The sequence below is a fragment of the Corvus cornix genome, chromosome 6 (genome assembly GCF_000738735.6).
Source record: "Corvus cornix cornix isolate S_Up_H32 chromosome 6, ASM73873v5, whole genome shotgun sequence".
Taxonomy (NCBI): Eukaryota; Metazoa; Chordata; class Aves; order Passeriformes; family Corvidae; genus Corvus; species Corvus cornix.
Window position 1 is genome coordinate 8277648 of NC_046336.1, and position 288358 is coordinate 8566005.

The following is a 288358-nucleotide window of genomic DNA, read 5'->3' on the forward strand; positions in this document are numbered from 1 at the left end:
CCAAACATTCCCATCCTCCCTTAGCTACAGAAAACCAGCTGTTTCTCATTTCAGAACCAAAACAAGAGCATCACTTTTGAGGGTGGGTCACAGGCTGCTTTATGTGTTTAGGGTTTATAGTGAAATGATGCGATTTGAAATTTTACTCAATAGCCACCATTCCAAACCAAGTGTGTTTGCAAAACATTCAGTATTAATATTTTAGAACACACAGTATCTAGTGGGAAACATGACAGGGATGAATGAAATTCACAGGAAATATTGAAAGCTTGTCAGTACCAATATTAAAAATTGAAGCTCTTGTCTTTAGTTTCACATCTTGGTACAGATTATAAATGTGCATTTGGAATGCTGAATTTAATGTTCTCCCCAGCAGTGCAGAGAAGGTAGAATGAGATTCCAGCCTTCTAACAGGAATGAAGGGACAAGACAGTCTGTCACTCTTTGCAGAGAAGGAAAACAGCACAGGAGAGCTGACTGCTGCCTTCCCACTGAATCTAACCAGCTCTACCTGCTGTCTGCAGGCAGGAGGTTTGGTGGAGGAGGTGCAGCCCACAAAGGCAGAGCCCTGTACCGCCTGGAGGCCTCTTCTCTTTCTCCTTTCTGCTCTGGACCTTTACCCAGTGTTGTACAATGGCACCTTGTTATCAAATCTCCAGCAAATACTTTGGCAGGGAAGAGGCTTTTCCACTCTGTCACATCTGCTGTGCTATCTCAGAGCAGATAGGCACTCGTTTGTGCCAGTTTCCAATAGGTTCTTATATAAACCAAACAGTTTTAAAAACCTCTAAGCTTTCCCATTTGGCTTTTGAGTTAAACTTGGTTCACCTTTCCTTCTGTACGTTGCCTTGCTTGTTAAGAATGGAAGAGGAAAAAGTTCACCACCTCAGGGAAAAAGACACCAGCAATGCACCCGAGGAAAAGGTGACATGAGGACACAGATGCCAACAAGGGTGACTTTGGAGCAGAGTTCAGCATGACCAGAGCTGGCTGGGGAGTTCTATATGTGCTGCCTCCTGCTGCTGCCCACCCCTCCTGCCTGTCCACCACTATCCTCCTCCCTGCAGAGGCCATGATTTCAGTGAACTCTGTTGTGAGAAGCAAAGTTGATTTTTTCTGACCGCTCCAGTCATTTGTCAGCTCCTAGCAGATGCGACACTGCCAGCAGCAGGATCTGACCCACTTTTCAGCTCCTGTTTCAGAGAAGTGATGGATTGGAGCATTTATCTCAGCAGGGCTTCAATCAGAGAAAGGCAGGCTGGATTTCTCTTGTTACTGAGGCCTTGTTATTTGCTTGGCTCTCTGCCCTGCTCTTGGTCACATCTATTGCCTGAACAGGGGAGGTAAAGCTGAATTCTGTTCTTTGTGCTGCTACCCAGCGACCATCTGACAAACTGAGCTCTGCAGCACAGCAGGAGCCTGGTTTTTCTCTAACACCTTCATGGTCACAGCCCTTGCAGCTCATCTGTAGGGCCAACAGCCAGGCAGGGGTGATTGGCATCCCACAGAATCGCTGGGGCAGGGACTGACAGCCTTGGGGACAATGGGCCAAGGCAGAGCTGTCATGGAGTATTGGTGCCCTCAGGGCATGACAAACATTTCCAGTAGTGTGTGAAGGTTCCTCATCTTCTGCCATATAAACCCAAAGTATTCTGTATTTGACAAAGTGGCAGGGAGAGGGATGAATGCAGCAGGACAGTGGTACAGTTAGTGACAGCTCATTAGGAAATTATTTACTACCCGACTGCTCTAACAGGTTAGTGGGGTGTGGGCAGCAGGGATGCCCCGTGGGCTCATTAGGCAAAGGATGGCTCACAACACAGGAAAAGTCAGGCTGTGGACAGCAGGGTGGGAGGTAAGGATGGCACGACTCTGGAACTGCTGTCAGCGGGAGCTGGGGCTCTGCATCCTTCCTGCCCACACCAGCACCACCTGCAGACCCCCGCCACCACTTCAGCCGGAGTTACTCAGGGGAATGTTCTCTTCCTAAACATTTCTAAACCTCCTTGCTGAGCACCATTCCCTGACAGTGTCCTGGCTTTGTCCCACCTGGAGGATCAGGGCAGGAACCTGCCATGAACTTGCCCTGCACCAGAGAGGTTCGGTTCAAGACGCGGCAGCAGCTCTTGAGTCCGTGAGCTCTTTGAGGGCTCTGAGTAGGGCTGTGCAGGAAATCTGTTGGCTTTCATTCACCCGGTTTTCACACCAAACACAACCAGAGGGACAGCTGACATCACCACATGGTGCCACAGCCCACCAACAGGTGCGGGTCCCCTGTGGGGATGACAGCAGTGACCACCCCCTCCTGCAGGCACAGACGTCCTCCTGTCTCCTGGCTGCAATGCCAAAACACCCCTGCACTATTCCCAGCCTTGTGATCATCAGCAATTGTGCCATTGGCAGAATTTAAAAAGACAAATGGATGGAAAGGTCGCAGGGTGATCAGACCACAGTGCAGGGGATGTTTCATCCAGGTGCCAGAGAGACTGGACACATATATACTCTGAGTTACTTCAATGTTTTAGCTGATCTTGAGGGCAGGTGCTGCTTATTGCCACTTGTCTGATGCTAGGAAATAACCTGAAGCGAGCTTTAAAATTTTTTTTAAAACACCAAGTATAACAAAAATGTACTTACAGCAGAGAACTGTTTTACCATCTTTGACATACTTTATTTCCTACCCACAGCCCCTCTTGCTGTTTATAGTTGTTCCTCATGACTGACTTTTCCTTCCTCTCTGTTCTCCCCCCCAGCTACTTTTCCACTACTGGGGATTTCTCAGAAATGTTACGCTGCCAGAATTCACTTTTGTTCTTAGAAATTGGAGCACAAGGGCAATTGCTTGGAAGCAAAATGACATCTGTGAAGAATGACTTTGGACATTGAATAAAATAGAAGAGGTGCAAATTGGAGGACAGAAGGCCAGAATTCCTGTAGGATTAGTTAATTTAAGGACATTTAGCATATAAATGAGGTTATTTTGGCAAAATGTGTCCTGGTGTAGAATATGTGACTGATCAGCAGGGGCTGCTGAGGAGCAAGTACTCGAAAACATTGGCTTCTCCTGGTTAAAAAAATCGTGCAACCCTTGTCACTGATGGAGGTAGTATCCTTCCAACAGCCTTGAGGCATAAACCATGGCTTTATGCTGTGTTTTATAGGCACAGACAGAAACAGAAACAGATTTCTTGGGAAAACTTACAGAGGCAGGAAATTAAAAAAGGATGTAGCTCAGTAATGTCCCTACTGATGAACATCACAAACATCCAACATTTTAAAAGAAGATTAGCACCACTGATAGCCTTGGTCTTAGTGCTCCCACCAACACTTTACCCGCCACTGCTGGGTTATAAACAAAACAAATTCTCAGGCACAGATCGACCCAGGCACGCCAGGATGAAAAACTGAACATGGCCAGACACTTTCTGTGGCAAGTCCAGTCCTGCTGCTAGCACAGCAGCTTGGTGCCCTCCAAAGTGCTGGTCCTGCTGTAAGATGGAGTCACCAAAGAGGTGTCAGCAGCAAGCAAAAGGCTCCTGGTTGCTGAGGGTCCTCATAGTGGAGGTGTGGTCTCATTTATGGTGATTTTCCTGAATGAAAGACTTGTATCTACCTTGTCTGGCTTCTCTGCTTCTTTAAGGGGTGCAATAAATTAGAAGGTGGTAAGGTGATTCAAAATTCTGTTGGGGTCCCTTCCCACAAATTCCAGTGGCATTTCTAGGAACTGCCTGGCATGCTCCAAGTTCCTCGCAGTGACTTGCTGGCCAGCCTGCAGGAGGGAAGTGGCTGGCCACGGCAAGGCTCGTACGTGGACCAAGTATTCATCCCTAGGAAACAAACCTAAAAAGCCCTTAGAGCATCTCAGATTACCTTGTCAGCTCTGCAGACCCACAGGTAGACAGTCAGTACATGCTCTGACAAAGCAAGCAAGGAAGCACCTTTGTAAATATTAATGTGTCCCCCAATGGGCCAGGAGTACTGGGTGAATCCATGTGACTGAGATTTCCACAGTCCCTGCTGGTGCAGCTTTCCAGAAGCAGCACAGATGTTGTGAGCCAGTTCCTTGCAGGGAAGTGGGAACATCACCTGACATTCCCTCAGGACAGCGCGGCTGAAGGGACTCAGGTAAGCCAGTTTCTGCAGGACATTAGGGATGGCTTCTCCCTTAGCATGGAACGGGCACATCAGCATCTCCCCACAGCGCGGGGCCTCGATGAAGCAGCCCTCATGCCTGTAACATACAGGTCTGATGGAGGCTTTTCCAGCAATGTTCTGGGAGCTAAAGCAATTCCTATTATTGAATGTGATGCTGGAGATCACATTCATGGTGAGACAACATGATGCAAATGTGTCTGAAGTAACTTCTTGAATTTTACTCTGTGTGTATGAGGAAATGGCTCTTCTGAGGTGCCCAGAAAACATGGGGCAAAACACAGATTAAGCACCTGGTGTCCCCAGCTCACCACGGATGCACTCTCTCTGCAGTGTGCAGGGTGACATCACTCTCCTTCATTGCAGTTGCTCCTCTTTGAATCCCTTTGCAGAAATTCCAGCCATGCTGAAGTATGTCTGGCTGTTATTTAGATATCCCTATTAAATACATAGGTATTTATTTAGATATCCCTCTAATCTCCCGGGTTGGAGGGACTCTGATAAGCAAGACACTACATTACACAGAGCTCCTCTCTGGCTCAGTTCAGGGTGGAGACTTCACTTATGAGACTGCACTTATACTTTCCTGGCTGGACTTGTTCTCCCGCAGGACTTGGGCTCTCTTGATCAGTTTATGACTCCAACCCCAGTTCTCAGGAGTGTTGCCCTTGAGAGGAAGTGTGGGGGTTGTGTGGTCTGGTTTGTGCTTTCTGTTCAATGGGCTTTTTATTTTTCTTAACTTCAGTGACCTCACACCAATATGGAGACTTCCCTTACCATCACTTTCTCTCTCTTCCAGGACTTGCTTTTCTCCTGGGCAATTGCCATCTTCCCGCTGAAGGGCTAGAAAGAGCATGATTCATGTTTGGGAATTCAAAGGGAAATATTTGCTGCTGCTAATGAGTGAGTGCAGCACAGGAATGTGCCACAAATTAACAGCCAGGGAAACAACCTAAATCTTTATTTAAGTGTAGCTTTTTTAAAAAGGGCTGTTTGGTGACTCATCTGCAGATTACTGGGAAGTTACAGGTAATCTCTGCAGGACAAAGAGGGGCCATGTTAGGATAAAATGAGGTGTTTTTCAGCATACAATGTGTTGTAAAGTGTTAACACTTTTATTAATCATATGTGGGCAGACAACTTCACACACTCTACCAGAATTTACAGTACCCATGTAATTTTTATATTGTGTGTCTGTAAGTGTTACGAATCAGCCAATATGTGACATTAATTATCTGCATTTAGCATTGTGCAAACTGGCATAATGATCAATTATGGAGTAACAGATCTGTAACTGTTTACTGAAGTACGGAAGTAATCCCCCAGTTTTCTAAAATATTCTGGAATTATTCTGTACACACTATATCTAATCAAATCCTGTTTTTGTCCAAAAGTAACATTCTTCCATGGCTGAGAGGTGCAGCATGCAGTGCTCAACATCTGCTTCAGCAGCAGGTTCCATGGAGGTGGCTCTTCTCCCACCACCATGCGAGATCTTCTTCACTAATTCACCTCTTTTGAGAAATGTTTCTCTATGAAATGCTAGGAAATTGCTTCATGGCTTTGAATTTCTTTTTGGTGAAATTATTTGAATTTCAATTTCTCACCTCCTTTGTTCATCCATAACTGGAAACACAAGGTATTTGTCTCACAGTTAAGTGCATATGATCATTTTCAGGAACTGTTTGAAAAAATGATGGAAGAATGCAGGGTGTTTGGTCTAAGAAAAAGAGAAGAGAGAACAGGTAGAAAAAATACCTTCCATAATGAAGATTTGTCTGGAGACAGTGGCAATCCAAATATTCCCTATGCCCACTGAATACAGGGCAAGAAAAAATTGTGTTAATTTTCTGAAAAAAATTTCTAGGATAAATACTAGAAAAAAAATTCCTAATTTTACAGAGAGATGAGTCTTGGAACAACATAGGAAAATTTGGACTTTCCTTTTCCAAAGTTCAGAAGAAGAGTTGAGGCAAACCTTGGCCAGGAAAGGCTGAGGACAACGTCCTAAGTAGATGCTCTTGAAGTAGGTGATCTGTGATTTTAGGATTCAGGCCATGAGGACTGTCCTTGCAGACTGACAGAGTTACAGGGCTGGAAGAAGCCCTGTATAGTGACAGCCATCCACCCCATCCCTCAGGGGCTCCTTAGGCAGAAATGGATTTGCTGTGCTCAAAGCAGCTGTGCAGAGCAAAGGAGTCCCATAGCAGCTTTGGAAAAGAGCTCCCAAGAAATGTGTTTCTTCCATTTTCAGCCTCTGTAGTTCCAGAACTGGGAGTTTCCTCTGTATTTATGCAGAATTCAGCACAAACAGGCCTTTGAACACCACTGAAACAGAAAAATCAAAATGTGCTCCTTTCCCACCTTGAGAAACAAGCATGTCCCAAACACTCTTACCTCAAAAGCAGAAGAGACAGGCTCTGAATGTGGAAACATTCAGTCTGGAAATTAATCTCTTGAACAGGAGCTGAGTCTGAACAGACTATATAAATATTTGTGTTTGCCTGTTTTGAGTTACTTGATGTTGTTTGCATCTTCAGCTGAATAAAATTTTATAACGATTTTTTAAAAAGTCCAGCACATTTGTCAAATTTACTACTGCAGTAAAAGGCACCAATGCTGATTTTTAGTGAGTTTAGTTCCTTACTGTAGTAGCCAACTTAGCCTTATTCAATTGGAAGCTGGACAAATACCTCCTTTGAGCCCAATCCACCTTAATCAAAGCTTATATAAATCTCTTAGTATGAGTAATCCTGTGCCTGCTAAACCCAGTAGTTATTTTGGTTCTATCTGGCAAGACAAAACTATCAGTACTCAAACCCCATGATTCTGTTTGTTGCCACATCCCTGTATATTGACACTATCTATTTTATGGCAATATGTGTGTGTAAAAAATCCCCACACAAAGTGTCCATGCTCATACAGGGCACAGGTATGTGCTCTGCCACATCACACCATGGTGCTGTGAGCAACAGAGGCCACTCTAGGACAGGACAAAGCTCCCTTTTGGCATCCACTGAAGCATCCCTGAAGGCAGTTTCATATCAATCTGCTTTTGGTGTGGTGTCAGCTGAAAATTGGTCATGTTTCTATGGCAGCAATGCAAGGAAGCCATATCCACAAATAAATATTTACAGGATAAAATAAGCACTTGCTCTGGAAATGCTGCTGCCCCAGTGACATCCCTGTGGTAGTACTTGGTAGATGAAAACACTCTCAGTGAACTCTGTTTGCATGGGGATGAGAGCACATGCTTTCAGATACATCATTTCTCTCTGTGGTTTTCCCAGCTGTTTTTACCAGGAACACTGTCACAGAGAAGGCCAGCCCTTCTCCCTCCCAAATCCATTCATTCCTTTTCACTTAGGGCTTATTTTGGACGTCTGTGAACCCAAAGGTGCCCCAGACACACTCCTTTTCTCCAACCAGCTCTTCTTCCTGTCCTCCCTTGGATGTATTTTTGTGGCTGTAACTTAAGAGGGGCACAACACAAAAGGAGGCCTCACTGAACCACTACACAACATTTTATTTACCACTCTTCCCTCCAACACTGCAGCTCTCAGCTTGCTTGTAACTTTCTGTAGTTAAGGGGAATGCAGGGAAAATATGGCTTTAGTCCAAATGCTGGTTGTTTGCCCACCCTTAACTGATTACAAGTTCAGTATAAATCGGTGTAACTCAGTGTAAAGGGGTGAGCAGAGGCATGAACCAGTGCTTTCTGCTGAAATGCAAAGTATACACAGCGCAAAGGTCACGCAAATTATCTGACCCTCATTTTCTTCCATGTAACAGAAATACATGCCAACATGAAATATAAGCCAAATACGTGCCATTCATGCCACAAAATAAGTTATTAAGACATAAAATGAAATCTACATTCTCCATTCTTTGTAGTTCAGCAACAAAAGATGTCTGGCAGCTCAAGAAGATGAAGATTATCTCTCTACATCATATATCAGCTTCTCCTCCCCAGTCTTTTCCATTGAGTTTTGGCACTCACTTAATCATTGAGGTCTTTTTATTTCAGGAACATGAGCAGCCTTTAGCATGGAAGATATCTGAATGTGGAATCCTACATACAGTAAGTTTAACCTTAAAAAAGAAAAAAAAAGGGACATTTTTATAGCTTGTTATATCTGATCAACATTTGTGCAACTATCTGACTTGTATTTGAACTAGCTAAATAAAAATTCCCCACTAAGAGAGATGAGTAGTTTTTTTTCCTTGCTGAGACTGGCTTTCCTTTCTTTAGATGCCAACGGCATCTCATGACCTCAACCTTCTCAGCAGAATTCAAATATGAATGTGTTTGGATATGGGTCATGAACCTGGATACTGAAATGTGAGTTCAGAAACACATGTAATAGGTCACAGTGGGGTTAAAGAACATCTTAGAAATCTCCCACTCTCTTCAAAAAACAGAGTCTCACACAAAGAGATGTGTCGTGTTTGATAAGGAATAGGAGGTAGGCATCCAGGGCTCTGCTCTCAATACCCAAAACCACTATAAACAACTAGGCATCCACTGAAGGCAATGGTTTATTTATAAATTTGCAATTTATATGCATTAGCCAAAAAATAAAAATCACAAGTAACTCTAGTTTATGGTTGCCCAGTCAAATCTCTTGGGGTTGCTCAACCTCTTTTAGATCAAGTCCTCAAACACTGCAGTGCTGACCTTGCATTCCCCACATAGCTCAGGATTACGAGATGCCCCATCAGAATGATGCTGAGGAGCTGTTTGGTTCTGGAGTTATTCATGCCAAACTTAGACCCGAGTAAACTGGTTTGAACTGAGCCTCTTGAAATGCAAAAACGAAACTGCTTTCTCATTTGGCTCGAGACATTTGAGCCAAGGTTAGTCAAGCTTACCTCCTTTCTTGCAGACCTGCTGATGAAGAAGTAAGCCTCCTCCACACCCTGGGGCTGCAGATCATTCACAGCCACCACGTGGTCTCCGTGGTTAAACAAACACCCCAGTCTGTGAGGACCAGTCCACTGTGAAACGCTGTGGAGGGCAGACAGTAAAGGAAACATACAGGATATCCAGTCACTGCAGTGGCTGGACAGGACTGCAGTTATGGGGCTGCCCTCTGGAAACGACACACGCGTTCAATGACTTCCTAACTTTTTAAATCTGGTTCTGGCTGAAACCATCACTAATTATTACAGAGCATGCTGGATTCTGTAGAGACCTTTACAACAGCAGTTGAAATACGAACTCAAGTACACAAAGAATCTGAGAGAGCAGAAGGAATCACTGAAGTACCGACAAGCACTGCCCCTGCCCTGTTCTGTCCTGCCAGAACTGCACGTGAGTGTCCATAGTTGTACATTTCTGTGCCTGTCACTTATACCCATCTCTCAGGCACTGTCACAAGACATCCAGACTTACCATATTCGTCCTGCTGCTTCAGTAAGTTTTAGGTAATTGTTAATATCAGCCAGGGGTACGAAAATATCCAATTTCTGCAGCTGCATCTCATCTGTAACTTGACTGTGAGAGAAAAACATCAGAGACCACAGAATCATAGAACAGCTCAAACTGGAAGGGACCCATAAGGATTATTGAGTCTAACTCCCTGCTCCTTGCAGACTCCCTAAAACTAAATGCTATGAGTAAGGGCATCATCCAGATACCTCTGGAATGCTGACAGGCTTGGCAAGCTGAAACCCATGAACATGTCTGTCTTCTCTGCAACCAGCTGGAGAAGACACTTACCTGAGCAGTATAGACAAGTGAACCACTGAGAGGGGTAATGAGTTTTGCCTTCTCTGAAGGGTTGGCTGCAGGCTGGTGCTGCCTTCTGGGAATTTTGTGTCTCTGTTTGCTTCCAAGTCTCTTGGACATGCACCGTTGTTCTGGCATTTGGGAGGGGATGGGAGCCCATCACGTCTGCACGTGAGTTGGCATCTCTCATCCAGCAGCTTACTGAAGAGAAATGATGATAAAAAATTTAGGGGGTTGACAATTCCAGGCACTCTAGCTGTGTTTGAAGCTGGATCAAGCAGCCATCAGTAAAGCAAAGAATAACAACTTCTTGTAGAATATCCAGTGGACAAAATAAAATTGAAGTAAAATAAACAGCCCTTCTAAAAATGGATCCTAAATCTCAAAATAAACATTTTCAGTATGTAAAAACTACTTACTAAGCCTGAAAACATTCCAGCTAACAGCACGCCTTGACAAAGAAACTGAGTACAGATTGTTGGCCTTGTCTGTACTGGATTCTGCAGGGATGTAAAGCTGTCCCTTGGGAGACGTGATAACTCAGAAGTACTTGAACTCCTTTTAGTTTTATTTGATAAGCCTTTTATTGCCTGGAGCTGAGTCCCCATCATGCCCCAAACAAGACTGGGGTTAGTAGCAAAAGCTGCTCTTGGTTTATTTTAACTCAGATTGGCATAACCTTGTGAGGTTTTTATGGTAACTCCCTCTGGGGGAGTCCCGAAGGCACAGATGAGCTTGAATTAATCTATTGGGACAAACTGGTTAGTGGGTCTGCATTTCCAGTAGCCTCCCTCCATGTGGCGTAAGATCTGATACCTACAGACAGTCAGATCTTAGGCCTTTCTTTGGGACGTGGCAAACACTGTACCTTCAAACCACACAGCAACAGAGCTGTTCTTTGGATGGGAAAATGAAGTGAGCATGTGACCTAACTCACACAACTTCCTAATGGAAAAGTTGGGAGCTAATGCCCCATCTCTACCTTTCTCTTTCAACCTCTAGATAATGCTGCCTGATCTGGGAGCATCTGTCTGAAAGGTTGTTGGAGTTTGGCTGCAGTGACTCAGTAAAGTGGTGAGCTGTTGTGTCATAAAAACCCAGAAAATGTTTGAGTCAACAAAAAGTGCTGCATCCTATAGTCAGAGCCTGTATATAGTCAGAGCCTGTATAGTCAGAGCCTGTATAAGTGCAGGAGTCTGCAATGTGAGCTTAAATTTCATGTTAATGAGTTTGAATTTGACTCCAGTGTTCCCATGAGTGCTGAACTTTGTGAACCAAGACCCAACAAGGACTCATTCAAACAAGATGCAGCCTCTAGACCTTGTTATGCAAATACCAGAGATGTCAGCTTTATCTCTATTGCTCTGTCACTTTTAATTTGCAAAACCTTAATGAAGTTGTTACTTACAGTGATTTCATTGACATATAAATGTTCTCCTTTACTGGAGTGTTCTGCACTGGCTTCTCTTGCACAGGGACATCAGACTCAGCTGTAGGGTCAGGTTTTGACACTTCAGTAGTGCACTGTGAGAAATACGTAACAGTATAAGACATTAATGTCATTGCCCTGCCTACAGAAGAACCCCCCCGTTAATTTCCTTATTTTGTTCAGTGCTTACGCTGTTTAAACACATTGGCTAATACAGCCTGGCTTTCCTCAAATCAGTCAGTTCCCAGGAACTGGGAGCTAGAAAGGTGCTTGAAACTTAAAAGTTAATGCTGGAATTATTGGCACTGCCAGACTGGGGTGTGAGAAGCCATATTCTAGAGAGCTACCAGAAAAAAATGGTTGCCTTTTAATTTAAGCAGGCTGTAAAAGGAGACTTGTTCTTTGGGTATGCTTAACTTGGAGTACTTAGATTATATGACCAAATCACATTGTTAATGTCCTTCAGTCAGATGTACAGCCTGTGACTTCTGCAGAAAACTGACCACTTATCTTCTGACCACTGATTTCATGGGAAGCCTAGAGAAATTAGCCTCCCAAATTGGGTGTCAAAATTTGTATAAAATTACCAGCATGATTTCTCCTGCTGCCTTGTTTCGCAGTGAAATGTGGATACCAAAATGTAGCACAGTGTTTTAACAGAACTGCTTTAATGCAGCTTACTGGTGCTTCAACAGAATTACATTTCAAAATATATAAAACTAATGTACTGTTACATTCTCTAAATGAAGTTTTCACATTCAGAGGAAAAAACCAACCCTATCCTATTATACAACAGGCAAAAGCCATTTACAATGAAAGTCAGTTTGGGGAGTTTCACCGAAATCGGCAATGTTTTTGTCAAAATGCCACTTTGCACCAGAAAGATCCTTTGAATGAATCTAGTGTGTTTTTTCTTGTATAAATGAAAGCTCTATTACCTAATGCTTTATCTTTATATTCCTTTTGCAAGGTACAAGTGGTTCCTCCTACCAGTTCCTCTTTGGCTCATTAAATGTCTCTTGTGTCCTTGGAGCTGTTAACAAACCATTAGAACTCACAGCTGATAAACTACCTTTGCTAAAACGCTGCTGGGAGTTTGGTAATAATCTTCTTCATCCTTTTTGATGTTTTCCTCTGGATCTGACAACAGCAGATTGTCCTCACTTCTTCCCAGAATTTTTTCCTTCTGAAAGAACGAGTTTGTATTTAACAGGCTCAGTTATACAGATTAACATGCACTTTTCCATTTATGAGAAGTAATAGAATCAGCAAATATTCACAAAAAAACATGGGAAGATACAGTTCTCCTTGAAGTGAGATATGCTCAGAGTCATCTTATTTTAGAAACAAGGTTTCTGTATCTGTGCTCCTGACTGTATTTTTGAAATTCAGTGCACACAGACAAAACCAGACACTGGTATTAGTACTTCTCATAGATGGATTGGTGGTAACCAGGCTGTTGCCATTGATTGCATGATCATAACCTGTTATTTTGTTTAAAAATCAAGTGTTTTAAATACTTTTTTGTATGAATCTGCATGAATTTAGGGTCACTTGTGTGGAAAAGTTTTTCTCTTTGCATTCAGTTCTGAAGCCCTTACATTAGGAAGAAAATCTGTAGGAAATATAGGGGTTAATTTGGATATATTTGTCCTTTTTAAGCAGCTTTTAACTGCTATCAAGTAAAGAATGAATTTGGGATTCCCCTGACTAATGAGAAATTTATTTTCTCTTGCTTCTCTGTGAGCAAAAAGATACTCCAGAAGACTGGAGATCTGACATAGAATCCTCTGTGTCCTGAGTGATATTCTGCCTTCATAAATACCTGAAACATTAAGTTTGGGGCAATTTGGTAAGTCAAGGAGGAATTCATCCCTCCACCAAGTTTACCTTTTCAAGTTGCAAAGAGAAATTATTTATTTTTATGTCTCCTTGTTCACTTCACTACAGTGAAGAGTATGGTAATTAGTATTTAGCTGCCTCCTAGTTCAATTCTCTGTGCCATGTTTGTGATGTGTTTTTTATCTCTACACTTACATCCTTGGTTTCCATGGTGATTGTTTTAATAATTGCTAAATATGCCACGAATATATTACTGTTTTCAAGGTAAAGTAAATTAAACTAATTACTTTCTTACACATAACAAGAAGAAACTGGCAATGAATATTAATTAAGGATGATTACTGTATTTTTTTTTCCTTGTTGGTATAAATGGCATTAAAATCAACTCATGCCATGGGAGTCAGAACAAACTTCAAGTGTCTGTTGAACCATAATATCGGATTTACATCCAAGTTTATATCCATTTACATTGGAGAGAAAGTAGACTATGGAGAAAATTGGCTGTAGCACAAGATAGAAATGACACCTGGAGAACAATTGAGTCACTGATACCTATAAGCTCCTTAAGGAAATGTAGGTGTTGCCCTTAGACAGAGGAACCTCTTTAAAAAAATCGGGTGTGTGGCAGATCCCAACAAGAGTGCTTTGCTGCCTGCAATACAGTAATGCCCAGCACAGGGTGATGCAAGTCAGGGCTCCTCATTTTGATGTATTTCAGATCTTGAAAGCTGTGTATCAAAATAGCTGATACTGAATTGCTGAGTCAGATGAGGTTTGGTAGCTCCAGAAGATGGGTTGAAAAGGAGCCAGGTCCCCAGATCCCTCCAGGGTCTCTGCCAGCATGACTAGACTCACTGACATGGAGAATCCTGTTTGCATGAGTGACAACTACTTAACAAAGTGTTTTCAAGGTCTGGGCCTGGGTGAGGGAACCACGGATAAAAAGCAGAACACATCAGAAGCTTGAAATGGGGAGTCACACTGCTAAAAGGAAGTAAATACCAGGGATTAGGTAGAAAGCCAGTTGTCTAGATGTCACTGAGCAGAGAATAGGTCCAGAGATGTTAGCAGATGTTAAGCTTATGAGTCAAGAGAAATATTTTTATCGAGTGAACAAACGTTGTTGTTTCTTGTTCTCTGTACAGCAAGGTTATTTATTTTCACACATGCCGAAGCAGAAACATGAGCTTTGTGCTATTCCCTCTGCTTCAGGCTAAAAAGCTAAAATCCAAATTCCTTATCTTTTAACCCTCGTGGTCAGTCTGTCCCAGCCTGAACAGCTGCATGTAATACCTGCTCTCTGAGGCATTGTAAGTATGAGAAGAATTAATGAATAAGACAGAAAAGGTATGCACAAGGAAGAGACACAAAGAAATTCTTGACATACATCCAGAGCAGGACTGGTTAAATTCAGACCAAGAGTTAACTCAGTGCATTTCAGAGCTCAGACTCACAATTGAATTACTGCAGCTTTATAAAGTACTGTGCATCAGCTGAGCTATGCTGACTGCCTGTGGCATTGCAATGTAGTTTCAACTATTCACTTCTTTCCACTAAATTTAGCTGTATTATCTCATAGCTGCTCTCAGCCTATATACAAGGATGGTGATTGCAGCATGTGATTTACCACCCTGCTAGCTGTGATAGCAGAACAGATTCTTTGCCCTGTATCTCAGCCACTCCAGGTCATAGGTCAGTGCATAAACTGTCAATAAAGATAGGTTTAAGCTTCAGAGTGGTGTGGTAGAGCCTTGGCTGTGCCTTCTGTCCTCTTGACTCTGCTGCAAAGGCAGCAATCCACGGCAGAGGAAAACTGCTGCAGGCACTAGTTCAGGGAACACAGGTCAGAACACTTAGCCAGTAATACATGATAACATTCATCTTTTTATCTTTCCAAATCACTCCTGCTAGATATGGAAGTGAAATTACTTGAAGACATATTAATGCTGACAGAAGGTCAGTTCTGAGATGTGCCTCAATTTAACAAGCTCTTGTTCTGTAATTTAGTTACATTGACTCGATTGCTACTGGCAAAGGCTGAAGAAATAAACCATTTAGGAACAACTGTGGCACAGCTGAGAAATGTGCAGGGAGGGACAAATCCTCAGTCAGTGCAACTGCCGGGCTTTCTCATCAAGTTTGTGAGAGCTGCCACAAGTAGCAGTTGCTGCGTAGAAACTGAGGACCTGACTCCAAAAGCCCCAAACAAACACAGGTATTTCAAGCAAATTTTTAGAAGATTATTTTCAATGGTAAGCAAGTAAACAGACTAAATATTTAGGAAACTTTCATAGTGGAAATCAACTCAGTGTGCTGGGAAAGTAGGTGGATAATCTATAGTCACAGACACCCAGGTGAGATAAAAGCCAATATTCACTTCTGCAGATGGAACAAGGCAGGAGCTGTTTGATTTGTTCTGCTCACCAGGCTTGGCAAAACTCCTCTTGGTGAGTCACACTGAGCCTGATGAGGGCCAGGATCCGAATAAGGCCTGTTCTTGTCTTCTGAGGAACCATTCTCCTGTATACAAAGAAAAAAGATTGACTCCTCATAAAGATACACTGGAGGTGCTTCACCCACATTCATTTTCCTCTCGCTGGGCCATTTGCACAGAGCTTTGTGACTACAGAAACCCAGCAATTCCTTGGCTGCTATTTCACCCTGCTACCTGCACTGCAATTGCTGTGGGATGGCAGCAATGCTTTCCCTCCTTTCTATTTAAATATTGAGGGGCAAGTCTGTAAGGCACAGAGGAATTGGATCTGAGCTCTCCTCTAAGCTTTACAGCCTAAAAAGAGAGAGATAAAGCACAATCACACATCAGGAGGAATGTGGCTAGCAGCTGCCAAAACAATCATCACATGCCTCTGCCAGGGCATGTCAAAGCAAATCTTCAGGAGTTTACCTAATGCCCACTAATATTTGCCAGTCAGTTGAGACAACCAGTGAGTATTTTCTCTCATGTGCCTTTACTTATATGCAGACTTGCCTCAAAAGTATTTCCCTTGTGGGGTCTGTGGTGTTACCATCCAGGTGCTACTCAGGAGCCCCACCAGAACACACCACCCAGGTATCTACTGCAGAAACTCTGAACAACATTTGATGGAAAAGAGCAACTATACAAATGAAATTTCACAGTCATGCCTAGGCACAGACTTGTTATTAAGGATGGTTAATCAGTTTACCTTCTGGTAGCTTTGCCTGTCCAGAAAGCTGGTCGTTTCTATAGAATTTGAGAACAGTGGCAAAGAGGAGGGCCGGCTTCTGACTTCTGGATTTGGAAGATCTTGGTTCTAGAAGTAAGGGAACAGCAGTCTAAGAAAACAGGGCACCTGTTGGGTGTGGGCTAAAATGTACCAATGCACCCCACTAGGGCAAATTTTACTTCTGATGGCTCAGAGGCATTGTCTACATGGCATTTTTCAGGCAGACATAAATTTGCCCTGCTTGCACATTGAGCTGTCTGGAAGCTGCAGGGATGTGAGTACTTAGTGCTGAGTCTAAACTGGTGGGCCTGGCTGGCTGACAAGGTGCAGAAGCTTGGGCCTGAGCTTGAACTACTTCCAGGGCTTCCAGCTGGTTCATAACTTTGACAGACTGATGTAAAACAATGTGTAAATGTAACCAAAATGCACCCGCTAAGTATAACACACAAGTTTTCATTCTGATGCATCAAAGGTGCAGTTCATTGCAGCATAATATCAATCATCCCCTCATTTCCATTTGGCTTACTCTTCAAAGATATTCCTTCACTGTAAAATCAATCCCAGTGCAGACAGACTGTGCAATGCCTGCTTGATGCATAAAGCCAGGGTACAGGATTTATAAGAAAATTAATTTCTGAATAACCAAGGTCAGAGGCAACTTGCAAGGCAAAAATCAGGAAAATTCCTTTGCACAGTTTTCTAATGAAAATAGAAACATCTTCTTTTTTCTAAAATCAAGTATAGTAACATGTCACCTGAGGGCAGCATCCACCTCTTTTGTCCTCCCTGCAGATGGAAGATATCAGAGTGACCCAGTCGTCTGTTTCCTGCCTGTAGGTTGGAACAATGGGAATGAAAACTTACCGACAAGTAACACAAGGGCAAGGCCGTTTGCCTACCCACTTCTTCCTACGGGGCACAAAACAAAATTCCCAAGATCAGTGGGAAAACTCTGCACCTTCCTTTCAGGAAAGAGTGCTCAGCAGGTCATGGCCAGATGGCAAAGTCTGACTCAGAGAGCTAACAAGGCTTGGGAATGCACTTGGGCCATCAGGATGAGAAACAAGCCATGAAAGGATGGTTGAAGCTGTTTTTCATGCTTGCAGAGGATTTAGTTGGATTCATTCTGGAATGCTTTCCACTGAGTGTGGGCTGTGAGAGCCGCGCCCCGGGGGAAGGCGTTGGGTGGCACGCTCAAGTAGCACTCAGGTATGTGTTTTTCTTCTGTGCTTATCAGAATTTCACACATCAGCTGCTCTTCTGCAAAAAGGCAAAAAATCCCCTGACACGCTTGTGACTGGGAAACTGAAGAGGAGACACTGGGAACCAGCAGCACAGCAGCACAAACATCCTCCCTCACCTAAATGAGCTCTGGCTGATCACGTCCACAGAAACAGTTTCTGGACTCAATTCCAGCCTGAAAAAGCACCACCCTGCTGCACCAAAGCCCCCAGTCTGTACGTTTGGGATCTGTTTTCCTTCAGGAGAATTTTTGTCTTCAATCTGCTTCCCTTGATTAATAACCTACTTTGCAGGCAATATTACTCCCTGGGGTTTACCCATAAGAAGCCGAAGCTTTTCTAACCCCCAGGAGCTGCTGGGTGAGAAGGCAAAGGTCTTCGCTCTTCCTTGACCCCTAACCAGCACAGTTTGAAATGGCACTGCCATGCTGAGGTACTGCCACTGCCATCCCCACTCCCAGGCCTGTGCTCCCACTGCTTACACCTGTTGGATGCTGTAACAGGGTGGCTGCAGGGAAGGTGAGTTCACCTGCCTGAACCAGCAAAAAATTAACCCAGCCATGAGCAGGAGGGCGGCGGGGGGCAGGAAATGACATAGAAAAGAGCTGTTTACCATTGGACCAGCCAGCTGAATCACCTCAGCCCAGAGCTGTGCCTTCAGTAGCTGAGACACAGGAAGGGAAGGGAGCGGCTGTGAAGGAGCAGGACCCTGCCTTGGGGCAGCAGCAGCTTAGTGCTACATCAGTTTAACAGCACTGTCACACTGCTTTTGCACATCTTGCTATGCCCACCTGCTGTTCCCGATGAGGTAGTAACACCTGTTTCCAGTGCTGATGGACATCACCTGCTCGGGAAGGCATTTAAACATCTTCCTCACTGTTTCCATAATTTCAGCATTACTTATGCCAACTTCAACACTCATGATTCTGTGAAGAAAACCATATGAAACATCCTATATCACTCTACATAGTTACATACAAATAGACACACATATATATGTGTGTGTATGTCCATATTTTACTCTAAGCACAGCCTAATATGATGACATCTGCAAGGGAAAAGTTAAACATTTTTCCACAGAAAAAAAAAGTGCTCAAGAAAATAATTGCACACATTCAAAGAGGTGGTCTTTCAGTGAAGAAAACCTCCAGGCAAAAATATAAAATTAACTTTTGCAAAGTGTCCAGACAATGGATCCTCATTTATGGAAAAAGGGGCTGTTGGTTTAATTCAGAATCTTGAAAAGAAGCAATAGTAAGAAAAATTTCTTGTGGAAGTTTTTTAACCACTATAAAACAATAGATTTGATTTGAAACTAATTGTATATTAATAGTGTTTTAATAGAGGGGAAGAAGAACAGAAATGCTCTTAATGGATACTTGAAGCACTTGAAGTACTACTTCCATTAACTTCCAAGAAGCCAAATTAATAAAAATAATAACAACAATAATTATGGTAATAATGTAACCACAGACCACTGAGCAAGCTGCAGTATTTTTGAAAGCTCCACAATGTAAATCATTTTAATGGAAGAAGCACAACAGCAATGTGGTGAGTGACCTCCAAGCCTAACAATTCCAGGAGCCTGGAGTATTAACGTCTAGATCCGACAGGTAAAATCTTTACATTTCCCATTACATTTTCTGTTTCCCTTGCAAGCATCTCGTACCACCTGTGACATGGTAAAGGGTGCCAATACAAAGCCAAAGATACCTAGTCTTGCTGCAGTAGCACTGTGCTGACAGGAATGAAATGACCAACCCCAATGAGCCAAGCAGAGCAATTTCACGGCAGAGTAAGAGGGAGAGAGCAACCAGAATCAGCCCAAGGGGTTTATGTGAAAGTCAGGAGACCTTTGCACAAACCTGCAAAGCACTTTGTGAAGCTGTAAGCTGGGAAAGGGTGTGTGCCACAGCTGAGAGTGAATGAATGCACAGCACTGTCCTCACAGGGGGTAAAATGTGTTCCACTACAGGAACACAGCCTGCGGGATCATGGAGCCAAGCAAGGTACCTCATTTGCAGATACATCACAACAATCACTCACACTAAAGTAAATTACAATAAAGCAAGTCAGGATTTTCACTTCAACATACATCACAGTTGCACCCAAAGCCTACAAATCCCAAGGGACACTTCTCTGGACTTTGCTGGGTTTGAATCAAACCTCAGTCAGGAACAAGTGCCTGTACAATCAGTGGCCATTGGAGAGTGCTGATACATGATTTAAAATAAAAGAGATGATGCATTGCAGTTACATACTGATCAACAGCTATGGAGCCTTTTACATGTTGGCCTTTTAGATACTTCAGGATGTAATTCCCCTTCCTGGATTTGGACAGGACAAAAAGACGCCTTTTCCAGGAATTCTGCCAAAGAGAAAGCAATTTGTCTCTCATTAAAATTCAGGAGAACAGAAATGAGGGATTGCTGAAATATGACTAATCTGTGCTAGTATACCTGTGAGCTGAAAAGCTGAAGAGGTGGTGATTTGATGAAGAATCCGTGCTTGCAGACATCACCTTCAGGGCAAAATGTATTTTGAATTGTGACTAATCAAAGAGAAATGAACAGCACCATTACTTAACTTGCTGCCAATTAATCTCTTAAAAAAGATCAATTTCCAGTTCAGGAAATTGTTGCTTAACACTGTTTTTTTGTGCTTAAATAGCCATAAGACAAACACAAATCAAGGCTATAAAATATAGAGACAGGCGCTGCTTCCCTGATGTTAATGCTGACAACTGGCCCAAATTGTAAACTAATGGTAGTGAAAATGTAGGGGCTCAGAAGGTATCATGAGCTGCTGTCTTATTTGACTGATCTTACTTAACTTTTAGGGTCTGGTCTTATTTATCTTCATAATTAGTGATATGAAATGCACCCCAGTGAAATTCATAGGTGGCATTCACTCAGCTAAGGATAACAACTTTACTAGTAAAAAATTTTAGTACAAGAAATTTTGTACCTGCAGAATTTCTTTTGCTTGTAGAAGCCATCCTGATTGTTTCTTCCACCCAGATAACAAAAATGTTGAAGCTAATTCCTTTCAGTTTGCTTGCTGCTGAGCAGCATTTCACTGCACACACAATTGCTATTGAGAAAATAACAAAAATCTTACAACTGTTAATTTTCATACTGATGATCAAAATACATAAAATAGCCATAATAACTATTAATTTAAATATATTCTAAAATAATTTTATATCATATTAAAATACACACTATATTTGTTATTTTATAATACGATCATCAAATTACAAATAACAAATATTACCCATTTTTATAGGCCAAAAAGATGATTTGCCTAGAAGTGAGAGCTGCCAAAAGAACTTCATTTTGCCCTTTCTTCTGCGCTAGTCACAACACCTGTAACCTAGGAATACTGCAACCATGTATGTTTCTGACACTGCTTTGACAGTATGATCAGTCCTGTATAAAATCAGCATAACTTGGCCTAAAGAGTTTAAAATACGTGTGGAAAATACAGTTAAAATGCTATGACAATTTTAATAATTTTCAAGTCTGTAGTATTCTTAATACAATGCCTTTTCAGAAGTTTGCCTTACCTCAAAACTCTCATTCCCTGCAAAATCAGATCTTGGCTGGAAGTTGTTTGTTACCTACGAGGAGGTTACACAGACCCTCTTGTGCCACCTGAAGCCACACAGCCTCTCCCGGGAAAATCTGAAGGATTACAAGTGCTGTTCTCTGGTTCTTTGCTGAGAACCCTGGTTGGAGTGAGAGCTTCAAGGGCTTTCCTTTGTTTGTGTTTCTTCAGTGGTTTACTCCATGGTGACGAAAGTAAACATGGCACAGTGAGGAGTGGGGTGGTCAGAAATGGGGCGGGTTACACACGGAATTTTACCCCTGAAACACAATTAAAGCTATAGGCTTTCATTCCTCCTGCTCCAGGCTGTAAGTGGGAATGACCCACTGCAAACTTAGGTTCATCAGAGATTTCTGAACAACATTTCTGTCTGTATATTTTTTGAGTTTTTTACGAAAACCATCGCAATTTTTGCCTTTTGGGGAAGAAAGATTTGTTGTACAAATGCTGTGATAAACTGTTACAAAACTTGCTTCTAGAGTTTTCATCTGTTGCCTACCAAAAAAATAAAAGGACAAAAAAGCAATTTCCAGAACTAAAAATGACTGCACACAAAGCCAATACTAGGGGCACACACCTGGGGTTGCAAGGAAAGGCAATGTATTATTCTGTTCAGTGTGACTGACAGAGTCACCTCAACCTGCAAACAATGCAATTACTACAAAACAATGTTCCAAGAGCCTATGACAGGAGAAAAGTCTCTTCTGGATGTCAGTAAAAGTCAAGATTTGCACGTGGGAAGACAAATACCCATGAGATTAGTTGTGCTTTCTCACTCTGCCTTTTGGGAAAAAGTTTTTATTGATTACATTTAATTGTCTTTTCAACAGAAAGCAACATTGTAAATAGGTTATGTCTAATTCAAAATTGAAAATGCCAGTTCCGTGATTATACTCCCTCAGATTTTTGTATGCCAGGCATTAAGGGATTTGATTGCTTCAAACCTTTTGAAATGCAATGAGACACTTCAGTCAAAACGCAAATAAAATGTTTCAAATCTTTAAGATGTAAGCTACGATGAAACCGCAGAAATTTCCAAGATAACGAAAACAAAGTATGTTAATACTTACAAACAGAATGTCTTCATGGTGAAGAAGGTTTTAGAGAAATATACCTTCAAGTAAATCCAGATTCCCTGTATTGCCTCCTTCAGCAAACATGATGTGGCCTTGAGCTGCATTGTGACTGCCTTCTTATAGTCAGTCCATGGATAAATACAAACACCCTGAAATATGACCCACAAGGAAATTCCTGTTTCTGCATGGGAAGCAAACTAAAGACTGCTCTGGAAAGGGGAAATCCAGAGATTAATATTCACTCAGAAGCAATGAAAAATATGCACATTTGAGATAGTGATAAATGTCTCCTATACAGGGAAAAAAGCCTGGAGACAGTGTGTTTTTGTTGGTCCAGGTCTCTGTACTGTCCCTTCATTTCCTGCGCTTTTTCTAAAGCATAATATCCACCCATGACTGGAAGATAAAGCAACATAAAGAACCCTAAAAGATCATAAAGTAAAGGCAGTTTCAGATTTAAACAGCATTTAGTTAAACATACAATGGTGAAGCAGGATTTCTTATGCTGTCTATGCCATGACAAGGTAATTTCAGTGTCTGTCTTGGCTGTAAGTGAATTTTTGGAATCCTCTCCAGACACATTCAGTGTATTAATAATGATAGTGGCTTTACACACTAAACCATCTGGCTAATCTTGCTGATGGCAAGGGAATTGCTTTCCAATAGAAAATAGTCATAAATTTGATCAGGGAAAAAAGCTAAAACACCCTGCAGGTTTTAAATCACTATTCAACAACCTGGCTCTGCTTGAGTGAAAGGGTCAAGCTTCCTCATTCTGAGTGGGTCCTTCCAGGCTCATGGGCTGGCACAGCACTCAGCCATGTCATTATCACCACTCAGGGGTGATGTGTGTTGGTACAAAATTTTCTTCTGAAATAGTATTAATGTTCTTTGGACATGATCTAAAGTAATGCTCATCTAGCAGAGACACTGGTCCTGACACAAGGGGATGTCTTTCTGTCTTTCACTACTACTCTATTATCTTCCCATGTTACTTTCCCCTCTAGCAGAGTATTCAGGTATTTTATGCTGATCTTTCTATATCTCATATAACTAGAACTGGCATGAAGGATAGCTCTGGAGACAGGGGAATATTGTTCACAGAAATTTAAAAACAGGGCAAACCTCAAGAAAATAAAGACTAATCATCTATAAAAACATGAAAGAGCTTCCAGAGAAGTAACAAATACTGAAATGTTGGCTGGACATGGTAAACCAGGAATATCCTTAATGCCAGAATACAGCTTAAAATGGAGCTATTTGGCAGAAGCAACAAGGAGAACACTTTCCTGTGCACTGCTAGAGCACTGTACAATTTACTGAATAAAGGGCAAGATCAAGCACTGGTAGATCAGGATATTTCCAATAAAATATTTCCATTAACTTTGGTTTACTCCAAGAGAGGACATGGCCTGTTCAACCCAAGTCACCCAATGCCAAATTACTTTTCTAATCTACCTTTCCACTGACACTGTAAACCTCCTCCTGAAAAAATACCAGAGACCACCTGCATGCTTTAAAGAGAAGGGGACTGGGATAAATCTTGGTTGGTTTTTACTTCAAGAGATGGAGTGACAAACATGCAGATATACAAAGGGAATTTTTTAAAAAAAAGGTATTTATTGATATCATGCTCAATACATCTGTAAAACAACCATTTATTTAATTCAAACAACTGTAAATCTGACTTATGAAAAAATATATGTCTCACTATGTCACAGTATTTGTAAGAAAATAAACTCAACAATTTGGTAACTTGGCTTTAATGCTATGCACTTATTTCCTCAGAAGATTGCAAAAGAGTATAGAGTACATTAACTGGGAAAAGGGTGAACAACTAATCCTTTATCATCAGTTTAATCAAATCATTAAACTTACTTTCTTGAGCTAGCTACCAACTAAAGTGAATATAAAAAGTAGAAACATAAACATCACCAACATAACTCTAAAACACAAAATCAAGACCATACAGTATCTAAGAAGGCACTTCTGGTTTCTGATTCAAGTAAGCATTTCCAATTTTGGCAAAACTCCTCACAAATAGAAGTTAAATCTAAACATACATTTGTTACTGGAACATAGAATTCTATCTTTTCAACATTAAGTTTTCGTGTTTTATGATAAAGCCTTGTCATTACCTTTCTGATGGTTCAAAAGTTCTGAATCAACAAGCAGACATTTTTATTTCTGCAAGCAGAACTGCAATACCACTATTCCAGGTTTTTCTGTCAGCCAACTGTCAGTTGCAAGGCAAAAAATCTCTACAATGGTACTCTAATACGGTATCATCCAAGTAAAACTTGCCAATCTTTTACAATTTTAATTTTGATTGTTCTATTTGTTACATTTCCATACTGTTCAGGTAAATAATTTAAAAATATGGATTTTTTTATACATTCATCTTACGCTAGAATGATGATTAAGTAAACTGACTTCCATATTAAGCACAGAGCAACCATTAGCCTTCATTAATAATTTTCATTAAAAGGAAATGAATATATTAGACTAAGAAACACCCTTTTAAATAGCTACAAACTCTTTTTATCACTGGACATACCCATAATATGATGGTCTTTGGAAATTTCCAAGGAAGTTATGGTTCCATGAGCTAGCAGTAAATGAGAAGGGGTCTCAAGATTTTTTGTTTTTATTCTTAATTTCTGGGAGAAACCTTTATGGGTCAGGTAGCTGACTCATCTTCAGCAGCCATAAATCATCACAGCCACACTAAGGGAAACTGAGATACAATAATTAGTGATAGCTGCCAGGCTGGCCCACAGCTTCTTTAAAATATTGCATATTGTCCATCCATCAGATACCCCAGCTTACACAACATAAAGATCTAGTGTTATTACACTTCTGTTATTAAAAATGTGTTACTCCTGTTTATAATCACATCTCCACCCAAAACCATACCCTGATCTTTCACCACTGGCTGTGTTACAATGCACTTTCAGAAGTAAAGTTCCTTAGTGAGCATGGAGACCACGCAGGGAATCTGCTTCTTCTCACTGAAGCGGGGATCGTCTGACTGGGATTCGAAATTCGTAGCCACCACATAGTTGACCCGTGTGAGGATCTGCATGATCTCGAGCTGCTTTCCATGCTCATTTAGCACAGAGCACAAAGACTGCACAAACCAGGATCCTCTTCCAGGATTTCTCCAGGAGTAATAACCTGACAGGAAAGACAACAAAGAAAATATGTGGGATTATTTTTGCTCTTTTGTGTGAAAGATTCTGGGAAAAGATTAACAGTGCACACACAGAAAGCTGAACTCCTAACATTGTGTCACATATCCTACTTCATTAAAGTTGAGGATAATGTGTATTAGCTCTCCAAACCTCACATTAGTAAGGTACCGTTCCACATTTTGGCATTTGGGAAACGGCAAGAAGTAAGATGTCACAGGTTTCCCCTCTGAGAATAAGTTTTGTGCTGTAACTGTTCCTCTTCCTGCCTTCATCACACATTCAACACACTGGGACGTGGAAGGGCAGAATTCCCAGAAAACAGTACTGCCTTTGCCATCTGTAACCTCCCTTTTCCTCTACAGCCAGTGTAGACAGGGTGGGTACCCAGTGTACACTGGGCCTTTGTGTTTTGTCCATCAAAGTACAATGTATCACCAGTGAGGGTCCATCTATATTCCAGTCAATATGGATGGTGAGTTTTCAGCCTTCTACCCCCACCCTGACCCTCTTTTCCTTACCTGGCACCGTGGAATATGCAAACAGAAAATCTGCTTCCACTGGGATTTTGTATCTCGGGTTGGCATCTGTTTCCAGGGTGTCATTGGCAGGTCCAGAGTCAGTTTGTATACCTTCATCAAATTCAGAGCCTCTGCAGGCCTGAAAGCAGAGAATAAATAGAATTTGTCCAATAAGGAGGAACAAGGTACTACAACAATTGGTATTCATCAACATTTTTAATGGATTCAGTTCTAAGCAGTACTTCACATGTATTAGAAGCAGAGATGCAATTCTGAGGGATATCTAATTGTTCAGTGATAAAGTTACTAGCTTACCCATTTTAAATATACATCCTGTAAGTAAAGGGAGGTAAAGGTGTTAAGGTTGTGCATCTCAGTTGTTTGTCAACAAGTGCCATGTCAGTGTTAATTTATTCTAACCATGATAAATTTTACCAGTTTAGAGTCATCTTCAGCACTCAATTATTACATAATGCCTTCATAAGTGCAGCGTGACTTCTGGACAATTTCTTTGCACTTGACTTCACAGGTGGAGACTCTACAGTGTGGGCAACCTGTTCTAGTGTTTAACCACCCATTACAAGTTTATTGCAATTTTAATATTTTTCTATTTATCTCTTTGATTCTTAATTTTCTCTTAATCATGGGTTTAGCTAAAGGGCACACTGGGACAATGGTCTGGGTGGGTAATTTTCAGCTCTTGATCAGTAGCTTTGACTGAGTTCTTGCAAAAGAACAAGTCCGACTGGCTTATATAACAGGGCTGGTTGCCTTTATTAAGATAATTTTAAAGTCTATAAAGTAACCATTTCAAGAGTGTAATTAGAAGAAACATCACTTTAGTAGTATGAAGAGTCTAAAACAGACTCAGTTTTCACTTTGAGGATGAGGATTAATTGATGGAACAGCCTAGGGAAAACCACATCTGCTGCAACTCTTATATGTAAATAATACTATGTATTATGTAAAAAGGAGAATTCAGACCCATGGTATGTCAGGTAATACTGCTTGAAACAGCTCTCTTTAAAAGCTTAACTAACATAGAATTAATTACATGCTAATTTAAAAATGCAATATAAATTTTTAGGCTACTGAGGAAGAGAAAAATGTTTCTTTTAGCAGAATACAGTAATTTGTAGAGGCAGCCTTAATAAAAAGAGACCTGGACAGTATTATTCCTATTGAAAATCACGTCATGTCTGCAGAAAAATGAGTTTATTTTTCTCCTTTGAAGTTCATATATTACCAAGAGAAACCATGTAGAAAATTACAATGATAATATTCTCATATATAAATTTTCTTTTAAAAGCAAACAATACTTTTTTCCCCCAGACAACTTCTCTCAACACATTTTTCATAAAACCTCCAGCAATATTCTGTAAGTCAAGCTACAGGGTTTTTCTAGAGCAACCAACAGAGCAAGTTTTCCCCACTGCAGCAGTAGGATACTGTGTTTACCTTAGGGCTATTACCTGAATGAAAAACAGTTTGGGTTTGCCTATAAGGCTTTTACACTTGTCTCCTCTGAACAGTGCAGTCAAACTCTTGATAGCCATGGGTCCATCTGTGCCATAGATGAGCCCTTCTTCCCCATGGCTTAGGAGGATACAGGCAAAACAAGCAGCATCACTGTGGTTCTCCTCAGCAGCTACAAGGCAAATACTTCTTAGTCAAAAGGAAGCAACCTTTTGAATTGAAATTATATTTATCAAACATATTTTTCTGAGGCTAAATATATACTGGGGTTCTACTGTCAGGAATAAGAAGGAGTGGATCACTTTTTACAATGTGATGAGTACCTTGAGTACAGGGATGCATCCTTCACTTGACTGAGTTTAGCACACTGGAATCAACAGGCTGAGCTCCTTATCTAACACGTCAAGGCTCTTCACCCAATACACAGGACAAGTGCTTCACAAGAACACTGTACATTTCTGAATTGATGCTGGGGGATGAGGTGGGGAATTAAGCCCAGTCCATTCAGAAAACAAATCCTTCCATATAGAAAATTGCATGTGTGGGGCCTAAACAATCTGTTCGACTTTAACCTGCAAAGAGTAGATTCAATGACTCCCAGAGGTCTGTTCCACTCTAAATTATTCTACGATTCTGAATTTTTACCTTGCTTCAATAATTTTTCCATATCATCACGGCTTCGGTCATTGTATGTATAAACCTCAAACCCTAAGTTTTTAAAACTCTTAGCAAGATCTCCAGCATCTTTATCGGTGCCATTGCGTGTGCCCATTCCTGCCAGAAAACAAAGAACATGGTTGACTGCACATTACACCACTCAAAATGATTCACGTGTTCAAAGGCAAATTTTTAAGTTTCTAATTGATAAACAATGTCTTGGTGACATGTTTTTAAAACAATCCTCCAACAGCATTGAGAACAAATTGTGAGATTTTAAAAATAATGCAATGTTCAGTGTTAACACGTATCTTGTCCTGAAAAATGCTGGCATGCCTCCAGCACCTTGCAACACAGGACCTCTAAGGCTGATTCATCTCCTTTTGGTTATGCAGGGAAACACAGGCACAAAGCACCCCATGGAAAACCTGTTGGAAAATTCCCCTGTTATACCCAGTAAAAGGAACTGATACACAATCTTTGGGGAAAACAACTTGCTGTGTTTGCCAAGTGTATAGGAAAAGTCCTACAAACCTCATTAGAACACAAGTATCTGCCTACCTTGAAACCTCATGTGGTCTGGAAAGTTAAATGCAGGAGTGTGAAAAGAGCACAGCTACAGCTATTAGCTTTTGTAGCTCTTAGCTGTAGCTCAGGGACAGAGAATTTATAACATGGGTTGCAGATGCCAAAGTTCAAATTTTAACAACATAGTTTAAAACTCTGGAACAAAGGTTTGGTTTGATGTTGGTACAACAAGGAGACATGGTCTTTGAGACATATACTCAAAAGATGTTGAAAAGAGCCACTCTAGCGTAAGTGTTAGAGAACAGCAAAAGTTTTAGGAACAACTATTTATCAAAAAAGGATAAATACATTCATTAAAATTCCATGTCCTAAAAATAAAATGCTTATCGATTAAAGAAAGTATAAAAACTCTATGGTCTGTAATGAGTATCAACAAAGGAAGAACGTTACCTGTTTTGTCTTCAAAATTTTTGTTGTTTATAATAATACATTTGCCAACTTTCTTGTAATCCATATTATACTGGAATGTGGGTGTAACAATTCGATATTGATTACTGAGAGAGGGCTTTGGCTGTTCTTCTTCTCCATTCTTCTTTTTTCTAGGTGAACCACATGAAATTATTGTTAGTGACCAGTCACATGCATGGCCTATTTATCGTAATTCAAACCATTCGTGCAGCCCTGCCCAATGTTTTTCCTTCTCTAATGTTTGTTTTCTTCCTCCACACTTCGGATCGAGGCATAAAGATCTTGTGATTTCCATGAAGGGATTATTGTGTGTGGTTGGATTCTGATGAGGCAAAATAACTCTGGAGTGAACTGCAGCCAACAGCAGGGCACACAGATCCTGACCCAGAGATAAAACTAATGGCCTACATGAAGTGAGGCTGGCAGTAACCTTCTGCAAACTGCTTCTGGGCATATTTTAGTTTTACTGTAAGTAATTATTGAAACAACAGACAGATTTCTCTTAATAGCTATTCCAGGAACATGAAGACATGCAGTTTACGCAACTGTGTGATGAGATTTGTTTACTGAATCACCATCATCCCTAAATTCTGTGAAGATTAAGACTAAGTAGTAGGCAGTTTCTGCTGATGAAGGTTATAGATGTGAACAGGTCATGTGTTAATTTGGTCTGCCAAAGAGCAGCCTGAACCCACGCAAAACCTGAAGCACATTTTAATGTAATCATTGATACCTGAACTACACATCAAATAAAACCCAAGAAAAAACAAATCAAACTATTATATTAATTAATAGGTTATATTAATATATGTTCTCTGGTTATATGGCTGTGTACTCATCTTTTTGCTATGTACAGGAGTCTTAGATTGGATTAGAAAGAGATGCCAAGGGATGGCACAGACATTACTCACAGATTTAATCTAAATGAAGTATCAACACCACATCCATTACAGCCAGCATGCACCTGACTCACAAACATGAGGAACTCAGCAGTGCTTGCTTTTAGAGGTGGGCTTTTTGGTCCAAGCAGGTGGCTTCAGGTGTAGTTAAGATTTCCTCATGCAGAAATGAAGCCAGTAAGAGCCTATAAAGAGTCTGATTCAACCTCAGAATTGTAAGCAAGCTTTGGAGCCAGCCCAGTTAGAAACAATGCTCAGGAAAGGGCAGAATAAGCTACTGGCACCTCTCTTATTTATTTGTTCCAGCATCCAGCTTCCAATAGTGTTTATTGCTGATGACTGAGAGGAAAACATAACCTACTTTCACAGCACAAAAAACTGTATAATACACTTTGGTTATAGCAAAATTAGATTTTTCCTATAATGTCAATTAATTTAAGTACTTTCACTATTCTCATTCTGACATCTTCCTAAACAATTATTAAGCTATTTGCTTCAATAATAACCTGTAGACATGAGATTGCTATGAATAGATTAAATATTGTTTAGGTAATCTACTTTCTTACCTGCCTGATTTAACAATGGTTGTCTTTTAGCTTTAAGTGTCCTCTTTTTTATTACTAAAGGACAAGATTAATTGGAATCTATAATAAACCTTTAAATGATTCATCACGTATAAATGCTACTGCAATTCAATTTCAAAACAGCTTCTTCTTATCTTGGAGTGTCGTCATGTTCTATTACAAAGGGCCAAATTAAATAGCTGCACCTGGCAGGCTTTCATTATGCCCTTTTTTCATGTGACCATCTTAATATCATGTCCTCTTTTAGATTTCCCTTAGAGGCTAAAAAACAAGATATTGAGGATTATGTCTGATGTTCTGGAAATACAGGGTTTTTTTCTGACAAATTGTAAGTATGGGTATTCTCCTTGCATATCCTTCTCAAGGTCTCTGGAAGCAATAATTAAATATAGTTTGAGTCAAGAAAGTTGAGAAATGGTTCTTAACCATTTTAAAGAATTATTCGGAGATGTATGATGCTAATATTACATTTGACTTTCAAAGATATCTCGGATTCTTATTTTAACCTAATATTCCCCCTGGTCTTCTATCACCGGACAGTTGTTTGTCAAAGAGAGAAAAACAAATTTCAGAACAACAAATAATCATTCAGGTCCATGAAGGGGCATTTCCTCAGCCCACAGATTCAAGTTTCTACAGGTTTATCTGGCTTCAGTGATTTCCTGAAAAAGTTGTACAACCAACAGCGGCTGTTACACACTATAGGATATTTTCAAGGGGATTGTGCACACATTTATGTCCAACCCATGAACAGCTGTGAACACTTGGGACAGACCCATTTGAACAGTATCAAGTTTGCACTGTCTGCTCTCCAAAAATGCTGGAAGTGATCTATCTCTAGCCCAGAAATCAGGCAGCCACGTTACCCCACAAAAAGCCTCACTGAAAATAGCAGCAGGGGTTAAGTGGCATAGCGATGTGGCCATGCAACTTCTCTGAAACCACTTCACTCCCAAGTTCAATAGTTTGCAGTCATTCATGCAGAAATAGTCATGAGTTTAAGGGATGTAATTCCTGATGCCGGAATTCTCAAAAGAAGCCAGAAGCTCTATGCCAGCCAATGGCAAACGCCACACACAAGCCTTGGCAGCACATTTACCCATTCCTTTACAGAGGTTTTTGGTTTTATTTCACATGGTTTTTCTCTAATGATTCCTCCCAAGCCAAACAGGTTAATGAGATACTAGAAAAACCACAGCATGGTTATGCCTATCACTTCTTTACTGGCAGACAACAAAAAGTTCCAGAAATCTTTTGGCACCAGTCCAAACTGAATGAATAAGGAAGCAAAGGTTGTAGATTATACTTAGCCTGGGCCTGCACTCCAGACAGAAATTCTTTTTTTGAAGATTCTGGTTCCTGTGCCAACACAGCACAATATGGGAACTGCCTGCCTGGACTAAACTGACAGCATAATGTCCAACTTTCCAGATTCAACAAGCTAAATCAGACCTTGTAATGATAACTAATAGTTATAAATTTGTAATAATCAGTCCTTAAGGGAAATGTCCTTTCAGTGACAGGCTGGCTTATGACTGAAAGCCTAAATCCTTATTTTCTGATCCTTGAACTGGACACCTGTTAATATAAATGTTTACTGCTGTTCTTACTAAGCTTTCTAATCACTCTGTAAAGGGTTTCCACAGGTTAGTTATATGCTGTTATAAAATGTTTTAAACTATGTGCCCTCTATTTTATTTCTTTCTGCTTCTCTGGCATCTAGTTTCCCTCTTTGAGGATTCAAACTTGCCTGGTCTAAATAGAAAGTTGAATTTCCTGACTGTTTACTCATTCTTCAGGTCTTAATTACAACTGTGCCATTACTCCTCACTCCACTAGTGGTCACTGATCCTTCCCTTACACAGAAATATTCTTCCCATTGGTGCCGTCACATATTTCATGTTCTTTCCCTTTGGTCAAGAGTTCAGCAAAACTAAAGCTCTACTCTGGCACTTGCACATTTTCACCCTTACTGTGTCCCTAAATCCAGGCCTCAGGCTTGACAACAGCATCTTTGGGAATGTGATTTCATCAGGTCTAGAGTCAGTCGGTATCAACACTGTGAAAATCATTATTATCAATTTCTCACTTTTCAAATACAAAACTAAAGTTATCTGTACCATTTATCATTTTATTACTGAACTTTTAAATAGTAGTAGTCAAGTGTTTTATCAGCATGAGTGGCTAAAATTCTGTCAAAGTCAATGGAGATACCTCACTTGCATGAGTAATGGACTTGTTCATCTAAAGGACTCCTACTTACCAGAACAAACCTTCTTTTCTCTTATACTTGGAGGAAATTACTATTTCAATATGGTTCAAGATTTAAGGATAAAAACATCACTGTCAAGATTTAACTATACCTAAAGATTACTTAGAAAAAATAAAGCAGTGTCTCTTAGCAGCTGAGATTTCCTCTCCTTTGGCTTCCTTTCTACTGGCACCTCCCTCAATTCCTTTTGCTACCACACATTAGTATGACATACCAAGGTATTAAGAATCCATGTGCAGGCCAAGTCTTCCTTAAGCATTGTCTTTATTCATCTAATATTCATCTAATCCTCCGCCTGGCTATTTAAGTGACTGTTCTTTCCCAGGCAGAGTTGTTGAAAATAAACTCTAGAAATGGTATTACAGAGGGATATCTAGTCCTCTTCTCTCCCAGGAAAATTAGGGCCTTTTGTTGCTGTGCTGCAAAACGTAAGCAGAGAGACAAAAATTCTACAATTCTGATATTATTCAAGGGAGCTGACATTCCAGCTTGGGTGGAATTCTACACTGATTCCATTCATTTTTATTTGAAGTACACACACAAAAGGAGAGAACTCTTACTGTGCTCTATGCAGTTCAGTAAACTTGGGCTTTCCTGGATAAGGAATATCTCAGAATATGATGACAGTTTTACTCTGGCATACTTCTTTCATACAATGTGCAATTATGTATCATTTTTGAATGACTGACAACATGTTTCTGTTAAAAAGGAAATTTGCCTTTTAAAACATGGTGTCTTTGCAAAACACATCACTTGAGTCCTTCTGGAGTCCAAATGCTTTTTGGCATTGGAGAATAGTTTTAGTCTAGTTTCCGTCACATTCTCAGCCTTTCTGTTGAGTCCAGGCAAGATTACAGCAGTGGTACAGTGACAAAGCCCACAGTACAAATATTCTCAGGTAATCCATCAACACCCACCACAACCTTCATACACTTAGTTGTTGTGGGATGCAAGGTGTCTTAAACTGCAATGCTCTTTCATCTTTTACAAACAACTGAGACGTTTCCCTTAGGACTTTGACATTTGGGGACCTCTTAACAGGTTTCATTTGAATAAGTTCCCCATTAATTTACAATACTGTGGAGTGCATGGGACAGCACATTAGTTCTAAGGCCTGTGAAAAAACTTAACATAGCCTATATTGCTGATTTATTTTTATGCAGTTTGTGTGGCCCTATGCTGCTTTTTCTGTCTAAGGAACTTCACTCCTTCCACTGTTGCATGCACAGTATAAATTATGTTTGTGACTACTGCTCATTGCAAATGCTGTTTGCTCACCTAGGGAAAAATCCTGGACTGGACTTAATTTATTTAAAAAGATAGCAAAAGGATAGGCAGAAAACCATGAAAATGCAAAGAAGATTGTGTTTGAATTCACAAGGCATCACTAAGCTTTGTGTAGTAAAACTGAGTGTGCTGGAGACCAATTTAGAGTTACTCTTCCAAAAAAATTGAACAGGAAACAGAATTTATAAATTAGACAAAACAACATTCAATATTTTGCTATATTTTTCTACCTTAGCCTCAACAACTAATGGTCTGATACAGTCTCCATAATTTGTATGTCTGATGCTTTCTGATAATCAAGCATTAATATCTCTTACTTCTACATAACCTTCTCTTCAAGCCACCAGCTTTAATACTTTTATCCAGGTTTAATACTTTTATCCAGTCTAATTTCACTGTACTTAGTACACCTCTAATTACTGTACACTCCCCCCACTCCGAATTTTTTTTAATCTTGAAACCTGTTGTCAATAACAAGCAAAAGACACTTGTTAAACCTGACTAAAGCTTTTTAGATCTTAAGTTCTTTAAGTCAGACTCTTTGTTCTTTGTCAGATCCATCTGGGTAGTGTCACACAGATTTAGAGCTGCATGCAAATAATAGATTATCCTGTTGCCTTTTTCCATTAATATTGCATCAGGTTGGCAGAGCAGCAACATTTCTGGACAAGAAGAATGTGTCACTACTTGAATTGTTTTTTGTAAAAATGAATATTCCTTTACTGTTAAAAATCAGAAAGCATAAATTATTATGGGATAAAGACTGAACCACAAGGTTTAGACCAAATACTAAAACTGTATTACAGTGCATTCAAAGGTGCATACTCAGGCTTGCAAATTATGTGCCAGCAGAGAAACCGGAAAAAAAACCTTAACAGTTGAAACAAAATTCTCCTGAGGAAAAAGGGGCAATACTAATTGTATAAGAGGAAGTTCAAGTAAGCATTGCATATTTTCAATTTCCCTATTAGCAGTTGTTAGCAAATGACTGCTGACTTTGATAGATGAGCACTAACAAAATAACCAGTCCTTAGAAGGCTATTTTAAAATATAATCCAGATAGATGTCAAAAGAAAACTGAAAAAATTTCTAATATTAAAATCAAGATATTGTCCCACAATAGAAAGTCTTCATTCAGCAGAAAGAAGAAAAGTGGCCTTACAAAACTGCACATAAAAGTTCCCCAAAAAGCATCTAAACATTATCTCATCTATATTGCTTACCATGGCAAGCAGATGTCTTACACAAAAGGCATGAAAACTGACAGCTGCAATTCAGAATAGCAAACATAAACAACACAATACCACACACACATACACATACACAAAAACCAGTGCTCCTGGATTTCTATTCCCTGTCAGGATCTTGTTTCATCTGCTAAAGAAATTCAAAACTGCAGTGAAACATGCTAGACTGGTAATACTGAAGTCTGAAGCTCGTATTTATTGATGATATATAAAGTCTGTGCTGTCCTTGCATATTTATACATTGCTTTGCTGAAATGCCTAAACTTTGAAAGTCATTTTTGGGAAAAGGCAGAATAAAGGGAAATGGCCTGTGTGCTTCCTGGAACACCACAGCCCACGATGAACACACTCCACTTTCCTCCCTGGAGCAACAGGACTGCTCAGGCAATAAAATAATGACTAAATGTTCTCAAGAACAGGGCCATAGGAATTCATTAGCCTTCAGTTTCTTTTTGAACTGCCAATTACTTCAGGACTTCTTAAGGGCATCTTTGGAATCAGACTGTCAGCTGACTAAACAGAGACAGTTCAAAAGTCAACAGAGGCAAAGCCTTTTGCTTGAAGGAACCTGAAGTTAGGAACCTACTAGGACAGTACCTCTTGTTCATTTGGAAATGCATGCCACAGGCCCTTCAAATAACTGTAAACACAGTAATTTTGAACAGAAAATATTGCTGTAGCAGTCTCGAAAGAAAGGAGTTAGGTAAACAACGAGATTATTTCCTTGAACTTATCAAGATAATACTAGAGCTGGGAAGGACCTAAGGTATCATTAAAAAATTCTTTCCAAGACTGGATTGAGTTCATTCATCCAAAAAACCAGTGTCATACTAAAAATATTCTTGATGTGATGTAAGTAGCAGTACTGATACAGACTTCACAGAAAATCTGCAAATTTATTTAAAGAAATCCTGGCATTTCCCTAAGTTTCCTAATATCATATCTGAGAGTACAACACAGAATAAAATATATTCATTGAGACCATATGCTAGCTATGCTTTGCCCAATTAATTTGATGAAAGGTATTAAACAAACCTAAAGGAATTGTGCTTCTGCTGTTGAATAACTTCAGGAAAGCAACTCCATATCTCTGGGTCTTAGTTTTTCCATTACAAAATGAAGCCTAAATAAACTTATTTCATAAAGCAATTGCAGATCATGTGGCTTCTTTCCAGGGAGATGGTCGTGCAGAAACTGAATGCCCCATGCTCTAACCAATGGATCCAATCTCAGTGCCAATCCTGTGCCATGTGCTCTGGGATAACCCTGCTCGAGCAGGGACGTTGGACCAGATGACCCATTGTGGTCCCTTCCAATCTGAGCCACTCTGGGATCCTGTGATTCTGTACAGTAAAGTAGAGAATAATTTTAAAATCCACTATTTTGTGCATCTGTGCAATGTTTATGCTCAGAGTGTGTGGGTTAGCTTACTGACAGGTGCCTCCTGGAAAGAAAATGCATGAAACAAAAGCATTCTTGCTGCCCGCTTTGGAGGTTTACAGTGGATCTCAGTCCAGAAACAAATTCCTATCTTTGATTACTGCACATTAGTTTCCCTGAAGAGAGGAAGCTGCTAATGCCTGTGTATGACTATTTAACATCAATTGAAACGAAATACATTTTAAGTACCTCATTATAAGACATTTTTCAGACCCTAAGCTACTCTTGTAGCTTTTTTGTTCCATTTTAGTTTCAGATGCATCTCCAATTAGGAGAGAGAATCTTCTCTAAAAACCTGGAAAACTGAGAAACTCAGCCCAAGACAACTGAAAACTCACTGTGTAATGAAAGAGTTGAGCTGTTTGAAAGAACAAGCCTCAGACTGCAACTTCTGGCATACTTTGTAAATGTCTTTTGAAGTTCTGATAGTTGCATCTAAATATGTCCTCCTGTCTTTTTAACTATGTGTTAGTGATGGCCTTAACTAATTCAAATCAAAACTATGACTGCAATTTCATTTATTATGTGCAAATGAAGCAGACCAAGTGCATTGGGACTTGAGCCAGCTGCACTTTGGACAAAAAGTTTCAATAGACTAACACCTAATATTATCCACGTTTCACAACAGTTAAAAAAAGACAAAAGTAAGAAGAAAAGAAACAGGTAGCAGTGTCCTAGTTTCGTGCACTTAATATTTTAAGGATCACTTACCACCCACATGACAGTTTTGTGGCGTGATGCCTGCAAAACAGAGTTCTAAAGTCTCAATGATCACTTTGTAATTGAGATTCAGCTTCCCAATTAGCTGCGTGGTATCTGCCATGCAGGCCTCACAATATTGAATGCAACATAATAGCCAAATAACACCCAAAAGGTAAATTTTTACAAATAAAGAATTTTACTTGCTGAAAGGCTTTCTGCTCATTTCTAGAAAACCAGCACATCCATACCTTCCATGGGTGTTCTGGAAACTGGAATCTTGCATGATCATACCCTAGGTAGTATAATGTACATAGACAACTGACAATTATATGCAAAAATACCCCACGAAGCTGCTTTTACCTTTCATAGGTACTAAGGGCAACTAACAGGTACATATGGATTGCTTGGGAAATGACTCAAAATAAAGTAAGCCCTCCAAACACTGATTCTCAGAGAACACTCTGGCAAGAATTAGCAATTGCAAAATGCCAGTGGAGCCACAATTAGCTTGCAATAACCATTGAAACTAAACTGTTTTAGGGTATAAACTCATGATTTTTCCAAGCAGGTGGCAGAGAAGGAAGGAGGCGAATAACATTCTACAGTACCTTGGCTCATCCTCAAATGGTACTCCACACTGCATCTGAAAACAGTTTCAGCTTGTCCTCCAGAGCAAGTCTGATCTTCTCTGCTAATGCTAGGAGCCCACCATGCTCAGGGTTACATTGCAGAGAGAAACAGGATGCTCTGTGTGCTCAGGCCCCAACATTCGCCTGTGTCAGCAGTGGGTCACGCTGGACTGTTCTGTGGGGCTATTCAAACCCCCGTAGCCATCACCCTGCGAGCTGAGGTCATGCAGGCCTGATCTACCTCTGCTGACAAGCGGAAAACACGCTCCCATCACTCATTCCATCTCTGCTCCTATGTAAGAGTACAGGAAAACAGATTCTGAGATGGAGGTGGGACAGCAGACTTCACTTTGTGATATGTTCCTCTTCCTTCTGTCAAAACCTGATCCACCAGTGCTACAATATTTACACAATGAATGTTTCCAGCAAAATAATACAAGTCAACATGCATAGTTTACAAAGCCTCTCTGTACTTTAATCAGTACAACTACTTCCTACATATTTATCCTCAAACAGTTTTTGTTTATTATAAATTTGTCTTAAATTTGTTTGGATTGCTTTGAAAGCTTAAACGTCACACTACATAATAACTGTCCTCCAAATTCTGTATGATACAGCCCAGAGTTTGTTGTAATGAACGAAATAAATTAGTGCACTAAAAAGTAATTAGGATACTTGACTGTGATTACTGCAGATACAGTTCCTGGATAATCCAGTGTTTGCTGTGCTTCACAATATGAAGTCTCTAAGGAGACTGGAAACAAATATTGACCATGAATTAATGAGTTCTTATAATATAGACTAGGTACTAGTTCAAGATACTTGGGCTTTTCCTGTGTGGTACATTCAGCAAGCATCCAAGAGGAAAGCACAAGCACTGACCAGAGTTTCCACTCATTGTTAAATACTCCTGCAGTGTTCTCCAGAAGTTGAGTTCCAGATCTAACAAAAATTGCTTTAACGAAACAACAACAACAAAACTCCCCCAAAAACCACACACAAGAAAAAGCCACCAAAAAACCCCACAAACAACAACAAAAAAAACCAAACAAAAAACCCAAACCCCATCTGACTTAAAAAAGAGTAATAAAAATGAAATATCCCTGCTGTTCCATGTTACAGTCTCTTTATTGTCTTTGTAGGAACTTTACCAAACTATAGATTATTTCTGAAATTTTATGTTTGGCGCTTTGGGGTGAACATAAACAATAGATATTTACCTTGTGCTAAGCAGAACAAACAAACTCCAAACAAAATTTAAATTATATTGTGGTAGGTTTTGGAGCTGTGACAGTAAAAGGAAAGATCATCACCCCTTTACAGGACAGACTAAGGCACACAGGGACTTCCTTAGAGACATTAAGGAAACATGAGGCTGAAACAGGAGGTCAACTCAGACATCTGAGTTGCAGCCCAGAACATAACTTCAGATAATGATTCATCAGCTGTTATTTGCTTTAAAGTAGCTGGCTATTTTTAGTCTAAGGATAAAAGAGATACTTTTTTTGGCAGTATTTACTTTAAAAGGTCTGTAATATTCTGATACTGAAAAATGTGTAACAGAATGGACAGCTCTGGAAAACATATGCATCTGTATCACTGTGAAGCTGCTCTTCATAAAAGTTCTACCTGAAAAGCAGCTTCTTTTACAAATCAATATAAAAAAAAAGCTGTTGGTAATCCCCACACAGGACACTTATGAGCTGGACTTGATCCTTGTGGATCCCTTCCAACTCAGAATGAACGTGATACTGTGAGAAGTGGATGGAAAATAGCTCCACAGAAGACAGAGGAACAACAGAAAAGCAGAGCTGAAACGAAGACAACTTTCCACACCTGTTACAACTCCAAACCTGAGGTTCAGCTGAGGATGAATCTCAAAAACGAATATTTATTCTTTGAAGGACAAGGCTATTTATTTTGAGAAATATGGCTATACTGAGACAAGGGTCATGAAATTAAAATAGACAGCCTTTGGTAACATCTGTGCTTCCCCACCTTCATGTCCTGTAACCCAAATAAACACTGTACACATGAAAAGAAAAGAAGCTCATATATCCATGAATCTTTTTCATCTAAATACTAATTTACAAACCTGGTAGATATCTTAACAATATAACTATCACAACCATTGAACTGCAGAAGGCTTGATGTGCACTGACATTTCCAGGAAAGTTTCAAATTAATCAAAAGTCTCAAATTTTATAGTGGTGTGACTTGACACAAATAAATTTCTTACAGATATTTTGGGTTTGCAGTGTTAAACAACTAAAATAGTCTTGGTGACTATATGCCCCACAAAACCTCTCAAATTCCTCAGTGGGATTTTCTTACAATCCACTTCATGTGTCTGCATTGAGGGCATTACAGAATCACACACTTTCAATTGTAATTAAGTATTTGTAAGAATTTTTAAATAGATATTTAAACTGTGGTTTTGTTTCCAGATCAGAACGGGAAAATTGACTGTAAAACAAGACAGTAGGGCTGGAGCAGATAAAAGTAACCAGAAGAAATATGGTTCTGTACCATTAAATTAGGATAAAACTGTACCTAGATACTACTAACAACCACCCCCTTCTGCATTGTTTCTTCACTGAAGCCCACAAGCAGTCAGGATTTTTGACAGTGCAAGTGCAAGTCTACCAATCCTTGGGATTTTTTGGATGCAGCTTTTCAAAAAAACCCAACTTTTATTAGGATTAAGAGAAATCTTAGCTCTACTTAACACAGTGGAACTGCAGTTTTATTCTATTTCATATTACATTAACTTTGCTGGATGCTAAAATGTGCTTGCTGCTATAAATCTCCAAATGTAGGTCCCCAATAAAACACAAAAGATACTAAATGAAGATATTAAATCATCTTGTGGAGAAGCAAGACTATATTTAAAGCCTTGAAAGTGTAAAAGGAGCACACACAGCATACAAAGAAAAGACTTATATGGGAAAAAATTCTATTAGCTAGATAAAAAAATAAAATACACATTTGAAATCCTTAGCTCAATCTTTGTTTAAACACATTTTTTCGGTGTGCAGCCTTGCCAGAATGTGTCCTGATATTTTTGCTTTCTGAAACAACTTTTTGCTCAACTGCAACACAGCCCAATTTTTGTCCTTCCTGCAGCACACAAAATTAATGCCCTCCTGCCATCTAGTGGCTAAAAAAAACCCGGAGCCAAACACCGCTGGCGGATTTAATCCAAAACTTCTTCCAACTCTTTTTCCCCACCCAACAGTTTTTCCTCACCGACACGAACTAAGCATTAGCACTTTTCCAAAGAGAAGGAAATACATGGAAGATAATTCCCCAAAACTGTTGAGCTGTCAGAAGAATCTGCCCATCCTGGCTTGTTCTGAGCCTCGTGGCCTCCTTGGTAAAGCAGCCTCACAGACTTCTCAGAAAGAAGTGAGTAAGATTTAATTTACTTCTAGTTACTTCTCTTACAAGGTAATCTCCAGTCACAGCCAGAGAGTGGCAAATTGCAGCTGTGAAGCTACAGGAAACAGCTGGTCTGTCTACACAGCTTTGAATTTAGCTTCTCAGTGCTCTGTTCTCTCAAATTAAAATTAATGTGCTTATTTAACATCACAAGTTACTTGTTTTCCTATTGAACTTACATATGTTAAGCAATGGGACATGAAATGTAGTGAAGAATTTCATTGAAAGTATACACAGCTGGTGAAGACTGGGTTGATGAAAGAAACAAAAAAAGGGACAATAAAACTGTAGTCACTCTAAAGCTTTCTAGACACCTTATCTAAGATGTACTCATGTTGTCAAAATGAAGCTTTGGCAATCAAGACAGAGAGCCACACTGGTTCAGGTAAAAGTAGATCTAGCCTGGTATTGGGTACTGACTAATAATGAGTCTGAAGAAAATAAATTGGATGCCAAACATACTCTCACGGAGACCTGACTTAGGATCAACTTTACCAAAGATCTTAATATCAATGTCCCACTGGACCTTTCTTCCACACATATGTCTGATCTCTTCTGAACTTACCTAAAATCTTGATATCTGCATATCCCCTGGCTTTAAGTTCTACAGTGACTATCTGCACTACGTTAAAATTACGTCTTAACACTTGTTTTAAACCTACTGCATGAACCTTTCATTGGATGTCCCCTAGATTCCCTGTGAGGCACAAAGAATGATCCTTCTCTCTTCACTTTCTCCTTTATTACAATCATAGTTTTAGCTCATATCCCATCTTCCTTTATCCTCTCACACTCCTGTCCTGTCTTCCTTCAGGCCAAAGAGTTTTAGTTTCTGTAGGACAAAGATCTTGTCTCCATGCTTCGATTTTTAAGACCTTAATTTTTGAGTACCTCTTTCCTCTTTAAGCAATCACTACTTTCTTCAGGAAGCTCTGTTAGATTTCTCAAACATATTTTTTTCTACAAAATCTAAGTTGAATTCTCTTAATTACCTCATATTTAATCTGAGCAATTTTTTACTTCTGAAGAAAAATGTTGCAAATTGCATCTTCAAGGAGTTCCCAAAAGACGAATGCCTCAAACTGATGAATAGCCAAATTATTTGAAAAATTTCTTACAGAAAAAAGTCACAGAAATGCTGATTATTGCCTTTTCTTTGGAAATTATTAACTTTGAGTTGCATAATTTAATTATAGTATTAGCACATCACCTCTTATAAAGAAGACCAAATCAAATATCAAAACACACATTTTATAAAGTTGAAAAGAAACCTTTGAAAAATATTTGACAAGATTTAGAAACAAATGATACATTTGTATATTCGTTAAAATTAATAATACACATGCACATCATTAAATATATTTGAGGAATGATAAAATGAGACAGAGAAAGTACAGTGGTTTTCTTAACAGCACATCAAAAGTCTTCTAAAACTAAAGCATCTTCACTTCTCTCACAAATTTTTTACCCCTGTTAAACTCATAGAATAAACAGCAAAAATAAAAGTATATTAGCCTTGTACTTTCTCTGAATTATACTGCTCACTTTAATGTAAATGTCCAACAGCAAAAAAAATCAAAACCTCTCTGTAAATGCATTAGCTTTTGTATTAAGTATGTCCTAAAAAAATCTCACTAAATCCAATGTGAAGTAGCCATCCGCTGACATTCAACAGCCATTTATAAACTTTGCATGTTCATTTTCCATCTTTTGCACTTCCAATCAGATTTATCCAGTGTTTTCAGGAGTACAAACAGCAAATAGTGCTTGCTTCCTACTGATTTAACAAAAGTAAGCTTCAGTGAGACTACTATGCTTTAAAATGAAAGGCTTTTAATGTGTTCTGTAAAGGGCTACATCTCTAGACTTGTGAGGCTCCTTTGTGCTGCACCCGACATGGCACATCCAAGCTTTAAAGTAACTTACACACTCAGCAGGGGATTCCAGTGATGCTGGAGATTAGCTGAGTTGAGTGCAGTAAAATAGGTAATTAATGGCATATTCAATTCCCAGCTCCACCAAAGGTCGATGTTTAAGATGTGGGGCTATAATTGATGCTAAATGAAGTTGGTGGTTTCTTAGCTGCCCAGTAAAACCTACAGGAGATATTACAGGTTTTCCTATAGGGAGATCCTATAAAGAAATGCTTTAAGGTACAGACCAGATACATTAAATTCATACAATATAAACCACCTTTCTATTAAGACCATCTATAACATTGTGGACATGGCAAACTGAACACCAAATCAAGCCTTTTTACATTTCTATTATTAGAAGGGTACCACAGCAGCTGATACAATAAGAACAGGGGTACAAGTAGTAACTTACTTTCCAAAAAGTGAGAACCTGCTGCTTCTGTCTGGCCTTGCATCAACTACATCATGGCCATCTTCATCACCTCCCTCTCCAGTAGGGAGGTCATCACGCTGATCCTCTGACATCTACAAGTAAAAGTACAAGAATGTAAGTGTCCTTCAGTGAGCACTGACATTTTAGAAATACTTCTGTAAACCAGACTGTTTATGGTCTGATTTATAGAAGATACATGTGAGGGTTTTAGTCAGTTTTATTGTATAATATTTCCTCAAGAAAGAGTGGCTACAGATTTCTGGTCCTGAACTGCTGTGGCATTGCACATGTTCAGCCATCTCTATCATTTTGTGACAGTTACCAAAAGGAACTTGTCTAATACCACTCTCAAAAATGCAGATTAGACTAAAATTAAAAATAATTTTATTGTGAGAGATCACAGAATCACAGAATACAATCATAAAACAGAATCAGAATATTCTGAGTTGTAAGGGACCCACCAGGATCATCAAAGTCCAACTCCTGGCCTACACAGTGTAGTGCCAAGAATCACACAATGTGCCTGAGTGCACTGTCCACATCATAGAAATAATTCCCAGAAAGTTTATCATGGTCTGGAGAGAAGTATATTGGGATGAAACCAAGGGCAACTAACATCAAAATATTTGTATCTGCAATTCTGTCCAGTCCTAAAACACCCAGAGAGCTCCTGTTTCTTTATTTGCATATACACAATCAAATGCATGTAAGAGAAAAAACCCTGTGTATTTTCTACGGGTGGTTTTAACTTAATCCAGATCATTAAGCAGTTGGGAAACTACAAGAAGAAAGGGCAGCACAATGATCTGCACCAGCTCAGCGCGGCGAGAGAAGCGCAGGGCAGACGCTCCACTCAGGGTAGGATGCACTGAAACATCTCGTCTCTGGTTCCAGATTTTCATGAGGAAATTAGCAGTGATTCCTGCCCCTTCCCCATAGTTAGGCAGACTAAATTTGCTTTTATCGTCCATTCACACGTTTGCATAGAGCTTGAAACCCCGGACCCCTGCAACAGCAGCAGCAGCAGCTCAGAGGCCACCAGCGGCTCCACGGCTGCCCCAGCTGGCCGGGGAGCGGGGCTCTGGCTGAGGTTTGGGAGCTCCCCGAGAGTAGCAGCAGCTCCCAAAGCTGGGTCTAGCCTGGGCTTTGACAAACACGCACACAGCAGGAAGAGAAGCGCGCAGGCCGCGGGCGGCAGTGCCGAGGAGCAGCGCGGGGGCCGCCCGGGGAAGCGGATCCGCAGCAAGGAGCGCGCACCCGAGGGGAGGAGGGCAGGGCAGGGGGCCGGGGACAGGGGCAGGGGGAGGCAGGGGGCTGGGAAGGGCTGGGAAGGGCTGGGAAGAGCCCGGAGCTTGCCTTGCCGCTGGGTCCGGCCGGGCGGGAGCGAAAACGAAACTCAAAGCGAAACTTAAAGCGAAAGCAGCGGGCGGTGCCCCGGGGCGGCGCCGGGGCGGGGCGGGCTCCCCTGGCGTGTCCCCGTCCCCATCCCTGACCCTTGTCCCGGTCCCCATCCCTGAGCCCAGCCCTGTCCCTGGCCCCCGTCCGTCCCCCCGTCAGGGTCTCGGGCGCAGCCCCCGGGCCCTCCTCGCTCCCCAGGTAATGACGGCCACATCACAGCGAAACCGAAATTACCACTTTTTAATAGCTGTGCTCTGTCACACCCCCGCGAAAGAAGAGCCTGAAGTTTCATGGTGACAAGAGATTGTCTAGATCTAAGGAAAATTTTCCCCTTATATAAACTTCAGTGGCATTTCCTTATCCTCCCAATTATTCTGCGTGTTGCATCTCTGCTAATTATGATATCCCACTGCGTAGCCGTAGCATCAGGCCCAGCAGTCCAGTACATGGACTGAAGATTGGCACAGTCTTGCTAATTACTCCTGGATGCAGGCTCCGATCCTGCAAAATCATACACCTACCCAGCAGTGCGTGGTGTTTAACATTCACTACCTGAAGAGTTTTACATCAAAGAGACATTTTTCAGTGTAACTGCCTCCTAATTGGCACAAAACACAGGCATGGTAACAAACAGGCTTTGCTCCCCGACAGGTCAGTGCCTCGATGTGATGGAGGAGCACTTGCCGTGTGTCTGCACGCTGCTGCTGGGACCACTCCCCGCTTCCTGGGATTATGCCTGTGGCTCCTGGTTGGATGCATAGCCAAAGTTTTCTCTTGAAAATCAAACTAGTAGAATCTTATAGTTCCTCTCATGCCATCTGTTCGCTGCTTCTTTTCAAGAAGACAGCATCACTTCCAAATCCATAATGGATCACCATGGACAACAGAGACACTGGAAATGTATAGATTGTGGTAGAGAGGAGAAGAGAGAGGAGAGGAGAGGAGAGGAGAGGAGAGAGGAGACTGTAATCACCAGCAGTGACTGGCAGTGGCACCTGAAATTCAGAACATCAAAATATGGTTTTCTGATGATGTGTATGGGTGTTACCCAGGAAATCCAGACTCTGCTTGCTTCTGTATTTTGATGGAAGTGTTTATCCATTGCCATCTCGCCAGCACAGCCAAATTAGCAGACCTAGCAACACCTTTGTTCTAAGGGTCATTGTATTGCTATCAAAGAAGTGGTCTGATAATGCTTGCCGATTTCCAAAAGTTTACTATTAGAATTGGTTATGGGGAATTTCTGACTCCAATAGTTGATGAAACTTCTGTTTCTGTGTTCTTTTCACGTTAGTTGCTGGCATTCACAAAGAGAAAATTTCATTCCTCAGTGTGCTGCAATGCCTTTTTAAAATAAATGTTAATTTTAATGCAGTATATGGTGCTAGACTTTTTTTCCAGAAAATCTTGCTTTTTTTTCAGTATGGAGTAAGGGAAAAATTAGAAGGATAGTTGAAGTAGAAGGAAGTATCTTGCTTCAGGGCATGGAGTGATTGCCACCTAGGAAGGGTCGGGAAGGAAAAACTTTCTCATGTAGAATATGGCACAGCCGGTTGAATGCGTTACTGGGCAGGGGGAAGAGCCAGCAATGTGATACCTATAGCATCACCATTCCTCTCCTTTGCCCTAGAGACTCCTCTCCTCCTTAAAAACATTAAAAATGAAGCCTTTGACTGGATATTTGCATTGGGGAAAATAAGTGTTTAACCACTGTAAGCAGCTGCAGGATGACGGTGGAGCGTGCCTTTGGGAAATTGAAAGGTGGATGACAGGTACAAACTATTCAGAGGCAAGCGAATAGTACCTGCCTGGAATAATAACTGTGTCCTGTGTTCTGCACAACATCTATGAAAACAAGGATGGGGTTTTGCTGAGACCTGGGAGGCAAGTGTGGGAATACTTTTAGGATGGAGGATTTGAGTGACTCACAAGGTGTTTGTTCCCTCCTAAATTGCATTATGAGATTTCTATATATTTTGCAAGAAAGGATGGATAGTTTTGATACGCTGGGGGAATATGGGGGCAGTTCAGTGTGATTTGGCACACCACAGCTTTAGGGAATTCTCTAGAATAATGCATCTGAGTCATCATGGTGCATGTGTTTTGGTGGGATTTCTCCATAGTCAGGCAAAGATGATCTGTTGCAGATGCCTTATTTTATGAATTTTAAACTTGGGTCTTCTTTATGTTTTGATACATGACAAATGGTCATATTTGGACACTGGTGGTCATGTGGGCTATGCTGTGCATGCTGTTCACGTTTTTCTTCAAGCTTTTAGCTTAAGTTGTAGCACATCCTCACCAGTCCTTTCTCTGCTCTATAATCTTCTTGGCCTCTTGGTTCTCTTTTCGATTTCTCTCTTACTTTATCTTGCTCTGTTAGAAACATTTGCAAAATCCCTACACTCTTAGGTTTTGCTAACACTGCCAACAAGGGGAAAGTGTAAGCATAAACCCTTTAATCATGAACTATAAACAGTTGTTGGTTGGTTTCCAAAGCAGCAAAAATGTAAAAAGCAACTATACAAGTTTAGAAGATTGTTCTTTACAGGTTTTTATTCACGTCTTGGGAGATTTTGATAAATCTTTTCCAGCTTTCTTTCAATATTTTTCTAAGCTGAATTTGCTACTATGCTAAGTTTGATTAGCATGGAGAGACTGCATGAGGAAAAAGGCCCTGAGCCCAGGTAACTAATTAACCACAGGGTTCACAGAAGGTGAACATAAACAAGGGTGGTATAGTGCTTGAAATTTTACAGGCAGCTTTTAACACTGGATAACACTCCCACTTTGTGTAGTGAACCAGCACCTTTGGGGTTTTTTTGCAAACAGAGGGAAGATAAGGTTGCCATAATTTGTGGTGTCTGGCTTCCTGCTCTTCATGTGTTTGGAAGGGCACAGCTGCAATTCAGGAGTAACAGAGGAGGTGACCCTGACTTGAATGTCTCTTTAGAGGTTACTTTGTGTGACTAATATGTGCTTCTTTTACAATCAGATTGAGGGTGCAGAGGTGCTCCACGTTTTCTAAGCAGTTAATGCAGTGAATATAAGGAGGCTGGAGAGGTAACAATGTTTCTTCCTACTAATTTGCACTTTCAAGGCACTGTCTCCTTGTACTTTACATGTAACCGCAGTACTTGTAAAACTTCTAAATTAAGGTTCTACTGTTAAGAAAAGCCTTTTAGGATTTTCATTGATATCAAAAGGGCTTTATGAGGCCTTACTAAAGGAGGAAAAAAGCCACAATGAGCTTTTAACTGAAGAGAAAATGTCTTGCTAAGATTTGTCAAGATAACAAACTTGCACTGGTTTTGTGATTTAATTCCTTGCATGATCAAAATGAAGTGCATGCTTTGTAATGAGACCATTCAATGTTTATTTTTCAATAAACTCCCTTTTCTGTTAGCAACTCATCTTTAATCCAGGGTGGTGAAGAACAGAACAGTTTTGGGGTCCTCAGAAACAGGGAAATTTTTAAGAGACTCCAGCAGAACTGGTGCACAGTGGATGTGAGGGAAGTAGTGTGGATGGGAATGGCAGTAGCTGTAGAGGACATTCTGTCTTACCACACTTCTCCTCTTGTACATGCCGTAACTTGGGAGAAGCAGGAGAACTTGGAATATGCATTTGCTGACTTCCAGCCAAGCTGGTAGTATCTGTCACTGTGAAAAGAGAAAAACAGGCTTTGTATATCTTGAAATGAAGTAGGATTTATCTGTAAAATAAAGGGCTTTATCTGTCAGAGGCTTTTTGGAAGGAGCTCATGGCCTCATTCCCTTCAGGGCCCTCTGTAAGCTCTCTGGGTGCACAGTGCATGTGGGCTGCATGAAGATCCATGCTGGAGTCCTGTCCAGATGGTCAGTGTTCAGGTGACTCCTGGATGAATTAGTCGTTCTGTAACTGCCAAGTCTTTATGTTTTTGTGTGGTTTGGGGTGTCCTGTTTCAGCACCTCTCCAAACTCATTTCAGAAGGGTCTTCAGCTATGCAGGGACAGGAGCAGGGACAGGAGCAGGGAGAGGAGCAGGTCACGCACCTTTATTCTTGCTGAAGTGTGAGACAAGGGCTCCAGCATGGATTCAGACAGCATGAAGACAACTAGGACTGTCTAGAAAATATACAACATGGTGACTCTTGGAGGAGACGAACACAAAGAGGTGGCAACTGGTAGTGTGCCAAGTGCTAAATAAGGAGGGGACAGCCTGGCCACTGTGACCCTAACAGAGGTCACTTGCATAAACAGAATGGCAGTCTGGAACAAGATGCAAGGCTGTGTGAGAGGGGAACTGGAAGCTTTCCAAATTAATTTGGTTCACAGGTGTGAGCGGGATAAATATTATTGTGATGTAACTTGGTCAACATAAATCGCTCTTGATCCCAAAAAAGAATAACATGAGGTAGCTCAGCAGTTATTTTAATACAAGAAATTATGTTCTGGGGACATTTTTAAAAAAATGAAAATGCATTTGTTTATATACTGATATTAGTTACTTTGAAAGGCTTCGAGTGTTTTCAGGACTTTGTGCCGCTGCTCTTCAGATTAGAGACTCTATTTTCAGCACACCAGTTGCTGACAGTACATTGTGCCAGTACATTGTCAGCATTCAGTAAAAGTAGCAATAATAAGTTAAGCAGAACTGTATATCTCAATAAAGAGATGAATAAGAGAGTCTCTTAGCATACCCAGAAGGCTTAGACAGAAATTATTTTGATGGAATTGTTTGCAATTTATAGAAAGGGAAAGTGCTTAGCAATATCCCAGGACTGCTGCAGGCACAGGAAGTGGGGCAGATGCATGGATGACTACAAAAACTTCTACTCAAATTGGGATAACTCTTAGCTGTGTCCCAGGGTTATGGAGTCCTGCAGCTGGAGGTATTATGATTAGGTGAGATGTAAATTTTAAATCCTGACCATTTGTAGCTGGTAGAATTTAATAACTTCTTTTGTTCAGAGCAGACTTCACAACCCTAAGATCTTGCTTGAATCCTAATATCAGACATAATAATTCCTTATCGTTTTTTGGTGAGGGAATTTTTATATTCTGATCTATTCCAGTCTACTCTTGGTTAACACTGTTAAATAGCTGGTTTGTTCATTGTATTCAAAAGTAAATGGTTCCTTTCTGAAGTTTTTCCTGTAGGAGATAGAAGTTTGGATTTGTACCCGTCATGTTTAGGACTCTTTGAGATAAGAGGCTCTGCCTGTTTCACAGTCCATCCTCCTACACCTGGAGATGGAGTGACAGGTGGATGAAACAGGAAGATATGAGAGATGAGTGTGCTCTGCTCTGCTGACCATAATATACAAGGCGAAACTGAGCTGGCACCGAGGGAAAAAATTAATGACTTGTCTGGGACAATGGCAGTGAACTTCTTCTACATCCACCCAAGGGCCAGGAAGCTTCAAACCCATCTCTGGCCTGTATCTCTGGTGGTACCTCCTTCTGCTATGAGGCTGCTCCTAAATACAATAGGAGCAATAGTCCTCCATGGGGTCACTTGTTTATCAGGGTGAGAAGAAACTATAGTAAATTGCTGCTGCTGTATGTACTTTTCTCTTCATCCTGGGCTTATGACAGCAAAACTGAAATACGAAATGATCGGGCTCTAACATTCACATGGACGTGATTAGTTTCTGTGAGTTCATTCTTCTATTTAGAGAAAGATATTGCTACCCTCCCTTCTGCACTGACACAGTTGCCAAAATAACCGCTCTTACTAACTGGCAGCTTTAAAAGCCAGCCTGCAGCTGACTTTGAAACAGAAGGTCAGCAAAGGGAGCAACAGACTTCAATTCAGAGCTTTAATGGGAGCCATTGACCACAGCAAAAGGCCTTGACTGGAGTGTCTAGAGTGTGCTTTGCACGGGCCAAAAAGTCACTTTCATACTCTTTGAACCTTTTGTATAAACCTATATATTTTTCACTCTGTGGATTTCAAGATGAATGTGCAGCCGTGTGCTAGATGTGGCTATGGGGTTTACCCTGCTGAGAAGATTAACTGTATAGATCAGGTCAGTTCTCTTTCTTTATCATTTTGGACTATAATAAATGTACAGATTGGCACTTCTAACACTGTGCAAATCTCTCCGTTCCAAAAGTTTTTTACTCATAACTGGGTTCAGAACTGAAAAGAATTAATAACACGTATCTATCTGAAGAAAAAAATCGCCAAATTCATTAAATGAATGGTAAGGATCAATACTGAGATTTTAAATTTAGCAGATTAATAATGAAATACAAATCATATCTGTTTGGTTTCTCTTTTGTGGCATTTCCAGACATGGCATAAAGCCTGTTTTCACTGTGAAGTATGCAAGATGATGTTAACAGTAAACAACTTTGTTAGCCATGAGAAAAAGCCTTACTGTCAAGCGTAAGTGTATTTCCTTTTCTTTCTTCCTTTCTTTTCTAAAGCAAAGGTTTAATTGACCTAGTCATTTTAATATAATAGAAGATCACCGTTTGGACTCAGCCTGTCCCACATGTGATGTGAAATTAGGTATTGTCAGTGCCTTCATGCATATCTTTGGATTTACATGAACCACAAATGATGGGAATCTCTTTTTAGCATGCATAAAGCTTCCTCATTTGGCCAGTGTGTTAAAAGATAACAAATTAAGGTCCATTTCAATATTGTAGGAAGAAATTAAAACCAACCACAAAATTCAGTGCTTTCCAAATCAGTGGTTAAGAGTTAAAAAGGTTGAGCTAATCATAAGGAAAATGTATAAAATGCAGATTTTGGAGTTGGTTTGTTCTAGGAAGTTTTTATTTTCTAATGATCAATTCCTGTCAAATTTGTCAGCAGAAAAAGGAGAGATGACAGTTGTTTTTTATTCTATTATTCTCTTTTGTTATTAGAAACACAGCATTGATATGACGATCATTAAAATTAATTTTGCTCTAGGCACCTACTCCATACAATAATAACTTGAATGTAATCTAAGATCTTTGTGTGAGTGGGGGAAAAGTTATGGATAGAGGGGTGGAGGCTGGTATTGTGTATTTGAGTGCTCAAAGAGAACCTTTCTGGTGGGGGGTCTGGTATCTTCCTAATATCCTTTATGCTTTCCCTTTTTTAGGCACAATCCAAAAAACAATGCATTCACAAGTGTATTTGACACACCAATAAATATGAATGCAAAAAAACTGTCGGAAGTGGTAAGTGAGGTAAGAAGCTTGAGGGTCAAATGTGTTTGTTCTGGATTTTGATAACATATTTATGTCTCTTACTTTGTAAGTATAAATATGGGCTTTTTACTTACCCTCCTGTGTTCTTTTAGATCAGTAAGATCTCAGCTGGGTTTGAATCATAATTTTTTTCAATGCGATTACTCACGTGAAAGAAAGCTTAAATCTGAATTTGCCTCTGCTCTCAGAAGGAAAAGTTGATTGGAGCTCCTCACTTGTATATCTGATAAGCTATACGGAAGCACAGGTCACCTAAACTGCCCAGAGCTGTGTAAACTTAGTGACTAAGGGGGTTTGCACAACCTTTGGAAGCAAGAACTGACTTGCTTTGTGATCTCATCGGAAACTGATATGAAACAACAGATAAATTTTATTAGGTGGGACACAGGCAAAAGTTCCCGTAAATACTTTGTCGAGCATTTCCGCCAACCCCGAGATGGGAAAACACCAGGTCTGGGGAGCTTAGCAGGGTTTTGCTGGGGGTGTTTTTTGGGGATGGAGGCACATCCACCCTGCAGGCGCTGCCGTGCCCCGGCCGGCCGCCAGGGGCGCTCAGGGCCCGCCGTCGTTCCCAGCGCCATCCCTGGATATCCCGCATTGTTTCCCTCCAGGCACCTCATTTTCAAACCTGCAGTTCTAAGAGTCTGGCGGAATAAAAAATACAGGAACGCCCAGTAATCGACGGCTATCGCATCTCCCTGCCTAATGCTGTTTTCTTGAATGTCACATCTTTCTATATTCTAAGATAGCTTTACCCATGTGAATATATTTCATAGGAAAAGCAATGTTTTGATGTGATTAGCCATCACTAAAATAAACAAAGAAAGTTGTATTTCTTAGAATATAGCTTTCTAAATTCATTCTGATGTCCTATATTAGCTGTACAAACTTGATGCACATGAATAGCCTTCATCAGACACTGTATCAATTATAATTTTGTACAGCATTCTTATGCCTCAGTTTTTGCAGTATCATGGGCTGTAACTGTTTAAGCAGTGACTATCACACTTAAAACTGTGTGTGACGGATCTGCTCAGGAATGAGTTTGGGATTACTGCAGGTTCTATTTCTGGTTTTAGGCAGTGATATGAGACTGATACTTCCAGTACATGTGAGTACACAAGCCAGACAAATTATAGCTCAAAGATCACTTTCCCTTGTTTTATACACCTAAAACACCTTCTGTCCTTTTCAATCACATAATAAGGTTCTGTTCCAGAGAGAAAATTGCTAGGGGTAGTAAGGAAGCTGATTCTGCAGTGCCTGCTTAAAGGGAGATAACTTCTGTAAAAATTTTGAGAGCAGGAAAGGTTTTTGCTAGTAAATGTATGAAATGATGATAACTTGGGAAAAGATTTCACTTGCTACTATGGAAGTTTGTTGGCATTTTCACATAGGTTATTTCTGATGCAGAAAATAGAATGTTTCTTCAATCCCAACATGATGTTCTCACATAGGTCTTGTGCTGAGACGTCAACTGGAATGCAGAGATAAAATTTAGGTCTCTCTCTACAGAATTTCTGTGTTATCAGGCAAATCATTCAGCTCTCAGCACCTCTGTGCTTAATTTATAAATGGGAATAATGGTACACGTGCTCAGTAACATTTCTGTCCAGTCAGTTTAAACTTTCTGCTCTGGGTTTTTACATCTGAAGAGTGAGTTGTATAACAGAGCTATGATTTCAGTTGGATTTCTACATGCTATCATGATAAAAGTAGCAGTAGGAAAATAATGACCCAGGGCTAAATATAGTAGTCATTTACATATTCACAGTGAGGGTATGATACATTGTGGACAGTGTGCAGGGAAATAGGAGAGTAGAATATTGTTCACTTGGTAATAGTTTTTTTTTGTCAAATGCTGCATTGACATGTCCTGCTTGAAACTTCTCAGGGATTTCAATTCTCATCGATTATTTCCCCCAAAAGTATTATCTAAAGATCAAATTATTCTTTCAGAATGTCATGCCAGGTTTCAGGTGTTGTATGCTGCTCCTTTACAGATGTGCAGCTCTATACTGGCAGAAATCTTAGGTAGAAGCTGGGTGTGGACTAGAAAGCAGAGTTTTGGGCTTAGGGCTAAATGCAATCATCACCTTGTTTGTCTCTCTTCTTATTCTTCTCCAAATGTGGGGTGTGTTAGTATGTATTAACAAACTATTAGAACGAGTTATTGTCTTTTTTTCTTTTTAGATAAAATATCGAGAAGCAAGTGAACAATTCAAATCGGTCTTTCAGTGGGATGAAAGGTCCAGAGAAATTGAAAGTGTCTATAAAGCCCAACAGCTGGCTACCCAGGTAAGAAATATCCCTTGAGTTTCCAAGCCAGTAGCCTGCAGGAGACCAAGGATTGGCCCTGGCAGTCCTGAATGTTAGGGGTTTAATCACAGCACTTCAATGCTAAAAAAAGCCTTTGCTTCTCCTTTGACTAAACTTTTCAAGGCAAAACAGCTCAATTATAGCTTAGGCTAGAAGAATCAGAATGTGAGGGAGGACGAGTGTGTCTACAGTCAGCTGTTGGGGCTGCTGCATGTACAGCCATACTCTGTGTCTTCTCTCTACTGGCACTGGAGCTTCACAGCAGGCGATCTGATTCCCAGGGGGTGTTATTTGAGTCGCACTCCAGGATCCTAGATCCTGTCATCTTGATGTCAGTTCTTGTTATACAAGTTCTGCCTTGGCATTCTGAAGGGATGTGGAATGTAGGCCTTGTGCTGCAGAGAGTGAATTTCACTTCCACAACACTGTGCTGTTTCCTTTTTTTCTGTCAGATCAGCTGTTCGAGTGTTAAAACAAGGGTGAAGGTAGCTAGTTATTTAGTTTTTGTTTTGTAGAATGCTTACTATGCTGCCTATGAGGAAGGAAAATCATGGTACCCAGGAACAATCCCAGATCCTGAAATGGTCAAGATAACACAGGCACAGAAGGCTCTGAGTGATGTAAGTGGACTGATGTTTGACTTTATTTTCATGGTCTATCATATTCTGAAGATGGACAAATGCATCAAAGTCGACCTTTGGTAAGATGTCACCTCCAGGCTTTGCAGGAAGAATATCTGGAGGGTTTGTCTGCACTCTGATCTTTGTTAAGATGTTGCCGAAGGTGAGACTGATGCGTTTATTTCTGTCAAAACAACACTTAGTCATGTAAGTGATTAAAGTCATGTAACGGTTCTATTGCCATCATACATTTATATATTTATGTAACTGAGAAGCCCTTCAACTGCTGACCAAACTGAGGTGATCTGATCTAGCAGGCAGTGCTCTCTCTCTCAGGAGAGCAGAACCCATGATGGTAAATGTGTCATATTTTCCACAGACCAGACTTTTCATTGACTGTATTTCCATGACTGGTCAAAATCACTTCTGAAATATGATCGACTGTCTGTGTCCATACAATGGGTTAGTGACCCAATCAACACAGGCAATTAACAGTGGGTAATTGATACGAATGAGAAATGTTTTCTGTTATACGGAGGAAATTGTTTTACCTAATCAACTTATAAGTTCTTTATTCTGTTATCTTTTAAATAAAGCGATACATACCTTTAGGAAGCAGGCATGAAAAGAGGAATCACATTAAACTACAGTGGGTTCTTCTGTAACACACATATTCATTTTCTAGTTTCAATATACAGAAGAATATGAGCCACGAAGAGGCAAAGGCAGCTTCCCTGCTATGATCACTCCAGGTTATGAGGTTGCCAAGAGAGCCACCCAACTAAGCAGCAATGTAAGTCACAGGGGTTTTTAATTATATTTTAGACTTCGGAATTTGGATAATCCTGGGTTCAGGCCACTCACTTGATATTTACTATGGTGACTATTTGTTGTACTGTTATAAAGTGAGAAAATTTTAACAGGATTCAGAAAACAGGATTAGTAAACTATTGGCCTGGGAAGACAATCATATGGGATATTTCCTGTGAAATGTAGCAACTTTTGCTGTAATTTATCACAACCTGGAAAAGATTGTGACTCACACTGAAATGTTAATTTAATTCATTACCTTTGCTTTAACATTATGGCTTTATTCATCTAATTATTTACATTTGATATTTTTCACTTTCTTATTTGAAATCAAATTAATTGAAATAAATTAATATACAAGCTGCTTTAAATTTATGCACAGAAAATTGCTTATTTATAAAAAGAACAACTCACATGAAAAAGATAGGTAAAAATAAACCCCATAAAAATTATTTTAAAGTATTGCATTGTTTTCTGCAAATACTATATGCGTTGTCATTGCAATATGATATTGGGACAGTAGTGACTATTCTCATGGTATTTTAATCAAATGTATGGCTCACATAAATCAAGTATCCTTTGAAAATTTGATTATCTGGGTCCATTTCTGTCTGCTTCTGGTATTCACTTTAAGGAAGTTGGGCCTTAAATGTATGGATAGCTTGACTGTACAGTGGAAAATGTCACAAATGCTGTTGCTCATTTTCTCTTGAAGCCTTCTGACAGGAAATATATTTCTGCTGCTTATTGTTTGTAATATGGATATGTATATTTTTCCTCTTCAGGTAGAATATAAGCGTGGACATGAAGAGAGAGTTTCAAAGTTCACCTCTGTTGTAGACACTCCGGATATACTTCATGCAAAGGCTGGAGCACAGCTTGCCAGTGATGTAAGTGAAACAAAATAGATTGACCTGTTTTTGGCTCTGCAAGTGGTTCTTAGGGTATTTATAAATCACTTTAAAATATGAACACAAAGAAAAGTGAAAAATTAAAGTTCTAAAGGCAGATTCATTTAGTCATTAAGTGTTTAATACTTCAGTTACTGAGCCCATGTTCAGTTCGAGGCCATTTTAGGCTGTCAGAACTGAAGGTAGAGACCCATTCTGTTCCATACCCAGCAAGTGGGTGCCATGCAAAATCAGGAAAGAAGCTGCCTGACCCTCATAAATAGAGCAGGCATCTTGCAGACACCTTCAGTATTTTCTTTAAACAACTGTTTTCATCCTACACCCTGAAGGAGACAAAGGGGCCTTGCAGAAGATGTGTGATAGCATAGCTAAAGACCAAATTGCAAAGATTCAGACTTCATGGTTCATCTTCCTTTTGGCACATGACAGCCATTGAACGCCTGACTTTGCTACTTTAGGGATTGATTATGTGTGCAATCAAGATACATTTGATCTCATTGCTCCCAAACTGTCTTGAAATTTTACAGTTGAAATACACAGAAGACTTTGAAGAACGGAAGGGAAAAGGAAGCTTTCCTGCTATGATCACTCCAGCTTATCAAATAGCCAAGAGAGCCAATGAATTAGCCAGTGATGTAAGTGTTCAAAGCAAGGTCTATTTTGGTAATGAAAATATTAAATTGTCACACAAATTTTGAATGAAAACATTTACTGGCAGAAATTCCGTGAGCATGACATACTGACCTTTATTGCCTTTCTTTCCTTTCCAAACACAACAAAATAACAACACCCCTGTACTCTTTAATAAGCACCATAAAAGGACATTAGTATTGCTTCAAAATATACAATTAATTGTCCTTTGTTATTGGAAACTGAAAGAAAAGCTCTTTTTGTTGTAGAAGAGAACATATGGAAGAACATAAACTCAATGGAAGTCAATTTAAGACACTATTAAGAGTCATTGAGGAAAATAAGAGATCTGTAATTTTGAAGGCAAAAGCAGTTGACTCTAAAACAATTACATGTTTTTGTTTGCCTTTGATCTGTGGAAAACCCTTCACTTTTGTCAGCAAACACACATGGTGATTAAAGGGCAGCATCAGGTTACAGGCATTGTTTTGACTTTAGCAAATGTAGTGCAAATCTTGGTCTAAACTTGAAGGCTGATTGCCTAAAATTCCCTTTATCACTGGGGAGATCAGCGTCTTTCAGAAACAAACCCATTTATTGATGGGGTTCAGGTGACCCTGTGGTAAAAAAGTGCTCTGTGGTAACCACGAATTTGAATTACAATCAGTTTTATTTTTTTAAACTGCTGGAGCATCAGGGATTAGCCACTGTCAAGCAGGTGGTGCTGAACACACTGACGTAATGGTTTGGGTTAAAATGGCAAGTGCCGTGTTCCTGGTGCATTATTAAAAAGTACACCACTGGCTCTGTTTTTACATCTTCAAGTGGCATATTTGACTTGTGCAGGTTGGTGGCAATGGGAATTTTGACAATCCTTTATTGACAACATGTGCATGTCATTGGTTGCTATTTATTGTGCAGCATCTGTGTACCAGACTAAACTCACCCGGATTATTTGTTTCCTTTTTTCCTGTTAGGTAAAGTATCATCAAAGATACGAAAAAGAGATCAAGGGAAAAGCCAGCCATACAGCTGGAACAGATGTTGCTTTTGCAAGAGAGAACGTAGATCAGTATGGACAGGTATGCAACATCCAAGTGATAGCCCTGCTGATGTTGATCATTACTACAGCTGATTGCTCAAGGCTTTAGAAACTGGTGACACCTATTTTCACTTTGTTTTCCTGTGTGAGAAAACAAGGTCTCAAGGGAAAGGATGGCGTGCAAACAGCACAGTGCTCCTAATGTGTAACGTGTCTGGCATTGGCACTTAAAGGTGTGACAACAAGGTGTCTGCACTGTCACTGCATGACCCTTATGGTAGGGCCATTCCTAAAGGTGAACACTGACCTTGGCAAATTCTGTCTGGGTGCATGTATGCATTCTACATTTCTGTTATGGTGTTGTAAGGTATCACACTGGAATGTGTTCTCTTGAGAAAATGTTCCCATTCCATGAATAAGGAAAAAAGCGAAAGGGTTGTGAAATGGTAGAAAGTTGGCAGATAGTTAGGTGTCCTTTCTCTGCTGGTATTTTTACAAATCTTAGGAGCTTTGCAGCTCTAAATATGTGAGAACAGCACTGAATCTCTTAGGTACACAATCTCTTAGATTTCAGCTCTCCTACAAAAGGGGTATTATAAGCCTGACAAGCTGTAGTTCTGTATTTGTGCAACCAAATAGGCTTTAGTTCTGTTTTGGTCGGTGGCATTCATTTTGCTTATGTTTCGTTTTCAAGGGAATACAGTTGGTTTTGTGGTCTCCCAAAATGCACCCAAAGTTCTATTCCAATTAAGTTAAGGAAATAGCACAGCTAAATAGAACTGAATGCAGCTGAAGGGAATTTGAAAGGAATTGAATAGTGTTCTTGTATAAAGAAAACGATATGGTTAATCTTGGGGGCTTTTGTCCTGCTCCTCAGTAGGTCCATATACTTTGGAGAAATGGAGGAACAGGGACTGCAGTTTCCTAAAACCTTTGGTATTTTACATTTCTTCACTTCGTCTGTCCAAATCTACATCTAGTATTCTGTGGAAAAGCAAACCATCCTTGAAGAATATAAGTTTAGAATTGTAGCAATGAAGCCTTCAATTAGTTTCTGTCTTTTTAACTGCTACAAGTTTTAATAGGAATAAACAAATAAAATGAATTTGAAAAAGCACTAATTACATTTCCAAGCATTAGAATGCTTCTGTTTTAGAATTAACTTAAGTTTTTTTTCTTTGAAAGTATGTTTGAAACTTCAGTCACAGACTTCAAATTCAATTTGAGTTTTAATCTTTATAGATTGGATACTGATATCATTAGTCAAATAACACAGAGTTGCTGAAATTAATGGATCTTTCTGAGTAAATTGTGACTTAACATGGGTAAAGGGATTAAATTTCTGACTGTTGAGATCATCAACAGTGAGTTGAGCGTGCATCATATATATATATAGGTATACATATATACATATATAGATATACATATATATACGCATATTTATATATAAAACATGAGACAATTTAAGAAATCTGACTGTAAAATTCCTGTGCTGAACACCTGTTTTGTTCATGGTTAAAAACCTCAAGAGAGGCTAAAATAGTTTTCTGAAACTTTTAATATACGCACAACATTAGAAATTATATTAAAATGCATTTAAGAAAGTTAGAAGCAAAAGAACAGGTTGGTCTGGAGAATTCAGACTCATTAATGGTATTTTAAGAAACTAACTCAGCTGATTAATCAAACATATTTTTTCTTTCCTATGCTTGTTTAATGCCATTGTAACTATGGCATCATATTGTTCACAAACTTACAGTGTGACCTATTTACCATGTGACACTGGTGGTACACAAGAAGACCTGCAATGGATGGTTTTGCCTTGAGAACACACAAAAGAGATATCCCAGATATTTGTAGTCCTTCCTATCTGTGCTATCCATGGCATTCTTGACATGCATTCTATTCATGGCACCTTCTATTTTCACTCAAACTGCCTCTTTACTAGGGAGGATTTACAAAGTACTGCAGAGAAGACACATTACACTATGTCTCACTTGTTTTTATCCTTGTTTGTACACCATATTCTCTCCAGATCTCGCCATAGATGTCTTTGGATGATTATTGTGCATTACCATTTAAAGAAAAAGCTCCAGTGTTTTGCTGTTAAACTATCAAAATGGCTTTCAGATTGTCAAATATTTACACGTAAACTTATCTATAGATAGACTTAAGGGAGTTACTTCCACAACAATTGGGCTTTTTTTAATCAGGAAAATGGAATTTTGTGATTTTGTTCACTAGGGAGTTTGCCATTTTGATATCTAGGTATTTCTGCTTCATTTATTAATCCGTCTTCAAAATACATCACTGCACAAGAGAAGTATTATTTCTGGTCAATTATGGTGTGAAAAATGACCATGGGAAAGATCAAGCAGCTTCTGTAACACCACAGTGGAAGGCTGATCCTATGTTAAACTTGTTTAGCCTTAAGCAAGTCTCCTGGCTACCCAAACCATAAGCTATTTTTATAATATTCCAGGGAAACGTGTATTGATAACGAGAGAGGCAAGCAGATATCATCTCTGTAAGAAATGGGGTGAGATCTGAAGACTGTATATCATTGCACACTTGAGTGCTATCTTGACCACAGCTAATAGCTATCTAAATTTCTCTTGGAGCACAGGCAGTTTCACAGGCATAGGTAATTTAACAGCTCAATTTATTCTTATATTTTGGTCTTTTTTTTCATTTAAAAAAAAATTCGTAGAAGTCATGAACCTTCCTACTAACAAGGACTGTGGGGCTTTGTAAAATATCCCATGGCCCCATCTGCTCATGTGTGATGAGTAAACACTCTGAATTTTCTTCAGGGATATATGGACGAGTTTGAGGAACGCAGAGGGAAAGGAAGCTTTCCTGCTATGATCACTCCAGCTTATCAAAATGCCAAGAAAGCAAATGAATTGGCAAGTGATGTAAGTATGAAACCTGAATCAATACAATTCATAAACAATTGAAAACAGCAGTTTGTCAGAGCAGTGCCTGGGAGGAGAATGCTAAAATTGCACTTGAGAAGTAAACAAAAGTGACATTTTTCTGCATTGCTGGGAACTGGATGGCTCAGGGGATTAATAATATCCATTAATAGAAGGGGGCACAGCTCCAACTTACATGAGGGAGGAGATGGATGTAGCAACTAATGGGGATCCCTACTGTTAGGTTAACCCTCCTGGCAAATCTGCACCTGTATTATTAATGAAACCTTCAACTGCCTTAATCATCCTGTGGACTACTGTGGTATTCCCAGTAGTGCATAAATGGAGGATGAATGAACTGTACTGGTTTTGATATTTTGATGTATCATGCCTCTAGCACAAAGCCAGTCATATGGAGGAAAAGAAACATAGAGTATGACACAGTCACTTTACAAAAGTGGGCTTATTTCTGGATTGGGATTTTTGGGTTTGGTAAACGAAAGAATTGACAAAGAGGTGGTGGTGTGTGATTCCTGCATCCAGCCCATCCATTAAAGAGCCCCACTCCTATTTGAGGAGGCCACTTCTGGCAGTGACAAGAAGTAGGTCAGTCTGTGGGTCAGTACCCTGTGGCTGCTCTGAAGGGTTCCTGTGAGTGACAACCTTTGTAGTGTGGACACTTGTCCCCGACAGGGCTATCTGAGCTGATGAGCTCAGTCTGTCTTCTGGGGAGCTAACAGATGGTTGAGTCTTTCAGCTTGTATTAGCCTGAACTAGACATGAGCGGTAAACTGGAGTGAAAGGATCAGTCATGTTCTGTTACCTGAGCTTATCACAGAGAATATAAAAAACCTCAAATCCTCTCTGATCAATCCCACTTTGATGACAAACTCAGTGATCCCCTGTTTAAACATGAAATATTTAACCTTTCCAGACAAAGATCACAGTTTCATGGGTTTTGAAAGCTAATGGTCAGTAGTTTCCTTATTAATTTATAATACATAAAGAAGAGGATTAGTTCATGGCAGTATCATTTGCACACTTCAGTACTTACCAACCTGCCTTATAGTTTTAAATTCTGAGGAACTGTGTGTAGATTTGGAAAATAAAAAAAACCAAACATTTTGCATTTCACTTCATGTAAAATAATTTATTTTGCACATTATGTTAGTGGTCTTTGAACACATATAAAACGAGCAGTTCTTGGATGCAAGATATATTGAAACATATTCCCAACAGGGGTTTTGCTGGACAAAGTTTGGCACAAGGCCAGTATGAGTATTATCTCTCTTTGCCCATCCAAGCCCAATTTATGTCAATAACCTAATGTCTAAATTAAATGTAGAAACTCCTTATTTCAATCTTGCTTTGGTAGAGAAATATAATTCCTTCAAACACCCTGAAAGTACAAAAAGATACAACTTTTAAAAAAAGCTAGTTTCTACAAAAGGAAAAGTTTACAGTGATGACTAGATATATAGATGACTATCTGTAATTTTCTGACTAAAATTAAAGTACTGAGGATTAACTTCAGTAATAGAAGAGCACACAAGCTCCAAGCAGTCACCAGCCAAGAATCTGCTAGTAATCTGCTCAAGCTATGAACAACAACCAGTGCTGTTCCATGTACGTCAAAAATGGATTAAAAAATGCTGTCTGGTTAAATGTCTTGAGAGGGACTGTGAAGGGCTAAGGGGCTATATTTGGGTTATTCAAGGAAGTAAATACAGTGTTTCAACTTGGCAAGTTCCATTTACCTATCAAAACAAGCCCAGGGAAGATATTATCCTGACTCATGAAGCCAGTCTAAATAGTAGTGATGAAAAGGTGCACATCTATTTTATAATTCTCCCTACTTTTTTTCAGATAAAATACAAGAAAGATCTTTCCAAGATGAAAGGTGCAGCTCACTTTCACTCCCTAACAGCTGAAGACAACTTGGTCCTTAAACAAGCCCAAAGTGTTAACAAGCTTGTCAGCGAGGTAAGGGCTTGAATCGATCTCTTAACAAGTTTGGGAGCAGCTCATACAAACATTTTTGTTTGATGAGTAAGGACTGCAAGTGAAAAAAAGATGTTGTTCTTACTGCATTGTACATAACAAAAATCATCTGTGTGTAGCACAGCAACTGGAGAGAAAAGATCAAGAACACATCTTCAGGTGCTGTGTTCTGGCCCTTCCAATCATCTGTATGAAAGTGTGGGAAATTAACCCCAGGAGAATGATTCTAGTTCTGGCCACATGAAGAACAGAAATCTGGAAAAAATCCACCCCAAACCTGAACTGTGCTTTTAATATGATATTAAGGAATAATCACAAATCACAAAAAAATGAATTGGGTCTGTACCTTAGAATGTCTCAAAGGTTATTCTAATAATGAAAAAATAACATGAACAGAGCCAAAATTTATGCCATTCTGATTATGCAGATTTCTGTTTTCTTCCATCATGTGAAAGACTATGAGTCACTAATAATTGATTCTTTTTCTGCTTGGCAAGGGAAGATTTTTAGAGAATTCTCAGTAGATTCTGAATTATTAATTTATTTATAGTGTCATATCAGCTATAAAACTATTAATAAATGTGAGTTTCTAGAACTTCCCCATGGCAGTTTAAAAACTTATACTCTTGAGATGTCAAAGTATAAAACCTTCAATAATGAAAAACCCCTGGAAGTAGGGCTGGAAGGGGCCTCCTGGGCCAACGATTCCTGGCTCCTGCTGGTTCGACACAGCATCATATAATCCTCCTATTCCAGTTTCTAGCCTATATTTATTCCTGTCCACTTTATTGCCACTGTGTTTTGTGCTAGTGTTGCCCTTTAGTTTAAAAAGTTCTTCTCCCTGCATGGTTACTTTTTTGAGAGGTTTACAAATCTATCATTTTCTTGTCTCTGCCTTTGATTTCCTCGACTAAGCAAGCTGAGTTCTTCTCCTCTCTCAGTCTTTTACTGCAGCTGTTACAGGCTGAGTACATGTTCCTTAAACAGGAATGACTGTAAGAGTACAAAAGCTCTTGCTGAGGCCTTGCTGGAACCTGGTACATGGCACATTTGTGCATGTTCATTTGTTCCACACTGACCTTAGAATTCCTTTGTATATCATTGTTTTTGTTAATAATTTTCCTCCTGTCACTGTCTCATATACTTTGCAGAGGATGAAATTGTGTTTCTTTTGCCTGTAAAATGAGAGATGAGCATCTGAAAATTCTCTTCATATTAATTTTCATCATATGCCATCTGATGAAAACCACATATCAAAATCTCTGAACAGTGGGTCTGCCTAATAAAAACTGTGTGCAGGAACTTGATACAGCAGATTAAAGTTTTACCATGGCTTCCCATTGTGCATTTTTTGTCAGGTGGAGTACAAGAAGGATCTTGGAAACAACAAAAGCTACAGCATGAACTACTGTGATACTCCACAATTCAAGAATGTGAGCAAGATCTCAAAATTCACCAGTGATGTAAGTTTTCAGTACCTCGAGTGTGGCTCGCTTGCCCTGGTAGCTGCTGGGATCACAGGTCAACTGTGTATGTGTGTGTCAGATAAATGTGTGCTGGAAATGTGATTATAACTGATTTTAGCCTGTGTCTGTACAACACCTATCCTAGTGTGTCCTGATATATAGCTGGGGCTCATTTTATATAGGATTATGAAAAGAACTATTATGGTATTTGGAAGAGAGCTTACTTACCATGGACTGCTTATCTAGAGAAGTAGCAGTTAGTTGTTACTGTTGTCTGCCATAATTATTACTTATTTCATTGTGCATGTTCATTTCCTGACTGGACAGTTAGGCAGAAGATACCTCACCAGAATTCATGCCAGAGAGGAACATAATTCTTGTGTGAAAATCATCAGTGTTAATAATTATACCACTTGCATCTCATGAAATATAATTTTGTTTCATACTGCCTCTTACCATTCTCTGAAATCCCAGAGGAGTAAATATTTTGCCATACAGTTGAGATGGTAGAATGATCAACTTTTCTTGTCAAATCCCTCACTCTGGGATTGGTGAAAGATGCACCAAAACAATCCAATTTTGTTCATTTCTTAGTGTACAAATATTGTCTCCCTGGAACTTTGTTCTAGGGTTTGTTTCTGATAAAACACAGATGTATCTTCATTGTAGGGCATTCAGGTGATATAAAGAGCAAGTAAATGATATCTTGTAGAACAAGAAACTCATGGAGGGTTTTAGCTTTTATTTTTTAAAGTACCAAGGTTGTTTTGGACTAATGAATTCCTGTATTGGAGTAACACTAGTAGACCACAGCTGTAACAATTTATCTCCCTGCTGTAAAATATGGAAACTCTGAAAAGCTGAAACTCTTCAGTAGAAAAGTTGAATATATTTTTCTCAGAGTATTTATATCTTTTTTTTTTTTGTACAGCTTAAGTACAAAGAAACCTACCAGAATGAAATGAAGGGTCACTATGTGGGTATGGGCATGGACAAAAGGATGCTCCATGCCATGAAAGTTGGCAGTTTGGCAAGCAATGTGAGTCCCTTTTAATCACTCTTTTATGGTTGTTGCCTACTTGTCTTTCAGTTTTTCTAGAATTAAGTTGATAGAAAACTTTAGATCATACTGTACTGGGGATCTGACAGATAGGTATGTTGAGAAGAAGGGAAATTCTGGAAACCCTTTTGTACTCTTTTATAGCTTACTGTGTGGAAGAAGTTAAAATAAGAAATTTCAGTGATCTGGCAACATACTGAGATCCTTCAGTTTTCTTTGACATCAGTAGGATGCTGAAGGTTGTTTGCCACCACCCCCAGGGTCAGACCTTTGCTGGAAAAAACAGTCTTTAATGAAGATTTCCAATCTGCATTCCAATTTAATTTACTGGGTTAGTCAAGAAGCTATTTCATTACATACCATTCCTTCAAGTACATTATTTACAAATCTGTAAGAAGCTTGAGAACTAAGCAGAAAGATAAAAGAGATGTGTCATAGGTGGAAGTTAAGTTAATGCTCCCACTGTTGGCATTGGATTAATTGAGAAGCTGAAAAAGAATCAATTAGTGGCTAAACTATGCAAATAATTTCATTTTCTTTGTCACTCATGACATTGAACTTACTTTGTTTCTTGCATTTAATATTAATATTATTGTTTCTCCTTTCCTCTTGACTGATAATTATTCAAACAAATGACAGGTGAAAAAAAAAGGAATGATTTTTTTTTGTTCTCCTTGTGTTTCAGATAGCCTATAAGTCTGATTACAAACACGATGGTGTTGACTACAATTACCCAGCTACTCTCACTCCTTCATACCAGACAACAAGAAAGCTGGTCCCTTTGAAAGATGTAAATAATTTTATGTTGGTTTTTTTTCCCCCTATGATTTGCATAGCCCATCATCTCACTGTAGGAGAGATTGTGATAGATTGCATGTGTCAAATGATGATTTAATTATAGGAGCAAACAGCCAGTGCCAAAAAAGTTAAAGCAAAAAAGTGCAGTGTCAAGAGGTCAGAGCAGTAGAAAGAGGTGCCATGTCCTGTTGGCTTCAGTTCAGCATAGATTGTAGAGTGATGTGAAATCAGTGACTTCTGCCCTATCCCAGCTCTGTGCTGTAAAAGTCTCACCATCCTGGGGCAGCTTCAACAGCAGCATCAAGCACTGAAGGCACTGAAAGGACAGGGAGACTAAAACAGCCCTCTCATCCTTGGTGAAATCCCTGAGGATTGGTGCTGCCCTTTGAAGGGGAACTGATTGGTCACATAACCTTCCTCCAGCCTGTGGTCCATGCCAAAGGGCTGCCCTCTGTGCCTGGGCTTGAGTTACTGATGGAGCAATGTCAGGAGGTTTGTGTACTGCTGTGGGTATGTGTCCTTCAGATAAATGAAGGATGACAGACTGTACAGCTGACTATACTTTCACCTCCCACAGACATTAAAAACTGATCTCATCTACCACTGGCAGCTTAACCTGTGCCTTAGTTAGGAGCACAGTCACCAGGCATGGCTTATAAAATCGACAGGGAGAGAGCAGCAGCTCTGCAGGGCATTTCTGACTACCTAAGGTGTATATACCCTGCCTTTACATTGGAGTTACAGTAAACCAGGAGCAACATGCCTTAGAGAGGTCATTAACATTATGTGAGATTTATCTGGGGCTAAACACCTTTTCCAAAAAAAAGATGGTAGCATGAAGAGCTAGAATTGAGAACCCTGATGTTTTTGAGGAAGTATTGGATATACTTCAACTCTAAGATGAACTATTGCCTCTACAGCAGTAATGTCAGCTTTGCCTTTGTAAAAGCTGAAACCAGTAAAATTCAGTGTTTGATTGCTTACAGTGTGAGAGAGCTGTGTTTTTAAAGAGTAATGTAAAAAACATTTCAGCAATTCCAGTGACTCTACAATTCATAGGGTTTGAAACACACAATTCCACTGGCCACGGAGACTCAGATGCACCAGTCCTGATCTGGGATTTTGAATTAGTCCCAGGACTTGTCTGCTCCCAAACAACACGCTTACTCTGAACTCTTTTAGGAGTACAACTCTCTCATACACTAAGCAATCACAAGTAGCAATAAATACACAATTTCAGTTAAAAAGAAAGGATCTCCTTCCATGGCATTAAAATTCTCTCTGTCTCTGAGGAAGCAAATACACTGTTTTAAATACCTTGATCACTTTGGACCTTTGAGATAATTCAGGCCTTTTTTCCTAGCTTTTGTTATTCTGGCAGAATGAGCAAGTTTATGTGAGGATACCTGAGATAAGAAGGTTTGCACTGAAATTGTTTCAGTAACTCAAAGTCTCTAGAAATATGCTCCACTTTACTGGCAAGGAGGTTCTTAAGAAAATAGTTTTAAGCAATGTGATTTGCAATGTTTGCAAAATGATGATTATTAATGGTGAATATTAATGAGGGCCTACAAAATCATAATTTTTTTCTGTAGCATAGCAATGAGTTCTTTTGCAGCAACAGGTTTGAAAGGAAGCTTCACTATAATTTTTTTTATCATGCATAGTCTGTGGCTTTAACATATTTATTTTATAACTTTTTGTTGTTACTACCACATTAATGTGTTAGTAATTTAGTGGGCTCCAGTCCTCTTGATGGCTGACATTAAAATTACTTTTTTTTGTACTGTAAGTACATATTTTTCTTTTTTCATCATCCACACAAAACTGTGACCACACAGGGAAATTCTGTGGTTAATTATTACATTAAAACTCAGTAAAGACAAAGCATAAGAGAGTTCATTTGCTTTATGCAGTGTTACACTGGACAGACCTCTTCATAGACAGTTACCAAGTTCCTTGTCTGATAAAGATAAGAAAGGACGAGGTGATGGTTAAGAATATCAATTTTATACCAACTATTTGGGGGATTTTATAGCAATGTTTTGCAGCTGATACTGCATCTTTTTAAGAATTTGTGTGTTTGACAGGAAGGGGTTATACATTAAGCCATTTTCAGAGTGGGATGAAAACTGTGACCTCAGACAAGGAAGTTTTGAGAGCATTAACTCAGATTTCATCCAAGAGATCCTGGCATTTTTCCTGAGCTCAATTTATTATGGTTTAAGCAATGCTTTATCCAGAGTATTAGCTAACAAACTTTGTCTATTCAATCTGTCCTTTTCTGGTCTGACCATTTCTTCCTTTACTAAATTTTTTTTGGTTGTTGTTTTTTAATTTTATCTTAAATTAGGTAAACTACAGGCAAAGCATAGACAAGCTGAAGTACAGCTCTGTTGCCAGCACTCCACAAATTGCTCAAGCCAAAATAAATGCGCAGCAGCTCAGCGATGTAAGTTCTGCCAACATTAGGCACTGTTGTTTATTGGAATTATGAGATTATTTCATTTCATAGCATTGGTAGCCTTAAGTGTTTTTATTCTTGGTGGTTCTTTAGCAGATTTATAGTCAAAACAAGAATATATATTAAATGAAATCACTTTCAAAAATGTGGCAAGCATGCCAGTAGAGCTAATATTTAACTCCACTTTTAAGATTTGTATCAGTGTGCTTTGTTAGGAATTTATCTTCTGTGTATTTAAGGAAAGTTTTTTAATTATATCTTTTGTACTCAATCAGTAGCTTTTCTATGAGTAGAATAAATTTCTCTTTCCTAGTACCTAAGTAAAAGTTATAATTGCCTTATTGCCTTCATATTTACATCAGCCATATCTATGAGTGGATCTATAATGTATGGCACCAATAACCTGAAATTTAACAGCAAGCAATCAGTCTAGTGGTTATACTTTAATTAAGTTAAAAATAACTGAGTGTCTTGCTGACTTTTTCAATATATGCAGTTGAACTACCGAGCCCAGTATGAGAAGACAAAAACAAATTACACTCTACCTCAGGATGTACCTCAGTTAGTGAAAGCAAAAGCCAATGCTGAGTTGTACAGCGAGGTAAGTCAAGCCTTGTGGAAATGCTAGCATTCATGGTGCTGTTAATAGATAGAAATTAATATAAAGATGATGACACTCTTTCTGGAGGAACTTACCATTTATCATTTGGCTTTGTACTAAACAGCATGAAATATGGTGCCCAGAATAGACAGAGATCCAATTTCAAGGACAGTGAAACCTCTAGACTTCTTTTTTCCAAGACATTTTCAGATGATCTGAATTTCTTTAAATAAGTAAATCAGTATTAACTTCACAAAACTAGCTGCTTCTGAGGTGATATTTTTATGAAGAACCAACATTTGCACAGTTCTAGCAATCAAAGTCCGCTGAAGTCAATGGAAAGAAACAGTGAATTCAGCAAACTTGGATCAAGCACACTGTTGCTCCATTCATACTTCCTGACAATATATAGTGATTCACTTAGAGTCTTGTGTGTTAAAATCAAATGGTTGCAGGAAAAGTTGAATTTCTATTTAATTTTTAAAGTATTTTTCAGGCCTCCATTGTCATAGATAGTTTTGGAGAGAAAAAAGCCCAAGACAAATAAGTGCAAAATGAGAAAAAACCGTTCAGATATTACTGGTGTGACTTTTATTTTTTAACCAGTTTCATGATTTTTCATGGTTCTGAGTTGGCATTACTGCAAGTTTTTTGCATCTTGTGTTCTTCCCCTAAGTTTTTTTGGAGTTGTTTTGGTGCAGTGTTGTGGAGGAACATTCTTTGTGACTGTACTGGGTTGGGATGCATGCTCATTGTTAGATACTGGTAAAATACAGACATGCAAAAGCCAGATCCAGAAACTGGGGCTTCCTGAAAACCTTCTGCCTTCATTAGGTGCACGCATAACATGAATGAAGCCATACTTGACCTTGCTTTAATGGAATTTCAAGTGGAATCTTGAAAAAGAACTTAAAAAACTATTACTTTAAGTTCCACTAACTTTCAAAAGTTAAGGATGTGATTCTCCTGCATTTCATCTGTGTTTGTGAGATAGTGTGGCTCACGAGTGTGCTTTTGAAGACAATCTGACCATAAGGGCTGCTTCACTGACCTGTGCTTCACGTTGTGGGGTGGTCTCAGAGCACACGAGCTGGATTCCTTTTGAATGCCCTCCAACAGCTCATGTAAACAACTGCAGCTTCAAATTCAGTGCATGGGACTTGACTGGTTGTAGTTTGGGGGTGGGAAAGAAAAATTCTGAGATGAGTGGTGTGATGTCTGTTTCTTAGCTAGCTGGTCTGCCTATAGATCAGCTCCTATAGATCTCTACTATTTGCGTAAGTAGACATAACCAGAGGCACTTTTGAAAAACCCTCCCTCCTCCATATCAGTCTGAAAATGAGAGTTATTAGTGGTTGTTCTGGGACATTAAGTGCCTGCGAACTCCAAGAATAAAATTTTGACTCAATCCTAGACAATTAATTAGCTCAAAATTACAATGAACTGTGACTTAAGAAGGTCCCAGTTTGTGGACTGAGCATATTTATACTTCTGTTTTTCTCTGAGCCATTTCCATGTTTGTTTGAAAATCCTGTGTTTATGTGTCTGTGACATGTTGTTGTCTTTCCTTTCTCAGATTAAGTACAAAGAAGGCTGGGAGAAGAGTAAGGGCCAGGGCTTTGAAATGAAACTTGATTCTCTGCCTTTACTTGCTGCCAAAGCATCAAGAGATCTTGCCAGTGATGTATGTGACATTTAGTTACCTGGGAATTATTCTTTATATAAGTAGCTGTAGCACAGGGAAATAAAGCTTAGTTCTCTTCATCTGGATTTTTAATCCAGATGCATTTGGCTGTCCATCTTTCTCAATGGCTAATGAACAGTTGGAAAATTTCTCAGATTCTGCTGTGAAATTTCACTCTTCAAAAAAAATTTTTTTTAAATCATTTGTACAGAGCGAAGCAAAATTTTCACAATAAACCCATAGTGAAATTCAGTGTTTTGAATTGTTTATAGCCTCAAAAATAGTGTTATCATCTACTACAAAGGGAATTCTTATTTCTTTAGTCTGCTTCCTTAACATAAACACATGTATATAAAAAAATTGCAAACAAAATCTTTCTAAACAACTTATATCAAGATTTTTAACCTGTGGAGAGGCAGAAAAGGGAGACACTTTTTCTGCAGCTGGAAAGTGTTCAGCAGTGGTGGGGATTCTGAAATCCCACCTCATTAAGAAAATCAAATCTTGAATTCCTTGCTTGGATTGATTTCTTATCTTTGCCTCTAAGAATGAGATAATTTAGCTAATCAGAAGAATTAAAGTTTATAAGCATATTCACCTCAGAGGGATGAGCCTTAAGGAATGAGGTTAGAGACCTCATAAATGAGACTGACCTTGCATCTTTGGAATTTCTGAGAAAATCTGGGAAATTTGAAGTGACAATGAGAGAATCAGACTAAGCTCTTCTAAATTTTGACTATCCAAATCACCAGTGAAAAACTTATTGCTTATCTCATGGGTAATTGGAAATATTCTTAGATTTACGTCTTTTTTGGGTTTTTTTGGACAGATTAAATATAAAGAAGAATACGAAAAAACAAAAGGAAAAGCAACTGCAACCAAGGATTCAAGACTTTTGCACTCTCTGAAGGTGGCCAAGATGAGTAGTGAGGTAGATTATTTCTCTTACTCAAAAGACGTTTTTCATAATTAGAAAACTTTCAGCAACACTATGCAATCTACCACTGTTACTGCTCTCACTGTAAGAGATTCTTGGAGGCATTTAACAAAATTGGTTTTCCTTCCTCCATCTGTTAATCTGCAATGGTTGCACAGCAGGGGATTTTGGGCAATGGTGTCCTTATTTTGGGGCAGGGAAATAACATCCTATTAAAACCTCAGTATGAATAAAATATCATCATATTAAAACCTCAATATAAAAACTTCTACACAGAACTTTCAAGTCTGTAAAGGTATGTTTAAAAGTAAGGTGCACTGTAATAGAGAAAATGTCTCTAGAATCTGGAAAATTTAGCCTGGCATCTGTTTTGCCCTTTATAGGGCCTGATTTCTACGTGTGTTTGGAGTTTTTTTGCCTAATCTACATAAGGACCCAAACAAGAGGGGTGATTTAAAATAGCTTTGCAATATCTGATACAGACAGTCTGTTTTCATTGCTTCTCTTTCTAGATTGCCTACAAAAAAGGGTTTGAGGAGAGCAAGGCCCATTTCCATCTGCCCATGGATATGATAAACCTGAGGCACGCTAAGAAGGCTCAGGCGCTTGCCAGTGACTTGGATTATAGAACGAGACTCCATGAGTACACTGTGCTTCCAGAAGATATGAGGACCAAGTGGGCAAAGAAGGCCTATGATCTCCAGAGTGATGTAAGATGATGTACACCCAGCTTAACTGTTAAAAACAGTATAAGTGATTATAGACTTTTTCCATTTGATCTTAATTCTCATTTCATATCAGCACTGTCTGATTGTACTATGGCTTTTTAAAATGTCTTTGCAGTGACTTTGAAACTGGAGAGGGTGCACATGTTACTTGCAAACATTATACTTGTGTTCCCTGTGCCAATAAATGTAATTTTCCTCTGCAGCTCCAATATAGGGCAGATCTGACATGGATGAAAGGAGCTGGATGTATCACAGAAGGAAGTCTTAATATACAACAAGCCAAAAAGGCAGGAGATTTAGTCAGTGAGGTAAGCAAAGTGCTCAGGCATCTGCATGTTGTTTGTTCAAAGCTTTATGCACACTTATTCCATTACATTATGTGGAATAGGTAAGGAATTCCTAACAAGGAATATCTGAGAAATGGAAAAACCGATGGAAATAATTTAGTTATTCAATAGTTTAGAAGATCCTGGGTTAGAGATTAAAATTATTTTATATAATTATCAAAATAATCTGTGAGGTAGAAATCCTCATAGTTGTGCTTCCACCTCTTTTCATTCACCTGCCCATTTTGCAGAGCAGCATTGAATTTCCATTGAGTTTCTTGTGCTACGTGAAGCACAGAGAGGCTTTAAGGAGCAGTATTGAAAAATTAGATATTTGTTAGCCATGTTTGAAAATTTCCTTGCTCCTTGGCAAGTAGGGGCTGTGACTTTACTGTCAGCTTCAGCTTTTCCTGCTTTTCTTTGCTTTTGCTTTATTAATTCGTGGCTTTGCACTGCCAATAAGCTGATGGAAGTAAACTTCCTCAGCTTCTCAGCTATGGTTGAGCAGGCTCACTACTGCTAGGAAAACTAGAGAACAGTGAGAAGAATAAATTAGGGGAAGTTTGACGGGAAGGATAAAATCCCACTTAGTTCTGGAAGGAAGAACAGAAGCCAGCTAGTTACTGGTGATCACACTCTGGCACCTTGGGTATTTGACATCCTCTCACTACTCCTACAAGGGGAAAAAGTACGTCTTAGAAACAAAAGAAGAGCAGCTACCTCAGATCTGGTGTCTTGCTAGGGATAGACTGACATCTGCTTCTGGTATGTGCTGTAGTAATAATCACTTCCACAAATATTTAATCCATAATGATCTGCCTTTGCATTCCAGTGCTGTGCAAGGCCACGAGATGGCTGACAGTCACTTAAACTGGAGACTGGTGGATATTATTTTAGAGATCTCTGTTGCCATACAAAGCCTGGCGTTTTGTCATTTCTTTGCAGGATGTCACTACATTGTGTTCCATGCAATGTGACAAAACATGCTGTTTTTAATCTGCCTCCCTCCCTTCCAGGTTTCTAAAATAAAGCGATGAGCACCTCTTTGAAGTGCTGCATGCTTTTTTAACTTCTGTTTTGTGTTCCCCTAGCAGAGACACAGTGTAAACTGATCTGTTCACCCATCAGTTCAAACAGAAGAATTTCTCTCCTGAAATGCCAGATTATGAAAAAAAAAGCATTTACACCCTTTCTAGGTGGAATGCCCCACTTCATGACTGAACTGGTAGAATAAGAATTCAATTAACATATACTAGAAGTGTTTGCTTGGTCTCCCCTGTTACACTGTGGTCTTGAAACAGAGTCCCACATTTCCTTGCACTATCATCTCAAAGAAAGAAAGTATGCTTAGCTCGCTCTCAAATGAGTGGTGCAAAAGGCTGAGGCAAAGACATTAATTTGAAACAGGCCTGTTCTGAAGCCTGATGAAGTCAGTTAAAGTTTTGCATTCACTTCAGTGTGTTCCAGATGTAAAACAAAAAGTAAAATGGAATGAAACTATGGACAGTCTTATTTATCAAACTAAAAATATTACTCTCTATGCACATTTGTCTGTTCAAATGGATTTTATATAAGTACTGGCACCAGAAGATGAAAAATATTGTTCATTTTTTTCTATATCTGAGACTTTAGCCTTTTGGAGGCCTGTCACAGCTGTTCATCCTAGAAAGGCTTGACTGCGGTGTCTGTGCTGAGCTCTACTTTGAAAAGAGGAAGATTTTGAGAGGAAGGGGAAGATTTTGGATTCAAGTTACTTCCAGGACTCTGAAATTGCTCACTCTAATTTAATTATAATCTTAATAATTTAAAAATATCTCAGTAACATGCATTCAGTGATTTGAACCACCCATGCATATGCTTGAATAGTCTCTTATAAGGAAATGAGATAGTAACACTGACTGTGTGGCTTATCAGCTCTCTTGGGTCCTGACTTAAGTCATACCCAGGTTGTGAACACCACTCACTGGCTGGTGTGCAACCTTGGTCCTGTAAGACATGTAGATAGTACATCTGGCACCAAAGATATCCATGCCTGCAGTGTCAGCAACAGTGCCCTTGGCACACACTTGCACTGCCCTCCTCTCCTCAAAATACCAGCAGTGGGTAGTACTTGGAAGGTTATTTTATTGACACCTGTGCTAAAACTGTCTTGGGAATTTACGGGGCACTTTTGGCTCTATCAGTTGTTTTTTTACAAACTGATGCATTTTGGGGGAGGGCAAGTACTGTAGAAAATTTTGTATAACTTGGTTTAATTTGCTGTAGACAAAGTACAGGCAGAAGGCTGATGCTCTGAAGTTCACCAGTGTGGCTGACAGTTCTCAGATCAAGCATGCCAAGAAAAGCCAGGAACTTCAAAGTGATGTGAGTCCTTGACTGAATTTGTCTCTTTGCAAGTAGCTTAGGCATAGTGTGGTCATTCCTGACATATGTACACCAGTGTGATGGTGAGGGAGCCCCCAGTCATGAAACCTTTCAATATATAAAGTTTCTTCAGATCCATTCTAAGGGGGTTTATTTGTTTATTTGATTAGTTCTGTCCTTGAATTCTTTGAACTAGAACAACAGCAACAAAAATCAAGCACCACTGAGAATGGGCTCCTGACTCCTGTTACTTCTCTGTTGTGTGCTGAAATCAGAATAGTAACCATAGATTTAGAGCTTTATAGGAGGGACTTCCTTTTCTATGGGATGTAAGAAATGTAACAGTCTGTGAAATGGGGCATATTTTCATAGTTTTTCAACAGCTCCTCCAAGAACTTCAAGGGCTAAAACAGAGCAGTTAATTTCTCTGCTGTTGTAGCCCTGGGATATAAAATGGGGGTGATTGCTACTTGGATCATAAAAGGCCCTTGATGTTTTCAGTCAAAGCTGGAATGTTAGTCCTCACTGGAGTATTGTGTCAGCTGTTACATCTAGGTCACAAGTGTTGTCTGCAGATTCAATTGCTTGGTGTTCTTCATTTCATGCCTAGAATTCTCTGTTTCTATGTCTTATTAAAAACTTCCATTCTATCCAAGAAGTAGCAACAGTTTAACATTGGGTGAAATATGTTCTTGCATGCATTCTGTATAGAGTATGAATTGCTGTCAGCTTTATAGCTAGCTAAGTAGCTAACTTTGGGAAAGAGAATTAAAGTATCCTAATATGTGTGTTGCTTCACAGCTTCCTTGAAATTTAACTGTAACTAGTTTGGTCAACCTGACTCTGTAGGTCAGTTTTTAAATCCATATTTAACAAAAAAAAATTCAAGATGCTAAAGAAAACCTCTCCAAAAAAGTTAACCCTAACAAATCCTTGAATATTTGGGTGTTTTAACCAGTACTCCTTCAACATTAAATGTGGACTACTGCTTTTATTGACCATGCTTTGCTTCCTGTGGACAGGTTGCCTACAGGTCAGGGAAAGAGCAATTTCTTCATCAGTACACCATCAGCAAAGATGACCCTGTCTTCATGCTGGCCAAAGCAAATGCTGCCAATATCAGTGAGGTACTGTGTGATTCCCTCACTCCTGTGGATAGTTACAGCTGCTGTGAAATATTTGTTCTGTAGGTAACAGTTATGTTCTTTCTCTGAGAAGGTCCTCATGTTTTAGGTGTAAAAACTTGAAATTTAATTACATGCTCCTAATAAACAGTAGTCACATCTGCTGTTCTGAAGACTTGCCACTTTTAGAGTTTGAAGCTGTGCGTTTTTCACATGCTTCCAGGTGAGTGACACACTGGCAGTTTCACTGGAACCAGTGAGATATTGGGGTTGCAGTAACCACAGTATCCACAGTTACAGGATGTGAGGGAAGACACCAGGATCTGATCCGTAGCCATGTGGTTTCTGGGCAGAGAGTGTAGGAGGGATTCATTACTTGAGTTTTCACTGTGACTATAGAACAAATAGAGTGGATTGATAGTAATAAAGAAATTGTGGTGTTGTCATCTCTTTAGAAACTCTACAGGAGTAGCTGGGAGAAGCAGAAGGAAAAAGGATTTGTGCTTCATCTGGATGCTTTGTCATTCTTGACAGCTAAGGCAAAGAGGGATCTGGCAAGTGATGTGAGTATGGACTCCATCAGCCTTCTTTATTCTTTGGACAGCTGACAGTCCAGGCTGCTGCTAGTGTTGGGGATGTGTCACATATGTCTCAGTGCCCTGAGCCACCCTCACTCGATTCATGCTAGGGAGCGATGGAGGACTTGTCTGGGTGATTGGCATTCTGTAATTAGTCAGAAGGTTTGCTCTGAGCAATTCAGAGCTTTTCTCCGCATGCTAGCTGTGTTTTCCTATTCTCATTTTGACCCGAGGGTGAATTCTAGAACTCAAAATGAAGTGGAAATCTCCTGCAAAACATCATAACTCAATACATCTATGTCTGGCCAGAAAATTCCTGAAAGAACCTTCTGACCTCAGTGCTTGAAAAATGTTGTTTTTCCTAGAGAGAACCAAAAAGAAAGTATTTCTTGTAGGTTTTGGTGAACATATTATTGTCAAGAAAGGGCTTATTCTTTATAAACACTAAATTCTAAGACATTCCATTTCTCTTTTGCAAATGATCTTCTTGCTTGTATCGAGGACCCAGCATGTCACAACACTGACAGACCATTGCTTTACTACTAGTAGAGCTGTCAGTTTGGCAGCTTAGATCATTTACTCTTGGTCTATTTGTTTTCTTCACAGGTTAAATATAAGGAAGGTTATGAGAAGATGAAGGGTAAGCTCATTGGAGTAAAAGCTGTGGAGGAAGATTCGCAGATGGCTCATTCCCTGCAAATGTCAAAGCTGCAGAGTGATCTGGAGTACAAGAAGGCCTTTGAGGGCACAAAGAGTCAGTTCCAGATCCCCATGGATATGGTTAACCTTGTCCATGCCAAAAAGGCTCAGAATTTGGCCACAGATATAGGATACAAGACATCTCTCCATCAGTACACAGCCCTGCCTACCGACAGGAAAGTGGCATGGGCCAAGTGGGCCTACGGATTGCAAAGTGATGTAAGTCCAGACCTTCATGTACATCCATACCCTTCCATCCAGCCCATTCTCAGCCCCACTTAGGGCTGACTTTCTTCAGACATTTATGCTTTTAATGCCATGACACCTTTATGCACCTAAGTTTTCCGCTATTTCAGTTTTTTCAGCTATTTCAGTGAATAGCTATTTTTCAGCTATTAAACAGTGAATATTAACACAGTAAATATTAACCACTTACTTCCTCAGGAGATATATTTCAGTTGTGCAGTGTTTTTGAGGAGAGTTATAACTCCGTTTATGAGCATGGCTTCTTCAAAGCCTACTTCAAATGTTAATAAAACTCTAGGATTCCTATATGATGTACATTTATTTTTGTTTCCTAATGTGCAGGGAGGTTAAATAATGTATGGTGATAAAATTGGAGATAAAATTCCATATGGAGACCACATGTTCAGCTGTAACCATCAGATGAACTGTCTGATACTGTAAACAGTTACTTTAAGTTAGACTTTCCATTCTGAGGTTTTAACTGAGAACTTTTCAAGGAGACTGAGGTAGAAATGTTTACAGGCCTTGTTGAGATATGGCTGCTGAAACATTTCTGGCACCTTTGAGAAACCTGACTTACAGTCAACATTTGAAATTCAGGTAGGAGAGATTTTGTGAGGAAAGTGAGAAGCACTCCTGTACTTTCCTCCTTAAAAGACACATGGAGAAACAAACAAAGCACAATGCTTTCTCTCCAGTAAAACAAAAGGGTATGGTCTGGGAAATGCTAAGTATCATTTTCTTATAATTGCAAGTCATGGATGATCTTTTAAAGAGTGCTCTATACAAATAAAAATGAAGTTAGAGAAAAACTGCAAACATCAGTGACGTGTAGACCACTTTTAAAAATTACCTTGCAAAGTATATTGCACAAGCACTGGTGAGTCCTCATTCTTCTGTTTCATTCTGTATTTTTTTGCTTTCCTTGCAAATATGCAATAGTGAATAAAACAAAAGCAGGCACTAATTTGACTTCATTGTTGTTCCTGAGATGTCTGAATCCTTTAATGGCATTTTAAGTGTATGAACACCAACAATAGGACTTTTTTTTTCCTTTGTCAGAACCGATACAGAGCGGATTTGAACTGGATGAAAGGAGCTGGATGGATAGCCACTGGGTCATTAAATGTGGAACAGGCTAAGAAGGCAGGAGAACTCATTAGTGAGGTGAGATTTCATGACAGCATGTAACAGAATTTGCTGCATAATGCGTGCAAAATGTCTGTATAAAATTAAAATAATTTCCACTCAAAGGGGAAAGAAAAAGGCATACCACATGAAAGCCCTCAAAACCAGGGATAGGACTGGTAATTAGAGGGAAACCAGATACCAAACACATACCAGTAGGAGTCCATATAGCCTTTGCAAAAACAAAGTAGGTGACAAATGATATTATGAATAATAATGGCAATCAAACAGTGCTCAATTGCTAACCACTAGCCTACCTTTTTAATGAAGAAAAACAGGAGAGATGATGAAAACGTGGAGTCATTTGACCCAGAACCTTCTTTTATAATAGATACACGTTTCCTTCTTGCTCATTTTTCATATACATTCATGGTAGCTATTGAAATTCATATAGATATCTCTGTCTGTAGCTATCTGTCAGTAGTTTTCATCCTTATTTCTCCCTATAACCAATATCACTTACAGGGGAAAGCATACTCTAGAATACTTTGTGCCTGTCCCACGAGGTCTTCAAATGAAGTTCTGGCAAAAATAGTTAAAAGGTTCATGGTATTCTGCTCCTCTTGTTTCAGAGAGAGTCCTACTGGCCAAATCTGTTGCTGTAAGAGATTGAATCCTGTGATTTTTCAAGAACTATGATGCAGGAATCATGTGTCCATTCATGCTGCAGGGTCTCAGAAAAATACAGTCATCCTTTCACAACTGATTGCTAATACCATTTTTTTCCCATGTAATTATCTATTGTGAAGAAGGATGATATTTTAGACACAATAAATGATATCTTCAGCTAGTGTCAAGCAAGGTAGTTTCATAAAAGCTGGTACAGTAACGCCATCTGGAATAGTAACTGTGGATGTGTATAGGTATTCCATTTGGTTGTTACAGTTGTGAAAACTGATGAGTAGAAATTTGACCTCCTAGGTTGTCCATCTCAACCTTTTTGTGAGTACTAAGCAATGTTAGGTTGATATGAGCCTTGTCCTTTCTTACACATACACGTGACTAGCCCTTCTAACACTGCTAAAAAACAATTGCCAGAATATAATTTCTAGCAATTTTATGCAGAGATGCTCTGGTCTACTCCACTTTGACTCCAAATCTGATCAAGACAAGGTATAAACCACTTTTGTCCCCAGTTAAAATTAGTATGATTACTCATTTTTAAGGTGTTACTTTCGGAACCCAAAACATTACTTACAAGCTTATAATACTTTTAAGTGCTTATGTGTTTTACTTTGGTATTTTTAGTCTTCAAAGGGTCAAAATGTTGCTTCAAATAAACTTCTTTTGGTCAGAGCTCAGTTTAAAAGAAAATGACAAGCCACGAGTTCATCTTGTGCATTTGGAAAATTTAGTATGTGCTATTTGGAGAAGTGATAAGGGTACTGATGGATTTAAGACAACTTCTGCAGGAAGGGAAGCTTTTAGTGACAGGGCCAGATGGAAAAAGTGTCATTTTTCCATTGAACTGCCCACACCTTATATATGTATATATAAGACCTCTCAGAAGTTACTATGGGTCCTTAACAACAAGTAAAATTAATGTCATATCTAGAAGATATGCCATAACGATTAGGTACAGTGTCAATGGTTGCACAGATTTGCTGCAGGTCTAAGGAGGTAACCTAAACCCCTTAACAATAAGTTAATTAATTGCCATTATTAACACACCACAATTGTATATAATTTCTTGCTTAAAGGACCTATAAGTTAAAAATACAGTCAATCATGCTCTATTTGAAGTAATATAAAAAAGATTTTAAAATCCGAAGTTCTGGAGTATTTAGGTAAGCAGAACCTGATTTTGAAATATTTTTCTTAAATTTAAATATTAATATTAATTGGCAAAAGGTTATTGTTAAATTGAAACAAATATTAATCTGAAAGTACCTAGGACATAAAGATGAGGAAAGAGGAATAATAATTATGTTCACAAATTCACTCTAATCTCCAGCAACCTATGATTTTTCTCTTTCAAATAGCATGAAAGAGCAGCACAAAATTCACAGCTTTGATCTTTTTCTGCTCAACAGAAGAAGTACCGTCAGCATCCATATGCTTTGAAGTTTACCAGTATTAAAGACACTCCTGAGATGATCCAGGCTAGAATTAGTTATAACCAGGCTGTGGATGTAAGTTATAATGTATATACATTATGATTATAAGAGTGGTATCCTCTTTGAACGACCTGATTGAAGCACTGGCTTTCTCTCTCTTTCTTTCTCTGAGATTATCCTTGGGAGCCATGAAACTTCTGTATTCTTGTGTGGTGCATCCCACAAAGAGCATGTTTCTAACTTGGATTGGGAAGCCATAGAGATCCCACCGAAGTGAATGGGATTTTCATACAGAAAGTGCTTTCTGTCCCATTTATTTTCAGAAGTAAAATTTAGGACTAAGACTGACTTTGACCTTTAAAAAATTTTGGCCTTTTGATATTCACTGAGGAAGAACACATTTGGAGTTCTTTCCCCCTTTCAAACATCTTTCAAATTTCAGTTTCTGCATGTTCTTTGGAAATAAAATGTAAGGCAGTATGACAAGGAAGAAAAAATAAATTATTTCAAGCTGTCATCCTGCTGAGAGAGAAATCCAGGAGGGGGAACCTTAAAGGGAAAAATTGAGGCTGTTTGGTGTTTAAACATGTTTATTTTTAATAGAAGAGCGATTTAAAAATATTGTAGACTTAACTGGGATAATACAGAAGTGAATAATAAGCAAAAGTCACTCAAAAAAGACAAGTTTCAAACATGAGAGGATGTTTTATGGTGAAAATAGAAATTTTTAAAGTGAAGGAGAAGATGAAAGACTTTGTGTAAAACACATGCTATTGTAATACTTTTGGTGTCTGTGCCTTTGGTTTAATTAATAAGATCCAAAAGGCTTACATCTCAGGCAGGATAAATATAAGTCATTTTGTTCCACTGAGCCACAGTCAAAATCAGTCTGGTGCTCTACTTCTTCACACATGGAGTGCTCATTAATTTTCCTCTTATGGAGCTGCAATACAAGTGGGCCCAGCTGCTAAAAAAAGTGTCAGATAGGTGGAATGGAGGGGTCTATTCTAATCTAGAGGGTCTTGAATGCTCCTGCAGAAATAATAGCTTGGGAAAGGCATGTCAGGTGCTCCAGACATGGGTCTTATCTAAGGCAAAAAGGCGTCTGTCTGCACCCATCTGAAAATTATGGTGTCAATGTAAGAAGAAAACTAGGCTAGGAAAGAAAAATATTTTAGAAGGAGAACTCTGCAGAGCCATTGCAGGGGAAGTTCCAGTTGCAGTTAACTGCATAGAACTCCTCTTACCTGTCTGCAGACACCTGAATGTTATCTGGTCCTGGGCCAGCCCTGTGCTCTTCCTCCAAGGGCTGATTCTAGAGGCACACACAGACACCCCTTTTATGATGGAATAAGTCACCCTCTGAGGTTTTTAAATCTTATCCCATTGACTATTGAGAACCCTCTTGCAACTAAGTCGGGAAATAAATTTGGAGTAATTGCACAGATAATTACCATCCCATTTATCTGCTAAAATTGAACACCTTTGGAGAGAGGTGTTTGGGGAACTTCAGCTCCCTGGATTTCTGTGGAATTTCAAAGTGTTGGTGGGCCACTCATTGCTGCACATCCTTAATGACTACTGTTTATTCTTCTTCCCTCCACTCACATATGTTAGAAGTTTTATCAAATTAATATTCAAATATCTGAATTTTCATATACATTGATTTACACACTCAAAACTTCAAGGAGCTCCTCTCTAGCATACTCTAGCTGATAAGTGTATCAGACTCCCAAAGCCTTTTGAATCCATTTTGACTGATACAATTACCTGTATTTATTAATGCCTCTGTTGCTTTTCTGTAGTGTTTGCTTTCCATAAACCTAATTGTTAATGTTTCTGTTTGAACTAATGATTGAACATGTAGTGAGTACTTGCTACTGAAATTCATCTCTGTTTGCAGAGGCTGTACAAGGAGCATGGAGAGAGTATAAAGCATCAGTATACACCAACGACAGATCTTCCTGAAATCCTTCAGGCCAAATTAAATGCTATGAATATCAGTGAGGTATAAACCTGGCCTTTAATATTTTAAAGGAAAGTGGAAATGTTGATAGTGCTTTGATGTTTGTCCTAAACAGGAAATCATACTAAATTTCTTTCCTTTCTCCAGTATATGATCATTCTATGGTCTAAATATTTCTGAAGTAATACAGGAAATCAAACTTCTTGTCCAAATTCACCTACATTAGAAAGATTAAGAATGAACAAACAAATAGTCTTTTATGATGTACATTTGTCTTGCGATAATTCCTGTTGTGCATTGATAGTTTCATTTGTGATTGACCTGTGCATTAGAATAGAATGAAACTCATGTGGTAACGTAGGAACTCAAAAATGCTGCAATGTCAACCCTCTGAACAGCAACTCTTCTTTATTTCTGTTCCATGTTTCCTAGACTCATTACAAAGAGTCCTGGAGAAGGATGAAGGATGGTGGCTATCAACTGAAACTGGATGCCATCCCCTTCCAGGCAGCAAAGGCTTCGGGTGAAATCATAAGTGATGTATGTGAACTTATGGCTGATATTGTCTAGTAGGACATACAGGCTGTATCTGCCCTGCTGAGGGACTCTTGATGGAAGCAGCATGTCCAGCCAGCTCCACACCTGGGAGACATTTGGCCTCGGACTAGTTAGTGGTGCTTTTGGAGGTGCAGCCACAATGAGGTGTTACTGGTAAATAAGCAAAGGCAGGTTTGTGAAAGCAGAGCTGAGAAGTGACTGGACAATCACAGGGACTGCAGTTGGGTGAGGTCTTCCTAGAACCCACTAAGGCTTCATTCAGATTTATTATCCTACTGAGTATGGTCAGAATTTACTGTGTTATGAAACCCCTTTTATTCAGGTTTTAACAGCTGGACTAACACTTCTCTTCACTGCTATCCACATTTCTATTCTTACTTCCTTTTTAGCACAAATATAAGGAAGCATTTCAGAAAATGAAGGGGCAGATGGCTGGTTCATGTGGCCTGGATGGTGACATTCGTATTGCTCATTCAGTCCATGCAACATCTCTGCAGAGTGATGTAAGTACAAGAAAGAAGATGGGCATTCTTGGTTTCCTAACTGCAAGTCATTCCTCAAGGAAGATGCACTTAGCTGTGGACTAGCTGTGGAATAGCCTACTTATTTATAACTTAGGGCTTTCTGTCCCACTTTCCAGATATGTAAATATAATCGTGATATTCTTGCCATTCGGCTATGTTATTTACAGTAACATTAATTTGACAGTAAAAGGAGCCTGTGTTCTAGCACACTCTCCTGCTTCAAACCACTGCTGCCTATCACAGAATATTTCACTCTGTGAAAGCATCACTCAGAGGCAGGTCTAATTGAGAATCAGCACTGGTCTTTGTACAGAAGTAAATTAAATTAGTTATTCAGCGTTTATTTTCAATTTATTGTTTTTCTGAAAGACTAAAGGATGAACGAGTTTATGGAATTTCAAGCTGGACTTTTTTGGTTGGGGAATGGTTCCCACCTCATCTTGAGATGTGCCAAGAATCACATCATTTTTGTTTGCTTGTAAGGATTGTAACATTTCAGTGCATTTTGAAGTCTGTGGCTTGATCCAGAAAGCAGTGAAATATATGGGAGGGTGTTCATGGTTCTCAGAAGTGCTGGTCTTGTACTGATGGCAGGCTTAGACATACAGGTAATAGCAAGTGCCTGAAGAATTCATCCATCTGTCAGGTTACTCTAAGTCATTTGATGGCCATCAATAGTTCTGGATGTTCATTATCCCAATGAACAGCCTGAACATCTCAAATTTGTATAATCTGATAGGGAAATGTCATGTGAAAAAAGTTTTTTGAAAATTTCTACACCTTTCTTCTCCTGGACAGAGATAAAAAGTTAAAAAAACCAACTCAGCACTAAATATCGCTTTAAAACTATGAAACAAAACTGGCCAAATCAACAAATATTTTGACTGAGGATTTGTTCTTCTAATATAAATAAGGCTGTTTGCATGTTTTATTCAGGCAGTAGCTGCCCCTTTTTGTGGCACTTTCTAAAAATGCAGTGAATTAGGACTTGTCTTGCCAGTTTGGTTAACTTTATAGATTCAATGTATCAAGTTTTAACAAAAAACTAACAAACAAAATAATCTCAGTTTAATTGAATATAATATAGATGGCTACTTTTTTGATGAAGAATAGGCTGTCACATATTCTAATTATAATTATTGGGCTTTCACAGCATGGTGAAACAAGTTACGGAACTTGTTTTAAAAAGAATAATTTATACTGCAAAATGGAAGAAATACGAGGAATGTCTCCTCTGATCAAAACCTGAATTTTAATTACGTTGCTGTGATATCTATGTGATCTGTTTCTCATTTGATAGGTGAAATATAAGCAAGGTTTTCAGGATACAAAGTCTCACTTCCACCTGCCACTGGATATGATACACTTGGTCCATGCCAGGAAAGCCCAGGCTTTGGTCAGTGATCAGGAATACAGGCAGCTGCTCCACCAGTACACTGCTCTGACTGACGACGTGAGGCTGCGGTGTGCCAAGAACGCCTACAAACTGCAGAGCGAGGTGATTTCAAAGTGTCCCAGGGATATTTCCCTGTGGTTCTGGTGTGAGATAATTCTGCTCCAACTCCCGACAGCTGACAGTGTGTGTTTGAGCAGCAGCTGAGGGATAAAAAAATGGCTGTTCCCCCTTGATTGCATGTAGGAATGAGGCTTTTATCTTACAGAACAATGTGTGTGACCATACCACGCTGAGAGATAAAGTTTGAGTAGTCTTTGATGATTGGGTAGAAAAGTGTTTGCAAATGAGGATGATTGGACTGTTGGCAAAAATACTCTTTTTAAGGTCTTGCTAACTATGCAAACCCTGTACCAACTAGTATTTACAACTTGGTTTGCATCTGGGTGGAATTCACGTGTACTTTCACAACAAAGATCTGATTTGTAAGACACTTACAAGCTCTGGCCCAAGACATATCCACTGAAATTTTAAGAAGGACAAGCTTAACTCCCTATGTATTTTTGAGTAAAATTAACTGGGTAATGACTTACAAATCTGTAGGCACAGCCTTGAGCAAAGGGCTTTTCATAGATTACATTGCCCCTGCAGACCTCAGGAGGGGCTGTATCTTTCAAACATGTCTGGCCACAAAATGCTGCTGTAGATCAGTTCAACACTTCCAGCCAACAGAGTTGGAGATGGCAGACCGTGTCCAAACAAGTGTAACGTCAGATTCCAGTTGTGCTGCCCTAATTTGGGTGAAACACACATAATCAGAGATTCTGAGGCAAGTTTCCATCCATCCTACTCCTCATCCTCCTCATTATCAAATGAAATAATATTGATGTAATGTATTTATCAGTAGCCTATTGGTAACTTTTTAAAAATTAGTATTTACAGCGAGTCACTGCTAGGTTTGGTGGTCTGGAAAATACGTTAATGAAGTGTATGCAGTGGTTCAGTGCTATTTTTCCTTTGTGTTCCTTGCTTATATTATGACCATTCAGAACTGTTAAAAATCAAGGCTATTTTGTCTACAGTTTCTCTTACTTAAAAGCTACTATCCTTTATTTAAGGATATTGTCTTAGGTTTTTATAAACTGGTCTTATTTTATGTATATTTATAAATCAATAATGTCTACCTCTGATTTATATATTATGTATGGAGAAAATTCATGTACCTAGAAAAGGTTTTTTCAAGGTCACAAATAGAAGCTAGGAGTTGAGGCATCATTTGGTGTTCACGAGGCTCAGTAGCCCTCAGAATCCTGCATTGTGCTGTAGATCTGTCAGGGCTGTATTCACACAGACACATTCATAAACACAAGATCTTAGGGCAATGTGTATGAACTATCTGCGGTAGATACTAATTTTAATGGATTTATTGTGTATTTTTGGGTGAATAAATATAGGGCATCTCAAATGCAAACTCCTAATTACTTCTGCTTGGTTTTCCTTAGAATTTATATCGGTCTGACATGAACTTTATGCGAGGTGTTGGATGTATTACTCCAGGGGCCCTGGAGATTGAAGGAAAGAAGAAAGCTTCTGAACTCATCAGTGAGGTAACAAAAGAGGGTTTTGATTTCTCCACTACGAACAAGAGTTTGCCAGATGTCTTTCTATTAGACTGGGCTGGCAAAGTGACTCAGTGGATAATGCCAGACTCCCTCCCGTCGCGTTTGATCATTCCACTCGTGTCCTAAGTGCAGATGGGTGAACCTGATGGAATTCTGGGCTTTGCAAACTTTGCTAACTTCTTTTGCAAATGTTTTCTCCTGTGTTTCAGACCCAGGAGGTGGTTATTTTATGTTATTTATTTTAGAATTTAAATGGGCTTTTTCAACTAAAAAGAAGGCTGTGCCTATCTGTAATAAGTACCTTGTACTGTTTCTCCAAAATTAGAATGAGCTGTGCATTACCCAGTACATCACATGGTCCTCAGCTCTTCTCCTGCTTTACAGTCAGTGTGTTTTTCACCTGCTGCTTTTGTGTTCTATTGTTTTTCTCCCCCTGTAACCAGACTTTTATTTTCTCTGTTGTGTTCTCTCAGTACAGTTTCTCCTGGTTTCAAATCTTGCGTCTTTTGCCCATATTCAAGTAGATGTGAAATGAGGAAAAATAAAGAGTTGTGTTCTAGGGAACAGATCAACGCTTGCAGTGATTTTGCAGTTGTTTTCTTCACACTTCTGATGTAGGGTCACAGGCCAGGTGGAACCTTGTTTTTCCTCACAAAAAAGTTCAGTGGGCTTGTGCAGCTCCTTCTCTCTCTGGACTGGATTGCCTTTGCTGCAATTCCACTACCCAGCGTTAATGACACCAAGGGGTGAAATAACCTCATTACTGTTTTCAGCATATTCAGCACAGCAGCACATTTTTTTCCCTTTCACGCCTTATTCCTTATTTACTTTTCATTTCCCCTGTGAGACTTGAATGCACCTAACTCAGAATAGCAAAAAGTAAATTAGACTAAGGATTAATAGACAAACTGGAGTTTTAAGCATAAGAAGCAGCACTAGGCCACTGGAATTGGAAAAAGTCCCTTATCTGACAAGACAATTTACCTATTCTGTTCATTTTTCTTTGTGTGTGAACTCAGAGTAAATATCGTCAGCAGCCACATTCCTTCAAGTACACATCGGTGACAGACTCTCCTGGCCTCCTTCATGCAAAATTCAGCAATATGATTGCTAATGAGGTAGGCTCTCCTAATGTGAATCAAAAAATATGCTTTTCAAAATGCAGCAAGCTGGGGATGGAGAAGTGGGAAAGAGACAACCCTGTTCTGAAAGCAAAATGCATCAAAAAAAGCGCAAACGTCACAGATTTGTGCTTTTTCACCGTTAGATCACTTTTTTTGTTTGTTTCCAAACATTTAATACAATTTTCAATTCAATCTCTTTCAAAAAGCTCACATAGTGTCCATACAACAGAGTTCCATTATTAGGTTTTTTTTGCATGAAGAAGAGACTAAAAAATCAGGGCTGCGAGGCGTTCTAGAGTGAGCTCATTTGCATAGTATGATCCACCTTTGAGGGCTCCTAAGAAAAGAATCACTTTTTTAAATTATGAAAAAAACAAGACAAAACCTATAGAAAAATGACCAAAATCATATATAATAATTTGAAGAAAAAATTCAAGCTAGAAAATATGCCCAGTCTACCAGAAATGCTTGCCCTTTTATTTAACACACATTCATGATGCCCTTAACATTCTTAGGTCTACTTTTGCCCTGCTAGGAATGTAACAATGCAAGGCTAAGAATGTAGGGGTTTGGCATCAACATATATTTATAAAACTTAATGTAAATGTTCTTTATGCCCAGCAAAAGCCCCCATCTTTATGCCCAGAAAAAGTGATACACTCTTACCTATTTTCAATGATGGCTAACTATAGCTGTCACAATCATTAACAACTTAAGTACTGCTATTGTATCACTGAAACAAGAGAGAAAATTAATTTCAGTTGTCTCTTTGATCTCTTTCCTAGCGCCTCTATAAAGCAGCAGGAGAGGACAGTCGGCATCACTACACACCAACGCTGGGTCTGCCAGAGTTTACACGGGCAAGAATAAATGCAGCCAACCTCAGCGATGTAAGAATTTGTTCTGTATTTCTTGCACTTATTTCAGATGCAGGATGAATTGTGCAGCGGCAAGGAAGATGGATAAGTAGAGGAAATTTGAGGTCTATTCTATGTATGCTTTCCCTGATTTGATTATAATGATACTTATCTCCATTAGCATATATAAGGTTGTGAGTAAATTAAATCTACATAAAGAACGAGACATGTTTTGTCTGAGTTAGTAGGATTTCCCAAAGATAATTTTAAAAAAATCCTTTGATTATAAAGAATGAGACTGTAACACAGAATAACAAATGAAAGATGGTTCCTTTGTTTGTTCCTTTGTGCATTTAAAAGTGAAACAGCAGTCTACATGTGCCTTTCCTACTTTAGGCAAAATACAGAGAATCTTGGCATAATCTACGTGCTCAAGGCTACAAGCTGACAATGGAAGCACTCCCATTCCAGACTGCCAGAGCCTCCAGAGAAATTGCCAGTGATGTGAGTTGAATGATTCAACCTCCCTTCTTGCCTAATTTCTGTTAACTTCATGTAGAACAATGTATAAGGCAGATTTTGCTGAATTAAAGCAACTCCATAACCATGTGAGACAAGTGTGAGACAGAATATATTACTTATGAATGAGATTCTTTGTGTGAATTAGGAAAAAAAAGAAGAGGAAGAATCGCTGCTAATCGGGAACCAAGCCAGGTTAAACATCTTCCAGTGGGAAATAGCAAATGAATTAAAGAATTTTCAAACAGCAAAAACAGGGATTCTGCTCTTTTTCAGGCTTTCAGCTCCTCATATTATGAAGTGCCCACTACCTCTGTCCACTCTGCTTTGAGCTGACATTTGGAAGTGTCTGGTTAGGAAGTAAAAATCATTGCAAATTCCTGGAAATACATGTCCCCTTAAATTCTGAAATAGAGGAAACAAATAATCTTATCCTTATAAATATCCTATTGTTTGGATTGTTGTATGCAAAACACTCAGACATGGTGGCATCCATTTCTCAGAAAGCCTAGGTTCATCCCTCCTTCACAAGATATTTAATAAATTCTAGGAAGATGGAAAAAGTATTCATTTTGTGGTAGTATTTAGTTGCATACTTTATCTCTAATGTGATAAAATATGAATATATTTCACCTGTGTTTGTTTAATGAAGCAACCATTCCTAGCTGTAATTTATAATATATACTTAACCATATTTTGCAGAGTGCTTTTGGTTACAGCTTCAGATCTGCTCTAGAGGGTACAAGTCCATAATAGAATTACATCCACTTACAACAGATCTGAATTTGGCCCTTCATCTTGGAAGCACTTTATAAACATTAGATGCTGTAATTTAATCCCCACAACTCTCTTGTGTGGTAGATAAGTGTTATTATCCCATTTCAACTACATTATGAACTCTTCAGGGCCCAGGCCTTCCCTTTAAAGTTCTAAGCACCCTGTTGATGCTGTATAAATAAGCATTATCATCATCATCACTATTTCACAGAGAGGATAAATGCAAGATCACAGGGAGAGTCATAGTCACAGCTAATATGAGAATGAGGGGTTGCTGGTTCTTATTCTTTCCAGGAAAACTGAATTTACTCTTTAAAATAGCTGGGTGGCATTTGCAAATCTGAAGGCTACAGAGTGCACGATGTTTCGCTTTTGTATAGATTTTTTTTTCTTCTGTCTTTTGTTTGTTTCTCTTACATTCTCATTCCTGGCAATAGGAATAAAATTCTCAGAGAGATAATAAAAATACATGATTTGAGGTTAAACATGATCAATGCTTTGGGCATATTCAGAAAATGCATTGAGATGTGCTTAACTTTAATGTTGCAGTTCCCGTGGTATTTAAATTTGAGAGCAATGAGATATTCAAACAATTGCTTTCTAGTGCTATGTACCTTGACTGGTTTTACAGAAAACAGATACTTCAGTAATTTATCTTAAGTTAGTTACCTGGAATAGCCAGTCTAAGTTTGGCACATTTTCACTTTTACCCTTTTGTTTTAATTTTTAGTACCAATATAAACACAATTTTGTGATGGAGAGAGGAAAACACATTGGTGCCAGAAGTGTTCTGGATGACACCAGGTTGCTGCACTGCTTGCATGCTGCCAAATTACAGAGTGAACAAGAGTACAAGAAAGGATCCCAAGAAGTGTGGTCTCAGTTTCATCTGCCCATGGACATGGTGAACCTTGTCCATGCCAGGAAAGCCCAGGCCTTAGCGAGTGATCAAGATTACAGAGAGAGACTCCATGAATTTACAGCACTCCCAGAAGACATGAAGATGAAGTGGGCCAAAAGAGCCCACATGCTACAGAGTGAGGTAAAATCTTTATTTCAGACCCTACCCTAGGTACTCCTGAGCTTGCCTACAGAGGAACAGGATAGGATGTGAGGGAGAACCTCAGCGCTTGGCTCTTGCCTTTAGAACGCCAAGTCAGGAGCCCAGACAAGTGGTGGTGATGGTTTTGCCTGATACCCTCATTGCCTAGTAGAGTAATGTACAGTACACTTGAGTTAATTGATTATCATGTCCTGTCACATATAGGGCAGAACAAAAAAATGAAAAAAATGGATGATTGGATTAAAGTCCCACAGTGAGACACCATGACTCTGAAGTGAAGTCAGGATTGTGGGGATTGCGGGTACTTTCCTGACTTTCACTTTTTATTGGGTCTGCCTGATTTTCTTTAATAGATTAGGAGGTAAAAGCAAGCCTTTAATGTGAGTAAAGGAAGAGTAATGTGTCCTCCTAGAAATGCGGTTAATGAGGAACCATGAACCAGATAAAATAATTAGTATTCCTGACTTGAATTCACCTCATAAAATTATTTCAAAAGAGGTTCTTTTACGCCCAGTACAAACAGGTTATTACTTACTGCTTTGAGCCATACTAATTCACTTGTGGGGCCTTCTCTTGTAACTTGCATATGATACATTATTTAATTCCTGGTGGAACGAACAAATGCAAACAGTTTGGCTTTACGATCTGATATGTGCATGGCAAATGAAAAACCTCAAAATGTGAATATGAACCAGGGAGTTTTTTAAAAAACCTTAATAGCTGTGGATACAAAACTGATAGCTAACGATTTTCATTTTTAACAGCATCGCTATAAATCAGACCTGAACTTCATGAAAGGAGTTGGTTGGATGGCTCTGAGATCTCCGCAGATAGAGAGTGTAAAGAAGGCTGGAGAGCTCATCAGTGAGGTAACTGATAAATCTTTCATGGGATAGCAAGTCTGTAGGAATTGTTTACCATCAAGGCTCCTCGTTACATGACACTTACGAATGTAGCTTATCATTTCCTTTTGATGTGGGAGCCTGTTTATACAAGGTGTAAGTTACCAAGAAGCAGTACAGGAGACACAAGTCCACTGTGTGACACCTGCTGAATATTTTCCATTCCAAATGAAACACAAGAGTATAAGCAAAACATGGAGCAATAAATTAATGCAGGAAACTCCATTATGAAATTCTCAGCAGGTGGTGGAAGTTATATAGAAAGATACAGCACTGACAACCACACCGAAGGGGCATTTGCCTGTTCGGTATCATGCATTAATAGAGAAAAATTTTGAGCTGTCAAAAGTGTAATGTTCAAAAGCTTTTTGCATGAGAATTTTCAGTGTGAAATCCTTCTTGCACACACACACAAAGACACACACAACAAAAAGTTTGGTGCCTGATACAAAGGCATCCCCAGTCCCTAGCTGAAAGAGCTACTGAGACTAAAGCAGAACAGTGGCTTCAGGAAAATGTCTTTTATGTTTTACCCCAGTCATCACACTCTGGGAGTTTTCGTATATCATTAACAGAAACATCTCGTGGTTTTTTTCCCTTTGTTTGTTTTTGTTGCCTGCTCCCCCTCTCAGGTAAAGTACCGTCAGAAGCCAGAAAGTCTGAAGTTCACTGCCGTGGTCGACTCTCCGAATTTGATTCATGCCAAGAACAGCTACCTCCAGTGCAATGAGGTAGATTTCATTCTAATGTATGAGTGATCTTAACTTTTGGTGTACTATACTGCATAAAAGAATTGATCTTGACATTGCTTCCGGTGTCAGTTGCATTCAATGACTTTTGGCCCCACAGAGACTGTACAAGGCTGGAGGTTTCGAAGGCAGGCACAGGTACACCCTACCTCCTGATCATCCGGATTTTATCCGAGCCCGCCAGAATGCATTTTACATCAGTGATGTAAGTAAACCTTCTCCTTTGGGGAGCTGACTTGGTAAACTCGTTAGGGAATAAAAACTTCCATGTATGTAGAAGGCAGGTTCTCCAAGCCTGATCAAAACTAAAAAAAAGCCAGAGGCAGTGAACAGCCAACATGTTGCTAGGTTTGGGCTGGATGAATCAGGAAAAGTCTGCTAATTTTCCTTCTGAGCATTCATTCAACGTTCCTAGTAAGCTATTACTAAGGATTTCAAACCTTCAACATAGACATGGTTAGTTACAAATTAAAATCTTTTCGATTTTGTTTGAGGGAGGAGGGAGAATCCTCTTTCCTTGACTATATAATCTACCTTTCTGAAGCTGCAACACTGTGTTGAACTGATCCCTTAGGCATAGTAGTCATCAATCTGGATGTAACTGAATCAGTGTGTGGAATTAGTGTAAAGAGAATTTGTTTCCACATTATCTCATACAGAGGAACTCGGTCTATTCCTAATGTCCTGTTCCCTGATTAAATAGCTCTTGTCTTTACCTGTAGCATCAGAATGACCTTAGTTTGTAAGGAGCTTTGAGATAGGTGAAAGAAACAAGTAGAAATTACATTTTTTGAAGCAATAGAGGAAACTGTAAAAAGGCAAATATTGTGTGCAAGGATTGCAGACAAATGAAAGGTCAGCCCTATACCTGTTAGCAGGCTGTACAGTGACGCTTGCATTGCTTCTGCCCTGGCCATCTTGCAGGATTTCTGGCATCTCAGTTTACTGTCAAATTTAGCAGCACCTACCACTACATTCACCAGTGAAACAGAAGATTATCTTAAAATGTGGAGTGAATTTTGTGCTTCTTTTCATATGGTCACAAACCCCAGAAGGGATGAATCAAAGACTTACAGAAAGCAAATAAATAAAATAAATAAGGGACAGCCAAAAGTGTCATGGCCATGTAGCAGAACCTGCAGACTGGAAGCTATTTTAAGAAAACTACTGATGGAAGAAGAACCAAATCTAGAGCAATTTCTCTTCAGGATGTAAATGTGATTCACATCCTCAAAGTCACATTAAATATGTTAGAACCAGCTGTTATTCCACATGAGTTAATGAAGCCACACGTGGCTGGGGATAGAGACGAGGATCATTTGAAAAGCTTGAAATAACTGATATTGAAATTACGATGCCAGGAAACCCAAGACACTGCGAGTGGATGCATCAAAAGAGAGAATAAGGGCAATATCAATGCAATATTGATGTGACTGATGCATCACAGTTTCTAATAGAAATTAAATCACATCAAAAACAACCACATTCAAGTACAAAAGGAAACCCTGGTGGCACTTTTCAGATGAGGCATTTTATCATTATGGTGAATAGAAAAGAAGTTGAAGCGCTATAGATCTGGATCAAAACCTTGGAGATGGTGCTGATGACTCCTGATACAAATAAGCCCAGTAGGATAAAACATTTATTATTGCAGTTATGGGACTGCGTTTAAGAAACTGCAGGGGGAAATGACTGTTTTGTTCTTTTCTTCTCAACACAGAAATTGTATAAAACATCTTGGGAACAGACAAGGGCATCTGGCTATGATTTTAGGATTGACGCCATCCCATTCCAGACAGCAAAGGCTTCAAGAGAGATTGCTAGTGATGTAAGAATTGTTCTGTTTCAAACACTTCCCAACCCTCTTCCCATGCCACCCCATCCTGTAAAAATGGGTGAATTCTGACATGAGTGTACTTTGTTCTGGTGTGGAATACTGGTGATCCAATGAAACCAAGTACTGGTTAAATGCAAAGATTTCCAGCTGAAGGCTACCATTAATAGTGTCCAATACCAGGCTGTTCCATTTTATGTCCCAAGAGTTTTTCTTGGGAAGAAGACATATTATGATTTAATCAAATAAAATAGGTATTAGGTTATGAATAGTTAAAGCATGGTCTAGGATAAAGTGGGTCATCTTTGAGCACAGAAGACCACAGTCGGCAAGAAAGCTAAAGGTAGAGGAGCTTCATTGCTTGAGCTGTGTATTATGTATCCAAGAGTGTAACAGTAGGAGGATCTCTGATTACTTTTGAGAGATGAGCATTTTGGGCTGCCTAAGTCTTTCCACTCCTTTAAAATTGAGCACAAAGGTCATTCTTCTAAAGTGTCTTGTTAGATTAGGAGATGTAGATTGGTATCAAACAAACCCTTGGTCTTTGTGCACTACAAGAAACATGATTGATGGCTAGGGGAGAATAAGTTATTTCATAAGAGAATTTGAAGGTAATTTGAATGTGAAAATGAGCTTTTCCTCTGCACTTCCTGCAGTACAAATACAGAGAAGCCTTCCTGAGAGACAGAGGCCAGCAGATTGGATTCCTCAGTGCAAATGATGATCCCAAAATCAGACATGTCCTCAGAGTGGGGAAACTCCAGAGCGACATCCAATACAGGAGTGATTATGCCCTAAACAGGGCACAGTTCCAGAGTCACCTCAACCAGCCAGGATTCCTCCATGCCAAGAGAAGCCAGCAGCTTGCAAGCAATGTTAACTACAGGCAGCCCTTGCACCAATACACTTGTGACCCTGAGCAGCTAAATGTGAAACATGCAAAGCAGGCCTATAAGCTGCAGAGTGATGTAAGTGTGGCTGGGCAATATGGTCCTTCCCTGGTTTCGGGGCTGTCTGTGCAAACTCCTCGGCAAACCTTACCTGCCAACAAAATCACCTTCTTGAAAGAACCACAGTTTGCTTGCTAAAAATGAATAATTTTTTTTATTATTGACTTTGCTGTTCTTTATATGCTCTCTCTTGAATACCCAGGGCCCAATAAAATAATACATCCTGGTGAATGTTTCGTTCTCTCAGGTAAAATACAAGTCTGACTTGAACTGGCTCAGAGGCATTGGCTGGACCCCACCAGGTTCTCACAAGGTTGAAATGGCAAGAAGAGCTGCTGAGCTGGCATACCTTCGGGAAATGGGATTGCTGGGTGCTTCTGCTCTGCACAGACCTGGAGCTGTAAGTAAACAATTCTTCTCACAAATCCCAACTGCTCTGCTCCTTACCTGCACACATCCTGTCTAATACTTTTGAATGCTCCCTGGAGTCTACAGTTCTCCCTGTTATCTGAACAGCATGCTTAGTGTACATCTTAATTTGAAGGAAGCATTGAAGGGAATTCAGCAGTGTCAGTGTCAGGATGTGTTTTCCTCAGCTTGGGGATGATTTCAGATCTCCAAATGTCCTGTGGAAAGCAGAAGCAGAGATGGAAGGGACTCCCTGTGCAACTCCTGTTCTCTTTTCCTAATTTCAGCAGGAACCACGTGTTGCCATGTAATTCTGTGTTGCCATATAATCTCCACTGGCAGCTGTATCAACAGGCTGGTGTAGGCTCCCAACAGCATAATGTGTGCTGGGGGAGGCTTTGTGCAAAGGGGCAGTGCTCCAGCCTCCTCTGCCTCTGTCCAGCCCAAGGTTAAATATATTACAAGCAGGGATCTTCCAGGCTTTCCTTCTGCCTGCCTCCACAGGGATGACTCCCAGCCTACAGTGTCCTAGCACAGGAGAGCAGAAGTCCAAACAGGAATCTCACAGCCCTTACAGTTAGGAAGCATTCAGCTACAATAAAAGAGAAGCACTGCACTTCAAACACTTTGATCATTTAATTGTTAACTTTGGTAAGAAGTCAAACAATAATCCAGACCAAAAGAAACAGTACATATCCATGATTTACATTCCCATATGAAAAGTTACTCAGGAAATAAGTGAGAGCTATGGTTGGGTGAAGCACATAGTGGGAACTACAGGCAATATCTTCTTAAGTAAAAGGTATGAGAGTGATCTGATGGTCCCAGGGAAACCTACAGGTGTGCAATCCATGTGGAACTCAGGTGTTTGTTGGTTTGCTTTTTGTTTAGGGTTCAAAATAGAAACTAGGACTTGAGCACATTTAGTCCTTTGGTATGTGAGGTATCTAACTTACATGAACAGGTCCGTTTTTTGTACTTCTCCACTGCAGAAATACGCTTAGTGCAGAACAGTGATTTAGATTTTCCTCATTTTTTTTGCCAGTTGTGTAATTTTGAGCATGAAAATATTGTTACAGAATAATAGTTAAAACCCTCTCCTGTCCGCTGGCTGGTTTCACAATTTATTTGGGTGTGATTTTACAGGACCAGCTGGCGACAGAAGGATCTCAGCAAGTTGGAGTCAACCCCGATGCTTCAGAAATTCTGCAAGTCAAGAGAAGGCAAATGCAGCTCTATCAGAAGTAAACAGAAACATGACATAACACAAATAGATTTTCATCTTGTCCTGCAAATCCTGTAGCTTTTCCAGTTTTCTGGGAAGCACAATAGATGGCATTTAAGAATTTTTGTTTTAAAAAGCAACCAAAACATTGCAATTTATAACTGATAATTTTAATTTTGTGTGGACACTTTGTGATTTACCACTGAATGTATTACAGATTCTGCTATTTATTTAAAGCTGTAAATGAAATTAGTACTAGATGACTGGCAGGCTCAGCTTTGTACCACGGATGGTAGAATATGAAAGAATTTGTAATTAATAAATCAGGTGACTCTTATTCCATATTTGTAATTTTTGGAGTTCCTGGATTATTGGCACCATTGACCTAAGAGAATACAAAAGTATGATTCAGTGGTTTAAGAGATGAACGAGTCAAAGGCCAGTGGGAGCAAAATTATAACTGATGATCCAAAGACAGGTTTTCTAGCAGATGTCAGGCAGTCTGCTCTAGACTATCAGAATGTATTCAGAACACAATTAGTTCTTCAGCCTTTTTAAAACCTTCCAAAGTAAAAAATCAGGATTACTCTTTGCAGTAGCTATTGACAGATTAGGTAGCTGCTTAGAGAAGGTTGTAAATCCTGGAATTCAACTGAGAGTGACATTGCTAGTTTAAGGAATTGACTCTTCACAAACAAGTCTATTCTTTATATCCTGATTTGATACCAATTCCTTGTTTTTCAAATTTCTGTGCAGAATCACTGGGCAAAAATTACACAATTTGACATGTACATCTTATGAGACGCCCCAGATTATGCAATGGCTTTAGACACAGATTTTTTAATGGCATTTAATACTAACTAGGTCTCACTGGTATTGTTAAGCACGTACAAACCACTGTAGATCTGGAGTAAACAAGTAATTATCCTCTAATCAGGAATAAAGTGGATAATTCTAATAGTGTTTTAATAATTCTTAAAGTGTTTTTTTGTTTTTCAATCTGGAATGCACAGCCAATGGAATTTGTAGCTATTTACCTACAGAAGTGGTTTTAAAAAATAATTGTCCTGCCTGATCCTCTCTCCTCAAGAAATTCCAATGGCTGCAATCTTGCAAACTCAGCCACCTGGTGATTCTCGAGTATGTGAAAAATGGTACTGGCTGTAAGAGCACACACCAATAACTTTGAGGTATCAGGGTGCAATGAGTGCAGAAAAAACACACCTTTGACAGGAGCATGAGGGGAAGAGGAAATGTCTGGCAGCACCTGAGCTTGGCAAAGGTTCATGACTTGAAAAGCAGGTCTAGAAACATTGATATCAGTGCCTTTGATTTTTTTGGGGAAGAAATGGAGTAGCTTTACTTTCTGATCTGTTTAGCTACAAAATGTGGGCTTATTTCAAAGCCCACAACAGAAAAACTATCACTGACATTCTAGCTAACATTCTAAAGGCTATTTTCAAGATGGTGATGAAGCATGCCCCATGTAGGCCGTGAGAAAATATCAGTAATATTTTTCATCAAAGAGGAGGCATTTGGAGAATTGCTGAAAATAGTAAATCTCTCAATCTTACCGTTTGTCATTCCAAATCTCTCTCCTAATAATGTGATCTCGATGAAGACTGAATTACAGCTGTAATCCAACTGGCGAATTTTGTCACCTGGGTATAAACTCCTGGCTTGTTTTTTAACCCACACCCCTCACCCCAGCTCACAAGGCCGTATACGTAGTAGGAGCCGTTTTCTACACAAGTCAGTGGGCCTCCAGAGTCTCCCTGATGAAGGAAAGCACACATGTTCAAAGCATGAAGCAAAATATTAACCAAAATCAGAATGGTTCTCTCTCATCACAAGACTTTGAAGCTGCAATGGTGGTTTTTTCCTATGGCATCTACCATCAGATGCTGCTTAGCCCCTGAGTAGGCTTGCAGTTCTGTGACCAGGTCAAATGATATCAGACATTTTGGATGTATGTTTTCATTTTTTTCCAGTCTGTGACATCTATCTGACAAGGTCACATGAAATTTCCCAGGCGTGAAAGTAGCAGGAACTCAGAGTCTGAACTCAGAAAGATAGAGATGTGATCCCTGGCACAAACGAAAACTTAAGATGTCTCACACTCCTCAAAATAGCCTTATTCTGAGTTGGTTGGTCTCATTTTTTTGTTTTACTTCTGATTTCTATTGCAAAATACACTCTACAGTGGTAATTTGCACCTTAGGAAGTGTTGTTCAATCTCTTCCCTACCTTTCAATGGTATAAGTACGAACCTGTTTCACATTTGTGGTAGCTGGAATGAAAAGAAACATCAATACTGACTCCCTGCGAGTCTTAGCTCTGATAGTGAAAATCGGATTAGAATTGACACTCAAGGTAGAGGCCATTAAAAAGCTGAGGTAAAAAAAGAGCAAGTTTTCAGGTTATTTTGACAAACTGCCTCAGAAGCCAAGCTTTCCAGGCTGGTCTCTTGATTCCATAGATCTGCCTGTAGGTGACAGTGGCAATATTAGCTCTAAGGATGTACAACTCAAAGTGTACTGCAGAAAGGCTGTTGAAATACACTGATGTGAGAACAGATACATATGCAGCATGCTGCCAGAGCTCTGCACAGCCTGACTCTTTACACAAAAAATTAGTGTTCAAATACAAAAAAAGCAACAGACCTGACAAGAATCGATTCCAGGTTTCCGAAGCCTTCCTGCACAAAGCATGCTATCATCCAGTCTGTTATCATGTAGTTTGGGTTCATTGCATTTCCTCTGCGAAATCAGCTTGACATTGGCATCTAACAGCTGATGGGATTGTTCATCTATGGGATGTGCACCAAAAAAGTGGAGTCACCTTCCTCCATTCCTGTTACATGTTGTCTTTTATTCAAAACATGATCTTGCTTGCCGTATAAATGGGATGGGGGAAGAGCAGGGGGGATGCATGTGCTAGCCTGGGAAGAAAATAACTATCTGGCTGAAATGGTAAGTTTCCAGTGAGTTGGAGACTGAAGTTTCACTCAGGACACTGAGTTGTTTCCTGAATAAAAGTGGAGTCAGGTATTTAGAATTTGGTTCCAATCAGCTCTCTCCGTGTAATCCTGCTTTTCCAAGGTGCAGCTCCCAGAGGTCCCCATGGGACTTTGAGCTGCTCAGCACTTCTCAGGCTGGTACTATTAGATGCTTTCACATGCAAGCTAATGAAACAGATGAAAACTGAAAATCATACAATATTTAAGGGCAATGATTAATTACAGCAAATCTAAAGACATAACTTGACATCTAAAGGCAATAGCCAGAGTTTCAAAGTACTACATCTGTAGATAATTAAAGGTGGTTTATAAGTTTGGTTCTGCTTGAGTTGCAGGAAATATTCCATTTCTTCAGTGATTTCCTGAAATGCTAATAATGGCTCTGCTCAAAGAAGGAGCCATCTAGGTTGAACACATACAGGGTACTTGATATTCTTTGTTGGGGAAAAAAACCCCATAAAATCCCTTTTACCCTTTTTAAGGGAGACTTATTTGGAACTTTAAAAAATGTCCATTAGATTCTGTTGGTGCATTCTGATCAAATGAGCAGACTCCTCTCTTGTGGACTTCAAAGGGAGTTAAATCAGAAGGGAGAATTCCATCCTGTGTATCATATCAGGCTGTATCAGCCACAAAGCACTAGGACACCTACTGCAGCCTCAGTGACACGTTTTCCTTCTGCTGCTTTACAGCAACACATCAATCAGAACATAAGAAAATGCATTTTTCAGAAAATTGCCATTATCATTTTTTAAGCATAATAATTTCTCCCCTTAGGATTTACCATGGGCAAGAAAGGTTTTTGGATAGAGCTGGTTGAACTTGAAAAGCTTGGGATTTTTTTTATTTTTCAGTACATCTGAAGGTCCAGATGCTGCTTCTGAAAAGCTTTTTCTGACCCAATGGGCTGGAAAACCATGTGAAAATTCCTGTCTTTCTTGGAGCTGTCTTGAAACACACAAGATATACAATAGCCTCTCTTGATACTTCCTTGCTTCTGCTGCTGGCTTCAGATGAAACCATGACATAGAGAGTCAGATGGCAGGCAAAAGAATGCATCAGGCATTTTATCAGAACTCTGAAAGGTTTGGTTGATTAAGCAGTTGGAGATTTCTGGCTAAAGAGTAATTTGCAAGGCATGTTTTAGCTGATCTTACTTTTGAATTCCATGTCTTGGTTTCACTAGTGCCTAAGTCCTCATTTGGGTCTGGCAACTGTTACTGAAAGTACCAGCCCACCTGGCCACTGAAGTACCCACCAAAATCCAGTTCGCCCACAAGTACCTGTCTCTGTCTCGCCCCATCCAGAAATGAAGCAGGAGGCCCCAACAGGAAGGAAGAAGTCAGGGACACATGCTGTTTTCACATACTTTGTTTCCACTGCACAGGAACCGTCAACAGGCTGCAGTTTAAGTAGTGCTGGAGAGGAGATAAATAATAACAAAAAGTATTTGGAGCTAATTTTGATCCCTAACCATTGTTACCAGTGTGTGATACAACCCCATGCAAAGCTGTATAAACCCAACATTCCATTTGCCCCCCTGTGCTGGACCTGTTCCCATTGTTTGGCTCCTCCTGTGCAGTGACTTCTGCCTGCCCATCACAAGTTACATCCCAAAGATTCAAATGGGTCCAGATCACAATTTGGCCTGATTATTTCCAGAGCATAGTCTCAATGAGAATTTTACATTGACTTTAGTCAATTGGGAGAGAGGCAAAGGTTGGAGGTGAGCCACGTGAGTATCAAATAAAGGATTTACCAATATCATTGTACAGGACACCACCCTTCTCTCTGTATTCACCATGTAAAATTATTTGCACTGCATCAAATACTTGCTCATGATTCTCTTTCGTCTTGAGGTTTTGCTTTCCAAGGGCTACTTGGATCTTTGTTTCCGGGTTTCTGGAAAAAAAAAAAGTCATTTATATACAGACATTTTCTATCGGTGGCAGTGAAAACCTGCACTTTTAGTATGAAGAAGTCAAGATATTCCTTCCTGTTGTAAAGCCCATCCAGAAGATTTCCTAAAATCATTATAGGAACGCTTAGATAGGAAAGCAGTGGTGGAAAATACATGTGCTCTTAAATTGTTGCAATCATGATATAAAGTGATTTAAAACTGCATGTATGTGATTTTCTCTGCATTTTAGGGCAGAGTAACAGTGTGCACATGATCTGTTCCTGTGGCAGTGATGACGAGTGGCAGCTCATGTAGCCATGGGAGTACAGTTGCTTGCCGTTGTCTGAGCATATTTAAAATCATCTGTGTTGGAATGATTTCCAGTGTGTAATTTACCTGTTTCCTAGGGTGGTGGCTTCCAACTAATTCAATACAAATGTTGGAGGAAGTGTAATATTCTATGCTAGTTGACACAGAAAAAAATTAAAGCTAAGTGCATATTTTGACTGTTTCAAAGAACTTAATTCTGATGTAATACGTGATGTTGCTTATGGCATCCCAACATCCCCTGAGTTTTTCATAGTTCTTCTTTTATACTTCACAAAATCTTGTTACTTTCCTCCTTTTTCCCTCTACACAACTTCTTTAGCTCATTTTATTTGAGTGGGGCCTAAGTTTTTTATTCCAGCAAGCACCATTTTCAAGTATATAAACATTTTTATGTATGTGTCCATTTTCTTTTTACATATATGTTTTCCTTTCAGTTTGACTCCCAGCAATCATTTTGATTGCAGATAATTTGGATACCAAACTGCCTTTACTAACCATCCTGATTTTTATACATTTATCTACCCTGATCATAAGACTTGCACCTACTCAAGGCAGTGTGCAGCAGTAAGAACCCAGCATGATTTAATTAGCACTCCACCACAGAAATGTTCATTCCCATCTGGAGTCTGTCTCTGCAGAGATGCCATCCAGGGATGTTGTCCAGGTGTAGCCTTGGATCCACCATAGATCCTCTTGCGTGTTCTACGAACTTCTGGTTGTCCACAGGTTTGGAATATTTCAGGGGGGTCTGTTGGGGGTTCTGTTGGGGTCTCTTCAGCTGCATTGGAAGACAGCAGATGTATAATGCAGAGATATCATCAGACTGGAAGAGTTAAGCAACCTGCTGCTCTAGACCACCTGCTGCCAAATCACTCTCTTCTAATTCTTTACCTGAGCAGGGTGAAACATTGCAGTATTCCCAATCTACTTTCTTATTTTTTCTGATGTAGCACCAAGGTTTTTCATCCTCATCAGGATTCCTGAGGGGAACAGTTGAGAGAATCAGTCATTGGGAATGGGGACATCTCCATGAAACCAGTGAAGGAGCTGAGGATTCTTAAGTAGCAGCCTCATGCTCCCATATGGGAGATGAACTTCCAGAGATAATACTTCATAAGATTTGACAAAGAAGAGGCCTGAGCGAGCCATACAATACTGCCTTATTACTATTCCCATACCTATCTTAGCCACAAGAGAAATGTGGGACTGATTCAAAAATAGAGGGCAGCTTCTGGAAGCCTCACATCAGCATGGTTAGAGAAGGTATCTCTAATATTCTGGTGTTTTATGGGCAGGCGGTATCTAGAAAAATGTGAGATCTTAACACCACCAGTTTCTCAAATTTGTGAGCAGTGTGTCCTCAGGGATCTCTTTTATACAGACCTCTACAAATGCTTCTTCAAAATATTACCTGCAGAAGTTGTGTTCACCAATGCCGTATGAGTCAGCATCCTCCATAAAAGCATTAAAAGGGTGGTCCAAGAGATGGTGGGAATTCCAGTGCAGGCAGGTCCTGCCATTTTCTGCTTGGTTCACTGTTCCTCTGTATGTAGAGGAGTCCTCTTCATAACAATCATCAGGTCCTGTAGAAAGACAATGCTCATATAAAAATGATTTTGGTGTTGCTCCTTGCTCAAAGTGGTTCCTCTTCCTTCCGTTCTTTGTCCTACATTCATTTTATGGAGGATCAGAAGAACCTGCTGGGCCAAGTAATTATGTTCCTTATTGTACACAGGCCAGAAATTAGAATAATGTCCCAACATATGTCCACCTTCTAGCTTGATTGACTTCAAAGGCCACTCCCCTCAGCCTGGGGAGTCACAGGCAACTGAACAGGCATCTTCACTACATCAGATTTTGAGTGTTTAAGGAAAACTCGACACTTCTTCCCTTTGTGACATGTGACCTCTGGGAAATGTGTGCTCACTCACTATATACACCAGTGGGACCTTGCCAAAGCACACTTAGAAAACACCCTGATGGCAACTGTTTCAAGCCCCTTTGCCAGCACTGGCTGCAGAAGTCAGCCTCTTCCTCTGACCCTCTCTCCAAAGGGGCTGGTGCCCCAGTGTAGTCAGGCTCTTGGAGCAGTGACAGGAAGTCACCACAGGATGCTACAGGAGTAGCATCAGTTAGTGTGGCTGCAGGGGGAAGCCAGCCCCTGGCTGTCTGGAGGTTCACCCCTACCTCTGTCCTGGGACTGTGACGTACCGATCTCGCAGAATCTCCCTCTGAAAGGTTCAGGGCACTTGCAGGTGAATTTTGACCTGTATCTGTTCCGTCTGCAGATACCTCCATTTTTGCAAGGGTTTGGACTGCACTGTTTGGATGCTGTCAATGTGGAAAACACAGAACCGTCTTGTCAATGTGCTGAACACTATACAGCCACTCGCATGCCCAGTGGAAACTGGAGAGAGCTCCCACTCAGACTGTTGGCTTTGAGTTCTCACAAAATCTTGAGAAATGCGTATCTCTGGGGGTTTTACCAGTGACTGAACCACCACCCCTCAAATCAAGCATAATTCATCACTGGCCGGGGCCGTGGATGGGAGCTGCAGCATGACTAGGGCAGGATCACCCTCTGCAGTGGGTGATTTCCCACTGCAGACCAGCCATGGTGCTGTCCCCCCCACAATTTGTGCTCACCATATTGGCAGGAGGGTCTCTTGTAGGGAGGCTTGCAGCTGCACTTAAAATAAGGTGGAGTTAATATAATCAGGCAGTCACCATGGTTGCAGTTCTTCTCCAGACACATGTCCTCCACTGTGGAAAACAGGGACACAAAGCACATCATCAGCATTTGTGTGTGCACAAGAGCTGCTCTCTTGCAGGGATCATGGGAAGATGGCTTCTCTTGACTTCAAGGAAGCTTTCATTTGGCAGGTGTGGATTGGGATCTCACTTCTCATTCACAGTATCTGTGGCAAAAAATCTGTGGTACCAGTGAACAGCTCCCCACTGCGCCCCTTGCAGAGCATAGAGGAGCACTCCCTGCACTCCTGAGGTCTATTTTACTCGATGCTGTTTAGACAGGCTTTGGCCTGGATGAGATCCTAAGAACTATGGACATGACTGCTGTGGGCTGTCAGAACACTCAGCTCAGCAACCTGTGGGTTTATAAGTTGCAACAGTAGCATTAACTGCCAAAATAAGGAGTGTAAATTAGCAAGAGAGCAATTACCTTTTTCACATGTAGTCCCACCGTATGGCTCAGGGCAGTGACAGCTGAAGTCTCTTCCTTTGGCTTCACATGTACCACCATTCTTGCAGGGGTTGGAGAAGCATGCATCTGCAGAGGTAAGGATGGAGATCTTTCAGCCTCTCAACCTTCATCACCTGCTTTTTCTTCTTGCATTTTGTGGCTGCAGGAGTCAGCAGGCACAGCACCCTGTGTAACAATTGCTGTGCTTATGCATCAGCTCAGCAGCCACAGGAGTGGTTCGAGTTGCTGCAGAGTTTATTCCAAGCTGCAGTGGCTCATGGCTTTGGGTCTGGGGCTGCGCTACTCCCTTTGCCCTGTCTATTACAGAGCTGTAATGGGGCAAGTCCATTCCTTTGATTGGGGGTAGATTTGCCTCTCTGGCATTGCTTCTGGCTGTCTGCCTTCATGCACTTAGTCTGGAGCGATGTGGATTTGGCATTGTCCTGTTTGGAACATAGCATTAAATCTCCCATGGAACAGCCATCCATTAGACTACTACCATACCCCTGGGTGGCTGTTGCCTCAAGGGAGCTGGCACCTGATGAAAGTCACTTGTGTGCTGCTCTTTACGCTGTGCTCAACATCTCCACTGCAGACCAGGCTGCCAGGAGCAATTGGTATTGGAGACAGACAAAAGTCAGCTCTGCTTGTTTTGTACCAGGGGATAACTTGGGAAATGTTACAGGCAACTTCCCTGCCTCTCTTTTTGAGTCCCCTGAGCAATCTCAAGGATCCATTCCTGTTTTCCTGAAGTTCAGCAAAACAAAAAAAGAAAAGGAAATAAAACCCCTGCAACTGATAAAAGAAGAAGAAGAAGAAAAAAAGAAACCTGCTCTACATTTGATTCCTAGCATAAATACAGAACATATATTCCATGAAAACAGCAATTACATCTTTCAGTGTCTATAGACAAATAAGCCTATGCTTTTTTGTAGTAGCAATCAGAAATGTTCTGCATGATCAGAATCCATCCTGTGAAACCTGGAGATAAAACACAGGATCCTTACAAGAGAAATACAAAGAAGAACACTGCAAACGATCCTCCTAACTCATCCCTTTGATGCAGGCATTTCGAGAGCAAGCTGGCAGCCAGGCCTGCCATGCTCACGCTTCAAGCACAGGGTTGGGATTTTACCCCTTCCTTCCCTGCCCACCCCTGAGAGGTACCTTTCATGTCAAAGCTGTCACCTAAAGATGTCTCAAACCAGCTAATTTCTTCCCAGGGCTCCTGCTGGAGGTTGGTGTCCTGATCCGGTTCTGTGTAGTCGTAGTAGTTCTCGTAGTCATCAGCCTCATCTGCAGGGAGGGGTGAGAAGAGAGTGAAAGAACAGAGGAATTAAAACTGGAACAAGAAAACTTATGAAAGAAGTTAATCCCTGAGATGGACAGTCCTTTTTCCTTTCGGTCATTTGGGATGTCAGTGGGTTTAGAGACCATCTTGAGGACCAAAGGTGCTGTTCAGCTCCTCCTTGGCATAGGCAGAGCTCACCTAGTGCCCAGCATGGCCACCCTGAGCACAGCTGGCCCCAGCGCTGCCCTTGAGGATGCTCCTGAAGGGCACTGGGGCTCTGGCTGCCCAGTCATCTCCTGTGGTAACAGTCAGGATGCCCCAGAGGGGATGCAGGCCAGGGCTATCCAGGCAAATCCCCGTGTGGCACCACAGCCGGGGCAGATGCTGAGGCAGGTACCAGCACAGTGACAAAAGGAGATTCAGTTTCCTATGAGAAGAAGGGGTTTTCTTTGTCCAACTGCTTTGCTGACCATCACCACTGCTGTTGCAGAATGAGGCAGGGCCCTCCCCAGCTCAGGGGCCCTGCTGTGTGTGGGAGCACAGAGTCCCATCTCGAGGGCAATCAGGGGACAGAGGCCCTGACGCATCTGCAGGTCTGCGTGACTTCTCACCCACAAAGAGCCTTCGAGGAGTGAGAGCCCGGCACTGCAGACACGTGCTGAGGAGCCCACCCCTGCCTCTGCCAGCCCGTGGCCTACAGGAGCCAGTGTCCTCACGGGGCCCGCGGGGACCCGCGGCTTCGCCAGCCACGCTGGGGGGGTTGTTTGATTAAAGTGGGCTGGCGGCTCCTTGCACAGGTACAGCTCTTGCCAGTGGAAGCCACTGCAGTGTTTCAAAGACAAGCTATGGTAATGAGCAAAGCTAAGCTACGTACAGAGACATTTTAAAAAGCTCTCCCCTAGGGCTGGACCGATGGCCCCATGGATAATGCTCTGCCTTGAACTGATTATCGACTGCATTATCTTAGTTTTCTCTCCTCATTCATTCGCTTGCAGCCTTTATCTTTATTCTTTCTTTGCTTCTGAAAAAAAGAAAGAAATTCCACGTTTGTACAATGGGTGTTTTATATTTCATATTAAAATAGAACTGTCTTTTTTCTTCTTTTTTTTTTTTCCTACATGCCAACTCTCGTTTCTCACCAAAAAAAAAAAAATAGAGGAAAGTTTCACCTCATTTATTGCTATGTCAAGTCAAGACTCCTTTTCCTCAGCTCATTATTTCCACAGGAGCCGAATCTCGACTATGTGCAAGTGTTGCAGAAGTGTATGCCTTGCTGGGGAACAGAAGGATCTTGCTGAAAGATAAGGACATTGTCTACACTGTACAAAATTAAATTTAATGTGATGTAGTTAAGGTAGAAAAACAAAAAGGAAGTTTTGCCTGAAATGCAGCCTCCAAGTTCATTTTGTTGGAGAGGAGATTTTGCAAATGACTTGAGGTTGAAGGAACTGTCTGAAGTAGTCTGATTTTGCATCCCCTGTTTATTTTCAGAATCTTAGAGGGGCACGTTGGCTTTTATTCTGCAGATGCTTTCTGAAGGATGGGGTATCCCTTTTTATGGAAAAAATATACCTGCTAAAAGTTATGAAGGATGAATAGGGGACTGACGGCTGCAAAGGCAGACTGCAAACATGCCAGCGTGCTTTACAGAGGCTGGTGAGGACTCTGCTGAATCAACAGAGGAAAAATAAGTGCCCCAAATGAGCACAAATAGCTAAGCTGTTGTAGAATCATCTACCCTGGTTTTTAAACCAACTGCTTAGTGTGAGTTGTTAAGAAATGAAGCTACTGTCACTTGATTTTTGTTTGGCATGATTTCTCAGCCACAGATTAATCATTTATTAATAACACCTATGTAATTACTTGATATGCTATGAACTATTTCTAAGTGCATCTCTTCTGTAAACAAGTTGACCGAGATGTAATTCATGTTTTGCAGGACGTGCTTCTGGCAGCTCTGAGTGGCTGGGGAGCACCACGTGCACTGATGGGGCAATTTTGGGACAGGCTGTTGCACACCTGAAGCCAGTTTGGCACCCAGCAGCCCTCAAAGAGAGCAAGTAGCCAGGGCTGAGGTAAAGCAGGCAACACTGACCAACCCCCTTAAAGGCTGGCAATTACCATTTCAAGAAATTTAATGGCCAAAGCATGGAGTTAAGGGTGCATATGGAAAGGGCTCAGAAAACATCAGCAAGCCCTTTTGGGTACCCAGGCCCCCATGTGGATATGGGAGTCAGGAAGCTGAGGTTACTGTCCAGGAGACCAGGCAAGGTGATGTAAGAGTGCAGCAGATCTGAGAAATGAGCAGTGTCCCTGCTTTCCCCATTGCCATCCCTCTTTGTAAAACTGAGAAACAGACATAGCTCCTACAGGTCACATGGGTGATGTTTCCCATCTTCCAGCTAGTCCATGTCATCTCCAGCTGCATGAAACAGTGGAAAACAAAGACCAGAAAACCCTGGCTGGGGCATATGATACCAAAATAAAAGGTGTCTTCTTATTTATCACTGCTTTGACACTAAATAACTGTTTGCCTTCCACATCTCTTATTTAAGAAGTGCTCCCATTCCAATTTTTTAAATTATTCATAACAAGCCATAGGTGTAGTAAAGCAAAAACAACACTTTTTTAAATCTGAGCACATAATTAAAGCACAAAATCTGATACACTGGTTGATTTAAACATATTACTAAATCAGAGTGTTCGTTCTTTGTAAGTGCTGGAAAACCTTAACATGCTTAAAAAAAGCAGTGATCTGACATTTGTCACTGAAATGTGACTATTACATGAAATTAAATTAGACATCCTGCATGCAAATTTTCAAAGAATAACTTTCCTCTGTGTAGTACAAAAAATCCCCCCATAATTGATAGACAGAGATTGACTTTTAAAGCTTCAAATCAGCTTTGAGGTCTGGGTGATCTTTTAAACTGCACAAGCTTTCATCTGCAGTTTTTCACATTACCAAGAGCTGTCAATCAAGCAATGGATTTCTGATCAATATCCCCTTGTTCATTAGCTTACACGGGCTCTCTGTTACAGAGAGAACAGATATCCCAATGCCGACAGTCACACTGTTTTCAAAACCTTCCCTGGATCAAGTGATGACTAATGTTCCAAGTGGGAAAGTGATGCATTAGGATGCCATCGGGTGACCTGAATTGCGAGGTAACTTTGTTGGACTGCAGTTGTCAAGATGAGTGATGTGCAGAGTTAAAGCCTATTGCCAACACACATCAAGAGCACCAGAAAGTACCCAGCATTTATTCAAGCTCTCTGAACCTCTGGAGACTGACTGAAATCTGGCCTAATTTAAGCAGGATGAGTTTTCCTACCACCCCCCTAAATACTTTTTGTCCCCAGCTCTGAGATTATTGTAGTGTTATTTTTATGAGGCTGAAATCCTGACTGTATTTTAAATAATGAGATATTCCCCATTTACTTCTGCAGAGATGAGACCTCACAGTATTTCCTCCCTTCCAAGCGGGCTGTGGCTGGGAGTATCTGCAGCTTCAGAAAGGAGACTGGCTAACAACAAAGCCAGAAAGCCTTTCAAATAGTTTTGTGGCTGTTACTTAAAAGCAGTTTTGCAGCATTTTTTCCCTCAGAGGGATGGATGTGGGGCGAAGGGGGACTGTGATGGTGAAGGAGTGGAGACTTGCAGGGGGATGGGGAGTAGGAGAGTGGAAGGACAGACGGAAGGACCATACACCACAAGGCACGGAATGAATTAAAAAATTGTGAAAGGGATACTCTACCATCAAAAGGCAGATCAACCGGTTTGCACAAGGCTGTGTAAACAGGTGTGCAAACCCTGAATCAAGTGCATGGCTGTGGCCAAATATTTGCAGAACCCGAATACTGAGCTCAGACACAAAAATTATTTGGAAATTTGTTTTCTACACACATGTTGTTAGAACAGCAACATTGATTTGGCTGGTGCTGTATGAGTGCCAAGATTTCTGGTTTGACCTGAAAGCTGAAATTCCACTGAAATGAACAGAAATGCAGATGAATAATGAGTGCATACTAAAACCCCCCCTATTTTTTTGCAGGAAAATGAGCAAAATTATTGTATTATTTCATTAGCTATGCATTAGAAACTCAAATCTAGGAGCCATTGAAATCAAGAAAAGAAAGAACAGGGCTTACCTGCAAAAATACTAAATTATTCAATAAAACCATAATCTTCTACTTGGACCATGTAGGCTGTGAAAGGATATACAAATCCTCACACATCCTACACATCCTCACACAATATTCATCACAGCTTTTCCCTTATCAACATCTTAATGCGATGCAGCCTTTAACGATTTTTTACTTGCATGGGCTTGTTTTTGAACCTTCTTGCACTTGGGACAAAACCTTGCAGAAATAAGTTCCACAGTTAGTTGCATGCTGCAAGGGAAAGTCAGCTTTCATTTATTTGACCTCCAGTTTTCATCCCCTTCTAGGCTCTTTGCTTATCCTTCTGTGAGGTTTGCAGCCCAGGACCATGACCTCTCCTCCAGACCATGGCCCACTGCATCACCCATAGGTCCCCAAAGCACATGAAGGCAGAGAGTGACAGAAAAGTCCTGGCTTGGGACGGAACTGAGAGTTCCAGGTGTGGTCCAGGAGAACCCTGTGATCAGCTGCACATTGGTACTGCTGCTGTACTTCTGGTTTGTCTCCAGTGTGCCAGACACACTCCTGGCTGGGATACGATGCAGCATTGTCTCCTGCACTGATGTACAGCACCTGTGGAGGTCTGAAAGCACTCACCATATTATTTGTCCGAAGTCAAACAGACTTTTTACTTGATGATAGACCTTCTTTTAAGCAAGGCTCTGCATGAAGTTAATATAATTCAGCACTGGGGACTAGTGAAGGGTCTTGATGAACCAGGTTGCCAGACTTTCAGTTTTGTGGCAGGCAGAAGCTAAGATGAAGAAAGTGAAACCACTTACCTTCCATCATGTTGGCCCAGAAGGAAAAATGGGAAGCCTGCATGAGATAATAAAGGTCAGAGAGTCAGTTTCTGAAAAAACAAAAGCCAGCGCAGAGCTTTGCTTACAGTACAAAGATTCTGTTTGCCCCTAGTGCCAGACATCCAGATAAGGCTGTTACCCACTTTGGAGCTAACTGGCCTAGATTTCAAGAGCTCTTTGAAAAGAGTAACAAAAAGTCAACAGTCTGTGGGAGAGGTCTGCCTTTTCCAAGCATACAGCCTAAGCTGCTGGGCTGGTCTGATTTGGAGCAAACCTGACCTGAATGAGTTAAATTGTCTCTTTGCTTATGAGGTGATGGCACATTGGCTACTTGTCAAGCTTCTCTGAGATGCTGACAGAGGCCACACTCCAGCTGGCTACCAAAGCAGGAGGCTGGGAGTTGCCCAGGCACGGCAGAGTGTATGTTGGGCAGTGCAGCATGGCCCAGGTCCTTACCTCCAGTGTGCCCAGTGGGATCTGGACCCCTGAGCTGGAAGGCTGTCAACAATGTCTGGATACAGGAGACTATTTCTGGCACTTTCTGGGAGGAAATGCCGTGTGTCCCACCTGCAACGTGGGGCTCCAACCTTTCCTGTTTGGCTCATGATCAAGGGCAAAAAAAAAAAGGGAACAGAAGAAGATGGAAAACAGCTCTCAGCCTTTGAAGAGTGTGAGTGAGGTTTGTCTGAAAGGAAAGGCACTGACTCTACACCAGGACACATCCCCAGTGTGACAATTTCCGTTTGCTTTCCCTCTTGCTCTAAATCCCAGCTGCAGACAGGATTACCTGCCTTCAGTGAGGATACACATGATAATGGTGGGTGTAAAGGAGATTTGAAGCAGCTGTTCTTCATCCCTCACATGATTTTAGGGAATAAAATGTATTTCCAAACAATTTAACACACATGGTAAGGACAGCACACATACACACACAATTATTATGTGCATCTATGCATTGCTACAGATACAATTAACTGTAAATATACGCCCTGTTTAGTCACACATTATTTATAGAAGAAAGACATTCTCAGATAACAGTGGTTGCGACTAAGAACAAGTGAATCAGAAGCAATGAATAAGAAACAGGACAAAATAAAAAAGCTCAGGATTCACGTTTGTGAATATTATCCGGAATATATAAATGAGTTTTTGCTTCAGGCACGTTTGCGTCCCTCTTGTGTTTGAGCCAGGGAGAACAGACACTCCAGCTCTCCCCTTCCCCACTGACATTAATGAGAGCACTATCCCCTGAACCACTCAGCAGAGCTCCTTCCCAGGTGCATTTGAGTGAGCCACACACACAGAGAACTAAATCCTTTGCAGCTGGAAGGACACACATCCTCACACAATTGCCCCTCCAGAATCAGTGTGGAGATGATGGTAAATGAGAAGGCTGTAAAAGCCCTGTCCTTGGTGTATACGTTTCCTGAGTGCAGGTACAGCTTTCTTCAGATCCTTTGCCAGACCCCAATGGAGACTGTATAAAGCAAAGGTCTAATTGCTCCATTTACAATTAGTGGTAGCGTTCATCCATAAACACAGACCAAAACAAACCCTGCAAGTGTACTTTCTTTTGGAGGAACAGATGAAACAAAGAACAAGGAAGCAGCATTGGGAGCAGTATGATGCAAGAAACATTTCATGTCCCTCTCCAGCTCTTTGTGCTGCCCTGTTGTGCTCTCTGCCTTGTGGGGTGGAAAGGGTTTGGGTCGGAAATGTTTGTCTTAGTGAGTTTGCCCCTGCACTTGGGGCAGCCCTTGGCACCCCAGGGAATGCTGGAGGGCTTCAGCCCAGGCTGAGCGAGGTGCACCAAGCTGTTCTGTGCCTCAGTTTCCCCAGCTGTAGGGTGGAGATGACATTCTCACAATGTTCACACCCCACGAAAATAGGAAAGATGAGAGATGTAACATTGCACTACACTACATTCTTTTCCAGCTTATCCACCTGTCCCTCTGTCCAAGCACAGGCAGAACTGACCACAAAAGGGCAGGTACCCTAAACTCCCTCTGGCAATGAACTGGTGCCCTCGACAGTGCAGGTTTACACTATCATCCTTCAGAGCTGGCACAGGCTTGGTGGCTGGTGACTGAGTCCCAGATTTTGATTGCTGCTTTTGGATGAAAGCCTCTGTCTGCTGCCACAGTATAAATGTTACTGGGAACAAAAGCTTCTGGAGCACCCAGCACAGAGAGTCCAGGAGTTAAACACAGTCTTTACTGTAAGGCTCCTGTATCTCATTTTGTACTGAGACTTTCCCTCCCTGTGAGCCTGTCACGAGCTGCAGCAGCAGAGCCACAGGAGACAAAACCTCTGGCAGAGCTGACTTCTCAGCATGGAGAGTTTTCTCCTCCCTCCTGAGGTCCACTGGACCACTCACCAGACCACACTGGTTTTGAAGCATTTTCTCCCCTGCTAGCCAGCACAGGGCCAAATTTTACCATCTGGATTCATGGTGTGAAGCTTGCCATGGTGGTGTGCAGCAGAGGAGGAGGAAGAGCTCACTCCTTCCCTCCTGTCTGCTGGAGCTCTCCCCTTCCTCCACTCCAGGAGAGGATGTGGGATGCAGGATGTTGGATATGGGATGCAGGATGTTGGATATGGGATGCAGAAGGAGGCTGTCAGGAGGGGTGCACAGGGTGGGAGTCCGGGAGGCGGCTGCAGGAGGGAGTGCAGGCAGGGGCAGTGAAGGCAGGGCCTCCTGCCTGCGGTGCCGTATTGCTCGTGGCCAGCAGAGGAGGATCTTGTCCTTCCGACGAGGTGCAACACTGAGCCCAACGAGGAGCAGGATTCGAACAAAAGGAACGGGGGCGGGGGGAGAAGAAATTAGACTATGGGGCTGGTTTCACCAAACAATCTCCTTGCTGCAGCTCCACACCGATACTTTGTGTGCTCTGTCAAGAGGGAATAAAATCGCTGGATTCTGTTCATAGCCGATCTGCAGTGATGAGGGACAAAGCTGGAAGAATTTGCAGAAAGCAATTTTAAATTTTATTACTTTAGGCTCATAAAAAAGGAACCCTAAAAAAAAAAAAAGCTAGGAGGGACATTTTATACGGGTACCAGTGCACTGCTGGCTATGGAGCCAACTACATTTATAGGGCTCCTAGAAAAAAATTGTGAAATTCAAAATATCCTAATTTCACCTGACCTTTGTTGTCTTTTGTCACTGTAATGATTAACACTTCACTAAAACTTTAGCTTCATTCCTCCAAAGAACCTTCAAAATTTTGCTAAATAGATTTTGTACTAATATTAAACATTGCAGATACATGATACACTCAATTTTTCCATTTCAACTCCTTAAGAAAGAGAGACTAATGAAATGTAATAGATTTCAAACAGAAATGACAGAACCATGAACTTTCCTCATCTCAGGATGGAATCCTGCGGCTCTTTCTCAGACAAAAATGTCCAGTTAATCTCTAGCAATTCTTTCTGCATAAACCCAGGAAGATTTGACCCCAAATCCAAGGGAAATTATTTACAGCTGCCAAGGGCATTCTGCAATTGAACTGTTTATTGTGTCTTGGGTACATTGCTACCCCTTATTACAACAAAAATTGAATCACTAAAACACAAAAGCAGGTGGAGAAAGAGAGCAAAAAGGTGACAGCCCAGGGTTATGCTGTGAATTCACATGAGTGCAAAACAGACTTCCAGAGAAAACATTGTAATTACTCAAGCTTGCATGGCAGAGTAGCAAGAGAGATGAAAACTAGCTCTGTACATACACACACACTGCAACAAAGCACTACAGGAATTCCAGTATTAAACTGCACTGCTAGGAATTGGCTTAGTCACTTAATTGCATTAAGTCCTGCAAATTCTCCTGCAACTTGTCACAAAGTGGCCTCCACAGCAGAAAAACAAAGATTATGCTTTCATTTGTTCATCTGTGCAGTCACAGCTTTGCAGCCAAGAAGGTGGGATGGGGTTGAACTGGAGAATGAAGATGGATATTTGATCAACTTCCATCCACAAGTGACACGAGCCATGAAGGAGCCATGAGGGCAGACACAGCTACTGCCTTCTCGTAGTGAACCCCTTGATCCTGCTGACAGCTCTCAGTAGGAACCTTTGTCTGGGCTGCTTGCCAAAGGAGGAGGGAATCGACAGTTCTGATGCTCTTACAATCGGCCAGATTTTTGCCTGCAACCATCTTGGGTCGTGACAGTCTTTGAACTTCAAGGGAAAGTGGCTTTTCCAGCAATGACATTGTATTTCTCAGCCAAGGCCATGGTTGCAGTATAATGAAAGCAGGGCATATTATCATCTGTAGCACACATGCAACACGTGTTTTTAGCCTGGGAAACCATTCTCTGAAAGGATTCCACCAAAACCCCTGAGTTCTTCACTTCTCTACTAACAAGACATCTCCTGCCTCCACACTGAACTGCAATTTGAGCATCAGAGTAAATGTTGTGGTCCTGGTCGACCAGTCCCAGAGAACCCAGAGAAGTTCACATTTAAAATCATTATTTTGCTGATTATTTCTTAGTGAACCCCCATGGTAGCACCTGATACAAAACCTAAAGGGATCCAGGGAAAAAGCAAGATCCTGCAGATGTGCTGCTGAAATTGGCTTGGTTCTCTGCTCAGGAGTTACCTGCTCCTGTTTTCCAAGAAATCAAAATTTCCAAATTAATCTCTGCACTGTAAGATGCAACCTGGTAGCAGCTGGGTGTTTTTAAAGCTGCTCACTGGTGGATGAGGTGTGCTTGTGCTCCCAGGTGGAAAATAGGGTCAGCCTTGAATGCCACAGCAAGGGGAAGCTACAAAATGTGTTTCAGGGGGCTGCAGGAGCCAGCTAGTCACACTACCACAAGTGCCTGTGCTATGAAACACTCCTACAGCCAGTGCTGGGAATGCAGGTTATACTGCTAGACTTAAAGCTTATGCAAAGTCATTAAGTCCCTTTAGTTACACAGGATATCAACCTGCACGCTGCAGGGCATAAGCTGATTGCCTTCAGGGGTCAGCAAGCAACGCTTCCCTCTCTGAGAGCACGGTGCAAAATTAGCTGGGGGCACTCCCAGGGCTTTGTTGCTTTCGTGCTGCATCAGGCAAATTTAGGCGAGCATTGCAGAAGGGTATTACACCTGATGGACCACAAATCCAGGCAGGCTTGGCAGCATTCACTTCTCTCTGCAGTGATTGGTTTGCAACACAGTGGAGCGTGAAACCCTTGTGTGCATGATGAAGCCCTGGAGTGAGGGCGAGGGGAGCAGAAGTGGGAGTTTGCTACAGGAATGGATCTGTTGGGCATTAGAAAAAGATGTCAGACAGAGTTGACTTTAGAACATCCTAAAATGTTGGTCTCCAAGCACCTGAGGCAAGGAAAGACACGTACCGCTGCCAACAGCATCCTACTTGCTGTGCGCCAAGAGGGAGATAGGCCCTTATGATAAGGGACTCATTTTTGCAATTGTTTGATCTTAATGTGATACTTTTATCCTTCCCTTTCCGCTACTAAGTGCACTTGATTATTGGATTGGGCAAGGCTAGTGATTTTGAAACACTTTCCACCACAACTAAGAGGATATCAATTTTTTGAAGTGCCGAAATATTCAGTGAAGAGCCACCTCTTCTAGTCTGACCCTTGCAAATCTTCCTCCCTGCTGCCAGGGAAGTTGAGTTTGCAGGCAAATTTGATACAAGGAAAAGGACTGATCTGAACACCTGTAGATTTAAAAATAACTTTTTTTCCCTGCGAACATGTGCTGAATCACTTTAGAGCACTGTTAATTGGGAGCTGCAGCCTGGTGTACAGGCAGGGGCAGCACTGGAGTGTTGTGGGATCCAACTTTGTATTGTCCTGTTCCAGATTTCTCTAGCCCAACTCAAGCATACCATTTAAATCTGAGTGTATTCTAGGAAGTTTGCTTCAGAACAAGTCTGGATAAGTGAGGATACACAGCTCGGTTGCAGCAGAGTTCTCTGGCTTTCTCTTCGGCTAATTAAGGAATACTTAACAATAAAATGTCTTGATGGCAGGCACATTGCTACTACAGTATCTTGCTGAGCAGAAGTGAAATGAAAAGCAGGGGGAAAAAACCCGGAACCCGAGAACTCCTGCCATGTCTGAAGACAGTCTTTGGTGCAGTTGCACCATACATGCTAAAGTAAAGGATCAAATTCTGACCTCACCATGCAGCTTTTTGCTTTTTATGGAAATAGTTTGGATTCATGCAGATGGCATCAGTTTCTCTTCAGGTAGTATGAAAGAACTGAATGAAAATTTTTGCCTTAGGGTTCTGCTCCAAACCTGCCAGATCCATGAATGTCCAAGTATTTTCTTGTTCCATTGTGACTGACTGAGCACGAACTACTGCTTAAACCCATTTTTGACTTCTGCTATATTTCACCAATAATATTTGTTAATCAACTTATTACTTATAAAAACTTCTAAAACCAGATTCAAATAAAAATGATGAAGATAGTTCTAGAAAAGGTTGAAAATAGGAATTTAAGGGTGTTTTCTGTGGTTTCAGCAAAGTGCATCATCTATTATTTTTTCATTCAAACTATTTTAGTGCAACTTTTTCTTCAGGACAAATCATTAAGACAAAAATATCCTCTCATAACTTGTTTGTCATGCAATGGTCACATCATGGCAACTCATTCCCCTCTTTTTTTTTCTGGGATCCATGCCAAGTGCTAAGCCAGAAAACCTTGTTATAGTAATTATGAAGAAAAAGCATGTTTTATTAAAAACTAGCCTGCTGAATATTCTGTCGTGCTGCTTTTCAATGACAGCAGAATTGCTTTTGCATTTTAGCAATGTTAATGAATTTTCAGGGGCGGGGAGAGATATAGTCTACATTTTCCATTGCAATTTTTAAAGCAACATCAGATTAGGACTGCCAAAGGTATTGAATCAATCTAACACTTAGGACTAGTTAGAAAAAAATCTGGGCAAGACTTCATGTTGTCTAAGACTGGTCCCACATCTTCCTCACTGAGCATGAATTAACACTGCCAAATTCGTTAGGAGCTTATTTGTATGAAGTGGCGTTCCCACAAAGTCTGTAAAACTGGCATTGAAGTATCCTAGAGCTGATCCCCTCAGTAAGAGGCTACATGTACTACTGGAACAAGTGTGACATTGGTCCTGGTTATACGCTAATTAATCATTACTCTATTGAGTTGTAAAAATCACTGATCTCAAATTCCAGACTTCTTAAAAATATCTATGCCCCATTAAACCCCCTCACTATATATTTTTCCCGAAGAATTAAATTTAAACACATCAACATCTGAATTTTTGAAACGCATTTCAGTGAATATGAACCTGCACACATAGGAAATGTCACTAAGAAAGCAGATGTTTTAAAGAACCTCAGATTCCTTCACGAGAAAATCTACTTGATTGCTTGGAAGAACAAAAGAATTTTTTTTTAAACTGACTTTTAACTTTCTTTTGATTACAAGTCATTCTTCCAATCTTCTTTAAAGAGGAGATGAATAGATGTAGGAAAGTATATCAAGCTCTACCATGGCAGAGCTCTGGTCACCCCTAGCTGTGTTGAATATTTTGCCATTAACCTTCTTCCCATGTTAGCAACAACGATAATTAAGTCATTCAAAACATGTGGCTGGGGGAATTTTATCTTTTACAGAAGAGTTTGCAAAAGTCCCAAGGCAGTGCCTACCTGTTTAATCCAGTATTTAGTCCCTTCAGAATGAAGACTGGAAATAAGGAAGAAACTATTTATGGTGAGGGTGGTGAGTCACTGGCACAGGTTGCCCAGGGAGATGGTGGATGCCCCATCCATAGAAACATTCAAGGCCAGATTGGATGGAGCTCTGAGCAACTTGGTCTAGTGGAAGATGTCCCTGCCCATGGCAAGGGGGTTGGGACATGATGATCTTTAAGGTGCCTTCCAACCCAAAACATTCTATGATTTTAAGATGAGCTGCCCATGCTGCAACCTGGTGTTCTGGGACATTTCTTAGTGCCCAGGGCTAGAAGAGGGACTATGCTCCCCACCACAGACCACTGGGAGTGAGGCGACCACTGAGTGTACCCAGAAGAGCCATTCCTTGACACTGTAGATGTCTGCTCCAAAAAAAACCATTGGGCTTCTCTCTTATGCTGCATTAACTTGGTCACCTCAGTGGCCTGAAATGCAGATACAGCAGAGCTGGCACATGGAAAGAAAAGGAGGATAAAAACATACTCACGCACAAACATGTGGTCCCTAGGAGAATAACCAGTGGAAGAACTTGAAGGATCAAAGCACTGCTAACCATTCTCATCTTTTTCTTGAAATTAGCTTTTTCTTGAAATTAGCTTTTTCTTCTTGCCTATGTTTTTTCAGACAAGCCACAATCTTTCGAGGCCAAGCTAATTCAGTGCAAATAATTAACCATGCTTCAAATATTGTTTAATGTTCAACAGATTGCCCTGATCAAATAAATGCATCCTATCCAGATAATCACTGCATTGACCACTGGCAAATGTTCCAAATCAGTAAGTATCAAAGTATAAATTAACAATAAAAACAAGCATTGACCTTGTATTAGAAATATCTTTCGACTATTATTATCAATTGGAAAAAAAGTATGAAGCATACTTACCTCTCTCCCACCTGAAAATTACTGAGATCTAGTTACATAACATATGATTTTTAAAAATATCAAAGTGTGGGTTTTTTATTATTTTCTAAATTTCAGACATGAAACAGAGTTCATGTTCTCAAGCTTTTGTCCACTAATGTGAGAATCGGGATTCATTTTTTTTTTAACAGAATTTTAAATTCTTGAAAACCTCTATTCTCCTGAGGCTGAAGCATTTGTAACAACAGTAGCAACGCAGGAAATCAGAGTATTACTGCAAGATAAACAACCCTCTATTGCGGAAATGCTGACAAACTCTTGCTGATCAGAAATTGTTTGTACTACATGTTACAGAAACAAATGAAGTGACCATTCTTTCTCCAAGACAGTTTAGAACCTGAAAAGGAAGGACGTGATAGAAATAGTGTCCACATGCTGAAATATGAGGAAGAAAACAGTGAAATCCCAAGGGCTTCATAATTTCCCATCCTGAATGTGAATTTTGTGGTGAAAGAGACAGTTGTGAGCACTTGATTACAGTGACAGGTGCTGAAATTTCCAGAGAACCTTGTTTCTGCTGATTCCTTACTGTGGAGCATGAACAATCCTAAAGGAGATTTCATACACCAGAAAATACACAAAGAATTTCAGTATCCTGACTATGCCACATGTGCATACCTTAAGCAGGTGCCTATTAGCAATAGATAGATGTTTGAGACTTAGTATGTTGGTGGCCAGCCACAAATACAAGTTTATGAAATTCCAGATTCTTTAACTAGTTAGAAAGACAGCAAGATAAAAGGAGTTAGATAACACGCGACTTTATGTAATGTGTCCTTGAGTAAGCTGATTTGCACTGAATTTTAATAGAGCCCTGATTCATCAAATCTCAAACAGAATTAAGGTATGGACTGGATCCTAATAACATCATGCTTTATATCCATGAAAGATAAATTAAAGGATGCAAAACTGCTATTGACAAACATTGATTATATGTACTTTGATGGACTTTGAAGTTGTGCCAGATGCGTCTTGTCAGCCTCCAAAGTTTTCTTTTAAATCTCATTGCATAAGGCTTTTACTTTTTAATTATTTTTTCCCTCAGCCTCTTTGATCAAGAAAAAAATGTAGATCATATTTGTGTGATGCTATTTCCTATGCATTTTACTTAGATATGCCCTTGTGCACAGCTCATGATATGTAAGAAATGTTACATGGCACCTACTGATCTTACCGTGTTATCATGGGTGCTATTTAATACTTGATTGACCTTCTCAAGCTGCTGAGTGAAATCCTGCTATGTGCAGAGAGCTAGCACAATGCTCATGGTCTTTTTATACCACATAAATCTACACAATAAGATGCAAGAGACAAGGTTGCTGGTCTCTCTTTGTTCCCAGGAGGATTTTGACCAGTGAGAATGTCCAGTGGATCCATTTCATTCCACCCCCTGACCGTGGCAAAGTGGTCCTCATGTCAGACCCAATGGGAAGGCAAACCTCTCTGCAACTTCTTCTGGTTTTAGGAGATGGACTGACGTTTATACCAGAATTTTGACCAAGTGGAAGTCCTTCTTTCACTTTCCTATATATGAAAATATTTTGTCAGCAGGAAGCTTCAAGAAACTGAAAAGAGGCTTTGGAACCATTTTGATATTTTGAAGTTGTGAGTCCTCATGCACCATCTTGCTTTCCTTGTCCATGAGGATATGGCCAACCCCCTCTGGGCATGGGAATGCACAAAGTATATTGCTGTGCATGGCAAAAGGCTTCAAAGGTGGTGCAGGACTTGGGTACAGGTGTTCTCTTTTTTGGGAATTGACCATACCCTACACATCCAAGCCCATCCTAGTGATCATGGCTTGCACATCAGACATGAAACATCTCTCTGTGACAATTCAGGTATCTTCAAACAATAAACACAGAGGAAAAAAGAGTAGATAAATGCCATCAAATCCTTTTAAATTGAGAATAAATAGATGAAAACAAAAATTTCAAGTACTGGATCAGAACTGTGGTGGGCTGGGGGTTTTCTGCATCACTGTCAATACTGCCTTGAACAAATCATTTACTCTCAATATTCCTTCATTCCCATCACAACAATGTGGCTAGTAATTTCTCTGCTTTCACTGTGTCCTGTCTGTTTAGATAATAAACTCTTCTGGCTCACTATTTTTTCCTATATTAATGAGCAGCTCCAGGCAAAAGACATGCCCTGTCCTAGCTGTGATGTCTATTATAAAGGAAGGAAAAGAATAACCTAAAAGACTGTATTCTCAAATGATTTATTTGGAATTACTACTAAGTATTATACTCTATAATGCTTGAGCAGCTTTGGTTGCCAAAATAAACAGCAGAAACACTACTTTGTCCTTTTTTTCCCCCTGAAATGGCAATTTCCACTGAAAAAATATTACACTTGGATATTTTTCTGCCACTGTACAGATGACTTGAATTCTGATTCTGGGAAGCATTTTGAGCCCTTCCTGGATGATAACTCTTCTCCATCCTCCAACACAAATGAATATTCTGTGCTGGATCTACCCCTATGTGTCTAGTGTGTGTGGATTATTATGCTGTTGGACACACTAACTGCAGATCTAGTTATTAACACCAGAATAAACAAATCACCACAGCTGTGGGGGAAGAGAGACAATCCCAAAGGTAAAAGCAAGATAAAAACATCTACTATGTGACTCTAACAAAGGCAGAAGTTCTAGAAATACTTGCTGGCATCAGCCCACAAGAGCACAAGCCAGGCCCTTCAAGGGTAAGAACATCTTCAGAGTCAATAGCAATGCCATGGAATATGCATGGATGCTTTGACTTTGGTCTTTTCCATGGCTACCATTTTGTGGCTTTCTTTAATCAACCTAACAACTGAAAAACCCTACACATGTTCGTGCTTCCTCTTAATGTTCCCTCTACTTCCATTTAATACAAGCCCTCTTCAAACTGCAAATGAAAATGAGAAAGCAGAAGCCCTATTATTCCTCTTTATACAGAAGGGCTGGAGTTGTGAGAGAGTATAGGGAATTGACTTTAATATAAAATCTGGGAAGTGGAGGAGGGGTAGTCTCTATGAGAAATTCATCTTGGTGCAGAAAGCCAGCATGAGGTCTAGACATGCCTTAAATCAACATTTAAAGTGTTGTGGTTGCATTTTGTTTCATAATTCTCTCTAGCAGCACATTCCCAGTGATGGTTTCAATTCTTGGGCTCAGATCAAAAGCACAGTAAAAAATTTCAAGACAATCAAACAAACAAAAAACAGAATAAGTGCAGGCAGCAGAAAGTTCTGTTGTACATACAAGAGGGCTCTTCCCTCATCCACCCTGCTGCAACCCAGAAGTAACTCATCAAAGGCTTTATGCAAGCTCAAAGCTGGTGCAAGAAGCTGAGCTGATTGGAGAGAGAGGCAATGCCACCTCAGGGATGCACACCAGGACCAGCAGCCCCTCTCTGACACTGATTTGGTACCAAACTCTTCCTCTGAAGGTGCATAAACACCACCTTGAAGACCAACCTGCCACGGTGGAGCTTTGTCCAAGTGCTCAGTCAAAGACTGACAGACACCTGGCTAAAAGATTTTCGGTCCTCTTCTGGCCTTTTGGGTGTTCTTTTATATCTTTCCTACAACAGTTCCAGATATTCTTGTTAGCTGTGCTGCTTTCTGAGCCCATTTCTGTGTCTTGGAGTTGCCTGCTAAAAGCATTAGAATTGTAAAGTGGTGGATGAAGGAAGACAGTTTTGCTTTCAAGCTGAAAAACATGCATCAAAGCCCCTGTAGTAAATTTACAGAGTATTAAAAACAAACAAAATCTGACCGTAGGGTAACATCATTTTAGGAAAGTTGCGATGGCCTACCTCAAAGTCTGCATTTAATGTGCACAGCTCTCACTTAACCTGCCTAGGCTATAAATCCCAAGGGCCAAATTCTGTCCTACCATCCTAAAACAGAGATATTTTTAGACTGCAGAGGTAGAGCTAATATAGTCTCTCTGCTCCAGTTTCCAAACACCTCCTCCACAGGCCCCGTTGGTCGTTTTCCAGACAAAGTGGAGAGCAGGAACATTAATCCGAGGGAACTCGCACAAACAAAGATGTAATAAAATATGAACCCCCATGATATTTTGCATGCATTTAGAGGCAATCACAAATTAGAAAACACCTGATTTAAAGAAACCCCAAGACATGCCTCCAAAATGCATAATTAAATAATAATTACTGCAATTTTAAAAATTATTTTTTCTTCCCATTTGCTGTTGTGTTATTACTTTAAAGAGGAGTCACACATTTTTCATTGAGTCATCATTTGTTTTCAGGAGAGGACTCCAACAGGTGATCATACAGTAATACACATACCAAATCTCTGGCAGTTCTTTGGCAGAATGATTTAGTATGTTGTTCAATTATTTGTCTGAATGACTGAAATAACAGAGACAAGTACCTTCAGGTGCAATGATGCACAAGTGTTATGGGCACAGGTATGCAGTTCTGACAGAGCCAAAGAATCTTACTTCAGTAAGAACTATACAAATATTTCATTCTCCTAAAATGTTTACATTTCCTTGAGCAACACACTAAATAATTATATAAAACAGATTTTAAATTTTCATTTATTATCTAATGGTCATGACTGCATATTGACGGAATTGTTCATCTGAATGGTCAGCTGAAAGGTTGTTCATGGTGGTAGACCCTGCCTTAGCCTCTTGTTCTCCCATGTGGAAGTGGTGACATGAGTAGCCTTATGTCATATTTATCTTGAACATTAAGATGTTGACTAATTTCAATCTCAGCTTCCCCAGGTCAAAATTCCTCTTTATGTTCCATCATCTCAGAGCTATACTTTGACCTGGATTTTCTTTCTGAAAAGCAATTTTTTTGTAGATACTGTTCCATTATTCAAGCTCATTTTTAACATAGTTGGAGTAAAACAAATATTTTTTAAATTTCAGATTCTGAAACTTGTAACAAGCAACACAGCATGGTTTGTACTTTTCTGCATGTAGCAGTGGCAACCACAAGTAAAACTGATTATGGTTTTTATCAGACTTTCTGGGATGAGAAAGTTTTCTCTGGAACAGCAATGGTAAATGTGAGTACCACATCAATAACTGTGGTGCTAATAGCTTGTAAGTTAGTCACTGGAACTGTGAGCAGATCCTAAGGGATTTTGTGTCCTGTTTCCACTTAACTCATCCTTACCTTCCTCTGAAAGCTTCAACCATTCTTCTTCCCCCTAGTTCACTGCATTCAGCACTGTTTTTCTGCTTCCCTCTAGTCCTCTTCAACCAGTTCTTTTTTTGACCAAGAGCCTACCAAATCTCTTTTTTTCCCTTTTCCACTCTGTAATTTCTGTTCTCATTGCAATCAAACCTTGAAGTTCCTATGAAACGCTTCACAAGAAGGATATCAGTGAATCATTTTGGCTGTTGTTAAAAAGAACTTTTTGGGAAAAAGTCGATATTTTGTGTGCAAAGCAGCACTTTTTATACAGGAGGTTTAGAGAGGCCCCTAAGCTTTCACTGCAAATTTTGATTGTGGAGGTGCTGGTATGGGTAATTACAGTGATGTTATAATCACTCCTAAGCCAGGCATTGCAAAACAGAATAATTTATTGTTAAACTTAATGCAAATGTGCTCCAAAGTGGAACTGATTCCTGAACAGCCTGATCTCAGCTCTTTAGTGACATGTTGAAGACAGTGAAGCAATAGGGTTACATTATTTTAAAGTCTGTGGTCTGCTGTAACAGTACATGATTTTTTAAATGTGTATTTATTTTACCTTTTCCCTTTACCATGGTGCCTGAGTGGGACCCCAAAAACTGAAGCAAAAAACCCCCTTGAGGGAAGGAACTTTCACACCATGTACAAAATGCTTTGGAAAAAGAGGCTTCAGGCAGGAGAAGAAGCTGGAAAACCCATTTTCCCTGGCCCCTGAAGCTGCTCCTTAGTGGATGTTCCCATGCTGGAGCTGCCCAGCTCCTGACATTGCATCCAGAAAGGAGGTCTGACAGAGAGACGCTGCACATAAATCCCCTTTGCTCTGTACATTTTTGGGTCCATCCTTCCAGCAACCTGCCCCATATACTGCATGCTCAAGTAAATTCCAGAGGAAGGAAAAAGCACGTCTGAAGTTACCCCTTCCCCTTCCTTCTCTGCCCTTTCCTCCCCAAGCAGATGTACCCCCTCCACAGCCCATATTTCCAAACTTTTTTGCTTCTTTGAGTGATTTTCATACTCTGAAACAGCATCATTGAATTTTGCTTAGTTAAGGCAAGACAGCTCATGTCAGAAAATGTTTGCTAGATTGGGTCTCATTTTGTAACATTTCCCCTCAAAGGATGATTCAATGATGCATCTTAGAATCAGATTCCAGAGAGGGAACTAAAAGAAACATCAATAAAAAAAGAAACTGTGAGGAAACTAAATATAGAACAGGCCAATATGAATTAAACAACATGCTAGAAATCTTCACACAATAATTGATTTGCTCATTTGTACTTCTTTCTATTCTTTAATCTTTCAGCAGGGCTTCAATCCTCCCCCCATTGCTTTTTTAATATTCTCTGTTCATCTGTTGTCTACAATATTGTTTCTGATCTCTCTCATCCCATCAATCATCTATAAAAAGAGACTAGTCCACACACTCTGGTCTCCAATCCTAATGACTGTAAAGAACTAATCACCTAAACTGAGTGATGTTCATTGTTGTAAGTGTCTCTTTGATTTATTAAACATCTCTGTATAAATTCCTGCATGTTTTGCAAGTTGTTTCCTAGAACCTGTATGAAGGCACTTTGAAATCCTAAAACTGTCTGCTTATGGGGTTTTTGGTTCACCTAATAAATGGATTCTTGTCATGAAAAATGAGCTTTTACTTAACTGAAAGGACCACTCAATTCCAAATTCAGGTCAGAGCCTCAGTTTGAGCTTCCCTTGAATATACAGCAAACTTACAAAGGCCACTCATATACACTTTATATTAATTTGAAAACACTGTGTGCATTGCTTTGGGATGTCTGCCTGCTGATGGAGAGCCATAGACACTATGGAAATACTCCTAATGATGGCATTTTCCATAGCTGTCTCTTTCACATGCTGTTGCAAGCTCTTCAGTTGTGCAAGTGGACTTTAAATCTGATTAATTAAAGCTTAAGGACTGAATATTTTCACAACCTGTCCTTGTCAAAGCAACATTTTCAGCGCCGTGCCATCAGTGTGCAACCGCCCCACACAGTGACAGGGTGGGATTCAAGGGCTGAACTCGGGGCCTTTTACACCACGCATCAATGGTGAGGCCCCTCAGTGTCCACCAAGGAATCTGGGTGTCACCAAGGTTGGGGATTCTCAAAAGGTTTTGGGAACTGCCTCCCCATCTAACCTGGTCTCACTTGAAAGGAAAAGAGATGCTAAGTACAGAGCAGAACTCAACATGAGCGAGGTGTGTCTGAAGACTGTGTGAGGCTTTTGAAAGAACCCAACATTATGTTCTTGTGAGGTAATTGCCAAAAATGGGGACTAGACAAAGCATTAAATGGGCACAGCTGTTGGTAGAACCACACTCAGGGGACAACACTAAAAACAGAGGACCAGTTTCACCAAAAAACCCTCTCTGCACTTTTCATGCTTTTTCACCAGCACCTTAGGGTGCAGGACTAGAAAGAAAAGGTATAAAGCGTTTGAATGAGGCCATTCTGGGAAGGATTCTTTGCCAATGAGAAATCCACTCCCCCTTCTCATGCTGGATTTGCATAGAATATCGAGTGCCTGCTAAAAATAAAGGCATGCTCCTTAATGTTCACCCCAGTCTTTACAGCAGTTCCTGGCTAATGAACCAGCCACTGTTACAGGTGGGTGAGTTTCATGCATTGATTGCCTTACTGCCCCATACTAAGTAAAAAAGATGTTAATGATCTTATTATTACAGAAACATCATGAAACTCATAAATATAGATTCAACAGATAACATCACAAATCTATGAAAACCCTTCTTTCAGCACAGTATGGGCAGAGTTATGCTGTCAGAAAAAAAGAAGTGGGGAAAAAGTGTGTAGAAATTATTCTATAGAATTGCCCACTTTTTATGTTTACAAAACTAATACCTTACAGATTTTGTGCTCTTTAACCATTAGCAAAACAGTCTCCTACACCCCTGTGGTAAGGGTGCATTAAGGCAGGCTGGTAAATCTTGGTTTGGTGTATATAGCTCATATGGGTTTCCTTTTCACTGTCGGGTTAGCAGATCAAGTGTTACTCTTAGAATGAGCTTTTGTTTCTTTGCATTTCATTTAGCATTCCAGATTTGCTTTCTGCCTGTATCTCAGGATCTCAAGCAAACATCAGTGTTTTGTGATTGCAGTTGTCACCTAGAGTAGCCACAGAAAGTGATTATCTTCCCCACAAGTGCCCAGGCTCGGAAAGGGCTGCAACATAAAAACACAGCAGAAGAGGGATCTTTTCTCTCTCTCTCTAAATATATATTTTTAAAGGAAAATGTGGCAATGATGTTTTGTGGGGAAATTTATATTTTCTTCCCCCAAATAACTGAAAAACAAATACAGATAAAGTAGATTTAAATTTCTGTTCAAGCGAATATTCGAGGAACTGATTAGTGAAGTTTATAATGTTTCCATTATCTGTACTGACATACATATAAACATATATAGTTCCTGTGAAATATATTTCTATTAATATTAGGTGAGAGCACTCCATTACCCTTTTACAAGAACATAAATAAGTAATAGCCAGCCGCAATACTGGTGTCAGCATCTTTATCACAGGTGCTGATTTGGGCTAGATGATTTCCAAACTCTCAGGAAGGAGAGACTCATTTCTATTCTGAGAAGCTCCCACGCAGGGGACCATCACACAAATGGACAGAGACTAGGGACAGCTGAAAATTTCTACCAGTGTGAACTCCCTGCACCACAGAAAGGCTTGCAGGAAGAAATGTTTCTAAAGAGCTTCAGAAGTAAAGCGCAGGCAGGGGAGAGCTTTTGCGTTGTGAGAAAAAGATCACCAACAGGAGAGCTGAAAGCTCACAAAGAATTTAGCCCCCTAGCAAGTTTAACCAAAACATTTGCTCAGAGTCATATCACACCATGCTGCAGTTGGATCACCTAAACTAATACTGTATCCTTAAAATATTTACTGATGATGGACTCCATCAACAAATTTAGTAGCAGTAGTTTCACTGAGAAATGATATTTGATTTTCCTCTGTACAACAACACTGGCAATTTCAAATCTATTATCTCACAACCTACCTCAATATTAGAAGTTTGTTTTGTTTTTTTCTTTTTTGTCAAACAAATGCTTCCCAAATCTCTGTGGGATACATACATTGATGATTTAATATGCTTTGCAATCCACTGAGCTTTAAACATGTCAGCTCACCTAGGAATGGATATATTTACATCCCTGGTTTGGGAGAAAATCCTACATCTTGAAGAAAAGAAACAAAGACCTTCATTTTCTGATTTGTGTGCCTGTTGTTTGGGTTTTATTTTCTTTTGTTTTTCCCAGAAAGATGGTTGCTGCTTGAGAGGCTCCAAGCAGTAAAGAAGACTGAAAGTAGTTAGCCTTGGAGGAGGTGAACTGTATGGTTAGAGGGCAGAAAAGGAGGTCAGAGGTATATATGATCAATACAATATTGCACAGGAACTGCCACAGAGGACACCTCATGCCTACTTTGTGTGAGCACTTATAAATACCTGTCTGTATCGCCAATCCCTGGCTCAGCTGAAAAAGGTTCTGTATCTTTGACGTGAGGCAAGAAGATCTCCATCCCCGCAGTTCTACTGAGATTACTCAGCTGTGAACAGATAACTCGATACAAAGAAGAGGAAGAAAAAGCAAGGAAAAAAGTAGAAGCAGACAATTTCATAGAGCCCAAACCAGACAAGACTCTCTCTGATGACCAAGGGAAAAGCTTTGATAAACGGTAGGGCAGCTCCTCAAATCCAGGTCTCTGAAAGTGGGGGTGGAACACTGCAGGAAATAATATGAGAGTCCCTGCTGTGGGAGTCAAGGGAGACAGGGAAAATAGTTCAGGTAATAAAAAAAATGTTAATATTACAAGAGTGGAATGCATCTGAGTATAATTCCAGACTTTTAAGTTCAGTTTTCAAATCTCGGAGAAAGAAAGAGGCAGCCTGCTGCCATCTCACTAGTTTGTCTCTTTGGGCTTAAGGTGTGGAATAAATCAAAACTTTTTTTTTTGGAACGTGGTACAAAGAAATGCATTAATAATACATTAAAAAAATGTTCATCACGTTGGTGTGCATCAGTGGAAACACTATTTTAAAGAAACTATGAGCAACACATGAAAAGATTTGACCTAGGTTTCACTTCTGATGTGCCAGGGTGGGAGCAAGGCAAGCATTTCTCTTACCTACTGATGTGTTGCATCTGTGACTTCCCACTTGGGTAGAGAAGTTGGGTTCCCAATGCAGTGATGCTTTTTTTTTTCCCTACAAGCAAGCAAGGAAGTTTGAATCCTCTGAGCCATCCCCTCTAAGTGTGTCCAAGAGGAATAGAGAGAGAAATAAAACAAAACCACCCAGTTAGCTGGTAGCTGCCATGCCTTTTCTTCCTCTGCATGCTGAATGTTTGAATGTCTAAAGACTCTGATGTTTGCTGAGAACAGCAGTCGTATTTGTGCTCAGCTCAGCACTAGTGCAGACATGGAACACATGCACGTGCCTACATCCTGCACCTTTCTAAATGCTTGTGATTTCCTGCCCTTTAGCTTCCAGATACACACTTTAAAAAAAAATCAAAATTTTTTCTGATTAAAAGTATACCATTTCTATTTGTGGAAGAGCATAGCTGCAATAAATATTTGTTTCTAAGCTAGCTGAATCTATCCGCAATCACAGTGTGGAAAAGATCAAAGGGAAGGCAAGATAAACACAAAAATGTTATTTGTGATTTGGATTGTGGTAGAGCCCAAGTGCTCCACACAAAAATGGGACCTCCTGCAGTCAGTGGTGTACAGGCAAAAAGTGGAATTTTCTTGTCTTGTGAATCACCAGCAGTCTCAACAGGCAAATTGAACCCAAGGGAGATAAAAACAGATTATTTCTGTTAGTGACCAGAATAAGGAAATGCTCCTTTTGGCACGGCATCTCTGGTTCCCTTGGTTTGCAAGAGGTGTGGGCACCCTCTCTCCAGCTGGTCACAAGAGGTACCTGGGTTCTGCCACCTCTATGGGGCTCTCTGTCCAAGGGGGAACCCTTTGGAACCCTTGTGCTTCAGGAATATAAGAGTTTTGGTTCCACCAGCTCTTCCATGAGCTCCCGGGCCTCTCAGGACTGGTCAAGCATCATCAGACCAGACAATTTCCTGCACTTAGTGGCCACTTGGTGGACAGAGAGAGTGAACAATGGATGTGACTGTGCTGCCCCACTGACAATCGGTCATGCCCCACCCTCCAACTCAAGCTGGAGGACACCTCAGCTGTGCCTGGACAAGCAGAGGGAAGGTGAGTGCTCTGCATCCTACTCTGCATGTCCTGCCAGGTGGGGGAACCACATCTGACAGCCCTCACAGGGCTCTTTGCATGCATTTCATTCCTCTCTCCCAACACACTGCCACTCCATCACCCTCCTCGACCCAGATGGTCAGGTGAAGAGTATGAGAAAGGGGGAATTCACTGCTCCAGCAGACAGGCATTGCTCTCCCTATATATGCCTTCAGCCTGTTGTCACCATCTTCATTTGTAGTTTTGTGAACTACTTTTAACTTATTTAATAGACTATCACCATAGGAAAAAAGGCCCTAAGGAAAGAGAATAAAAGTTGTTACTTTGCTAAGACCTTGCCTGGCAAATTTCAACTCAAAAACCCCAGAGAATGCAGAAGAGATTAATGAAAATGCTGAGAATCACCATAATAATTCCAACTACCAGCACCAGTGTCAGCAGGCTCAGCAGGGCCTGTCATTAGAAAGCCCCCTTTTAAATGGGTGTCCCTCCTATTAGTTAAATTATCTACACTGTGGCGAAGAATATTCCAAGGTGACAGAAAGCAGAACAGTACAGACTGCTAAAAATGAAAATCAGATAATTGCTCATAAATTACTTCTGGGGTCTTTCAAGATCTTTTGGTCTTGCTGACTGAAAGGCAAGTCATTTGGAATGCAATAATTAAAATAAAAGCTGCAACATACAGGAAATGTGGTTGGAAGGAAGATATTAAGAGATGTATTGTACCTGCATTAATTATCATCGGGTTTTTGATAGCATCCTGAGTTCACTCTTATTCGCCTTAAAAAGCAAGTAGAGATGAGAACCTTGGCATGGAGAGCAGCTCTGGCTCTGGTCTCCAGTCTCTTCCCTAGATCTTCACACATATTCCAGCCAGGAGTAAATAGGGTCTGGATATTATTGTCCTTTCTCACACTTTTTCCCCAGTGTTGTGTCTGTCTAATGCTCAGTGACACCCACCCCTGACACCAGGGATCTTCATGGGTGGCACAGCAGCCCTCAGCTTCCCTCATGACTTCAGCCCCTTCAGAGAATGGGGACCTCCCTGTTCACACGAATTGAAGGGAAAACCCCAAATTTCCTCCCTTGGGATGGGACCTCAGGACTTAACCAGGAAATATTTTAAACAGAAAGCCTTTTCTCCTAATTTGCCACATCTGAGAGTAGAATTAATGTCACTTGGTGTTCAGCAAAGCCATCTCTAGATTAGTTTTTTCAGTAGTTTTAGATGAAAGTTTCTGAGCGACAGAAGGGCTGCTCTGATGAGCTGAAGGTCAAGACATTGTCACCTTTTCAGCTGTATTCTCTCTTTTTCTGATCATGCCACACAGCTACCAACTGTTTGGAGGAGGATAGCCATGCAACTCCAGAAAATGTCTGTTAAAAATCCATTTGACACTCATTTACTGCTGACCATGTTTGGTCTAAAAACATTAAGAAACTATTTCACCCCTCTTGGCATTTATTGGACTACATGGAGATGTTTTTTCAGACTTTACTTGTTGTTTTTTTTAAAGCCAGACTGTATTTTGTTAGTTGCCCAGAGGATTTCATGCATGGGCTAATCTATAAATAAGACTTATTATTCCCCAGTGACAAATGCAGTTTCTTTCTCAGAGGTTCTGTAATAGCTCATGTGGGATAAACAGGAGTTTTCTGACGGTGTTAAGTTTCACAATTAAACTGGACATACTTCCTGCTACAAGAGGGATAGATAACCAGTTTTTAAACCACCTTTTAATTGCTGAGGCCAACAAATCTTCTGCCCATGAGTTACAGCTGGGTAGTGAGAACAGGATGACATCAGTCACCAACTGTGATTCTCTGTGGTTCCCCAGAGAAAAAAATTTGGTTCCCCCAATCCAATTTATAGCTAGGAGGAGGTAGGGAAAGCTGTAAAATCTATCGGGCTAGCATAACAGGCTGGCACTGTTATCCTGATCTCAGTAAAGCCAAGGACTGTATGAGCAGCTGAAATTCCCTGTGGTGTTCGAGACAAGGCAGGAGAAATTCTGCAGGACAACGACTGCAGCATGGACAACACCGTCTGTTTCTGGGAAGGAAAATACAGGATTTTTATCTTCAGGGCTGCTTCTCTGCACTTTTTGCCAAAACTGAATTAACCCCATGAACATAGAACAAATGTACATATATTACAGGGCTTCTTTCATGAATAAAGGATGCCAGGTCAGCTAACCTCCATCCAAGTGAGTGGCGCAGGAAGGGAGAGAGGAGAAGTGAAGCTAATTTGATGTTACAGCAGGGAGGAGACAGAGGTTTATGCACAGCTGAATCATCCAACAACCCTATCTGCCAGAAAATAGCAAATATCACACAAATTCACATGCTTTTCATTAATCTGTCCCCTGCCCTAGCACTGCTGGAATGTCCTCTAGCTGGATCTCAGAGAAGTTTCACAGTGGAAACATCCCAGCCCCCTGGCACAGCCCCTTCCAGCACTGATCTCGCTGCAAGGCTGGACCTCAGCACAAAGGAAGGGACAGGGATGATTTTTCCAGTTATGACATCACTTCCCCACAAATAATGCTTTTCTCCAGTCCCATCACCTAAACCTCCCTCAACACCTGGTAGTTTAACACATATTGAAAATTTCCATTGCAGTGAGTCTTTACCATTCTTCCTGCTTTTTAGGCTCAGGAAATTCTTTGCGTAGGATTCAGGGCATGCAGGTGGGAGTGTTCCTGCAGCCTGACCTTTCTATAATCTGTAATTCTCAGTGGCCATGGCTTCACCTTTATCTGGAAACTTATAGGAAAAAATCTCTTTTGGAACAATGAAAAAAAGGCTGATTAAATAACCACCTATCACCTTCTGGGATGGTTATCCCTCAGTGAATGCCTGAAATCAGCAGTCGAGAACAAATAAAGAGCTCATACTCCTATTTTATGACTAGATCTCAGCATTACACTGAAATGAAGCCAGTTATCCTGAGTGGCACCTGGGCCCTTTGGAGTTTGACACAAAAGGCACCACGGATCTGGTGCTCAGAGGCACCACTGAGGTGCGTGTCTGCAACACGTGGGCTCCTCTCAGCCATGTTTAGGGGTCAGAGTTCCTATGTTTAGGGGCCAGGGCTCCCAGCTGAATGCACTGAGATGGACTGTGTGCTGGCAGTATGTATGAAATATGTGTGTGCAGCCCAGAGGAGATCAAATTTGTTTGTAGACAGGGGAACTTTGAAGCCTCCCTGTGTGGGCATCCACTAGAGAGCAGATGGAGATCAGGCTGCAGAGCTGGTATTTCATGATAGGTCTCAGCTCCTGCATTGCCAGTTTCACGTGCTCCTCCCAAATTTCCCTGCTCCTTTACCACTCTGCTTCTATATACTTGCTGTTGAAAAATATTTGCATGAAAAAGGGAGAGAGGTTAGCAAAACTGTCAACCGGGCTAAAAATATTAAGCAAATCTTTTTCAGCCTCATGAAGTAATAGATTTCTAGTGCTGCTTACTCAGGACTTCTAGCAGGCTGCTGTACTCACAGGAGGGTGCTTTCTTAGCTTATTTTATGCATAAGTTTCATGTAGAATATTTGTTTGCTTCTGTGAGTGAAAAACATATTTTCTGACGGAGATTGCTTACCTCAAGGAAAAACAAAATGTAGATCTTCAGCCTTGAGAACATCACCTTTTTGTCCAATTTAGCTAGCAAATCGCAGAATCATAGAATCATAAATGCCATGATGGAAGGGGACATTAAGGACCTGGTTCAACCTTGCTTGGCAAAAGCACAGTCTAGACAACACGCCTGGGCATCCTTTCCAGCTGAATCTTAAAGTGCCCCAACATTGGGGAATCCACATATAAAACCATATCTACACCTGAGGAATTTCTTCAAGCTGGACCAGACACATCCTCAAAAAAGACTGTAAAAATGTGTTGACTTTGAGTCTGAGCTCAAATCTTGGTGGTTGAACATATATTAGTCCAGGTCTGAGGGCTCCATTCCCGTGCCTTTTTTTAGTGGTAGACCTTTACATTCTTCTCTCTCTCCTTGGCCACAACTTTGTTTTCCTCCACCAAGAGCAGGATATCTGCCTTTTCAGATAAGCATCCAGTCACCTAAACCTCTCTATCTGAGACAGACATACTGTCTGTCCCAGTAAAAGTGGGACTGCTTTGGCAGCTCTCCCACTAGTTGTTGCTATGGTTTTTGACCTATACTGCTTCTGCTTAACTGATCAGGGCTCACTCCTGCGCCTGAAAGAACTGGACCCTATTTTTGGTGAAGAAACAGGGAAGATAGAAGAATGAGTGCCCTGCTGTGCTGGCTGACAGAGGACAGAAGGAATAGAGGGAAGAGGGAGGGAGTCAAGCTGCCAAATGCAGCTGCAGTGTGTGACATTGGGACAGACAGCATAGAGGGGACAAGTACACATGGATGGAGCAAATGATGCAGTTTGTTTACTCTGCAGTGATGAAAGAGAAAGGTCAGTTTCTATACACCCTGGCTCAAAGGCTGGCATATATGATTCATATATATGTATTTAAAGTCTTCTATATCTCTCTGGCTCAGGCTGCCACTCATTTCTAGTCTTCTAACAAGCAGGCTTTTGAACAGCATTCACGCTCACTTTTTAAGTTTCGAAAGAAGCATCTCTCGCTGTAGAGGCTGCTGCTAATGAGAGATGAGGCAGAGTGAGGAGACAGCACTACTCCAGGTTGTCTCTGTGTTGTGCCATCCTGTGCTGTGTGAGCAGATGATAGCAATGCTCTCCACCACTCTGGCTGCACCATATGGGTCAGAGTCTGTGTTAGCACACAAGTAACCATTAACCTGGCCTTTGCAACCGGCGTCCAAAACCATCTCTGAGCACTCACCTTTTGTTCTGTCTATAACAGTTGCATTCAAGAAAATGTCAGTGAGCAACAAGATAGGGTTCCCTAGGACAGGAGTCACAGAAAAGCAAAGTCATGGCAACATGGAATTCACCCCAATACGGACAAATAAAGAAACTCTCTCTCACTGCCTTGTCTGTGCCGAGGGGGCTGCATTTCAACTCAGTCACAGCAAGGGGCTGTGGCCACGAAGTCCCTCAGCTGTTCCCACCTGGGTAGGTGGGAAGAGCACACAGACACACACCTGACATCTGTGTGGCAGGAACTGCAGGTTTCTCGGGTCTGCAGTGGGAAGACCTACTGAAACAGGTGCTCAGCATCTCTTAGCCCTCGGTCCTTTGGGATTTTATTCACAAAGCAGAGGAGTAACTCCTCTCTCCAGCCACATCTGCTTCAGACTCAATGCTAGAGGTACTTGAAATATTGAAGTCTGAGAAGAAGGTATCCTAGTACATACCTGAAAGGTACCATTTAATGATTCACAAAATACAAGCTTGAGAACTATATGTGCCTGATGTTATATTAATAATGCAGCAGAGCTGCCTGACCAGATGTGTTGGATGGTCCCAGTAGAAGTTTTCCCTGCTCCTGTGACCCCATCTGCTCTGCTCTGCCCTTTTCAAAGACCAAATACATTTCTTTTTAACATGGCTGGAAAAGTTGGGAAAGTAGGCAGAAGTAGCACCTACCTCCAAGTCATGGCTGCTGTCACATAAGGGTGTCTCCAAACCTGCCTCAGTTCCACTGACACATAATTTCTGACCAGTAAGAAACCCACAGAAACACAGAGAGTCTCAATGCCTCTTCTCCTCCTTATTTTGGAAAATATGAGAAACTTCCCCACACTTGGAACATCAGTTCAGTATCAGCAGAAGATAAAACCAGTGATTCAAAAACACCTTCGTGGGAGACTCCCACACCTTTGGAGGGCATCAGAGGAAAAACTCTACCCAGACCTGGTATGGCTTTGATTTTCTGTGTCCCTGAAAATAAGTAGTGGTATCTACATAGTCTCACAGAGACATGAAAAGTGGAAGGAAAGATGGCTCTTGCTCCGTTAATTTTTTTTTAAAACCTACAAGTGCTCTCCACCAGCTGTCTCTTTCTCAGCACAAGGCTTCAGGGGCTGGGCAGAGCACTGCTCAGTGAAATGGATATACTAAACATTAAGCAAAAGCCCTTCTCATTTACAGCTGTCCTACCTTCAGCAGAATTACATCAGGGATCTGTTCTATCTGCGGTACAGAGCCGTGCAATTTATACACCCTCTTCTGCCTTAAAATTCCCAAGCTGCACTGTACAAGCAAGGAAGCAATAAAAGACATGGTGCACAGACAAGGCTTACAGTCTGCACTCAAGCTCTGATGCTGTAAAAAATGCCTAGCTGAAACAAAGATCTAAGTTTCACATCATTTATTTAACTTACGAACATCATATCCTAGGTTTTACAGTGATGGGCACTACAGAAAACACAATGAGAAATAGATGGGTAATTACAGTGGTGGTTTTGACTTTTACCATCATCCAAAACTGTAGTAAAGTCAGAAGACACAGGTTTATACTTCTTGAGATACGTGTTTAAATCGAGTTTGTGTCATAAGTGATCTGAATGTAATGGTCACAGCTTGACTCCTAACCAGTCTTAGATAAGTGACTGCGATTTAGAATTAGGTGCAATTTTCTGTATCAGAGCACGTGTTCTGCACGGTTTGGTACAAATCAGTGTGACTGGCAGCACACTCGGGACTAGGAGAGAACAAGAAACTTAATTTCTGAAAGTTGTGATGTGTGTGGGATGCTCCCTGGGCAGCTGCCCACAGCCTGCCTGCTCCTGAGCCTGCAGCCCCGGCACCGAGCGCTGCATGCAGTTTGAGAGAGGCACTGATCGGTTTGGGAGGAGAGGAAGGGGCACACAAAAGCAGCTGGTGGAAAAAAAAAATGAGAACAAAACAGACATGAAAGATGCTTTAAATGGCACGTATGTATAGATCACAGGGGAACTTTGAAATGCTCGATTAAGTACTGAAGTAGCCATCACACAGTCCATAACCCCTGACTGTTACAGAAGCCCCATGCAGGCAGGTACCGCTCGGGCTGCAGCATCCTTTGATGTCCAGGTACACGACAAGAGCGTGAGTCACCGCGCGGCGAGGGACCGGACACAGCGACCCGGTCCTGGAACGGGGTCAGCGCCGAGCAACCCCGCCGGCTGCGATGTCGGGCCGTGCTTCTCCCCGGGAAGGCTTGCGTCCTCCAGCGTGGGTGGCCCTGGCTCCGCAGCGGTGTGACCCGGGACACACGGACCTGCGGGGGGTGACGGCTCACCCCCACCAGCCTGTGTGGCCCCACAGGGGACGCTCCAAGGCGGCGATGTCCCCCAGGGCTGCCGGAGAGCGCTGGTGCAGCCTGAAGGCGCAGCGGGGTAGGAGGGGGTGGCAGGCGGGTGCCTGCGGGGCAGCCCTGGGTGGCGATGTCCCCGCGTGGGGCCGCCTGTCCCCTGCGTCCCCGAGCCACGAGAGGGCACTGAAACACAACCCAAGCGACGGAGCGCGCTCGGCTCCTGCGCCCGACGGGGGTCTCCGGTGTGCCACCGCCTTCCCGCTCATTATATCTTTAGATAAAATTCCAGAACAAAGGAGCAACACGAGGATTTGCTCATTGCGGCGCCTTCCAGCTGCCCCTTACCGGGTCTGAAACAAAACCGGGGCGGGTAAACACCCGGCAATGAAACGCTTTGTGCACCGGGAGCTCGTGAGATGAAATGAGACTTTCTGGTGCAGTTTGTTTGTCAGGCTAAAATAATAATTGTATCGAAATTCATTTTTAATTAAACTGTTTGGTGTGTTCTGGGAATCTGCATTGGCATGTATGGAGTGCCCATCATCGCTGTATCGGTGGGCTTTATCTGCACAATCAGTTAAGCTCAGTATATTTTAATTGAAATTCTTTCAGTCTTTCAGCTGTTACTTCCCCCTTCAGATTATCATTCATATTATAGCTGCATTTCATGCTTATCCTATCCTGAGTGATTAAAAGAATTATTCTGACAATTTTTTTAATGCTTCCCTCACTTCCACCATCTCTTTTTATAATAAACTCTTGCTGTTATGAGGGAATTTGGTGCAAATCAGTTCACACCTTTTTGTTAACTATAAACCAGATGTAAGAAACTCCAGCATTAAAAATGTGCAGAACTGAGTGACTGTCATTCTTGATAACTGAAAATATGCCACTAAAATAATATGAAATATTTTAAAACATAACTGGAGTATGCAAGATGTAAGTACTGAAATAATTGTAGCAAAATATACCATTAAAATTTCCAAGAGACAACCAAAAATCAAAAAAAAGGAATGAAAAGAGAGCCTGTTACTTTCCTTTTTTTACACAATGCATTTTATTTTACTTCATGTAAATTAAGTTTCTTTTTAAATTTTTGTTGAGCATTCTTAGCTCATCTTACTGTGAGGAAAAAGAAAACTATGAGATTCACAGGTTTACTGTATGAAAGAAAACGAGTAAAATTGAAGTAATTTAAGGAAGAGAGATCTTGATTTGCATTTCTCTAATAAATCAAAATATTAAATTAGTTAAAAAATAATTTCTGCAGTTAGTTGTATCAATTAATACTCTCTTAGGATTGCATTTTTTACTGAAACACCTGAAAATGTGTTTTTTAATCTCTATTTGATATTCATTGTCTCTCACCTCACTGGTAAGGCACTATTTTCATATTTTCTTGGTGCTGAAAGCTGCAATCCCGAACAGCCTGCATTCCCAACCTCTGTCAGAAACAAAAGAGACAGGATGTAGAGGGAAGTTCAGAGAAAGGAATAACACTGGAGCTTGATTTTACTTCAGTGGGAAGCATGACATAAGTGAGAAGAATTAGTGTGAGTACAGTTTTGGAGGACAGCAGTCCACATCCAGCGCTGACAAGGGAGAGGACTCAACCTAGCAGTTTGTTTCCATACCTCATGGTCACGAGCCTCAGTAACATCCACCACACTCTGCCTGAATGAGGCATTTATTTCAGTTTCTGACAGCTAAATTGTTACCAGTCATAACAGCATTGTCCTGGCACTCAGTGTGGACCTGCACCTTCTATTAGGAGCTGCAAGGGCCCTGGGAGTGAAGCTGTACTGAGTAACCCATGGTCACCTGCTTGACAGGATTACAGGGAACTTTGCCACTTGTTTGTCAACATTTAGACCTCAGGAGCTTTTATCTAAATCCAAATCACTCATGTGAGTCTGTCTATTCCAGTATGGTGAGGGGGGAAAAAAACTTTCTCTAAGAATATGTATTGCCTGGTGATGGTTTCCTAAGGAAGAAGCAGGTTTTCCTCTTGTGCTGTATTTCAGAAAGCTTGTACCAAGGGACACCTTTGTGGCTTACATGTAGGCTCTGGCAATTTTTTTCATGTGCTTCCAAACAACTGATTTGCATCCACAGTGTGTCTCAAAATATAGAAGAAATGCTTAAACAGATGGGGAAAATACTTGCATATGTCAGAGCAGAATATATTTATTCTATATGATTCTATTATATATCTGAGTGTGTATGCATGCATGGAAATTCTGCACACTGCAGAGGGGGAACAACACAGTGAAAATGCACCCCAGTTTAGTTTAGTAAATTCCTGGTTGCTCTGCTTAAGGGGAGTACAAGGCTTGTCTGGCTCCTGGGCAGAGGACCGGTCTGTAACACGCTCTGTATTTTCCAGCTTTGAACCCCATGACCCTTAAAGTCTTTGCAAATATTTCCTATTGTTCAGTGCAGCGCCTCATGATGCAGGGAGAGCTGATCTCCTGAGCGATTTCCTCCCACCGGACTGCCCAGAGAAAGAAACCTGACATCAGCACCCCCATCTAGACTCTCTTCTCTCCTGCAGCACTGGGAAACACATAGAGCAATCCTCTGCCTGCTGGGAGCTAACACCAGTCCAGCAGTGCTCCAGACACACTCTCCTTCGGGGAGGGGGGCAGAAAAATGTCTTTTCAAATTCGCAAGGAAAATTTGACTTCCTCCCCCACGTTCCTTTTTTTCCCCCCACTCTTTTAAATGTCAGATTCTTACAAAATTTCTTTGAAAGTTCGAACAGTTAGAGCAGTCTGGAAGCAAAACAAATCACAGCACATTTCACCTTTTGCAGAACTTTCCAGGAAACAACATGCATTTCAGAGTGGTGATGATTCAGTGTTTAGCTCTCTGGGGTTGGGGTGTAGACCTAAAAAATCAAAACATTTTTTTGTACATCTGTGTTGAATCAGGGCTTATTTCTGATTAAGGCGGCTGAATTTTTAATATTAAATTCTTTTCTAAATTGATCACTTGTATTTAGGGACATCAGATGGAAATGTAATTCTGCTCTAACACTGTTCACTCTGTTTAGGATACAAGTTAGCTGGGCTGGAAGGTTTCTGATTTTTCCTTCAGCTGTGTTTTGCCCCAGGTACAGCCTGTGACAACAGAGCATAGGCTCTTTGACCTACTCGTGGCATTTTCTTTCACTGCACATGAAAGACAGAGCATCACTGGGAGATGCTTAGGCTGCTGCTCTTTCCCTTGTCCTGGTTCTTGATGGGAAGTTCATCTCCTCTCCCTCTCCTGCTTGTGGGAGGCTGGGTGCTGGAGCATCTCAGGCTGATGGCACATGAGGCACAACTGAGATAGGCTTCCCAGGCAATAAAGTGCTATGGGAGATACTGGTCTGGTTTTGAACCCTGAGCTTTGAAGGGGAGTTTCTTCTGCTCTATCTTGCACTGAAAACTGAGCCAGAACAACAAGATCACCACATAAATACTGGGAAAAGTAGTGAATGCAGTGCAATCACCCCCAGCACATTTTGCGGGCAGTCCATAAGCAGCCAGACACACCCAAACATGGGGCATAAATAAAGGGGGACAGAGGAGAGAAGGAAGTTTGAGTTTTTAGTGCTCCTGGTAACGAGAGTAGCTTGTATTTCTCTGTCCTTCATTCCCAAGAGCAGCATCAAGCTGGGGCTGAGCTAGTAGTTAGTGGTCTACCAAAATCATCTCTGGTGAGCACTGGTTTTGTATGTGTGTCATCACCCCGGCAGCATCAGCCAGGAGGGTCCCTGACATTTTGGGGGTGCACAGGTGGACACTGTTGTGCTAAAGAAAGAGACCTAATGAGCAGCAGTGGATCTGAAGGGCCCAGATAATGATGCACGGCTGAGGCAGACAAGGCTGCTGGCTTGCACATCATACACACAGGCTGTGGGAAGTGCACAGCATGATGCTCCAAGCACAGTTTTCTAACTGCTAAATGTGGGTTAGCCTGTTTATACCATATCCAGGAACCAGCAGGATGCTGTCCAGGCAGCAGGCAGGGCAGCAGGCTCACACAGTCCACACCAGGAAAGAGAGGGAGGGCAGCAACTGCATGTCCAGGGGAGTGCATAGGGCAGAAAGAGGTCCTGCCTCCCGAGACAGGTGAAACCACTCAATTTATAACTGAAGAAGGCTCGACAATGGTTTGGATTCCGCAGGATTTGTCACTGAACAAAGTGACTCCCATTGCCCTGGATCAGGGCTGCCACAACAGCTGGCTGAGAAAGCAGGGTGGGGGAGCAGGAGCACCACTGTCCCTCTGTGGGACCTTCACAGCCAGGGTGGTTGTGGCTGGAGTTTATGAGACATTTTTTTAGATGTGCTGTGCCAAGATGAACTGTGCTCATACCAAGTTTCAACTTAGCTTATGGCTGGGAGCTGAGGGCATGGCTGGCAGCAGACAGACAGCATGCTGGAGAGCAAAGCTGCCTTCTGGAAGTACCACTCGGATTGTCTGGGATGGTGGGATGGTGGGAGATGTGTGACAGGGACGTAAGTCACATCTGCACAACACTGGTGATCATGATATACCACAAGTCATCTCTGGCAGCTCTCTTTGCCTGGAGATGGCAGCTGAGTCCACCTCCACAGTATTTTCAGACTGTTTCATGTCTGCTGTTTGTATGCTCTGTGGTAATGAAGAATTTTAATATTTAGTTTTTTTAAAGGAATGCATCATAAACCCTAACAACCTAAAAAATATTGTGGTTTCTCTGCCTGGGGTAACTGGATTTACCCACCCCACGTCAAACCTTATTCCCCATCATCGTCCACCAGGCAAGAGGAATGGCCAAGGACACACTTTTCTTAGCCCCCAAGCCTAATTCTGTGACAGCCAAACATTTTGCCTTAATTCCTAGCTCTCCTACCAGAATCCCCTCAGCTCTGAATTAAAGAGATGACAGAAGCACTAAAAAGAAGGTTCCTTCTGTAACAACCGTGACTTCAGAATAAGTGGTCTCTTCTCAATATTAGCAACACGGAAACACTCCTGTTACCAGGCTCAACTCTGTGTACAGTCTGTGTATAACCTTTTAAACAGCTTTTGCTGTAAAACACAAGTCTGTGTTTGCTGTAACAGGAGCATTTCATTCCTCACAGTAGAATAAAAGAGTTTGCTGAAAGAGAAAGGGCATTGCAAGTCCCTGCTTTGTGCTCTGAATTCTTTTCCAGCATCTTCCTTTTAATACATCGCAAAAGGGGGGAGAGAAGAAAAAAAACACACATTAAAAAAAAAAAGTGTTTTAGAGTGTTTTCCCAGGAAATATCACACAGTGAATTGAAACACCTTATCTACAAGGAGGTCCTGGTGGCAAGTGTAGAAGCAACACAGGAAAAAAATCAATACAGCCTGCAGAGATTAAAAACATACTGGAAAAACATAAGGAAAATGTAACAATTAATGCCAGTTGTACATATAATACGTGAAAACAAAGCAGAGAGGCATTAGTCTCTACACACAGATCTATTGGATAGGTAATGCTTTTATCTCAACTTGAAAATGGAAGCTTTATTAGACTGCTTCCCATCAGGAGGCATCATACCAAGAACAGTGTAAGGCTCTAACTAGCTGAAAGCCTCTTCCCCCCACACCTTCCATCCCAATCACTTTGCATACCCGTGAAATTCAAATGGCTCAGCTTCAGACTGAGGTGGTGTCAAACCAGGGTTCAGATTCACCAGCCTGGATGAAACCACCCACTCCCCCTCCAGTGGAAGGCATGAAGCAGCTGACCAAGATGCCTTGCAATAGGTAGGAGTTTTTTGTCTGCAATTTTAATAGCCCCTCCATGAAGTTGCAGCTAGAGATTGTCTTATCATTACATTGTATCATGCTGTAACACCTATTAATATATGCCTGACTTGAATAAAATGTCCTACACAAGTTTTAACTGTGGGGGATTTTGTAATTAGGATGCTCAGGCACAAAAATCAGGCAGATATTTAAGGTGTGGCTCAGTTGAATGGTTCCTCAAAACTCTCTTCAGTAGCTTTTCATTCCTACAATAATTAGACCAAATGTTATCATTTTATCCAGTATCTTGAGTGTAAACCTCAAGAAAAGGCATTAAACAGCTCCTTCTTACTCCAGCCCCTAATGTTAAAATGCATTTTGAAGTCTAAGTAGAATATTTGCATCCTCAGTTTTCTGGATCACAAACAATAAAGAGGAATACCCCCCTCCTCATAAAACTTACCATAACACAAATTTCAATAAAATTACACAAGACTCACAACTGTACTACAGATAAGGGTAAGCATCTGATAGCTGACAATACCTTCCTTCTGCTGCCTTCACATCAAAATAAATCAAGGTTTATAAGTTTAGTTTTAAACCCCAGAAACCATGGGATTTAAAACTGAACTTACTGCTTACTCATCCGCTTTCTGACGCCAGCGAGTAGAGAGGCAGGTACAGGGTCACACAGGCACTGGTGGGTTGGGCACCTGGTGCTAATTCAAGGCAGTAAAAGAGCTAAGCTGACTAAACCATCTGAGAATCCTCCCAGTGAAGGAACTTTAAGGACTATGAGACCAAAAAACATCCAGGCCTCTGGCTCATGTTTTGCACAATTTACATCCAAATACTCCCACCATACTCCCAGCATTGCACAGAGGTCAGCAATGCAGCAGCATCTTTAATGGCAGTCTGTGCTAGACAGACACAAACAGGAACAGGCAAAGGGAGAGATTTCACAGAGTTGGGAGCTCTGTTTCGCAGAGCTTTCATGAACGGCTCTCGGAGCTAAGCTTGCTTTTTGTGGCCGGGGCACCTCATGCTTTGGCCAGGCTCCCATTTTAGCATCGTATAAATCCAAATGGATAAAGAACATACTTGGGCACTGGTGTTCCCACTACAGACAGGCTGCTTGCCAGCGTGGATAAACAAAAGTACTTTTCATTTATTAGTTACTGGTTTTCATTCAAACTCCCAGAGTGCTGATTCTTTTACTTTGGACCACATCCCATGCTTCCACTGAAGCCAGTTTAAGATTCTCCTGACCGCATTGAGAGCAGATTCATTTGGAAACCGTTTGAAAGGCTCAGCTCTGCCATTCTCACAAAGAAGGTGTAAAGTGACTTCAACGGGTAACTCCCGAGGATGACTTTGCACAAGCCAAATTTGCAAGGTTTTAATGAGCTTTGGATAAGAGCAATAGCTTTTTTTCAGTAATGCTGTCCACTCTCAGCAATAAGTAATAAACATTCCCAACACCCCATGAGGCAAGAAGTCAGAGCTGGGGTTACTTTAAGACACATAAACTGCAGAAAACCTATTAAGGCTTCATCGCAAGCCAATGACCCAGCCAATGCTTGGAGTGAAGGCAGCCCTGGCTTTTAATGCACATATGAACCTGTTAGTGCTAAGGTTCAACTTTTTCCTGTCAGTCGTCTTGAGTGTTTACTAAATCCAGATGGCCTGAGGAAATAAATGAGATTAAAAAGAGGCTGTTTCATTCTCACACTTCCCAAAGCCCTCTGTGAAAGTTGAGTTGCTTCAGATAACACATGTACGTGCAGGCAATGGTGCGACCATTACAGACATGCTGGGGACTTCTTTTACCTTGTCCTCAGCAGAGCTTAAAAGCCTTTAACACTTCTACACCCATTGAAAAAAGGAACATGACATTCTGCCTTTGTTCCTATGGACAAATGCTGCCTAATCTCTGATTTTCCACTGTACAGCAGCTGTGAAACATTTTCACTGGCCTCTCCACAAGTCCTTGGTGGCATTTCCCAAATGGGAAGGATGAAGGGATCCTAACCTCTTTGGGGGTACAGGAAGGACACACATGGAACATGGACTCTGTAGTGATGGAGATGCGGCAAGTGGAAGCACTTGAGTTCTGAGAATACCCACCCACACCAGAGGCAACATACCCATGGATTTGGTTAGTCTAGAACTAAAGAAAAAGGCAGAGAGGGCAAAATCTTTAACATGTAAATGGATGTTATGAAAGAGGAATGAGTAACAACCCTCTGTGTTTCACACAGATGTAAAGATATGTTGAGCCTGGGCCACCATCCCCCTGGAGCACCAGGAAGCTGTAGTGTGCCCTTGTTAAGCTGTTAAGGAAGATATCAGAAAGGATTTAGGAGTTGCTCAATCCCATCTCAGTGGGGAAGAAGGATTGACCCAGCTCCTGAGGCTGGCCTAAAGTGGAAGTGCAGAGATGATATGAGCCCAGCGGCTCTTTATATGGGGTGCAGAAGGAGAGATAGGGGTCTTTGCAGCCCCAGTCAGTAAACCAACACCTGGCCATGCTCCACACTGGCCCACAGGAGAATGGCATTCAGGTGTGTATCCTTCAGCAGAAAGCTGACCACACAGGACTGAGTGCTGCTGTGCTTCAGAGCACAGCTGAATGGGATGCATAAACACCAGGAAGGCACCCAGGGCACTGGAAGAGCGAGGAAGATGATGCAGTCAACTCATTTCATTTCCCACATGGTGTTTGTGGGCACGGGCTGGACAAGCAAGTCATCTTTGTATGAAAGACTGGCGAGATCTTGATTTTTTGCTTTTAATAGCTACTCTTTACTAGTAAGTCCTTCTCAGATCTCCTTACCTATGACTCTCATCCTTCTTCATTTTAATCTGATGAAACATTTCTCTTTGTGTGAGGAAAAAGCATCAGGTGGAGAGCTTCATATAGAATGAGAGGAGGGAATGGTGCTTGGGGTAAGGGGTTGCGGCTCGGGGAAGCCCAGATCACCGCTACCAGAGGCTGGGATGGGTCTCCTGCTTGCTCCCCACTTCAGCTCTACGCTTGCAAGTCAAAGATAACAGACTTCTTTTCTTTCAGCCATTTGTCTGGGAAGATTTCGGGTTACTACACATCCAGCAAGAGGTGGCCCAGGCCTCAGCAGAGATGCTGGCGCTTTACCATTGTACAAACAATAGCACCTCTGAGAAGCAAGCCCTTGCTTTGTATATTTACTTCGTTTCTTGTTCAAGCTTTGTTAGGGAACCAAGGCACTTAGGCTGGTTACTAAAATAAAGAAGTGCTATAAAAAGAGATCAGCTCTTGCAAGGAAATCCAAGCTGCAGAAACATGAACAAAGATCCGTTGAAAGGCAGTGTTAAATAAATACAAATTAATTTTGCATAGTTCCAAAGTCCTTCAGTCAATAAATGCCCATTCTCATTATTATTCAGTAACATTTAGCTAATATATTTGGATTTGCAAGGCAAACATTTTCAAACATTTTTCTAAATTAGCACAAATCTTCTCCTTCGTCTTTTCTTCATCTACTGTCAGCGGAGCAAATAATCAGAAAACAAATAGTACTCCACTTATAAATTTCTCTTGCCAAAGACTTGACCTCTAGAGACTTGACTTCACATTTGCTTTTCTGTAGAATTTAACAAAATTAGTCAAGCACAATTTGTTGCGTGTTTGTCTCTTTTCAAAAGCTCAGAAATGTCTAGCTCCGGTGATTAAAGGAAGAAGCAAGATTTTACTAATAATGTTTAAGTGAAAGGATATTAGAATGCAAGAAATATTGATTAATATCTACCTGTAGGTAAAAGCTTATAAAATTTCATCTTCTGTCAAGGCTGAGGTCATTCCCACTTACTGCCACAAAGTCAAAAAATAGGGAACAAATTCTAGCCTCAGATACCACTGCATCTTCCTGCCTGGGCTGTGGGTAGGATAGGCCAAATATTAAATTTCATAACAGAATAGCGCGCAAAACACCTGCATGATATGGCCCTACCCCGAGGCACAGACAACTCGAGATGATTATGTGTTATCAAAAGCTCGTCCTTTCCCCTCTTTCTCATTAGAGCCAGAGGAACGTACTCTGGCTGAACCATTTGCTGCATTGGGTGCAAGAAGGAGGCATCTGCATTTCAATAGGGTACTTGTCAAGGTTGACAGCAACTGGAGAGCTGCTTGTTATAACACTGTGTACTCCAGTTGCCACTGTCTACAGTATGTGTCTTTTTACTGAAAGCACACTCTCTTGTCATTTGGAGGCCTTTAAAGCATGTGAGTCCCCTCATATGGGCTCAAACACCTCAGGAAAGGAGGAGCAGCAGAAGCCGTGGCCAGCTTCTTGAACATGGTTGTGCCTTCATATTTATGAATCAGACTTTCTGGTCTTGAATGATAATAAATGGGGGATTTGGAGATCAAAGGTAATTTGATTTCTGAAAGAGAGCTGTGATCTGTGATAAACATGCTACCTGGGTTTGTTTTAAGACAGAAACATCAAGAAAGTTATACAGTTATTGCACTGTTGCTTCCCCTGTAAAAACAATAAGAAGTCAGAAACTGGCAGGAGGGGCTTAGGAGGGGCTGTCCCAACCATCACACACTGGCCAAAGTCAGCACAGCAATAAGGAGAATGTTTGGGAAGAGTCCTGACTGTCAACATCCAGCAAGAAGTGGCAGACACTGACCAAGTGAAAGAACTATTCGGTTCAATGGAACAAAAGAGATTTTTGTGTAGGAAATTCATACCTGTTGCAGATCTGGCCTTCTATACTCTTCATGGTCCTATCAAGAACTGTGTATAATCATAAGTATTACTCCCCAACCCAACTAGACTGACGTTTGCAACCAACTCTGTTGGGCCACATCTAAACCAAACATGATTCAGCCACTATTTTGGCAGTTCCAAAAGAGAAGGTCACCATGGAAGCATAGCTAGCCTCTCTTTTTGTCAGCCTTTGACCTAGTGCTAAAAGGAGCTCCTGCTGGAGTTTGATGACACCCCGTAGGAGTGAACCCTCTGAATTTCACTGGAATCGGAATCAGCACAATGGACAACACCACTGTTCACTGCCAGATTAGAGCCTAGGGGGATCGCATTCCATTTTTCTCTATGGAACTCTAAAATGCTTCATCCAAACCAGCATTAGCACTTGTATTGGGTGAAACCAGTGCCTGAAAAGAGTGTCCAAGCCAATAACTACTGTCAGTTGCTCTCTGCATAATTGGAGCAGGACAGCTAATAAAATATTCTCTGGAGGCTCATCCCAGAACCAATCACTTAGTACCAGCTGCTTCACTATGCCTTTTTCTCTCCCTTTCAATTTCTTCCATTTTTCCATCCACTCATCTCTTCTAAATTTCTTATGCCCTGGATTTCCTCTTACCCCTTGTTTTTGTGTTACTTTTCCATCACCACCTTTCAACATTCAGCTTATTCTCTTCCAGTTCCGCTCAGGGAAAAATTAAAGTTCATGAACAACATGCCTACAGGCTCCTTCAAATATAGCTTATCTCAAGTGGTCCATTTACCCCTTGGCCATTAAGCAATACCTTCAGAAACACAGCAAGTTCATTCTCTGAAAGATATATGAGGCAAGAATAGAGATACTGCCTGCCTAGTGCATGTGCACATTTATGGGCAATAAACTCAACAGGGAAGGCTGCCCTGTGGGTAAGTTTACCAAGGCAGGGTAAAGATGGCAATCAGCTTTGCTTTTTTCACTTTTTCCCTTCATATGCCTGACTAATGTCCTTGCACTGTACAGCTTTTCAGCAACGGTATCTATAGGTGACCATTTCACCATGCTTCCATTTGACATCCACCCTTCTTTCTTTACGGAAGAGTTTTTAGTTTCCCAAAATTTTGTAAAGAAACAACCCCTCCGCTTCTCAAAACATGTGGGTAAAAGAGATTTCTTGTTCTTTTCACCAGGCAGTGCTGAGCTGCTGAAGGGGCAAACAGTTGGGGTCAGCATTATACACGTGGTTAACAACAAAGCTGGCAAAAAAATGTGTCTTTTTACACTCTAACAGGACAAGCATCTTGTCTGAGCAGACTTCTGCATTTAAGAGACAAACTGTGGAAGCATCTGATCTTGTGCCATTCAGAGATATTTCGAGATTATTACATAATTATTGTAATCAATTTACTAAGACCACCGATAAGTCAAAAAACATTCTTCTGAAAGACAGAGAAAAACACACTTCCACGGTGAACTAGGATAGGCCAAACATTTTATCCATGTTCTGGTGTGCTTTCTAGCCAGGAGTCAAGACAGGTTAGTTGAACTCCATTTCACACTCTTCAAACACACAAGTGATTGGAGCAGCGCAGCTGGGCTCCCAGGTACCACAGCTTGTGTCATTCCCATGACCAGCAGTGTCCCTGCATGCTGGCACACACAGGAACGCTGCTGGAAGGTGAAAAACAAATATGGCAGGTGAATGGTGGCTTCATTGATGCACTATGACCCTGGAAAAACTTATTAAAAAAAGGATATGCAACAGGGATCTTATAATCATCCAACAATCTAGTTCCTCAGTGCATACAGGGCTTTTTCAAACATATCTGGATGTCTCTGAGACACCACTGGTGGGCTCTCCTTAGTCTCTCCTTGAGAAAGTCTGGAATTCAGCAGCTGCCATGCTCTAAAAAAACTTGTAGGTTGGCTGAGACCCGCATTTTGCTGGGTTAAGACCTAAATAATTGGGTGTCCAAGCAAATCCATCAACCTCCCTCTGTGCATGCTCCCACAAATGGCAGCCCTGCAAAGCACATCCCTTCTGGCCTTCCCAGATGATCTGATGTTCAAACCATCATGTGCTTCGATGGATGGAAACACACAACAACTCCTGGCTAAAAAGCACACCAGAACACAGATAAAATGTTCAAAAACATTTCAATGGCCTTCTGCAGCTGGAAGCCTAATTCACATTAGTACTTTCAAAAACTTCACCCTGTGTTTCAGGCAAATTCAAAAGATATTGGGTCTAGTCATAATCAAAACCAAAACTTTGAAACTGGGCCTATTTCCACTGGCCTCAGCAGGACTTGGATCAGGCTGCCATTTATGGTTGAAATAATGTATTTGAGAGCCTGCACTAAGCAAGCCTGTTCTAAATATTACCTCAATCATGTGTTTATATGGAATTATTGTGCTCCTGTAACTTCACAGAGTATTATATATGACCAAAATAGCCACTCCTTTATGATTCCAGTTGTCCAACTACTCATGGCAGCTAGAGGTACCTCTCAGCCTAAGGGACAGCTGCAGATGACTCAGAAAAGATTGAACTGTTTCAAATGTTTTTCTTTCAAGGATGAAAATAATTTGTCCTCATTCTTCTAAACACAAGCCTTTTAGTTTTGAGCAGGATTTTTTTTGTTTGTAGGGTATTTTTCTTTGTTTTAATGTCAAGACTGGCCTTCTTCATTCTTATGGGAAAAAAAAATGTTGGGAACCAAACCAAGACAAAATAACCTGCTGAAAGCTTCACCAAGTATAAAAACCACCAGAGGATTAGTCAGCTGCTCACAAGGAGTTAAAATTGCTGGGAGTAATTACTAAGCACCTTCCAAAATAAACAAATAATAAAAATAAACAAAGAAAAGTTTGTCTGTCTTAATCTACTGTGTTATCACTTTGTTTGCCTGGAAAGCTTCTGTAATTTTAATAATGTGAAAAATCATTTCTTTGTCCTTATGGACAAAAAGCCTTTTGCAGCTCATTGTACATTGCAAAATCTTGACTGTAAGGTGCTTTGTAATTTAGTTCTGATATACACCTTGGCTAACAGGTGTAATTAAAAACCCATTATAATCATCCAACAAGCAAATCAGAGCAGTCCCGAGAGGAGCTGAGCTGTGAGAGCCTCTATTTATAAAATCATATTTAATGTAGTCTTATCTCTACACTGAAAAAACCATCTGTTTACCACACTGTAAACAAAAATATTAACGTTCCCTGGCCTTTTTGTCAGAATGACTCATGATGGGATCTGCCACATATGCAATTAAGGTGTAGCAGAAAAACTGCCTAATTTCTAAGGAAACAACTACAAAAATATCGTATGTTTGCTCCTGGTTGATACTTCCAGCTCAGGAGTGAGAAAACAAGGACTGACACAGGGGGAGCTCGGGGGATTTAAGAGAGGCTTGGTCAACAATGTGCAGCCTCTTTGTCTTTATGCCTCAGCCCAGGCATAATAGAGGTGGCAACAATCTTCTTTCCTATGATTTTGTCTTCAGATTGCAGGAAAAATACATATTGCCTCAAGTGTTAATGAGCTCAAATTAAAAATAAACCAAAGACAAAACAAGCATAAACAAACACCACCAGCACCATAACAGAGCAATAAGCATATTTGCATAATCCACTCTCTCCCATGCATTTGTAGATAACCACATCTCATATCCAGAAGATGAGTTGCAGTTTGTGCTACCACGAGGATAAAAATGGGAATATAAGCACTTTATGGTTTAAGAAGTTCAACTAAAATAACACAATGAGACCAACAGAAATTGGCCATCAACAATTGTCATTCTAGGAAAGTCAATCATGAAGTCAAATCTTTTCCACTGCCCCTGTGAAATCATGCCCCCCACCAGTATAGCGAATCTAAAACTGGTGGATAGACACTAAGCTGAGCACCAGGATCAGGATGGACACTGGTGAGTGGTGCTGTGCTTTGTTGCTGCTCTCCCTGGGAGCGGGACACCTCCAAACAATGCCACAGTGTGGAAAACCCAAGGTGTTCAACTCAACATTGGGAAACCCACCAGCACTACCAATGGTGCTGCACAGTAAGATCTCCTGGGGAGCTTCATGGACCAGCATGAGATATCACACCTGAATTCTTGTGTGCATCAAAACCAGAATAATGACAAGTGCTGGAGCTGGAAATGCTCTGAGCAGGTAGAGTCTGGAGCCCAGCACTGCCCATGCAGTCACAGGCAGGGGTAGCTGGAGCTCTGCTGGGAACCTGGGCACCCAGAACCACCCACTGCTTTATGCCAGCCCGGGCCAGCTGCCATCCAAACCTGGCATGTGGGCCTTTCTTCCAGCCCACATGTACTGATTATCATCCTCTTGCTTCATTTTTGTCCCTTTGTTAGTTCACAGAGTCTCATTCCAACTACACTGCTAGAATGAAGCTAGAAGCTTCTCTTCAGAGATAAAACTCTATTTCCCTAGTTTATTTTGGCCAGGCTTTTATAAGGGTGGATATTAAATGCATCAATAATTATATTTTTGAGAAAACAGATAATTGCCTATAATTAAATGTTGATAAAGCACATGAAACAGATGAGCAGAGTCCCAAGAACCTGAGGAAATTAGATCAGAAAAGTTTTCACAGCAAGGACAAGGAACTGAACCATCCTATACTGCCTGGTTTATTTACTTCCACTTTTCATATGGAGAAAGCATCAGGGTGTCTATATGGTTTCCACTTTCCAAAGACAGGTTTTTATTTTTGGTGTGTTAACATGTCAATATGCAATTGGGGAGCCTCATATGCAAAGTCCAGAAGGAAACAATCAGATGGCACTTTTGGTTCCTTCAGAAGTGCCCATGTATGGAGTATGTGTAAAGCACACAATTGCTTGCCTGGGCAAAAAGGTATCCTTGAGCTCCAGGTTTCAAAGTCATGAAATACTGTGATAAATTACCAGAATGGGAAAGTAAAACCAACACATGGTGAGGCAATAACATGCACAAGTTCACTGGAAAAATGTCCAACTGTCTTGTTCCCCAAACCTGAAGGCAGTAGGTGTGCTTTGCTACCAGACGTCTTCATAAAAAACTCTTGCTGCATGTGCTCCAAGCCATGGCCAACACTCTGTGGCTGCTGAAGTCAATGAATAACTTCTGACACCCAAAATGGCAACAGGATCCTGTCCTGTGTGACAAACCTGTGCTAATGGTCCCCCGTCCAGGCACGTGTAGCTAACTTTCAGCGTCTGCTCTTCTTGTGAACTGGAGCAGAGGGTATCTTAATTCAGACAGAAGCGATTGATAACGATTGTCTCCGGAGCTCTCATGGCTGAGCCACCTACAGCAGCAGAATTACCTGCTGCGTGTTCATTTCCAAGCGGATCAGCTGATAAACAGATGGTATGTGGCTTGCTTGGGATTACATGATTACAGTTAACAGCAAAATATACCTGGTTAAGAGAAATCACAGGACAATCCAGTTTTCAAGTGCTGTTTTTCCTTTGAAAACACTTCCAACTGACTCCAGCTACATAGCCGAGCCATTTCTCTGCTCTTCTCAATAGCACAGTTGAGTAAAAAGGGAAGGATTTCCTCTGATGTTCACTTGAGCCAAAAAACCAAAACAACCTCAGAGCTGAATTTACCACTCTTCCATAACCACCAAGTATCAGAAGGGACTGTCTGAGATCACAACCGACACACAAAGAAATTAATTTGGTGTTGACACTTCACGGTGCTTTGAGACTGTAAATCAGAGGCTGCTTGGCAGGTAACAAACACCACCTTTCTTAAACACAAGAACACAGCAGCTGAGGAGACCTTTCCGAGTCATCAGGCACAGTCCCCCACTATCATGGATTGCAGCAGCTAATATCCCTGTTTCCTTAATAACCCTCATTATCACAGCAGCTAAGCATCTGGCAAAGTACACAACACTGGCACTGTCTCCCCACAATGATCTGAGCCTGTGTGTGTGCTAAGAGGGAAGAGATATGATTTGTACATTTTGATAGACTTGTGAACTTCTGAAAACAGACAACAGTCGCTTAGAGCCCAAAGGAAACCTGGGCAGGAAAGATCTTTGAAATATCTCTCAGACAAAAACAGATATAAAGCAAATTATTCTGTCCCACTGTATACCTGAAAGGATCACATTATATTTAGGCAACACATTCCTTCCATCCAAAAGTTTAGTCCCAGACATTAAAAAGAACAAATAAATCTTTCTAGTTTTAAAAAAGTCTATGTACTCAGCTTAGACAGGCACACAGCAGTGTCAAGTGAAGTGTGTATTCCCTGTGATAATAAATCTCATAACGGAAATCAAAGCCAAGTCGAACTGCATGTTAGGCATTAAGTGTGTCCCAAACTGCTCATCTTGCTAAACCTTCATAATAAAATAACATTACAGTCTGTAATTACATGGTACAATGATGCCACAGGAGTAAAGCCTAAAGAAAGGCTTAATTTTCCAGGATTTGCAACAAGTGCGAATTGGCGTGGGACTTAAAAGGCATTCACGGTCTGGACCCAAGCCTAGGTGCAAATAGGACAACTGTATGTGACATAAACCAGGCAAATGGTGTGAGTTTGTGCTCAGAGCTGCCAAGCAAGCACCAGGAAGGGAAGCTCCCAAAGCCATCTAGATTTATTAGAGCTGCCTGTTGCTCCTACGGTGCTGTTTCTGGCACACCTGAACAGAGGGATCTGGAAAGGTTTGGAGATTTTTTGCACTGTTGTTTCTGACCTACTGTTAAACAATGGCAGCTAAAACAAGGAAATGAAGAAAGATGTCAAAAATGCAAATAGTACTCCTAACAGTAACCTCCATTCCTGTGGAGAAAGGTAGTACAGGTTCAACTGCTTCAGCACAAGGCAAACCATCTCCTGGAAGGGCCCGTCTGTGCAGGGTCTGCAGAGGCACCCTGGAAGACCTTGGGTGAGATTCACAGCTTTCAGATTGTTAAAGTTTGGTTCAATCAGTCCTCTTGCTCAGCTTTTCCACTACCTTCTCATGGAACTTGTAACCCATGGGATACTTCACTGCTGTGAAGTCAATAGAAAATTATGAAATATCATCCAAAAGTTCATGGAACAAATTGTTTGGGAACAAGCGCAGCCAGAAGTATTAAAAAGAAAATTTCAATATCTGACTAACAGAACATTTTTGGGATTATGTCAACATTTAATTTTTCTTCTTTCGGTGACCTGAAATATTTCATTTTGAATCAAGCTGTGCCAAAATCAAAAGAAAAATAGAACAGTGTTATACTAAGGTGAAATAAAATGACATATTTAGACTCTGCAGAGAGAGCCAACATTTAGTAGAAAAGCAAGGTTTATTTCAGTCATTTTGATTTTGTAATACCATCACCTTCCCATTAAAATCATCTTCAGAATTCTCTACCAAGCCCTACAACTGTGTGACACATTCGAGTTTTACACAATTCTGCAGATTTTTACTTATATTATACTTATGGATCAGAATTTAACCCTTAAGTTACACTTGAAATGAAGTACCTGTATTTTAGTACCCCATCTCAACCTCAGCCATTTATTTTTTTCAACAGTCTTGCTCAAAAAAATCCTGTTACAAATACAGACTCCATTTTACTGAGCTAAAAATATAAAATTTTATGCATATATATATATAATAGAATAGAATCTATTAATTAGGTTCTTATTATCTAGGACTTCTTATTAGATCCTTACTTATCTAGGACTTTAGAGCACAGGAATTATGCATAAAAAACTTGATCTCATTTGTCATTTCTCTGTGTATTCTCTACCATTTTTATGCACCAAATTTGTATTTGAGGAGCTGATGCAGAGTAAGCAACCAATCCAAAGGATGTCTGTTGCAGATCAGAGGGAACAATTTCAGCCTGCACTTTTTAGGATGATGAAAAATCCCCACAGTAAAGAGTAGAACAGCAGAACTAAAAGTTGTGGGCTTGAACCCAGGCTGTGGGGTTGGAGGAGCCATTCCTGACTTTCTCCCCAGCAAAAGCAGGGCAGTATTACTCATCTGTGTCCCTCGATCTGCTCCAGAGTTGTATCAGCAAGAAGGAAGTATTATTAATTTACAGACATGTAAGGCCCATAAGGGTCACATGAATAGCAATAGGGGAGTGAAGAGGTGGTGGTTCTTCAACAAAAACTATCCAGCATCAGGCACAGGGCAGTAGGTCAGTCATGGGGTCCCCTGAACCGTGTGGGAGCTGCATCCAGGTGTCTGGACAGCCTCCTCACAAACTCCAGCTGGGCTGGAGAAATTACTCATTATAACATCTCTAGAAATGCTTTTGTATAATAGGATGACTATGAGAAGTCTCCCTACAGACTTCCCTGATACATTCTTCCCTTACCCACTCTTCAGATGCTTTTGGCAAACACTAGTGAAAACAGACTCTTGAGGTGTGGGGTTAATTGTTCTCCCTTTTCTGTATGCATAAATATTCTGCAGACAGAGAATTGCTATTTCCAGAAATACACAAATCAAGTTAAAGTTTCATATCCCCAACTCATGGATAATTTCAGAGCCTGAATCATCTGGTTTGCAGCAATTAAAACAAAAGGCGCTTGTTCTAACGCATTGTTTTCACACTAGAAAGCCCAGTCTGCCTTCAGCTGTCTTTACCAACTAGGAATTCAAGAAGAAAGAAGCTATTAAAGTTTTCTCTACCCAGTTTAAATGTGGCACAACACACATTCCTGGCCAACTTTTCAGACTAAACATCTTAGTAAATTCTTCCTGACAATAGTTAGTGACAAGCATGTCAAAACCAACAAACTCAGTCACATACAAGGCTTATCAATAATTTAGGCTTTTCCCCCCACGAGAGACTGTGTGTTTTGCAATAATGAAATATATGATTTTAAAAATAAATAATAGGCTGTTGTCAGCCCGATTGTAGCTAGAAGTTATGAATTTGATTGATTGAACATTTGAGTTCATTCTCTCTAGCAAGATCAAAGCGAAACTCTTCCATTTGCCCAAGGCCACTTGCAATTTATTTAGAGATTGTGTTCATATCCCAGCAGGTAGCAATATTGGACTGAGGTACACAGAAAATCAGCTCTTTGAGGTTTTTTCTGAGTCCAAGGGATGCAACAAATGAGATTTTTTTTAGTTCATTAAATCATTAACCACTTAATCACTAAAAAACACAACATCAGTTGCATTTTCCCTTAGCTAGGTATAACAAGGAAGCAGTCATGGTATCGAAAACCTCTGTTTTAACATTGATGCCTTTGTCACATATGACAAGTCTGTAGTTTTTATTTGTATGGTTATTTTCCCCCTCTCCCTTTTTGGTTTAATTATCATGGCAGAAGGTAATGACACCCAAAAGGGCCAGAAATATGAATGGCAACGGGAAATCCTTTTAAGAACAACATGGAAAATAACACATGTGCATGAAAGCATGTTTGTATAGCAGATATTGCAAGCACCCTAGTGAGAAAGAACTCCAAACAAATCAGCCCAGACTAATGTGAAACCTTCAGCCACCCTGAGACACAGCCAAGATGAGCTGTTTTCCCCCCTCCCCAGACAGCATTCACATGCTGACTACAGAGGTTTGCAAGGCTCTCTCGCCAAAAAAAGAATCATTCTTTAGCTGTCCTGTATTCGTCCTACATAAGATTTGGGGATTAGCAGCATTAAAAGGAACAAAATCCAAGCCAACGCGAGCAGGGTCAGTGCAGGCAGCCGAGCAGCAGCTTGGCTGGCAGCGATGCACTCACATGCAAATCAGCAGCGCTGCGCCGGACCTGGCGGGGCTGCCAGCAGCACAGAGCCAGCGGCCCAGAAAGCCTGCACAGACAGAAAGATAAGGATGAGCTGGGAGCAGGGAAGGAGGACTTCCAGGAGTCGGGTGAACCCACCTTGGAACACGAAAGAGGGTTTGCAGGATGCATAGCAGGTCCAAGCCGGGCGATCAGTGGCGGGGAAGAGGACAGCCAGCGCTGCGTGGCCTGGGCGCCTGGTTCAAGTTCACAAATCGTGCCACTTGTGGCCTTCACACCTTTTGCCAACAGGCAAGACCTGTATCTCCCAGTCAAGTGGATGAAAGACATCTCTTGGTCTGATGACAACTTGGATGAGGTCTAGATTCGAGGCTGTGGTTAAGTGCAGCTTCAAAGGGCTTTGTCTCCGCTAGTGAAAGCATGGACTGGGAGCAGACCCATCCATCCATGGGTCAATGAGCAGCAGTGGTAGGGTCTTCTCCAGAGGGGTTGGCACTATCATGCTAAAAAGCAAAGGCAATGGGTGTCTTGTTCTTTCTCTGCAAGAGTGCTCCTTGGATCTCTGAACCCCAGTGAACAGAAGCAGAAACCAGGAATTAGGGACCCAAGAGGTTTAAGAAAAAAAAGCATTAAAAAATTAAAGATCTACTTGTACAAGTTATCTCACAGTAAGGGCTGGGAACAGAACCAAGCAGTCCCAATCCTCCTGTTCCCAGTTCTCCTGCTCATTAAGGAGAACAAGGTTACTCCAGTTGTGGAGAAACACAATTGGAAGCACAATTAGACTGGTTGCAGAGGTGCTGCTCCAGACTGGGGGAAAACATGGCACTGAGGGTTGTTAGGGAAAAGTGACAGCTATCATCTGCTCATGTTATCTGAAAAAAAAGAGAGAAGGAAAAGCTGAGCAAACGCAGCAGTGTCAGAGGGGTTTCTCACATATAGTATCTTCAACCTAAATGCAGAGTTAAAGGGTGAGTGTTTTCTCAAAAAAATCCAAACTTCATTAAAGTTTCCCATAACAGACCAGCTGGCCAACAGTCCAGCTAAGTAATTCTTCAAGACAGACATACAAGATGTTTATCAAATAACACACAGGCTGTACCCAAAAAACAGCTCCTCACAGTGATCACCAGTCACTAGAGGGCATTTATGTCCATGAAGATGTCAGACCCAATTTTTTCAACAAAGGTATGATTAGTTAATGAGGCTTGACTATTCCTAGAGTTCAGCTAGACAGCTGAACATGATCATGGGGAAGAAAACACATAAGCACAATTAGCAGAGTTCTTCACAGACTTTCAGAGATGTTGACAGCGAGTTACAAGATCAAGCCTGGTTCATTTTCTTTGTGGTACAGCCTGAAGGACAGAAAAAGCAAAATGCTTCGAGGTCCCAAGGCAGAATTAGTGAAGATTTAAGTCCCTCAGGATGAAGGGATAAGAGCAGAGATTCAATCTGCCTGCAAAAATGACCTGAAGGGGTGACCAGATTCTCACTGAGAAACAGGAACATAATATGAAGAATGGAAATAGTATTTTGGATCTCAACAGGTACAAAATGGTCAGTCTGGGCATCTCATCAGGTAGGAACTTAATCAGGAGCTTACATGTATGTTTCATGGTGTCATAGCTTGGATATAAATGCTTCCTGTATGAATCAGATTTTATTTAATAAGAAACTAGAAAGGTAAAGCTGCAGGTAAAACAAATCGAAGCTGAAGAACTGCCTTGAATAACATAAAGGAGACATGAGAGAAACATGCCAAGGCTACTACTTCTTAAAATTTTATTTCCACTACATCCAATCTTAAAGATTTTTTTTTCATAAGTGCCAGTGCCCAGGTGATTAAGATAAGAAAAGAAATCAAACTAGACCACTGGTACTCTCTGGAACATATGAAGAAACTAGATATATTTAGAATAATTGATGGAAAGCTGGATAATAACATTATTTTGCCATCAAAAACCTTTTCTCTAAACACTGTCTACCCACCATTGAGATAGACCCATTTGGTTCTAAACACTTCTGATTTCCGGGGCAGATTGCCAAAAGTTGTGAAACATGGGCTGATCTGTGCTAATACAGAAAGTGAATTATTTTAAGTCAGAGCCTAAGACACAGAACTTCAGTGATTATTTCAGAAAGTGAGCCTTAAGGCTGTGGGCAGAGCAGATGTTATCCTTTAAAGAGAGAAAAACTATTGGTCTGGCATTAGAGAAAGTGATGGAGTGGCTCAGCACATTGCTATGGAAGACTCCACCATTTTTGCCTTTTGTGCTGGAAATACAATTGCTTAAGTTAACAGAAACATTAAACAAAATGAATTCTGAATATACCAACAGTTTTGAATCAATGGTTTAAATCAGCTTTCCCTTTTCTCAAACTCACTCATCCATTATTTGTTCAACCATGACTAAATATTCCATGTAAGGAGAAAAAAATTAACCACTGAATATTGGAGCAAATCTGAGCAAAAACCCTGTAGCCTCCAAAATCACCTGCTAGTTAATGAACAAAAAAATTAAAGTCTTGCTAATGACAAAAGATTAACATCATTGTAGTCCTGCTGGTCTAAAAATACAAGCAAGACAGAAGCAGTAAGGAAGAAGTTACCTTATATTAAGCCAAATGGCATTGCCTCTTCTTGTAGCCCTTGCTTAGATACTTTAATAATTATGGCTAGAGCATGGAAGGTAAAGTTCACCATTTATACAGGAGACTACCAATATTTCCACTTTCACCATCTTTCTAGCTGGTTTAGTCCCACAAACTCTGCCTCATTATTAACACAATGTGATCTTCCCCAAATGGATATTTTTGCTCCCTTTCAATCCAGGTGTCTGCCCACATATCCCATGGCCAAGACAAAGGAAGGAAAGTTTGGGGTTTTTTTACTGTCTTCTGAAAAAAAAAAAATCTAGTGCAGAGAAGAGAAGGTTTTACCATCATCTAAGAACAGCTGAAACTACAGAAAGGCTGATCAGCATTCAGTGTATGAGAAGGTGCAAGCAAGTGTAAAACAGAACTTAAATCAATGAGACAAAACTTCAATCCAGGAAAAAAATTGTAGGCTTAAGGCCTGGTGAAAGTTCCTGTTTCCAAAGATAATTGGAAGTTTTGTAACTGAGAAAAAAGAAAGAAAAGTCACATTTCACATCAATGAGGTGGAAGAAAGTTCTGGTTATCTACCTTGGCAGGGAAATGGTAATTAATGAAAATCTCTCACATTCTCTGGCCACTGCCAGCAATGGTTGACAAGCTAAAACTGGCACATAATGATAGGCTAAAAAATGCTGCATATATTGGCAGCTCTTCCTTTTCCTCTTGGTATCCCCCAGCTGCAGGATTTATTTTTAGTTTGTTTAGAGATTCTGGATTCCTCCACAGGTGTCTTGTTCTTGCTTTCGTACCACAGCATGGTGGGGTCCTAGCATAAGTTCCCAGACATTTAAGAAAATAAAAAATAAACCAGTTGTAGCTGTAGCTGGAGGTCTAATCCATAGCAGCTATTTGTGTTTATCATGTGACAACAGATAGACTTGTTTAAGCAGTAATCTGGTGAAACAACTTGGAGCTGTCTCCAAAATGAAAATTGAGTCCTGGACTTGCAACTTCTAAATTCGTAACCATCTCATGAAGGCAGAAGTCCAGAGTTAAGCCTGAAGAGAACCATAACCAGCTGAAAGCATGAACCACAAAATTCACGGCTGAGATCACAAACCAGTGGCAAGTGCTAAGGAAAGATATGGGAGTCCTTTGTAGTACCAATAAGGTGCAGCAAGCATTTCAGAGGAACACTTCACCTGTAAACTACTGAAGCAGGAGCTTCTTGCCAGGCTTGTTTACCCTTCCCATCCTCACACTCAGTATTTTTCCATTCTTACCCCACATATCGGTAAAGTTTGCTTTCTATGTCACACAGAAACTGGAGGCTCCTCCTAAGAGCATGATGATGTGATAGTATGAAATTCCATTAATTGTTTCAAATCAGAGCCACAAATACAGCATCCTTTCAGAAAGGTCTGTATGTGTAACAGAGCCAAATTTACCCCTTAACATCTACAAAATGCCCTGGAACATTCAAATAGAAGGCTTTAGAGAAGTTGACAGAGTAATAATTAAAGCTGACTGCTCCTATTTCAGCTGAAGAAACCCTGACCTTCAGTTCAGGCATGGAAAAGCTGATAGTGAAAGCATACCTAGATGGGTGCTGTGCTGACTGTGAAGCTGCATTAGAGCCCCCAGTGGAATTCCAGGGTTTTTCCTTCCAGTACGTTGTGCAGTGTAAAGGAAAACCAGCCACCGTGCTTGTGCTGAAGACCTAAAAGGTCAGTGACAAATCACCACGTAGGATACAGATCCTGTTTCTCCACTTTTGTTTTGTTTTCCCGAGCACACTGAAAAGAAATCAGTGAACCTACAAATGTGCTGCTCTGACCTCTAACATTGTTCTCTTGGGCTCAGACAGCAGTGCTGCTCTGAAGCAGCTCCAAGCTGGCATGGCATTGTGGCATTGACATGCAAATGAGCAAAACCCATGGAATGTCTTCCAGTCCTTATGAATGCTTGATTTTTTTTTTTGTGGTTTGTTTTTTTTTATAGGCTGTATTTACTTCTTGATGCTTTCATAGTCTCCCAGAATAACTTAGATGTATTCCTGCTTCAACTGCTACTTTTTTTTTTCCCCAGCAGACTTCGAGCCTTAGTATGTGTTTGTTTATATATACATATAGATGTGTGTAAATTCAGCTTACTTTAGGAACATGAATATTTGAAGCATTTCAACTACAAGAAAAAGCATATGATGATTCTTTGAAATTCCTCAGTGTAAAACAGCTGCAGCTGCCCCTGTCTTGCTTTAAAATCATCAGAAAATCTGAGACCTAACACCCAGCAATGATTATTCAGCTTGGATGAACTGGCAGCCTGTGAAGCATACAGGAGGGAAAAAAAGAAATACATTTCCCCCTTCCTCTTTTGGCTCATCAGGGATGAGCCAAAAACTAAACAAGTAAAACTTGACTGAAACTTTTACAGCAAAATTGTTCCAGAAATGTACTTTTTGCATAGTTTAATTTGGTTTAGATCCCCCAGAGTCAAAAACAACTCCTCCGACCCCTTCTAGCAGCTTTCTAAAAGAAAAACTGAAATCTTCAGGGGGCTCAACTTGCAGTAAAGGTACAGGGCAGGCTTTACCCAATCTTCCAAATGCTTCATTCCAAAGTTCTGGGTGATGTCTGAGAAGACACTGAAGTTCTGTGCAGAGTTTACCTTGGAGATGCACATGGGGCAGCTGCACCTTTTGTGTACGGGCTGCAGGAGAATGGGAACACATTCATCTACTATGGTTGAGTCAAAAAACTTGAGCATATTTTTTCTCCCTGCGTTAGACATCAGGGGACATTATTAACAATGAAAGCAGTGGCAAAGCTCTTCTGCTCAAAGAGCTCACTGGTTTCAGACACCGTGGAGATGTAGGTTGCTGTAAAAGGTGCTGAATGCTGTTGTGTGCTGTTTCAAAGAGAAATTACATTTGTACCCTCCCAGATGCTTGCTGAGTGCCATTTCTACTTTCTTCTACCTATTCCTCCCCAAATTGTAACTTTTTTACATTTGTCCCAATTATCAAAAGTGAAACTTGACAAACATAGTATGAACCCCAGGCCAGGTTTCTCATGTGATCTACCACTTTGTGCAAAGACAAGAAAGAATTTTTAGAATCTGACCAGCAAAAGGACCTCTATACTAAGACATGTATTTTAAGGCTTCTCTGTGTGTTTTTGTTGGCTTTTTTTTTTATGTATATAGCAATAGATATTAAAGCACTCAGAATAGCTGAAAATTCTAACATTGCTTAATAATAGCATTTATTTTAGCATCCTTGGCTATATATAGGATCTTGAGGTTCACGTCCAGAGGGAGGGCTTGTTTTGTTTGAACCACAGACCTGTGGTGCAATGGCCCAGACAGTCCTAATTTTATTTAGCTTAGGAAAAAACGGAGACAAAGTGTTTATATCTCCAAGTATCTTCAATAAATCCATGGCTTATTGTTAATACCAGACCTCTGTGAATCTCACCCCAGGCCCAGTATTGCCATTGATTACCCTGAGGTTTTCAGCAAGCTGCCAGTCCATCAATCCTCCAGAGGATGAGAACAGACTAAAATAAGTGGGTGGGGTAAAGAGGAAGGGGATGTTTCAATTCAGAGGATGCTCTACGAAGCATAAGTTGGCTTGAAAGGACAGGAACGTAAACAACACACCACCCTTGGCAATGACCAAGTTAGCAAACAAAAATATCCCAGGACTATTTGTAATGGTGCCTGATAAATATCAAAACAGTCCTAGATTTCATTTAAATGTTAAAACTGAATTTGGATCTGAAAACAAAGGATAAACATATTTCTTCTGACATTTAGTGATGTCTGATGACATGCAATTTCATTGCTTTTTCTTTATGATGCAATTTTTGTAAGTGATACCAGTTGTCATCAAACATCATAAAAGCCAGGCTTGCCTCAAATCATCAATATTTATTGTTCTCCTCCAAGAGAGGCTGTTTCGAGTTTGGTGTGCATGGCTTTAATTGTTTAACGGAAGAGTTAAGCCCAACCTTCCCTAGCATAAAACACCAGGCTGAGATGGATCTGCTGACATGATGCAATTGAGATCTTCTGGCAGCTGGTGCAGCAAATGCCCTTTAAAGGAAAAAAATTAAAAAGAGGGGCGAGATGGGGATCAATCTGGATGCTGGATTAGTAACAGGATACTGAGTTGTTTGCTTCTGGGTCAGTCATTCGAGTCCTCCCTGGGCTGGAGCAGCCAACACCTCCTGCCACTGCAGGGTCACTGGGTCCCCACAGACCAGGGGCAGGTGTCCCCAGCATTCCACATGGCATTAATTAATGCTGTGGTTCTCTGGAGAAGCCAGGAGAGAGCAGTGGTAAACAAACCTGCCCTGAAGGGCAAATATGTTGAGGCAGACCAATCTGAGCCCCTGCTATGCCTACCCTGGTCAAGGAGACACATCCAGCAGTGCCTGGAAAGACTTCTGCTCCGTTAGCCTCTATTTTGGGCCGCAAATCCTATATGTTATGGGATCATGGGGAACAAAACCAACAAAAAACCCCAAACAGACCAGATCCCACACTCTCTCTTCTCTAGTGCTTGTTCTTCCACTGTTGTCCAAACCCTACCTGTTATAGGAAATCGTGGCACCTCCTTCAGAGGCACTGTGAGGGATGCTCATCTGGAGGGACATCTTAACCCACAGACACCCATAGCATCAGCCTCTCACAGACCCATCCTGCCAGTTTATTCTCTCCTTTCAGGAGATTTCCAAGTCTCCATGCCCCTCTTCTTTTGTCAAAGGGAAGCAGTTTAACTTCATGAGTGTTTCAGGTCTGACAGGAAGAAAAACTTTTGGCTGCCTACAGCTGCTAAAGCACAAAAATGAACAGGAAAGGCCCACTTAAAAGAGCTGGGGACTGGAGCAGTGAAGTTTGACAAGGAGAGGGATGCAACAAAGACAAAAAAGATGACATTTTGGGATGAAGCTCTCTAAGCCTGAGCCTCTCTGGAGAGCTGCATAAAATTCACTGGAGCAACTGAAAGCAAGGAATAAAATTCACCTGACTTGTCAGGAGAACATTGTTCACAAAACCCTGATAATTTGGCTTTTAAAGCACACAGACTAACTCACATATGAGGAGGCACTTCTGATTGCTTGCCACATTTCGTTTAACTGGGTGGGTTTTTTTGTTTTTTTTTTCTTTTTGTCCACACAGCTGGTAGAGGGAGCCTGTACAGCTTCAGTTCACATTTGTCTTTGTGAATATTTTATGCTACCACCCAGGATATCAGCACTAGATCGCCAAACCTCAGCACAGCACAGGTGCTGTACAGCTCAGATGTGCCTAGGATTAGACAGCCTAAAAATCTCACGCCAAAAAAAAGGAAGTTTAAATTTCCAGACTTTACTTACAGTTTTAATTGGTTTTCCAAATCTCCTCACACATGGCATGAGGCAGACTGCATTTTGCTCACAGGCCTGCAACACAGGGAGGTTTGGTCAGGATCTATTAAAACGTGTTTTCATCTCATGCTTGACTTCCTTTAGCAGTGCTCCGAGACTCCATGGTTTTCTTTATTTGTAATTTTGCATTTATCAAACCCTGGGTCCTTCGTGCACATTCATTAAGGAGATCTCACAGCTTGCCTGTGAAGTGGGTTGCTACTTCTGCTCGTTGCATTTCATATAAAGTAAAACCAAGCTGAGCAACAGCTTTGTGTGCCTCCAAGGGGGACAACAGGACACAGGGAGGAGTCCAGCCCTTTAGAGGAGGCTTTTGGGAGAACACTGCCCTAGGTGCCACTTTCCTTACTGTGCTCAGGGTGCTACCATGCCAGCAGGAATGAATTCAACCACTGTGCTTATTGTCACATTTCTCTGTGGCTGTAAATCCCAGTGGGGTGTGGTGGAGCAGGTTTGTCTTGACCTGACATGGGGACCACAGAGAGGGACCCCTGCCACCAGCCACCCACTGGAAAGGACATGGGGCTGAGCCAGGATGCCCGTGTGCTCATGGGCTGCAGGGCAGGCAGTGCCTGACTCGAACAGAACCAGCCTGCTGGCTTCTGCTGGTGCAGACATATGCAGACCAGCTGCTTTCATCAACACAGGCTGCTCTGTGCATGGGGAGGGAAGCCCAGAGCCCCAGAGAATGGAAGTAGGGTTGCCAGGCTGATTACTTAAAGTATCAGAGGTGGTTGCCCATCTCTACACCTGCATTGACACCTGCTGGGGTTTTGGTAGCCATCAGTGGTCTCTGCTCCAGTCTCACAAAGGCTGCCAGCTCAAGGCAGGGAGCACCAAGGCTCTGCTCCCTTAGCAAGGCTCCTGCACAGCAGGAGCAGCAGGACAAGTCCAGCAGAAGAAGGATAAAATGTGCTCTGCTTTAGACCATGCACCAGTACCTCATCTGGGGAACTCCCCTTCCTTGCCCAGTATGAGGCAAGATCCCAGCTCAAGATCCAAGACCACCAGCTCAGGATACAGCCTAGCATGTTTTCAGCAAAGTCTGCACTGGGAAATCCAAAGCCCCAAGCCATTGAGCCCAACATTTCTTACCCTCAGAAGTGATGCTCTTTGAAGCCTTCCTCCAGCAGCAGCTCAGCTTCCTGCCAGGCTCTCTCAAATGCGTTCTCTGGAGCTGTACCACATCCTATATGACAACCTCTGCCTGAGGATGCCATCCTGCTGCCTGGTGGTGCATCAGGAGATGGCCCAGGGGAACCTGCTGGACATTGGGGTGGTCTTTGATCATTTCTGTTTGTTTTATGCTACGTATGTTATGCTGCTGGGGAAAAATATCTTTCTCCATCCATGTCCTGCCTCTATGACAAGGGTTTGGCTCCAAGAAATTTGCAGGCAGCTGAGAACTGAGTGCAGAGGTGGTGATACTCTCACTTTTCAGGCTCTAAGCTATCATACAGCTTTTGCTCATCGTGAAGCCTGGGAGCAGTAAGCTTGCATTTGCTCTCAAAAACCATAAAATAGTCCTTCAATCTACTCTCATTTTCAAATTTCGATAAAGAAGTCAGTTTGGTTTTTCTTTTTCACTAAGAAATCCCCCTACAGAAGGTAATGTAAAATATGTATTTATGTTCTTGGCATATCAGGTCTTTTTTAACAGAAAGAGAAAGGACTGAGTAAAGAACACAGCCTTTGCTAGATCACCCAGTCCAGAAGACAGTGTAGCAACATTCTTCTTAAATGTTAGAAACCTTAAATATAGTTCCTAGAAGGAATTACTTTTTTGCTACAAATTATTTTAATTTTGGCTGAATTTTTCAATTTTCTGTTTCATTGCCAAACAGAATTTCTACTCTCCTAGAGGGAGAGAAAAATGGCCCCTTTCTGGTGCATAAGACTTTTTGGCAAATTTTCAAACTCTAGTGCAGCTCTGTTATCTTGGAGAATGCTTTCTCCATGCATTTCTGGAGGATAGCCCATGGAGAAATTACTTCATAAATATCATGGAAGAGACTGAATAAAGAGTTGTAAACATGCAGGATGGCCTTAAATGTAAGTTTGAAGAAAAGCACGAATTACAGGACCATGTGCATACTGCCTGCTCTTTAACACAGTGCATGGGTCTCTCCTAATGCCACCATTCAGACTGGTTCCTGCTCAGTACGTGCAGTGGTGAAAGGTCATTATGCAGATTTCTGGTAGCTACTGAAGCATCATCCAGTAGAGGCAATATATGGTGATCTCTCATTTGCTATAAAGCTCTGGGAGTACTAATTTTTACAGAAGAGCACATCGAATTTTGGGTGAGTGTTATGTGATGTGAGGATTAATAGTGTAGACACTGAGAAATTGTGGAGCACACAGGGAAGAAAACTACATAGACTGCTTTTATTTGACAGTGGGTATCAATGTTTTGCTTCCTGTTAAGAAGGTGTGGGAGTGGAGGCCATGTAAGGAGATGTTATAAATGTATCCTGCACCCCCAACAGGTGTGCTCAGCCATTTGGAGTGAGCATGTATGGCAAATCTGTTCTCTGTAAGAAGAGAGGAAGAAAACTCACACCCTTCAACAAAACTCCTCCTGGTAGGTACGAAGAAACCTGTTTTCAAATAGGTCTTCCATCTCTTGAAGCAGCGTTAGCTGTCGCCTGTTTGTGAAGAGACAGGTTGCCATGTCCATCCGGAGCTGACGAAATGGCTTGGGATAATAATTGGCCTTTACAAGAGCCTTTACTTAAAAAATTTATTTACCAATGTCAGTTTAACATTCCTTGCTTAAGAGTGCCTGGGTATCACCAAAGACAGTGGTGTTTAGTTGGGTTAAAGAGCTGTTCAAACACACTTGTGACTGGAGTGCAGTACAACGGGAGCAGCCAGCATGGGGCAGGCAGTGTGTTAAGAAGCAAACAGCCCCTTCTGCTGCACACCTGCAGTCTGGGGCTGAACGGGGGCTCCCTTAGCTCCTGATCCAGCAGTGCTTTTAAAACTGGGTTCTGTGGGCTAATTCCCAACTGAACACTGGAAAGTTTAGTTTGTATTGGCAGATGCTGACTCCAAAAGGTAAACTGCATGCCCTGCCTGTTTTAACAAAACAGACCTGTCTGTAGGCACGTAACCCTCCCAGCTTCTTCAGGCCCTTTCAGCTCTTTGGATGATGTTGGCTGAATGCCAGACCTTCACTGCCCAAACAGCACGTGGCTAAACCCACAGGAGAGGCTGGAGCACCTCACATTGTTTATAAAGGCAATTCTGCTGAAACACCCAGAATTTTATCTTTATCCAAAACGTCATTGAGCTGGGCCAAAAATACCATTAGCTCTTTCATACTTATCCCTCGTGTTCGCACAATGGAAAAAAAAAGTTGAAAAAAGTTTTGGGTTTTTTCCAGATGTAAGAAAATGATTGCTCTGGGAAAGGCTCATTCTTGTTGTCATATCCATCTTCTGTTTTGAGGACTTGATCCTACAGAGCTCCTGGCTCCACCTCTGACTGTCAAGAATTACATAATGAAATGGAAAAAAAAAAATCCCAGTTTTTCCTTAACCTTAAAGCCATTGATAACATGCAGTTACACATTCCCTTTGGAAAGACATGAGCTTGGGTGCTCCAGTGCTGGCCTGTAAATGTTACTCCGTCCAAGTCAGGCAGTGTGTGTGGAAGTGAGCACTGTGGCCTGTCAAAAAGGCTGCAGGACAGAGTTTACAATATGGATCCAGGAGCAAGTGGTTTACCATTATCCATTAATAATCTCCTTTGTTCCTCCACCCAATGGGGTGGAGTGCTCCAGCTGAATAAACTTCATGGCACTATCCACCTTGGACCAACAATGTGCAGTGTAGTGTTCCTGTAAACTCCTTGGCCAAATAATCACTGGGATTCTTGTCAGTGGTCTGAAGAGGGGGAAAAAGGTCTTTCATGGAGAGAATTAGGAGCCACTGACCTTCATGCAAATATTTCTTTCTTGTACTTCCTTTCTCCTCTCCTACTTTACAACAGTGTGACTGTTTTAGATGGCCAGGAAAGGAGTTGTTTGGGAATGGAGGTGCTGCATTTTGGTTTCTGGGTATTTTTTTGCTCGTTTAGTTGGTTGAATTTTTTTTTTTTTTTAAGTGTATGTAATTTCACAATTAGCCTACAGCAAAAATTAGCCCTTCATGTAGATTCACACACAAAAAAATAGACTTTTTGCTGGGACTGTAGTAAACATTTTAAAACAGATGTAGCCTGAGGTGAAGCTATTCTTGGTTTTGTGCTTAGAAAGTAAAGGATAAAAAAATTGTGAAATGGATCATTCCTGAGTGGATTAAAACTGTAAATGCCTGTTAAAAACATGATCTCCAATCATATGGGCAGATGGTGCCTCCTACTATATAATAATGTCTCTACCTGGAAAAAAGAAGGGCAATTTAATTGACAGACATTTTTAAATCCACAATAATATACCTTACAATGAGTAAGTCAGAGTTTGATGCTGTAGCCCCTATTCTTGGCAGTAATCTTTGCTCACCAGAGCAGTCTACTGGTTTCACCTTTTACCAGCACTAAACTGGGGGGAAAATAAAGAATATCCATGGATAAGTTTTTATCTTTGTTAAGATGACACATTCTCTTCAACCATTCAAGAAATATCATCCTTTCTTATCACCCTCTCAAGGTCTTCAACTACCTACATGGGGAAGAGGTTTCTGATGGAAGAAGAGTCTTTAATCTAGCAGAAAAAGGCATAATGAGATCCAGTGATTGAAAGCTGAAGTTAGACAAATTCAAACTATCTTATCTAGGAACTTGGTAGATTCCCCATCACTTTTGAAGTCTTTAAGAAGATAGCCAGTCTTGATGTAAAAGATATGCTCTAGATCAAACAGAAGTTATGGGTTTGATGCGAAAATTATTGGGTGAGGTTCTGCAGTCTGTGTTATGCAGGAGGTCAGGCAAGGGAATCATAATAGCCCCTTCTGGCTTTAAAATCTGTGAAGCCCAAACACGACTTCAATAAGGAAAAAGCAAGCCACCCTGACGACCTCTTCTGCCCACAGAACTTTAATTTTGGAAACAGAAGCTGGTTAAAGCAGTTCATCAGCCTTACCTGGACTCCTCTTAACAGACTATTCGTAACACCTCGGGTTCTTTCAAAGAAAGAAATTTAAAAACAGTCTAGTTTCTCTTTAATAAAAGTAGTTGGAAAGCACTGACTGGTTTCCCAACCAGCATACAGCTATCTCTTTTCAAACTATAACAAATTTATTTTAAATTTTCACTGCAAGCGTTTTATGTTGTTTGTCATAATCGTCAACATCTATTTATTTGATACTCCTTATGACATATTCCTGCAAATGGAAAGGAGTAGAACTAATCAGGTAGGATTCCTACATTTAATAGCATTTATATAGCTGTTAAATAGGGAATAAATAATGTCTTTTAATCATATCATTTTTATTGCCTTTCTACTATGTAGCTAAGTTACGAAACAGCTTTCAAATCAAGTCCCAACAATACCAGCTTTCACAGTTTTATCTCGAGTCCTGGATAATTTTCCTTAAATTGCCAGCCCCAGCAGTCATGTGAATGTATGAAAACCTTGACATTTCTTTTTTTAAAAAAAAATCATTCACAGTGGTTGCCAGTAAACTTTGAAAACATGATACTCACTCCTCAAAGGACCCAAGCAAGGAGCTAAGCAAATAAACACCCCCATTTCCTTTTTCATCCTATAATTTTAAAGCAAATCTCCTGATTCTGGAGTTTAAACATTTGAGGTTGGCAGTTCCCAGGTGTATGGAGACTTAACTTCTCCCATGGGGAAGGAAAATCTGACTGGGCTAGAAAGGGCCACCACAGTTTAACTGACCAGGCTCAAAAATACTTATTATTTTTCATAAATAAACAACATTCAAGAAAAATCAAAGACCTGAACACAAAGTGAAACCTTGGAGAAGCTGATGGCTTAGTCCAGACCAGGGACTTGGTGGAGCTTCTCCAACAGCACCTTTCCCTCCGGTTTGGTTTGGAGGGCAGCCACTCAGTTGGCCCTTTGAGCCATGATGACTATTTGGGCAAGGATGCAGCAACCCACACCACAGCTCTGCCCCGTTCCAGGTGCCCAGGTGTGTGTGAGGCACTTCAGAGTGTGCCCACAAAGTCTTGGGGGTCATCACTGGATGGGGAGGGGTCTGTGGGAAACAGGAGAGGCTGTAGGTTGCAGGAGAGGGTGGTAATGGGACTGTCTCCCCACATCAGGGCTACAGACACTATCACAGGATTTAGGCTATCAAATCTTTGTTTGAAGGGTAACAGCATGGATCAGCAGCAAGGTGGGCAGAAACTCAGGGCTTAAACACCTTCAATGGCCACGTGAACCTGCTCACACTGGCAGCAGCAGGGCCCCCAAATGGGCTGTGGTGCAGAAGGCAAGTGAAAAATGGCAATAAATGTAAAAGGCTCTTTAAAATCTCCAGTCATAAAAGAGGCATGGACACCCTGCCAGCTCTCCAGCTCTTTTCTGTTGTCATCTCACTCCAAACTGTCACAAGATGTCAGTGTTTTCAGATACTCCTGCTATGGCTGAGCAAACAGCCGCTCCACACTGCCTGGCTGACTTTCAATGGCATAAAATTCATCCATAAAATTGAGCCATAAGGTTCTCAGCAGAGTGGCAGTGCCACAAAGAAACTTGGCGTAGGGACCACATCAGCCTCTGACAGTGGGATCAAGATGCAGCTGCAGTTTACCCTTGTCCCTGGGGTAGCTGAAAGGCACTTGGGTACCCAGGCTGAGGTGGGTGATGCTTATTAGGATCACTGAGATTAATGCAGCCCTGGTTTTGAACCAGAACTCTTTTTTTTCCTCCCCTTGAAAAATTCTTCTGGCATCTTCTGGGATGAGAAGTTTATTTTAGCTGGTAAATTCCTTAATCCCAGGTTTCCCTGCACAACACACCAGTCATGATGTCCTCTGGTGGGTAGTTCAAAATCCTGCCTATTGGCATTTTCCAAGTTCCTTTTACATCCAAAAACATTAATACAGACCCCCTCTCTTCACCCCTATATACATAGAAAGATTTTCAAGGACCCCAGGTCATCTACTCTTCCCAGAAAATATAGGATATGCAATTTCTTATCTACTGCTGACCCTGCTACTCTAAGGCAGGGGAGTTATAAAAAATAGTGAAGGTTTGTGTTGAGAGCCCTGGGCCTTATCCTCCCAGTGACTTGTTATTCCTACTACTGTTAAAAGTCCACTTGTGAAATTTAAGAGAAGTGCCTTAACACAAAAGGCATCCACAATTACAGTCCCTGTCCCTGTAAAACCAATGCATGGGTTATAAAATAAGTATGGGATCCTGCTTCGGAAGCTTTGAATTACCCTTTCAAGGAGTCATTCATTGCCATCATCTAAATAAGAATATTCCACTAGGCAACAGAGAGACTCCACCAGCTGGATAGCACTAATGTCCCCTTGTCACACCAGACCTTCCTGGCAGTATCTAGTGATCCCTGCAATGGGGACAAATGGTGCTGTATAAGATTTTTTTTCCCATCTTCTTTCTGGGAGCTTTATCCCTTTCAAGACCCAGAGTTTGCTTGGTTTTTTTTTAAGAGGCCTTTGTGGAGATTGCCTGTGAGGCCATGAAATTTAGCATAATTTCAGAGGGGGGTGCGTTACAGGGGAGAAAAACATTGCATAGAAAACTCCTAGGAAAAATGAATGGGTTACAGTAATGTTTGCAGCTCAAACAGATCCATCTGAGTCGAGCCTTTTGTGTTAATACCAAGGTGCATATTTCAGAGAGATGCTCTAGGTAGGCTGTCTCTGTATGAGACAGCTGATTTATGCTGTGATTGTTTGCCACCAGCGGTCCTGCTGCCTCGCAAGCCACACCCTTTGCTGCCATCCCGAGGTTTGGATTTGATTTCCCTTGAGAAAGAAGCTTGTGTTCACATTCCCATCCACCTGTGTTGCCTCAATATAGCATTGTATGTTTCCTGCTTTTTTTTACCCTCCCCTCCCCACCCCTGTGAATTTTCTCTCATTGAGTGGCATGAAGAAAAATAAAAATAAAAAAAAGCCCACCTCCTACTAAGAGGACTAAGACCTGGGGAGCCAGCGAAGAGGAGAGGCCGTTGCCTCTAAAGTTCAGAAATAAAAAAAAATGACTTGTTCTTTTGAGCTTGCTGTTCCCTGATGTGACACTGTGATCAGTATCAAATGCTTGGTGGCAAGGATTTTTGTCAAGCTTTCCCAGCTAAAATAGATTTAACCTACCAGTTGCTCTTTGTGGGTTTAACAATGCGTGTGACAATAAAGAGCTGCTGCCGCTGCATTGTTAATACATGAATAGTCCCGGTTCTCTGTATTTACTATTGTGCACTGCAGATTTCCAGGAAGGAGTGTTTGGCTCTGGCTATTGATACATGTCCTGTTTTGCAGAAGGAGCTGAATCAGCCCCTCGGTGATTAGTTGATGTGAAAGGGCAGTTAGGATTTAATTGAAATTAAGGAAAGCACCCGATCGCCTTTGAACTGCTCTCTGGGCTTTCTCCCCTGCTCAGAGGTGATGTGCCTGGGTTTCACACTTTGCTGTCACTGCCTCTGCATGTGAGGAGTTCACCCTGCGGGCAGGAAACTTGCAAAATGCCAAAATCAAGGAAGAAATCTATTCCTTGATAGCAGTTTGTAGTTTGTTCTTGGCTAGGGCTGGCCAGCAGTGCTTTGGACAAGAGGAAGAGGCAACAAGAAAGAAACTGATACACTCTGTTCCTCCAGGAAAAGCACTGGCAGACAGGTCTCAATGAGAGGGAAGCTGCAAGAACCCCCATGGATGCTTCTGGTGACTCCCATGCATGCAGCTTATTCTCATTTTATGTCACCCAGCACCACAAGCACCCAGCTGGGGCTGGGCTGCCTGGGTTGGAGAAGGATGGTGAAGGCAGGAGGGCTGTGTGAGATGAAGCAGGATGCTGGCAGCATCCCAGTGTGTCCGTCATGGGATCACTGACTCCTGCACAACGGCGGGGGTGTGTTCCCACCACTGTGCCCTTCTTCAATCACCTGAAATACCTTCACAGTCACCACAGGGCAAGGGAACTGCCTGTGAACCCTGGCCAGCCCCATGAATACCCCACCAGGAGCAAATCTCAGCAATGCCTTTTCTCCATCCAGCCTAAGGGAGCCCTTGTGGGCAGTGCCCTTGATGGGAGCCACATCTGGCTCTCCCCTGGATGGCAAGAGCCAGATGCAGTCTCAGATGCAGGTGACCCCGAGTCAACCCTGGGCAGGAAAGGAAAGTTGCTCTCAGGTGCAGAGAAAAAAAAGGAAAATCCCCACAGGGTGAAACATCTCTCCATCCTGGAAGTGATCTTTGCCGGTGTTTCTCTCGGTTTCATTTCCGTAACAATCAGCCACTTATTATTAAATCAATGCTGCTGGGGAAATGGAGTTAAATTAAGGGAGATCAGAGGCAGGAACGGAAGCGACGTCTATATAAATATCTGCCTATATTATATAGAGTACTGTAGTTAATCAATCCTGAGAACAAAGAGCTTGGCTTGAGCTAAGGAACAGCCCCAGCCAAGTGAAGGAGCCCTGCTGCGGTAAGCAAGCAAACAGCACTATCGACAAGGAAAATGTTTATAAAGACTTCTCTCCCACTGAAGGAGTTGAAAAACAAGGGTTTTCAGCCCCTGGGGCAAGCACTGGTCCCCTGGCTCTTTGGGCGAGCGCTCCTCTGAAGGTTAGTGAGCGCAGGAGCCAGATGAGGGGACAGCAGCTCCTCTTAACTGAGGCAAAAATCTTATTGATTATACGTTCAATAAAAGGTCAAAACTCCCTTTGAGGGTCACCACAGTTGCAGTAAAGCTCTTCCCAGCCCCAGCCGCTCTCCCTGTCTGAGGAGTGTTTCGTGCCAGTCTCTCCAGGTGGACACCTGGGGTAAAAGTGAGCTGCAAATGAGCTAATCATCATTAATGTGTCGGTAGAACCTGCCAGCCTGACATCCCTCCTAATGGCTGACAAATGTCAGGGTGACTTGTATGCTTTTTTTGTTAATTGAATTGGTTAATTAGGTCCCAGAGGCCTGGCTGCTAATTGTGAGCTGCAGTGAATATGGGTTTAAAAAAATGCCACAACAACAAAAAACCAAAAAAACCCCATAAAATCCGATGCAAGGAAGTTAAAACAAAAGGGAGTGATGGGGGGAAAAATAGCACCCCCCACTCACTCACTCACTCACATGCACACACAAAACCTCCTTTGTGTTCTTTACAATCTGTACAGTTACCTTCGCTTAATTTCTGACCTGCCACATGCTACTGCCTTCTTGATGTGTTTTTAAAAGGAGGGTTAGAGAAATTCCAAATCTGCCTTTTTTGACGAGAGCATCTGCTCAGTCAGAAACACAGTCATTAATTTTCTGCCAATTAGCAAAAAGAAAAAGAGAGAGAGAGGAAAAAAAAAAGAAGAGGGGAAAAAACCCCTCCAGATTTGCATCTTAATTTGTTACTTTGTAAAGATGTTGGTTTTTTTAAAAGTTAAATACTCCCTCCGGTTTGCCAGCCATAGAAAGTGAAGAGATGATAGCAACTTCCCACCAAGAAAAGGCAATTAATCATTATATTTTGCACTTCTGTAGCAGCTTTCATCCCCTGATCTCAAAGCGCTTTGTGAAATTATTGTATTAAGTCTCCTGCCAAGCCCCGGTGAGGGTGGCAGTGTACCAGCAAACTCCTTGGGGCCAAGGTGGTCTTAATCTGCGTCTGTTGAAATGTGCCAAGGACACTAATAAACTTTATAACAAATAATGACTAGTCGACCTGTTTCAGTGAGGTTTAAGCAGAAGCTCGGGGAGCACTTGGGGGCTTCCTGGAGCAATACAACCTTGAGCTGGAGGGAACATCTTGAACCACCTTCCTCTAGTCTCAGCATTCCCACTCCTTCTTTATTAACAGCCTCAACTGGCAGCTACAGGCAGAAAGATCTCTGGCATTGCAGGCATTAAAAGTATTAGAGCTAGAGCTGTTCAGGAACCAGCTTCTCCACTGAGCAGAATACCCCACAGACCATGAAAACTGAGTCCACTCTGTTCTGAAACAAAAAACTTTGGAATTCAACCATTTCCTTCCAGGCAAAAGTTAAAAAACTAATGCCCAATCACTTAAAATAGTTTTTTATAAATGATACCTCTTTGCACCATGTCTCAGCCTTGAAAACTTCTCTTTTCCTTTCCACCTTGCTGAAAGAAAATGTATTGTGTTTCAAAAATCAAAGCTATTTTTTCTGAATGAACGAAATGAGGGTATTGTTATTCATGGTATTTGTTTTGTTTTTGATCAGATGCTTCCCTCCATAACTGGTTTGTGCAATTTTAAAGCAACATGTTAAAATCCATAAATTTCTACAAAAAAGGAAAAAGGGTCTATTTATCATTGAATGATGATTGCTTCTACAATAGCCTTTTCCTGAGCCAGTACTGACATGGGAAACTTAGCTCTTTGCCTGTTTCCATGTGTCTTTTGGATTTCTGGGTATTTTTCTTCCTTCACACAACAGAGGGATCCCATTGACCCAGAAAATGGGAAACCAGGTGGTTGATCCCCGGTGCTATTCCCTGTGCAGACTTGTTGCAGCAGCACAAGTCAGTTTGCCTCAGTTTCCCCATTTCCCCCTTGGTCAGGGCTGGATGGTGTCCCCAGGTGCCTCCTCAGCCAGCGAGGCACATTCCCTTACTCGCCTCTCCCTCCTCACCCCAGACTCCCACGGGCACCTCAGGGCTCTCAGGAGGGGCAATTTGTGGATGCTGGCAGTGGACTTGCAGCCCTCAGGTGAAGATAAAATACGACGATTATCCTGCTCGCTTCCCCACCCCCCTTCCTGTCGGATGGCAGAGTTGCCTTACGAGTTAAAATAAATTGCCTCACGCTCCCCACTGAAAGCATTTTGACTTTGTCTTGAATCGCGTATTCCAGTAGTCATTATACTTCAGCTCCTTCTTCTTCTTCTTCTTAGCATATGACATACATAGCAGTTCAAAAGTTGCAGCGAGCTGCTGCCAGGTCACATTCAAAGGAAAGTATCTGGGAAGCTGGCAGCTAAAAGTATCTGATAAGTTGGCACTGTTACTGCTCAGCAGGAGGAGGGAGAAGTGAAGGAAGGAAGGGGAGGGGGAGCCAGGCATGGGGGAGCAGGGAAGGGGAGAGATTCAAAGGGCTTTTGTTTCTGGATCAGATTCTTCCAGACTCAGAAACTTTTGCAGAGATGTATGTGCCAGGGATTTTTTTTTCCCCTTCTCTTCCTCCTCTCCATAGTTTAATGCATTAAAATAACCTATTAAAAGGCCTATATTTGCTTTCAAGCAGACTCTGAAAGGCGCTCAAGATGTCACTATTAAAACCGGCGCTGTGCTTTGCAGGCGAAGGTCTGTGGTGAGGAGAATAAAGCAGAATTGATTAGCTGCTCCGACTTTGCCAGCCTTACAAAGCCTGCGGTGTGCCACAAGTTGCTAGAGAACAGATCAGCAGCTTCTAACCAGCCCACCTGTACACAAGGGTGCATCACTTTGAAATCCAGCTTGGTTCTGCAAAGCCTGACGCTGCCCCGGCATTCCCACAGTGTCCCCACATTTCCCACTTCCTAATGTCCTATTTCCCCCCTTTTGTGAATCATTTGGGAAGAGTCCAAATTAAACCATCATGGCATTGCCTCTGAACTCAGAGAACAAAATACTCTCCTGGGAGGCTGTGGAGGGTGTTCGATCCGAGGAAGCCACAGGACCCCAGTGCAAACACTGCGGCTGTTGCCCCAAGAGGCTTGTTCCTGGCTACTTAATTGACAATGAATATTAGAACAAACAGACTGGAAAATGTTGGAAAATGCTGCAAATGGCCAAAAGCATAAAGCCAAGGCACAAAGGTAACGAGGGGATCGGAGCCCTTGCGTTCTGCATAGAAATGATCTACTCCGCACCTTTGAAATTAGGGAATGGTGTTCATGTCATGCCGTGCATCAATCTGACAATCCACCCCTGAGTAGTCGTTGTCATTATACCACGGGTCACATTTGTTACAACTCTATTAATGTGTATGAAGTTACTTCTAGTCTAACACTGGTCTAAGAAAATCAGGCTTAATTAGATTCTCCTTGTAATTAAATGCAATTTATTCTTATGCTTTGTGTTATGCTTCTGGCTTGCCTGTGCTATTGTCTGCTGATTATCAGAAACGTACTTATGAAAGGTGTAACAACTGTGTAAGAGCTGTGTTTATAGCAAACATGCAATTAGCTTTGCTTGTACCATCCCCAGCACAGCAGGGCCTTGGCCCCTGAATACAGCTGGTGTTGGGAGTACTGTGCAAATGAAGAGAAGGCACAGGCAAGCCTGATCTCATTTGCCTTTTTGGTAGGTTAAGGTTGTATCAGATAAAATCAGGCTGAGGCTCTGTGTTCCCTGTCTAGGCCTATAACTCTTCCCAAGGAAAGCATTCACTAGCCCTGACTAGCAACTGAGTAACTTCAGCTCTGCTTTTTCAGAGGGTTGCACACGATTGACCTGGCCTGTTAAAAACGCCAAAAGCTGCCTGTACAAGCAGAACCGGTCCAAGGAGATACAAGGCTGCAGAAGCAGGTTCACATCAAGAGCTGCTCTTTCCATGCATCCCCTGACCAAAAATTGCCAGCCATTTGGGTTTTCATTCTTTGTTTTCAGGGAAGCTTTTGCTGAATGGTCCTTCCATGCCTACTGAAGTCAATAGAGTAAGTTGAAAATAATCCAATACCTTCAGTCATTTCCATTTAAATCAATGGTAAACTAGGTGAAGAGATCAAGCCAGGTTTCCCTTGCTGCTACTTAAAATAGTTTAATAGAGGGGTAACACCTTTGCAGGTGAGCTGGTTCAGGGAGAGTGAGTCTGAAGCAGATTGTGGGAACAGTTATTTCCCCACCACCACCTATGTTCTCAAATAACCCGATTATTCTCATTAGCGCTGCATTCGGATGGCTGCAAACGAATAAAAGAAAGCAGGGGCGGGAGCGGGGAGTAAATCCTTGATATATGAATATGATGAGGAGTTTAGGCAGCTCCCTCCCACTCCTGCTAAAAAAAGTTTTAATCTTGGCCACTCCATGCGTATTGACTGGCTGCATATTGACACGCCACCTGCTGAGGCTGCTTCAGCTATTGATAACCAATGCCATCACGCCTAGAGTTCAAACACCGACCAGCAGCTTTCATGTTTGTAAACAGTATTGATCTGCATAAATCAGCTTGCCATTAGACTGCCGGATTAAACAAGGACGAAGACAGAACATTTGTGAGATTAAATCCGGAAACAGTTAATTAAAAGCTGGGCAATAAACCCAAGCTGTAAACAGCAGGCAATTAATTCAGGCATCTGTAGATCTGTGCGCACAGTGCTTTGCCACGTTCCTGGCTGTGCCCCACACTGGCCCCCTGTCACCCGCCACCTGTCCCCAGCAGCAGCATCCTGCCTCCTACACCCATCACCAAGGCCCATGCTGGGGTGCTCCCTCACCACACTGCTGCAGAAGGGGCTCTGAAAAATAGTCTTGAGATGTAGGGGCATTTTTTTGTGAGGAGGGGGAGAGGGAAGCCCTCTAGGCTTTCCTTGTGCACAGTGTGGTTTTGTTGCAGTAGAAAACCTCACATAGCTGCCTTGTGAGCAGTGATGGTCTAGGCCTGGGAGAGGAGCCAGGGATTCCTCTGGTCTAAATATCTTTTCTGACACTGACCTCCACCATGTGGCCTCAGTGTCATCACTCTGGTGTTTCACTGCAGTTTTCCCAACTGCGATGAAGAAGACAAGGCCTTGGCCTCTTCAATTCAGCTACACTTTCCAGTGACAAACAACCCATTTAATGAAACAGAAATTTGTGGCATTTACATAACTATTCATTTTTGAAACAAACAAACAAAAAAACCCCCATCCCAATTATCAAACCCCAAAGTTTGAAGATTTTCAGATTTTCACTCTTCCCTGTTGATTTTCATCCCCTTCTTTGCTCTTTCTAATGAAAAAATGAGAAAGAGAAAAAAAGGAGAGAATAAGGCAGCTCAAAGGAGGAAGGAAAAGTTCACTTAACTAAAAGCGAACAAGTAGATTTGGAAAAAAATGAATGCAAAGATTATTTTTAAATGTCCCTTAAAAAGTTTCCCACATTTTCTAGCCAGTTCTGTTAGTTACATGTCCTCAATCCATGCCTTATAGACTTACAGTTAAGTTGGCTTCATTACAGATGATTTAATGGTTGTTTTATACTGCATGTGGAGAACTTGTAGGCTCTAAAAACAGTGCAGTGTGACTGAGTCTATAACTCTGTGGGATTTATAGGGCCATACCACTCACAACATCCAAAAGGGATGTGCATTCCCCCACCAACTTTGCTTTCAGAAGTGGGGAATTAGGGCATAGAAATATTATGGAAAACTGGGAAACGAACTCGGACCTCTGAAAACCTTGTCCAACAGCATGACCAATGAGCTAGCACTAGCAGCAAGCAGTGTGAACTGTCAGCAGATCTGCACTAGCCCCAGGGGCTGTTCCGCTGGGCTTTTCCTGTCCTGATGCTTCCTACACAGTCTCATGCTGATTTTATAGAGGGGAATTGAATCCCGTTACTCATAGGACAGATGAATGTTTCTTACAGGGGCTGGCTATACTCCTACAAATGGCCCCAGTGGATTGTAACTGACAATTGTGGATGACAGAAACACCTTACTTCTCCACAGGTGGATTTGTGATGGTACCAAAGCCAAGGCTTCCACCAGCTATGGCTCCAGGAACATGGTGTGCTCTGCTAGGAGAAATACCTGTATCTTAGAACCCCCCTCCATTTTCCAGGCATAATCTAAATCACAGCAAACTACTCCCGTTGAGGCTTCCCACTTACATAATTTTCTCTCTCATGGGAAGAGAGCAAGAAAAAATACCTAATGAGAAGCCCTTGAAAGTAAATGTCTTTTACTCAACTTTTTGCAATGGTGCTCTGAGATCATGTCCCAGGTCTTCTGCTCTGGACCATGGCAAGAAAATAGTAGACAAAATATTCTTTGTGCCAGCACTTTGTAGGGATTTCAGTTGACTATCAATTGTGTATGCAAATAACGTGCAAAAGGAAGATTGCACAGAAGGGTGAGTGAGAATTCTTTCTCTGATACCCAGCATCAGGAATTGGTATCATCACATCAGTAATTTTAAAATGGTGAACAGGCTTCAAGGGCATAGTGGATATTATTTTTCTAATAAATGTAAGATTTTCCCAGCCTGCAGAAATCACCCCACTTTAGTAAGCAATGCCTGTGCTACCAACATCTCACCAGGTTTCATGATAGGGACAAAAACCAAACCAACCCAACCCAACCCAAAAACCAGGAAAAAACCCAGAAACCAACTCAAAAAAAAATTCCTTCATTTTGAAAAGTTTAGAGTTGCTAACTGCAAAAACCCAGCTCGCAGCACACTGCCAGGATGCTTCATTGGTTAGTTGGAGAGCTGTGAGCAGGAAGGAGAGAAATGGTGCCGTGAAAAGCACAGAGTAATTCTGGTGGGGGAACAGGTAATGACTTCAACATTTTGAATATGAGTTTTGCTACTACTGATAGTTTGTGTGATGCCATAGCTGCTGCCCTAAACCTCTGGATATCAGCATTTATGTTCAGCATGGACAGCAGTAACTCCAGGGGACAATGTCACAAAGCACAGCACTCTGGAGCAATTACCAAAGCTAATGGCAAATGAACAGTAAAAAACATGTGACTTTTCTTACCATTTGAATTTGGTCTTTTTGATTTCCCCATTTTCCAGAAAGTATCTGGAGTTCTTATAAATCCTTCCCCACAATGACTCAGAGAATCAGTGATGGGAGCCGGCTGGCCAGTACAAAGGATGTGTTAGTTCTGCTCCACGGAGAGCAAAGCTCACCTGGAAGAACCTCGCTGGAAGTCAGAGGTTCAGCCAGCAGTGACTCCTTCCTTCAGTCAGCCCCCTGAAGGGTGTGTCCAGGCCATGCAGGAGTGTGAATCATTTGTTTAATGGACAGAAACCCCTGTGCTGGGAAATTAACTTTTACAAGTTGATGTGTTGACAAATGCAGTACAAATTGCTGTTGTCAGCAGTGATCAGTTCCTCTTGAGTGGCAATGCCCAAGGCCTTCAGCTAAAGGGAAAAGACAGGTCAGGGCTGTGTTTGAGACCTAATAGGCCTCGACCAGTCACTGGCTCTCCTTTTGACACCCCTGACATGAGCAGCACTTGGGAAATGCAAGTATAATGCTAAATCATGAGATGATTTTAAAACAAACTCTGAAAGCCCTCAAACCAGTGACGAGACCTGGCACTGCTCTGGATGGTCAGAAGGACATTGTACTAGGCAGGAGGGGAAGGTGTAGGGGCTCAGCAAGGCACAGACCTTTCTCCCTCCTCATCCCATCCCCAGGTGCTGTGACCACACACTAAGCAAGAGACTTGTTTCTTTGACACCACTTCACTTAGGGTTGAAGACCATGTACAGTTCAGGATCAAGAGTAGCAGGGGGCAGCCCAGCCTTTGAAGATCCTTCTACTTGGCCTCCCTCCAAGGTTTTATTACTATTTGTTACCTCATGATGTTATTACTGGCATTTAATGGTATTATTTTGGCACTATAGTTGTATGTCAGACATCTGTCCTGAACCAGAACCTGAGTGTATGAGATGCTGTACAAGTCCATGGGAAAAATAAATGCAGCACTTGTCCCCAGAGCTCACAGACTAAATAGAGTTCAGCATTACAGCCTTTTGCCTTCATTAGGAGCCTTGTTTTTATCCCCTGGATTCAGCTTGCAAATCCAGGTGCAAGGACTGGGTTTTTCTTATAAGGACTCAAGTACCACCAGTGATGTCCAGGAATGATTTTGCTGGTATTACCAGCCTGCTGCCTGCAATGTGCAGTGGAGCTCAGCCATGTTCACCCACAGCAGAGCAGGACCTCTGAAATCAATAGGTGTTCTTACCTGGGTAGGGTCAGGCTCAGGATAAGACAGTTCAGGGAAATTTCAGACACCAGGTGTTGGAGGAGACAGCAGAGAGTTAAGGATGCTGCTGCTCCCCAAAGGCCATGAGTAAACAAATTCCTCTCCAGCTGAAGACTCTTATAAATGGCCTTCAGTCCGAAGAACCAGATCTATTTAAGCTACAATGTATGTGTCACAGTATGTAAGAACGTGCTCAAATCATATGGAAATAACTATTCCTGGAACACCCAGGTCTCCTGACATCACTTCCTTGAGAAATAGATCAAATTAATTCCACTGAGACACCAGGAAAATGGATGGGGAAAAGGAGGAAAGGAAAAGAAAAGCCCTGACCAGTGGACGGTCAGAGATGTCTGCAGGTGGAGACCTTCTTTTTCTTTTTTCTTTCTTTTTTTATTTTCTTTTTTTTCTTTCTTTTTTTTTTTTCCCTTTTCAGAATTGTTTCAACTCTTCAGCATAGAGGAAGGAAGGATGGTCTGGTGGATAAAGGTAGAAGAACTGTTGACAGTTCAGAGCTGGCCCCTGTTCCACTCTGCTGCAGACATCCTGTGCAACCCTGAACAAGATATCACCTCCCAGTGCCCTTCCTCCTCCCCTCCAAAATGGGTTAGAACCATGTTTACTTGTTTCTGGGAAGGACACATGGCTTGGGGCTTCTTCCTCTCAAAGTTTGGAAGGATCTTGCAGAGAGGGGAGGCAAAAAGCACCAGGATCCAAACTGACAGCCAGCAAATGTTGGAGCTGCCTTGTGCCCTGCAAGGGAAGGAGATCTGAGGAGCTGAGCTCGCTCTTTCAACCCCATATCCTGATGTTCAGCCTGCTCTAGGGGTGCTTGTGAGCAGAGGCAATGCAATGTGACTTTGCTTTTGGTAGTTGTATTCAGCAAGATAAAAGATGGATTAAGACAAAATTTGTTCAGCAAAAACTGTATGCCTGAGCAGCATCGGGGCACAAAACTTTCTGAGCAAGACAGGATTCTGTGTACCTCTCCACAAAGTAAATACTACCATATGTGCATTAAAAGCCTCCCATTATTTACAGAGTGCTGACATGAAACCCCCTGAAAGAGTTAGTATTTTGTTAGGTAAACGTTTTTCCCTCTGAGCATTTTCCTCTTGTCCCTCTCCCCTCCCCCTTGCCCAATAACTTACAGATGTTAGAACAATAAATTGAATGAATAGTTTCCCACACTGGAATGCCTGCATGCTGAAGAATGCAGAAATGATTTCTGGCCAGTTTCTGACACTGATCTACAACTACGCTGCATATATTCTGTTGCTCTTGTATCAAGTCTTGAGCTGCTCCCTGCCAAGAATTAAGTGCTTGTTCCATAAACCTGGTGTAGATTATCACTTAGCTGTATAGATGTATCTAATAGAATTAAATAGTTTGGCTCCTGACCAGTAACAGATGTGCTACATATAATGCAATAATAATGAGACTGAAAGCACTGTGTTATGCCAAGGGAACATTGTGAGATAGCTCACATTTCTTCTGTTGCCCAGTCCAAGCTCTGTGAAAAGTAAATCGAAAGTCCCATGTTTATAAGAACAAACAAGCTTTGGCTTTCCTTCTTTTTTCATTTTAATCTTACAATGGGTTTGTTATCCAGCCCATGCACAAAGGCAAGCGAGGGGTCAACTTTCATTTCGATGGAGCAATGGATTTGCTTTACCATAGTTTTATTTTTCACTGAGGTTCTCCTGTAACTTAAATGGTTATAATAAAATAACACTGAATCAAGACATAACTATCTGCCTGGGACATGTGAGCCCATATAACTTGATCCACTGGGGATAGAACAGGCTGGGTAGGAGGAAGAAGAGCTCAGCTGACTTTTTATTTTCTAAAATAAAACTAAAAAAATAATTAACAAGTCCGACCATAATCCTGGGACGACCTGTGTGTTTCCTACAAGGCACTCGAGTTCCTTCTGATTGCTATTGCAAGGGAGGTTCTGAGTATTCCAGCAATGAGATTCTTCCTGTCTTCTGCAGGGAAGGCAAGGGAGGAAATGCCCTGGAGGCCAAGTGCACATGTGGAGAGCCTTGCCAGAACACAGCAGGGGGGCCATGGCCACATCCACCTTCCCACACCGCCACTGCCTCCTTGCAGGTCGTGGCAGAGGCTCAAAGACGAGCAGCGGCACTGGTGGCAGGGATGTGACCTGCCCACCAGGTGAAATGAACTTGCATTGTCCACCACAGCTTTTGATCAGCATTGCAGATACCTGGTGGCAGGGCTGAAGGAAGAAACTGCCCCACCTGAAACCGTGACAGGGTGGGTGGAAGATGTCTCTGGAAAGTGCAGAGAAGGTGCCAAACAAGCTATTGCTGGATGCTGGTGATGGGGCTGTGTTGTTTCTGTTCTTCAAGTGTGGGCATGGTTAATGAGAAAGTTGTGAAGGGAAGCAAATTCCCCGAGTGCCTGACTGTTTCAGCCTTTCTTGACCCGTGTCGGTCTGGGTACAGACAGAGTAGAGCACAGAGACTGCACTGCACGGGCAGTCCAGGTTACAGATGAATATCAGGGCTCCAAGATGTTATTGTTAGATCTATCAGCTGTCTTTGATGCCCTGAGGTATTGTTGAGTTGCTTTTGATCCTCGGCAAGAATAGATGGGACTGTGCTCTGCTCACTTTTCCCTTAGCTTTCAGAGAGATCTCAGAAGGTAATTTTGGATAACTGCCCCAGTTTATTGACCTTCAGGGAACACTGCCTGATGTTTCATCAGTAATGTACACAAAAACAGTGGGGGTGATTAATGAATTGATACTTTTTTTGCAATTCTCTTGGACAGACAGAGCTATTATTAGCACTGGACAGGTACCTCTGATTATATTCTGTGACCATCCATTCAAATGCAACATGGAAAGGCCAGGCTATCATGGCGATATTCAGACAAAACCAGTCTCTCCAGCTTCAGTGGCAAGACCACATAGGAGTGTGTTAAGAGGGCTGGTGCTGTAGCAGAGAGGAGCTGGCCCTTTGGGAGAAGAAGTTGAGTTGGCATTTGCTTATTGCTGGAGCCTGTATTCAAGCCCTGGAGATGATGATCCAGATGAACAGATGTAACTGCTCTTTCTCCCTGCTTTCCCCCTTTGAAGGGAAACACTCTGGGTGACAGAAACATGACTGTGACTACTTTTTAAAGAAACAGTTATAGAAAATTCATGCAAAACTGGATCCCCAGAGTTATGACTGACAGCAACAGTGGGGCCGGGGCCATGAGACTCCACTGCATGCCTGATTAAAGTGAAACCACCCTGCTTGATTTTTCAGGATCAAATGGCTGTAATGCATTGTACAGACCAAGAACCAATATTCTGTGATGAGAAATTCTGGACCAAGCATCAGATTCAAACTATGATAGTTCCAAGGGACAAGAAGCAGCAGGAGCAGCAGCAACTAAATTTGGCAAATAAATTATTCACCCAGCTCCACTAAAAGCAAAAGAAAGGGATAGAAAATAGCCATCTGGCAAGCAAGGAAAAGCTCAAGATAATTATCCTCCTCGCTGTATATCATCCTTGCAATCATACTCAGGGAGAATGTGACAATTGATTAAAACTAATTGGAGGTTAAATTAAATGATAATTAGCATTAATCAATAGTAGTGTTGGCATGCCAGTGCATCCCTCCTTTAGGCAATTCACCTCCAGTCCCCAACACACCAATAAGGCTGGTGATCTGCGAGCCCAGCATGAGCTCTTGCCATCAGTAAAGAAGCAAGTCCCAGCAGCATTGACCTGGAGGGTTGGAGGGAAGAGAGCATTTCAGTGAAAGGCAGCCTTGCCAGGACCAGGGATGGTGCCACACCTCTCCCGCAGCTAATTGCAGCCAACATCAAAGGCTAGGGTGCCCTCAAATGATGGAGGCTGGTAACGACAGCTCAATGCAAGCCTGCTTTCAAACAGCACATCACAAAGAGCCTTGCCTTAGCATATTATTATGTTTTTGTTAAGAATGCTCATTTTTCTTCCTCTCTCCACTTACGTGGTTTTTTTTGTGCTATATCATTGTGTGGCCAGTGCACAAGGAACAGCCTTGACTTTACAGCCCCCAGTGAGGCAGTGTTGCCTCCTCGCAAAGGGCTGGATGAGCTGGGAGCTTGGGGAGGTTTCTCCAGGGGTGGTGTCATGTGCACACGAGTCAGTGAACTTTTTGCTCTGTTTTTAATGTTAAGTCACAATTTGTGGTTGTGTTTAAGGGGAGAGGAAGAGCCATTTTGTCATCTGCCCAGCACCGTCGTCAGCTTGAATAAATAAAATGCAGGCACCTTTTAGGAGCACTTGAACAGCCTGTGCACCCATGAGCTTGTGTACTCAATGCCCACCAGCTCTCAGGAACCCGGCTGGCAACAGATGGTAGAGACTTCCAATCTGAGGCAGGAGACTTTAGGACCATGTCACATGTCCACTGAACTTCCACCTGCCTCTTATCCAAGGGCTGCCAGTTTCCACCTCAGTGTTGAAAATAAATCCCTCTCAGGAGGCTTTGAGCAAGGATTTGTCTAAACACTGTCAACATTTTGATGCCAAATTAAACGGTTCTTGGGAGACTTTTTGGCCTCTCATGTTTCCCCAGGTATCTCCAGTTCAGACCCTGGAAGCACACCGTTATGCCGAGTGGACCCTTGCAGGAAAATGAAAGAGGAAAGTGTTTTAATGCTGCTCACATCTCATGCAGGGCTTTGGGGTGAGCAAAGGGAAAGAAAGCACAACTGCTTCCTCTGCCTTTCCATGACTTGTCCGTGCCAGGAGCAGGTCTGGAGGGCAACAGACCATGCAGAGCCTCCAGAGAATATCTCCACTATCATCTACCTTTATTTTCTCACATAAACAATGAACAAAGAACATGCATCTGAGCTCAACTAGCTTCTTGTCTCCATCCCCAAAGCACGGGAACCAGGAGAATGAAAGAAAAGCTTACCTGCCTTTCGAAGTTTCATCAGCACAGCTCATAGAAATGTAGTTTTGTACCCAGTGTAAGAAATGCCAATATCAGCATTTTTATGCTAATGCTGGGGAATTTTGTTGATTTCATATTGCAAAACTTTTGTTCGGGATGTTTGCCAATCCAGATGATGTAAGGTGGGAAAAAATCCTAATTTTAGCTGATTCCACTATGCTGTGAGAAATCCTGATGCTACTTAGTAATGGAACATGCTATCCTGCTGGTGGGTGTGGCTCATTCCTACACTTCTAGTCCTTGCATATCTGTCAACTATTCAGCTTTCCTGTAGACCACCACATGGTCCTGTCCTTGAGTAGTCACCCAAAAGAACTGCACACATGACTGTGCCATGGTTTTGGGGACCATCTTTAGCCCACCTGCCCCAGTTTGAGGACTGTTGGGAATGGATATGCTATGTCATCAGAAGAATGCTGTTGCCTGTAAAAGGACCATTTACCCTAGGTGGAATTGCCAGTGCAATGGTCCTAATATTAGCTTTTAGGTGCACTTAAATATGAAGACATTTATGGCTATAACCCTTGGCGGTAACCCTTGTCCTCTCCTTGTGTCATGCACGCTGTTGCCCAATGTCTCCCAAATGAAGGCCATAAACTTTCATTTTCTGGTGTGTTGTGGAATGAACCAGATGTTGGAATGCATCTCTAGGCAGCACACCTTGGCAAACTCTTCCCAAGGCCTGAATGCCTGGAGGAACCAATTCTGCTCCAAAAGCTGGGCATCTACTTCACCACACAGCAATCCCTGAGCCAGTAAGTCACCTGATGAGAACAGATTTACCAGCTCCAGAGAAGTCCTGTGTTACACACTCAGCTTCCAGTTCAGAGCTGTCCTGCACCTGAGCTGCTCACAGGACACACACAGCAAGTGTAAATTTCTCTGCAAAATGCAGTGGTCAACCTACAGAAACAGCAATCTCAGCTCTACTGCTCCATCAGCATGAAAAGGAAGGGGCTGTGTAAGTAACCAGATATTTAGATTGCACTCAAGATAATGGGAAGAGGACAAAGAGAAACATCTCTCCAGCCTAGAGAAAAGCATGGCTTTCTTTGCACTGACCACACACGTTAAGCATCTTTGATCAGGGGAAAAGCAGGTGGTAAAAGACAGTATATAAAAAGCTTGGTCATGCCTAACACATCCCTTTGCAGATCAATATGTACTTGTGAAGATATAATCTTCCTGCTGTAATGCTGACAGGTTAGTGACAGCATGAGTTATCCACTATCTAAATGCCTGAATCAGTACCTGAGTTAGATTAACCCCCGACAGACTTAAGTGCTTGTGCATGCAACTCCATAGCCTGTCATCACAACACCCTCACCTGTGACTTTTCCTGCCTTTTACTTATTAAATCATCATGCTGCAGGCCCTCACCTCTCCTGTCTGTGTGTTGATGGGTGATGAGGGTGGCCATCTCCTCTGAGCTGCAGGCTGGGCAGGTCTGTCTGTAAGATGACTGTCTCCAGCAAGGACATTGCCAGTGTAGGCAAACCCCCACGTGGGAAGGACCCTCTTTGCCATGGGGAGGAATGGAAAAGTGGAGATACCTGCTCTGTCAGTGCATCTGAGATGTGGAATAAGAAGCTGAGACCTGTTCCTATAATTTCCCCAGCACGTGGATCTTGTAAATTTGAGTGGATCTTTTATTTAAAAAATTAAGACTCAAATTTCTGTCTGTTTATTTTACTGGGTTTGGGTTTCAAGTACAATCCAGTCCTTCTCTCCCCACCCAAGAACTCCAGACAGCATGCTGTAACATTGCAGCAGGTTGGAAGAGACATAGCTGGGCAGCATCCCCAGGATCCTGCCCTGGCTTTAGCCCAGAATTTGCAAAGTGGATTACTACAACACATAGCTGGGGTCAGGATCCAGTAACATTTGCAATGAGTGGTCTGCACTGTTGCTGGCTTGGGACTCAGGGGATTTAGGCTTTAATCCTGCTTCTGGTCTTGACCTCCCAGATAATGTGGGAGAGAAAGGCAGAAGGTGCAAAGATTTAACAAGGTAATTGAAATCTATTGGTTTAAATCTCATTGGAATAGCCCTGCCCCACTCCCATCAGCTGCCAGAGAAATGCCACTGTTAACTTCCAAATTGCCTCATGCTCCATTTATAAAGCAGAGGCAAATGTAGCGAGCTCCTGGCTGCTGGAGCTCTGGACCTGAGCGTGCCCATCACACTCCTACACCCCAAAAAGACAAAGAGGGCAAGCTGGGATGAGCAGGGTGCAAACATCTGCTCCGCCCACCTGCCGTGTTTGGGCTGGAAAGCTTTTGCACTCTTGCCTGGGAATATTGGTAGTCCAACACGTAACTGAATTAGCAGTGAGAGAAAACAAATCACATGTGACTGAGTCTTCTGACAGAAGCAGCTTTGATGTCCTTCTGGTTGGGCTCGCCTGCTTCTGAGCCCAGCCACCCCCCACCTGCACCCCACCCCACCCCATCAATAAACTGTTTGTTTAGCCTTGCACAGATTATTCATTTCTTGGCACGGAGATCTCAGCTCCAAAGAATTAACATTTGGATTGTATTTGCTGGCTAGTAAAATGCCAGCAATACAGCTGGGATTCATTGCACAAACTATTTTTATGGGGGAAATCAATGACAAACTGAGAAGAGGAGGATCAAACCGCGAACCCTTTTGCAATCCTTGTTTGAAAACATCATGTTGATATTTGGAGTTTCTAAATGTGGAGTGGGTGGCAAATAGGGTGTGGCAACCTTCTGCCAGGTCATCTTGCTGACTCCCACACGCAACAAACTGACCCCAGCCCGGTCCTAGAATAGAATAATCACAGGATATTTCATTTTAAACCCAAGCTCATAAGTTTTTTTTCCTACAGAAGAGGACACTCTCTGAATGTTTATTGCTGTTTTGCTGGAATTTCTTTTTTGGTCAGAGAGGGATTTGAAAACTAAATACATTTCCTGTTGGAGGCCAAGGGCTGTGAGCTGCAAGGAGAAGCAAGCCAAAGGCTATAAGGCTTTTCAGCAGTAAATAATCACTTGTGTTCCAAAAAGTCATTCATATTGGCAAGGACTCCCAGCACCTGCAGATAGAAGTGCCGGGGGCAAGTCCAAGCACTTCATTTAGATTGTCCCTTATTATGATCTATCAGACCCCATTCCTTGTAGCCACAGGAAATTCTAGGCTTAACACACATGCGTTTTAAAATTAAAAAGGTGGAAAGATGTGCAGTTAAAGACACAGAAAAAGATATGGGAACCGAGGAGTGGTTTTCTATGTTTGCATGAGAAACTTTCTTTTTTTACTTCAACTCTCCATGTGAATTGTAAGCACACAAAACCTTCATCTTGTCAGTATTTTGAGCTTTGGAGAAGTCTAGTAGTTTGCCTTCATTCCCATTCTACCTTTATGTTTTTTGTGTCACCTTGTTTTCCATAATACAGGCACAGAGAGGATATTTTATCTCTTCATCTTCCTACTTTTTTCTGTTAAACTTTTGATGCTGCCTGGGTTAGCCCTTTTGGCAAGTTCTCAGTACAAGTGGTGTCAGAGCCCACCAGGCAGTGTGTTTGACCCTAACTTTCTGGTGAAAGGCTAACACAGCAGGACTATGCTTTACTGGGGAAAAAATAGTTAAAAACCAAATAGTTAAAACCAACAAACAAAACAAAAAAAATCAAACAGCTGAAGTCCCTTATATCTCAAACCTACAGCAGTACACTGACTGATTTCTCCTCAGGATCAGGACCTGACAGCAAATGTGTGAGATGTGTGTGTGTGGATTACTGCACGAGCGGGGTTGGGGGTCACATCTGGCTGCGCTCAGGATACTCTCCCACTTCCTCGCATCCGAACGGAATTCAGTTTCACACAATGTATTTCCTAGCCCAGGTGTCACAAAACAGTAAGTGCTGCCAGCAGTCACTTTGGGCTCTGCTATAGCTCCTTCTAATTTCAAAGCTGGTGCCAGAAGAGACAGTATTTTTTGAGGCAACAGAGTGAATTTTTTGCATGAAAAGCCCTGGAGTTTTCACCACTGCAAGTCTGAACCATCTTCTTCTCCTGGCCACAGTGCTGCAGAGTGCAAACTGGGTGTGGGCTGCTCTCTGTCACAGATGGAGCTCTGACCAGCCCAGGAGCTTTCAGTTCTGGCTGTGCCAGGGACACTTGGTGCATCCTGGTGCTATTTTTACCAGTACTAGGAACACCGAGTTCAGGCTTGCCCTGGCACCAGCCAAAGAAGAGCTGGCAACACCTTTGGGAATGTGACTCAAAGTACCTATCTCAGCACTGTGGTGTCCCTGAGTGCCAAAATAACCGTGGATGCAGGAACACCCCAGGCAGAGACAGGGGGGCTGTGACTCACTGAGATCACACAGTGTCAGGTTGCTTCGCTGTACAGAGACAGTTCACAGCATGACAAAGCAGCATCTGCTCCTCCCCACTCCAGAGATGCTAAAGGTCTGTAGCCCCGGGACTCCAGCCTCGCTGAATCTGCTGCTGGATTCCCTACTAATGCAAACCTGTCACTGCCCGGTTGTGCATGTACTGCATCACAGCAGAAGTTCCCTTCAGCAGGCTGCTGCAGGCAATTACTGTGGAGCAAAGCTCAGCCTCCGCCTGAAACGCAATGAAAACACCGGAAAGGCAGCGCTGGGTCCCACTTGGGCAGACTGCACAGGTTCTTCTTTAACCAAAGCCACGTAAGTGGAGGCTGCCACCACCCCTGCTGCTCTGTGGTTGTCGGGGGCACTGTCCATCAAAGCAACACCTGAAGAACAGCCCTGTGTCAGCGCCAGCTGCCAGGACAAGGCAAACTCTCGTCCGCTGCTCAACAATACAAAGGGCTTCTTTCCTCCTCCTCCACTAAGTAAACTGTTAAAGACCATGACCCCTGGAAAACATAACAAGAGCAGAGGAATTTACAGTCGCATGTTACAGGTCAAGGCATCGAGCATTTCACAACCTTGTGATTCCAGCTAAAAGCTCCTCTGTCTATCTGCTCTGTGCAGAGGCAACTCCCATCCCCACAGACACACATACATACGGATCCACATGGTAAAAAGTGTAAATGAAGGCCCAGATTTTATTTTTTAAACTTCCTGCCATAATAAACAGTGGCAAAGACATGAACAGCAGGACAACTTCTTCACAGAGACCTGAAAAACATCCAGTGAGTATTTGCAGCTGTGAACATACATGTCCCATCATATAGAAAGATGAGGTATTCGCAACACTGAGAGAGCAAAACAGTGAATTGCAAATCTCCCCTTGAAGGAATAAAACTTTGTTATCTTTCTATGCAGTGAAAAAAAGAAAAATACTTAACGTATCAATTAAAAAATATGTATATATAAAGTAAGTCCTACTCGCTGACCTTCTAGGGTTCCTCTAGAGTGCTGCTGTATGATCTTGTCAAACCATTGTGGAAATCTTGTAGCGAAATTGAATATTTAAGACACGGTTATGTTTGGATTTCAGACTGAGAACTGGACTCAGGTACATCTAGGTGAGCAGGGATATGTTTATAATATATTTATTTTGTATTTATATTTGTTATAGGAGTGTGCAGATGACTAAACGTAACATAAGATTTGATGTATAGGCCCAAGGATGCACAAACCAGGATCAACAGATTCTTAAATCCAAATTAGCCAACTCCCTTTGCTCAGGCCTCTCACAACAAACAAATGCAGGCTGGCAGCAGGAGCCCATGTTTTCATCCTTCTTACATCTCCAACTTCTCCATCCAACAGTTACTAGTAATAACAATTCTAGCTGCAGCTAAACAAGAGGCCATTGCTGACATAAAGCAAAGAGGAAGCAGAGCCTGTTCTCACAGTACAGAGTCTGCAGCAACATTTGCCAAAGTCCTCACAGGAAATGGGCTGGCAGCATTTCAAGGGCAGAAAACACCTCCACGTTGTACCTGCTTCCCACCTTCCCTGCAGGCACTTTCACACACACACAGAGCTGGAAAGAAAGAGGCAGATTTAAAGGGAACTGAAAACCTCCAATTTTTTTAACATTTTTTATGCAACTGCCCAATGCCTTGGAATATCTTTGGATACCTTCTACTTTGGGATCCCAGAGTTCAGTGAGGAACACACCACCTGAAAAATCACTAGTGCAAACTCAGCATTATATCCCAGCTATAAGGCAAAACTCCCTTCTCAGTATTTGTTAAAGTTTGCCTCCAGATTGAATTTTCCTCTAATTTCACCCACTCCTTGCCCCAAACCTTTTAACATGAGTTGTAACCCAAAACCCAACAGAAGAAGAGAGAGCCAGAAGCAACCTTCTGGATGGTGAGAGGTGTCATGTTTGATTTTTCCAGCTAACAGGAAAGTGAAATATTTAACGGTCCCTTTTGGATCCTTTTCTCTGTTTCTCTGCCTTTATAAAACACTGCTGTGTGGGGAAGAGGCCAAAAGAAGAAAATCAATTGTCTTTCTCAGTGCAGAGACCTTTTCAAAAATGGTGCCCTGTTCTGCAGGAGCCCGAATGTTTTTTTCAAATGCTTCTGGCAGAAGAGCACAGAATCCTTCCAGGACTGCGCTTTGTCTGGTGAGATAGCTGTCTGTGGGGTTGGGGCAGGGAAGGCTGCTGTTAAAGTTTCTTCTTTTCTTTCCTTTTCTACAAGAGAAATAGCTATGGGGGGAAAAAAGAGAAAGAAACAAAATACTGCTCCAAAACAAAAAAGTGAGAGCATGCTGTAATGCAATCATGGGATTCCTGCTCTAAAACTTTCTGGAGGTCTTCCTCTTCCAGGCCACTTTGGAATGCAGTTGGAACTACCTCTATGAATTTTCAAAGAGTTTTGGTGCAACAGGGTTTTTCCCTCCCTATAGAAAAGAATTAACTAGTCTCTTCATGAAATTGTCTAAGAAACAAAGAAAAAAATCTGAGAAGGATACTTCTGGCAATATATTACAAGCAAGGTCTGTCACAGGCCCTTGGTCTCCCAGTGATAGTTCTGTCATTATAAATAACACAGGTTTCTGTTTTATGGTTAGGTATTTTCAAGGCAATTCAGGTGATTTGATTTTACTCTCAACACAGGCTACAGCTGCAGCTGCATTTTTAGGTCAATCCAGGGCAGTCTGCCACTAAAAGAAGCAATCCTGCCCTTACTCCTGCTGTTTTCTTCAAGAATGATCTGATGCCAGTAAATAAAAACGAATCCTCCATGAGAAATTACTGTTTTCTGATGGATCACAAGCTGCAGGACAGTGTTGTGTTTTCCCCCATGCAGTTGTGCATATGGAGCTGCTGCAGGTGGGTGGCCCTGAGGCCGTGGCCTGTCAGGGGACTTTTCACCTGCTGTGGGATGACATGGCAGAGAACTGCACCTTGGACATCTACACTGCAGATTGTGTCTGCGAGCACTGAGATTTGCAGCTGAAATTGCTGACGTGTCTTTAAACGTCCTTTTGTCAGCCTGAGAGATTTTATTCGTTGGTGGTCTTCATTTATAGGGCAGGCTAGCAGTGGTGTGGGACTCGAGTGTGGAGAGAAGAGAAGAGCAAGGGGAAGCTCTTCCAACTCCAAAAGATTCTCCTCTTTGGTTTAGGGTGAACAGAGGCCAACATGAGTCTTTCTCTGGATTTCAGGGAGCTTTGGATCAAGCCCAAGGTGCCTCATTATCCCATGACAGAATAAAGACACATACTCATTTTTATGAGTGAAAACTATTCTTTCTCTCCAGTGAATGGCTGAGATCTGAACACAGCTGCTATTTTGCTCTGTGCACTGAATCACTTCTGATTCTTAAGTATTGAAACAGTGACATGCATTCCCCCCCCCCAACATGGGACCTTTCTCCATTATTGTACCATGAGAAGAATATAGTAATTCATGCTGCCTTTATTTTTTAGCTTTATTATTGCTGGGACTCCTTTCACTTCAGGCTGAAAAAGCAGGCAACTGGGGCAGAGAAGAATGCTGACGTTATGTCAAAATATGAAATTTCTGAGAATGGGAGATCTCCAAAACTACTGGATTATTCAAGCATCTCAGCACTTAAGCAGGAAATGCAGGAGTGGTTTTATGTGAACTAACACAGATATATGGAAAAAGCCATCCACTTTTTATTAATTGTGGTAGGTTTTGCTCTAAGGATAAGTTTGGGTGTTTTTCTGGCACAAGGGGCTGTGCAGAGGAGCCTTCATCCTCCTCCTCTCTCTGGCACATGCCAGGGATTTGAGAGCATTTACCTGATAATTCTTAATATCACACTGCAAGAAGGGAGTGTGGCAACTGTAAAGCATTTAGGGGAGATAAACAGGAGTGATCAGAGACCTGGGCAACAGAAGATATGAGGAGAGACGGAAAGAACGAAGCTTTTTCTGTCTAGGGAACAGGAAGTTTACAGGAGACAACCACAGAAAAATAAGGCGAAGGGGGATCTTTGGAGGTCATCCAATCCATTCCTCTCCCCTGAAACAATCTCAGCAATATCTAAATCACTGCTGATAGGCATTGCTTTGACCTGTTCATAGAGATCTCCAGTGGTGCACAGTCTACAAGCTCCCAAGACAGCCTGGCTTACTGCTTCATGAGTGACACTACTAAAGTATTTTCTTATCAGCTCATTCTGAATCGTTCTTTCTTCAGTTTAAGGCCTATCATTTTATCAGCTATTGTCAATTCCTAAACAAAATCAAACTTTCATTTCTGTGCACCACTCCTGTGTAAAAGGAAATAAGATTACATGATTTTTTCTTGACAAACCCACACTGTCTGTTATTCTTCTTTTCCCAGATGCGTCCAAACAACTAAATTGCTTGATATTTGCTGGAGCTGAAAATATAGATGAGCTGGTCTGTAATTCCCATGTTCCTCTGTTTTCCCTTCCTCTCTATGAAGATAGGCTTGCCCTTTTCCAGTTTTCTGGTATCTTACTTAGCTTTTCCTGGCTTCTCAAAGATAACCACAGGTATCTAAGATCTTTTCAGTCCACTTTCAAAATATTTTAGGATGAAGATCATCAGGTTCAGCCAATTATAAAACATGAAGCTTATCTAATTTTCTCACTTCTTTCGTTATTCTGTGATGAACTCCCATCCTTTTCCAATTCATTTTCCAATCCTGTTAGCCTCCTGCTCTCAACTGATCTTTTAAATGAACACTGATACAAAAAAAGGCTCTTAAACACTTCACCCCCTTGGGTATCATCTGGCGATACCTTTCTCTTTTCATCTTATGATAAATGTATTTGTAGAACAATTTCTTGGTGCTCACTCTTCATATATGTAAAAGATCTCTGCAAAGAGAAAAGGAACATGCTATTCCTCACAGCCACCAAGGACAGGACAAGAAATAATGATCTTCAAGAAAAGGTTAGACATTAGGGAGAGTATTTTACCTGTTAAAAGAGAAAAGGCCAGGAATGCATTATCTTGGGAGCTTGCTAAATTTCATATCATAGGCGGTCTTTAAGCACAAGTTTCACAATTAATTTGTAGCCTTTTGCAGTCTGTGAACTCCTAACATTGCACCTCACAGGGCTTCACATACAGTTGGCACAGCCCAGTGTTGATGGGATTTCTCATGTTTTGGTTTGCCTGAGACACACCCCCACATGCACCTTCTCCTGGAAATGCTCTACAGAAGAACAAGAATCTGTGGGTTGCACTTTAGGAATCCATGGATTAGATAAACTTTTGTTGTGACCTGGGTCAAGGATTCCTGCCCATCTGCTTTTCTACAATTCAGCGATCCCAAAAATCCCAGGTATTATAACTGCATAATTTCTGATGTCTCAGAAGTGAAACAAATGTTTGCAGTTTCATTGGTTCCCTTCACTGAACAGAAGCTCTGAAGTGGACTGTACTTTTTTAAAAAGTCGATTATAGTTGTTTTATCTGCCTTACAGATGAGTTAATTGGTGACCATCAATGTCCAGCCTATTAAATCCACTTTATAGTGCTGCAGGTCACAGAATGATGCTGTAGCAGAGCAGAGACAGATCTTCTGAACTGCCTTCTCATCTTCCAATCTCCAGATAATTTTCTTTAAATCTCATTCTTTCATATAACTGAACTAATGTTTGGATAATTTGCATACGTAAATCTGAACTAAAGAGAAACTCTCACGGCTGCTGTAGAGAGGCGCCTGTTAAATGTTGTAAATTGAAATGCTTTCCTCCCCAAGCTAAAATAAAAAGTGCCCTGGACAGTAAATTTCTGAAGGGTTTGTGACTAACCTGATTAGTCACTCTAAATTGTGATAGATGGAAGGAAAAAGCAGTTGTCAAACAAGGAGGAAATTCCAATAGAAGAGTAAATTTCAGGATGACAGTGATGATAAATTCTTACAAGCCTTAGAAAAGATCAGCCTCTTGTGTAGCTCTCATAAGGACCATTGAGTACTCACTATATAATGGGCTGCTGTTTGGATAACTGTGGGAATATGGTGGTGATTGGTTTTAAAAAGAAAAAGAGCACCTCAAGTCCAGGCTAATCTGCATTTTAAGGCACCTGTAACTAGATTTGTAAGAGCTCCCCTTCCTTGCTGCTCTTGCAGGTGAGCTTGAGACTGCTAGGCCAGGGGATGTGCCGCAAGAAAGGATAGTGTTCAGGGTTAAATAATTTCAGATGAAAGCCAGGTATACATTTTTATCTGTCAGTATTGGGAAAACCCAGCAAAGTTTCTGATTCATTTTTTGTCAGTAATCATTTCTAAATGCGAGTCAGACGTTTTCTAGTGGATGTGTTCTATTTGCAATGGGAACTGGATCTGTGAAGAACAGAGAAGATTGAACAGTGAACTCTTCTAGGTTGATTATTGCTACATGCTTTCTTCCTTTCTGAAATAAATAAAAAATTATCATCTTAAAACCAATATAAATAGTTTTCTGTTCCACTCTGAACAAAATCCATCCTCTGGAATTAGTTTAACAGGACATGGAAGAAAGGAAAACAAAATATTTCCCCTCTGTCCAGAAATGCCTAGTAATTTTTTAGCTGGCTGAAAACTAAAGGGAAAACACCAATGAATTTCATTGACTTTTTTCCAGCATTTCAAATTTTTAAGTATTGCTAAAACTTAACAATTCCAGCCAATTCTCAGATCAATATCACATGGTGAATAGAAGGGTCTGATATTGCTAGAGTTGATAGCAATCAATTAGTTTGGGACATATATACAGAAGAATTGCATGGAGAATTGATCTGTTCTGTTTTCCAATTAATTTAGTTGCTTCAGCATTTAAATTCTTACCAATACATGCACATTAATAGCACCCAGGAGCTTCAGTCACGGGACAGAACAGCGTTGTGCTAAGATTATACGTTACAAAAAGGCAGCCCATGAGCCTGCCTGGCTGTCACTCAACTTGGCACCAACCTTTAATGGATCTGCCTAGTTCCTGGCCAAGAATTATGTGAAGTTTCAGCCACAGAAAGCCTGAAGTTTTGTTCAGTCACAAGTCTTTCCCTCAGCACTTGAACTCTATATCTTTAGCAATGTGGTCATTTCTAATCAGTGAGGTCAGAAGTAGTGACTTCTCCCATCCATGACAATGAGTTTTATTTTGTGCAAGCCATGGTTTCTTTTTGGGGGACGTAAAGTTTTCAAACTGTAGAAGTCAAATTGTAGCAAGATCATAAATGAATGATGCTGTTCCAGGGCTTGGAGTTTGTGTTTCCCAGCACCTGAACACCTCAACCACCTGCTGTTCCCTCAATTGGGTTTTTTCCCTGTTTTGGGAAAAAAACCGTATCGTTCTATACTATAAAACTGCTACAGTGTGCTCAACACACAAAAGTTGTGGACACTTGTCATGATGGGCAAAATGCTTCAAGCACCTCTTTGAAGATCAGGAACACCACTACAGCCCAAACACAAGGATTCTCTATCATCTTGCTGACTTAGTCTGAAGCAGGAAGCAGATCAAATGTCACAAGAAAAGCCTGGTTTTGTGAGATTTCAAGCAAAAAAAAGCATTTTTGATAGGTATGTGCGTATTCAGTTCCACTTTCTGTTATGCTAGCCACAATTTCAGCCATTGGCTGGATAAACTGACAATTCTAGAGGGTTCTTTCTGCTAAGCCTGGCTCCTGGTTAGGCGGGATAAGTGCTCTATTCCTGCTACGCATGTATGTTTTTGAGCAGAGAATTAAAACAGCATGAATTTCACTCCATCCAAGGCTTGGCACAATCCCTCCAGAACAGTAGATTTAATCAGGATTTCCCAGACTTCCGGCTAGATGTATCCTTCTCTAATAAAAGCTCTTTTTATATGTTTATTGCTTTAGCTCATTTCCACGAAGAAAACGTTGCTTTTGCCTAACCATAAATCTTTCGGGACTGCAGTCTGAGGATCCTATCTATACACTGATAGACTATAGGAGAGAATTTTCTCACATTTTCTGTGGTAACATTTAACACAAATTATAAAACTGAATCCATGGGATTTCCTCTAACTTTCAAGGACTTACTGTATGTGTCTTTTCCCAAGAATAATTCCCACTGAAGAAAAAAAAATAGCAAGAAAACAAATGAAAGCCAATGGCATCTTGGTTTATGTGAGAACTATGATATCAGATACAGGGGTGGCCATCCTGGGTAAAACCTCATTGCAGATGTTATCTGTAGAAATGTGTATAGATCTCACCATCAGCATATGCTTTTTGTTGCTTCTGAACTGAATGGCCAGGAAAATTTCCAAGTGGTGTCTACTTTAGAAGGAGGAAGAACCAACAAAGTTTGAAGAACATTTAGAATCCCAGTCCTCTAAACAGAAGGGATATTAAAAGAACAAATGGTAGCTCATGATTTCAAAAGCAAGCCCTTTTCGTCATCATCTGACCTGAAAACTCTTGGTATTTGTGTTGTGAATAGGTGAAGCTATTGGCACCACTGGGTTTCTTTCTGATTCTTGTTCTCCAATGCAGACATGCTCCTCTCCACTATGGACTGGTCAGTGAATTTTTCACTCCCCTGATTCAAATACCTGTGCAGCAGCAAAAAATCCCGGGTTTTGGCTGAATTCCTGTTGTTTCCACTGGTCCACAAGTGACTTTTTTCAGCTCTGTGAGTGGAGTGGTGCTGGTTGCATTCTGCAGAAAACGTTCTGAGGTGTGACCCATCTAGTGATAATATCAATTATTTCCCCATCTAGTTAGATTTCCCATTACTCCAAGGGCATGACAAAGTTTGTCATGTAGTCACGTAAAGTCATGTGGAGTTTCACTACTGATGAATGCAGTGCCAGGCACAGTGGGAGGCATCCTTCCAGCTCCTCATGTACATGGCTGGTTTCTAAATTAACTGTGACCACTTTGGAAGATGACCAGGGCATCACTGCACGAAGTTAAGTGGAAACTTCTGCTCCCTGTACAGGAGAGAGAAGAAAATGCACTCTTTACAAATAGAAGCCATGAATTCTTAACATGTAAACACATGACAAAATTGTCAACAGGGAAATTCAGGTGTTTCAGGCTTGCTGGATTAACAACCATGTTTTTTTAATCATGGGATACCCCTCTCAACTTTCATGCATCTTTTCTAAGCTATGAAACATCCTCCTCCCAGAAGAGTAGAGCATGGATTGAACATGATGGCAGACAAAACAGCAGTAATCATGTCTTTGGTAAGTGCCCAGAATATTCCCATCTGTTCTCAAAAGTCAGAATCTTGCTTTTTCTAAATGCCTTGATTCCAACATGTTTGTAAGCCATTCCCTGGAAGATAATTGGACATGGACAGGGAGGATTGCTGCATGTGCTGACCTCAGGGGTTCCCGCAGTCAGACCTAAGACCTCTGGATAGATCTTTGACAAAAAATTCATCGTCCTTACTGAGCGTGCAGAAGAGATGATACATTCTTGAACAGCACTTTGTTACAACAACGTGTCACAAGAGCTAATATTGCCTTTAGCAGTGCATGCATTAGAAGTATGATAGTTGATATGCTAAGTGATTTTTTTTAATAGACCTTGTTAAACGTGTTAGCTTCAGACACCTCAAGCTATCTATCACTAGGGTGAGCCTTCTTTTTTTTGTCTTTTCTTAGCAAAGTGAGATAATTTTTTCCTGTAGTTTTTCCCTACACATTTATTTTCAATAATACCAGGCTCTCCAAGAGGATGTCCTCCCCACAGCCCTCCTCTGCATGGCAGTGGGAACTGCCAAACACATCACCTGCAATTGTAACTGCAGCCATGAAGGGAGATGTGGCAATGGATGGAAGGTGCCAGCTTAATTAGGGAAACTAAACCTAGGAAATAACAAGAAAATTCAGAGAGGTAGGAGATTTCCAGCAGCTGGAACAACTGAAAGAGGAAAATGCAGTCTGCTTTCCATCTTGTGGATGAATAACACCGCCTCCTTCACCATTCATGCCTTGGTTTAAAGACTCCTTTAGTGTCTCTTAAGAGCACACCACTCTACCAAGGCTGCAGCTCACCCCTATAAGGATCAGCACAGGCTGGGGATATGCCTGTCCTCCCTACTTCCAAAGCTGGCAGTGATGCTGGAAGCATGGTGGGGTGAGTGAAATTGTATTTACACTGAGGTTTACAACTAAACTCAACATTGAATTCCAGTGTGGAAAAGTTCTGAGACAATAGAAGACTCTTCATAAGGGGAGGAGGTAGCCAAGAAATTCAGGATACTTCTTCTCAAGGGGCAGCTGCATTGGTGGTGTCTAGGGCAAACCAGCCCCTAAAGTAAAGGATTTCTGGCTTTTCTAGCAATAAGCCAAAGCAAAGGACTTAGAAACAGAAGTGGGAACTGTCTTTAAAGCAAACAAATAGCCTGGATCCCAGTACAAAGGGTCAGGAAAAAGGGTTTACTTCTTGTCTCTGGAAATGACAAAATACCCTGAAACTACATCATGAAATGAGAGGAAAAGATACCATTTCCCTGTTGCTACTGACACACAATTAATATAAAATAAGGAGGCTGTTTGGTGTTGGTTCGCAGTGATCCATCCCCACCGACACAATGAGGGCTAATGAACTTAATCTGAAAGCATCAGCATAAGATTTTGACAAATGCATTGTTTGCCTATTGAGAGGGTGGAAAATGATTATAAATGACAAGCTGGGCTTGTTTTCAGGCATGGACACTCCAGGAGCAGCGGCATTATGGCCTCAGTTGGCTGTTCTCTGTGTAAATGATTTCACACTTCTACTACTGAATCAATTGGGTGTTTCTCCATTTAAGAATTGCCAAAATAAAATATCTCCTGCTCCACAGTCAAGGCATGTTCTTGGCCCCCAGGGAGGAAGAAGAGTTTTAACATATCTGGATTTTTTGTTTAAAAATAAAGTGTTAGTCACAATGCAGTGCACTCTCACAGCTCAAGATTCATGGGGATATTGAAAATTTGAAGCAATTATTAACAAACATGATGGAAACACAGAACATTGTGCTACAAAGTTGAGTAGAAAGTCATATTTCATGTCTTTTTGTTCTGGAAGAAAAAGAGAGGATGTATACTTAAATATTTTAGCTACAATAATTCCAGACATCAAACTAAAGCGAGGGTTCTGGTACAAACCATGGATCATATAATAGTCAAGTGTAATTTAAATTCTAAAATCTCTTATTCCAGCATTTCTCTTAAAGAAGATAATGACCTGCAGAGATATCTCACAACCTAACTTTGCTTCTTGTTTCTCTGGTCTGCCAGTTCTTGGGCAGAAACTCTGTAACAGCTAAAATTCCCCAATGAGGAAGAAAATGTTATAGAAAGAGCAAGAATGAGAAGAGTTTTGGCTGATTTACCGCTCCCCATTGCTCAGTTCTGCACACATCTGTGCCATTATAAACATAATGAATAATAAATCCAAGCTCATTTTTAGGTCTGCATCCATTGCAAGTATAAATACACAAAGGCAAAGGATTTCTCCTTGGAAAGTCAGCGAGAGGGAGTTTTATGTAATTCTTATGAGACTTAATGAAACCATGAAGATGAAACAATTTCCATTTTGCCTTCATGGGAGCAGACTTAAGTGAAACGGTACCTTTCATTCCTCTTTACAGAAGGAGGTTCAGAGCATCAGCAGGTGGGCAGGTTTAAATCAGCAAAGTGCAAACCTCGCAAAGACTGGTGTCTAGGCTCAGTGCAGGGAGCCACATGAATTTTGGATGCTCTGAATTGCCTATCATGAAGCAAGGAGGTGTCCTACATGCTTGGCCAACCTCCAGACTCCCAGAGGCCGGATTCCAGTGTGGGGACTCTGGCTTGTGCTGACTCAGAGAAGCCAACCCACAGCTCTAACCCCAGGCATGGGGTTGTTGCATTTGTGGTCTCAAAGCAGTCTGCTCATTAAGGTTATCAGCACTATTCTTCATGCAAGGAAGCAGAGCAGAGACCCAAGAAGTAGAGATCCACTTTTTCTGAACCCCAGTCCTGATTTCTGCTGAATTCTTCTGCCCACTGATTTCCCATCACTGGCAACTCTTGCCATCTGCTTATCAAGAAGACTTGTCACTGCAGCTACTCTTCCCTAATTTCCCACCAGGGAATGCATTTCCAAAACTTCTGTACCTGTTTGCTCAGGATTAGGTTAAACAGAAACAAGCAGGGCTTTACTGGCTATTGTACAGGGGGAGGAGGGTCTTTGGAAGAGGAAGTCCATGTGATGTTGAAGGCATCCAATGATGGCTACCAAATGCTCATTCACACTTGGAAAAATCTCTCTCAAAAACCCTCCCTAATTAATCATGCACTCTGCAAGCCACAGGTGGAGCAGGCCTGGGGAAGAGGTGTGCTGATCCTTCCTCCAGCAGTCCCTCTAAATCAGGATGCTGAGTTGCATAAGGAACATCCTTCTTCACACTTCTACTTGGCACTCTGTTTCTGGCAAACCCAGTTTGTTTCCCTGAACCAGCACACAGTAACACCCAACATGCAAACTAAAAAGTACTGGCTTCACTTAACTTTAGGTAGTGCAAATCCAAACATAGTTACTACTATGTCATTTGTGAAAGAATTAGGAGCATAACCTACTAAAAGAGTTTGTCAGGACATTTGCACATTCCAGGAATCCAGTGAGGTTGAAATGAGTTCTCCTCCTCCCTGCAGTGTGTTCTCGAAGCAGTGGTGTCACCCAGAAGAGCAGAGGTGGAAACCTCTTGGCTTGACCCTCAGGCATAATCCTACAGTCCCCAGGCCAAACTCTATCCTGACAAAGATAAAATGGAGGAAAGAATTTTTTCCTACAAACTTCAGGCTGTTTCCAACTGTTGTCTATTGTCTCAGGTTCTGACACAGAGTCCATTTTCTTACCCCCTCTTTCAGCCATGCAAATCAGGCAAAGCAGAACGCACAATGGAACTTTAGCATCTTTTCAGATCAGTGGTTCTGAGCCCCCTTGAGAAATCCATAAAGGCCCTCCCTGGAGTATTTAGCAGATAATGCTCCCTCTTTCCGCCTGCAGTGTTTTGAAAAATGTAGCCCATAAAATGTGTCTGACATTGTACAGCAAGCCCAGCTTCCCTGCGAATGCCGTGGCCTCCTCGGGACGAACACGGTTCCCATTGTTAGCCCTGACTTGCTGAATGCAGCGAGGCCAGGGGAGATTTCTATGCCTTGCACAGCAATAGCACATGACTTGGAAGGAAACTTCTCAAGGAAAGTATATTTGATCAGTCATAAAAACCTTCCCAGAGATGCATGCTGAACTCTGTGTGTGTGTATTATAGCTGGCACTGTTAACAACACCTATTGCTAAGCTTGCATGAGATTTTTCCACACAAGACCTGGTTTGGTTGCTTATAACCTACTTGGTCAGGCTTTAACAGTTTGGACTGATTTTTTTTCCATGCAGAATAGTTGCTTCAGGAAGAATATATATTGGAAATTTCTGCCAAGACAGACTGGTCTTTTTTTCAGAGTGAGTTTACAGCAAAATACATTATTTTTGCCCCTGTTAAATCTTACAAAGATTTTATTGAAAAAAACTTTTTCTACCTCATTTCTTTGGTATTTGTAGGGAAGGTTTATATTCTCAAGATATTATTGTTAACCCTCTCTTCTTCCCTGTTATACTTGGGTCAAACTGGGAGCTTACTAAAAAAGAGCAATCTCTTCAGACATGCTAGAGATTGGTAAAGAGTATCTCAGAGGTTGGACAGGATTTTACCTATAAACATACTGCCTGAGGTGTTCCTGTACACTGAAACAGAGAGTTGGGAAGAACAAAGTTCCTCTTTCTGCTGCCCAGGCAAGGACAGTTCCCAAAGAAGAGCTGGAGAGGTGCTTCGGGAAGAAACTGCAGGTTTCACTCAAAGAAATCCTCCTCTGAGATGGAGTATGTCCACCTCCACACACAACACCTCCCCTCACCCATCCCCAATTCTCAAACAGAACACGCAGGAGCATAAGATGAGCTCAGGAGGGTCAGGGATAGGCTTCTTTTCACATCCCGTCCATTACTTTGCCTCCCCCATATCCCAAGTCCATAACCTTTGTCAACCACGGAACAAATCGCATGAGAGCATGCAGGGGGTGGCAGGAACATCTGGGCCACATACTGCACATGCCACTGCAAGTTAACCTCTCGCACGCTGTCGGATGCTGTGCGAAAGTATGTCAGGAACACAGCTGTGCTTCACACGCACAGCTCAGCGGGCAGGACCCACCTCAGGGTGGAAAGGAGAAGAGGAAAGAGAGAGAAAATAAAGAAAAAGATGGGGATGGGAGATGGAAGATGGGAGGAAGGCAAGGCAAGGTATGGCATGATGAATCTTTTTGGCTAAGGGGTGGTACATCACAGCCAAGCGATGCAGCAAATCCTTGGAGAAACACCCCTTGCACACCCTGCAAGTGTAGTGCACAAGCAGTGCTCTGCATGAGCCAGATGTGGTTTAAACGGAGGCAAAAGGGGCAGGATGCAGTGGAAAACAGGAAGGAGGGAAGGGAAGGTGCAAAGGGAAAGCGACTCTCAGAGCACTGAGTTTTTGCAGGCTCTCCTCGACCCAGATAATCAGCAGAGCTCAAGCTGACAGCAGGGGATTTAAACACTTATAGGGGGAGCTCAGCTGGATGTCTCAAGGGAAAAAGGGTTGGGAAATGCAGTTCTGTAGAAAAGACAGAGAGAAAGAAAAGAGCTGTTAAGCAGTGAGAGAGACATCTGCAGCATAGCTGTTCGTTTTGGTTACTCTCTGCTCTGAGCTGGCAATGGGAATGCATGAGAAAACACCTTCAGCATTCTGATTCTTTTGAGAAGAGGCAAAGGAAAGGGCCCTTGCAGAAAGCCAAGTTGGACAGGCATCAGCAGCCCAAGTCCTGGGCTAATCTTAGGTAGCAGAGATGACACCTTGTAGCAAGTGGCCTCCCAAGCTCTGCAAACTGATTAAAGATGCTGCCCGCAGGCCATTGTCCCTGCTTTATTCTTCCATACCCATATGGGCCAACATGCAAGGCCAGGAGGGGTACAGAGGGGTAAAATCCAGGGCACAGTGCCTTAGGAGGAACTCTAAAACAAGCCACTTGTGAAATAAGTTCATCACTAGGATGAGAAATGGTCCTTCTTCCAGCCACCATCTGACGAGAGGGCTTTCAGTGGCAGAGCTCCATAATGAAAGTCATGTAAATTTGGACAGTTAAATGGTTGTTCACTTAGAGATGGGATTAATGTCCTAATTGATTAATACGCATACAGACATGTTCTGAACAGACATGTTCTGAACAATGTCTGCAAGGAAGAGAGAATACTTGCAGAACCTCTGAAGGCTGTTTACCCTCTGAAACTGCACCCTGGTGAGAGGAAATTCTCTGTTCTCTTGGTAGCAATGGCAATGGGGGATTTTCATCCTGCTCCCGCCCTGCCCACTACCATTTATGTACTATTGAATATCCTCTGATGTCTTCTGGAATCATTTATTTTGCAAAAATCAATGGGGTTGAAGAACAGGTTTAAAATAGAGACACCAATCCTAGGATATTTTTTGAAACAACCAACTTTGTATTTCAAAAAGACTTTGGGTTTTAGGGACCCTCAGTCTTTTAAAACTATGTATCACTTAGAACATATTAAAAGATTTTTAGGTATTTTATTACCTCCTGAAGCATATCTTAAAAAGCATATGCCCTTACAAGAATACAGGTTTATATATCTGGCATTCAGGATGTGCTATGCAAGTGGATCCAGATACAGTATTTTTCTGACACTTCTCTGCTGCAACAATAATATACAACTCATATGTGCTCTAAAGACAAACTTTGCAGAAGCACTAGACAAAGGCAGCACCAGAAGAATTTACACACACACATGCACAGTTAATTTTCTGCTTATAAAGCAAATGAATACTTTATTACTTGTCCTTTCTCTAGGTCAAATTACCCCACAATGCTCATTAAAATGGACTTTTTCTACCTAGAGTGTTTTAAGGAAGCCAAACAAAAACACATAGTGACCACAGTCTGTTAGAGAGTTACAGAAGCATTTGGAAACAGCAGCTGAGATTTGCAGAAGAGTTGCTGGGCACACAGGGGCTAGGGCATCCCAAACTCTTTCCAGTTTTCCAGGATTGGAGCCTGCAGTAGGGGTGAGGTTCCTCTCCATCCCTGCAGCCTGCTTTCTCTGAAGGGTGTGTGGCTCACCCTCAGGGCTTGTGGGACACCCTGTAAATGTGACCTACAGTGCTGTTCTTTAAAGACGCATTTATAAAGTACAAATTTGCCTAAATGCTTTTGCAAACAAGACTTCCACCTGCCCAAAGCACCATGGATCAGGCCTCACTCTCCTCCCAACACCAGCTGTGACCTAGCCCAGCCTTTGCTGGCTACCTGTTAGGCTCAGTCACTCACTACCACTGTAAATGTGTTTTGCCTGTCAGTGGGGTCAGCCAGTTTTCATGCCACAAGAAGGGAAGTAATCCATTTAGCAAAAGCAACACATTTTTATAGCTTCTGGAAACACTTCTGTTGCAAAAACAATAAGGTGAAGGAGCAGAACGGGGCAGTTTTAAGACATTTTTCAAACAATGGGCCTGTTCTTTTAATAGGCGTTTACAGAACCCCAATCTTTCAACACTGTGTATCCCAAAATGTATTAAAATGCATTGCATTGCAGCTAGTTAGGATTTATAATTTCTACTTGCTTAAGTTATTTACACTGGTGCCTATCGATACAATGTGAATGCATCAGGTGCAGACTCCATTCCCCATCCCCAAAAGGCCTTGGCACTGCTCTTCCCTGCTCAGTTCCTTTTCAAGGACTAGGTTTGGTTGGGGTAATATCATGCAGATTACCTTCTTGGCTTAAGAATTTTTTTATATTATAATGATTGAGGCAATATGTCCCTTGGACTCTGGTGTCCATCTAAGGCTTCTCCTGGCTATACTTCATGTAGGCATGGCAGCATCCATGCCAGCAGTGAGTGAGCTACAAAGTGCATTTTGCCAAATAGTTTAAACCAGATTAAACACATATTGCCCAATCCTACAATAAAGGATTACCACTATTCCTCTTACCACTGACTTTAAAACCTTTTACTCTAAAACTGCACTATCTAGGGTAGCAGATTTGGAAAAACACACTCTTTTTTTGGAATATAAGAGCACAGACACAAGGAATTAATTCATCAGTAGTTAATCTGGAATGATGTCATGTGTAGACAACTCCCATTTCCAGGACTGTGACAAATATGGGGGAGAGGGGAGAAGAGACTGTGAAGTATCTTTAATTCCTTTCTCTCCTGCTCCCTGTGTCCTGCAGCAGCCCTATCCCATCCTTCACTCAAGTGAAAGGGAGCTTTAACCACAGCTGTTTCCTCCAGCACCCAACGTGCTCTGCAAAAAGGACAAACCAAATTGCCTGGCAATCTGGGGACAAGGAGGAGGAGGGTTAATGTGGGGATCTTGCAGGGAAAACCCTGCAGTGAGTGGGGAGGTTGAAGGGCAACCTTTGCAAGAAGCTTGCTCAAGGGCCACTTTCCACTGCTGGAGTGCTCCAGGGAGGGCTCCAGAGTAACCAAGAGCTGCCTCTGACTCTCCAGGCGAGTGGTGAAATGGCCACTGAAGCCAGGAACAAGCCAGTTGTTAAAGGGAGAGTTTTTCTAGTGTTTGAAGCATGCTGGGTTCATCTGCTCCTGGATAGTGGTGCTTGGGAGACTGGTTTTATTCCTCCCCTGCCCTGTGTGCTTTGGAAGAGCCCCAGGAAGAAACAAAACTGCTGGTGTGGAGGCAGCTGGCTCTATCTCTGTTTACAAGTCGAGGGGGACTTTTGTGCACAGCTACCTACCTCCCTGCAAGGGAAGGCTGCTCACACAATGGGGACCTAACAGACTGCATCTGTTTTGTCTTAGTCTAAAGCATTCCTTTCTGGTACTAACTGGGAACAATTTAGCTGGAATTTCCAACTGAAACGAGCTTTTTAACTTCTATATTGACAATTTAAGTTCTTCTCAGGCAGAGGATCTCCCGTGTATTTTACAAATAGGCCAAACCAAATTTCAGTATTTTTACGTTTTTACTCAGACCAAATCTACTTTTCTAAAGTACTGTTCTTTTACTCAAATATGGATTTCAATGCATTGCCACAGAGGGCACCCAGTAACAACCCATCCTGCAGGATTTTAGATTTCAATCAACTTGAAGAGATTGAGGAGGTGGGTAAAGGAATAGTCCTGGAAAATCCTTCTTGAGGAAATTTTTTAGATGCACCTGAGTTACGTGCAACACAGCCTACACAAAGGCAGAATTTTACTTTCATTTATGTAAGAACAACCAGACTAAAGGTCCAGCACTGTGTCTAGCAAGGAGTCTCATTCTCTGGGAAAGCATGAGTGTAACAGGGCAGGATTTCTCCTATCATTTCTCCTATCCTCTCTAGTCTTTTCCAAAAGTCACTGATTGTGGCATGTCTAGGCATTGGATCCTTCTCCTAAAATGTCTTAATCTCATCCCCTTTTCCAACCCATCTCACCTCACCACACCCTACAGAAGATGCTTGTGTACCCCAGCATATGGCCCACCACCCAAAGACCTTTCCATCCCAAATCCCAGGGACTTGCAGGGCTGCATTGCAGGGATCTAACTGGGGTGGAGCAGAGGGAAGACCCCTCTGAACATTGCCTATTCCTGTCATCTCAGGAGAGAAACAAACACTGCAGAACACCACATCTTCTTTGAGCCTCTCTGCAGAATCAGTGAGAGAACACTGGCCTTGGAGATGAATTGAGGCAAAATATGTTTTGAAAATTATAGACAATTACTGAACTTTGCTGATGATGTAAGTTCAGTAAACTTCTTTAAAACTAGGCAAGCCAGTAAGCCTTGGCAGGTGGATGGCTAAGAATACTGGGGCAATTTTTTTGTGACAAACAAGGAATGCACACAGCAAAAGGAAGCCATGCTGGTGGCTAGGGCACCGCTGAGATACAATTAGACCCACATCTCCTAAACTCCATCCCAAGCTTAAAGTGATCTGTGATGCTTCAGTCTGGGTAAAAAAGAGATATAGCAGTCTTGTAAGAATACATATGTCAAAGAAATAGAGGTGCTTGGGGACAGGTGACTTAGAAAAATAATATGAGCACAGAAGAAAAGATAAAAGCTCCTGTGCAGTAGAGGAACAAAAGGAGAAAATTGACTACAGAGACAAGAGGAATAAAGAGTAAGGGGGAGGGAGGTCTTCCATTAACTGATTCATAAAACTTTGGAGGTCCCTCATGACATGGAGCCTGCAGGTGCAAATCTAGTCTTCCTCCTGGAGCAGGATCTGATGACACTCTAAAAAGTCTTTGCTTGTTCATTAAGGGTCCCTTTGTCCAGGACTTGGTAAAGCTGTTCCTCAAAAGCAGAGAAATCAAATATCTTGAACTGCTCCCTTCTCCCTGCTCTGCAGCATTTATCTGTCCATGTAAATATCTTTATTGATGATCTGGATGAGGGGATTGAGTGTCCCCTCAGCAAGTCCAAAGACGACACCCAGTTGGGTGGGAGTGTTGATCTGTTGGAGGACAGGAAAGCTCTGCAGAGCTGGATTGATGGGATGGGGCCACTTGTATGGGGCTCATCAAGACGGGCTGAAGCCACTTGTATGGGATTCAACACAGCCAAGTGGGTCCTGCACTTGGGACACAGCAGTGAAGTGCTACAGGCTGGGCGCAGAGTGGCTGGAAGGTGATCCACCAGAAAAGGATCTGTGTTGGCAGTGGCTGAACATGAGCCAGGTGTGCCCAGATAGGCAAGATGGTCAATGGCACCTGGCCTGGATCAGCAGCCATGTGGCCAGCAGGACCAGGGAAGTGACTGCCCCCCATACTCTGCCCTAAGCAGGCCACACCTTGAATCATGTGTAGTTTTGGGTCCCTCACTACAGGAAAGACATTAAAGTGGTGGAGCATGTCCAGAGAAGGGCAAGGGAGCTGGGGAAGGGTCTGGAGCACAAGCCTTATGAAGAACGGCTTAAGGGAACTGGAGCTGTTTAGCCTGGAGAAAAAGAGGCTCAGGAGGACCTTATTGCTCTCTACAACTACCTGAAAAGAGCTTGTAGCTAGGTGGGGGTTTAGACTGGATATTAGGATCCATTTTGTCCTCACTGAAAGGGTTGCCACACATTGGAATGGGCTGCCCAGGAAAGCAGTGGAGTCACCGCCCTGGTAGTGTTCCAAAGGCGTGTGGATGTGGCACTCAGGGACGTGGTTTAGTAGTGCTGGGTTAATGGCTGGACTCGATTGTATTAAAAGTCCTTCACCACCTAGATGATTCTATGATTCTCTGAAACTTACAGTTGTCTCCTCCCTGTTTTCAGGCTGACTTTGCTACACAAGGAACACGGCTGCTGCTCTGCCACTGCCTGCCCTGCCTTCAGTGCAGATTGTTTGCAGTTGGGATCTCTGCTTAAAACCGGTGGGCCTGAAGGGTCATGTTCCCCTCAAGTCTTGCACTGGGACCTCACTCCAATGTATTCTGCAGCTGTGCCAGAGAGTCCCAGGCTCCTGCCTAATTCACTACCCACATGTGCAGGGAGAAAAAAATGAACTACTTCCCCTTGCCAAAAAAATTAAATAAGTCATAGGCATCAATCACTCCCTAACATGCACATTTTTATTCTCAAACAGCTTCATTTAGAATGTTTTAATATAGAACAGCCTGACAGAAACAATGCCTCCTAAATAGCTGTATGGGACTCTTTAGTCAATAGTACATACAGTAAATATTTATTATAACGTAACACAGGTTCTGTTTGTTTCTGCTTGTTTTTGCTTTTTATACTTTGCATTTGATGTGAGTGGGAGACACACCACATATTGTAAATATTTATAAAGTATTCAGATTTGATATTATTTGCTCAGGTACAAATGGCTCCAGTTACTAGACTGTCACAAATGAGAAAACCACAAATACAGAGCAACACTGAATGAAAACACAGTGGAAACACGACATAACCACATCTACGGACTGCAGTAAACATTCCTCACAAGGAGGAACTAAATAAAGGTGCAAATATCTTTTTAAAGAGCTGTTTTGGCAGACATTTTAGAGACATCAGCTTAGTGACAGGGGTTTTGTTCCTCACCTTCTGAGTGTCACTAAAATATCTTAAGTCTGAACTTACATGCAATTAGCTTTTGGCTATTTTGTTTTTAAAGAAAACCTCACCCTGGAGAGTGTAGATAGATGGATGAGGTGGGGCTCTTTTTTTAAGACATTCAGTCTTGCTTTGCAAAATAAACATACCCGTAGATAAGTTGCCTGAGGAGCCTTGAAGTTTTGGGTTTTTTTGTATGACAGATGATCTGGACGGTCACAGACCTGCTGCCATTCCCAATTCAGTTGTGGGGACACTACTAGACACATCCTATAAGTCAACATGTTATGGCTATCTTAGCGACTTAGTCCATCTCTATAAATCTTCTACCATTTCAGCTGAAACCTCCTTAGGTTGGGGATGAATCAAGGACCTGGCACTCAGCTGTCTTGTGCAACAGCAGTTTGGCCATGCCAGGAGGGATCCCTCTCCAATGTCCTTGGAGCCAGCACAGCATTGTTGCCTCCTGGCCCTCCCCAGCTTCCCAGCACTGGGCTCCAAGCACGCTGACTTCAGCAAAGGTGAGGCCCTTGTCCCTCCCCATATGACAGGACACAGCAGGTTCACACGGGCGTTTCACCGCCCTGCTCCGGCTGGGGGGATTCCCACTCTTGGGGTCTTGGTTTCCCAATCCATCACAATTATTTGTGTCTACAGTTTTTATCAACCATGATTCAGAATGATTTTTCTAAGGCTGGTAGGTCTCAGTTATAACCAAGGATCGGAACTGCAGACAAAATTTCTGGCTGGTTTATGTTTTATCCTGAGCTATTTCCCCAGTGCTACTTTGTCTTTTATACTTGCACAATCAATAATTTTCCTCACTGATCATACTTAGTATATAATTTATTTCTGTTGAATAACCCCTCTGGATAAGGCATGATGAAGTAAATACCGGAGACAAACACAGAAAACATCTGGAATATGTTTTTCTCTCCAGCCGATTCATCATTTCAAAATGTACTGTAGGCTGAACTGGTAGCTCAAACAAGACTAGGTATTGATAATATTTTTCTGCCATTTTTATTATTCTTTATTATAATAAAGTTCTGGTTTTTCCCTCACTGGGAGCTCTTCTGTTTTACAGTTTTTCCCATGGTATAGTAGCAGTAATGTATTATTGGCATGGCCTGTAGTTCAAGGTCTTTGACATTTCTTTTTTCAGATGTATCCCTTACAAGGGCCAAAAAAGAAGTTAATAAAAGCATTAAAACCACCTGTGAATGGTCATTTAAATGCCACATTTAAATTAACGATAAGTAATCTACACCTTCAAAAAATCCTGACTGACATGTAGGTTTGCTTTCTCCCCTTCCAAACTATGGACTAAGTACTAAAAATAAAGTGAAATAGCACTCAGGTGCTAAACAGATTATGACTCACAGCTGGAGGCAAAGAAATTGCAACTCTACCCCAATTACACTAATTTAATTGGGTGTTAAAAAAATGCTGGGTTCCCAACAGTAGTAGTCAAGGCAAGGTTGTAGGCATCTAACAGGTAAGGGAGCCATCTCTAATTTTTTGTTTTGTTTTGAATGGTTCTTCCAGTGCTGGTAGAAAGGCATGTCCAGGCAGGAATTTTTTCATGTGAAATTAGAATATAGCAATAATGCTTGTGTGAGCAGCAGAGCAATACCTTCATGTGGGAGGTGAACTCACAGCCGTCTGATGCTGCTACTGCTGTGGGCAGAGGCTCTGTGCTAGAAGAGAAGGGTTCAGGATACCCCCAGTTTATCCCCTCCACCCCCCAGGCCTCTGATGCTGAAACCAACCCCTGGAATGAAGGAAAAGGGCTTTGTGCTAGTCTTTGCCATCTTTGGGCACAGGGACATTGATGCTTTCTTTTCCTGCTCAGAAAATGAGGATGATGACGCTGGACAGGGTCCCAGCACCCAAAGCAGGCATGTACTCATCCCCAGCCCATCCCATAGAGTCTGCAGCGGGTGACGAGCCTTGTCAAAGCCCCAAAGGGGCTGTGAGGACCTTTAAAACCACCCAGCATGGAGGCATTCTGTGGTGGTGTGGGCAGAACCAGCAGCACATAACCCCACTGGCCTGGGAAGCCAGGGGGCAGAGAGCTGAAGGCAGGATGCAACCTCCTGCTGGGTGGAAGAAAAGGGAATTACTTCCTCCCTGGGAATACCCTCCTGAGGCTTTTTCCTTCCCCTTTGGTAAAGATAAAAGAAACACGGTCCACCTCCTGTGCTGAAGAGTTCCCATTCCTCCCCAGCCTTCCTCTCCTTCTCCTTCCACTCAGCCTCCCTAAAGCAAAGAGCCACTGGCAAGAGGAGTCAATAAGTAAATAGGAAAGGCTGTGGAGAGGAGGACTGTGTTTTTGCTGAGCACCTGGAGCGAGGCTGTCAGAGGGATCAGCCAGGAGCCACGATAGCAGCCCACAAGGAGCCACCTCCTGGTCCAGCACCCCTCCTTGCTGAGCACTTCCCCATCACGAGACATCACCTGGGGAGCCCCCACAAGCACCACCTGCCTTGGACTTGAGGGGGGAGTGTGTTTAAGGGATTTCCTCTCAAAATATAATAAGCAAAGGTTGCTCTGGCCATGCACATAATGAGTTTTGCGCCAGGGGAGTGTGTTTCTCTTTGCCTTTGGTTCCCGCAGACTGAGGCTCCTCATCGCCCACAAGAGCTTGGCTGTGCCTGTGCCTTGTAGCTGCAGGGTCCTTTCAAATAGTCTCCTCTCTGTGATCTGCACTTCCAAGGGGAGCCTTCTCTCACCAGTCGAAGTTGCAGCCTTGTGTTGTGACAGTTTCCATTGTGCCAGATGCTTCTCCTTCAGTTTGGGATTGGGCTGCAGTGAAAGGGAACAGCCTGAAACACATTAATTCTTTCAGAATATAAATAGCAACAATCACACTTTCTGTATCGCTCTCTGAGAGGAATAAATGCTTCAGGGCCAAATGTTTTTAAAACTCTGAAAATAAGAATTACTTTAAAATAATAATAACAATAATAATAATTAACAAAACACGAAAAAACCACCTAAAACCTATGATACAGCTAACGCAGAGATTCTGCTTACAAATTGTATAGAAAGTACAGAAGTGTCAGTACAGAAGCAGAATTATGGAAATGAAAGCTCTTGAAGACCTCCGAATCCATCGGTGCCCGACCCGGCGGGAGCGGCGGGGCCGGGCGGCGGCGGCCGGGGCCGGGGGACGGAAGGTGGCAGTGCAGCATAACGAGAGCCGAGCGTGTCTGCCTGCATAAAGCGCCGCGCTCACCATTTGTTTATCATTCCCGAGCTACAGGGCTAGCAAGTTTAACCATAAAAAAAAACACCACCTCTTTGGGTTTGGTTTTTTTTTTTTTTTTTTTTTTTGTTGTCTCTTTGTTGGGTTTTTTTGGTTGTGTGTTTTTTTTGTTTGTTTTTTTTTAAATGCACAGATCAAGCTAAAATTAAGGGGAAAGCAGGCGAATCATTTAAGAAAACAAGAGCGAGAAATACAAATAGAAATCTGGTCTGGTTTATGCACACACACAAAACCTAAACAAACATGAAACCATTCGTTGAGACGAGCAGAAAATCTACGAATTACAGCATATTCTCACAGCCACTCACATATCTCTATGCGCACGATTTTTTCTGAACAACTATCATAAAAAAATAGTTTTAAAAATCGGAGTAAAGATTTCCCATAGGTTACATTTATATTGATATATTCCTTTCAGATTTGTCTTTATTTTCAAACGTTATTCTACATTTTCCCCCAAATACTTTGTTACAGCATCCTTATCTTTTCTTTCACAAATAAGGGACAGTAGACATTCAGGGTAATGAAGAAAAACACTCTTGACTCCGTTTACCTCCCACTGAGAGCCAACTGAATACACGACCCACCAGAAAATAATTATTTTTCATTAGTTTTCAACTTCCTAAAACTGAAATAACTCCAGTGTTCAAAAAAATCCTTACCCTTCACCAAAACCAGAACAAATGAAGTCTGGCTTTTGCTTTGTGTTTGGTTTACAGCATTCAATATTCATAAAAATGGCATTAAAAAAAAATCCTGAAGGACACTAACTTTCTAAACTTGAAAACATATATCTATTTTAAAATTATTTTCTCACATTTTCCATTGTTTGATATATGAGATATCAGGAGAATAATAATTTAGGACCTGATCCCATTAGTCTTTCCTCAGAGAAATACTATTCTTCATCATATTTTTATTTTTTTTCTGGGTCTCAGGTGTTTACCAGGTGGAGTATTTCAGGGACAGGGTAGTTGGGGTCAGAGCCAGCATCCCTTGAGCACTGAGCCCACTGAATTGGAGAGTCCCTGAGTCCAGCTGAGTGTTACAAGGTGGGTTCTTCACTTCCTGCTCAGACAAGGCTCCATCAGAGACACTGTGGTTTCCTCTGCAGCATCTGTGGCCTTGGAAAAGGGGACAGACTCTGACTTGGGACCACTGGGGCCAATGCTGGAGTGAACATTCCCAGCTTCCCTGACCTGCCTCAGGAGCCTCTATACTGAGTCACCCAGGAGCTGGATCCCAGTTTCTAAAAAATACACGGCACAGCTTAGCATTAAAGATACTCTCCAGAACATTTAAAAATAAAAAGGGAAAGTATTAAACATAGCTTTTTAAGGGAAATTATAAGCTTACATAAAAATGCTTCATACAGTGGGGGGGGGGGGGGCAGGGAAGAGGAAGGTCTTGAGTGTGGATGTTTCTCCAAAGCTTAAAATAAGCTGATTCTACTTTAGAAACTGCACCCCTTTTGGCTGAGGATGTTATTTGTTTTAGGTTTTTTTTACACAGTTTTGTGGAAATATACAGGCTGCAGAAGGGAGGAGAAAACATCAAGAAATGTGTGTGCAGTGGAGGGGGAGGAAGGGAAGGCTGACAATAAAATAGATCTCCCGCTAAATGCATATTCTTCTATTTATGTGTTTGATAATGAGACAGAAATGCCCTTGGCACTCGATAAACAACAGCTCCATAACCAGGAGGGAAGGGCAGAATAATGCATAGCTACATTTCAGATCATAAACTATTTCAAGCGCTATTAACATGCCGGCCTGTTAGATTATTGGGGATTTTCATTTTATTTTAAGCTAATGTTTACCATTCTTAAGCAATTTTAATGTCTTACCTAATTGCTGTTTTTGCAGATTTACAGCAGATCATTACTTGCGAAGCTCCTCTCCCACAAGAAGGTCCTGAGAAGAGATAGTTGATTTAACTCTGATACCCATAAGAACATTTTTAGCTTTGTATCAATACAGCAAAATGTTTATATAAATGGTTTTTTATAATATAAGGCTAAATTTATGGTTTATTCACCATTACGAATTGGCAACGCAATTCAGAGCTCCATAACTTTCATAAAAGGAGATAGGAGAAGTTCATATTCATAATAAAAATAGATTTTTTTCCTTTGCTTTTAAAGATACTTTTTGCATTTTCAAGCAGCACTCCCTCACGATAACGAAATGTGTTTGTGTGTAATGCTTGCAGAATCAGATGGTATTACTATCATATGATTTAAAATTAAACAATATAATTACCATTTGGCAACCAATATTTAAAGCTGTAGCAACTATTTCTTCAGACATTATTTAGACTGTATTTAAAAATACAGATGAAAGCTGCATTTTTCCTGTACATTCATTTCAAAACCTTGGAGCTGGAGTGCTTCCTTCTTTCCTTTCTCTTTTTTTTTTTTTTTCCTCAAAACCCACCAAACTATTTCTGTTTAAGAAAATTGGGTTTGTGATGTCTTGAATAACAAGCTTTTCTACAGCTGTTTGAGAATCCTGCTACACTGAGACAGTGAGTGGAGAGATGCAGGAGAATGTGGAATATCTTCGACTGGATTTTATTATTGAGTTTGTTCCTGTGTTCTGATCACTGGATATGGGGATGGGAGCTGGGGATGGCTGGTAACCATTTGGAAAGAGCATTTCTTCAGTCATCTGATTCAGGGTGTTTAACAGTTTCTAAAATTAACACCAACAACGATAAAAAAACCGCTCATTTGTATTACAAGATGCATATAGGCATCTGGTTTCTTTGAAAGTGGCTCATTACCAGAATTTACCACAGCTTTATCTTGGTCCTGTGTTTATTCCAATAATTAACCAAGTCATCATTATCTGTTAGTTACAACCAATTTTTCCAGGATTATGGATATGTTGAATTTTACACATTTATTTTTAGAAGCCCATCACATCTATTGGAAAGAGATAAGTAGAATTCAGAATTTCTCCTTGTAGCTGCAATTCTTTTCTGAAGCTCAGGCTTCAGAAAACAAAGGCATTATATTTCCACGAACCTACTACAGCCAAACTAGGAATCAGAAAGGTATTTCACTTCAAAATATCTGCATGAAATTTGAAAGTGATTTTCCACTGGATATGTAGAAATGCCCATTCTCCTCTTTTCTTGGTAAGTATTGTGTTTATTTAACTCATCAGGTTTTTTTCTCTCTCTCTCTCTGTGATAAAATACCATTTTTCTCATTCATTTCTGAGCAGTTTAATTTTGTTAAAATAAAAGAATACAAATCTTCCACTGTGGTGAGAGGCAGAACTTTTCCTCCCTGTGTTTCTGGAGCCATTTCAATCTATAATGTGTATCAATAAACAGAGCAAAAGCCAGCAGAGAGACGGTCCCCGGCAGCAAAGGCAGCTCTCCGACCCTGCCTCGCTCCCCAGTGCACGCACAAGCTCCAGCCCCAGCACAACTCCCCGAGCTAAAACCACATTTCTTCCAATGCCTGTCTCACATGGTAATTTAGGATAGAAAAACACTTCTAAAAACATCTCATTAAGGGCTGAGAGGAAAACAATTTTTATAAGGGGTACAAAAAAAGACAATAAAAGGGACATTCTTACAATTCTTCTAGATGCTTGAAGACAGAGACATTTTTGTTTTATTTTGTTAAGCTTTTCTCCAATGTTCAGATTTTTCCAGCCCAAGCAAACGATTTTATTTCTATTTTATATTTTTACTGCCTCATTGTGCCTGTAAATGTTGACTTTCAGGGATTTCATAATAATAAAAATATCAGCCAGAGACATCAGCACTGTGGAAATTATGCAAGTAGTGGATTGAAATCTTCTGATGCAGACATTAAAATCAAACAAGTTAAATTATGTCAAGCAATGTCACTTGCATGCTAACTTACCTAATGGGGAAGACTCAGTGCACTCGCACTGTAAAGATCTCAGCTCAAGAACTTCTCTTGCTAACTGCAGTGAGAAATAACCAACCCTGAGCCATTTATATGACCAATTTGTGTTCTCTCTGCTAATAGTCAGCCGCATGTATGCCAAGGTGGCACGAAGCATTGTTATCTCGTAAAACACCGCGGAGCTATCAGCTTTCCAGCGAGTGTGTGAATTAACAGGGCTGCCTTAGCATGAATGCATTTAATTGTGTGAAGAGGGTATTTCCCAGCATTTGCTTAAACCTCCGAAAAACAGCTTTGCTTGTCAATTGTCACTCAAGTTCTTACTGGGAACAAACAGGGAGCAGCAGCACAAGAGAGGAGTGTTGTGGGAAAGGGTCTGGGGGTAGATTCAGCAGTAAAACTCCAGAAAAATGCTGGGAGTGTTTTCTTGTGGTTTAATTTCTCATTCCCCAAAGCTCTCTACTCGTTTTAAGTTGTTGGTCTCAGGCCGGAGGCCAAACAAGCCTTTGAGCCATGGGTGGAAAGAAGGAGTTCCTCCTGGTCACCAACACGACGTTGCAACCTGCCCGGGTTGTGGGGCCAGTGTGCTCTGCTGGGGCAAAAAGAAGTGGACTTTTGTGTCAGTGAACCCCGCTGGGTTCATAGGGTGTCCATGGCACACAGCCCAACAAGGTGGGCACCTACAACCAACTTTGCTCAGGGGACTTTCACAGCTCATACAGCGTTCAGGACCCCTCTCTCCTCACCCCTAGAGCTATCACAAGGACAACACACTGTCCCCTTGTCACCCCAAGCAGGACTTGTCCCTCCACAGCGACACTGCGCTGGTGGGTCAGGACACAGCAAAGCCCACGCCAGAGTGCGTCCTTGCTGCCCCCGATGCAGGTGGTGGCTGCGTGTTGTGCCAGGAAGAGAAACGTGGGCTTCCGCAGCCGCTGCCTCGCGTGCACCAAATGAGAGATGCTTTTCCCCTTTTCATTACATGGGTTTCTTAATAAAAACTGAAAGAGCTTTTTTTTTCAGAAAATGAACCCCAGGGGCCCAATCAGTGAAATACATTAACCTTTCAACTGTCAGGCCCCCTCCCTTGAAATTAAGCAATACCAGCCCTTGAAACGGCTAAATTACCTTCTTATTTTTTAATTGTGTAATGATGGTCCAACAAAAAAAGAGCAACTCAGGACTAGTAAATATTCAATGAAGAAATTTATTGTAGTTCTTATAAAGGGAATACCCACAGCTTTCTTCACATGGACTTAAATCAGGCAGAAACTGGAGCGATAGGCATAAAATGAAATAACGGATGCACTGTTTCTAGTGGGATTTACATCACCATTTGGTCTAATTATTCCTGATATTTCACCCATCATATTAGAAGCTTCTTCAGGGAAAGAAATAACAGTTTGTCTCCTTGAGAACAAAGAACAAAGTGTCTCTTTGCTCTCAAGAAACTCAGCTATCATTATGAAGAGAAAGAATCTGTCCATTATCAAGAAATCCCACTAGAAATCTTGAATATCTTACCAAATAATTCCTGAGCACACTAAAAATACCAGAAAATGAAAGAAGGAGAAACTATGGGACCTTGGAAAATAAATAAATAAAGGAGGCATCATGGATGCTCCACAACCCACTCATTTCTTTCTCACAGAATATTAATCCAATAACCAAACTGTGCCTGGCACGTACAGTTAATCTAAGCAAGACAGCCACCACCCCTTTATATTCCTTGTTCAGCAAGGCACACTTCAGCTCTATCTGTGGTCCTGGATTAAGTGGTGGGAATGTATTTGCATACATTTGCACGGTGAGTAATTCACCATGAGTGATTATGTATGGGACCCACTTCCAGAATGCATGAACTTTTTGAGATTGGATTTCATGAGGACTGGATGGTAAGCTTTAGGAGGAATTAAATACAGACCTAGGACCATGCACAGCATTCAGGGAAGTAATTTCTTAGGACATACGTAAGAGTTCTTTGTTCTGGGTCTTGTATTTAATACTGCAGTATCTAGTAAAAAAGCATTTTAAATGAGCACATGGAGCCATGGGGTTCAGGTGAACTAATTTGACAACTTCCTAAACAGGATCTTGCTGGGTCAACTTGTGAACTGGGAATATCCCCAGGTCTGAGAGAAAGAGCAAGCGTTTCCCAGCATCCTGCCGTGATCCTGCACCTCTATAGGCAGTCACACTTTGAAAAATGAAAGAAAATAAAACCTCAGCATGCAGAGATAAGAGGGCTGAAAATATCAGCTTCGTGAAGAAAATATTTTGCCTTTTTCCTAAAATACAGGAACTTCTCCAAGTCTTTCCAGAGGTCTTTTCCAGTCCCTAAACACAGACAAATGCTGCTCAGTCACTGCCAAAGGGGATATTGAATGTGTTTGACCTTGTACGTAGATGTTGTTTAAATACATTCAGCTTTATTGCTTGTGAAGATCATTGGTCCTTGAAAATAGAGTTCTTAAGTTTAGCAGCAGTGGCACAATTTATACTGGTACACGGTGCTGAACGTCTGGGAAACTCCACCAGTTAATCAGGGGTGAAGTGTGCAACTGCAACTCTCTGGTTCAGCCTGGGGGAGTGGGGTTCTTCCCCAGTAAGGAGTTTCATGGCAACACGCTGTTATGTTATGTTATGTTATGTTATGTTATGTTATGTAGAATTAAATACTCCCTCAGATAGTTTGCACAGTTCTTGTTGAAATCAGTAACAAATCTGCTCCGAACTGTGGGAGAAAATAGCATGGAGTTTGGATGAGGACTTTCTGTGGTTACTGTGGTCCTATAAAGCATCTGTAAAGGATTGAGTATCTCAAGGAACTATCTGCCTTTGCCTTCTATTGAAAGCAATTGCAAGTGGGATGCATGCCCTAAATTGTGATGTTAGTGAAAGATGAGCACAGTCCCAGATTGCAAAATCAGGCCAGAATGATGAAAACATTTGTATATGTGCTACCCTTTTATTTTCTTTGGCATGCTCTGAGTAACCTCTGACCTTTTCTTTCCCTGGGTAAAGCTGCTCTTTGTTTGAATGGAAACAGAATGTGAAAATGATGACAAAGGGATTTTTGAAACAAATACAATAGCAAAAAAACAAAGGCAAATGAACTTTCCCTGAAATCTAGTACCCCATCAAACTCTTATAAGAATATGAAAAGAGCAAGTTTCAGGACTATGAGATAATTTTATACAAGAAAAATGATAGGCTGAGAAATAAAACTGCAATTGCATGGGATGTAAAGGAGCCGTGCCAGTCTGTGGTGGGCACACACAGGCCCTGCCTGTTTTGTTCAGAAGGCAATGGAGCACCCCCAGGCTGAGCTGTGTCTCTGGGAAGTGGTGTCATTGTCACCAAGAAACACTTCTTGGATTGATAAATGTGAATGTAAATTATCAACAGGCAAAAGGAGCTGCTTTATTAAGAAGATTCTGTGCTTTAACCCCAGACAGCAGCTCAGCCCCATGCAACCAACTCACTCCTCTCCAAGTGGGATGGGGGAGAGAAAAGTAAAAGTCAGAAAAATTGTGGGTTGAGATAAAGAAGTTTAATAGAGAAAGCAAAAGCCACATACACAAATGAAGCATAACCAGGAATTTGTTTCCTATTTCCTGTGGTCAGGCATTCAGCCACACTCAGGAAAGCAGGGCTCCATCACACTGAAAGGTTACTTGGGAAGACAAACATCATCACTCCCAGCATCCCCTCTTCCTTCTTCTTCCCCCAGTTTTAACACACTAAGCATGACACTGCATGGTCTGGACTATCCCTGTGGTCAGTTGGGGTCAGCTGTCCTGGCAGTGTCCCCTCCAGCTCCTTGTTCAGCCTCAGGCACATTGGTGGGGGGGGGGGGATGAGGAGCAGAAAAGTCCTTGGCTCTGTGTAGGCACTGCTCAGCTGTAACAACAACATCTCTCTGTTATCTACACTGCTTCCAGGACAAATCCAGGACACAGCCCCCTACCAGGTACTACAAAGAAAATTAACTCCAGCCCAGTTATACCCATTGTTTCCTGGGATGTCTCCCAAGCTCTACCTGCAATACACACATCAAGAAGTATAAAAACAAAATTCCTCCCAATTTAGTTAAGACAGCTTTAGAAGAAGGAGAGTTGTTCACAACTAGTTGGAGGTACAGGACATCATCCTATGGGAAGCAAGAGATTGGTGGCATCTTCCTGTGGGAAATGCACAGAGGAGCACCATCTCCAGTGTTGGGTAAGGAGAAGGCCATGGGATTTCTCCTATGGGGTACACCGCTCTGCTAGCAGTCACAGTTTACCAGCTGTCAAGAAGAAACTCAATACTTGCAGGCATGAAACATCTTACCAGGCCATCAAGGTGATGATTCCTCCCCTTTCCACACAAGGAAATGTAATATCATGATTCTTCAGTTTATAGTTTCTGCTCCAAAGCCAACTTCTCCTGGCTCTGCCTCTACCCTCTATCTCACTCCCCTTGCAGCCTCCCCTCCTCAGTCTATCTCTTTTTAAGGGAGCAGACACAATAACTTTGCTTTCTCATTCCTCTTCTAGAAAGATTCCCTAGCCAAAAAGGGTTTTTGAAAAACACCTGGATCAACAGGACCCTTTTAGCTGACACTCTTCTCTTGAGCAGATGTGTTTAGCCAGACTCATTAAAGTATTAGGAACTCCCTTGCTTGGTGATACAGCTTCTTGCAGGCAAGGCACAGGACATGTTATGGTCCTTATCAGCTGATGGCTGGGGGGCTTCTGCACTTGGTGAATGTGATCAGAGTTCATTGATGTGTGTCCAAATCACCATCAGTTTGAACAGCCCCCATGTTCTGTTTCAAATGCCTTAGGTACTAGATGAGTCTGTCAATAGTTAATGTCCCAAAATCAAGGAGTCAGAATCACCTCACCTCAGTTACTCTGATGTGGTTTTTTCCATGGGATGGGTTGCTGGGTGAGCCTTGTTTCTCTCATATTTAACCATTTAAGAAATTTTACTTTCTTGCTTCCAGGACCTGTTAGAAAAAGAATTAGGGGATGATATTCCACAGATCAATGTGGAGTACTGCCAAACTTCTATCTCCAAATACATGCATTGTTGCTCTCAAAAAGATTTTGTACAGGAAGTGTACAGTGTCTTTTAAACGTGTTTATTGAAAATTGAATTACTGTATGCAACACGTTTACTAAGAAGTTTTATTATGTTGGTGGAGCGAGGTCACATATGCATACCTGTGTCAGCACTGCCTCTCACTTCCTCTGTTCAAAAAGATATTTAAGAGTGAATAAGGAATCTAATTCTATAGTTGTATATTCAACATACACTTAAAAAATCTATCCCAAGTTCCAGATGCTCTGGGAAATTTAAAAAAAACTCTTCAGTGTTCAAGCCCAAAAAAGGTAGAACAAAAATAGCCAGTTGCTTGGACCCAATTACTTTTTGTGAACCACAGATAGTCAGGATTAAAGGCATTAGATGTGGAGGAGTCTTTTTCAAACTAGAGGTGAGTGGCATACTCAGAACGAGCAGTCTGTAGGTCAGCAACAAATTTTACTGCAAAATCACTGATAATCACTAAGTTAGGGCAGGTGTGAACCAACTCTTTAGGAAACAAAAGAGGTAAACATTAATGTAAGTATATTATCTCCAGCCAAGAAAGGGAGGTGCAGTTGTTAGATGCTGACTGACTCCTTTAAGTAACATGCTTCTATTTCTTAGATTTAAAAAGCCAGGAAAGCTTGGTAAAAGCTGAAAAATTTCCTTTAGTAGGAAGTTTGTTGCTTTCTAGACGGGGTGAAGGAATCTGGAATTCAAACCAACAGTGCTAAGAGCTCCCAGTGCTTCAGGAACTAGGGATTTTGTTTTGGCATCCTGAGAACTAGACACAAAGGTTAAAGGTGTTTAATACAGATGCAAAAATGTAGGCTGAATTTCCAGGAAAACTGACTGTACTGGGGAGGTTGATACCTGCAATACACTTTGGAAAGCTGAGCATTTTGGGTAGTTTTCCATCACATATCACAGACAACCATGGGATCTTCCTGTAGATGGGTGAGCTTGTCTAGTCACAGCATGGACTGAAGAGCCACATGAGAAAGTGCCCTTTCCATAGAACCCTGCGATCAGACATTGCCATGCCTGGAAGCAAGGCTGGAGTGATGCTCCAACAGTTGCAGCAGCAGCTCCCCATTGCTGCCCCTCTCATGGTGGTAAAACAGGAAATCATAGTGGAAAACTGAGCCATGTAAGACCTCACATCTCCACAGTTTGTAAAAAAGAAACTGTTGTAACTAAGAAATGACTGTTATTTTTTGGGAATGGCATGCTTAACTAGTGTGGTACCATGAGCTTAAAATACAGCCTTTCTTGAAATACAGAGAGCTGACACAGTGCCATACGCACAGGTACCCTTTCCAGAAGTACCCCTAAAATAAACATTTCTCTTTGGAAGAGGGAAGTCAGAGGACATTCAAATTCAAATACAGCTGTCAACACATAGATGAGTAGAAATTACTGCACAGGTGTTCATGGTTACGCTGCAAGAACATTAAGCCACAAACTTTCCCTTGGATTGCAACCCTATTTTTGGCTACAAGCTACGACTGCTGCTGGCAGAGGGCACGTTGAAATGTGGTGCACCATTGCCCATATTTCAAGGCTTTTCATTTGCCAGTGTCTCAAGCATATTTGAGAGATAATCCTCCTCAAAGGGCTGCAAACTTCGTGGTACCACAGTCCCAACAAGTAACTACTGCTCTTCATATACAGGAGCCACAGGGCCCCCTGCAATCCCCTACAGCTGTATCCAGCCAAGCTGTGACTAATTACCTCATTTTCATAGTTAATACATGTAGGGAGGAAGGAGTAGTGAAGACTTTGAAGGAGAGTTCCTGATGGCTGGACTTTGATTTCTCCACTCAGAACAGAGCAGGGAGCCTGGGAGTGTGTCTACTTCGAAAATAGTTATTTTAGGGGAAAGTGGGTAGGAAGAAGTGTGTTTCCACTGACAGTGCTGTACTACCTGAGGTGCTGGAGGTCCCAGATGGAGGCTACTGGAGCAGAGATTGATCCTTAGCACATATCCCTATGTCCTGTGGGTTTTCTCAGTTTCACGTACTCAACCATCCTTTTCCACTCCTGTGTCGCTGCAGGCAGTGGCAGAGGGACACCCAGCAGATGATGCAAACCTGAATGTAATTTTGGAACACTTGATATCATTTTAGGTGTCTGCAGCTACTTGTGCACCTAAGTGTCATGCAATAAATTCCTAGAAAGGTTCATGGAAGGAGTGATCAATCAAATCCCATCTGAGTTGTCTCTTGGTCTCTCTGTTTCCCTTGTTCCTTTGTTAGGCTTGTTGCATTTGTATACAGACAACTCAGAAACTTTCTTAGGTGACCTTTGAATGTCTGCCTTTTTTCCTTTGTTCCATTTCCTGAGTTTTTCACTTAATGTTCTCTCTGCACTTTTTTCCTTTTCTGTGGATCTTGCACTCTCTGTATCATCACTTAAGAGTTTTTTCTCTGTGCAGGTATTTACTTCAGCAGCCTCTTTTCGTGGTCTCTGTCCTTGCTGTAATCTTGGCCTCACCCTTCAGCCCATTTATTTAAATGCTTCAGTTTCTCTACGGGGCTGTCCTGAGTTTTCTTCCTGTTCAAATTAATTCCATCCTCTTACCTCTTACTGACATGTTCCAAAATAAGCCTTAAATGTCCAATAAAAGTAAAAACCTCTTACCTTAGGTCCTGCTCCAAACGTGATGAAGTCAATGGAAAGACTCCATCAGCTTCCAAAGAGTGGGTCTCATCTGCACAACTTTCTGATTCTCTCTTGTGCTCATGGGCACTGTTGCTATTTATAAACCATGGTTTTCACATTGCAAAATATTTGTGACTCTGCTCTCACAGCCTTGGAGAATTACAAAAAGGAAAAAAAAAGCAATGGAATATTTTAGGATCAAAATTAAATTGGAACTAAAAATAGAACAGGGTTGTTAGCCAAGAATTTAACCTCGGATGCAAGTATTTTTGTCCTTCAAAACAGACTAGGTTTGGAAGGTTTCTGCCATCGGGTCTTTTCTCCTCCACATTTAATGGCATCATGCATTTATTTTTCACATTCTTAACATATTTGGAAGCATCCCAAGTGACTTCTGAAAGGTGTAAGAGATCCGCAAAGGCCAAGCACTCTCAACGTATGCTGAATGAATATCTTCGTGCCCTAAACTGAAAGGACCCAAATCACTAATTGGTTTTGCATCTTTACACTAATGCATTTTGTTCTTTAGTTCAAAATTAACGGAGATGTAAAGAAAATAAAAAATATTCTCATTATTAAAGTTTCCAAAACAGCTTCAGAAACATTTGAGAAAGTCCAAAAAATTTCAGTCTGTGGTGACAAAGTCACTTGACACCTCTTTGCAGCCGAGCAGTTCTGGTTACCCCTTGGAGAGGCTTTGATTCAGATTCAGCATTTTGGTCTCTGCAGAAAGTAGAAGTCCAAAACTGATGAAACACAGAAGTTAAAGAACATGAAGCTCTCCTAAGATAGCCAGAGAAAATTTTAACTGCCCAATAGAGGCAGTGAGTTTTGTCATAGTAGTAGTGAAATATTCTTAATATCAAAAAAAGAAAAAAGAATGTGGCATCTGAGTTACTGCAGAAATTTTACTTGCAAAGCAGAAATCTAAAGAGTCAAAGGAAATGTCATATTCTTGCAGTGTGGCCTTTCTGCCACCATCTATTCCGTTAACTACTTTGTTAGTGACACCTGTATTATTACCTGATAAGAGCTGAATCCTTCAACTTTAATGAAGGCCCTGGAATAAATTCCCATTTGGAGAGAAAAGGTGTTTCAGCATAAGGTATCTTAACCTCCTCAAGCTCTTAGGTAAAGATTCTTCAAGATTAGGATGTGGTACACCTCACAGAGATTTCTGTATTTTGTTCTTCTAAAGTGTAGAACTAAATAACAAAAAAGGGGTTTCTATTTCTTGCCAAAGACCAAATTCATTCTTTTATGACAATCTGAGCACATTTTAGTGTCTGATTCCAGCCGAAGTGGAAGTTGAATCAAGTCTATGTGGTTATATTGATTTTAAGGTCTGATTAACAAGGTACTTCAACCTGGGTTTAATTTTACGTCTGTGAACAGTCACTGGACTGAGCAGGGGAACTCATGGCCACAATCTGATGTGTATTCATGAGCATTTTTAAGGTCCCAGTAAAGGATAAACACCTCAACTTATTTTGAAACGTAGGCTCAGGCACAGTAGGCAGTATTGCTGTTACACTAAATAAGAACATGCCTTCCACTGGTACAGCAGTGAGCAGGTTCACTGAAGTCAAAGATAACAGGTTTATGAGATTTGCACACCTGTCCTGCTGCTATCACAAAGTTACTAAGAGTAGCTGGACAAAAAATGTAAAAAATTATTTCATCCTCCAAAATCTGTTGGCACTGTTCTTATTCCTTAGAGCTTGATTTGGAAGAGAAATGTTAACTGTCCAAAAGCCCTGTTTTGTCATATTTTGTTTCAGAGTTGAAAAGATGACCCGCAGAGGTCCCTTCCAACCTCAACCATTCAGTCCTTCTGTTTTCTTCCTCTTAACACTTCTTTAACTTTTAAAAAAGATTTCTCTGCCAGGTAAACACCAGAAAAAAAATTCAAAGGAAAATGGGAGATGCTAGGGAGACTATAGCCACTACCACAGCAATGATAACATAAAACTGTACTGGTTGGTAGTAAGCAAAAAAAAACCCCATAAGAAAAGTGGCAAAAATCAAATTCCCAGGTGTTTGAAATGTTCTGACTCTCAAGAAACAAAAGCAACATTATTTCTGTTACATTTCACTTGCGACAGTTTTTTGGGGAAAAAGAAATTTAAAATAAAATATTAGAAATATTTAAAGCCTATTTTTAAAAAAATGGTTTTTAAAAGAACCCAGTTTTTGTCAGGAAAATTGTGAAGTATTCTCTGACATATCTAATGTCAGTATCTGTGTTTTCTCTCATTTTTCTAATCAGGATCAGAAACAAAACCAAACAAAACGGAACAAATGTTAAAATCTGTAATCTTTCTGACAACCTCTGACAGCTTGAAAGAGAGATGTAAGAACTCTCCCACTACTGAATACCTCATTTTGGTAAGGGAGCTTAAAACTGGACTTGAGGATCCTCATCTTGTGAACATAGCTCAGCATCATTCCTATAGAATGGTGCCTATAGAAATCACACTCGGGGACCAGCTAATAAAATGTGCAGGCAACTGAGCCAGTAATAGAGAAAGGAAGGAGATTGAAAAAGGGAGTGGAAGAAAAGGGAATATTTTGTTGCATCTCCCTCTCCAGCCCCCTTTGTCTGCTTTGTCCCTCAAGGTTCAGCTACGTGGGCCTCATTGTGTGAACTCGTCTTTGATATCAGTGGGGACATCTACTTAAAAATTGATGCCATGATATGGCCCCAGGTATTTAAATTAACGAGATGTTAAATACTCTGTAGTTTTATCTGTAATTAGATGACATTGATGCCACTTGATCCCAAGAGTGATTTGTAATATTATGATTGTCCACTTAAGGCTTGGGGCCTGATCCACAGTCTGCTGACATCTATAAGAGTCTTTCCTTTGTCATTTTTGGAAGCAAGACTCCTGGATCACTCTCACACAGCTCTCATTTATTTTTCTATCTGTTTATCAACATCTGTATGCAGATGTCTGATCCCTCCTTACCCCATCTCCAAACATTTGGGTTTGAATGTCCTTAATTTGGGGGTAATTTCAATTAATTTTTAACTGCTTTTTCCTTTGTAACTATATTTTGCCTTTTCATTCCTGGCTAATTGTCAGTTTTTGTTCAATATTTACAAGTTTTACATTGAGTCATATTTCTTATGCTAATCCTCTTCATTTAATATGCTCACTAGAGAAGGTTGAAAAAATTTGGAATTTTTTTTTAGAGAAAAAAGGTATCAGTAACACTTGAAGTCCTTTTAGGCAATTTTTTACTCCAAATCTTCCATTGTTATTTTTCTTCTGCCCAGCACAAGACAATTCCAGTCTCAGGATATATTCTTATATTACCCACATGACTACAAGTATTTAAACACATCCTGTTTAGTGCTGCCTGTGCCTGGCAGCATCCTTGGCAGCACTTTGAGGGATGCAGTTCCAGGAGAACCCATGGCATGGGTCTATTGGTCAAACAAGAGTCAGTGTTGATGTCAAGCATGGGAACCCTCTTAGAAACTCCATCCCTCCTTGAATTAGACCCTCTGGAGATAAAAAGGCAAAAAGTCAGCGCTGCTCCCATCACCTCATGTTGAACTTCACATTTGTCTCAGGCTGTTACCATCTCTCCCATGGCATTGAGAGCAGAATTGATGGGGCTTGGGAGGGTGAGAGTTCCCTGGCTGGGTGCAAAGGTCCTTCAGAGCACATAAAAGGCATTTGAATTTTAGTATTAAAAAGCTTCAAATTATGTAAGCACTCTGAGTAAACAAGCAAAAAGCCAACTAAGATGGGGAGAGAAACAAAAGGCAGGAGTGTGAATGACTTGCTGATGCACCCAGGGCTTTGCCAGGATTTCTCGCTCTGGGAATTTCATCATGCTCAGCTCAGCTCCACTTGAACATCCCGAACAGAGGACTTTCTGCAGCTTCTTTGAGGAGGCTGTTCCAGGGCTCACTGTTCTTTCACAGCCAAACCCAGAAGCTCCTGAGGTTTCACTTTTGTCTCCCTTCTGCTCTTTATCACCCCATTTCTCCACAGCAGAATCCCTCAGGCTTCCTGCAAAGGACTCCCCTCCCTCTGGTGCGTGCGGAGCTGGGCTGCCCCGTCACTTGCCCTGTCTATACATATTTCAGTCTTTTAATCTTTCTTCTCAAGCCAGTTCTAGTGGCCCCTTCATTGTGCTCTCAGCTATCCCTGGCTCCTCCAATTTGCCTGTGGTAATGAGGTGCCCAGTGCCGAGCGCCGTGCTCCAGGTCCCGCCTACACGTGCTCCGCATGAGGGGACCACGGTCTTGCTGACACATCCCGTCTTTTCTGTTCCCTTTTTTTTTTCCCTTCAGTGATCATCATTCAAAATTAAAATAACATGGAAAGGCAAAGCAACTGAAATCAAAATCTAATGCATAATTAGATACAGCATGAGACAACAAACACGTCTTTGCTATCTGCCTCTGTATTGTAAACAATGATTACTTTACATGTTCAATGTGCCATGAAAGAAGAAAGAGCCTCTTGTGATGTTTTGTGAGAGCTTTGACTACATTTGCCCACTTTTCAAACAACAAAAAAATAAACTCACACTAACAAGGTGTATGTTTTCAGTCCTAAAATATGGGGTCACTCTCTGTTAAGGGGTCCATTCAATGATGAAATGAGATCAAAATGGTTGAGGCCACTGAAAGAAAGCAAGAAGGATTTGTCTGAAGTTCTGGTATACTGGCTATTATTTCAACCAAATAAGGATGCCTGGCTTTATTCTTCATGCTCCCTTGCCCCTTTTGAAAAACTGAAAAGAGAAAGGAAATGGCTAAGTTGTATCATGTATTACCTTGATGAGTGCTTATAACTCTTCATTCAGAGTTAATCATTAACCCAGGTTTTTGTGGTGATTGTTTTAACTATGAAGTTTCTACATGAAATTTGTGCAGTACATCACCATGAAAAAGAAAAAGCCAAACTGCAAAAATCAAATGAAGAGATTTTATGAGAGGGTGGATGTGCATGTGTGTATAGATCTATATATGCCACTGGTTTTATTTTAATACACATGTGAATATTTGTATATCTCTGTCAAAACTGCTGACCCTTAAATTGGAAGTGCTTTCTTGCTCAAAACCAGATTGCTTTGATCTATTATTTTTAATGTATTTATTCATTTATTCTGTCCAGCCTCTGATATTCCTGCTTAGCCTGAGCAGTACTCTCAAACTGGGCAAAATACTGTCCTCCTAATCTCTTGTGTATTTAAAAAAATACATTTTTTGCTCATTTTGACAAACAATGAAAGGCCTGAAAACTTCTGTAAAGAGAAAAAATTATATCACCTCAGGGCTGTAGAAACCTGTTTGTGTTTTGATCATTCTGAGACATTTCATTTTAGTACTGGGATTGTTATTTTTGTATGCTAATTAACGTACATTTCAAACAATCTTGTTTTGAACTGAAAATCTGGAATTTTTTTGTTTTGAAACTTATGTTCCAACAATTAAAAAAAACCTATTTAATTAAAAATGCAAAACCATAAACATTTTCCATAGAAAGCCTTGATGCCAAGAAATCAGCATTTTCTGACAAAAGGCTTGTTTTGTGCGGTTTTTTTTTAGAAAAAGTCATTACTATCTCTAGCAATAAAAATGTGATATGGAAAAGGGGTGATGTTTATTTGTTCCTGATGTAGCATAACCTAATCTGTCACCCACTAAAACTCAACAAAATTTCATGCAAGGTTAAACTATGATTAAATGCTAGATTATTCCAGCCTGACCCTTGGAGTGCAATAAAGTATACACTTGAAAAATACACTTTATATAAATGTATGTGCATGAGTGTGGGCACGTGTGTTTGTCTGTGTGCACCTCGTATATAAATTATCTCTCGACCCATCCATCCATCCATTCATCCATTCATCCACTCACACATGATCTTTACTCAAGCACAAATAGTTCAAATTCCTCTCGGAAGGATCTGCTCATCGTATTTGTTTAAGGGAATAATGAACTGTTGTTGACTTGTTTGTGCTCCATCCATGCACACAGCTATTAATTTATTAATTAATCCTCCTCAAAAGTCTTCTTTCTATATTAGTTGTCCTCATTTTCTATTATTTGACATCAATCCCACTAAACTATCACATCTTGTTTTACTGACTCAGATCCTGAATCAAACAGCTATTTCTTAAGGGTTTTCCAGCGAGTATATTTCATCTGTGCACTAAACTCTTGTGGTTAGATTTAGGTCTTGAATGATTATTATTCAGAAACAGCAAACTATTCAGCTTGAAGCAAGAGCATGACTTTTTTTAGGTTTATTAAAATTGCATTAAGAAGTTTGGATTTTTTCTAAAGCCAGTACTTAGAATGGCCGGAATTGTAATGTTTTTATATAAACTGTGTTTCTGCAACCGTTGACCCGGGTAATAAATAGTTTATTCAGTATTTCTTTAAATGCTATTTTGTTTGGTTTAAACTCAAGGCTAAGCATATATATTTGCGAGTATTGTCTTCCTCTGCCTTTATATATATAGACAATAAATATTTAAAGGGTCATTATGGTAAAGATAGCTGAAAAACTTTGATTTTTTATCTCTGCCAGCTCATGTGCTGTGGCCATTGTGGTGGCTCCAAAAATCTATTTTGTGCTGTAGATTTTTCATAGGAAATTAAAAATTGATAGCTTAATAGATCATTATACTTATTTTATGCAACTCCTTTCACAAAGTAAACAAATGGATTTAAGGGAACACAGAAATGGGCTGAGTGCAACATGTCCACTCTGAATAAAACACAGGGGGAAGTTGTAATAGCTCTAATTTGTTTATTTCTGTTAAAGGTGAGGTGAAGCCACTCACGTGGGACTGGGCAGAGCAGTAGGAGAGGGTGGGATGGGAGCCAGCCTTGGGTCACCCACGTGCCTGACAGAAGCTCTCTGGTACCTGCACATCCATGGCATGGTCGCTGCAAGGGCATTTTCTGCAAGAATACCATAGCTTTTTGGAAAAAACCCAATCTCTTCAGAGACCATTCCTTCTCCTGGACCGTGGCCTTTCTTCCTCCTCCTTGCACAAACATGCAGATGCACACACACACACACACTCTTGTGGCCCTGCCCTAACCCCTCAGCACTCCCTGCCTCCTTTCAACTACCTCTGCTATCCTCTGCCCCCATCTGAATAGCACAGTCGATTAAGAGGAATTGATGGATCAAGGCAAAATGCCCAGCAGCTATAATTTTCCCATCCCACCCCAGGCAAAATTTTTCCTATGTGAATGAAGCTGGGAAAAAAGGAGAGAGGAAAAAAAAAGGGTTTTGACAACAGCCCCCAAAGATAACTCGAAGAAGCTGGTACATCCATTTGATTAAACCTCACAGACAGCACCAGCTCCAGGGTTTTCCTAGATCTGAATCCTCTAGTACTTCCCATCGGATTTAAAGCCCCCATCCCTCAACATCTCTTTGCGCTGAGCGCAACAGAAGTGAAAAAAAGAAACAACCAAGCCATGCCTTGAAACAGTTTCTAATCCCTCTTGCTTCTTTCTGCCTCTGTCCGAGAAGATGCTTTTTCCCCGTGGGGCCTGGAGGTTTGGTTTGGCCCCAGCCAGGGGAGACAGTGCTCTGGGTGGGCGAGGGGCCAGGGCTGCCCCCGCTGCCGCAGCCCCGCCGGCAGCCCCGCTCCCGCCGTGCCGAGTGGCAGAGCGGCTCTCTCCTGCTGCTTTCACATGTCACAAACAATTGCTCTCATCGCTCATCATATTGAAGTTGTCAGGGCTCTCTGACGCCGATAATTTGTGTGAGTTGATCATACTTTGGTAAATCAACAGGTCACGACCCTTGACCCATCAGCCTGGTGGCTGGCGGAGAGCCACCTACAAATCTTCTGGCGGGGACAACAGAGAGGCTGTGAACTGTTCAAGTGCTCCTGTCTATCAGCTGCCACCAGAGAAGCCAGTCCCCTCTGCCCTGCGCCGCTGGAGATGTGCTTTACTGTGAGCACAACCTCCTCTGCAAATCCATCTTAATTTCTTCCCATCTGTTTGGGTATGTACACGTGAGCACGTGAGCATTTCTTTAAAATTTTTATTTTCACTGCAGTCACTCGTAACGAACTTTAGCCTCCTCCATATGTTTTAAATAGAGGATCCCAGCATGGGAGATAAGAGGAACACTACTCAAGGTCCTACTCCAGCACCAATGAATTGCTCTCACCCTAGATGCATGCAATGGTTAAGTTTCCATGGCAGCTTTATGGGCTTCTTTTATAAAACTTTATTGACTCACATGTTCTCAAGTGGTGGCTCTGACTCTTTCTTTTCCTTTAGTTACAGTGTGTATGTTCAAGATGCCTTTGGTTCTTTGCTTCCCTGTTTTTCTAATGTGTAGGATTCCTGACCGAAACCTTGAAGTACAGACCATGCAAGGGAGGGTAACACAGGCGTCTTTCATTACCCATGGTCTTCAATAACTCAGCAGCTAAACCAGCCAGAGGAGAAGAGAGACCTCTGAACTCGAGCACGAAGGATACTGTGCGGATCAGCTGGAGGGAAGTCAGGAATGAAGTGGGTTCAACTTCCAAACTGCAAAGTTGTTGAAAGTTGCATGCCCTGCAGAAAAGACACAGACAGAATTCTGTAGCAAATGGGAGTTGCAGGCACAGCTGGCTTAAAACTATCGCTTCTTATAGGAAAAGGCAAGGAGAGTTTCTTTTTTTAGCAGATAGCCCAAACATTGTCTTTGGCTGCTGCTTCTCAAGCATAGGCACCCAGAGCTAACTCCTCTGCTTTCATCAGGGGTGTGGGTATGGTAGAGAGAGGACGGATGGTGTGAATTTGTAATTCCAATTACAAAGGCAACAGCTGGCTCTCCCTGCTTTGATTGCCAGGTGTTCATCTGATGCCACATGTTCATTTCTGGGCCTTTTATAAATATGCTGAACAAATGAAAGTACCCATACTCCCCTCTCCTGCACTTGAATTTAAATGCAGTGATGTGAAAAATAAATAGTATAATCTTAGTTTTTGTGGGGAGCCAGCAGAAAGCCCAGCTGATTAGTCATGCAAATAAAGGAATTGAGAGGTTTCCACTGCCCTACACATTTTCCACAGAACTTTGCTTTTCTTCCCACACTTGAGTTCTCCTGCTTCACTGTTGGCTAATCCCCTGCTGTGGAGCAGGCAGAGCCCTGGCACATGATATGCTCCAACCTTGGGCCTGGATTCCTGGTTCAGTGATCCTCCAAAATAAGCAGAGGTAGTAATGGCAAACTCCAAGTTTCCCTCAGTCATTGCCAGAGATGCTGTGGGAACAGAAGCCATTGAGAAATGGTTTCCCACCTGAAAATGCCCATTTTTCTTTGATGCATTGCACAGGTTTTTGTTTGTCTCTTTAGAATAAATTTTGGACTAACCAGAAGCATCTGCTTTTTCATTGATTTTATAATAGTGCCTAGAGATCCCCAGGTGTCCTGTGGAAACGGAGTGTGAGCCATGTGAGAGAGCAGTTTGCTGCTGCGCTGGAGGACTAAGCTTTTCCCCATGGCAGAAGAAGGAGGAGCAGAGCAAGACTGTGAAGGAAGAGAAGAAAAACGGACAGTGAAATTCATCTGCCCTGCTCTGAAGCTGGTGTGATCCAGGAGCTCATGCTCAGGAGCCACTTCACTCTGGCAAGCCCTACCAGTGCACAGGAGGGAACATGAGCAGTCCCCTCGTGCAGTCCTTTGCATGCACATGGCTGTGAAGAAGACCTTCCAGCCTGTGTTTTCCCGGTTATAACCATGGCAGAAATCCAGGATATGCATAAATTTCCAATTCCCAGGTCATAGATACATAGCTAGGTCTCCACCATATCAAGCCACCGTATCTGTATATGCATCCTGCAGGTTTACTGCTGTCCCAAACTTTCCCCATATTCTCCTAAAAATGCAAATCACTGTGTTCTCTCCACCCATCCTGAAATGTCAACATCTGTGAGTTCCTTCCCAGTGCTTGTGAGACTGGACACAGCCTCCAGGATGGGGTGATGTCTGCAGCTGCTGCATCCCAACATCTGAACTTCTTCTGCCTGAGCGGGAGTGCCCATCAGAGAATGGCTACAGCAGGTCCAGCAGGATCTATGCAAGCCCAGCCCCCAAAACCAGAGACTGGTCACAGAGAAAGACATCAGTGACATCCTAAACTGGCAGCAAGGCTCCTCTCCTCTGCCCTGGGTGAATGTGAAGTGTTCCAGAGAGCAGAACAGGCTGGGGTGATGAAATGCACACTTACCATGTTGCATTAAAATCACAGCAAAAGGAAAAGCCTGACCTGCAGCCATCCGTGCAAAGATTATTTTACACTCAAAATAGCACTGAACACAATTGTTTTTCAGCTTGATAAAAACCAAACAGAGGTAGGAGAAAGGCAGAGTAATCCTGCATGTTAACTGGCACAGCCACTGGAAAAACATACAGAGTGCAGATTGTCTCCTCTGAGGCAGAAATGAAACGTAATTGGCTCTACCACACTATAACAGATGCTCAAAAAACTATTCACAGAATAAATATACGTGTGTATGTATATGTGTACACTTGTGCACAGAAAACTCTGTCTATAACCCAAAGCTCTTTCTTTTGCCCTGTGAAAATTTGATGTTTTTGACCGAAATTACGGTTTGAGGCTGGAACTATTTGTATTAAAACCTCAGGTTTTTAAATGCTGAACTAACAAGAACATTGCATATTTGAGCTTCCCCTTTAGCTCATCTGAATTAATGTGAAGCTTAGATTGAAACTTTTTTTTTAATTGCTTGAAAAAAAGGACTTTTTCAGCAGTATTTTTCCACTTTTTTACCAGTCCATTTTCATTGTTAGTTATTGCCAATGCAAAGTGGCTGAGCAGTTGTACCAAATGAAAATGTATAATGGTTATTTGATAGCAGAAATGAACAGAGTTATCAATAAAACAAAACCAATTTCATCCTGTGAACAGAGGAAATTGTCTCTTTGTCAAGCCAAATATTAAAACCACAACAAAATTAGATTCAAGTAGAAGAAATGCAAGATCTGAGAGAAAAAATATTCCAGTGCTAGTAATATTTAATGGAAAGATGAAGCCAAGAGAGATAAAAGAAGTCTAGGAGTGATAATAGGCAGAAAACTAAGAATTGTTGCCACAGAACATGGCACTGAATAAAAAATTGGCAAATAGACATTGGAAAGATAAATGCAAGGAAATCATTTCACTGTGAAGAAGTTCTAATCCTTGACTAGCCTGATCACAACCACATTACACATTTATTTTAGGGTGTCATGTTGGCAGGGAGAGCCTGCAGACCTAGTGGAAATAAGATGAAAAGCGATGACAATAGCAACTTAAGCTTTCCGTAGCTGTGGAAACCCATTTTCTAAATGAAGTGTAAGGGATTACCATTTGTGTTTCTCTTGGCTAAAAGGAGGTGGGTTACAGATACTGAAGGAAACTCTCTTCTCTCCCTGCCTGCCCCAATATTCACATCAATTTGAGCAGAGCTTGCTGGGGGTACACAAGAAAGGAGAGACTGGAGTTAAGAGCCTCTTCTTTCTGGAGAGTAGACTCTTGTGGAGTCATAGGAAATGAGAAAAGGAAAGTTTCAAGCAGATTTCAGCCTGACTTATTAGGAGCTTGACTGGACCAGAACCAGTAAGTCTGTTCCAGGCTACGTGCAGTGCTCTCAGGAAGCTGGGAGAGATGTTTGTGTCACAGAGAACAAGCTGGAGCTTTTCAAAAGAAAACCTCTTACCTGTTCTGTTGGGGTTTTTTTCAGAAAAAGAACTTTTTCCTTTTTTGATCCTTTCCCCCTGTTTTAGTAGATTCTGCACACCTATATAATCTTGGCATGTTCTCTTTTTCCAGCTGGTAATTGTATCTGGCTGTAATTTGAGCATTTTGGGCTTCTGCCTGACTTCTGGGAGCCATCAGACCCAGCTGGAGCAGTGGCTTCTGAGGTAGGTAGGATCCTCTAAACTGACATTTTGCAGCAGGAGCTTTCTCTCACTCTCTCTCTCTCTGGGTTCAATTATGAGTTCTTAGTACTACTGCTAATACAGTAATTCCCTTTAACGAAAATATAACATGAAACCTTAGCAATAAGGATAGTGTGGACCTCCATGGGTGCCAGCATTAGTCGAGTGCATCCCCTTGTATAAATCCTGATTGAGAGATGCAGGGGCTGCCCCAGCCGCCTCATCTTTGCATTACCCATGCCTAATCCACCTCAGGCTCTTCTCGCTGCCTTGCTTAAGGTTTTGCAAAGTCAGAGCCAAAATGGTCTTCCCATCACAAGTCAAAGGCAAGAGCCACGGGGAACCTGGGAGGGTGGATTCCCAGAGTCCTGCCTCAGCCATTAGCCAACACAGCCTCTCTCCTGATAAGAACAATCAGAATTTGGCTGCCCTTTATCCTGTTGTGGGTAACACTCGGTGGTTTTGAGGAGATACAGCCAGTTTTTTTCTTGTTTGCTTAATCAAATATATCTGATTTTTATGCAAGTTGCCCTGAACAAGGGAAATATTCTTTGTATCAGCTCCTGTTAGCCTGGAGCAAAATAGCCATTAATTTTTTTAAGATGAGTTATTTTGAAAAGTTGGGAATCCAGTTGCAAGTGGAATGGCACCAAGTGGAATTCCAGTATGAGTGAACTGTGAATCTTAGTGCTGATTTTGTACTACATGAGAGGGAAAACTGAGAACTCTGAGGAAATGTAGTCTTTGTTATTGAGCTATACAATTAATTAAGGACAAGACATTTATAATCTTTTATTCTTTTATCAGTGATTCTCTAGAGTGTCTTGATATAACATAGTTTCATTTTTTCTGTAGTCTGGGCTGCAAATCCCCAATTAGGTTATACTTTCTGTCTTCACCCCTCCTTATGTCCTTTACTGCTTTTAGGAAAGCAAGAGTTTTCTGTGGTTTATTTTTTGGTAAGATGTTACATTCTGTTCTCTGCACTCCACAGTGACTTCCCGGACATCAGCCTGGGTCAGGATGAGCAAGAGAGGAGCTCCAGGACTGCACAGCTGAGATCAGTGAAGGCCCACCTTCAAAAGCAAAGTGGACAAACCAGGTCATCTCAGACTCTGTCCACCTCCTGCTTCTCTCTGACCGGTTAGAAAATAACATGGATTTCATCTCACTTTCTTCCTGTCTTCATTCCTCCTTCAAACAAAAGCAGGAGTTCTTCCTGACAGCTGATGAAACAAAGTCTGCTTCATCCCAAGTGAGCTATTTTTCCCCCCTTGAAATTTCTCCCTGTATTGAGAGCTGACCTGGGAGGGTTTTTGATGTTCACCGGGTGGGCTGGGTAAACCAATTAGGAGGGGTAGGAGGAAGGACAGGCTGTATGTGGCTACAGGTCAAGGCTGGGATTTGAGACGGAGGTTCGGTTCTCAGCCCTCTGGCAGACTTCACTCACCTTGGTGAGCGTATTTATAGCCTCTCCACGCCAGCAAAGGAAGAGGATCACGCTCCCTTTTTACTCCTGCTTCCTTTCTCTGTTGGAGCAGAGATTACCTCTTGCTGTGCTTACATTCTCTGGCACTATTAACTGGCCCAATTTGGCTTGAGAGCTGTAAATGCTAAAATTTATCAGATGCTTATACACAATTAAGTGAATCAGATGGCCAAACATTCTGATATATCTGTGGTCAGACACTGGTACCAGGGGAACATCTTCTGCCCTGATTGTTACCTGTTGCCTTCCCAACATCACAGAACAATGAGGTGGCTGCCTGGCCTAGCAAAAAATGATGCCAATTCTCACTAATTTTCCTGATCCATATTTCCTAACTACAACCCTTGACAGATGGTTTAGTTGCTCTATTTTCCTAAGCTTATCTCAATACTGGAGGAAAATAAGATACCTATATTCATTGCCTTATTATTATTTTTATGATGACAGCTGCCCCAAATGGTAAACCGAACAAAAATGGAAGAGCACAAGAGTCCCAAGTCTTTCAGAAAAATCAGGATATCTAATACTGTATGTGATAGTCTGAACATACTAGGTACATTTCACTGTCACTCTGAAAAACTTCTAGAAATGCAGCCTGACAATAAAATTAGAGGCTAAGAAAGAAGCAAATTTTTCACTTCTAGAGAGATAAAGAATGTTTGCCTTGAATCCCTAACCCCTCTGAAGTTTCCCTAGCAGGTTTAATTTGATTAGCAAATACAACTCTGGACCATAATGTTATTAACCTTTGGCTGTTTTCAAGGAAACAGACTTTTCTTGTCACATTCTGTGAGTCTTGCACAAATGATGTCACCTTTATGCATCATTAGTTTCCCCACATGTAAAATGGCATGAACCAAAGAATCAGGAAGCAAAATCTTAACATACCAAATGGCATTTGGTGCCTAAATCCCATCAATGAGATGCTCTGCATTTGTAAGGCACCTCTCATGAAGTATTTATACTAATGATAACGAAAAGTCAAACAATGGGAAAAGGTGGTCCTTCTTGCTGTAGGGACTATTCCTGGGAAGCAATGTAACTCAAAAGCTTTACAGACTGAATTAGGTGTAATCCTTACGGGATCACTAGCAGCTCATAAATAACTTTTAATGAGATTTCCAGCAAGTAAAATTGCACATGGGAGGGGAAAAACAGAGAAAGCAAGGGAAAGAGAGGGGAAAAAATGCAAGAGACAATGTCAATGAAAAATTAAAATGTTCATGCTATCCCCCTGTTGTTTCATATGTGTACACAAAAAGAAAGCAGGGATGGTTTCAGTAAGGCATTATTAGTACCTAAACTATTTAATTAACTGATCCAAAAAGGGAAAGACTTGCTAAAGGTCACTGCAAATTCAGTGACACTGGCCACTAATCTATTCAAACTTATAGAGCTAAATCTAAGGCATGTTCCAGAGTTAAGCAGGGAAATAAATCAAGGTTTGCAAATGTCATTTAAGTTTTCACCTGTCCCAAGATTCAAAATTATTGGCTTCACAATGAAAAGCATATGTTGCGCCCCTTGCCTAGGGAATAGTAATGAAGTGAGGCAGACACTCTCCAGTTCTACACTACCATCTCTCCCCTCTTTATTTCCCATCGAGTAAAAATAATTACTGTATACTTGAGGGAGCATTTCTCTCAGTCTGCCGATAACTGCTGCCATGTTGGCTCTTCACGAGCTGCTCTTCTTCCTTGTGGGACTATGATTTGATTTATGAGAAAATAGTTGGCAAATTGCGATGTCCATCTTGATGGATGACATCATTTGGGCCATTTTGCTGATCATGTATGACTAACTTTTTTTTCTAGTACTGTTGCAATTGATCAAGTGCTGCAGCACAGCTGAGTTAAGGAAAGAAGCAGGATGGGGGGGATGAGGAGAGAGGGGAGGAAAGAGGTGACAATCGCCTGTGCTCTGTAAGAACTGGAATGGCATTCACAGAGCAGAATCCCCTCTTTCTTGGTTCAGCTCTAATCTAATTGAAGAGGAATATAAATTTTATAGACTGAAAATAACACAATGTATACGCAACAACAGGATTAAATAGAAATGCCCCAGCCCACCACACTAAAATTAAAGGTAAAAAAAAAAGAATAAACCCTGAGTATCGTATTTTATGCTGAACCCTCTATGTCTAATCCTTTTGGCACTCAAGTTATATTACCACTCATTACAGTTAACTGCTACTGTATATTATGTAGGAAGGGAGGTGGATGCATGTCCTCTAGGCCAGATTTGACATCTATAGGTTTACATGACTTACAGATGCCTGCTTCAAATTTAAGGAGATTTTGATCATGGTAGGTCCCTGTTTTTTAAGTTGAGATCTCTGCAATCCTGGGACTAGTAAGTGGTCCCTGAAAAATGACCAGGAAACCAACCCCAATCCCAGTGAGCCAATCAGACAGCCCTTCCCAACACCCACAGGGCAGTCAGCAAGGGCTGGCAGCTGTGGTTACCTTAGACAGACTCAGCCAGGAACCTCTGCAGGGACTGTTGAAGAACATGCAATGTCCTTTTCAACTGTGGATAGATCCATAGGAACTTGGCTGGTGTATGGCAGTGGACACTCCAGATTGACCACAAAAAGGATCTGTGTGGGAAGCAGAAAGAAAAACTTGCCACACTTTTGGGGAGGACAGTTTTGCTTTAGTGCATTTGCAGAGGTTCCCAGTAGACTTCAATTAGTTTTTCAGTTATCCCAGCCATGTACATGTGTGTGAAATCAATCTACATCCTCCAGGATTGTTTAGCCTCTTCTAGTAACTAAGAGGCTGATACTGATAAGACAAAATCAGAGATTCAGAGACCTTACATCAGTAAGAGCCACTGCAGGATGACAGGAGACAACTAACATTATTTGAAAGAAGAAACTTTTTCATCACAAAAACAGTCAAGCTGTGGGATGTCCAGGGGGACAGAGCTGTCTCCATCCTTGGAAGTTTTGGGAATACAACTGGATAAAGCCATGATCAATCTACTCCAACCTCATTACTGAACATTCTTTGAGGAGAAGGTTGGACTAGAGACATGCTGACACTGTTTCCTACCTGAGTTATCCTGTGATCCTACATGGTAGCTTTACAGAGCAGGGACTGTTTGAAGGCACTCTGCATGGCCAGCAAAACAGGGAGTCAGGCAGCCAGTCTGCAGTTTCCTCATGCCAGTCCTGATCAAGGATAACTGCTCCTCAGAGATGAATGTGCTTTAATATCTGGGAGATCTTGGTAGCAAGGTGCCAACACTTAGTTTGGCCTTGCATGTTTCAGATCATTTCAACCAGCCAAAGGTTTAAGGACGGTGCAGGCAGCAGTGCTCAAGCCAGAGCCTGAAGTTGGATGGTGCTTCATCCTCTACCAAGCACACTGGAGGGCAGCCAGCCTCAGGGATGGTCTTGCCTGGAGAAAGGAAGGATGGCTGCTTGAAACCAGCTACGGTCCTCTAAAAGTTCATCAGTCAAAGAGACTGCTTCTTTATGTATAAACGGTGTCAATGGTGCTAATGATTAGGAGAAAAAAAAATTAAAAAAATAAAGTATTTGATAGATTTTAAAAGAGCTTCATATCCTGCAAAATTACCTCTCAGACCAATAGATTCATAAGTTGGAATGTATTAGCATTGCCTCTGCACAACACATGTGCTTTTAAATCAGTTTATCCAGCTGTTGCCTTAGTTTTAAAAGCACTCTCTTGTCTATCCTGAAGGAATATTTGTAGATTGGATTTTTCTGTATGGTACCTTCCAGGGGATTTTTTTAAAATTATGAACAGGCTATGAAAATCTAAGATCCTAGATGTTTTTCTCTTCCAGAGACTGCTCTGGATTTCTGGTTGACTCTAGGGCAATCATTTACCTGTAAACTTCAGTAGACAGTTGATAAAACTGTCTTTGTCATGTCTAGATGTCCGTCTTAGGATGTACCTATAGAACATATCCATTATTCAATATTTCCAGCAGATTGGGCTTGCCAAAAGGAGCTGGAAAAAAAAAATCTGGTTTATAACTGGGGAATAAAAACTATGTTCAGGAGAATTAAAAATGAGTATTTTTCTATGTCTCAGTATTTCTGTTCTCAATATGTCAATAAGGGCTTTTTTCTAAATTGTTTTATTGTTTCTCTTTTGACTAGGTCACCTAATTCTTTTATGGACATAGTGGGTTTGGTTTGGGTTTGTTTGGGTTTTTTGGGGGGAGGTGTTTTGGATTTTTTTTGCTTTCTTTTAACCTGGTTTTCATATTTTGCTGCAAGGGGCAATACATAAAATTTTACGAGGCTTAAGTTTTCTTTACATTTCCTAAATGCTTGGATCTGCTTTTCTCATTAGCTAACTGCTGCTCACTGATGAACTCGCTGCACTTTTAATTCATGGTAAAACACCTTCTGCACATTTCAGTGTTTCACTGTTTTATTGAATGGTCACAGCCTTTTACCAAGGCTGATTTTTATCTGTTGCTGCACTTCTTCAGCCAACTTTATCATGTTGAAATTATAATTTTCAAAGGAATTTCCTTTCTCTCCCTTCTCTGTCCTAGCTGTAATCTAAAGTGCTTAACTTTATTGCTGTATGAATCCTGCCAAAAGCACACTTTTATGGTACCAGTTATCCAGAATGTCCTGTAGAAGTGTGGGACACAGAGAGAACAGAGTGTTTCATATAAACTGCTTTCCCATTAACTATAACAATAATCATCTTGAAATATAGTGTTTCATCTGAAGATGTCTCACTCCCTCAGAAAGCCTCCAAGTTGGTAAATTAAATCTGAGAATCTTCTGGCTTGTGGGAATGAGCAGGTTGGCTTAGGCTAGCCCTGAGGTCGCCCTGACATATTTATGAAAAAATATGGGAAAAGGGTTGGAAAGGATGAGCCTTCACTCCCACCCTTGCTCCAACACTGAAATGATTCAAAGTGTTTATTGGCAGATCTTGCCAGTCCCATGGCACTGGACACAGCTTCCAGAGAGAGACAGGGGCCCAAGCCCTGAAATAATATGTTTCAGAAAAAAGGATGAAGGACATCATTATTAAGTCTGCTACAACTCCATGGAATCTAGAGTTCACTAAGACACCTGAGGCTACCAGCCTGTGGCTACCAAGGGACCACCTCGGGGATGGGAAATGCTGCAGCCCTACCACCACCAGTCTTTCCTGGTTCTGCATCTGTGGAACACTGGAGACTTCATGATTTGTCTAACTGCTGCTGAGTGTTCTGCTGTTTGGAGCCCAACAGAAGGACGAAAATGTAAGGTCAGCATGGTGGGACACAGACATCCTTCTTGGTGAGTGAGGAACACTCTTGACATGAAAAATCCATCCTGAAAAACCAAGGCCATGGAGGAAGAGCTGACCTTCCTCTCTCCATCCTACGGACTATGCCCTGGTGTCCACCAACCACCCCAACTGGAAGGCATCACATCCTCATGCTCTGCAGGTTTCTGGCCATGCTGAGTCCCTCCAGAAGTGCCTCACTGGAACAACCCAGCCCAGCTGTCAGGAGCACAAGTCAGTCGGCCTGAACCAAGCCCAGAAATCACCTGTCCAGCCCCCTTAGCCCTTACCCTGTGGGAGACACTGCAAGGAGCCCTCCTACCTGCTTAGTCCCAAGGACTGCTTTCTTTCCCAAAAGCCCAAACTGGAAGTCAGACTATCTGGACTGGAGCCAGACATCTGTCAAGTCTGAGAGCAGAGTCTTTTCTCCCGAGTGAATTTTAACTTCTGTGGATTTTATTTCTTTAAACATGGGGTAGGAGCTCTCCATGTAAATACCTCAGGAAAAACAAAACAAACCCCCCAAAACAACCAAAAACCATACATGTCAACATTGCCTACACAGAGAAGAGAATCCCCGCCTGCAAGATGTGAAGGACAGCAGGATTTACCAAAACACCTGAGCAACAAGCTTGGTTTTCAGAAGTACTCTGCCTCTGGGCAGTCCCCATGCAGCCCATGTAGGTTTTTCGTTCAGTTGCATCAACAGCAATTTGTCTCCAAGTTTCTCATCTTTCTATAAAATGTCTTATTAATTTCTCAAACCTACTGATTGTGCTGGAGAAATTCCCAGAGAAATAACCAGTGTTCTCACAGGCATGCCAAGACTCACTCCCGAGCTCACTCAGGCCATAGCAGCACTTGTTTTTCTCCTTATTGTCATGTGCCCTGCTACCCTCTGTCGGTATTAGAGCCTGTTGCTCACACCATTAAAATGCTTTCTGAGGGCCAGTGGTGTCTAGGAGCACTCAGGGCACAAGCAGTCCTTGATCTGGGCAGGATTTTGCCTCCGAGGCAGATCCTATCATGCATGTGCCTCTTAAATGCCAATCCAGGCACACCATAATGACATTTCATTCCTGAGTATCACTTTTCTCCAGTAGACACCTAAGCCCTTTACAAATAAGAACATAAGCACAAGAAGAACAAAAACACCCTCATGGGACACGCATGTGAACAAGGGTAGGAATCAATAAGGAGAAATCACTTCCGTGCCAATACAAGACCTGGGAAGGAGGGCACCCAGGGATGCTCTGGCTTCCTCGTTCCCAGCCCACCCTTCCACCTCTGTGCACTCTTTGTTCCTCTCAGAGATGGTCTACACTGCTGTCTGATTGCCAGCACAGGGGGTCCCATGATGCAGGAGTCTGCAAGATCACAGTGCTGCTCCTAGGACGCAGCAGGGATGGTGTCTGATTTTCCACAGAGAAAATTCAAAGCAGAGGGAGAGGGGGAGGGATAAAATGACCCCGTGTTTCTCATATTGTAATGGTTATTTATTTTGTTTAGAGAGCACACATCCCAATGCATCTGGTTAAAAAAGAAACTTCCTTAATTATGCATAGGGCTTTGACTCCCAAAAGATATGTTAGGTAAAAAAAAAAAGAAAAAAGAAGCCCAAGAAACAATCTTCCGTTTGTTTGGATGCTCGATACACTCAATTGTGAAAGAACTGTTCCTCTCCAAGCCATCATTACCTATGTCTGTGCATTTTTATTTGAGTCTCAGCTTACTGTGGAAGCCTTCTGCTTTGATTCTCATCCTCTGTACCTTTCCTTCTCAGACTATGGTTTTCAGGGGGGCTGCAGTGTAGAGAAAATCAAGTGCTACACAGAAACTGCCTGATTTCCCCAGGAATTTTTACGTGGAATCAATCTATGATTCGGAAAAAAGCAGAATAAATCAAATCAAATAACACTCGCGCTGAGCATATTGATGAGGGCATGGATCAAGCAGGACAGACATCCAGTTATGTAAATGATAGCGTGGGGAGCACAGCTTTGTTAAAACAACTCGGGACAGCTCCCAGGGGCAGAGCTTAAGTCAGAGTAACCCAGGATTTCTTCTTTGAATAAAGGTACATCAATGTAAATGAGAGCAGATCCATGTACTACAAACCCAGCCTGTTTTCCCCATTGGTAGGAGAAGTGACAGCAAAAGCAACAAGGACCCTTCAAGTTTGTCCTGGTTTTGGTGAATTTTTCATTAATGTCAGTGGGGCCCACAGTGGCTGAAGCTGCACTCCCAAGGCCACTGGTGGGTTGGATCATTTTGGCAAGAGGCAGCTGCAGCCATGAGTTTTCTCCTACCCCACAAACAGAAGCATTGTCGGGAGGCCCCGCTCCCCTGTGGCCAAGACAGCCTCAAACTCTCTGTGAATCCAACACTTGGTGTGGTAGAAAGGCAGAAACAGAGCAGCACATCACCTTTTCTTTACAGTGTTGGTGACTCAACACTGGCGCAGGTTGCCCAGAGAGGTTATGGAGTCTCCCTCACTGGAGAGGATGGTACTCAAGAACCATCTGGACACAATCCTGTACCATGTGCTCAAGGATTACCCTGCTTGAGCAGGAGTTTGTAACAGATGACCCCTGTTATCCCTTCCAACCTGACCCACTCTGTGATTCAGTGACTGGCCAGGAAAACCTGCTGGCAATCAATACCTTTTTGGGAGGGCAGGGACAGTTCTGTCTTAGAACTCGCTTCCCGAATATTACCCATGTGACAGCACCTTACAGTTGTCTTTCCACCACAGGATCTGTGGTGCTTTTTAACTTTCAAACTCAAACTTTTTAAGAATATGGACCATATCACATTTAAAGAACTGGAACCACGCTTCCAACTTCATTGGCCAATAGCTTTATAAGCCATTAAGATAAATCTTCTTGGTGCAACAGCAAATTCCATTTTTCCTGGCTGCTTTTACAAAATTATTCAGATATACTATTCCTTCTGAGGTATTTTACCCCTGCCAGAGATACTTAGAAAATAAAAAACAAGCCAAACCAACACACCTGAAAAATCTTTGGCAATTGTACTTGTCCTTTATTTGTTTCAAAATAAATTCTTTTTGTAGTGTTTGTCTGGTTATTTTATCAAGCAAGGGAAGTGTGTGTTTGAAGCAAAGATGATATTTGCAGAAGCAAGGAAGACTTTCTCATCCCTTAAAATGAAGGGGGAATGAATCAAAATAAAAATGATTTTGATTATAATATGAAGGCTTACAGTGAGCAAGCTGTATGTGGTTTTTGGCAACACTATTTGAGTGAGTAAGAATTGGAGCCAATCCTGCAAGATGAGTAGGTCTGAAGATAATGTAGACTATAAAGAAATATTTCTGTTCCCTGCTTCAAATTCCATATGTTAGTTGACTTATTTGCACCTCTGAACAGCTCTGAATTTAACATTGTCTCCTAATTGTTTCTCAGCTGGTTTTTTGTGGGTTTATGGGATAATTTGCAGTGTCAATGTCAGCAGTTCTGGTTTGGAGCATGTAAAGGCATCTAAACAAAGGGATTTTAGTCTGAAACAATGTATGGGTTTGGTATGTGTGGAGAAGTAGTGCAATGCTGGAAAGACAGAGCACAGAATATTACAGGTCGTTGTGTGAGGAAAGCGCCTCTTTCCTACCACTATTTTTAAGTTTTAAAAGCATTTAAAAACCTCAGAGGCATTAAAGTATATTTTATTTGAAAAAGTGGGAATAGGACAGAAAAACACTGTAGTCCATTAGATGGCATAAGTGTAACAATGGAAATTCAGGGAAATAAATCAGAAAAGAATGTTTTGTCTTGTGGATTTACTATTGCCCATAGCTTGTGGTTTCAAAAGTGAAGGGGGAGGGGGAAGGAGGAAGAGAGGAAAAAAAAGATGATTATAATTTTCCAACATTTTAAAACGAAAATCTAAATGAAAACTAACTCAAATTTCCAGCTACAAACAACATTTGTCATTATGAATATTTGGTTGTTACTCATGGATATGTATTAATAAAATACACCGATTTCAGCCAATGCCCCTAGTCCAACTTTAGAAGTGTTTAAAGGTCAGGTCTGGATTCATATTGCAGCAAATGAACCTTATCTCTGCACTGTGCCAAAAAAAAAGCCACCTGAGTCTGAACAACCCTGAACTTTAAGCTGCTTAAAACCTTTAGCCAGGCATGACTCTGGTGAAGTTTAGTCATTTCTAACTGTACGCTTTCATCATTTGTAGAGCCTACAGCATTAACCCTTTTGCTTGCTTGATCTTTAAATGGGTGAAGAAAGAAAAATACTCTTGAGTAACTATTCTATGTCTGGAAGAATAGGAGTTCATGGACTTGGTCATAGGTCTTGCTGTCTTGTGAATAAAAATAATCTACATTAAACCAAAAAGAAAATTACCTATTAGGATTATGTAAAAGAGCATTACATCTCCTTAAGCATCAAATTACCAAGATACGTTTTTGCAAAAGAAAAAAAGGTCAGTTACAACTATTAAACTTGTATATTGTTTTATACTAAGCCCTTCCAATGGCCTCTCTGAGGGACTGTTTAGTTTGTATTAAACTCTAATAAACTCCAGGTGTGGAGGACAAACTGAATAATAAGAACCCGATGGACCAGACTAGTTAAAAATAATGTGGTACATTCCTAGTTCTCTGCATTTAATTTATTGTTAATCATTGTTATTACTTACATTTATTGGGTAGTTTTTCTAGATTTATTAGGCACTACATTTAACAGTGTTATCGCTTGTAACTGACTATCAGTGGAATAGAAAACATATTTTCTTAAAGAGTCTTACCCTAATTAGTAAGTTGTTTCCCTATTGAAATAAAACAGACCCTAGGAGAATCAAGTTGACTGACTTTTTTTTTTTTAAGTCAGAATAAAAGATCAGCTAGGAGACCTGTGTTTTCAAGACCACCTGTTGGAGCAGACAAGCAGAAGTATCCATGTACCCTACACAGAGCTCTGATAGCTGAAATATTTGGCTGAGAACTAGCAAGTCGAAAGCTTGAAGGTTATCAGCTTCACGGCTGAGCTAATCGATGGATTCTGTTCCTGACCAGTGTGACATGTAGGGGAGAGCCACTAAAAAGATGAACAAAAGCCACTTGGAGCTGTTTACTCAGGAATCCCATACTGTACAGCCAAGCCAGTGGGGCACATGCCATGGTGGGTGATGCTTCAGGGGTGGAAGATGACCCCAAAGGCAGGCCATGGCAGGACTCCCAGAGAGTATTGCAGAGCAGTCAGGGCTGGCAGCAGCTGCTTCACTTCTGAAAGCTACTCATCCCCTGGGCAGCAGAGCCCCTTACAGGTCATCTGCGACAGCCTCGAGTGGGAGCCAGGCAAGCTCTGCACGAAGATCAAGCCCTGCAGCTGGGCCCCCCCTGTGGTACCTGCCCCACCCAAACCTCGGGCAGCAGTGCGAGCTGGCTGCCAGCTGGCCATGGGCATCACCTCAGTAAAATAAAAGGGCATGATCAACACAGGTAGCTCTGTGGTTATCCACCTGGATGGAAAAATCACAACTGCTCCTTTGATGGCAAGATTGTTATTCACCATTGTTGGAAAAAGCAGCGATCTCCTTCCAAATGTCCACGGCTTCTCTTAAGAGCAGGGGATGCAGTCTGAGCTCACCTGTGTTGTATTCAGGAGGCCACATTCAATTAAGAGCAAGCTGATATTCTTCAGTACCTTCTGTTTGGAGATCTTGAAGGATTTTTCACACAACACAAGTCAGTTAGGAAGCTCAGCATAAGAGATACCTTGGTATGATCTGTGTTGAAGGTGAAGGCGGAAACTTAGAGCTCCCAAGCTCTGCATTCAGCCACTGCAGGCAGAGGTAAAGGGATTGTCTTTTGAGTTTTACACCACTGTAGGCACTGCTGTATTTTAGCAGTGCCTTGGGCACTCACCCACAGCAGGGGTTCCTGGCCACAACAGGCTAGGGGAGCCTCCTGGTGACAATCATGGCTTTAATTCCCATCCATCACAACCATCCAAAACAACAAAACCCTCAAGAACCAGGGTGGGAGTGAGGACAGGGAGGTGGGCTGGGTTTCTTTGGGCGTCCATGCAGCTGCTCTTGCAAGCCATGAGCTCAGCTTCAGGTCCCTGGTGACTATGGTGTCAAAGGCTGAAACCTCCCCAGTGGCTTCTCTTCCTGTGGAACCAAATATAAATCAGTGCTGGAGGAAGTGCTGCTTGCAGAGAGAGATGGAGAGGGAGAGAGGGGAAGCAAGAGCCAACAGATGATTTGCTGCTTTGCTCATCCTAAATCCCTGGTATTTAACTCACAGGAAAGCAGCAGGAAGTTTTACTAGTTTGAAGGAAAAGGGAATGAACAATAGTAGGTCAGATGAATCCTGATGACAGCTCCTCTATACTGCCAAAATGGGAAAGTAGGGATCATCAGAGCAATTTCACCACTAAAAGTGCTTAAGTCATTGCTGCTGGAGACACTAAAATTAAGGGAAGTCATTTTCAGGTCTACAGGGAGCAGACGGCCCCTTCTAATTTACAGAAGCCAGGACATGCGGCCATCGGTGGAAGTCGACTGCTGCTCAGCCCCTTGGCTGTCTCTGCGTGAGATCTAATGCCACAAGCTTTGCAATGGCACCTTCTACAGCTGGAATGTCAGCTAGAAATCCCCATGAGCAGCACATGACTTGTCTGAGTGCTCCAGCTTCCCGTGGTTCAGCAGCAGTGTGGGTAGTACTTGCACTAGGTGTTGCAGAAGCCAGGTTAGCCCCGAGTGGCTTTGTCCTGGTATTGCCCTTTTCCCAGCTCCATGGGGCCCCTACCCATACTCCTGCTTTTGCTCTGATATTGTCCTACTCTGACATATCATTAGTTTCATTTTGTCCTGGCTGCTGGCCTTGGGTCTTTTCCTTTCTCTCTGCCCCAGACTGGTGGTTGTATGGAGGTGCATGTTTGCAGAGGTAAAAGTTGCTCAGAGGATAATTTTAAAGGAGAGCTTTTGTTATTGGTCATGTTACACATATGAGAATACGTATTGCTTTTTCCATTGACGATATCTTAGTGTTCCATCATGCTCCATTATAAATCACCCTAAAAATCCCTCACCAGGAAGATTGCTTTGTGTGCTGCCCCTGTTCATAGCAGACCTCTGATCTGTCATTGTGCAATTTGGTCTGAGATCCACGTACTGGAAATGGGTCCTCAAACGTCCCATTCAGGCTGTGGGGACACTTATAGCAGGGAAGGAAGCCAAAGAATTGCATCGCTTTGCATGTGCCAGTAAAATGATATCTCAGGCAGTGAGAGTGCAGGTTGGTTCATAAATAATAATAATATTTCACACTTGATTGTTCTACAGCTCCATTAAAACCATCCAGATAGACTTTGCTCTGAAAAAGCCCTCTCTTCCTCCTTCCTGTTCCTCACATTTTGAAATACTTTGTTAGTTTGGGTCAAAATGTCTGTATTTTAACCCAAAAAAAAGCATCATAACTTTCTTAACCCCCTTCCAGAGGGGGGTGTGATGCACTGGGGGGGGGGACATAAGGAAGCAGTGGGACATCAGCAGTGGTGGAACCCCAAAACCTCCTCTCAAGTCAGGGTAAACAGGAAGGGGTCAGAAAAGTGCATTTTCCTGTAGAACAGAAGCTGCTCAGGGGCAGAGAAGGGGGGAAGTTGGATTCCTTCCTGTGGCCCTGAGGAAGAGCCACCCTGGCAGAAAGGGACTCAAAGGAGGGGAGCCCCTCGGGTGGTTGTCCCCAGTCAGGAAGTAAGTGGGGTGCACACATGGAGATGTGCTGTTTTCAGCAGTGGGGTAGGAATCAGTGGTGTAACTAAGGGCTGTCTTCCCATCATTTGGTGTGAAAATTACTCCCAGATGTTGGAGGGTAACCTCCTAAATATACCAAAATGTACTCTCCCAAAACAGAAGAAGCAAACAAAATAAATGGGATTCCAACCAGTCAGCAAGCAGCCTTCTGCCTCTCCAGTGGTCTGCAAAATTGGCCTTTTTAAAATCCTAATGGGACCCCCTGAGTTGAGTACCTGAGGAGGCAGGAACAGAAGAAATTCTAAGTTCACTTCTCATTCACTCTCAGACAGGAAGACAGACATGAGAATTCAGCCTAGTATGAATAACTTTATCCATTCCTGGTATTTCCCATCATCTACAAAAGCAGTTTCTTTTGCTGGTTGTTGTTTTGTATATTTTTCCAAACAATACCCTTTAGCAACAAGACCTCCCTTTTTTTTAATGCATTTCCAGAGGGACTTGAGTCCAGATCACACACACACAAGGCAAGTTTCCAGTATTCTTATTCCTCCACTGGAAGAAATAACCAGAGCCAGCATCTCTGAACCATTTCCCAAACGGTTCTGTTCTTCTGACTTCAGCGGCAGCAATGCACTGTTTCTAATCCATTACACGAATTTATCACAGTACGTGTCAATTTGTTTCTCTTCTTGCCTCTTCTCACTTTAAAATGACATCAGGAAAGAAACTTTACAGCAGGGCTGCTTCAATCCAAGTTTAAGCGACAGAGCTCTCAACTGGATCCTAACCATGCACATTAAGTTTTAAGGGCATATACTAAACAGATCAGGTTTTACTGTAGTCTAGAGTTTCCTTTGTTTCCTTTTTGGTGGTGATCTGTGTTACAGTTTGCAATACTAGCAAAGAAGCATCTGGGTTTCCTTCTTTTTTTTCTTTTTCTTTTTCTTTTTCTTTTTCTTTTTCTTTTTCTTTTTCTTTTTCTTTTTCTTTTTCTTTTTCTTTTTCTTTTTCTTTTTCTTTTTCTTTTTCTTTTTCTTTTTCTTTTTCTTTTTCTTTTCCTTTTCCTTTTTCTTTTTCCTCTTCTTCTTCTTCTTCTTCTTTTTTTTAAAGCAGCTTGTCCTAAACAGATACTTCAGAGCATTGCAATAGGGAGCATCCATGCTGTAATACAATAGGATGATCCCTTATGGCAATGGTCCTAATCTGACACAGAGGAGAGACAAATCTATTACTGAAGAAATCTGAAATGGATACCTGTATGTTTGTTGGAACAAATCCTTCTCTGACAAGTTACTACCTTCTTTATATGCTGGAGTAAGGATTTAAAAAAAATCTTTGTTCTGAGTATATTTTCTCTGCCTGAATAGTCAGTAGTTAAAAATCACATTAATGGAAGAAAACACTGGGGAAAACTGCATCATTGCAAGATTCCGAAGGGCCCAATCCTACATCACTTACTTTTATGAGTCATTGTGTGAACTGAAGCTGAAAGGATAAATCAAATGTGTGAGGATTAGTGCATGAGTAAAGAGTTCAGGATCAGGACCCTAACTCTCAGCCTCATAAATTTCCTAGTGGAGACGATTCAATGTTATTCATTCAGCTTTTAAAGAGGGAGTTGAGAGGCAGTTGTGTCCTTTTTTCTTTTTAATTAGATTTCATTTATTTAGATTGGTATGGAGATGGTCAACCACAATAGGGGACCAAAAGCAGAGAGTAGGACAATTCCTAGAAGCCTGTAACAATCAGCATGGGATCATGTTAAGTGCTGGGCACTTCATTTCCATGACACATTGTTTGATTTCCTCAGACACGAAATAAAAATGGACATGACTGAAGTTTATGAAGGGAGATAGCTCAGTTCAAATGGGAACATTAAGACATCCCCAAACCAACAGCCATAAAGGGCCAAAGAATGAAGGAGAGAAAGAGATTCAACTTCAAATGCATTTCCCAGTGTAATTACTGGAGAAACTGGGGGGGGGAAGAATTGGGGGTGGCCTTTGAATGGGATGAAAACCACGAGCATTACAAAAAGAAAAGGAGAAAAGGGGGGCTATGGGCAAACAGGATGGCAGAAGAGAGTATGAGTGGCAGATGTCACTGATTTCATTCCATTGCCTTAACTTACTGTTTGAAAAAACTCCTCATGTGTGACCTGAAAAGAGAGAGAAACAAAATGAAAACAGGCATCAACAAAGCACTTGCTGTACGATTTCAAAAAAATGTAAATTAATGACTGGCAGTAAGAATCTCCAAAGGAAACAACATCCCAGTTTAAGCACTGCCATCAACAAAAGCTCAACAGCATATGGTAATGTTAACTTTAATATGAAAAGATAGTAACAGTCTTTAAAAAGTGACTTGAGAAAAAACCTTGCTAGGTGATCATCCTTTTAAACTTGCCTAAAAAGAAAAGATGCTGGAAGGTTTTATGTTTTTCTTTTTTCTTTTTTTTTTTCCTCTTTCCCTAAACTGTTCACATTTATAGTTAAATGAGGTTGAGATTAGTACAAATTTTAAATAAAAGTGCCTAGGATCTCTGACTAACAAGGCAGAAAACCAGATTTGTAACAGATAATTACTTCTAAACTTATTTAAATGTAAGTCTATTGATTGAAGTAAGCTCTTTAGAGCAGATTCAAGGTAACATTTCCTCCCCTACCCTTTTTCTAAGTGTTTTTGTTGTTGTTGTTGTAGCTGTATGGTTATAAAATGAGCATCCTCTCATGGCCCATCCTGTGCACTTCCAGCTGTTGGCTGCAGCCTCGCTCAGCACCCTTCCCTCCTTCAGAGGCCGCAAGTTAGTGATTGCATCTGTGATATGTTAAGCACACATGCACACTGCATTCTAAAATGTTCTTTGCTCGTGCCATTACTTTGTGGGTTTATGCAAATTTCTGGTTTTCCAGGCACAACCTTCGCCCTTTGTCTTTGAAAATCTCTCCTCTGCCCTATGCTGTAATCAAACAGAAGGAAATTACTTTATTCAGGCCACCTCATGAAGGCCTGAGAATGCTGTTTACCCACGTGAAAGACGTAGCTTCAGTTTGGAGTTATATGAAAATGGGCAATTGATATCATTATGGTACCCAGAAGCAGATGCATCCTCGCATATCACTTCTGACCCCTGAAGAATATCTCTTTCTTAACATGCCTACAGTGGGCCAAAGTGACTAATTTTAGAAGGGTGAATGTTTAAACCAACAACACCTCCACGCAAATGCGCATTACAGTGGTGTTTTAACCCATGATCCCACAGTGAGGGCTTGGAGATATCATTTTGCAATAAAGAGGTATTTCATGGTCAATTGGATTTATCCAAAAATAATAGGAAAAGAAGCTTGCAGGGGGAAAACCAACCTAGTTTGGCACAAAATGCTAGCACTACTGGATGTGAGTAGAGAAGAGTTTAAAAGACTCTTGTGCGCTTAGCCGTGCGCTGAAAGAATCACACACAAACAACAGCCACCACATGAATGCATCCATTATATCCTTTATTGAAGATCACAACAATAGTAGCACTTCATTGAAGAAAAGATGATTCCTCTATTATAGACAGGCCCCTCAGATCGCCTAGCTCAGCGTACAACTGCAAGATGTACAGTTCTCTCTGCATTTTCATGTCATTGCCAAAACACACAAAGTAGATTCTCAAATGCCTGGGGCTAAATTACAGCCCCTACGAACCACGCTGGAAGTTTGAGAGCCCAGAAAAAGTTCTGAAGGTTTTCTCTCTCTCTCTTCATGAGAGAAGCCAAAGCTCGTGGGTACAGTGTTTGTCATGTGAAACAAGGCTATTTTATATCATTTGGGGTTGTTTTATTAATGGTGCTGAAAAATTGTTCACTTCGTTTCACTTTTGTCTCCTTTTGAACGTAGCGGGATGAAGGTAGAGTGTTTTTAACACATCCAAGATAAGAAAGGAATAGACCCTTTTGTCTCTAGAGCTGTATGCCATCACTATTAAAAATCTTTCATCTCGTCTCAGACAACAAGCAGAGAGCATGACAAAAAATAGAAGAGTCAACAGTAAAAAGTGTGTGGCAGGGGGGTGTAGGCTGACAGGTAGAGAGAGGAACCTCTTTGCCTCGAGTTTCATCCTGGAAGAGTTGGCCAGGGCAAAATAAGTTCTTCTCGGGCAGTTCTTCTCATGTTTTGTATGGGACAAATATGAGAAGCCTGCTCACAAAAGTGGCCCATGAGCAGGCGAGGAGAGCTGTCCTGCAGGAGGAGGGGATAATTCAGCCGGTGGAGGGATCTTGTGCTGCCCTGACATCATCATTGTCCTATAAAAATGGAGCTCCTGAGGTCCAGCAGGATGTTGTCAACAACATAAGGAGTGAAGGACAGCCAAGGAGGGACACTGTGGGCCTAGGAGGGACATCAGGGACCACGAGGGGAACAGCACAACAGGTGGTGCTGTTGGTGACTGCAAAGGAATGCTCTGGGGCTGCCATGACTGCCAAACGGCCTGGCCACCTGCTTGTCACTGGATGGCTTTGCCCCCTGACAGCTGGCATGTGCTGTCAGTCGCCGCCTGTGGGAGATGGCACCGAGTGTCAGCTGAGACAGCCTGACATTTCAGCATCCCCACCGCCTTTCCCCATGCTGGAGCAGCTCCAGGAGGAGTGCTCTACATAACAGGATGAAAAGACCTCCTTTCCAAGTCAAGCAAAGGTACTTGTGGATCAAGTCTAAGTTCAACACATAATCCTAAACCAACTTATAAATGAAGCTTTAATGCATTTCCCTTTGACATTTCTGAAATAAATGCTTGGATATTTCATTTTGAAAGAAAATGTAACTTGGAAATTGAATTAAATTTCCCTTATGAGGGAATGGAAAACAACAATAACAGCCGAAAAGGAATTAATCTTTTTTTTCCCAACCTCAAATTACTTCCTCATAAGGTTTGATTTTTTTTTTTTTTTTTTTTTTTTTTTTTTTGGTTCATTTTGGGGCTACAGGAAGGATAAATGTTCCTTTCAGTTAGCCTAAAACACTGTTGTTCAAATCAGTCAATGATTTTAAAAAAAGAGGAGCAAATGCACCCAGCCCCTTGCATGCAGGGCTCTGCTTAGAAGCCCTTTTCAGTGTGTCACCTGGTGTCATCAGTCCTATTTTTCTTCAAAGATTTGTCACTCATTCAATTAGAAGTCCAGTGGCATCACCTGTAGGTTTCAGGGGTGTTTGTTTGCCAGGGTGGACCCCAGGGGTATTATACACAAACCTAGAAATACCTACAAGGTATAATAGAGATATTCTACCGGGACTTGTAAAGATCGATTTATAGACCTCCTGCCCACAATAGTAAAAAAATAATTCAGTAAAGTATAATTTTCGGCAAAAGCAGTCAGAACTGAGGAGGTTGATGGCACATAGAAAAACTTGTGAAGTCTTGGAGGTCCCTTCAGCAACTCTGATTTGTCTTCTGACTTTTTCTGTTTATCGTCACATTTTGCCAAAAAAATAGTGTTTGCTGTTTCTAATATTTTTTTTAAATAACCTTGTTCCTCTCAGATTTCCCCGAGATGACAGCACTAAACTCAGCAGTGCTATTGAAAAACACACTGTGGCCTTGAAAATGTGTGTGATCAAGAGCAGCAAGGTTTCTGCTTCTTCCCTACAGATGCCTTGGTCATAAACTTGTGTCAGCTCCATGTCAGCTTGCTTTCTAAATTGGGGGTGAAACGCAAAAAATCTGCTTGGAAAAGTGCTTCAAAGGAGACAGTGTGCTATTCAGTTTAATGGGGTGAGACTGGTTTTAAAGGTTGCTCAACAGAACTGGTACAAAACAGATTTTTCAGCTCATTGAGCATTTTGAACCTTTGTTCTAATGCTTCCTGTTGTCCATCAAGCCAATTTATACCTTCAGCTGACCAAATAGTTGAACATATTAATCTTGAATGGTTTGTTGCTATATGAATTGGAGAAAACTTACATTTTTGATCAGGTGATTTGAGTTTGTAATTAAAAACAAGAACAATTTTTAGATTAAAAAAAAAAAACTGCAACAGGGAAAACCCCCCGAGCATAACTTTGTAATATGTTGGCATCACCCCAAAATGCATTTTTAATTTAGTGGTTTGTGCCATGAAGAATTTAGACCAAAAGCTGAACAGAATTTCAAGAAGGAATGTGAACAGCAAGAAACAGCCCTAAAAGTTAGGTTTTTCTCAGCAGAATCGGTTACTATTCTAAACAGTGTTTAGTCATCAAATCAGCATGAGGGGAGTGTTCATGATGCTGCCAAATAACCAGTGCAGACTCAATGCGTGTGTCTTGTGTGGCAAGTTATTAAGCAATTTTTTTTGTTCAGTTTTTAAACCAACTGTTAGGTCTGGCATCTTTAAAAACTAGTGGTTGTAGTCGAAGTCAAATCACCAGGTCCCAAATGACTTAACTGGGTGGTTCCAAAGTTCAAACTGGTTTCTGAGACAGAAACATGGCAAAGTACTGGCAAGGGGCTTTCTGGACACAAGAGTTTTTGACATCTTGCAGTTGAAATGCCTGAACAGTGACTAAGATTACCAACTCTGAGCACAAATCTTATCCTAATTCAATCTCAGAGAAGAATCTTAAGACCAGCTGGGTCTTCAACATGAGGCAAATTTTGAGAAAGGTCTCCCTGCATCAGCCTTACTTTCACACTGCTGGTTGATGATATCTCTATAAAAAGTCAGGCTGGGTTCAGAGTCTGAGCAGCCAGCAGTGCTTGCAGGACCCTGTCTGGGAGTATGGACCTTGGAAAACAGTTTTGATGCATTTCTCAACCCCTGCATCAGGGGCCATGAGAAGTTGTTCTCCATGTGGTTGAAGCCAGTGTGATGTGTGGAGGCTTCCTTATTACATTTGGTATCTTCTATATAAGAACAGAGGATACAAGAGGATATGTACTCACCTAAAGCAATATTTTCATAGTCTGCAAAAAATGACTTCTAATTTTCTTTACAGTTTTTATCCTTTTACTTGTGGGTCCCAAGAGTGACTCCTGCTCAGTGGGTTGCTAGAACAAATGGTTTTACTTCAGTCCTGTTGGTCTTCAGGCAGGACCATGGCATCCTACAGCAAGACAGTGAGGCTGCTGGGAGCCTGTCCAGGGAGAGGAGGAGCTGCCTAAGGATGCACATCCCAGCTGGCCTGGGACTGTCTTCTGCTGGTCTCTGTGAAATGTCTCTTGAAAATGTCCTCTTCAAAATGTTCTGGAAAGAGAACATGCCAGATCATTTTTACTTAAAAGACAAAAAAAAAAAAAAAGGCTTTATGACTCAGTGCTGCATCTAAGGAAAAAAGCATTAACCCCCTTGCCTCCCCCAGCTCACATGGTTCTGAGTCACAGGGACCCTCCCAATTCCTGCAGGAGCATGCCCTTGAGGAAGCCTCCATCAGCACTTTGGCCCTGCTTAGTCCCTCTCTTACATTACCTGATACTTTGTTGGCAACCCAATAATTTCCCTCTGCCTCTTCCTACAAGCTGGCTACTGTTGGTGGAATAGCTTCTGCAGCTCCTGCCATCTGGAACAGACTTCCCACCCTGCTGGTTTTGGCCTCTATTCATTTCAGTTCTGAGATGAAACAATATTCATCTCCCTTGTCTATGACTCCTCATTTCTCCCTAGCCTTGCTAGTGTGCATTATTTATCCTACTAACTGCTTGACAGTGGTCACTTGTTAGTATAGGCTAAAGAAAAGAAAGAAAAATATTTCCAGTCACAAGCTGGTATTTATTTTTACCTAATGTGGTGGCTTTCCCTAGGCAGTCTTCTTTTTGTGGCTGAAAATATTATTGCATGATCTCTCCTGAAATATGATTAACATTAGTTTGAATTCTTGAGAAACCTTAATCAAAGTTGCTTTCAACCATTTTTAATTATGTATGCATGAAAAAATATACACATTTCTGCTGTGGAAAAAATATTGTCACACATCCTCATCCCACTGTACATTCACAAACACATCAGATGGCTCAGATGTTGGTCAAGCTGGAAAATGGGATATCAAATTAGCAGAGAGTAACTTTTATGGACTAATTGGACATATAGATCAGGAAGGGAAATACTGTGTCTCTCATAAAGGAGAGAGGATTTTTTTGTTTCTTAGATTTTCCTCATATCACAAACCTGAGAAATTAAACATGCCCAAGATACAAGCAAATCTAAGCTTGCACTAATGAGAAATCAAAACCCCAAGAATTTTGGAAAGGGCTTAAGCCGTCATTCTTTCGGGCACAAAGGAGGCTTCAGCACTGGGGTCAGGGAGACATTTCACGAAAGATCTACTGCAGAGCCTTGAATAACATCCTCAGAAGTATGGGGTAACAGCCTCTGCTTGAGACACTCTTATCCTGCTGTTTTCTTCTGCTCTTGCCATTCTTCTCCAGCCACTGAACAAAGATGGGTCTTTGTGCCATCACAACTATGTCTCTTGGATTTGAAGGAGTGGGCAATTAGTCTTCGTGAACCCATCAACAGCATCCTCCATCAACCACATCAACCTGGCAATGTCCTGCTTGCTCTCCCCACTTAATAAGAATGTCAGGAAAACACATTTCAAACAGAGTCATCAGTGCACTCATTGCCACATGGTACCACCAAGGCCAATCATTTAATAGGATTTAAAAATGCAAATTTCTATTTATTTGTTTGTAAGGACACCAGGCAGTGTGTCTGGATGGGACTGAGAAAAGGCAGGAGGCACAGAGGCCTTGGTGGGTGTAAAGCAGCAACAGCTGTTGTGTTAGGATTTAGGAACCCTAATTGTGGATGCAAACCCGGTTGTAAAAGGAGCTGTGTGAACATGGAAAGAGCAGCAGGAGAGATCTGAGAGGGTGAGATGACAAGGGATGAGGCACTGACACTGGGCTCCTCCAGCTGGGGACAGCAGGGGCTGAGCAGCAGCAAGCAGTGCTTAAGGGAGCTGTTCTGGGGGAAAGGAGAACTTGTCTGGAAAGGGTGCAACTGGCCCCAGGCAAGAGGGAATGATGGCAGCAGTAGGAGTGAGCAGAATGCATCACTGACAGAGCAGAGGGTCTGGGAGCTGGCACAGAAAGCAGCAGAAAGAGGCAAGTACAGGGAAGCTGAGCTGAGAAGAGCCTTGTGTTTGAAGAGAAGAAGCCTGAAGGAGAGATTTGGTACTTCAGGTCTCCTCTTGGCCTGGAAAGTACAAGACCTTATTGAGTAATTGAGCTGGGAACCGCAGGGTACCACAGGAATGAACCACTGGACCCTGATGGCTTTACTTGATTTTTTGTCTTCCATTTGCTGCTCTTCTATGTTCCTCTCTCGTTTGACTGTGGTCGATTTGTGGGGTTTGTTTTTCTTTACTTCTTTCCACCTTTTCTCTTTCCTTTTATGTCCTAAATTGTTATTCAGCTGTTTTGATTTAAATTATGTTTATGTACAGTTACTCACAGCTCTGACTGTTGCCTCCTCCCTCCTGTGACTGTCTCTGATGCTTGCACATTCGCTTTGGCTCCTTTACAGCAGATGCCTGGAGCACTAAATGAAAGCAGCTCTTTTATCAGCAAGCCCTTTCACCTCCAATTTTTTTATTTCTTATTAAGGCTCCAACCAGTCCTGGCTTTCTCTTCAAACGTCGTACACGCAACTCAGAACAACAACAACAACCACCACAGCCACCAGAAACCCAGATAAACGGGGAAATTATTGGCTCCTCTAAACCATCCCTCATCCCTCTCCCCCGTTTTTCAGCAGTGCAACACTGCTTGTCATGGAGGGTGTTACAGGGACCCCACTGTGGCACTCTGAACACCACATGTGGCCAATCTAATTTAGCCCATGGCTAAACAAATCCCCAAACGTGGAATAAACCTGCTTATGTTATTAACAAATGCTGTGAGAAAATGTTTAACTCAGCTTTGTGAACCAGAAGCTGGGAGGGAAAAAAAAAAGGTTCCTAATTTCTTCCAGGGCACAGAAAAGTCATTGTGGTCAGCAATTCACCAAAATGTGAATATTCAAATATGTATATAATTCAGCATTTAAGAAAAACAAGGGCATGGGCATTTTCTTTTAGTGGAGATTGTAAACATCAACACTGAAAATCTGGAAGCTCCTTGAAGATTTTCCAAGAAAAGTGGACAGAAGCAGTTCAGTTTTGAAATGAAAGCCTCCCTGCATCCTAAGGGATTTGTGGGTTTTTCATAAAATGAGATGTTTTTCATAATTCTGAAAAGAGATGCATCCCCCCATAAATCCAGCCCCAAGAGTGCCCTTCTTCAGATGAACTCTGTATACCAGTGTTTGAAAAGAAGATGAAAAATGCCATCAGTGTTAAACCTATTACTAGCTCAGTGGAAGATAGTTTGTTGGGGTTTTTTTTGTTTTTATTTTTAATCTGAACATTATGCTACAATGCCAAGGGGGAGAAAATAAAAATAAAAAAAAATTTAAAAAAAAAAAAAAAACACACCATATTAGCACAAGAATTTCCATCAACAGCATGTTTAAAAGACAAATATAACCAGTTTCACATCAAAGTGTACTCAACAGCCAACGGATACTTGACTCAGGAATTGAACTCACAAGTGCTTGCTCACGTGAGTTGCCTTTCTCACCCTTTCAAACTGCTGAAGGAAAGAATTCCTGGTCAGACTGTAACCAGCCTCACTGAAGTTCTTCTTTTTCCTTCAGAGACCTTTGTTTCACCTTGCACGGAGATAGTTTTACCCTGTTTTTGGATGGAGCTCTAACAGGTGTAGAGGTACAAGATCTGGATTCAGAGGCTCAAACTTGCAATAACAGCAAGATAAAAGAGCATCACAGCTCGGTATGCTTGGAATGCTATCAAGACATAACTAATAAAGAAAAGACATGTTCAAGGAAGCATAATAATAGAATAAATACAGCCAGTTAACATGGATGAATTTCAAAGAAGGAAGAAAGAAAACATCATGTAAAGAACTGCATAACAATGGATCTGAAAGATATCCAAGTAAGAAGGAAATAAGTCCTGTCCCAAACATTAGAAGGCTTCTGTCTGTCATTATGGAAGATTATGCTATTATTCAATTACATAATGGATGCTTATATAATTCATCCAATTGTAAACAGATACTTTAAAAATCCATTTTATCCCACACATGAGAATGCAATTTTTAGGAAAGAACCACTTAAACCTTTCTTCCTTCTATCTCTGCCTGTACAGCTTATGTTTTTCATTCACCTGACTACAGGGTTTTCTGCATCCTTTCTGACCAGCACCAGAACCCTTCTCAGATCAGAGACTGGAGCATCTGAGAAACAGCATCCTCTGCACAGCTGGATCTCCTCCTGAGCAGGACCATGCTGTTCAAAAGGAGCCCAGGAAAGTCTCCCAAAAGCCCTAATCTAAGGAGATGAGAAAAGAAGGGCTAGGCAGCAGTCCCAGTGCAGAGAACCCAAGGACTAACATAAAAAATAATAATATAAATAACAATAATTTTAAGAATTGTTAATTTTAAAGACCTGAAGATTGCCGCATTGAATACCCTTCATCAGGCCAAAATGCAGTGAGTGGTGGAAGTCAGAAGTTGGAAGCAATTAAGAGAAAGGAAATCTGCTCTGAGTGCTCACTCCCAGGGCCAACAAAAAGAAAAAGAGAACTGTTGCCAAGTGCAAGCAGAGTTGTGCTGAGGAGCAGAGGGTGTTTCAAAGTGGCTGCTCATGACAAGGTCCTTCCTGTAGTCTTTGCACATGCCCAGGCCAGGCGTGAACAAGACAGGAGCCACTAAAGAAGAGAGACAGAAAGCCCTCTGAAGATGGAAAGGACTCAAGAGAAAAGAAGTTGACCCAGCCAAGCTGACTCAACTCTCTTAGCAGGGGATAGCTAAAGGCTAAACAAGGGGGGAAACATGGGATTATCAATATATAGATTTATCATAAAGGCTGAATTATTCATTTCAATTTTTAAAAAACATTTAAGACACCAGTCTTGTACATATGTGGCAATACTCCATTCATGTATATGAATTTGGGTGAAATACACTTATTATTTTGCAGAAGCCGCAGAAGGAAAACTGTATTTATTGTGCCTTAATCATTTTATGGCACACTCCTCTCATTCAAAGTCTTAAATATTGAGTTGATCCTCTACCTAGCCAAGTGGAAAAACACTACTCTTCTTTCTCTTCTCCACTGATAAACAGGTAACTTTCCAGCGTCATACAAGAAGTATGTGGCAGGGAGAGGAATTGCTTTCACCTCTTCTGAGTCACATACCAGCACTGCCATTTCCCAGCTCTTCTTTCTCTCTGTGATCAGTGTTTTCTCTTATAAGCTGTGGAAAGATAGAGATAAAATGTAATAGCTATCTCCTCCATAGATGGTGGTTCCATTCAGTTTCACTTCTCTGGAAAAAAAAAAAAAGGACATATAGAATTTTGAGGAAACATCAGTTAAAAACAGAAGAAAAGATAGGATGCATTAATCATACTGTTTTTAAGAGACGACTGACAGACAGCACAGGACAAAGAGGATCTTTTTGAAAGGGATTCCTCTCAGTCCTGTGTTTCTAAATGGTAATGGTCTCTAACTATATTTCAACTCTTTCCAACTTCATTTATCAAACAGAACCTCTAGAGAGACCATGTTGATCCCCATGGCTATGAAATTCCCTCAGTGCTGTAATGATCTGAAGGTACAAAAATTCCATGGAAATAAATCCCAATTAAATACCCATTAACAACGAAGGAAAGATCACTGGGGCTATTAGAGGCAGCCCTAAGACACAGTAACCACACACAAAATTGTCCGGCCTCTTATTTGTCTGCTTTAATCACTGTAGTGCAAAGAAAAGCCTTCCTAATATTTCAATAACTAGTGCTAATTTATTGCAACTGAACTCAGCAGCATTTTCATAAGGCTTAAGTACTTATTATTTGTATAATTGTGCCAAGCAGCAGTTTCAGTCCAGGTCATTCCCGTTTTCTCAGTGTTACAAGACAAGCTGCTTCTTCCATCCTCCGAAGCAATAAACAATGGAAGATGTAAGACCCCAATTTCACCCACACAACACAAAGAGTTGAAGCAACTTTTCCCATTTTACTTGTAAGGTTGTGGCAAAACCTGGAACTGGGCATACTTTTACGGAGTTTCGACTATAGGAGACTCTCCTTTAACAGTAGGATGCTTTTAAACTTGTTGCTGATAATAGGCTTGGATCACAAGTGTGCAGTGCTGGCTGATTTCTGTCATGGTCCAGAGATTTAACACAGAATTGAGGAAGCAGAAATACCTACTCCCATGTTGCCATTCAAACACAGCTTCAAGCATTCAGACATGTCTGATCCCAAATCCATCATGTTCCCATGGAAAATATTACAAGAAGACCATCTTCAACCTCACTGGCAGTCAGGCACTGTTCAGGAAGACGAGCAGAGGGCAGCAGCCACATGGACTTGACCTATTTATTTACTGATATTGCAAAAGCAGTTTCTTGCTGCACCTTAAACCTTTCTGCCATATATAAGTAAAAGGAATCCTCACCATCCTGCAAAAATTTACACCAAGCGAAAATCTGGTCTTTGCAACTTCTTCAAAACCTCACTGCAATTATAGATGCAGACGCACAAAAGTCCGAATCCTGAATATTCCTGATATTAAAATAGGCTGTGCCATCCTAACTGCAACGTCACCTAACAAGTGATGTGATCTGTGTGATACACTCTAGTCCAGGTTTTGATCTCCACATAGCACAGAGGGAACATCATTGAAAGTGACATGTGATATCTTACTGAATTCAGGCTCAGGGAAATTGCCAGTACTTATCTTGCTTGACCAGAGTGCAGCCTTCAAAGCAGTAATCATGAAATCTTATTACTGTACAAAGATTGGAATTATACACTGGTATCTGTGGTTCACACTTTTTGATTGGTTTAGTCCTTACTTGACTGGGAGATACCAGTTTCTGTCTCTAGGAAACTATTCCTTGGTGCTGCCTTCTTTCTGCCTCCTTTCTGCCTTTTTGGGAAGGAAGCACCTCCCTTCCCCAAAGGAGTATGCATTACACATGGATTCGACAAATTTTGTCCTAACAGGCAGAAGCACAATTTATTTGGTTTTCCTCAAATCTGAAAGGCCATTATGGTCTCTTATCCAGGTGACACGAAATGAAAGTAGAAAATGAATGCTTTGCAAGCACTCTTAAAACTTGGAACCAGTGGCTCTGTCTTTTCATCCACTGCATTAAAACACTTACTTTCACTGCAAATAATGGACTAATCAAATTAAAACTTCCTCAGGAAAGCAAGTGGTTCTGACCTGGCCTGTGTACTTTTCACTTCACACTAATAAATCAATATTTTCCTACTGTCCTTTGCCTTTCTTCCTGCAGGTTACCAGTAGTCTCTTTGCCCAGTGCTGTTGCCTTTGTCAGCTGGATTCTGGCTTTTCCTTTCTTTTTGCTGGCACCTGTTTTAAAGGTCACACATAGCTCCAGAAAACGCTGTCCATCAACTGGCTGCATTAGAGACTTCTGTTTGCAATGCTGTCACATCCCCTGGTGCAACTTCCTGCCCCAATGTTCATGTCTGGTGGGTCTCATTCATCAGTTTTGAAAGAATAAATCCTTGTGTTTCCTACCTAACCACCTTTAGCTTATTTCTGTAGACTTGGCCCACATTTCATTAAATAAGAAACTTTTAGGCTTCATTCATAGCCATGTAACAGGCATGTGGAAACCGCAGCAATCAACTCCAAGAAACAAGGTCTTAAGGAGCCGTGGCACGTATTTTTAGTGACTTCCAATACATTTTGTCAGTTGGAAATGAGGACAAGCTAAGATTACATGACCAATGTGTTTCCTTGCAGATACCTCAGCATCATCATGGGGCAAAGGCTCCTTCTCAAGCACCAGATTAGAAAATCAGCTTTGATCAAATTCTGACTATTAAAAGAGACCAAATCCTGGAGCTGGCCACAAGCCCTTGGCTTTTAGCTCCTACTGAGAATATACTTGCACAGATGAGAGGTTTTTGGGGGAGGGGTGGTTAGTAAGATTGATCAGCGGGATTTAAGACTTTCTAGCACAGAGATTTTTAATAAAATCTGTAAAAACTGAGATACAATGCTGCTGGTACAGTTGGTATAGCAAATAAATAAACTTTGCTGAGCTTCTCATTGTAAAACCTTGATTTTTCTAGGTTGTAGATTCCCCTGAATGTAGCTGTTTGTGATAGATTATGTTTGACAAATGTCCATCTCATGCTAATTTTTCTTGTGCAAAAGTTCAATCAAAATGACCTAACCAATTCCCTGAATGGGCTTAGGAGGATCTGTGTTTCTCCTTCCATTGTAGTAAGTGGCTTTCGGATACTTCTCCTCCAGTGTGCTCAGCTGAGTGCCAGGATGCTCCCTAGGAACAGATGCACTCAGGTGGAGTTATGAGCTCATAATCCTGTTCGTTTTCTTACTGGTGAAAACTGGGTAAGTTTACTTTTTTTCATTGCAGATGGAAACATACCCAAATTTGACTGTGTTGAGGGTCTTTGAAAAGTTACCACCTCCAGACTTTTGCATGGAGACTCGTTAGATGTTGGAGCTTGGTTCTCAGCAATTCCACTGCACCACGTGGTTTCCTCCTCACCTCAGTCCTCCCATCCTGACCAGGTTATACAGACACTGTCCTACAGAATAATGAAGTGTTTTCCCATCAGGACTCTGTGGCCATCTTTCCTCTGTCCTAGGAAATGTTTAGCGTTGGAATTGATGTGGAGTACTGGAAAATCAAAGAACAGGAGGGGATTTGTGCTTCTGGGCTGAAACAGTAGAAATGCTGGTAGAGAGTCCTGAGAGGTTATATGGGGAAGGTCAGGTTTAGAAAAGCAGCTACAAATTCAAAGGAGAGCATAAAAATGAAGAAAGGCAGATGAGTAAGTGTTTGGGAGGACATTGTAGGCAATAGGAGCCCTTAGCTTCTGACATCTGCCAGAAAGTAGCAATGAAACCACACAGACAGAACAGCTTGGTTAAATTAATACTAAATCCAGGAAAGGTTCTTGGGTCAAATCCTCTCTTGTGCACTTCAAGCCCTGTCCAGTGCCTAAAGAGACATGGGACTGTGGGAACGTGTGACAGTGCTGCCAGCACATTGAGCCAAGAAGTGCTTACAGTATCCCCAGTGTGAGTTGATTACCAGGAAAAACAAGGGAAACATTCCCACCCTACCTGCCCCACTCCCAGCACCCACCACTGCAGACTCCTTCCCTGGAGGAGCTCAGAAGACTGAGCACAGCTCATTGCAGCAGTGACAGAGCCAGTGCCACCTCCCACACAATCTGCAGCCACAGCTGGTGATGGAAGAGCCCGGACAAAGCTGGCATACCCCAGATGGGTTTCCTCTGCACCCTGCAGCATCAGGAATGCATGCTCCCCATGAGGGCAGGGCTCCAACTCCAGCCACAGAGCAGAGATTCTCTGTGTGTGGGGACCAGTGGAAAACACCAGAGGGGACAAAACCGCAGCCAACGGATTTGGGATCTCAGTGAGCCATGAGAGCCCTTGGCTTGACCCCAAATCTGTTGATGTTCTTTGCATGAAACAGTCATCGAGCAAATTTCTTCAGTACCCTGGCCTCATTTGATGAATAGCGAGTTATACAGTATTTCATTGCAACACATAACTCCATTATTGCTAAGAGGCATGAGGTGAAACTATAGATATTCCTTGACTCCCATCCTATTACTAGTATGAGACAAAATGATACATGTGCTGATAAAAGGATTTGAAATGATGGTCTGTGTGTCAGAAGTGTCAGTACAGTCAGAATTATTTTTAAAAGATTATATTAAAGCATAAATTAAAAGGCTATCCAAAAAGAAAAGTAGATGACTTCCAATAGGGTGTAACATCTATCAAGGTTTAGCATACACTGTGTAGTTACCCTTAATGGGCTCAGTCTTTCTCATAGATTATTCACATATTCTGTGGGAAGTCAGGCTGGATCCTCTTTCTATCCCCTGTAAACCACGGTTGATAATATCTTTCCATTATATTCCTAAGGTGTAGCTATTTCATTTTTACCCAAGGGATCCCAGAGCTATTGTGTAGTCCCTAGAATGCTTTAAAACAATTTGTCTGTGTAGCAATTCTTCTTTATTCCTCCCTGTTGCACAAAATCTCACATTTTCTTAATTTGATCACATGAAATGTTTGGGCTTGACTACTGAAAGAAGTCACAATCTTTTAATGGGGAAAAAAAAAACCCCAGATGTCTTGAGAGGTTACAAGTTGTCTGTGTAATGCATGGACAAACAGTGCTCGGACAATCAATTACTTGATTAGGTACTAATTCCCTGTGGTTTACCTTAAAGGTACACAGTTCAGCCTTTTAGCAAGTTCAGCCTTAAAAGCAGCACATAAACCTGGACAAGCCAATAGAAAAAAGTAACAATGCTAATACAATGAAGATGTGCAGTCCTCCTACAGAGGATTTTTGCCTCACAAATACTTTTGTTTTTTAAACTTATTTTTCTACCGGGATTTCCACAAATTACAGAAGATCTGCTGGGAGAACATTATTCCAAATTACTGTTAACTGCCTAAATATTGCCTGTAAATACATTTTGGCTTTGTTATGCCTAATAATGATTCATTACTGAATTATCCATTTCTTTACTGGATATGAAGACAAATTAACAAAGCAAGTGGAAGTGCTCTAGACTGAAATGCCTGTTATCTTAGGTTCACTGAGGTTATTTCCTCCTCACCCTGACTTACCAGAAAAACTCTGTGGTCTCCCATGTTGTCAGGGTTTAACCCCAGCCAGCAGCTGTCTGCTCACCCCCACACCTGCAGGATCAGGGAGAGAACTGGAAAAGTAAAACCTGGTAAACTTGTGGGTTGAGATGGAGATAGTTTAATAGGGAAAGCAAAAGCTGGGCACACAAGCAAAGCAAAACAAGGAATGAATTCACATCTCCCCATGGGCAGGCAGGTGTTCAGCCATCCCCGGGAGAGCAGGGCCCCATCATGGTAACAGGGACTTGGGAAGACAAATGCCATAACTCCAAATTATCCCCCCTTCTTCCTCCTTCCTCCCCCTTTATATGCTGAGCATGATGCTATATGACCTGAAATACCCCTTTGGTCACTTTGGGTCACTCCTGGCTGTGTCTTCGCCCACCCTCCCATGTACCCCCAGCTTCCTCACCAAAAGGCCTTGGCTCTGTGCAAAACCTTCTCAGCAATAACAAAAACTTCTAAACTTCTCTGTATAATCAACCTTGTGTTCAGTACAAATCCAAAACACAGCCCCATACCAGCCACTGTGTAGAAAACTAACTACCCCAGCTGAAACCAGTGCACATGGGAAACTGATTTCTTCTTTCACATGGAGATACTTTAAAAACAATACCATCTAAACCACATTTGGCCCTGTCAGCCCAGCCTGGGATGACTGAGAGGAGGTGTATCAACATGATGGGAGCAAATCAAAGCACTCACAAATCCATGATTCCCCACATGGTTGGTTGCCTCTAAATTGGACCAAACTGCTTGGGCAAGATGCAGCCAAAGCTATGAGGTACTCCTTCTGAAGCTTTCTCATCCATGAATATTGCCTCGTTTTTAGGACTTACCTCAAGTACCAAAAGTCTGCCATCACTCTTAATGCTGGCAGGGCTTCCCCAGTAATGGCAGCCACGGATCCCAGCCGTGGAGACTCTGCCTGGCTCCCTCATTTATTCATGGCATGGGAACCCAGCTGCTGGTGGCACTGGTGACCAGTGGTCCTGGCTGGGACATGGTGGAATGACATTTTTGACAGGAGCCAGTTCAGGTTCCCTGTACCAGCTGAGGTTTTCATTGCTGGGCTGGGCTTCTGCATCATGGGATTGCAGAGCCAGCAAGGATGGTGCTGCCTGCGAAGTCTGGGGGCTGGAAGGTTTCTGTCCCACGTGGCAGGTTTTAATGCTTCTATGACTTTCTCCCCTGTCACATCTAGATCCCAGAGGGGCTGCTTGGGAGCACTTTCATTACAAGGGTTGCAGCATCAGCAGTCTCAAGTGTAGCTGGTGGAAAGTGTCTGACCAAGACAGCTGCAAGCTGAAAGGCTGAGTCCTGGTGTGCCAATGGGGCTTGGAGTTGCATCTTCTGTAGCTGCTCTAGTTCCCTTTATCTTCTCCCACAGAAGAGCTGATGCTTGTCCCTCTGCCTTACAGAGTTTCTTGGCAAATCTAACGACAGAGGAAGTCTTTACAGCTACATTCAGCTTTAGAGCCTACCACAGTCTAATATTGCTCATTAAAATAACAAACTTGAAGAAGTCTTACCAGGTAGCTTCATCTAACAACCTTCAAGGCAACAGGTATTGGTTACAAAAGCTATTATTATTATTATTATTATTATTATTATTATTATATTTAACTGTATTCTAGTACCCATATCTCCATGATTTTGTGTCTGTAACAAATAATAAGAAGAAATAAAACAAGAAAAAAAAGAAATAAGAAATAAATAAGAAAGAAATAAGAAATAAGAAATAAGAAATAAGAAATAAGAAATAAGAAATAAGGAAAAGTGAAACCCCATTTTTTTCCTTTTAAGGCAGTGAAAAGGGCATGGACCTCTATAAATAATTCTTTAATAAAAAGAGCAAAACTTCATTTTCTTCCTCTTATATCTCTCAAGAATATATCTTGATTGAGAAGAGTCTGTTTTAAATGAAAAACAACGAAAAATATGGCCAATAGCAGGAACACCTCCTGTGAGAAGTAGGAACCGAAGTAGCTTTTAATAATACCATGCAATCAAAATCTCAGCTCAGAACTTCAACTTGTCTAAACCCAACTCAAGAAAATCCCAAACCTGAGTCTTTTCCAAAACCGAACATTATAGCAAGAGCCCTTCCTGGCTTTCAAAGCTTGTACACAATCAACAGGTCTGGGTGTTGTGTTGGATGTGTTGGTGGGATAGGGCTAGTTCAGAAAAGTGAAACCTCTTTGATTTATAGATTCACACTGGTGCTGGGGGCTGACATTGGACCTGCTCACCACTTAATTCTCATCTAAGCCCTCAGGCTTAAGTGAAACCTATTTGCCTTGTGCTGACTTTCTGCATAGGGGTAAATTTCATTCTGTGTGAGATCTGTCCATGCAACACAACCCAAGATGTAAAGAGGAATGAAAAATATCTCCCTCCATTTCCACAACATGTCCCCGATTTCCTCTTAAAATGTCTCTGCTAATTGCTTTCAAATGCTGGCATGTAGGAGCTCCTTGGAGGAGGCACTCATTGAAGGAAAATGTGCAAATCTCTGGGGCTGATTTTGGTTTTCAGAGAACGGAGTTCCCTAAAACAAATCCTTAAAAAAATAAGAAGTTGCTATTTCTCTAGCAAAAGTATCTGAAGAACAAGACATCTTTTTTTCAGTCTGAGACTGCAACATCAATCCTGAGGAACATTTGCATGTAATTACATAACTCATCTAGCTTTTCCTGATCGAGTGATACGGCATGCAAGCCAAGCACCAATGTACAATAAAACAGACTAAATCCTTATTGCCAAGATTAGCTTCAACTGCTTTTGGTGTTTCTTTGTGAAAATGCACTTTCAAGTCAGCTGATGGCTACATATTATTGTCCCACTAAAAAGCATTGCAAGGGCTAAGCGCTCTAAACTCCAGCTATTGCAATAATTTATTCTTTTTGTTGATCTAAAGATGCAGAAGTCCTCTTCTTCTCATCATAACTGACTTAACAAAAATCTCCAGTGGCAAATTGATTTTTTTTCAACCTGCCAAGTTCCTGTTGTAGATTTAAAGTGAAACAATCTTTAATTTATTCTCAACATTTAATCTCATTAAAACACTCAAACAGCAGCTTCGGCTGGCATTTGGAATGCAGCAGTTTGTGGATGGATTCATTTCCCTTTGTCTCTATACACAAGAGACAATACCCATGGTTAACCCAGTAACATGGCTAACCCCTGAACTGATTTTACCATAGTTTGGATTATGATACTTGAGCCCTCTCATACACAGGCTCACTGAATTCATGTTAGGCTGAGGCTTAAGAGACAAAGAAATTCATCCAGTTTGGTGTTGCCACTTCATCAGCCTTAAATCAGTTTGTAGGGGAAAGCTGCTCACAGAAGCAAAGCCAAACGCAATGAACTTCAGAGTTTTCAGCTCTCATTTCCACAGGACACCCGTCAGAAGGTCACTCCTGGGAGTAAACACTAGATGGGGTGCTACAGGATTTGCTCCTGCAGCACAGCGTTTCAGGAAAGTAATCCATTGTTACCTACAGAAATACTCTCCAACCAGACACACACACCACCAGTGAATATTCTCCACTTCTCAGAGTCTCTACTGGTTTCTCACTTGGCTTCTCCACACAGTAAGAAAGTTCACATTTTCCTGCTGTTTAAGTGTCTGATGCTGCCAGCAATGCTGCCAGCATCGACTCTCTTGCTCTCCATAGAGCCTTTCACAACTTTAAAGTACATTTTTTCCCCTCCACCCTAAGTTTTTTTGTTCACTGTTGGCCAAATAATGTTGATAATAATCCCTTCAAGGGAAAGAAGTTTACAAGCATAAAAATTACCTTTGTGTCTTGTAAGGCAACACAATCTCTAGATCCCTGTGCTCATTTGTCATAGGAAAATGAAAGTGTTTAATGGTATTGACCAATGCCACATGCTCAATCATCTTTGAGAGCCCAAAATTTTCAGTCATGGGTTAGATATTAGCCAGCCATGCATGCTACATCTATATAAAACACAAATCTTTAGTTCGAACTTTCCCCTTTAAAAAAAATGTCCATTGCTCTGGCTTTTTTCAAATAACTACTACTAATTACTGTACATATGTAGTATTTTTTCTGACATAAACTCTGACATCTCATAGAAAATCCACTTGAGAGGGGGGAAATTGCACATGGGGCTTTGTATCTCTTACCGACCATTTCTGACCTTCTCAGAGGTGACAGTAAAATCCTGTTCAGGACTATTGGAAGACCTGGGTGAAAGGTGCACAGTCCTTTCAGAAAGGTCAGATAAGAGTTTCTTTGGCCATGGCCAGACATGAAAGTGTTAAGGACAACATAATGAAGATGGGACTGCAAGTTCTTACTTTGAGCTGAGGAGGAAACCACTGAGACTGCTGCCATCAAGTTGAGCTGTTGTGTCTCCTGGTTTCTTTGCAGTTCTCCATCTGGCTCTGTCCATATGTTGATCCTTGCCTTCTACTGTCTTTGCAAGCTCTTGAGAATTTGGAGCTTTCGGCGATTTGGGGCTTTTGGAGCCTGTATTGCACTTGGAACCAGTCCGTAAGTCCTAGTCATGAGTGGGGGTCCCTCCTGTGATGATATTGATGATAGTGATGGGTCAGAATTGCCATCCTTTGGGAAATCCTGATGCAATTATTTTCTCTTTTGGAGCCAAAAGCACATATTTCTCTCACAGAAAGGAAATTATTTTTTTAAAAAATAACTAGCACTATTAAGTTGTTTAATCTGGATGATACCAAACATAGGTCTGTTAAGTACTGTAAGTAAAAACACCAGCATATTATTAACAGTCGTCAATATGACCTGAGAGTCTAAGTAAAATCAATTAAAATGCCAGTGACGTAGCAAACCTTTTCATCTTTGAAGGAAGGAAAGATTTTATTTTGCTGTAGCAAAATGTTTCAGGGTTACTAAAATAAAATTATAGTGTCACAGTTGTTTCAGCTTCTTATCTTTGAAAACATCATAGGAGTTGACACATTCCTGCAAAATATTTCATAGTATGAAGCCATGTTTGTTGGATAGGAAGACGATCTTTCAGAAAAGCTCTGCTTCAGAGAGTTTAGCTTTGGCAAAATGCTAGAACTCTGCATAATGAAATTACAAGAGGACTTGCATTTCATAGAATCATAGAATGGATTGGGTTGGAATAGACCTTAAGGACCATCTAGTTCCTACCCCTCTGCCATGGGCAGGTACACATTCCACTAGACTGGGCCTGACATTTCAGAGATATTGGAGATGAATGTACTGTGAAAACACCAAGTCCACTATTTCAACAAAGGCATGGAAACCAAAAGCATTTAAAAAAAACCCAAAGTGGGAGTGCTGGGCTCAGAGAAGTGCTTTGAATTCATTATCCTCAGAGGGCTTCCCAAAAGCACTCAGTGTCATTCTCCGAGCTCTCCAATATCTCTGTCTTGCCTCAGTGTGCAAGTAATAACTGGACAACTTTTCTTGTCTTTTCTTATTAAAAGAGAGAGAGAAAGAAAGAAGCAGCAAACCCAAACTGATTCTAATCCAAGGACCATCTCCCATAAAATATTCACACTCTTTGGTCTTACAAATAAGTTTATGTTAGCAGACTAACATCATAAATAACAGCCCAGTTTGAAGCTGGCAAAATGACGAACCACATCTGTGAAATGTGGCTCACCTCCATGAGCCCAAAGTAGGTTGTGAAAATATAACTGACCTGATTCCATGAGACAGCCATGAAAGATAGTGTGCTGGGCACTAGGCTTTGCCTCTCAGGGCACTGCTGCTGGAGGGCTGCATAAGATTGAGCATGTCTACTTTAGCAAGGTGTCTTAGATATGGAAGTGCCAAAAGAAAAGGAGGCTCTAGATGGCTGATGCATCACAGCTTCCTTTAGCGCTCTGACTCCCCACACAGATGGCAAGGGGATGTCAACACATTCAGAAGTGTGTATATATGTATATATATACATATATGCATGTGTGTGAGTGAGCTGCTGCCCTACTGAATTTCAGTAGCCCAGCTTTATCTCACTTGCTTTCTCCGGAGGCTGAGTCACATGAACAGCATGCTCTCTGCAAAAGTGCTGAGGAGCAATTTTGCAGCCCATCAGCTGCTCCACAGTAACTGTGTGAGCTTCCAAGGCAGCCCAGCCCGTGCTTTTTGCCAGTTAAGCTACTTCATATTTAATGCAATGACTTATCACAGCCACCTCACAGGGCCACGTGCAAGCACAAGTCACCACAGACCAGCTGATGTGCTGTGAGCTCGCACCATATATCACAACTTGCTGCAGCAATAGACAGCTGCTGGGCATGAAGGATATAAAGGCAGCAAGACCAGATCTGGGCTCAGGTTTCCATGCAGAACAAAGCCCATCAGAAGGCAGAGCACACTGTGGAATAAAACCGCCAGGTCAGGCTGAGCTCAGATGTGCTGTGGTGTAGGGCGGGGAGGAGTTGATGTGAAAGAAAAGCAAATCTGCTCCCCACAACCATTGTCCAGCTCAGTGTGCAATATTATGAACCTTTAAAGTCCCTTTCCCTGCTCATGTCCTTACCTCCACCCGGCTTTGCCTCCCCAGGTTCCTGTTACAACCTGCCATTGTCCCTCTGGGACCCATGAGGGGACAGCAGTGCCTGAGAATTGCAGCTGTATGGTACAATTTTGATTGCAAAGCTGAGAATCCCTCTTGGATTTCCCATTTGTTTCTGTGGGCATATTCCAGTTTAGTCATCCAGCTACCAGCCTTTGTGGAGGAACATGCCACCACATGGCAGATAAGGATACCCCTGCTGAGACGTGTTCCCAATATCCCCAAATTAAACGATAAATGTAAAGAATTTAGATACAGTCCAAAGGACATGGAACCCCAATTCCTGAGTCTGCTGTTCTTGGCTTTCACAGTGACCTAAAGGAAAGCCAAATTTTTGTGAGCATGATTGCTAAACTGAAATTGACTTCTTCTGAGGTGTTGCCTTAGGCCCAGGTCTGACAGATTTCAGGCACAAACACTCCCTGAACAGTGAAAAAGCCTTTTCAGGTGTCTCAAGCCAGGCATCCCAAATCAGTGACCACTTTTGAAAATAAAAACGTATGTCTGGGAACCCATTCCCACTAAGTCTTGTTTATGTGAGTACATAGCTACAATGGACTGCTTGTCTGTGTAATGGCCAGACTCTGAGTAAGGATTTGCAGACTCAGGCTCCTAATCACAGTCAGTGGAATCCTAGTTCTAATGAAATCAAGGGAAATTTCCCTTTGACTTCAGCTGGGACCTGGGTTTCACCTTCTGTGTTCCCACCTACAAAATGTGATTAACCAGGCTGTTTTCTTCACCAGAGCGTTGGGAGGCTGTAGTCATTAGTGGCTACAAAGCATGATTTTATTTCTCAGGGTGGAAGCTGCTGTTGAAATCTAAAACATCATTAATCCAGCTTTTTAAATCACATTGCTTCTTGAGCATTTTGCAAACAAGCAAACAGAGTGCCTGAAGCTCCCCAAAATAAAATAACTTCACCTTTAGCACTTGAACTTGGAAGTACCATATGTCATCCTGGGAGTGCAAAGTCTGCTTTTCATGAGCTGCAAAAACTCCCTGGGGGAGATCTGGGGACCGCCAAAAGTTCTTTGGGGAACTCTCTTTTGTACTGAAACTGGGGAAGTCTCAGCGGGCTTACCCAGCTGCTGGAAATTCTTCCACAGACACTGATGTGCAGTGCTGTTCCAAAACAAATATCTGCGAGTCCCACACTTCATCCATCTGTTTCACATTTCAAGGAGTTAGTGTTCCACACACAAGTGTGTTAAGAGACTGAGAGAGCAAGCTGGACCAACAAAGGCTCATTAAAGAAGGGGGAGTGGAGGGGGGGAAGAGGAAAGAGGAAAAAGAAAAAGGAAGGGAAGATAGAAAGCAAGCTATTTTCCAAATATTTTATACAGAGCCACTGGGCAAGGTTAGCCTGGAGCTGGCAAGGCCAGTGAGAAATCAAAGGATCTCTCCTCTGAAACCCCTCTGAAATATAAAATGTTAAGTTCCAGTTCAGAACAATACAGAGACCTCAAGCAGAAGCACATTAATGTCAGGGGATAGTGCAAGTCAAATTTATCCCTGATGTCAAATCAACTGTAGAGCAGTTACGCCAGGAATGAAGGAGGCTGCAGGTTCCTATCACTTGACCTGCTTTGTGCTACATTTAAAGTCATAAAAGATAGCTGGTGCTGACCAATAAAAATTTAAAAAAAAAAACCATCAGGGGCATTTTTGTAGTTCCCTATGTCTGATCTAAACCCTTCAGACTTCTGGAAACCTAAGTGAACTGCTCCGCAGCTTTTGTTTTCTGTAATTGTCCCCCACACAGTGCACTGTGGGGACTGCTGAATGCATTTCATACATTTTTTGGCAGCAGCATTCCGTGTTGTGTTAAGGGTTCATTAATCTGCTTGCCACTAGGCCCCTGTGAAAAGAGGAAATTGTTTCACACTTGCTGAAAGACCGAGAAAAGAGTTTAGAGAGGAAGGAGAAACAGATTAAATGGGAAATACAAGCAATGGAGAGACAGGTTTGGGGCAGTGCTTTGTCAAGTCTCGGATGGTACAAAGGCTAACATGTGAACTCGGGGAATGTGATAGACTTTTGTTCAGGGAAACTGTGCTACTGTGTCATTAATTAGCCCAAGACAGGAGATTTGGCTGCAGCTCATCTCTGCTCAGAGTATGTGAGCTGAAACAATCAAGGCCCATTTCCAGGCTAGGATGGCAAAGGAAATGAAGGGGGCGTAAGAAATATTTGTAAAAGGAGCAGGGTTTCAGTAAACTGAAATCATGAATCAAAGAAACAATCATTTCAGCGGAGACAGGCCAGTGGGCTGGGGAGAAATGATTTTCCTGAGAAAGGCCAGGTGGCACTGGCCCATGCCAGGTCTGCTGAGCGATGCCCAGCAGCCCGAATATGTTCACCCAGTTAACTCAATCTGGACTCGCTGTGTGGTACCCAAGGCATTCCTGAAGACAAGGCTTAGAATTAGAACACCCTCAAGGCCTGGAGATACATTTCATCTCCCAATACGCTTTCTAAATCTTCATCTAAACTCCCTGGCACACAAAATGGTTGGAAAGAGCATGGAGTATTCAGGTTTCACACTGCTGTGGGAGTGTGGGTGGCTGGACAGAAAGACCAGGGGAAACGTCCTCCCAATCTGACTTAAACCTTGTGGTTATCTATGGATACTAGCAAGTCGTCTGCAGAGACAAAAGCAAGAACAAGGGCTTTTATCACCACTTTTCACAGCAAACAGTCCTTGGGGAACAGTCCTCTTGGTCCCTCAGATTTGGATGCAAAACTAGTCATATATATAAGGGTTTAAGGATCAGGGCCAATTCTGTGCTGAAGCAGTGGGGATCAGATATGCAGTAAGGATGACATATTGTGTCTTTACAGAAAAAAAACAAACCAAACCATGATTTGAGTTTACAGGCCTATCAAGCATCCCCCTAAATATGAGTAGAAATTCTGATAAACTCTTTCAGCATTGCCTCACACAAAAATGTGCTAACCAGGATGGGATTTAGTTTTTCTTAGTGATTATGAACTGGTTAGACAAAGCAAAATTTGAAAATAATATAGGTTGGAATAATCTACTTTATCTAAACCACAAAAATAAAATACAAAACTGGAGCTGTTGAATAAATTCTTATTGTGAACCATCTCTAAAAAAGAGCTTCTTCCTCTGCTCTTCATGAGCTTTAGTAGAAGTTGACTGGTTGCACTGGCCAGACGGCAATAAATTTTGCAATATCAAGTTCAATATGTTTTAATATTTTTGGCTGGTTGTGAGTGCAATCACCTCTTGCAGAGAGACACTTGGACTCTACCCATAGCTCAGCTGCTCAGAAACAAGGTCAGACATTGTTGACTAAGAGGTACCAGCGTTTAAAATTTCACCTTGTTCTTACATTACAAGGTAGTTTGGTTGGTACCTCTGCAGAAGGAGAGGATGTGTCCTTCGAAGCTCTAATAAACCTTTCTGCCTTGTCTTTTTCATTCTCCTGTGCCTTGCCTGTTTGACAGTGTTTGATTTGCGCTTGAAGGTAAAGGAACAGGAGGTGGGCAGATGTACTTGAGCATTGATGTTACACATAGCATTTGGCAAGACACATTGCTCATCCCCCGAGTGGCCCTTCTCTTTTTTTTTTTTTCCCCGTTGGTGTTCCATGGAAATTTGCAACAGGCCAAATGAACAGGAATAACCCATGACATTATGCCTCCCACCACTGAGTCACTGCTGGTAGAACTGGGATGGAGCTGTGTGCTCCTGTACCACAAAGGGGCCTATAGTTTCTCAGATGCTTGATTGACTGCTAAATGAATGGCAAGCACTTCGTTTTCTGTAGTGTGTCATGATTAATTCATCTCTCTCTCATACCCCCACTGTACATGTTGCAGTGGGCTTCATTCATGAACCTAAAAAGACCTGAGTAATGCTCCTCTACTCACAGTTTTGTTTCTCCATAGAAGGTCACAAAATATACCATGGCTGCAGGTGGTCTTATGTAAACAAAGCAATCTGGCCACAGTTCAAGGCTCAGCAATATAATATTGTCAAGTGATCATTTTGTTGAAATAGTTGGATGCCTATAAAACATCTGCAAATGCTAAATTTAAAATACAAATAAAGCCCAAAGTTGGAAACTCCTCAGACTTCTGCTGAAAACATTGTTTTGTAGAACACAGCTCCTCTTGTCCCATGTAAATCTAATGCTGAATGTGGACAAACAGCTTAGTTCCTGATTGTGCCAAAAAAATGGGCTTTGCATGGGTGCAGAGCTCTTTTATTCCTGCAGGATCATAGCCTAGCTTCTGATGGGAGAGCAATAAAAATCAGTTTGGGAACTAAGGGGAGAAAGCTCAGGGTGATACTGTTGCAGACTGTGAAACTTAAATTAAACAGAAGAATGAAATCATCTTTCTGTTATTGATTTAGCGCTTGGCTGAGACATTAGACCCTGTCCTGAGAAAAGTCCATAAATGGTATCACCCCAGGAGAGAAGCGGTGAAAGCATTGAGTCATGAGGATGCTCATCTGAGACAGAGGTCCCTGCTGACTTTCCAATGGCCCACAAAGGGACGGTCCCTGGAGCAGAGGAAGATGAAAATGCCACCTCAGTCTGTCCCACTCTTGTCTGTTTAACTGTGTGATGAAAAGCAAAGGGACAGAGCCAGAGCTCCCTCAGCTCAGCATCTACCTGCCCCAGACAAATTGAGGGATTGCAGCAGCATGGCATCTGCTGAAGGAGCAGTGGGAACAGAGGGAAGGAAAAGTCAGGAGCTGGGTGATTTAGGAGGGTACAAGAACTTCCACAAGAAAGGGCTTAAAAAAGGGCAACTGCCACCTCACCTTACCCCAGAGATGAAGGATAATATGGTTAAAGCCTCCCACTACGTAGCCAGCGGGAGCCCTTAGGTTTTGGTTTAGCACTTAACAAACCTGAACCAGGGAAGGAAAAAAGAAGAGTATGAGGAAAGGATTTCATATGTATTTTCCCATGTTTGTTTCTCAGCCCTGATGATTTTTCAGTTAACATCCTTACTGACATTTCCCAAGCAAGGCTTCCTTCTGGATGCCAGGGTTTAGAGGACCATGTGGTGTTGCTGCTCTCAGCATATCCCCAGCAATCTGTACTGCTGAGGAGACACCGTGCATTGTAACAGCAGGTGGTGTTGCAGGTTAGGAGTGAGCTACAGAGCAGAGTTTTGCTCAGCTCTTGACTACACAATGCCTGGCTCCAAACACTGCTATCAGTCTCCGAGGCCCTGTCTGAGCCACAGCTTGAGCAGCGCTCGCTCTCGCAGCTGTGCTGCATTCAGAACTGTCGGCACAGCTTTCCTGGTATGGTTTTGTTATCCAGCTTTGCAGCCTGGGATTTCTCTAACAATTGTGTGAGCCGAAATCATGCTCTTGACTGTCCCTCTGGGTAATATGTTACTTAATTGGTTAATACGCTTATAATATCGCTTAAAG

General features: G+C 41.5%; 4 protein-coding genes and 1 long non-coding RNA gene across 11 annotated transcripts; 1 reads left to right on the plus strand and 4 right to left on the minus strand.

Annotated features, from left to right (window-relative positions):
* Positions 1-7658: 7658 nt before the first annotated feature.
* Positions 7659-21335, minus strand: PLEKHS1 (pleckstrin homology domain containing S1). Of its 3 annotated transcripts, XM_039553563.1 has the most exons (14): positions 21170-21335; positions 20569-20694; positions 20061-20152; positions 19863-19969; positions 18393-18527; positions 17116-17191; positions 16340-16447; positions 15579-15674; positions 12385-12498; positions 11292-11407; positions 9875-10084; positions 9548-9649; positions 9025-9160; positions 7659-8244 (listed from the first exon to the last, which is right to left on the minus strand). In XM_039553563.1, the coding sequence occupies exons 2-14, from the start codon at positions 20597-20599 to the stop codon at positions 8176-8178; spliced, it is 1392 nt and encodes a 463-aa protein (XP_039409497.1). In that variant the 5' UTR covers positions 20600-20694; positions 21170-21335; the 3' UTR covers positions 7659-8175. The 3 variants fall into 3 exon arrangements, with proteins under 3 accessions (XP_039409497.1, XP_039409496.1, XP_010407107.1); XM_039553562.1 differs by lacking the exon at positions 21170-21335 and having other exon boundaries at positions 20061-20122; positions 20569-20755; XM_010408805.2 differs by lacking the exon at positions 21170-21335 and having other exon boundaries at positions 20569-20755.
* Positions 21336-23924: 2589 nt separating this feature from the next.
* On the minus strand, positions 23925-45411 carry CASP7 (caspase 7). The gene is made up of 7 exons (XM_039554268.1): positions 45334-45411; positions 43957-44069; positions 29110-29258; positions 28120-28248; positions 27471-27646; positions 25999-26137; positions 23925-25463 (listed from the first exon to the last, which is right to left on the minus strand). Exons 2-7 carry the CDS (start codon positions 44067-44069, stop codon positions 25240-25242), a joined length of 930 nt encoding a protein of 309 aa, XP_039410202.1. The 5' UTR covers positions 45334-45411; the 3' UTR covers positions 23925-25239.
* A 5711-nt stretch (positions 45412-51122) lies between these two features.
* Positions 51123-98947, plus strand: LOC104695204 (nebulin related anchoring protein). The gene is made up of 42 exons (XM_019293956.3): positions 51123-51388; positions 51656-51750; positions 52460-52547; positions 54762-54866; positions 55403-55507; positions 56193-56300; positions 57103-57207; positions 57756-57863; positions 58836-58940; positions 61714-61818; positions 63685-63801; positions 65178-65282; positions 66217-66324; positions 67031-67135; positions 69497-69595; positions 70104-70208; positions 71785-71892; positions 72722-72823; positions 73342-73539; positions 73761-73865; positions 76149-76247; positions 77270-77374; positions 77827-77934; positions 78556-78867; positions 79957-80061; positions 82116-82214; positions 84043-84147; positions 84538-84645; positions 85053-85166; positions 86488-86685; positions 88083-88187; positions 89222-89320; positions 90112-90216; positions 90580-90687; positions 92210-92521; positions 93307-93411; positions 94077-94175; positions 94294-94398; positions 95914-96021; positions 96684-96995; positions 97225-97377; positions 98532-98947. The coding sequence occupies exons 1-42, from the start codon at positions 51317-51319 to the stop codon at positions 98631-98633; spliced, it is 5214 nt and encodes a 1737-aa protein (XP_019149501.3). The 5' UTR covers positions 51123-51316; the 3' UTR covers positions 98634-98947.
* HABP2 (hyaluronan binding protein 2) lies at positions 97998-121664 on the minus strand. 5 transcript variants are annotated; one of them, XM_010408835.4, is made up of 14 exons: positions 121507-121664; positions 113302-113338; positions 108229-108357; positions 107041-107148; positions 106506-106622; positions 106071-106190; positions 105271-105442; positions 104751-104839; positions 104406-104637; positions 103389-103531; positions 102913-103047; positions 101274-101419; positions 100185-100385; positions 97998-98591 (listed from the first exon to the last, which is right to left on the minus strand). In XM_010408835.4, the coding sequence occupies exons 1-13, from the start codon at positions 121579-121581 to the stop codon at positions 100209-100211; spliced, it is 1680 nt and encodes a 559-aa protein (XP_010407137.3). In that variant the 5' UTR covers positions 121582-121664; the 3' UTR covers positions 97998-98591; positions 100185-100208. The 5 variants fall into 5 exon arrangements, with proteins under 5 accessions (XP_010407137.3, XP_019149502.2, XP_039410128.1 ...); XM_019293957.3 differs by having other exon boundaries at positions 97998-98620; XM_039554194.1 differs by having other exon boundaries at positions 97998-98995.
* Positions 121665-216774: 95110 nt separating this feature from the next.
* Positions 216775-232271, minus strand: LOC109145895. The gene is made up of 4 exons (XR_002047575.3): positions 232160-232271; positions 229332-229436; positions 222398-222464; positions 216775-220108 (listed from the first exon to the last, which is right to left on the minus strand). It is a non-coding gene; the product is annotated as an uncharacterized LOC109145895 (long non-coding RNA).
* Between the last annotated feature and the right edge of the window lie 56087 nt (positions 232272-288358).

Coding starts and splice junctions, on each gene's coding strand:
- CASP7 (XM_039554268.1), bottom strand. CDS start 44,069: ATGTCAGAGGATCAGCGTGATGACCTCCCTACTGGAGAGGGAGGTGAT. Junction 28,249..29,109: donor AAATTTTGAAGACAAAACAG/GTAACGTTCTTC, acceptor GTTTTCTGGCAG/GAATGGGCACACGCAATGGC. Junction 25,464..25,998: donor TGCATATTCCACGGTGCCAG/GTAAGGAAAAGA, acceptor CTTTCCTGTCAG/GTTATTACTCCTGGAGAAAT.
- PLEKHS1 (XM_010408805.2), bottom strand. CDS start 20,737: ATGAAAATTAACAGTTGTAAGATTTTTGTTATTTTCTCAATAGCAATT. Junction 16,448..17,115: donor GAGGTGGATGCTGCCCTCAG/GTGACATGTTAC, acceptor CCTTACTTCTAG/AACCAAGATCTTCCAAATCC. Junction 12,499..15,578: donor GAGGAGTTTTGCCAAGCCTG/GTGAGCAGAACA, acceptor TCGTTCTTTCAG/AAGGAAAAAATTCTGGGAAG.
- HABP2 (XM_010408835.4), bottom strand. CDS start 121,581: ATGAGAATGGTTAGCAGTGCTTTGATCCTTCAAGTTCTTCCACTGGTT. Junction 113,339..121,506: donor TAGGGACCACATGTTTGTGC/GTGAGTATGTTT, acceptor TATCTCATGCAG/GCTTCCCATTTTTCCTTCTG. Junction 106,623..107,040: donor TGGGACTACATGTGAAAAAG/GTAATTGCTCTC, acceptor TGTTTTCCACAG/TGGAGGACATGTGTCTGGAG.
- LOC104695204 (XM_019293956.3), top strand. CDS start 51,317: ATGAATGTGCAGCCGTGTGCTAGATGTGGCTATGGGGTTTACCCTGCT. Junction 82,215..84,042: donor GTTATAACCAGGCTGTGGAT/GTAAGTTATAAT, acceptor CTCTGTTTGCAG/AGGCTGTACAAGGAGCATGG. Junction 89,321..90,111: donor GCAATATGATTGCTAATGAG/GTAGGCTCTCCT, acceptor TCTCTTTCCTAG/CGCCTCTATAAAGCAGCAGG.